Source organism: Tenrec ecaudatus, chromosome 11 (genome assembly GCF_050624435.1).
Source record: "Tenrec ecaudatus isolate mTenEca1 chromosome 11, mTenEca1.hap1, whole genome shotgun sequence".
NCBI classification, from domain to species: domain Eukaryota; kingdom Metazoa; phylum Chordata; class Mammalia; order Afrosoricida; family Tenrecidae; genus Tenrec; species Tenrec ecaudatus.
In genome coordinates, this window is record NC_134540.1 from 74,263,872 (window position 1) to 74,511,478 (window position 247,607).

Consider the following 247,607-nt stretch of genomic DNA (forward strand, 5'->3'; position numbering starts at 1 on the left):
GTGGGTTATATCCAAGGAGCAAATATGAGGCTGTTTGGTTCCATAAAGACGGGGAGCCTCAGAACCCCTATAAGGGATTGCTGTAAGTCAGGACACACATGATGATGGAGGGGTCGGGGTAGTGCTCTCTGAAAGGACCCTTGGTGGCACTGTGGTTTGCTTGCTAACCAGAAAGCTAGATGGTAGTTTGAACACACCAGCTGCCCTGTGAGAGAAAGCAATGGCAATCTGTTTCCATAAAGATGAGAGATCTTGGAAACCCTGCGGGACAGCACTGGGGGTTGGGATCTGTCTGACAGCAGGGACTTCTCTTTGGGGTGTTGGAACATTCCCTGAGATCCCTAGGTGGCACAAATAGCTGGCACAAGTATACTAACCTAAAGGTTGGAAGTTTGAACCCACCGAGCGGCTCTGTGGAAGAGAGATCTGGAAATCTTGTTTCCATCAAGATTATTCTGTACGGCATGGAGTCAGCATGAGTCTGGATCGACTCATTGACAACAGATTTAGTTAGAGATCATTGAACTGAACAATCTTTAAAGTCCTCAGCTCGTGTGTGTGTGTGAGAGAGAGAGAGAGAGAGAGAGAGAGAGAGAGAGAGAGAGAGAATGTGAGCTTTCATTCATTTGGAAGTTTTAGAAAGAGCATTGTGATTTATTTCTTCTTCTTCCAACTGGGCATTGATTTCATATGAGAAACATCCTTTCGGCTAATCCAGTTCAGGAGAATTGGAGCAGTCACTTCTTTTAAAAGCTGGAAGCTGTTAGAAAGCTTTGCTCACAGGCACAGTACAATTGACAACCTCGAAGCACATGAGGTTCAGAAGACATTTCAAGACAAACGGTGGCAGGGCACGGCTATAAATGCTGCGTGTCTTGGACTCAGTTGCAAAGTTCGGACGCGGGAGGTTTGCCCTGTCAAGTAGGCAAACAGAATATGTCAGGCTAGAGTTACCCATCTGGGAGTCCTTGGCCTACGGATTGGATGGGATTTAAAGCCATGAGATTGCATCGGCTCGCCAGGTTATTAAGTGCTAGGGAGAGTGAGGAAATCCAAGGGCTGAGTCATGGGAGCAGAGCTGGTTTCTGCTTCAACATAAACCAACCCCCAATGGTAAATGACTTTAAGGCAATGGGCTATAAAATTGAAGTAGTAATAAAACCTGCATAGATATACAGTATATACAGCCAAAAGTGAATGCAAAGAAGGAAAGGCCACTTCTCACGGAAGAAATGAGGGCCATCTATTTTTTTTGATAGTTGTATTTTATTTTAATCATTTTATTGGGGGCTCGTACAACACTTATCACTATCCATCCATCCATCCATTGTGTCAAGCACATTTGTGCATTTGTTGCCATCATCATTTGTGCATTTGTTGCCGTCATCATTTGTGCATTTGTTGTCGTCATCATCTTAGAAGTGGTGCCAGGTAAGCATAGCCTTGAGGGACAGAGACTATCAGCAGACAGAAAAGGGAGAAAAAGGTGAAGGCAGAAACTTGATGAAAGAAAAGTGCGATCCACATACAGGAAATGTCATATAAAGAGCAATGGAAAATTGACCAGAAAGCTAGGTTGTGATAGATTCATATGGACCTGGGTTGGTGGCCACTGGAAAAGCACTGATGTTGAGACCAGGAGTTTGAAGAGTCAGAATCCATGTGACAGGTTTTGCATGACAGCTTGGCTGGATCAGGATTCTCAGAGGTTTTACAATTAACAACTAATAATCCCCCATGTCCTGGCCTAACACAATGTAACCAGAGCCAATCAGTTGTAAAAAGATTAAAGTGGGATGCAAAGCCTTTACTCGGGCCATAGCTCTAGTACAATAAATTAAAAGGAAATTTCCTCAGAGGTGGAATTTGCTTCCAATATAAGTGGACACTGGGAAAGCTTGTTTGCTCTTTGCTGGATTTGGATCCTGCATCTGGCTCATGGACCCAAGACTCTGGACTTGAGCCAAGATTCTGCTATCTGACCTGCTAACCTTGGTTTTGTTTAGCTCTACAGCCACGTAAGCCTGCTGCTGACCTTGAATTCTTTTGCCTCTGCGGCCACCATGCCAATCTTGGGCTCATTGGCCTCCATAGGTCCACAAGTCAGGACAAGCCTCCAGTCTAATCTGACCCTCAGACTTAGAACCTGCCTGGACTTGGACTTGCCCACTTCAACAACTGTGTGAGCCATTTTCTTGATATAGATTTTTCTTTATATACATTTCTATTTCTGTATATTTATACATATATAGGGTTTTGCTTCATTAATGAACCCATCCTAAGATAAGTGCTATACCACAACCACCTGTATCTCTGATCCCTGCATGGACCAGGGTGTGAGCAGAGTCTCCCACCTCCAAAGAGGAAGTACCAGATTTCCCAAAATTCTCAGGAGAAGGCCATCCCCACACAGAGCCTCATTGACTATGATCCGATTGACAAGCTGGGCTCCACCTCTACACTCTTAATCCTCAAATTGACTATTACATATCTACCACAGAGGTCTTGTGTGGCAGATTTACCCCATACAATGCATTGTTTTATGCCTTGACAACTTCAGATTTTCTCCATTTATCACGATGTTGCCTGCTGGTCCAGTGGTGAGAATTTTTGCTTGCTTTATATTGAGTTGGGATCCATACTGAAGGCTACAATCCTTGCCCTTTATCAGCAAGTGCTTCAAGTCCTCCTCACTTTCAGCAAGCAATGTTGTGTCATCTCTATATTCTAGATTGTTAATAAGCCTTCCTCTAGTCATGATGCCAACTTCTTCATATAATCCAGAGTCCTTGATTATTTGCTCAGCATACAGATTGAATAGATACGGTGTGAAGATACAACACTGGCACTCACCCTTCTTGATCTTAACCCATGCAGTAGTCCCTTGTTCTGTTCATACAAATGCCTCTTGATCCATGTCAGGTCCCCCAGGAGCACAATACAGAGTTCTGTAGCTTAGCCCAAATTAGGAATGGGACATTCCCCTATACCTGTTAGTAAGTAACGACAAACTAGGAACTGTAGGTGTAAAAGATACAGCCTAAGGAAAATTTTATACTGGAGGTTTCACAAAAGTTGTACAAAGAGGGTAAAACTTTATTGCACAGGAGTTTATCTTGGGCAAAGGACCTAAATTGTTAGCTTCTATATTTGGCATCATTGCATATGTTTCATGAGTCTGAAGAGGAATTTATAGATTGGTATCAGACATAAGGGCTAATATCAGACTTATGAACCTGATCTGGACTGGGCTGGGGTGTTTTCTCAATGTTCAATTGCTCTTGTATAGAAAGCTCTTTCTTATACATATACATGTGTCAATGGATTTGTCTCTCTAGTCTACCCAGACTAACACAACCTCCTTAAAGTCCTTGAAAAGCAAGGATGTTACTTTGAGAACTAAAGCATGCCTGACTCAATCCATGATAATTTAATTGCCTCATATGCATGTGAAAGTTGGACATTGAATAAGGAACACTGAAGAATGTATACATTTGAATTATGGTGCTGGTGAAGAATATTGAAATTACCATGGACCGCCAAAAGAACACACACATCTGCCTTGGAAGAAGTACAGCTAGAATGCTCCTTAGAAGCAAGGATGGCTAGACATTGTTTCCATAACTTGGTCATGTTATCGGGAGAGACCAGACCCAGAAAAGAAGATGATGGTTCATAAAGTAGAAGGCCAGCAAAAAAAAGAGGAAGACTCTTGAAAAGATGGATGGACACAGTGGCTACCACAATGGGTTCAAATATAAGAGCCACAGTGAGGATGGCACAGGACCAGGGAGGCTCATTCTGTGGAACCTAGGGCCACTGTGGATTGGAACTGACTTGGCAGTACCTAGCAACAACAACAACAGAAGAGGGATGAAGTGGAAATGAGAAGGAAGAGATAAGTGAAAGCAATATTAGGAAACAATAATCTCTCAGGATTCTGCTTTTGGGTGATAGAGAAATAACAGAAAATTTAAGACAGATAAGCTATCAGGAACAGATCATTGGTATGAAAGTACCATCATTTGAATGAGACAAGGAAGTTAGAGAATGAGCTGGTATAGGGCAGGAGGAAAGGAACAAGGAGAAATTATTTCAGTTCCAGACAAGCTAAATTGGAGACATCCCAATGGAAATGCCAACAGGCAGTTACAAATGAGGGAATTGAGCAGGGAAAAAAAGCAGATGGGAGCAGTCTTAGAGATTTTGGGATAGGAGCCACAATCTTAGGCTCTCCACAAAAGGAAGAGTTAACAGTGGAAAATAAACCCCTGGGGATATGATATATTAGGAAAAGGTCGAACTCATGATAAAGGATGGCAGAGAAGCATGGTGTGTGGGAAAAGTTCATGGTCAAGGCTGTAGCAGAAAGGAAGGATGATGTTGAATGATGAATGAGGTTTCAAGAAGGAATAGTTGAACAAACATAATACTATTCTTATTTTTTATTTTACAAGCTTTATTTAGGCATAATTCACATACCATATAATTAGCCCATCTAAAGTGTGCAATCCAACAAATACACATATATTTATATCTTTTTTCTTCCTTTTTTGTTTTCTTTCCTCCTACCCCACTATTTTATTTATGTATGTATATATATATGCAAATGCAATAAGGAGGCAGATGGACTTTGGGCCTCTACTTAAATCTTACCTCAGTTAAAGAATGGTTTGTTTAATTCTGAGGCGTTGTATGTATGATGCCTTCCTGACATGATCACTGAAGACAAAGCGGGTGCATAAGCAAATGTGGTAAAGAAAGATGATGGTGCTCGGCTATTAAAAGATATAGTGTCTCGGGTCTTAAAAGCTTGTAGTCAAACAAGAGGCCATCTAGCAGGGAAGCAACAAAGCCCACATGGAAGAAACACACCAGCCTGTGTGAGTAATCATGACGTGTTGATGGGAAGAAGTATCAGTAGTTCAAAAACAAGCAACCAAATTGATGTGAAGGGGTGTGAATGTAGTGGAGACCCAAAACCCAGCTGTAAGATAATTGGACAGTCCTTCTCAGAAGAGCCACACAGAGGAATGATAAATTCAGGGTGAGGTAAGGCACTGATGAACCACATAACTATCCTCTAGTTCTCTAATACTTTCTGCCCTTACAATTATGGTTTTTGTTTTACCTCATTAATCATGCTATATTTGCATATATTCATCTGTATATTTAAGATCATTCGTTACACGAAAGCCAAGTTAGATAACCCTTCAGAAACAGTAATGGGAGTAATGGGAGCTGATAGCATTGATGGCTATAAAACCCCACTCAATGGTTTCGAAGAACCAAATTGTATGTGAATGGATATATTGGATCGTGTAAGATATGGAAACAAAAAAAACTGTTATAGAGAAAAATGATAATAAGGGTTCCAGTGGGTGAGGGAGCAGATAGAGAGGAGCTGATATTAAGGGGTTCACGAAGAAAGAAAATGTTTGAAACTGATTGTGGTAGCAATTGTACAATCCTGCTTGATGTGATTGAACTATGAAATGCTATATCTATAAGAGCTCTCAATTACAAATTAAAAATAAAGTGTACAATCCAATACTTTATAATATATTTATAGAGGTATGCAGCCATTAACAGTCAGTTATGGAACATTTCCATGACCCCCTAAAGGTAGCCCCATTCCCTCTGGCCCTCATTCCCACCCCCCACCCCCCGCTTTCTCCTAGCACTGTTGTTTTTGTTGTAGGTGCCGTCCAGTTGGTTCTATCGCAAAGCAACATCATGCACCACAGAAGAAAACACTGCCCAGATCTGCACCATCCTCAAATTGTTCCTATTTTTGAGCCCATTGTTGCAGCCACTGTGTCAGTCCATCTTGTCAGGGGTCTTCCTCTTTTTCACTGCCCCTCTGCTTTCCCAAGGTTTATGTTCTTTTCCAGGACCTGGTCTCTCCAAATAAGACGTCCAAAGGGTGAAGACAAAGTCCCACCATCCTCACTTCTAAGGCGCATTCTAATTGTACTTTTTTGACAGTTCTCCGTACTTTCAATGTTCTTCACCATAATTCAAATGCATCCATACTTCGGTCTTCCCTATTCAATGTCCAACTTTCACGTACATATGAAGCAATCGAACTGCCATGGATCGGGTCAGGCACACATTAGTCCTCAAAGTAACATCCTTGCTTTTCAAGGACTTTAAGGATGCAATGCATCCTTTTAGTTCCTGCCTGCTGCTTCCATGAGTATTGGTTGCAGTTCAAGTAAGAGGAAATCCCTGACAACTTCAATCCTTTCTCCATTTATCATGATCTTACCTACTGGTCCAGTAGTGAGAGTTTGTGTTTGCTTTACATTGAGTTGTAATCCATAATGAAGGTTGTAATCTTGGATCTTTATCAGCAAGTGCTTCAAGTCCTCGCTTTCAGCAAGCAAGGTTGTGTCATCTGCACATCACAAGTTGTTAATAAGTCTTCCTCCAATCCTGGTGCTGGATTCTTCTTCATATACTCCAGTTTCTCTGACGCAAGCACTAGACAACCATAATTTCTCTATATATAGTTTTGCCTATTCAGGACAATTCATAAAGGGGAATAACTTTTTATTCTTCTTTTGTAGCTGACTTCTTTCACTTAGCATGTTTTCGTGGTTCATTCATGTTGGAACATTATGGGATACAGAAAGGTTCTACTCCAAGTTGCCCCCCCCCCCCCCAAACCTAAGAACACATGGTCATTGACTATAAACTTGGAGGTCAGTTGCTTAGAGTTATCTCCCTGAGGGTTATCAGCCATCTAGAGCAAACAGACCCTATAGTCTGTCCCATCCTAGGTAGGGCCTACTTCCTGCTGATAAGGATAGTGAATTGTTCCCTTGAAGGAGAGCCCAACGACAAGGTCAAACCAAATCAAGGAGGACCAAGGTTAGGCTACCATCTTGAATCTAGGGTCCGCCCATCTTGTCACATGTGTACCTCTAGCGCCTCTCCTTCCTATTGCGTGTGCACCCCTAACTCGTCTCCCTTCCTGTTACATGCATGCCTATTGTACAGCCCCTTCCTGTTATGTATGGGGTTACCTGTAATCAGGGGGGCTTGCAAGTCCCTGAAAATGTATATAAGTCCATGATTGGAAATATATTCCCTCTCTCTGCACAGAACTGGCTGCTGAGATCATGGCTATCCGAGAGGTGAGCAAGTGCATGCTTTATCTTGTCTAATGTCTCTTTAATTTTACCTCTCAATTACACAACCACCCCCTGGACCTGTCCAATTGTGGGGGCAGGTACCCCACAGAACATGTGTTGGTATTTAATTCCTTTTTGTGACAAAGTAATATACCATTCTATAGATATAACACATTTTTTCCATCATTCATCCACTGATGGATATTTGGGGGTTACAATGTGGGGCTATTGCTAATAACGCTGCTATGAATGTTCGTGTACAAGCTTTGAGTGGACATAGGTTTTCATTTAGGATCCCTGGTGGTGCAATCAATAGCCTAAGAGCTCAACTATTATCCATAAAAAAAGGTCAGGGGTTTGAATCCACCAGCTGCTCCAAAGGAGAGAAGCGTAATGGTCTACTTCGGTAAAGATTTGCAGTCCCCTTGGCAGTCCTGCTTTCTCCTGCAGGGTCTCTAAGGTCAGAATCAACTTGATAGCACCTAAGAATGGAGTTGCTCAAATAAGTAAAAAATATTTTTTTTTGCACTTTTGCAAAGTGGCTGCAGTGTATGAGAGCCCTGATTTCTCCACATCCTCATGAGTACTTCTTATCATTGATCTTTTTAGATAATATTGAAATGAGATGAATTAACTCAGGGGCTGTAACAATGGACTTAAGCATAACAAGAATTGTGAGGGTGAAGCAGGACTGGGCGGTGTTTCCTTCTGCTGTACACAGGTTAATGTGAGTCAGAGGCAACTTAACAGGACCTAACAACAACAAGAACATCTTTTTATTAGAACCATTCGAGTGGGTGCGAAGTGGTGTCTGACAGGAATTTTTATTTGTGTTCCCTTAATGACCTATTATGTTGACCATCTTTTTGTGAGCTTATTTGCCATTTTTATATATTCATTGGAGAGATGCCTCTTTAGATACTTTACCTACTTTTTGACTGTGTTGTCTTTTTATTCCTGAATTATAGCAGTTCTTTATGTACTCCAAATATATATCCCTTATCAGATATGCAAATATTTCTCCCATCCTCTAGGTTTATCTTCATGGCACAGACACATTTGTTCATGCTATAAAGTAGAGGGTACTTCTAGGAACATACAATGATGTTCCATTCCTTTCTGACAGGACTTGCTTAAATTCACAGCTAAACTGACATATCATCTGATAGGCACTCCAAGTGACGCTGATTAGGAGAATGTGGGCATCACAGAACTTGAAGCTTCAAAGCCCTCCCCTCCCCCATCACCTCAGTACTCTTAATCTTATAAACTGTGAAGCCTATCAAACTCATTTCTTCCCAGATCTCCTGATAACTTTGGGATAGTGGATTCATGGAAATCTAAACATTTTATATAAGACTTTGAAGCATCTTGGCACAGGACAACTGGCTTTTGATGGGCCAAATATCCACAGCCAACAACTTGGAAAGCTGAGAAGCACACCGCTTCTTTCACTATCTTAATTATATTATTTGGAACTCACAAAGTTTTACTTTTGGGGAAATCAAATCTATCCTTTACTATTGCTGCTCTTCCTTTGTGTAACATATCCAAGACTCCACTGACAATTCAGTGTCATGAAGCTTTACTCCTGGTTTTCTTCATTTAAGTCACTGATCTATTTTGAATTGATTTTTTGTATATGGTGTGAGGTAGAGTTCAACTTATTACTTTTGCATGTGGAGATCCAGATGAGCCAGTGCCATTTGTTAAAGACTATTCTTTCCTCCATTGAATTGTTTTGCCATCATTGTAAAAAATGATTTGCCTGAAAATATATTTTTGAACTCTCACATCCTATTCCTTTAAGTTTTAATACTTGTCACTCATGCATTATGCCTTTTTTTTTAATGTTAGGGACTACACATCTACTTCCTGAGTTGCTGATTCAAGTCAATGTCATTTCCTTTAGACTACCAGCTCACTGTGAGTTCAAACAACATCTGGCAAATCTGCCTTGAATTGTGGCAGACATAGCTTGTTATGCTTCATACATTCCCCGATGGCAATATACCTTTTACTTAATATCTCTCTTTGCTGGCTTCCCCTTATCTAAAGTCCACAGTGAAACCAACTGACTGTCCACACAGCCTGACATCACCAGATATTGGTTTAGTTCCATGATCGAGGTTTGGCCAAGCTGAACTCTGATGGAGAGCTGATGATATGAAAGATGCTGTGATATTATTTTAAAGCAGTTCACTCCCATGTAGAAGGGGAAACGGTCGTGAAAGATGAAGAACTGGAGCAAGAGAGAGAAGAAGTGACTTGAAGAGACTGGCAATGGGAAAGAAAAAAGCAAGTCCAATAGGAAAGAGGGGGAGGAAATGAAGGAAATGGACATAACAAATTCTTATCTGTCACTTGGCTTCATGTCCCCATAACCCAGCATAAGCGACCAGGAGTCCAAGCACAGGCAGCCTGCCATCGACTTTCCTGGCTCTGCTTCTTGTAACAATGCCACCTGTGCAAGTCCCTTGACTTCTTGGCATGACTCGAACTGTGTTCCCCTAAAACATATGCTGGGATCCTAACCTCTACATACCTACAAGAATAATTCTGTGTAAAAAATAGGGGGGGGGTTGTTATGTTTGTGAGGTGATATCAGTGCGAGGTGTGAACTAAACCTAAGCAGTCTTTCCTTATAAAAAGACACACACACACACACACCCCACACACACCCCACAGCGGGAACAAAAAAAGTCACAAAGCCCCCAAAATAGACTTCAGGCTAGGAGGGGAAGTTCCCAGAACCAGTGGACAGACCTATGTATGCTTTGGGGTTAGGTTTTTTTGCTAGTTCTTTTCTCTTTTTAGTCAATCTTTTGTTTTTTAGTTTTGTCTCCATTATTCTTTTGCTTACCTATATAAGATAGTCATGGGAAGCCAGCCTGAGGAGAAAGCAACAGGACCGGCGGTTCTGGAGGTACTTGGGGGGAGGAGGAGGGAGGGGAAAGGAGCTGTGAGCAAACAATGCCATAGACAGGGGAACAACTAGGGAATTAAAAGCAGCAACAAGGAGGATGTAGAGTTTCCAGGGGTATTGGAGCAACAGTAATCTAGCTGAGAGGGATTACTCAGAGGCAGAAGAAGGGCGAGCATGATGGTGGGACAGGATGAAGGTAAAAGGAAACAGAGGAAAGGTCTAGGAAGCAAAGCTATGGATAAAGGGATAAACATAGTTGTGCACTTATGTAAATATATTAATTCATAAAAATGGAGGTATCGGCCTACGTACATATGTTTAAATGGCAATACAGCGAGGTAGTGGATGGTCTTTGGGTCTCTGCTCAAACCCTCCCTCAAGGCAAGAACACTGTTCTAACAACCTGGCATTCTGTGATGCTCACCCTCCAGATACAATTGCTGAAGACAAAATGAGTGCAAAAGCAAAGGCGGTGAAGAAAGTGGATAGTGCCCGGCCATCAAAAAAATATAGCATCTGGGGGTGGCCACATGGAAGAAGTTCACCAGCCTGTGTGGTCATGAGGTGTTGATGGAATCAAGTAACAGGCACCACAATACCCAAAACAAAACAAAAAACATTGGATGAGAATGAGGGTCATCGGGTCAGAGATGCAAAGCCCATCTGTAGACAACAGGACATCCTCTCACAGAAGGTCCACAAGGAAGGGATGAGTCAACCAGGGCACAATGTAGCACCGACGAAACAGACAACATTGCTCTGGTTCTTCGAGGCTTCCTCACCCCCTATCATGACACCAGTCCTGCCTTTCAGTTGGGATTAGACTGGAGCATGTGCACTGGGACAGAGAAGCACTCATGACACACAGAGTCCAGGTCAGATAAACCACTTGGGAGCAGAAATGTGAGTAGTGATACCAGCAGGGAAGGGGGAAGGTGTGATCACAATGATTGATGTGTAACCCCACCCCCACCCCTAACACCAGGAGGATGAACAACAGAAACGTGTGTGTGTGTGTGTGTGTGAAGGGAGATAGCAGTCGGTGTAAGCTGTGAAAATAATAATAATGTATAATTTATCAAGGGGTCACAAATGTGGGAGGGGGAGAGAGAGGGAAAAAGGAGGAGCTGACAGCAAGGGCTCAGATAGAAAGTAAATGTTTAGAAAATGATGATGGCGACATATGTACAAATATGCTTGATACAATTGATGTATGGGATGCTATAAGAGCAGTAAGAGCCCCCAATAAAATGATTTTTTTAAAAAGAGCAGGTCGGCCACAGAGACGGTCACTCAGAGAAGGAAGGTGCCACATGAAGATGGCAAAGAAGCAAGGACCACCTGGGGCTGCTTACAAGGAAGGAACTGACCGAGCTAACACCTTGATTTGAACTTTAAGCCTGCGAAACTGTGAGAAAATAAATATTTGTTCTTTAAAACCACCAGCTTGTGGTACTTGAGCTACAATAACACTAGCTAACTAAGACACCCCCTCAGGCCTCAATTTCTTTTTTTTTTAAACATTTTATTAGGGGCTCTTACATCTCTTATCACAATCCACACATATACATACATCAATTGCATAAAGCACATCTGTACATTCTTTGCCCTAATCATTTTCTTTTTTTTCTTTTCTTTTTTTACATTTTATTAGGGGATCATACAACTCTTATCACAATCCACACATATACATACATCAATTGTATAAAGCACATCCGTACATTCTTTGCCCTAATCACTCTCAAAGCATTTGCTCTCCAATTAAGCCCTCTGCATCAGGTCCTCTTTTTTTTCCCCCTCCCTCCCCGCTCCCTCCTCCCTCATGAGCCCTTGATAATCCACAGATTGTTATTTTGTCATATCTTGCCCTATCCGGAGTCTCCCTTCCCCCCCTTCTCTGCCGTCCATCTCCCAGGGAGGAGGTCACATGTGGATCCTTTTAGTCAGTTTCCCCTTTCCAACCCACTCACCCTCCACTCTCCCAGCATCACCCCTCACACCCTTGGTCCTGAAGGTATCATCCACCCTGGATTCCCTGTGCCTCCAGCTCCCATATGCACCAGTGTACAACCTCTGCCCTATCGAGTCCTGCAAGGTAGAATTTGGATCATGGTAGTTGGGGGGAGGAAGCATCCAGGATCTGGGGGAAAGCTGTGTTCTTCATCGGTACTACATCGCACCCTGACTGACCCATCTCCTCTCCTAAACCCCTCTATGAAGGGATCGTCAGTGGTCGATACTTGGGCCTCGGGTCGCCACTCTGCACTTCCCCCTTCATTCAATATGGTATATATATACCATATACCACACACACACACACATATATATATTCTTTTTTTTTTTGCATGGTGCCTTATACCTGGTCCCTTTGGCACCTCGTGATCGCACCGGCTGGTGTGCTTCTTCCATGTTGGCTTTATTGCTTCTGAGCTAGATGGCCGCTTGTTCAACTTCAAGCCTTTAAGACCCCAGACACTATCTCTTTCGATAGCCGGGCACCATCAGCTTTCTTTGCCACATTTGCTTATGCACCCGTTTGTCTTCGGCGATCGTATCATGGAGGTGTGCAGCCCATGATATGATTTTTTGTTCTTTGATGCCTGATAACTGATCCCTTTGGGACCACGCGATCACACAGGTTGGTGTGTTCTTCCATGTGGGCTTTGTTGCTTCTGAGCTAGATGGCCGCTTGTTTATCTTCAAGCCTTTATGACCCCAGTCACTATCTCTTTTGATAGCCGGGCACCATCAGCTTTCTCCACCACATTTACTTGTTCACCCACTTTGGCTTCAGCAGTTGTGTCGGGAGAGTGAGCATCATAGAGTGCAAATTTAATAAAAGAAAGTATTCATGCATTGCGGGAGTGCTTGAGTAGAGGCCCAAGGTCCTTCCGCCACCTTAATACTAAACCTATAAATATAGACACGTAGATCTATTTCCCCATCCTCATATATATATTTGCATGTACATGTCTTTGTCTAGACCTCCATAAATGCCCCTTGGCTCCCAGCTCCTTCCTCCATCTCCCTTGACTTTCTTCCTGCCCTACTACCATGCTCCGTCCCCACCTGGGCTCCAGCTATACCTCTTCTCTAAGCAACCTTACCTTTGATCATTCCCCACCAGGTCAGGCCTCAATTTCATCATCCATAATGTGTGGTAAGAGAGCCACCTCAGAGGGTGGCTGTAAGCAAAGCCATGAAGGCAATGTTCATCACCTGACCTATGGCACAGAATGTGCCGTACATGCTAATCCCATGCATATGAGACTGGCAGTTGCCTCTGGCCTCCTAATCAACTGTCTACATCAGTGGTTCCCAAACATCATGTGCATTAGAATCTCCAGAAAGGTTTGCTGATGCATTTTGCTGGGCCTCACCCACAGAGGACCTGACTCAGGAAGTTTGGGATAAGACCACAGAATTTGCATTTCTAAGAAGTTCCCAGGTGCTGCTGCTGCTGCTGGCCAAAGAGGGCACTTGCAAGATCATTGCTTTGCATTACTTCCGGCAAGAAAACAAAATCCCAGCCATGGGCAGCTTCAATTCTGAAGTGGATCTAGTACGGTATTTGGATGGAAGGAATACACTGAGCCACGGTCTCAGAAAGAAGTCATCGATGTTCAAACTTTTCAAGAGGGAGCATAAGATCAAGAAGGGTAATATTGAGGGGAGATGTCCAAGCTGCAAAGAAAGCATTGGGGCAAAAAAAGGCTCTGGAAATTGATAGAATAACAATTGGAATTTTCCAACTAATGGATGCTCACCTATCTATGCCAAGAAATTAGGAAGACAGCTACTGGCCAACTGGCTGGAAGAGACTCCTCTTCACATCCACATCAAAGAAAGGTGACCTAACCGAATACGGAAATTATCAAGACCTTTCACTGCTATCACCTGTCAGAAAAATGATGCTGAAGATAATTCAAAATGGCTGCAGCAGAAAATCAAGAGGAAGCTGCCAGAAACCCAAGCTAGATTCAGAAGAGGACATGGAACAAGATGTATCATTGATGACGTCAGACGGATTGGGGCTGAAAGCAGAGAATACCAGAAAAATGTTGGTTTGTGTTTGATTGCCTGTGCAAAGGCATTCATTCAACTGTGTGCCTCAAAACAACCCATGGATAACATCGGGGGGATTGGGAACTCTAGACTCTTCGTTGTGCTCATGTGGAAGGTACTTAGATCGAGAGGCAGTCACTCGACCAGAACAAGAGAAACTGCATGGTTTAAACTTTTCTTGATATGCCTGAACTATTGAATTGTATGATACGTAGGTTATGTCTCAATAAGTCTGTTTAAAAACAAAAAGGAAAACAAACAAACAAATCAGATGAAAAAGATGTGTGTCAGGTTTGTATCCTTTCACCATATTATTCAAACTGTAGGCTGAACAAATACCCTGAAAATCTGATCTATATGAAAAAGAGCATGCCAACAGGAGTGAAGGAAAACTCATCAATAACCAGAGAAATGCAGATGACACAGCTTTCCTTGCTAAAAGTCAGGAGGGCTTGAAGCATTTACTGATGGAGATCAAAGACCACCGCCTTTGGTATGGACTGCAACTCAATACAGGGAAAGCAATATTGCTCACAACTGTTTCCGTAGGCAACATCATGACGAAAGGAGAAAAGACTGAAGTTGTCTAGGATCTCATTTTGCTTTAATCCACAAGGGACATCCATAGACGCAGCAGTCACACAAATGAAACTATGAATCGAATCGGTACAAGACCCCTGTCAAGCTGCTGGCGAATAGCAATTATGTCACTTGGGGGACCAAGGTTGACCTGACACAAGCCAAGGTGTCGTCAGTCTCGTATGTGCAGAAGAAAGCCAGACTCATTGTCCTTATTCAATATGTGGAAGACTGCAGAAGAACTCGCGCCATTGAAGTACGACGTTGGCAAAGCACACTGCAAGCTCCCTGGACTTTCAGAAGAAACCAACACATCTGTCTTGGAAGAAGTTAGCAAGAATGCTCTTTGGAAGCAAGGGTGGTGAGACTTAGTCTCTGGGGCTCCTTATTCAAAAGCAAGGTAACGTTACCAAGTTCTGGATTGTGAAAATACAGCCAACCCCAGCTCCTGTGATAAACACATCTTCTAACATCTTCACTTGCCTAGAAAGGAAGACATCTGGAATGATATGCATTGCACATGTGCACTTGAAGCATTTAATGAGATCATCTTAATTATAGAAATGTGTTCACTGTCAACACGAGTGTTAGGCTGAAGTCATTAAGGAAACCTCTTTCACACCAAAATTGTGCAACATAGCGTACTGATAAAATACTTGCCCACACAGAAGAAAATGCTTAGTCAGCTGCCTACTTGGGAGTGGCTATAAATAGCTCCTTGAAGAATATTTTTCTATAATTACCTTTTTATTTTAAAAATCTGTATTGTCATGTGGGTGAAAGTTATTGAGCAAATTCGTTTTGCATGCAATGATTTATACACATTTTGCTCCTTGGCGTCGGCTGCACTTCCCTCAGCGTAGCAGCACTCTTCCTGCTTCTTCAGTGAGCTGCTTCCAGCAGTCCTTCTCCCTGCCCTTCCTCACTTCTGAGCATGGCTTTGGTTAACTGCTGCACTTTTGGTCTCCTGGGGTTGAAAGCACAGCCACCCCCAGTGTGACTGTTCGCTTTCCATGGTCTAGTGTCTGGCTAGGAACTGTTCCCCGGGGACAGGTGTAGTTCCAGGGGTGAAGTGTCTAAGGGCCATGATCTCAGGAGTTCCACCAGTCCCCATCAGACAAGGAAGTCTGGTAGTTTTAGAATTCTGCTTTACATTCCCCCTCCCTCCTTCTCTGCCCAGGACTTTGGATGGCCCCCTGGATCCACAGTAGACAGCACCATTGAATTCTTCTTCTCTTAGGGTATTGGAGGCTGTGAGTCATGTGGTCCTGTGGGTCATCGATCCTCTGAACTTACTGTTTTCCTGTGTCTTGCTTTTCTTCACTCTTCTTTGCTCCAGATGAGGAGAAACCAGTAATTCCCCTTTTTGACGACTGCTTACAAGCTTCACAGACCCCTCGTCAATCGCTACTCACCAGGGTAGGAGGTAGATCATTGCCTTTGTAGGCTACGTTATGCCAGCTGACCTAGCTGTCCATACAAGACGATGGTCCTGAGCTCCCAAGTGCAGTGCTTTGTTCTTCGGGGTGTTAGGTTATGACTAAGAAGCTTCCAGGGGGCTTTGCTACCCCTGGATAAAATTTGCAGCAGATACAAATACATATGTAGAAATGGCCTCCTCCAAACCTATGTATACTCGTGAGTGGGCTCCCATTCCCTCCCCACACCTCTGTGTGTACGCTTAGATATTGTTTGTTGTGACTATAAGGCAGGATCATGTCTGAAGCGGTATGTTGCCTTTTATGCTTCTTTCGCACCTCCCGGTGCTTTCCCAGGCCTATGTCATGTTGTGCTACCCTTGCCCTTAGGCTACATTGCCTTTCCCTTCACACAAGTCAATACATGTCTACTCTCTGTCAGAGTAGCATAATGGTTCGTGTTGGGCTGGTAACCACAAGGTCAGCAGTTTGAAATCATCAATCACATCGTGGGAGAAAGACGAGGCTCTCTGCTCCCATAAAGTCCTGCCCTGTCCTCTGGTGTCACTGTGAGTCAGAATCAAGGGAGGGTTATGGTTTTTTGTTAAGGTTTCACTCTCTCATCCATTTACTGCCATTGAGTCAATTCTGGTAGGTGTCTGAGGCAGCAAATCTTTACAGGAGTAGAAAGTTCCATCTTTTTCTCTCTCTACTTTCTAGTTGGTGATTTAGCCTCCCCTCCACCACTATCCCCCAATCCCCGGTCATCACCAAAGGAGTTTCTTTCTATGTGTGGACTTTGCCTGAATTATTATAAAAATGGTCTCACACAATGTTTGTGCTTTTTCACTCACTAATTCACTCAGCATAATATCCTCCAGGTTCATCCGTGTTACCAGATGTCTTGCAGATTCTTTGTTATTCTCTAATGCTGTGTGCTGTTCCATTGTGTGCAAAGACCAGAGTTTGTTTATCCATTCATCCACTGCTGGGCACTGAGGTTGTTCTCTCCTTTTGCTATCATGAATAATGCTGTGACGAACATAGATGCGCATGTAAGAGGGGGCTTCCGAAAGCTCATGGAAAAATGCCACTATCTTTTCCTTTCATTTATCCACAAACATTTTTATGTCCTCTCATACACTTGAGAGTGGGGTGGTGGATCATATGGCATTTCTATTTCCAGCATTGAGAGGAAATACTGTGCCAGTGTCCACAGTGCACTTGTACCATTTTACATTCCTATCAGTGGTGTAAGAGAATTCCAATCTCTCCACAACCTGTCCAGCATTCGTTGTTTCCTGGTTATCTTGACTTTGCTGTGATTGCTGGGGTGAGATGATGTCTCATTGTTGGTGTGATTTACATCTCTCTGGTGTCAAAGGAAGGAGCGCTGGTGGTGCCATGGGTAAATTATTAAACTGCTAAATGCAAGCATGGTGGTTTGAAGGCACCAGACTCCGGCCACTCCTGTAAAGCCCGCGGTCTCAGAAATCCTGTGAAGCAGCTCTACTCTGTCCTGTAGGAGAGCAGTGAGTTTGGTTTGGGCTTTGGTTTAATGACTAATGGTAGTGAATATTGCTTCTTGGGTTTGTCGGCTGCCTGCATGTCTTGTCTGGTGAAATGTCATTTCATGTCCTGGTGGTATAGTGATTACACTTTGGGCTGTGATCCCCATGGTCGGTAGTTCAAAACCACCAGCAGCTCCATGAGAGGAAAATTGGGCTTTCTACTCCAGTAAATAATTACAGTCTCAGAGACCAACTGGGGGTTGATATAAATTAGCATTGACTCAATGGCAGCGAATTTTGAGTTTGTTTGTTTGTTTTTTTAAACTGTCAAGGCTGGAACTGCTTCTCTTTGGTGAGGCCTGTGATGTTAGGTGGTATTGACGATTTCTGAAACTTGCTCTTAATCATACAGTAGCTAAGGCAAGTGGAAGAAATGATAAAGTCACAGAGCTGAGCAGAAAATTTCAAAAAGCAACTCTGGAAGACAAAGAGAAATATTATAATGAAATGTGCAGAAAGACCTAGAGTTAGAAAGCCAAAAAGCAAGAACATGCTCAGCATATCTTAAACTAAAAGAACTCAAGAAAATTCAACCCTTGAGTTGAAGTATTGAAAACGTCTATGGACAGAATATTGAACGAGAGAGGAAGCATCGAACGAAGATGGAAAGAATACAGGAATCACAGTACCAAAAAGAACCAGTCGACGGTCCACCTTTTCAGGAGACGGCATACAAGGACCAAGGGCTCTGAAGGAAGAACTTCAAACTGCACTGAAAGCATTTGTCAGAAAAAAAGGCTCCAGGAATACCAATTGAAACGTTTAAACAAGCTGATGAAGCTTGGAAGCACTCACTCATCTATGAGAGAAACATTGGAAGACAGTTACCTGGCTAATGGACTGGAAAAGATCCATATTTGTACCCATTTGAAATAAAGATGACCCAACAGAATGCTCAGAGTATGGAAAGATATCATTAATGTCACATGCAAGTAAAATGTTGCTGAAGATCATCCCCCAACGGTTGCAGCAGCACATTGACAAGGAGCTGCCAGAGGTTCAGGCGAGATTTAGAGAGGACGCGGAACAAGGGACATCACTGCTGGTGTCAGATGGATCTTGGCTGAAAGCAGAAATGCCAGAAAGATGTTTACTTGTGTTTTATTGATGACGCAAAGGCATTGACAGCGTGGATCCTAATAAACTATGGGTAGCCTTGAGAAGAATGGGGATTCTAGAACGCCTAACTGTGCTCATTCATGACCTGTACATGGATCAAAGGGACAGAATCGGGACATTCTGCATGGTTTAAAATCAAGACTTGTGTGTCAGGGCTATCTCCTCTCACACAGCATCAAGGAGATGAATTATATGAAGAAGAATGCAGCATCAGCTTTGGGGGAAGGCTTATTAACAACCTGAAATGTGCAGGGGACAGACCCTTGCTCACTGAAAGTGAGGAACACTTGCGTGAAACACTTGCTGCTGATGATCAAGAATTGTAGCCTTCAGAGTGCATTACAACTCAATGTAAAAAAGACCCGAATCCTCACAACTTTACCAATAGGTAACATTATGATAAATAGAGGAGAGGATGAAGTTGTCAAGGATTTCATCTTGCTTGGATCCACAGTCAATGCTCATGAAAGCAGCTGTCGGGGGTAAAACAAAGCATTGCATTGGGTAAATCTGTTGTGTAAGACTTCTTTAAAAATACTGAAACACCCCCTCCTAGGGGGCTGGACAACAGAAAAGTGGGTGAAGGGAGATAGTAATTGGTGTAAGACATGAAAAAAATTTATAAATTATCAAGGGTTCATGAGGGAGGGAAAGAGGGTGAGGAAGGAAAGGGAAAAATGAGGAGTTGATACTAAGGGCTCAAGTAGAGAGAAAATGTTTTGAAAAGGATGATGGCAACATATGTACAAGCGTGTTTGATACAATGGATGCATGTATGGATTGTGGTAAGAGCTGTAAGAACTCCCAATAAAATTATATTGAAAGTTGAACATTTAATAAGGAACATCTCATAAGGAAGGCCAAAGAAGAATAATCAATGCATTTGAATTATGGCGGACTATTAACAGAACCATGGACTTCCAAAGAACATACAAATCTCTCTTGGAAGAAGTGTGCTCCTTAGAAGCAAAGATGGCAAGAGTAGGATTTGCATACTGTGGATATGTTGTCGGAGAGACCAGTCCCTGGAGGACATCATGCTTGGTAAAGTAGAAGGCAGTGAAAAAGAGGTAGGCCCTCGACAATATCGACTGCCACAGTGGCTGCGCAAGTGGACTTCAGCATGAGAACCACTGTGAGATGGCATAAGACTGGGCAGTGTTTCACTGTGGTACACAGATGGTCACTGAGTCAGAACTGACTGATTGGTACTTAAAAACAACAATCTCTGGCCTGAGGGCCGCACGTTCCTCACCCTGGTAGACTGGCAGGAGGACTTCGCGGAAGCAAGTTCACTTCTATTGCTGGATCTGGACCTTGCGCCTGGTTTGCTAAATCTGCTGCAGATCCTGAGTTGTGAGTCAGAACTGACTTGATGGCAGTGAGTTTGGAGTGTCTATGTTTTTGATCGCAGGAGCCAACAGCTAACTGCTGATCTCAGATTCCTTCAGATCAGCATCCAACAGCCTGCAGTCTTCCTGCTTCCTGTTAATCAGCTGCTGCATCGACAGGAGTCAGGAAAAGCCTCCATCCAGCTTACATCTGATCCACAGATTTGTACTGGACTGACTTTACCCACTCCTACAGAGGTGTGAGCCTTTTCTTGATATAAATCTTTCTATATACAGACAAGGATCATTGGTTTTGCTTCTCCAGAGAACCCAGCCTAACATAGCATCTCCTTGCTCCTAGAAGCAGCCACATGTGAAGACATTCCATTACCTCTCCTTCACTAATGTTCATTAAATGGGACATGAACCGAGAAGAGCTAAAGACAATGGCTATTTGTGCCTAAAGGGTGTTCCTGCAATGGTTGGGGAAATGCTTGTCTCAACACCTTTCCGGAGCCTTCACCAGTGCAGACGCGGAACAAACCCTTCCAGAGTTGAAGTCATTTCTCCAGGGCTACAAGTGCTCTAACCCCGACTCTACGTTTGCTTCTGGGATCCTCTCAGCTACTTACAGGACTCGGAAAACACCTCCCAGCCCTCCAGCACATTTATACAGTTCACCCGCATGTGCTTCCCTGGCACATTCCTCCCTGCCCCCCAACTTCCAGCACTCTCTATACACAGAGGACTTGTCTTCCATTCTAATTTTTACACATTTTGAAGCAGGCCCCCTGACACATCCATAGATCCACTCATGAAGGCTGCCAGTTCAAGGTGAGGCAAGTTCAAGTCCTTCTTGGGAGTATTGACAATTGTAGCTGGATTTTGCCTAAAAAAACACTTGTCCTTTGTCTACTACATTGACTGGATGACCAGCAGAGACAACAGAGCCGTCTTCCCCTCTAATTGGCCTATACCGGTCCCATGCTTGTGGACCAAGGTAAGGAGGCTTAATTTATACCCAAGCCTTCCCTTTAATAAAACGAACTTGATTTGAAGATGACATGTGTATACACACACTCCCGTCCAAGCTGCAGCCCCAGTCCAAACAGTGCCCTCGTAGAGATAGATGCCGACACACCAGTACCATACCATTCCTACCGCCCCACTGATGTGTTGCAGTGAGAACAAGCGAGAGGAGGGAATAGAGATGTGCAGTGAAGTGTGTGGCACATGCCAGCCTTGGCAGCAGTTCATGGACCAGCAAGACCTCATGGAGATGCGAGTGATGCCATGACTAGCTTTGGGCTGGCATTGGCCTTAGACATGTGGGAGATTGGGTGGAAGAGGAGCATGGGCTCCAGTCATTAGAGCTGGGTGCAAACTCATTTCTGCCCATATTTGCCATGCGACTTTCTCTAAGTCTGATTCACTATCTATAAACTGGCTATTATAAACCACTTCCTTGTGGGGCGTTAGGAAGATGAAATGAAGTAATGTAAATACTTGGCACATAGCTACTAGGCGCTGCTTTTCTTGTAGCAACATTATTTATTAAAGAATTTATTTTTAAAACCCTCTGTGGCAGTTACATAATGTGTGAAGGGGTGGAGTCTAGCCTGCCAATCAGGTCATAGCCAATGAAGCCTCTCTGTGGGCATGGTCTTCTCCTGAAGATTCTGGGAACTCCTATCTTCCTCCCTGGAGGTGGGACACATATTCTCTGCATTGCATTCCTGATGACAAGACACATGGAGCTGTTAGAGCTCTGGAGCTGGAGGAGCCATGTGGACACCCACACCAGTGCTGAGATGCTTCCACCACCACTGGATTCATAAGACTTTCCATGCCCTGTCCTGTGATCTTCTTGCATTCGGTATCATTGCATAGTTTCATGACTCTGAAGGACTTTATAGATTGGTATCGGACATATGGGCTAATATTGGACTTATAGACTTGATCTGGACTGGGCTCTTTTTTTAAATCATTTTATTGGGGGCTCATACAACTCTTTATCACAATAAATACATACATACATCCATTCTGTCAAACACATTTGTACATTTGTTGCCATCATCATTTTCACAACATTTTCTACTTGGGCCCTTGGTATCAGCTCATTTTCCCCTTCCTTGATAATTTATTTAAAAAATTTTTTTCATGTCTTACACTGACCAATGTCTCCCTTCACCCACTTTTTTGTTGTTCATCTCCCTGGGAGGGGGTTATAAGTAGATCATTGTGATTGGTTCCCCATTTCTCCTCCCACCTTCCCCTCCTGGTATTGCTACGCTCATAGTTAGTCCTGAGGGGTTTGTCTGTCCTGGATTCCCTGTGTTTCCAGCTCTTATCTGTACCCTGTACATATTCAGGTCTAGCCGGATTTGTGTTAAAGTAGAATTGGGATTATGATAGTGTGGGGTAGAAAGCATTAAATTACTAGAAGAAAGTTTATGTTTTGTTGGTATTGTACTGCACCCTAATAAACAATCCGGAGGTGAAAACAATGGACCAATGGTTCGGGGAACATGGGAAAGGGGAGGCAGGGAAAGGAAGTCTGTGTTAACAAACCCAGGGAGAAGGGAACAACAAGTGATTTACAATCAATGGTGAGGAGGGCAATAGGATGCCTGGTAGGGCTTGATCAAGGGCAATGCAACCAAGAGGAATTACTGAAACCCAAATGAAGGCCAAACATTATAGTAGGACAAGAGGAAAAATAAAAGGAAATAGAAGAAAGAACTAGAAGGCAAAGGGCATTTATTGAAGTCTAAACACAAGCATGTACATATGTAAATATATTTATATGTAACACTAGAGAAATAGATCTATGTGCACATATTTATATGTTAAGTATTAAGGTAGCAGACAGACACTGGGAGTCTACTCAAGTACTCCCTCAATGAAAGAACACTTTGTTCTAATAGTCTGGCATTCCATGATGCTCCACTTCCTGACATGATCGCTGAAGACAAAATGGATGCATAGTAAAAGTGGTGAAGAAAGCTGATGGTGCCCAGTTATAAAAAGATATAGCATCTGGGGTCTTAAAGGCTTAAAGACAAATAAGCGGCCATCTAGCTGAGAAGCAACAAAGCCCACATGGAAGAAGCATATCAGCCTGTGTGATCATGAGGTGTCAATGGGATCAGGTATCAGGTATCAAAGACCCAGAACAAAAAGTCATATCAATATGAATGAGGGGGAGTACAGAGCAGAGACCGAAAGCCCATCAGTAGACAATTGTTGCTGTTATATAAAACGCTCTGTGTTATACACGAGTGTTTATGAATTTGTTTCTCTAGTTAACCCAGACTAACACAGAGAAAATGTGCATGAAGTAACTTCCGCAGGGAGTTTAACTCTAAGGAAGGATGCCTTTTAAGAGATCATATTTCCAATGGCACCACCCCTTCTTAGAGGTGTGTGCATGTGGGGGGATGGGGATCACATGAATGTGAGTGCGCACAGGAATATACAACATTTCATCCTCATCCTTGGAAGCACTGAAGTTAAAGGCGAGGCTTTATCACTTCCAGACTCCTCCAGCCCAGTTTCCCTCCCAGGGACCTCCACGGCAGCGTTGTGAGGATATCTTATTTCATTCTTCAGTCAGCCAACCCCACATGATCTAATTGGCACACAAATCAAGTCTTAACTCTACAAGCGGCTGCACAAGGCCTTGATTGTCTTCTGGCAGCACCCTCCAGCCCTTGAGAGCCCGCGGCACTAAACAAATCCCTCCCTGCCCTTTTACCACGGTGAAACTTCAGTAGCACGAAGCTGTCTCACCTAGCCTTGATATTTCCAAGACAGGGTGAGTATTCCTGAATGTTCTTCGACAGGTGCTCCTAAGTCCTGGCTTCTAAGTTAGCCAGCTTCATGGTATTGGGTTCTAAATGCCATTCTTCATGCTTCTACCAATCCAATGTTTGTTTTTAATCATTTTATTGGGGGCTCATACAACTCATCACAATCCATACATCCATCCATCCATTGTGTCAAGCACATTTGTACATTTGTTGCCATCATTCTCAAAACATTTGCTTTCTACTTGAACTCGTGGTATCAGCTCCTCATTTCCCCCTCTCTGCTTCCTCTCCTTCATGAACCCTTGATAATTTATAAATTATTACTATTTTGTCATGTCTTACACTGTCCAACGTCTCTCTTTACCCACTTTTCTGTTGTCTGTCCCTCAGGGAGGGCTTTATATGTAGATCCTTGTGATCAGTTTCCCCTTTCTCCCCTACCTTCCCTCCACTCTCCTGGTATCACTACCCTCACCACTGGTCCTGAAGGGTTCATCTCTCCTGGATTCCCTGTGTTTCCAGTTCCTATCTGTACCAGTGTACATCCTCTGGTCTAGCCGGATTTATAAGGTAGAATTGGGTTCATGATAGCGGAGGGGAGGAAGCATTTAAGAACTAGAGGAAAGTTGCATGTTTCATCTTTGCTACCCTGTACCCTGACTGGATCATCTCCTCTCCCAACCCTTCTGTAAGGGGATGTCAGTTGTCTCACATGAGCTTTGGGTCTCCATTCTGTACTGCCCCTCATTCTCAATGATATGATTTTTTTTTCTTTGATGCCTGATACCTGATCCCTTCAACACTTCATGATTTCACAGGCTGGTGTGCTTCTTCCATGTGGGCTCTGTTGCTTCTGAGCTAGATGGCCGCTTGTTTACCTTCAAGCCTTTAAGACCCAAGATGGTCTATCTTTTGATTGCCTGGCACCATCAGCTTTCTTCACCACATTTGCTTATGCACCCGCTTTGTCTTCAGTGAGCCAATGTTTTTTCTGGCTTTCATTGTCATATACTTCTTTCCTTGTTGTTGGTTGCCGTTGAGTCGATTGCATCTCATGGTGACGCTCTAGGGGTTTCAAGGCTGTCGCGGGCTGTGTAGAAGCAGCTCACTAGGCCAAACTTCCAAAACAACTGTCAGTGGGTTTGAACCCCTAGCTAACCTTTTAGTTAGTAATTGAGCGCTTAACCGTTTCCTCTATCTAAGGGCTCCCTCACCCACCACCTACCACTGCCAGAGTCCATTCTAATTTACAGACACTCCCTACCATAATGTTATCCTGGTTAGTGATGCATGGCTTGTTTCTGCTTCCTTTTTAAGTGAAAACTGATACTCAGAAGAAAGAACCCTTGAAAGAATTTATGACCCCAAACCTGTACCGTCAAGTCAATTTTGAGTCATAGTGACCCCATAGGACAGAGTAGAATTTCGACATAACAGCAGACAGTCCCATCCTTCTCCCATGATAGGTTCAAACTGCCTACTTTGGGGTTAATCAATCACTGCCCCATCAAGACTCTTTGAAACTAGGGACACCCCCGCCCCGCCAAATCAACCCCACTCATTACTGTCCAGTTGATTCCGACAAATGGTGATCAGATAGAGCAGAGGAGATCTCCCCCTTTGGATTGATAAGGCTTTTCAATCTACAGAAGCAGGCACCCTCCTCTTTCTCCCATGGAGGGATCAGTGGGTTGGAACTACTCACCGTGTAATTAGCAGTTCAATGTGTAGCCCACTAAGCCATCAGGGGCACTTGAATTTGTGGACTTAAAACTTGAAAACTCATGGTCATTGAGTAGAGGCCGACTCCTAGTGACCCTACAGGACAAGGTATAAAGTGGACTTTGGAGATGGTAACTCTACACGAGGAGAAAAAGCTCATCCTCCTCCCAAGGAGCAGCTGCTTGTTTAGAACTGTCAACCTGGTGGTTAGCAGTCCAGTGTGTAACCGCTATGCTACCAGGGCCCCTTGAATGTATGGACAGTCATTTTTAAAAGGAGACCCTCCTGGTTTGGGGCTTGTTAGAAAAATTGCGATGTCATCTGCATTTAGAATTTGTTTGCATCACTGTATTTACGTAATGTGGAACCAGGTTCTGGGCCAACTCTGTGTGTTACTAGAGCATGACACACATTCTTTCCTGTATGTAACATAAAAAATGGACACCTGGCATCATTTGGTCCATATTTTGAAAACTTATTTGGATAAACACTTTTCATGATGATTATGCTACAAATCTCACTTCTATGATGCAAAAGAATATCCAGTAAGATGGCAAAAACCTGTACAGATATCACTTCACCGACTTCACTAATAACATCAGAGATTGACAGAATTGATACAATTCACATTTCTGTTCCTGCCTCCGTGAATTCTGATGCTTTGAAAAACACCTGGAGTTCCCAGCTGCATCGCCACAGCACACTGTAAAGTCATGCACTATGCAAGGGCTAACCATGGGATGACCTGACCCTTCTAACAACTGGCAATGCAGTTGAAAATCGTGCATTTTCCTGCATGTCATAGGTTTTTAAAATGCAGGGATTACGATCTAGCTTGCCTCCGTTAATGAGGAAATCCTAGGACCAGGGTCATCTTTCCCAAGGACTCCATCCTGATTCCCTCCTGTGAACACTGTGGGCTCATCTCTTTGCACTAGCCCGCTTTGGGCCTCCGATCTATAGACTTGCAGAGGAGTCTTGGTGGTGTGGTAATTGATGACATGTTAGGCTACCAACCTTTCCTTGGAAGAAAGACAAGTCTTTCTCGTCCCATTAAAGGGTTAGTCTTGGAATCCTGTAGGGGCAATTTTTCCCTGTCCTATAGGGCCACTATGAATCGGCATTGATTTCATGGCAGTGAGTTGTTTATAGGGCTGTTCGGAGCCTTGGCAGCATAGTAGGTTGCACACTGGGCTGTTAACCAAAAAGTCATCCGTTTGAAACCACCAGCTTCTCTAAGGGAGAAAGATGAGGCTTTCTACTCCCGTAAAGATTTACTGGCTCAGAAACCGACAGGGGCAGTTCTACTCTATCCTATAGGATTGTCATGGGTCAGAACTGACTTGATGGCAGTGAGTTTTGAAATTTATTCCCACCTGTGCATTGTATATTTTTTCAAAGACAAAAACTGCCTTTATGTTTCCATGATCCTTCACAGGGCCAGCAATCAACAAATGCCAGTAAAAGGAACTTAAATGTCAAACGCATAGAATTAAATGAAGATGCACTTTCCTTTCTAACTCTGTATTTGGGGATGAAGGAACATTTTTTCTGGGGGACTCTATTCCCCGATAGCCATGGTTAGGGCCTGCACTGCACACTCAACTCCTCTGGACTCTTAGAAAGATGTTCCACTAAGGTGGAACTGACCTAGGAAGTGGGATGGAATTTTGAGTAAATACAGCCACTGAGAGTGTGTCATTTTTATAGAGGCAGAAACTACATTTGGTAAGTGGCTTCGCTTGGTAACAGAAAAACAGGTACTCATAAAAATATCTGTTGCCCTAAGGAAGGATTTGATGTATTATTGCTAGAAGCCCTTACTATTTCCTAAGAAGATCCCTCAAACAATTGTTCTATCAGTTCCCCAAAGGGAGTAAGGGCAGTGAGTTGGAATGTTGAACTCCCAGTGCTAGGAAGGAAGGGAGGTGGCTTTAGATTCTCCCTCAAATCCAGCTAAAAGTACGCAGCCTTATCCTTTGGTAGCTATTAGTCATGGCCAGGATTTAAGGGCAGGGTGAAACCTACTTGCCTGAAGGAAAACATGGGGTTGAAAAACAAAACAACACAAAATAGACCATCCCTCCCCCTTTCCTGTTAGCAAAGGAGGGACTTCAAAACCAGGATGTGCCAAATGCCTCCTCCTCCTCCTGGAAAATCCCTCCAAGTCAGAAGCAAGCCTAAGAATACCAGCTTCTTTTACAACGTTCAAAGCGCCTTGCAGCTGATTATTTTTCAGGAGGGGAATTAGACAAAAATAATACAAGTGGGAAATAAAGAGAATGACCTAGTTTACAGGGCGGGGGTGGGGTGGGGGTAGAGGGAGGAGGGGAGGGCCGGGGAGAAAGGAGCTCTGTGTGAGCATTTTGATCTAATTGACGGTGTGGGATTGCATGACCAAATAAGGCGCACCTGGTCCCTGTCAGCAAGACACAGGGCTCGTCTTAAACTCCGGGGCGAGGGACCTAGCGTGGGGCTGGGGGCGACTGCAGACCACGGCTCGCCCTGGCAGTCGCGGGCAGAGATCCAGGAGGCTCTCTCAGCCACAAAACCGAATAGTTACCAAAAAGCCCAAAGGGGGCGCTTTGCTTCCCAGGGCCATTGACCGGGTTCAGAAAAAGGCTACTAAGCCCGCGGGCACGGTCAGAAAAGGAGGGACCTCGGTAGGGCTGGGGGAGCCACCCCACCCTCCGAGCTTCTCCCGGGGGGGGGGGCGCCTCTTCTGTGCAGGCCGAGCCCTCCCAGTGGCCTTCGGGGCGAGGTGAAGCCAGTGGGCGCACGGTCTCCCCCTCGCACCGACTTGGTGTCGCTTCCCCGCGGAGCATCACACAGCAGTGCCTGGGGAGTATTCTGGGGAGTGCCTGGGGAGTGCCTCTGTCTCTAGTTGGTGTGGTGGGGGCCTTGGTTAAACAACAACAAACCTCCCTGCTTTCTCGAGCGCGCCTCTCTGCAGCTTATCCTTTTCTTGGATTCTCGCCTGTCTCCTCCCACAAAGGAAAAAAAAAAGGTCACGTATGTTTGGAAAAATATGTAGGTCAGTGGAACATTTCCTGCACTAGTGCAAAAGGAGAGGAGGGCAGCGGGGGAGGGAGGGGAAGGGAGGGGAGGCCGAGGGGAGCTCGCAGTGCGCGCTTCTCCCCGCAGACCCCCAGCTCCGAGCGCCTCGGAGGGGCAATTAGCAAGTTCTTTTCCATCCCTGACCCATTTTCCCGACCGGCTACGCTCGCCTAGTAAGGACACGATGATTCCTCCCCAGTAGCCGCTGCTGTGCCTCTTGGCAGGGCGCTCGCCGGCGTCTCCCTCGACCCCCGCGCCCTCACCTGCCCCCACGCCCCGCCGCCTGGTGACAAATCGCAGGGTTCCTGCAGACACGTACGGGCGTCAGGCCCCCTCCCTCGATGCGCGGCGGGGACCAGAGGGGTGTGCTAGGCGCCCCCTCCCACCCCTACCCCATCCCCCGGCTCGGGACCGCGGGGTGGCGGCTGGCACGGCGAGGGCTCTACTCTAGGCAAAAGGAGCAAGATGCCTGCCCATCCCCAAGGAGAACTTTAGCAGCCCTCGGGCGTCCACCCCGCACCCGATGGCCTCCCCTCTCGGTCAGTTCAGCTCAAAGCACAACACGACCGCTGCCCAGCGCCGACCCGGCGTCCCCGCCGCTCGTGCCCTGCAGCCCCGCTGCGGGCGACCTCCGTGCCCGCAGGTATCCGCGCCGCCCCGGGCGCCCGGGCTGCGTTTGTCCCGGCGGCGCGCTGGGTGCGCGTGTCCCCGGCTGGGTCAGGGCCGGGGCCTGGCGTGCGGCCAGGGGAGACCCCGGCGGCGGCGGCGGCAGGCACGGGGGAAGGAGGATGAGAAGGAGGAGGAGGAGGAGGAGAGGGAGGAGGAGGAGGAGGAGGAGGAGGCCACCGAGGAGGAGGGGGAGGAGGAAGAGGAGGCGGCGGCGGCTTTCCCCGCCGGCTCTGCGTGCGGAAGAGTTTGCCGCGCGAGCAGCCGGCCTCCTGCAGGCGCACAGGGACGCGCGCGGCGGCCACCGGGGACGGCGGCGGCGTAGCCCCGAGACTCGCAGCCGCGGCGGCGGCGGCCGCGAGAGCAGCGCCTCCCGCCGCCGCCCGGAGGAGCCGGCCGCGCCCGCTCACGGTCTCGGCTCGCGGCGGCGGGAGCCGCGTCTCCCGGCCCAGTCCGCGCGCTGCCCCTCGGGGGCCGCCCCTGCCCGCTCCGAGGTAAGGGCCCGCGACGGGGGCTTCGTGCCCCCCGGGGTGGGCGTGCGTGTGCACAAGGTCGCAAAACTCTGTCACCTGCTTCCTGGCGCGGGGGACGCGCGAGCGGGGAGGGGCGCTCGGGCGCGGGCGGGACTGCGCGGCGGCGCCGGGGCCGGGGGCGCGGGAAGGGGGTTCGGATCGCCTCGGGCGTCCGCCGCCCGGGGCCACGCGCCGGCCGCGCGCCTGGTGGACTCCGCGCGGGTCTCGCCGTGGGAGGTAGAGGACGAGGCGCCCTGACCCCGAGATTCGGGGGTGCTGGAGGGTCACCGTCGGGGTGGGCGAGGGCTGTGCCCTCCAGCTGCAGCCTTGGTGGGTCGCCTCGGCGCTCCTCGGAGCTCCATCCCTCGCCCTCCGGCGGCGAGGGGAGTCCGGGACCCCAAGGGGAGTGAGTGCGTCGTGAGCGCCCTGGGCCCGAGGTCCCTCTGGGTTCCTCAGCCGGAATTGGTTCCGGGCCGGATTGGGCGCTGAGTTTGCCCTGGGGACCCCCGCGGAGCCCGCAACCCTGCTCCCCTCATTGCCTCGCCTCCAAGAGCTGCTCAGGTCGCACGCCAGCATGTTGCCTTGCTGAGGGGTGTGCCGGGAAGGGGTACACGTCTTTGACCTTGCCAGAGAACCGCGCTGGGTCTGTAATCTCGGGGAAGAAGCACGTACCTAGGGGCTAAATGAAAAATCACGGCACCTAACAAACTCCAGCCCCTTTGCCTGCCACTCTTGAACTGCTCAAGGTAAGAAAGTTTGTTTTCAGGACTGCGATTCACAAATAATTAGTCATCGTTATTGTTGATTAAGTAAGATGGAAACCTCAAAACAGCAAGCTGAACACTTCGATAAAGTCGAGAAACTCCCAAGGTTGGGATCTGACAGTCCCGGAGTTCAACAAGTGTTCCTAGATGGGGTCCTGGGCTGGCGGTGGGTGTGGGTGATGTTCGACCAAATCCATCTTTACCTACCAGTTCTGTTATCTACCGGTCAGTTCGTCTAACGAGCTAGTGCCGTCAGCACTAAAATATCGACGAGTTATTAGTTTCACGTAATAAGCAGAGAAAAACTGGACCTGATCATTTACAAACCAACCCTTAAGAGGAGGGTTTTCTGGTTTGCACTTCCCAAGTCATTGACTCTGAAGCAGTGTGGGGGGTGGGGGTGGGGACACACACACACACACACACACACACACACGATTTAACCTGCCAACACCTAGTCCTAGGCTGGAGAAGTAATGGCTCATCAAGGCTACCCTCCTTGGGAGGTATAGTTAACATTCAAGGGCAAGTGTACTTGCTTCATCTTCCTGCGACTAAAATTCCACACAGGAAAAAAGTCCCCAGATTTGTTCAAAATAACTCTCTAACACGATTAAAGGCGTTGTTTACAAGAGTTACTCCGACTTGGATCTCTCAGCTACCAAGAAGAAAGAAAAAAAATCCGCGTTTGATTACACAGCCAAATTAGGAACGGTAGAAGTATTGGCATTTCTCAGCAGTCTACTGAAAGATTTAGTTAAAAATAAAGTGTGTAATATAAAGACGTTCGATAATTACCTCCCATCTGACAGTGAGATGTGCAGTGTGGCTAGGAAGAATTGTTAAGTGGCGCTGCTTTGAGCTCTTTGCTTTTGGGGAAACCCACTGTCTATTTGTTTGCTGATCTGCCTGCCCTCTGTGCGCCTGTGTTGAATTGGTTTGATGCTCCATGCTTCCCAGAGTGACTCCTGGGGACTCGAAAGAAAAGACGACATTTTGGGGGAAATTTCTTATTAATAAAATACTACCCCCTAAAGAGTTAAACATTTCAAGAAAGGAGCTGAGTGAGTCTTTACTAATTAGTGTCGAAAAAGGGAAAAAAAACAACAAAAACTCGGTTATGTTGGTGACGACATCTTCATCTCTAGACCGTGACAGTCTTCTCAAAGCTTACTTGGTTCTTTTAAAACAATTTGGACCCTTTTACTATTTCTGGCTGTCGAATAATGAAAATGGTAAACAGGAACTGTCAGCTGGGGAATGTCATTAAGTTGAATTCATCTGATTCATCCCATTCCCCCCCTCCCAATCTCTCTTAACTCTTGCTTGTCTTTATGGCTCCCTCCCTCACAGCTTCTAGGTAAAAGATTCAAAGTTCAAGCATTGTTTTTTCAGATGAAATAATATTATGTATGCGTATACTTTTTATATTACAACGACTCATGGGTTGGAGTTGCTCAGCCTTCCTTTTGGAACCATAAGAACCAGAAAGCTGCATCTCTCTGTCTCAGTAGTTTTTGAAACGTTTCTGTGTTCTGTTATTTAAATGAATGGTCAAGTGTTCTTCCTTCATGGTGGCCACACTGGCTGCCGCTGCTGATCCCCTGCACTGGGCAGCACCTCTTTGCTGAGCGCGCAGGTGTAGTGGGTGACTCAGTGCTTCTGGTTGCTGGACACCAACTGTTTAATTGGGTGCGACACAGCAAGCATCTGACAAGCTTCACATTGAAATCGTGGCGATGGTACTTGATGCACTATTTGCTTATAGAAGTGTTTGATTCACGTGTTCCCAATCGTCGTTGTATTTGTCACAAAGACTGGAGGTCAGGGGACTGGGACATTTACTTCCTCTACAGCATCTCATCTCCATGGGGCCTGGTTCATAATAGATGCTCAATAAATAGGTGTGGAAAAGAGGCGAATTGTCAGTGGTACTTATCCAAAGGTTAGACATTTCTGAATGCTAATGAGGCACTTAACTATGAGTAATTCCATTTTAAATCTGGTGATGATTAATTGTACCTCAGAGCACTAACTACATATTAAATATGAACATATGTCTAGAAGGGAAGTTTTTATTTTTCATGCGGTTGTCTTTAGCCAAGGCCCTCCCATTTCTCGATTTAATTCTTCTATTAAGACGAGGGAACAGTTGGTCTTGTAAGAGAAGTCATTTCTGAAGTAAAGTCCCTTCAGAGACACTTGAACTTTATTGGGCCATTAAAAAATGCATGGTGGTTCAGCTTCACAAGGAGTGAGTTTATCTTCTACACTAGTGTGGAATATAGGGTTTATAGGAAGGTGGGAAGAAGCCCCAGTGGCATAGTGATTACACATTTGGACTGTCAACCTCAAGGTCAGCAGTTTGAAACCACTAGCCTCTCCTAGAGAGAAAGATGAGGCTGTCTATGCCTGTAAAACGTTAGAGAGTTGCAGAAACCCACAGAAGCAATTCTACTCTGTCCGGTAGGGTCAGTATGAGTTGGAATTTACTCAATGGCAGTGAGTGAGTGAGTGAGTGAGTGAGTGAGTGAGTGAGTGAGTGAGTGAGTGAGTGAGTGAGTGAGCGAGCTAGCGAAGGACCTGGGGGTGCTGGACACCACTTCTCAAACTTTATAATGTACCCAATGGCTCAGGGGTCTCCTCAGAGTACATGCAGGTTCTGATTCTGAATCAGCACATTTGGGGTACAGCCCGGGATTCTGTGTTTCTCACAAGTGCCCAGATAGAGGTGCTCCTGATGTTGTTTTGCACCCAGTCCAATGCCAGTACATACTACCTGAGTATTTACTGGCTGCTAGGCCCAGATACAAAAAATTTCATAAAGAAGATGGATCGTTCATGTCCGTGAGGAGCAGACAGAAAGAGGAAGCGAGATTCTTCCTAGGTTGAAATTAAGGTCTTCCAATGAAACATACAACTTTCCTCTAGTTCTTTAATGCTTTCTCCCCTGCACTATCATGACCCCAATTCTACCTTACAAATCCAGCTAGACCAGAGCCATGTGTCCTGGTATAGATAAGAGCTGGAACATAGGGAATCCAGGACCAATAATGAAAGTAGTGATACCAGGAGGATAAGAGGAAGGTGGGGGGAGAAGATATGTAGATCACAAGGATCTACATATAACCCTCTCCCAGGGGGACCAACAACAGAAAAGTAGGTGAAGGTCAGTGTAAGACATGACATCATAATAATAATTTATAAATTATCAAGGGTTCATGATGGAGGGAGGGTGGGGAAGGGAGGGGGGAAATGAGCTGATACCAAGGGCTCAAGTAGAAAGAAAATGTTTTAAAAATGACGATGCAACAAATTACAAATGTTCATGACACAATGAATGTATGTATGGATTGTGATAAGAGCCCCCAATAAAATGATTATTTTTAAAAAGAGAGAGAGAAGAATCTAGAGAGAGACAGAACAAGTGAGGCACAAGGTCTGTGAGTTTACAAGGCCTGGCCCAACCTTCCAGCTGCACCTGGAGACAGTGAGCCAGGTGCTCTGATAGCGTATCCCCAAATCTTCGCTTTGCAATCCCTCTGAGATCTGCCCCCAAGAAGAGGAAGAAACAGACCTATTCTTGGGAATGGGGCCCATGATTCCAAAATGTATTATCCAGAGTAAGAGAGACCTAAATTTAAATAAATATGTCATGAGACTATAACTGATGGGGAAAAAAAAAGAAATTAAGGTCTTTCTTGAGATGTCCCTCTGCAAGGTGGTAACTAGAGAGGGAGATGATATGTAGGACTAGTGCTTCCACTCTGACCTCTAGTCTTTGTTGGACAGAAGGCTCTGTGACTGGGCCGGAAGTCCAATGCAGACCTGGATTGGTCGCCTCCTAGTAGCTCATCCTGTGAGTGATTTGTATGAACGTCCTTAACCTCTCTGAACCTCAGTGTCTTTGTCAGGAAAACAAAAAACACCACAAATAATGCTTACCACCCAGGTTGTTTGCAGGAATACAGTCAGGAGTACTGTTAGTCTGACATAAGGGACAGTGGCTGATGGCGGAGACGGGGCTGGAAAATACAGAGAAAATGGAACTTTCTGAATGGTTTCTCATCTAGCTCCACTGTTGGAAACTCAAGGAGGTTAACCAGCACACCCAAGGCCTGCAGCAGAGCATGGGACTAAGGCTGGAGGGCCGGCAGCTGCGGAACTTATTCAGATGCAAAATAGAATCAACCTGAGCTTGCAAATCCCCACCCCTCTCCCACAGTTTCCTGGTTCCAGTTAGCTTTGTTGACTTTCACTCTGGCAGTGTTTTTACCTGAGCTATTGCTCTTGATTCAAACCCATTCACTTTCAGCAAGCAGAGTTGTGTCATCTGCATATCAAAAGGTATTTATAGGCCTTCCTCCAATCCCAGTACTGCATTCTTCTTCATATAATTCAGCTTCTCTGATTATTTGCTCAGCATGCCGACTGAGTTAAGCGGAGTGAGAGCATACAACCCTGATGCACACTTTCCTGTTTTAAACCAGGCAGTATTCCCATGTTCTGTGTGACGCCTGCTTCTGGATCCTTGTACAGAGTCTATGTGAGCGCAAGTGTTCTGGAATTTCCCCTCTTCACAAGGCTATCCGTCCTTTGTTAGGTTTCCCACAGTCCAATGTGTTTGCATAAGCAGCAAAACACAGGTAAATAAATACCTTTCTGGTATTCTCTGCTTTAAGCCACAAACCATCTTACATAACCTCTTCAGAATCTGGCTAACATTTCTGGCAGTTCTCTGTCGCAGGGCTGCTGCTTCCAGTTTTCAGGTGTCTTCAGGACAATTTTACGTGTGCGATATAATTGATAGGATTATGTTGGATCACTTTTCCGTGGTGTGGGCACAAATATGGGTCTCTTCTAGTGCCTTGACCAGGTGCTGTCTTCGGATTAGCGTAGATGAGCGAGTGCTTCCAGCACTGTTTCCATTTGTTGAATCATCTCACTTGGTGTGCTGTTAATTACTCAGGTCTGGTTTTTGTTTGTCGTTTGTTTTTTACCAGTGCCTTCAGTGAAGCTGAAGGGAACTTTTTGGGTTTCTAACTCCAGATCTTTGCACACATTTCATTCTAATACTTTATCTTCTAGCGCTACCCTTTCAAATTTCTATTGAAATTTTATTTCAATAGCCCATTCTCTTTAGCTACTCTACATTCAAGAAAAAGTTTCAGAGTCTCTGTTGACATGTACGTATCTTGATCATCTCTGTCTTCCTTGTCTTTTACATGACCTTTTGTTTTTTCGTGTATGACCCTCTTGATGTCATCCCACAGCGCATCTTGCCTTTGATCAGTAGTGTTCGATGCATCACATTTATTGTTGAGATAATTTCTAACCTCAGGTTGACTCTCATGGACTTGTACTGTTCTTCAGCCTCAGATGGAACACCATATGAGCAGTCAGATGGTCTGCATAGAAGGTTACCTCCATACTTTGTCCTAACTGGTGGTATTGAGTGGCTTCATCATCCTTCCACTGAAAACTCAAAACACACAAACTCACTGCCATCGAGTAGATTCCAACTCATTAGAGCCCCATGTCAAGCAGAACAGAACACTGCCCAGTTCTCAGACAGCCTGCCCATTGTTGCAGCCACTGCCTCAATCCACCTTGTCAGCCGTTGTCTTTTTCATTGTCCTTCTACTTTACCAAGCATGATGCCCTTCTCAAGGGATGGTCTCTCCTGATAGCATGCCCATGCCCAAAGCACACGAGATAAAGTCTCACCATCCTTGCCGCTAAGGAGCATTCTGGCTGTATTCTTCCAAGACGGATTTGTTTGTTCAGTTTGGCAGTCTGTGGTACTTTCAATACCCTCTGCCAGCACCACAATTCAAAGGAAGACTTAGTAACAACCTGTGATGTGTAGATGACACAGCCTTGCTTGCTGAGATTGAGGAAGACTTAAAGCACTTGCTGATGAAGATGGAGGAATGCCTCACATGCATAAGAAAGTTGGATATTGAAGAAGGAAGACCAAAAAGGAGCCAATACATTTAAATTATGGTTCTGGCTTAGAAAAGCATGACCCTATCATCACTCTATTTCCCTTGTGTTCTGTCCAGTGTATAGACACAGTTTATGTTATTGAAAAAGTATTTGCAATGGCTAAATAACTGGTCTTGCAAAATTCTATCCTGAGCACTCGGCATATTTCTATCACCAAGGCCATATTTTCTAACTCCCAATCTTTCTTCATTCCCAACTTCAGCATCTCAATCACCAGTAATTTTTACCGCATCTTGACGGCATGTTCAATCAATTTCAGGCCGAGAGGCTGGTAACAATCTTTCATTTCTTCATCTTGGGCTTTAGAGTTTGCTGTGTACATTTGAATAATTATAGTGCTAATTGGTCTTCCTTGGGAGCATATGAGTCTTGTCCTATCACTGATTGTGTTGAAGTTCAGGATACTTGTCTTTGAGTTCATTCCAATTCATAACCAGCCCATGGGACAGAGCAGAACTGCTCCATCCGGCTCCCGAGGCTGTCAATCTGCATGGAAGCTGACTGCCTCCTCTCTCTACCATAGAGTATCTGGTGGGTTCGAACCGCCAGGCTCTCATTTAGTTAGCAGCCTGGCACTAAACTCACTGTGGCACCAGAGCTTCTTTACTTCAGGATAGATCCTGAAGTGTTCTTTCTGATGATGTCTGTGACAGCATCCATGTCAATTTATCACTCGCAGGCTACCATGCAATTCAAAATGGTCAGTACTAAGTCCGTTCAGTTCACAAATGCCTACAATAGCGAATCTTTGTGTATTTCCTTTAATTTTTGACAGCTTCCATTTTCCCCTTGAGTCATACTTCATACATTCTGCATTCTGTTAGAATAATAATTTGGATAATGATGGGTACCACTTCTTTCTCCTTTTTGAGTCATGCTCCATCAGTCGATGAGGGTTTCAAAGGCTTTCCTGCCTCCATGTCTTGAAGGTCAGCCCAGCTGTGAGGAGGCAGCTCTTCTCCAGTTGAACTTTGAGTGCCGTCCAATCTGAGATGCTTATCTGCTGGACTGATCTGCAGCTCTGCCTAAGGGGTTCTCTAGCCAACTGTCTTAGAAGTAGATCACCAAGGTCTTCTTCCTGGTCTGTCTTAGTCTGGAAGCTCTGCTAAATTCTCTCTGCCATGAATGTCACTTTTGGCATTTGAAATACCAGTGGAATAGCTTCCAGTATCATAACAACGCCCAAACCACCACAGTACAGCAGACTGACAGATGAAGCTTACATCCCAAGGACAGAGGTCAGGTAATGAAAACCGTGCAAGCTTGAGAGAGAGGGCTCTTTCCTGGAACATCCCTTTACATATTGGAGGTGGGCCCTGCCCCAAGGAAACCCCCTTTCTACCGATTGATCAATCTCATCAGATCACATCTTCAAAGATGGGTGCATTGTGCTCCCAGTCTGGTATTTGCCAATCCACTGAGAATCACAATCTAGCCAAGTTGGCACATAACAGCCATCACCCGAAATCAAAAGTGTACTTGTGTTCCATAGATCTGTTTTGAGCTCTCAGAATAAAACCATACCCAAGGTGAGGGGGGGGGGGCTGCCATGGAATGGAGACCCAATGCCTATCTGTAGACATTTGGACATCCCCACACAGAGGGGTCACAGGGAAGAGATGAGCCAGTCAGAGTGCAGTATAGCACCGATGAGACACAACTTTCCTCTAGTTCTTTGACGCTTCCTTCCCCCCACTATCATGACCTCAATTCTACCTTACAAATCAGATTAGACCAGAGCATGCACACTGCTACAGATAAGAGCCCACAGCACAGGGAATCCAGGATTGAAAACCCCCCTCAGGACCAGCAGTGAATGCTCTCTGGACTGCTCACTATCGATTGATTGGTGGTGGAGCTCCCCAAGAGGTGCCCTGAAAGAGAACCCTGGCCGTTTGCTTCTGAGAAACCAGCCCTCGAAAACCTTAGGGCTCTCCCACCTGGGGCCAGCAGGGATCAGAATCCATAGCAACCGGGCTGAAGTGGCACGAGGGCAGGTCTAAGCCAGCCTTTAGCACGACATCCCTTCCTTTTGTGCTGTGTATAAACCATGTGGCCTCCACTGCGGTCCTTAACTGCCATCCAACAATACCCACTTCCCTGGAGAGCTCCAGGCCCAGAGAAAAACATGGGGAGCAGCGGGGAGACCTTAAAGGCCAAATTTTGAAGTCTGGGGTGGGAGTGGTGGGGGAGAAGGGGGTACAGATGAGTTGAGTGGTATGTTGTCAGGGAGGATGCCCGGTGTCCCTGGGATAGACTTGACCTCTCAAGACCAAGTGCAGGGAGCACCTCACTGAGGCCTTTTCAAAGGTGGGGAGGATCTGATTTCAACAGCTTCTTCCCCTCAGGGGCCATTGTCACTCAAAGTCCATACATGGCTCTTTGTGGAGGAGATGTTCTGATCCCTCAGGAAGGGAATGTGCCCTATTCCCAACCACATATGTTCCTTGGCTAAAAATAATGGCTTGTGTTTGTGGTTAACGGCAAAGACATTTCTTTTCATTCAAGGTAAAAGAGCTTTGTAGTTTTAAAAAACTTTTATTTAATCATTTTATTGGAGGCTCATACAATGCTTATCACAATCCATCCATTGTTTCAAGCACATTTGACCATTTGTTGCCATCATTCTCAAAACATTTGCTTTCTGCTTGAGCCATTGGTATCAGCTCCTCATTTTCCCCCTCCTTCCCCGTCCCCCCCTTACGAACCCTTGATAATTTATGAATTCTTATTATTTTGTCATATCTTACACTGTCCGACGTCTCCCTTCACCCACTTTTCTGTTGTCCGTCCCCCAGGGAGGAGGTTATATGTAGATCCTTGTAATCGGTTCCCCCTTTCTACCCTACCCTCCCTCCATCCTCCCAGATCACCACTCTCACCACTGGTCCTGAGTGCTTCATCTGTCCTGGATTCCCTGTGTTTCCAGTTCCTATCTGTACCAGTATACATCCTCTGTTCTAACTGGATTTGTAAGGTAGAATTGGGACCATGATAGTGGTGGGGGAGGGAGGGAGGAAGCATTAATGAACTAGAGGAAAGTTGTATGTTTCATCGTTGCTACACTGCGACCTGACTGACTTGTCTCCTCCCCATGACCCTTCTGTAAGGGGATGTCCACAGTTGCCTACAGGTGGGTTTTGGGTCTCCATTCCACACTCCCCCTCATTTACAATGATATGATTTTTTTGTTGTTGTTCTTTGATATCTGATACCTGATCCTATTGATCACACAGGCTGGTGTGCTTCTTCCATGTGGGTTTTGTTGCTTCTCAGCTAGATGGTTGTTTGTTTATCTTCAAGCCTTTAATACCCCAGACACTCTATCTTTTGCTAGCCGGGCACCATAAGCTTTCTTCACCGCATTTGCTTATGCACCTGCTTTGTCTTTGGTGATCGTGTCGGGAAGGTGAGCATCATGGAATGCCAATTTAATAGAACGAAGTGTTCTTGCATTGAGGGAGTACTTGAGAGGAGGCTCAATGTCTATCTGCTACCTTAATACTAAACCTATAAATATATGCACATAGATCTATTTCTCCATCATCATATATAAGTATATTTACATATGTGCATGCCTATATTTAGACCTCTATAACTACCCTTTGTCTCCAGTTCTTTCCTCTATTTCCTTTGACTTTCCTCTTGTCCCGCTATCATGTTCAGCCTTCATTTGGGTTTCCGTAATTCCTCTCGGTTACATTGCGAGCTTCTAAAACTTTCTGTCCACTTTTCATCCTAGGCCTTTTGACTCTCAGCTCTCCACACTGAGAGTGGTGGGGATGGCCTTGCCCCACCTGGTTTTGGATTATGAAAGTGCTCCTAATCTGTCACACTCCCTTTTTAAAGAATCTACAACTTCGTTGCATGAGCCAGTCTTGTCAATAGGGAGTGGTAGTTCACTAAAACAAAACAAAAAACCGCCTTCCATCCAGTCTCCTTCCTTCCCGTTCATGGGATTTGAAACAGGCTACAGGTGGGGAGACTGTGCAGTGGCAGCCTGGGACCCCTGTTTAGGGTTGAAGATGTCTTGACGAAAGCACAGCCCTCTCCTCCCTTACACAGAACCCCTACCTGCCTCGGGGCCTCAGCTTGCAGCCTAAACTTATTGGGCCTACCGTCCTCTTTATTTTCAGAAGAAAAATGTTTTTTTACTCAGCGCCCTCCAGCCCCCACCCCCAGACAATTAGAACTGCGCTATGGATTTTCATGACCTTCTGGAAACAGACCCCCACATGCCTGTGATGTCTGTGATGCATGTGGTCCACTGGTGCCTCTAGATAGGTTCAAAATGCCAGCCTTGGGGCAAGCTTTCCAAGCACTTGACCATCTGTGCCGCCCAGCGGTTCCCTCCTGCACCCTTACCTGGCGTCGCTGTTATTCCTGGGATGCATCCTGGCAGGGCTTCAACCACTTCCCTCTTCCAGTTAAGTCGGGCACAACTGCCAAAATCATCTCCCTCATCACCACATGTGTATGTATTTCTCATGCTGAAACCTGGGCTCAGGCCAGCTGCATCCCCAGCACCTCATGCAGGGCAGGCACGGAGGCGTTCTGTAACATTTTGTGGGAGGAGTAAAGGAAGCTTGGTACTGGTCCCTTATTGCCAAGCCACGTTGTCTGTGCCTCACCCAACCGAATGTCTAAGGAGACAGCACCCACCAGCATCGAGGTCACTCCACAAGGTCCCATCCCTGGGCAAAGTCAGCAGCTTGTGTCTGTCTTACCACCCCAGGTGTGTTCTGTCTCAAACAGCACTTTCTACTTTTCCGCTGGATTCTGCAATTCATTGCAGTGCCCACAGAGCACTCACAAACAACGCTCAGGATTACAGGGTTTATTAAGGAAGTTAACAGGTGGCAATGCAAGTCAGAAATGCTCAAGATACAGTTGTTCACTAAGGACACGTACGCAGTTCATTCAGGGTGGCTGATAAACGCCCACACTGCTGTGAGCCTCGACCTGGAGCCCTGTGGCTCAAGCTCTGTGGGTCAGTGACCCCGCTCCCTGAATTAACTGCCCAGAGGTACCCTACTCCAGTAAGCCACAACCTGAAGGCATTCACTTTTATCTCCATGGTTCAGCAAGCCCAGCTCCCCCAATTAAGCACCCAGAGGCACCCCACTTCACAAACCAGCCTCCTGCCACAGCACTCAGCTTTACTTGCTCTGTGGGCTGGGAGGTCTACCATTCTGTCTCATACGGACTCTTGGTTCTGCTGTGACTCCTCTGTTGTCACAGCTGTCTTCTGGATTCAGAAGGTGAGTAGGGGTCTTGGAATCCAGGGAATATACTCCACCCTTGTCCTTTACTGGTAATGAAATCCTCCCCCCACCCCACCCCACCATGAGCTTCAGAGGGCTGAAGCAGGATGGCATTCCAGCTAATTCTTTTCACAGTTACTCACAGGTGGATCATGTCCATGTCTCCCCCCTTTGCCCCCTTCCTACCCAGACCCCTGCAGGACTAGGTCCTTTGGCGGGCGTTATAGAGACTTTGGCTGGGAGAGCCACATTCAATAATTCACTGCCCCACATCAAGGCAGCTCATCACTCATTCTTGCCCCTTAATCTCCTGACAAACCCACTGAAGAGGTCTTCTGTGCTTTCTCAGGTCTAGCCATTGATCCCTCCTGTCAGTTTATGCAGTGAGTGCTGCACAACTCCAGGGGCACCACTTCCCTCCTGTCCTGTCGAAAGAGCAGCAAAGTCACCTAATCTTGATATTTCATCAGCTTGCACCCCGTGTATTTGGTCTATGCAGAGTGACACGTAGGAGTCCCTTGTTACCCTCCTCGACTGCATGGTAGACTCACTCCTTTCTCCCCCTGGCCCGGCTCAAGGGCAGTCTCTAAGCATACATCAGGAAAGTGTCTTTAGGCCAGCGTGGGAGACCTCGGTTGGGACTTTTCCTGCAAAGCTCTGGGAAATCGTGGTGGTGCCTGCTTAAGGGGAGGCAGCATGCTTAAGTGTTGCCAAGAGTAAATCTCAATTTCTACAGAAATGAGTAATTCTCAATTTGTACAGAGATGTTGGTCTGAGGTAGTTGTTCAAAATTGTCTGCTTTGCTAACTGGTCTGACCCCTGCTGGCCCCCTCCCTGTGTGTAGAGCAGGACTCTCTGTCTGCGTTTCCAGGCAGTGACCTCTCCAAAGCAGACCTACGGGACTGTTCCCACCCTCTTTAGGATGGGTTTGGCCACCAGCATCGCAGCTAATTGCTCAGCACTTAATCAGTGCCATCCCCCAGCCGCCTCTCAACCTTTTGTTCAGGTGTGCCCGTGTGGACCTGTGGCCAGACTTTAAATCACCGTGCATGACTGGCCATTGTGTGAGTCAACAGCACCTTTGAATGGTTTCACAGAGACAGTTTGTAACTAGATGGAGACAGCTGCTGGGCTTGCTGTGATCAAGTGAACTTGAGAAGTTCATTAAACTCTGAGAGTCAGTTCATTCATCTCTGGAAGGGAGAGTCTGATGCTTACCTGGGGCCTGGTGGCACCCAGGGTTCCATGCTTGGCTGTTAGGAGAAATGTTGGCGGTTCAAGCCCACCCAGGGAAAAAGACTTGCCAGTGCCCCCCCAAGAAGGCTTACAGTCCAGAAAACCCTATGGGGCTGTTCTGCTTGGGAACCATGCTTCAAAATGGACACAGTCCCCTCACCCTGCCCCCCCGCCCCACCCGATGGCAGACGCCATGAAGGGTGGAAGGCAAGAGGAGAGAATGTTTGCTAAAAGTTCCAAGAAAAGAAACGTAGGGTTATTATTACTCACAGATAAGGCAAGTTTATCTTTCCCACTCTTGGCACACCCAGCTAGGTAAATATCAACGCAAAGAGGTTTTCCTTTTGAATTAAGTACCTGGTTTTCCCCCTGCTGTCTTTCAGAGAAGGGACACCTGGCAGTGAGACCACAATCTATCCTTCCGTTCTCTTGAAAGCAGAAACGGTGAGAGAAAGTGCAATTCTTAATCCAGAGAGGCCCGGCGCTTTGAACATCCTCTGCCTTGGCAGTTTGGTTGGGCTTGGGCACTTTGCTTTCTCCTTTGCCGTTTGTCAGACCAAAGTACCCGTCAGCCTTTCATGTCCGAGAATTCAAGCCACATAGCCATGCGTGCCCTCAGGCTCTGAGACGTTGGTGGGCTGCAGGTCTTTCTCCCCATAAATGTGACTTGTGCTATTTCGTGACCTTTGAGTGTTCTCCAGAGACGGTTGGCCCATGGAATTGGGGTCACCCTTGAAGGCATTTCTTCTCCCTGCCTCCCTGTTTCAGAAGCCTCTAAGGCAGAGGTTCTCAACCTGTAGGTCTCGACCCCTTTGGGGGTAGAACAATCCTTTCACAGGGGTCACCTAAGACCAACAGAAAACATATTTCCAATGGTCTTAGGAACCGAGACACCGCCCCTCTATCCGTCTCTAGGTGGGTCTGCCCACATGCAGATACTACCTGGCGTGAAGACTGTTACCATGCTACACCACGCTTCAAGACAAAATTTCATTTATTTGTCATTAGAAATAAAAATTTCACAATATAGAATTACATATTACTTTGTGATGAATCGCTATGCTTTAATTATGTTTAATTTGTAACCATAAAAATACATCCTGCCAATTGGATATCTACATGATGATTCATAACAGTAGCAAAATGACAGTGATGAAGTAGCAAGGAGAATAATGTTATGGTTGAGGGTCACCACCACATGAGGAACGGCATGAGAGGGCCGCGGCATGAGGAAGGTGGAGCACCGCTGCTCTGAGGATCCAGGATCACCTAATTTCCGATGGAAACGGAAATAGTTTCCGACTCCCGGCAGCCCCACGGGTTACATACAGAGCAGAACTGCCCCAGGCGGTTTCTCGTGTGGAAGCCGACCGCAGGACACCGCTGGGCAGGTCTCAACTGCCGACATGTACTTTAAAAGTTGAATGCAAACCCGGGGTGCCACCCAGAGATCTCATTTCCTCTGGAACCAGGAGCTGCTTCTGTGGATTGAAGACTTAAAACAGACACTGTCCTCTCCCTCCCCCAAACCAAACCCAAATGATGGATTCTGGTTTGTACGTCAAGATTGGACTGGAAGGAAAGGACTTCCAAGATCAAGTGGTACAGTCATGGCCCACATTTCCCTGATGAAGGACTCACTCATTGCAGCCCTATAGGACAGAGCAGAACGACCCCTGGGGGCGCCCGAGACTGTACCTCTACAGCAGTAGGACGAGGAGTGGCCGGTGGACCTCGCACATCAGAGCCCAGTGCCTGGCCACCATGCCGCCAGACTCCTCGGGAAGAACTGGAGCCTCACAAAGCAGTGGCACTCCCTTCCTCTGGTCGTGGAGCTTGCCAAAGGCCTGGCAGGCCCGTGACCCCATCCCAGCGCTTCATACGGCCCTTTCCTGAGACCTGAGTTGCTTCCTGCCGCTGAAATCCAGCGAGGATCTAAAAACAGCCCAACCTGCACACACATCTCCCCAGAATCGCTGGGCGGGCAAGCACTGCAGCCCGAACGGCTGTTGCGTTCTTCCCGTGTGCTGTCCACTGTCAGGTGTGAGATGAAGACGGCACAGTGCTGGAGCCCCTGGAGCTACAGGGAGAAATCAGTACAACGTTGCACACAGGCTGTCCACTTCCCCTCCTGGGAGCCAGTTCACTCTTACAGAGGTTCACACCTGAGTGAATACGTGCACAGGACTTGCTTGTGTCCCTTAGGAGGAACCAGACGTGTCTGTCTTAATGACTTGTTGCTGTAGCTGCTGTGGGTCTGTAACTGTACTGAGTATCATCAGCTGTCGTTTTCCTTGACCATCTGCGGGGATTAGGAAGTGGTGAGGGTCCGGTCTAGAGCTGGTTTGGTGGATATTGAGCCTGACGATGTTTTCTGGGCCATCAGACACAGGTGTGGGCTGGGATATTCCTGATTTCTTTTTGGCCCAGGCAGCTTTATTGAGTCAGGGGTCGTAGCACCCCTCTGTCGGTCCTGTCTCCTCCCTACAAATGTCTGACTCTCCCTGAGAGTCCGGGGGCACCTTCCTTGCAGCCTGTGCCATGCACGCCCTCATGAGCGTGTGGATAGTGTTCTTCCTGCCTTGATGGCGGAATGGCCCTGCTGGTGCTGCTCGCCTCCCTTCCTGGTGAGAGCCATGGTGCTGGGCCAGATTGGACACACTGTTTTGTTTTTGTTTTCAAGCAACAAAACGTGTTTATCCTATATTTTTCGAAATTACTTTATTGGGGACTCTTACAGCTCTTATCACAATTCATACTTCCATCCATTGTGTCAAGCACATTTGTACATATGTTGCCATCATCATTCTCAAAACATTTTCTTTCTACTTGTGTCCTTGGTATCAGCTTTTCATTTTCCCCCCTCCCTCCTTCCCTCATGAACCCTTGATCATTTATAAGTTATTATAATTTTTCACATCTTACACTGCTGTCTCCCTTAACCCACGTTTCTGTTGTTCGTCCCCTGGAAGGGGGATGCTGGTGGTGGCTTATATATCAATTGTTGTGATCGGTTCACTTCTTGGTGCTTTGCAAAGGACCCCTGGTGGCGCAGTGGATTTCCTGTTGGCCTGCTCCCCTTGTCCTCGGGAGTTTAAACCCACCACCGCTGCTCTAGAGAAAGATGAGGTTTTCTACTCTCAGAAAGAGTTACAGCCTTGGAAACCCACCGGACCCATCCTGCCCTGCCCTGCCCTGTCCTGTACTGTCCTGTAGCATAGCTCTCTGAGTCGGAAGGAAGGCCATGGCAGTGAGTGTGGGGTTTTGGGAATGCTGCTTCTCTCAGCTGGGGTGGGGGTGGAGGTGGAGGGGAGTGGTGTCCAGAGCAATAGTAGGACTTTCCCACCTGCACTGTCTTTTCTTTCCTTTTTTTCTTTAAAGCCCTTCATCTTGTTCTTGCCCTTTGTGGACCTTAGTATTGTTTCTTATCTATTTATTTAAATGTTCCCTCGGACAGCCGACACCGACTTGTGGTGACCAGAGTATAGAACCGTGCTCTGTAGGGGTTGCCATGGTGATTTTTCCAAAGTAGATTGCCTGGCCTTTTTTCTGAGGAATCTTTGTGTGGCCTCAACCCTGCGAACGTTCTCTGAGCAGCTGAGCCCGTGAGCCATGCCCTCATCACATGAACATGAGCCCCCGACTCAGAGGGGCCCTAGAGGGCAGAGTTGATCTGCTACATTGCTTTCCAAGATGGAATCTTTGCAGAGCAGACAGCCTCATCTTTCTTCCTGGGAGCGGCTGGGAGGGTTCAAACCACTGACCTTTGGGGCAGCAGCCCCTTGCTTAGCTCATGGCGCCACCAGGTAAAATACTGTTCTCATATTCATTTAGCGGGAGAAGCCCGAGTGCACGCAGCTGTCACGTGCCTTAGATCTTCGGGTCTGAAGACTGTCTCCCGAGGGAAGCTCCGTGTGGTGACGCATTCCGTGCCAGGCCCTGAGGCTCAGAGAAGGGCAGTGACCCAAGCAAGGACATCGGGTGCCGGAACCGGAGCTTAGCCTTTAAAGGAGGACCCAAAATAGCACAGCCGTTGCCTGTTTGCTTTGTCTGAAATGCCACTTCCAAGAAGATCGCCTGTGTATAAAAATAAGTTAAGCGTGTTAAACTTCACTTCGTTAGCTTAAGCAGTGACATGGGCTTTTATTCAGTACAAGGTGGTTGTGAGGCTCTTGGATTTGCACCGGGCTGGAAAACAACTCAATTTGATCCCCACTTTGAGCCCAGCCCCCAGGAGAAGCCCGGGTATGAAAGGGGATTGTTTGGGACAAAAATTATTATTCCTTGCTATCTTTTAGTAGCTAGCCTGCTTTTAAAAATTGCTCCTTCCACTGTTATTAAGACGGTTATTTTTTTTGGGAGTCAAGCACAGCTTTCTTCAGCTGAACTCAACCCAAGGCATCAGTATGGAACCCCCAAACCAAACCAAACTCACTGCCACTGAATTGACTTCAACTCAGAGCGACCCTATCGCACAGGGTCGAACTGCCCCTGTGGGTTTCCAAGACTGCGACTCTTTACAGGAGTAGAAACTCCGGTCCTTCTCTCGTGGAGCATCTGGTGGTTTTGAACAGATGACCTTGACGTTTGCAGTCCAACCTACTATGCCAGAAGGGAGGGGCCAGCTCATTACAGAATTTGTCAAAACTGTTTCTCCTGGTTCTCAGTTCCAGACCCTAGGAAGCCCAGACGCTCACTTGCCCATGGAAAAGCCCCTTAGAAGCCCCCAGGGGATAAGCTAAAATGTGCCTTTCATCCTCTGTCCAGCCCCACGTACTGTGTGTAAGCCTCATGTTCCGTGTTGTACAAGGAAAGCATATCGTGCTAGCCTTGTTGGTAACGGGGTTCTGAAATATTTGATCCTCTGAGTCATAGGGAGAGGTCTATGGAGTGGCTCCCTCCGTTTACCAAGGGCAAAACCAAATGCCCTCCAGAGGTCTCCAACTTCTGGGGACCCATGTTTCTCAGGGGTAGCACAGGGCTCCACAGGCATTTGACTTAAAAAAAAAAGTGGCCAGCCCTTTCTTCTGAGGTACCTATGGGTAGGCTCAAACGGCACCAGCCTTTCACTTAACAGCTGAGAGCTGCACCACAGGGGGCGGGGGTGAGGGGGAGATTCTTGCTAAGGACACCCCAGTCTCCTTCCCTCAGCTTTGAGGCCTCCGTGGACAGAGGCACTGGCTCCTCCCTGTGGGTGGGGCATTGAGAAGACCTCTTAGATCCATTCTGCCTTCCTGCTCCCTCAGTTTGTGAAAGCAAAAACCAACAGGCCCAAATAAGCACGGAGGGAGTAATTTGCCACAACCTGCATGCAGGAAGAGTATCCGGTTTGTTCTGCCGCCCTTGTTCATCGCCATTGGCCATCCGGCGCCTTCCTAGGGTGATTGAATTGCCTTGGTCCCAGCAGTTTGTTTGTTTCGTTCGTTCCGTCCTTCCTTCTCTTCCATTTTAAAAAGCGTCCTTCAGTAACATCCCTGGGAAGGAGTCTGGCCTGTATTTGGTTTCAGAGCGTTCTAGGAAAAAACCCCGAGTGAGGAAATGGCAAGTGGCAGTTTGTGTCTTGGAGAAACAATGGTGGAAATGGCGGGGTTGGGATTACTTACAGACGCCAGCGGAACAATTCATATGGTTCGGAGTTAATTAGGACTTGGGGAATACCTCAGAGTTTCACCTGTGCAGGTCAAGGGTCAAACGTGCTGGTGTGAAGTGCTACGGCAGAGTGGAGCTGCCCCTACAGGGCTTCCTCGGTCACTCTCTTTATGGAAGAAGCACTGAGGTGCACTGGTCAAACACACTCAGACGTGAGCCTGAAGATCTGCAGTGTGAGCCCACTGAGGGACAAAGAAGTAGTGGTTGGTTCCCATCAAGTTCATCCACTGTCGTCAAGTTGATTCTGACTCCTAGAAGCCTTATAGGACACAGTAGAACTGCCTTGTGAGTTTCTGAGACTGTAAAGCTTTCAAAGTGTACAGAGCCTCATCTTTCTCCCTCTGAGTGGATGGTGGATTCGAACTTCTAACCTTGCATTTAGCAGCTCACTGTATGGAACCCACTACACAAGCAGGGGTCCTTTCCATAAAGATTGCAGGTTAGAAAACCTTATAAGGCAGTCCTACTTTGCCCTCTATAGATGTAGTGAGCTGGAATCAAGTTAATGACAACAGGGTTTTATTTATTTTTTAAATCTTTGCAGGAGCAAATGATCGGGTCTTTTCTCTTATGGAGCAGCTGCTGGATTCGAACCACAGACCTTTTAGATAGCATCCAAGAGCTTACCACTTTGATACCAGAGCTCCTAAGGGATGGGGCATTGCCAGTGAACCCCCTCTCTAGACACATTGGTTTTGCCTTGGGTCTCAGCACCCTGTAGGTTTGGTGGTGGTATGCCTCTGTTCCTATTCTGACGGCTGTGAGGGGAGGTCGGGGAAAAGGAATGCCGGATGTAGGGGGGCAAGTTGTGGTCAGACCTATGAAAGAACCAGAAAGAACACAAGGGGAGGTGGCTAAGTGTGAGCTGTGGGGCTCCTTTAGCGCTGGGGCTGATTTTCAGGATTCAGAAGTCAAGCCAAGGAATATCACCGAGCACGTCTGCCCCACGGATGGCCGCACTTGCTTTGCTGTTTCCAGCTGACGCAGCTGCTCCAGACACATACGGCAGTTGGCTCCCCATCTTCATGGATGCGCTCTGGTAAATCTTGTGTCCTGTGGAGACTAAACTTCAGTCCGAGGAGCGGCCAAAATACAGTCAAGTTCAGGCAGCCTGGGTCATGCATTTCCCTGACTCGAGGCTTCCAGAGACTGTTTGACGCTGTGTCCAAAAGTTAGACTTTAAAATGCCATCTTCTCCCAAATTTCCTGTTTGCTTCATTATACCTAATTACAGATTGCTATTTAAGATATATTTATATGTATATGTGTGTATATATGTATATAATGGTAAAATATACACAAAACAAAATAGAAAACAAAACCTTTTCTGTTGAAACTCAGTGCTGCTAATTTCATGTTCCCCATCACCACTGTTTCCATTTCCAGTTCTCATTTTTACTATCATCCTTGTTCAAAACCCTCTAGTGTCAGAACCTTCTGGAGTCTGCTGTATACCCCAGGCAACCTCTCCAGAGCCTTTCTTCCTGCCCGATCCTCAGCCGCCTGGCGCTTCGCCTGGCACTTCAGTGATATCTCAGAGAACATCAGGTACCAGTGGACTGCCCAGCCCCACAGTGGTGAGGGCTGGAATGCTAAGAACCACATCCTCCACAGAGGGACACACACACACTCAGTGAAAAGATCCGGTTATAAATGACAGCCTGAGTCCACTGCAATGCAGGTGATCCTTGGAGAAAGTGTGGAACTGGTGTATGTTTGGTGAGGTGCCGTCTCAACAACAGTCACACAATGAATACCATTCTACATGCAGAAGTGTGGCAGGAATGATCTGTCGTGTTCACACGTGGGTGCAGGAGGTGCTCAAGCATGTACAGCTCACGAGCGGGTGGTTCAGAATTAAGCTCTCGAAACACAAAACAGAAACACACGCACTGCCATCGAGTCGATTCCGACGCACAGCGACCCTATAGGACAGGGTACACTTACCCTGTGGGTTTCCTAGACCTTACCTGTTTACAGGAGTAGAAAGCTCCATTGTTCTCCCTCGGGGTGGCTGGTAGTTTAGAACTGCTGACCTTGTGTGGTTAGCAGCCCGACATGTAACTCACCTCCCCACTTGGGTTCAGCTCTGAGCTCTACTCCACAGCCCAAATAGTTTGGTTTTGGTACCCCCAGCAGCGGTGCAGTTTGGGCAAGCTGCTTAAATGCACACTCTCCAGTTCCTCATTTGTAAACAGGGTAACAGGTGTGCCGACTTTGTCCTGTCATTCTGAGAATTGACTGAGACCTTGTCTGCCCCTAGGATGGCGGGTAGCGAGCGAATCATGCTTATTAGCTGCCTCTATTGCATGTTCCAGATTGAACATGCGTGTTTATCCCAAAAGGGCCAATCAATCTCTATCTGTGTGGCTGTGATTTGCTGTGGGGCTGTGTGTGTGAGGGGGGGGGGGGGATGGGGGAATGGCTGAAGGGGCCAGTGACCAAGTTGATGAGCAAATGGCTAAGGGTCGAAACTCTAAAACAGCCAGACTGGCCCGTGGAATCCCACCCACATTGAGTGCTGTTTCCTCCCTCCCCCAAACCCCATCTCTCTCTCTCTCTCTCTCTCTCTCTCTCTCTCTCTCTCTCTCTCTCTCTCTCTCTCTCTCTCTCTCTCTCTCTCTCTCTCTCTCTCACACACACACACACACACACACACACACACACACACACACACAAGGCACCTGGATTGAGGGAGATCTCCCTAGACAGAGCAGGCTGTTGTTATATGGACGTTGGTTATATAGCACGTCATCTGCCATGTTGATGCCGCCCTCCTCCTCACAATGGTGCCCTGCATGAGCCCATTACTGCAGCGTTTGTGGTAGTCCATCTTGTCCAGGACCTTCCTCTGCCCCTCTTTTACCAAGCATGATGTTCTCCTCCAGGGACTAGTCTCCTGACCACAAGTCCAAAGTACGTGAGATGCAGTCTCTCTATCCTTGCCGCTAAGGCACATTCTGGCTGTGCTTTTTCCAGGCGGATCTGTTTGTTGCTTTTGCAGTCCATGGTGACTTTCAACAGTCATTCTTCACTAACACCATAGTGCAAATGCACGTGTGAAAATATATATGTTAAAAAGGGACGTAGCCCAGGCATTGGGGACCTCACTGGGTCCTAAATGCAGATACCGAGGTCACACTGTGACTAGCTGGCCCCTGGAGAGAGCTACATTCCGGAAGATCCGGGCCAGAACCCAGGGTCCTTTCCATCTCAGCTTTCCATGGGCAAACATTTGGCTCCCTCCTGTCTAGAGGGGAGAGGGGCAGCTGCTTTCCTGAGTGTAACTCACTGCTATCAAGTCGGAGCCTGCCCATAGCGACCCTATAGGACAGGGTCGAATTTCCTCTGTGGGTTTTCTAGACCTCAGCCCTTTGCGGGAGTAGAAAGCCACATCTTTCTCCCTTGGAAGAGCTGGTATTTTTGAATTGCCAACTTTTTGGTTAGCGACTCAATGTGTAAACCGCCGCACTACCAGGGCTTCCAGTAGAGAAAGAAACCCCATTGTTTTCTGACCTTTTTAGTGATTGACTCCGAGGCAGTGGGCTTGGGAGTTTTTTGTGCCTCTGCCTTCGTCCATCTGGTAGAGTTGCCTGAGGGTGTAGGCTGTTGACCTCTTACTGTAGCTGTTAAGCTTGTTGTCTCAATGAAGAGTTCTTAGCTTTCCCAGGTGCCTCATATATGCATATATAATTACATAGGTCGATAGCAATAGACGCCCATGTAGCTGACCTGGAGAGGCCTGTCTGTCTCCAGGACAGGTTTGAGGAGTTCGGAGGTCAGACCAGCACATCCCATAGCAGCCCCCGTCAGGACCAGGAGATTCCAAGTGACCTCACCCGAGTTTCTCCTTTAAGCAAAGTAACCTAGTTCATCAATAAACGAGAAATCAAAGCTGGGTTTCTTTTTACACAAGAGTATATTCCTAATGAAACACTTCTGCCCCGAGCTGTTTCTGGAAGGAGAGGCCAGTGCTGGCATCTCCTGGTGTTTTTCCCTTGTGATCAGCCTCATCTAGGAATTTCATACAAATCCTGATCAAAGTCCAAAGTCTGCTTTGCTACAGCTTTAATCATTGGCCATAAATCCCACCCCCCCTCCATTGCGCCCAGCACAGTAAAACCGGTTACAGCCAAGCAGCACTTTCCTATTATTTATTGTTCGGGGGGGAGGGGGGAGTCAGCACATACTTAGATAAATAGGCAATCAGAAGCGTCATTATGGGAAGGTCTCTTGACAGCCCTGGATAAAAGTTAATTTAAAAAATTGAAATGATCTCGACTCGTTTCCTGTTATTTCTAAATGCTTATTTTAAGCAGAAGAAAATGCCACCAAATTCAGATGTTTTCCAAACCCCTTTTTAAAAATACAGACATTTCCCTGACCCCCATTTCACTGAAGGAAATAGATAGATGACCCTAGTGGAAGTAGACAAACTCCCTGCCATTAAGTCCATGTGGATACATCGCAGCCCTGTAGGCAGGATAGCACTGCCTGGGGGGTTTCTGAGACTATAACTTTATGGGAGTAGAAAGTCCCATCTCTCTCCCAAGGAGCTGAGGATGTTTTCGAATTGCTGACCTTGAAGTTAGCAGCCCGACACAGCCACTCCACCACCAGGGTTCCTTTAGCAACACAGAAAGGATTGCCGCCTCAAGGAAAGGGGATGAAGTTGGTAAGGGATGCCTGTGTAAAGCCAGCGCCCACCCTCTATCTCCCCCATTTCCATGGGTGAATTGTTCGGATAACAGAAGAGGGGAGGGAGGAGGGAATGCCTGGAGAGGGAGAATTAAGTACAGAGGCAATTTGGACAGGTTATGTCTATTACTTGAAACTGAAAAGCGAGTTTTGTGCTTCTGCACACGGGTCGTGTGTCAGCTCGCTCTTTCTTTATGGCAGCAGTTGACCTTTTCATTGATATAATTAGTGCTCCCTGTGGCCACCGTGGCTGGAGAAAGAGACGGGTGCTAAGGAAACAGGAGAGGGAGGCACTGTGCCATGTTAGCTACTGTAACCTATTGTCAACTGGACTCCCGGATCCAAACACTGCCTAGTCCTGCACCATCTACACGGTGATTTTCAGAAGTAAACACCAGGCTTTTCTTCCTAGTTGGCCTTAGTCTGGGAGCTAGGCTGAGGAAAACCTCTTCTAGGTCATAGCAGTATGAGCACCACCACTGACAGATGTGTAGTAGGTGCAGCTGGCAGAGACATGAGATGAGCAGGCCAGGAATCATGGGAGATGAAGCACCAGTGCTCTGGATAAGAATGAATGACAAGGCAACGTACCTATTGACATAGGAAACACTTAGCCTGTTTTTAGCACACCTCTCAGGTGGAGGGGGATAGTGCGGCTGATCACTGGGTAGGGTTCACTCTGTGACCATCTCATGTCAGCCAGGGTGGGCAGTACCCCAAAATACTTGGTCGTGAGACGTATGAAAACAGAGTCTCTAAGGGGCATGTCTGATTGGATGGACCAGCCCCAGCCCGGTTTTTAGTTTGTATCTAGTTTGTGTCTACTGTCTTTATCATCACAGGATGCCACTGACAATAAAAGATTTTCTTATCTGTGGTCCTACACTTGCTGTCATCACAGGGGTGCCACCAACTTTCATGGCTGGTTTCTCATGGTGGAGAGTTTTGTGGTCACCACTGGCTTGTTCAGCTGAGTCTGAAATCCATATGTGATCTCCTTCCTCAGTTAATGTGCTTCGACTTGTGAAGGGCTTCGGTGTCTCTGCCTGGCACCTTGCAGCAGGCCTGACTTGGCTGGCCTGGCAGTGTCCATTTCAGCAGTCGGAAAAAAAAAAGGTGCCACCAAGCCAGTGTGGCAACATCACACGTGGTCCTTGGGAGTTGGCCCCTTGTGCCCTTGTCTTTTTTTATTTGTGTGAGCATTTTGCTCTCATGTTTAGGGGAACGTCTTTAGAAGCAACATCACTGATCATCAAAGGAGACATTAGGCTTATTGATTAGGTAGAGGCTGGTGGGACCCCTTAGTCACCCTCCAGGTGTGGAACTCAGCTCACCCCTGAGCTAGACCCAGCAACCATGTCAGATCAAGGGCAAAGTTCAAAGGGTTAGGAAGGAGGGAGGGAGGGAAACAGGAAACCCTGGGAGGAAGTGGACTAAGTGATGTGACACGGAGGGGATTTCATGAATGGAGGAGCTGAACCACAATGGGTATAACTTGTTGAATGTAGAACTGATCATCAGCTCCTTCAACCTTGACCCAACTACTGTAACATTTTGACAATTTCTACATTATGACTCGGGGACATCAGTTACCTCCTTCAAGTCCAGCAAACCTTCTCCTCATCCTTCTGACCCCAGATCCCAGCAGCCTTGACTTAAACTGGCTGCTCCCTCCGAGTCTCAGTTGACCTTTGGAGTGGCTGCTGACAGTGCCATCTCTCAGAGATCCTTCTCGAAAAGAGCAGACGCCAGGAACTTTCACTTCTCTAGGTTGTAAGAAAATCAACTTATTGGTGTGTAGGGTATGAGGATTCATAGAAAATATGCCTATAGCATTTGGGCCTTATAAACCGGGTCCAGAAAGCTTATCCGGGGCTTGAAAGACGTCGGTTCTGGGAGGGGGTGATGGTTTTTGAAAGCCATCCACCCACCCCCCTTTGTGTGTGTTTGCACTTTAAAATTAAACGGCATCCTCTGAGTGTGGGAGTGAAGTCAGAGCTGTCAGGTTTTCTCCCTCTAATAACTCTTGTGCTATTGACTACCAAGAATAACAATACGTCTTTTTTTTTTTTTAAGTTAAAAAAGAGTATTTTTGTCTCTGGAAGAACAACAATTATTCATGTCCTTACGCTATTTGGAGTAGTTTTTATGAATTCTCAGGATAAGTCATTTTGAGGTTCACTTGCACACAATAAAAATGCTTTGCTAGGACTGAGAGCTTATAAACTGGGGAGCAGCTATCTAAAGTGAAACTTGGGGGCTCCCCAGTCAGGAGAGGAGAATGATGAAAATACAAAGACAGACGGAAGCGTAGTCCAGTGGACTAATGGGCCATGCAAACCAACGGTCTCCACAGCCCGAGTGCAGAAGCGTGGATGGTGCCCGATGACCATTGCCAACGGCTCCCATCGGGATTGCACCAGGAGGTCCTGGGTCGAGTGGGAGAAAAATGTGGAGCAGAACTCCCAATCATACTGATAGGATAGAGTCTGGTAGGACCTCCAAGATGAAGGCCCCATGACTCACCCCCATGTTAAAATATCAACCATTTCAGATCAAAAGAGCAGCATTCACCCAAGGCCAGAGTGTTCAGAAATAAAGAGGAATGGAGACAGGAAACGGGGAGGAAGTGGGGTCAACGATGGCGCATTGAGGGGGTGCTGTGGATGACTAGAAACCCGATGTTGACAGATTGCTGACTGTCAACCTGACGATCTGCTCTGTCAACTGCCGCCTAGCATAGGACACAGCGTTGAGAAGAAAAATGCTTTGCTGGCAGATCCTCTCCCTGAAATATTTTGGTTAGTGGGTCTGGCTGTTTGAATAATCGTCTGTGCATTTCCAGGTTGCCACTGGCTATTGAAAGCAGAGTCCGTTCCCACCATGGAACGCTCTGTACAGCAGAGCGAAGGACCTTCCTGCCCTTCATGCAGTTCTTATGCTTGAGCCCCCAGTCACGCAGCAAATGGCTCGGACCTGTGCACCCCAAGGCCTGTGGCTTCACACCTGGCCAGACTGCCCCTTCCATGGAAGGTTCTGTAACCTTCTGTGGAAGCATTTTGAGTCTCTTTTGTTTCTCCCCAAACTTAAACTTGGTTAGAAAAGGAATCATCGTTTCTCTGTGTTCTTCGCTCAGCACACTTCAAGTTTCGGAAGCATAAGAAATCCTGGTGAATCATTAGACTATTCTGGGAATTTGATCTAAACACTCACTGATACGACATGATAGCAGCTGCCCATTCGCTGTTCACAAAGCTAAATGTAAGAAAAGAGAAGGCCAACCAAAAGAAAAAGAAGACATTGGTGGTAAAAATCATGTATAATTATCATCTTATCTTACCATTTTTAATGAGGTGATTATGAAAGAGGAAAACACTTTCCTGGTAATTTAATCTCGGTGATAATACACTTTAACCTGAGCAATCCTGGCCACCAGAAGGCCCCGCTTGCAGAAGTTGGGGTGGGTTGGGTAGAAAGCTGATGTGCTGTGGGCATTTAGAGAGGGCCCTGCTGCCTGCAGTAACTTCCCTGTAGCTGTCCTGGGTTTCCAGATTCCTCCAGGGCAAAGAGGACTCCACACTACAGGGCTTAAGACACTTGGCTGTTCCTAGGTGCTGCCGAGTCAGTTCCAGCTTCTCGAGACCTGTGTGCCACAGACTGAGAGACCCGGCCCACACTTGTGCCGTGCTTGAGCCCATTGTTACAGTCGGTGTGTCCGTCCATCATGTGGAGGGTCTTCCTCTTTTTCGCTGCCCCTCTCTTTTACAAGCACGATGCCCTTCTCCAGGGACTAGTCTCTCCTGATCACATGCATGCCCAAAGTAGGATGAAGTCTTGCCAGCCTTGGACGTTCTGGCTGTGCTGTTCTCAAGACAGATGCGTGTGTTCTTTTGGGAGCCCACAGTACTTTCCATAGTCTACCCCAGCTCCGGAATTCAAATGCTTCCATTTTCCTCCAGTCTTTATTATTCAACGTTCAACTTTCACAAGCGTAGGAGGCCATTGAAAACCTCATGGCAGACAACAGAAAAGTGGGTGAAGGGAGACGTTGCACACTGTAAGAAATGACAAAATAATAATTTATTATCAAGGGTTCATGAGGGAGGGGGAAAATGAGGAGCTGATGCCAGGGGCTAAAGTGGAGAGCAAATGTTTTGAGGATGATGAGGGCAATGAATGTGCAAATGTGCTTGACACAATTGATGTATGTATGGCCTGTGATAAGAGTTGTATGAGCCCCAATAAAATGATTTTTTTTAAAAAGAACATCTCACGACTTGGGTGAGGCTCACTGCAGCCGTGGAGAAATCCCTGTAGTGTAAGGATCTATTCCAGAAACACACAAATGAGAACTCCGGATTCACTGCCATTAAGACAATTCTCACTCATAGAGAGCCTATCGCACAGAGTAGAACTTTCTCCTGTTCGTTTCCAAGATTGTAAATCTTTAGATCTACACAGGAGTAGAAAGCCTCACCACCATTCTCCTTCAGAGCTACGGGGTGGTTTTGAACTGCTGAACTTCCAGTTAGCAGCCCAACACATAAGCCACTATGCCACCACACTGTCAGTGCTATGAGGCCTGCCTGCATCTTAACAGCCAGTGAGCTCCTGGGCAGCTGGGCAGCAGCTCTTGGTGTCATTAGGATTCCCAGGTGTCAAGCTGTGTTGTGTTGTTTCCCCAACAGGTTAATGTTGTGTGTCGATTAGGGGCAGGCTTTCTTTCTCACAAGTAATTAAAAGCCTTAGAAATAGATGAATCCCGTTAGCAAAGAGCCAGTGTGTGGAAGTGCCTTCTTCGGATGCAAGAAATGGCTGACTGATTGACTTCAAGAATCACAGCAGTGTTGCCTGTGGCTGAGAGAGCTAGCAGTGCAGAGGAAGACACTGAAGATACTCTCTCCTGTGCTTAGGACCAAGGGAGTCCGTGAAGAATGGGGCTCCTGCAGTGGGGTTCTTGCCTTTCTGTGCCCCGAGGACTCTTGAAGTAAAACAAAAAGAGGACTAAAGAGGACGAAGCAGGTGGGGATGGAGCTCGTGAAACAAGGTGGGGCTGGCCGGAATCGGACTGCCCTGCTTGGCCTCGAGCCAGGCCAGGCCACCCATCCACCTGGAGCGTTTGCTGTTTTTCAGAAGCAGGGTCTACAGACCATCGTCATGTGTGAACACAGTGAACCTCTGCTCTGATCGAGGGGTGAGTGCACAAGAGCAGAGAGCTGCAGCCGCCCCAGGGCACTTCTTTCTCGACCGGGAGTGCCCAGTGGAGAGCAGAACATGATCTTCCTTTCAAAATGCATGTGGTCAAAGAGCTTCTTTCCGTAGGGCCCAGAAGACATTCTCTACTGAATTTCAGACTGGATACCACTAAAAACACCAGCATCCATGGAGACCGTTGGTCACTGTCCTTGACCTTGAACTGCCTGCCCTGTTCTCTGTCTTGAGCCACTTGGCCTTGAGTCTGTGTGGTCGCTCAGTGGACAGTGGCGGGGTTTGGGCAGGGCAGTCAGCCACCTGGAGCCAAGTGTGATGGCTCTTCCAGCAACTTTTTCCCTGCTTTTGTCTCTGGAACAAACGTTCATGGAGAAATGGAATGATAAGAGAACAGTTAAGTTTTCCATGTATTTTGTGAAGCCGCCTCCCCATCGGACGTGTTTCTTCATACATTTTAACACAGGTTTCATCTGAATGTAAGAAGTCTTGCTGGAGTGGATAGTCAGCTCTTTGCTATCGAGTCAATTCTGACCCATAGTGACCCCCTGGGCCAGAGTAGAACTGCCCCAGTGTGTGTCCAAGGCTATAAATCTCTATGGAAGTAGAATGCCGCAGGTTTCTCCCACAGAACAGAGCAGCTGGTGGCCTTGAAATACTGACCTTTTGGTTAGCGGCCCAAGCACCAGGCCAGACAAGCACTCAATTGCAGATGTTGGTGCAGATGGCCGATGACTCAAACCCACACAGTGGAAAGACCTTCAGGGGAAAGACCTGGGGGTTGGCTTTCGGAAGCTCATGGCTGTGGGACCCTCTGGGCCAGGTCTGCTCTATGCTGTGTGAGCTGGAATCAATGCCAGCAACCACCCGAGTGTGTGAAACTTCTCTCAGTCTGGCTGCAGACTTGCTGGCCAGAGAGACGCACTCACCAGTCACTGCCTCCCTCGGGTGCTGGTCCATGTCCGGGTGAACAGTAGCCTTTCCAATGGATGTGGTCCGTCAGCAATCTCTTCTCTAGAGCCGTCTCTGCTTCGTGGTGAGAGTTAGGTGTGTTGGTTTTTTGTAGCTCAAAGTGTGAAGGGACCTGATTGTTTATATGGTGTTGTGCCTTCCAGTGGACCCTGGCCTCATGTGACAAAGCACAACTACACCAGGTCTTTCTAGGCTGTGATCTGTGAGTTGGAATCCATTCAGTGACTGTGAGTTTGCTTTTGGTGAGTGATTTAGGCTGTGACCTAGCAGATCACATGATCTTCTTCTTTATTTTTCAAAACCAATTTATTGGGAGATAATCGAGAGATGATTCCATCGTTCAGTCACATTAAGCAGTAGTATACATTTGCAACCAAAGCCCATTTCAGAACATTTGCTTTTTCCTGAACCTCCCTGACACGAGCCCCCTTTCACCCGCCCACCCCCTGCCCCACCACTGTTGTGTCCTCCAAAAATCCTTATTCTTCTTGCTGTCCCTGTAGGTTCATCAATCCTGGGTTTCATACACTGAAACACATATAACAAAAATTCAAGAGGGTGACCCCATTGGCATAACACACCTGAGACAGACCCCAATATGAACAAGCAAAAACCAGAAACATACAGAGCATGTTGAAGCCCAGAGCAGGTCTGACATGCATCAGAGGGGGAATTAACTGACAAGGTCTTAACCGTTCCAGCCAGGTCGATCATTTTGACCTTCTACAGTCACCTCTGCTTGCTTACCACGGTCTTCCCCGTTCTGGAGAGAGCTGTTCTCCCCCTGCGCCGCTGCGTGGCTTCAGTCAGCCAACGCAGTTTCCCCAATAGTTTATTGGCGTCCAGACGAAGTGTACCATCATCACTGCATGCCGTTTTAGAACATTGTCTTCATCCTTGTGCTCAGTGTGATTAGCTCCCCCAACCCCAGCCCACCCCACCTCTTCTGACATGCTCCCAAACCACCAAGGTTTTTATTGTCATTGTTGTTAGGTGCCAGTAAGTCAGTTCGGACTCATAGCAGCCGGGGTCCCATGGAAGTGGCCCCCTCGGCCCTGCACCGCGCTCACACTAGCAGCTGTGTTGAGCCCGCAGCTGCAGCTACCAGGTCGGTTAGTCTCCTTAAGGGCCCTTCCTCTTTCCCCTGCCCTCTACTTTACCAAGCCTGGCGTCCTTCTGCGGGACTGGTCTCTTCTAGCAACATGTCCAGAGTACGTGAGACAAAAAGCCTCTCCACTCTTGCCTCCTAGGAGCTTGCTGTCTGTGCCCTTCCCTCTCCGCACAGTAAACCCCGACTCCTGTTGACCCTGTATAGGCTTTCTGAGCCGGAAAATCTTTATGGGGCCAGACAGCCTCACCTTTCTCCCACAGAGCAGCTGGTGGGTTTTGAACTCCCAGCTTTTCAGTTAGCAGCCCAATGGTCAAGAAGAAGTTTTGAGAAGGAGAGGTAGGGGTGAGGGAGAAGGGTAAGCAGGGCATGGTTCTGGCTCAGTCCGAGTCTGCCCTCTAAGAATTGACATCGGCTAAAGAAAGGAGCATCCAGGGCCGGGTGGAGGTAGAGATGATTGTATCATCGAGGAAAATGGTTAGACAGGATGACAAAACAGCCTTTGAAATGAGGCATCTTCACGTCACCCCAGAGAATGCCCCTGCATACTCATGGCAAATGGCTGGGATACATTTTTTTTTGGAAAATAGAAAACTCTCTCTGAGCGGTCTCGGAGAGTAAAGAACTTTGTAGGCTGGCAATTGCTGTCGGGCCAACTCTGACTCACGGTGAGGCCGAGTGTGTGACACAGAGCTGCCTCCACCAGGTGTGCCCTGGCTGCGTTTGGGGGAGGAGACTCCAGACAACCCTCTCTACCCCCATCCTCACATGCCTCTGGGTGGACTCCCCCTGCCACTCCTTTGACTAGTGACTGAGCATGTTAACCCTTTTGATCAGCCTTCCAGGATCAGAGGAGCAAAGGGAAATGACAAAAGCTAACTAATATTGACAGAGACTGGAACGTAAACATCTGAACTTCATAAAAAACACAAGGAGCAACTTAAAAGATAATTACATAGTCAAGAAGGCTTGGAGAAAACCACTACTATCTTCAACATAAAGGAAGCAGATTTGAAGACTGAGACCCTCATCCAGTATTTTTTCCTCCCTTTCACATTCTAACCCTAGAATTATTTGTATTACACCGAGTTACAGATGCAGATTCCCACCCCTGCTGCAGGGCCTCCTTCCAGGTGTGTTGGCGAGGTACCGGCTGGAATTCATGGCCAGAGGTCGTCCACTCGAGTGCCAGCTCTCCAAGGGTATTGCAGATGAGTGGCAAGGAGGCCGAGTTCTCGGGTGGCACAAGCAGCTAAAGCCCTGGACGAAAATCCATCCTCAAGATAGCGTGGTTCCACACCCCCTCCCCCCAGCAGGCGGCCTTGCAGCAGTGTCGTGGAGTGGTGTGCACACCGGGCTGCCCGGAGATGGAGTCAGTTCAGCAGCAACAAGGACAGCGGGGCCACCTCTAGAAATAACGACATCGAGGTGTCGTTTTTCAAGCAGCAAGTCTTAAAAAAAAAGTTTTTTCTAAATAATTTCTGGGCACCTGAGGTGGACCCCGTACACCCTCGTTTACGGTGGTGTGCATGCGAAAGCCATTTGCAGTCTGTGTCTAGAGCCTGCAAACTATTCACACCCCGAACCCTGTAATTCTACTTCTGGGACCTCTCTTAAGGGACTCGTCGCAGCTGAAGAAAAAAGGCTTTGCTAACCACAGGGCTGTGTCTGAGATCTTAACAGCTTGGTGTGGTTAAATAACTCCCGTGCATCCACTGCACAAGATAATACGCAGCCATTAAAACTATTATTTCTGGAGACTACAGAGTGTCGTGGAGAAAGGCATCTCATGTGAAGCCAAGAATAAAAAGGCCTATGCAGATTTGTCTGCAGCATGAGCTCAGGGATCTCAAGTACATCAACCACACACACCCATGTTCAGAAGAGGAAGTGAAAATGTGCCCGTCTCGGGTCATGAGTCCGTGGAAGATTCGTAATGTCCTTTCTTACCTTTCAGAGACCTTTTGATCATTTTAAGGATCCCAGGTGGCAAAGTGGGTTATGCATTGGCTGCCACCCTCAAGGTCAGCAGGGTCAAACCACCAGCCCCTCCACTGGAGAGAGATGAGGCTTTCTATTCCCATAAGGCCTCTGACTCAGAAGTCCACAGGGGCAGTTCTATTGGGTCCTCAAGGGCAGCTATGAGCTAGAATCAACTTGATTTGATGGTAGTGAGTTTGGGAGTCGAGTTTTTGAGCGAGAGCGTGTTCTTGTTAATATGGGGAAGGGGCATACTTAAAAAAGGAGCTTCAGTGAAGGGGGAAAAGAGAACAGAAATCAACGGCCACAGATAGACTCTGGTAGAGAAGTCAGTTCCTATCAGTCCTGGTGGTGCTGTCAGGCAAGATGTTGGAGGGCTAGCCTGCAGGTTCCAGGTTCAAACCCAGCAGCTGCTCCTTGGAAGAAAGATGAGGCTGTCTGGTCCTATAAAGATTCACAGCCTGCAAACCCTATACAGGGTCACTATTAGTTAGAAACGACTCGATGGCAGTGGGACTATATTATCTCAGGAAGGATTTGCAATAACCACACCAGGTAGGTATGGCTGGTCTTCCCCTTTTAATGACGAGAAGCATCTTATTAGAAGTAAGATGTTTTTGGAAGGTCCCTGGCAGTGAGTCCTCTGGCCACTTTTCAACAAGGATTTCTCCCAAGGAATTCCATTCCCAGGTTAAGTACACATTGTAGCTTCACAGATGTTGGCATCATTAGGAAGTCCCTGGGTGATACAAACAATTAGGTACTTAGCTGCCAACAGAAAGGCTGGAGGTTCAAGTTCACCCAGTTGTCTCAGTTACCTTGTGCTGCTATCACAGACCTAACGCAGTGGGTGGGGCTCTCTCAGACAGGTTATTTTCTCACTGTTTGGGAGACTAGAAGTTCACGTGCAGGGTACTAATTCTAGGGGATGTTTCTCTCTCTTGTCTCTGGAGGAACGGCCTGGTGTCTCTTGAGCTTTTGTGACCTGGGATCTCTCTTCCCGTATCTCTGCTTCTTCCTATTGCTTTTTTTATCGATGTTTGGTGCCGTTGAGTTGGTTCTGACCCATAGCGACCTTCTACCCAGCAGAAGGAAACGCTGCCCGGTCCGGCACCATCCTCACAATTGTTCTTACGTGTGAGCCCATGGATGCAGCCACTGTGTCAGTCCATTTCCTTGAGTGCCTTCCTCTTTTCCACTGTCCCAGCACTTTACCAAACATGAGGTCCTGCCCCAGGGCCTGATCTCTCCTGACAACATGTCCAAAGGGAATCAGACAAAGTCTCTAAGGAGCACTGGGCCCATACTTCTTCCAAGACACATCAGTTTGTCCTTTTAGCAGTTCACGGTACTTTTCAGTGTTCTTCTCCAGCACCACAATTCAAACGTATCGATTCTTCTTCAATCTTCTTTATGCGGTGTGCGACGTTCACACGCACATCAGGCAACTGAGAACACCGTCATTTGGGTTATGCTAGTTTACTCTCTTTCATATTTCAGAAGAGATTGACTTAAGACACACCCTCTACTAATCCTCTCTCACCTAATACCAAATGGATTAGTATGACCACAGATAGAGGGGTTAAGATTGACAACACATATTTGCTGGGTTGGGGCCGGGGGGAGGGACACATCATCCAATCCATAACACCAGTGGTGCCTTGGAAGAAAGGCCCAGTGGTCCACTCTGGGAAACTCAGTGATGGAAAACTGGATGGAGCAGAGTGCTACCCTGACATACACAGGCCACTGGGAGTTGGAGTGGACTGAAGGGCCATCATCAAAGATCGGCTAGTGCACACTCACCCTTTCAGCTCCCCAGTCTTGTCCTTCTCCAGCTAATGGGGACAGAAGGGAGATGCCAGATGGAGCCAGGCCAAGCTGACTCCCTGCCTTGACACTGTGGGAAGACGTGGGGGAGCTGCTTCCTGCCTTGATTCAGAGCTGGTGTTTTGTGCTCCATCAATTTGGACTCATGGTAACTCCACAAAACAGGGAGGACGATCCCAGGGGAGTTTTTAGGCTGTCATCTTTATGGGAAGAGAGCGTCATGCCTTTCTCCCACAAAGCCACTGGGTGGGTTCAAAGGGTCCAGTGGTCCCTGGCCAAGGAGTGCCTAAGCATTGTATCCCCCGGGGTTCGTGTTCAATGCAGGAAAAGCCCAAACCAAGCTCACTGCCCTGGAGTGGAACTCTGACTCATTGTGATGGGTTGACCCCACATAGGGTTGTCAAGGCAGTAAATCTTTACAGGGGCAGATTGCTTCCTCTTTCTCCCAAGGAGCTGCAGGTGGGCTTGAACCTCCAACCTTGCGGTTAGCAGTCCAACGCCCAGCCCGTAGTGAGTCCACCAGCAGGAGGAGGTGAGACTGGAGGAGCAGAAGCCTTTGCGATGAGCACGTTTCCAGAGGCAGCAGGCCATGGGTGCGCGTGAGTTCTGAGGCAAAGGCGTTCAGTGCTCTAAAAAAAATAAGTCACTAATGGCTCCCTATGAATTTCACTCATTATTTTTCCATCCCACTTAAAAAATTAAGCACACCAAGACATTAATTAGTGTGCTGAACTTCATATGAGGAGCAAGAGCAATTCAAAGCGTGAATTTTAATTACTCTGTCTTGTAAGCTCCTCATGTGAGAGGGGGGTGGAGAAACCCCTCTCGGTGCCCTGTAGACTTTCAAGCAGGCTGGTTAATATTTCATAAGACTATCCATTAACACGGCGGTGAATAAATTGTTGTCATGGGAATCTATCAATCAGGAACCCAAAGGTAACTCCTCCCGGCTTCCCTGGAAGCGAGCAAGGCCTCGATTGGAGGGAGAGTTGACTCATACTTAGCTTAATGAGGACTCTTCCATTTGTTTCTTTTTTTAAAAGCACAGACTGTCCACTTAAAATGCATTTCTGACAACCGCCTCATCCTCTGTAATGGCGTCAAGGTCAGGTGGAAGCTTTGTTTCTGCTGCCCCTCCAGGGCTGGTCACCAGGAAATGACTCCCTTCCTGGGTGGACCTAGTACACCTTGGCTGTCTTGCTGGGTCAATCAAGGAAAAACCACATGCTTGTGTGGAGGACGTGAGTGTCGTCTTTGTGCGTGTGACCTCAGTCCCGCAGCAGTAAGTGTCCTTTGACTTTCAGGTGAGTCTAAAAGGTCAGCGTTCGAGAAGAGGCTTTTGTATACCATCCACAAGGAGGGCAGCTAGAGCGACAGAGGGTAAGGGAAACTTGCTGTGCCATTCTGTGTCTCAAGGCTGGATGCTGAGGAATGGAAGAAGACAGTGGACCCTTGAGGGGAGGAGATCACAGGCAAGGTGGAGCAGCTCCACTTCCAGCCACGACTGTCTGTCTGCTGGCAGGAGCGCTCAGGGCAATAGCGTAGAGCAGAGGGGGCCATCGCATTGGCACCCTCAAAGATGAAGGTCCTGCCTCTTGGGTCTGGCCAGGGTCCCTCTGTGGCCCAGTAGGCTGCCTCAGCTACAACCCCTGGACATGAAGTAAGAGGACATGGCAATGGCCCAGAGCCTTTCATCGTGGCTGTATCTAATGCAGTGCATGGAAACCCAACTCAAATTAAGCTAAGCCCATGAAGGAAAGTCTTGGCAAGGATGTCGGAGTAGCGAGCAAAATCTCAGGAAGAGAGACCTGAACCAGGGCCTCAGGATTTGGAAGTGGGATTTTTCTTCCTGGACCCAGCAGAACAAGAAAACACTGAATGGCTTCAATGATTTTAAATCCGGAAGGGTATTGCGTTGGGGTTGTCTTCTGTCACCATCCTTACTCAGCCCCAGCTGAGCGAGTCACCCGCAAAGCTGGAGTAGATGAGAAAGAACGCAGCATCGGGACTGGAGGAGGCTGAGTGACAGCCACTGTGATGCTCAGACGACACAGCCTCGCTAGCTGAAAGCACCAGGGACGCGAAGCACTCACTGAGAAGGACCAAAAGCGACAGCTTTCAGTGTGGATGACAAGTCAAGGTAAAGGGAACAAAAATCCTCACAACCGGACCTGTAGACAATGTCGTGCAAAAGGACAAAAGGTCTACGTTGTCAAGTCTTTCATTTCTCGTGGGTCCCCAGTAAGCAGTCACAAGTGTAATCAAATGACGAACTGCACTGGCCCTTTTAAAACTGTGAAAGAGCATAGATGGCCCTCTGGGGACTAACGAGCCCCTGGCACAAGCTACGTGATTTCCCATTGCCTCATAGGCACCTGAACACTGAACAGTGGATAAGGAAGACCAGAGAAGCATGGATGCCATTGGGGTATGGGGCTTTCCAGGAATGTTGGACACACGATGGACCAGCAGAGAGCAAACAAATCCGTCTTGAACGAAGTACACCAGAATGCTTCCTAGCGTTGAACATGACAAGACGTTGTCTCGCATATTTGGACATGTTATGTCAGGAGAGAGCAATCCTTGGAAAAGCACAGCATGCTTGGTAAGTAGAGCGTGAGCAGCGGCCTCAGACATCGTGACTGTGAGGATGGTGCAGTCCTGGGCAGTGTCTCATCCTGTTGTACCCAGCTCTGACTCTGAGCCAACTTGGACGCTCCAGAAAACAAGCTCCATGGCCCCAGTCTCCATGGGCTCGCCGCCTCAGGGTAAACCACGTCCTATCAGGCACACGGAAGGGAGAAAACACCCCTTCCTCCCTCTGCCCACTTCTGGCTCTGTCTGTCAGTCCGAGGGAAGGATTCTGATTGACTTTGCTTGGTCACATGTCCTCTCTCGTATAACATGATTGGAAGGCTAGGATCGTGTGCTTACTCTGGGAATAAGTGTTGTGAGCAATAGTTTGCCCAAACTAGATGGCAGGAACACAAAAAAAGTACGAGACCAAAATGATCCAAGCCCATCCCCACCCCCTCCAAAATTTGGTATACTCCAAACCCGCTGCTCCCGGGAATGCTTCCCTTGGATATAAACCTATGTCTGTGTCTGTTTTGGGCACCATGGGGCACCTAACAGGTGACAGGTCTGAATGGAGATCTAAGTGTAAACGATACTGGATTTCAAAGATTTAATAGTAAAAAAGAAATGCAAATGATCTCATGAATCATTTTTAACGTTAATTATATGCTGAAGTGTTAATGTTTTTAATATATTGGGTTTAAGAAAATAGACTTTAAACATTCGTTTTGTGTGCACCGTTGTATCTTTTTCACTGTGGCTAATAGGTGGCATGGTGGACTGTGTGCTGAGCTGTTTACCTCAAGGTCAGTGGTTCGACCTCACCAGCCACTCTGAGGGAGAAAAATGAGGCTTTCTGCTCCCAAAGAGATTTTCAGTCTGGGAAGCCCACAGGGACTGTCCTCCTCTGTCCTGCAGGGTCACTGTGAGTCAGCATGGACTCAGGGCCGTGGATTTGTTGCTGGCTCACTTACGTTTCTCTTCAGTCACTGTCCTAGACTGTGTTCATAGTTCTCTGGACCCTGCCCCTCCCCCGAACAATGATATCCCTAAGAGTGCTATCTATTGGACCGTTTACTTCTACTTCCCTTTAATTTATCTCCTCAGACTTGGTGCACTCTCAGCTCTGGAGCAGAATGGGCGTTTTAGTCAACAAGTCATTGTTTAGGTTTTCCAGACAAAATGTGCCTCAATTGTTTAGTCTCTCTCAGAAAGGCCAAGATTTTCAGTCAAGCTGGAGCTGCATCCGTTTTGGGGTTTTTCTGGGGGAGGGGGGAGGGGACGGGGGACCAGGGTGAAATAGTGACTGACAGATGTCACAACTCGGAGAATTCAACTCTTGGACCCCAACCGTGAACATTTCCATCAGCCACTAGCATTCTGAATAGGTGTGCTGTGAGGTTTTCACAGATATTTTTAAAAACCTCCTCTGTGGACTCCCCACTCAGTCTCAGTCCACGTGCACCGGGAGCGTTTCATAACTCCAGCAGAAGAGGAGCAGTTTGCCCACCACTTTGATCTCCCTCTGCTTCCCCATCCACCCCTCCATCCTTCCATGCAGCCATCCCTTCGCCAAGTCCTTGCATGCCCCTGCCCTGTGCCAGGCCCTGCGCTGGGTGCTGGGAGGACAGGAGTGAGCCAACGAGGCCCCGTGCCCAAATTCATGGTGCTGGCAGGCTGAGGCCTCCAACCTCTGCTTTCCAGATGTGACAAACCCATGTTCCCAGCGCTTGTAGGAAAGTAGAATGCCTGGTATTGAAGCTCTCCGCACAGCCTGAACGGGGAAGGGGTGAGGGTGGGTGCCCGGAAGCCTGGCGGGCATCTGGCTGCTAACCAAAAGCTTGGAGTGGGGTTGAACCCACCAGTGGCTCTCTGGGAGAAAAGCCCCAGCAAGGGGCTCCCATACAGCTGACAAGCTTGGAAACCCTGTGGGGCAGTTCTCTCTGTCACACGGGGCCCCTATGAGTTGGAATCTACTCCACGGCACCCCAACAACTAACAGCAGGGACAGGGGTCCATGTTGCTCCATGCCCTCCTAGCTCCTCAGAAGCCCCTCCTCTCAACCTGCTCCCTCCAGGTGGGTTGGAGGTAAGACCCCCTATTTAATCAAGCAAAACGAAGGATTCCACACACCCCTCTGAAATGGACCCATGGAAAGCAGCACATGCAAACATAAAACAAAACCAAAAATAAAAGGATCCGAGCCTGTGTGGCTTCTTAGGAATGCGTTCCTGGGGAGATTCAGGTACGATCATCCGTCGGACTACTGGACCCTGACCTTTTTGGTTTAGTTATGAGTCATTAAAAAAAAACCTCGGCTGTGGGTGGTAAGGAGACGCCCGAGTGATGAAGCAGGGCAGTAGGTGAGCGAGACTGGCAGGGTTACATTTTTGCTGGATTTAGGGGTGATTTCCCAGGTTAGGATAGCACAGGAAGGACGGGGTGCTTCAAGCATGGCCTTCAGATGTTATCATTCTCTGAGCTCACTCTGAGGTTTCTTTCTTTGAAAATATTTATTGAGAAGTCCCTGGGTGGTGTAAACAGCTAACACTCCAACCTGCTCACCACGAGGTGCTCCGAGGCTACTCAGAGACACCTCAGAAGAAGGGCCTGGAGGTCTCCATAGGAAATGGCAGCCGTGGAAAGCGTCGTGGAGCGCAGTTTGCCTGTAACACACACGGGGCTGCCCTGAGTTGGAGGTGCCCACGATGAAACGGGCACACGCTCTGGTTGACTGTGGAAAGTATATGAGAAGTCAAAGGGTTAGTCCTTGGTCTCTGGAAATGAGCTCATAGGAGAGACAGCTTAGCGGCCTGTCACGTAGTGTGACACTTCAAACCAGTTCCTCCTCCTGCAGTCATAGCCAAAGACGCAAAACTAGGATGAATTGCAAGTTTCAAAAAGTGGATGCTTGAAATAAGAAGACTTGCCCATTGGAGCCCTGGAACGGGAGACCCAGAGGAGGCCTTATGAGCCCTTTCAGGAGTCTGATATGTGACACCGGATTATTGCCTGGACCTTGGAGAGGAACACACTTTCAAAGCAGTATGGCTGGTCAAGGTCTTTGACCAGGGCCCGGTTGCTTCTGATTCTGCCAGGCAAGAGGTTTGGTTGCTGTGCAGTATGCTTGGTGCCCTTGTTTTCTAAAAGGGAGACTGAGTTTCTAGCAGGGTGTTGACCTGTAATTTTCCCCATTCCCATGATCATTCCCGGCACCCACACTTCACAAGTTCCAGTCCATCCCAGTTTCACTTCCTTGGTCATGACTTACTGGGAAGAACCGCCGTGAAACTGACGTGAAGGCTGCGGCGGCAGGTCACTGCCAGGATGCTCGTGGACATTCACTGGGTGTGATTATTGAGGGGGACAGGCCAGGGCAGGTCCCTCTAGGATGCGGTCACAGCTGGTAAATGCTGGGCATAAGTTATTAGACACTTGTTTCTGGGGTGTTTCTAGTATTGAAAGACCGTCCTCTCGTAGAGCAAAAGCCTGGCTGAGTCTCGGAGAACAGTGAGTTGAGTGACAGTATTCCCGTATACCTGGGCGATGAGCACTGTGGGAAAAGCAAGGTAAGCACAATCTGCCTTGTGCATTTCACTCTTGTCACTACTTCAAAGATTCTGCTTCTAGCTCTTGCTGGAAGCTCTCTCCCCCGCAACCCCACAGCTCCTTCCTACAGAATCAAAACCTCTTTTCCAGTGTACAGTCCCAGAGACAGAGCACTCAGAAGAAAAACAGGGGAAACTGTTCTCGATGGGTTAGTGGAGAAGCACAGTCAGCCAAGGCCTACTGGGCAATCCACCCCTAGCTGTGAGCCCACAAAGGAATCTTCCTCAGTGTCAGCTAGTGGCAGGCCGTATTTCACTCTGAACTTGGCTTTCCTTCAGCGTCTCATCACATCGTCCCCCTGAGACAGCCCCTCGTGTGGATTTGTGTTCTCTGTAAGGCTTTGCCTTCCTTACAGCTTTGTTGGAGAACGCACGCTGCCTCCCTGCATCGAGGAACAAGTGTTTGCCCTGACATTGTCTCTTTTGCCACCGTCATGGTGGGCGCGTAGGAGAGCTGGCTCTACAGCATCGTGTTCTTTAGGAGTCTCAATATGTTGGTGCTCAAAGAGAGAAGAGATTTATTTGCTCTGTTTAACTTCCTGATCAAAGCTTTTGTTACAGCTTAGGTTTCCCCTGCTATAAAAGGCACCGATCGTGTGGCTCACACCCTGCCTTCCAGGACGCAGGGTGTTGTCCACATTTGAAAACTGATGGGTGAGGCCAAGAAGAAATATTTGCTGGGCTAGTGAATGATGGTAGTGAGACTTGAGTGTCTCTCCTTGCTTCCTAGTTTCTTTTCCTGCTTATTGAATACTGTCCTTTACCCCTTCATCTTCAGCGTTCTATCTTTAAAAACTGCGGAGAAACATAGGCTATGTCCAACAATCTACTCTTGCATATATATATCACTTGCATATATATATCACTTATATATATATAAAACATTCACTCCCATCGAGTCAGTACTGACTCGTAGCAACCCTGTAGGACAGGGTAGAATTGCCCCTGTGGGTTTCTGAAACTGTAACTCTTTATGGGAATAAAAAGTTCCATCTTTCTCCCTCGGAGCGGCTTGTGGTTTTGAACTGCTGACTTTGTGATGAGCAGCCCAGCTTGCAACCACTATGCTATCAGGGCTCCTTCCTTGCTTGTGTACATTACTTTAATTTCCTTTCTTTTAGAAAGGAAGGCACTGCCAATCTAAAGTTTGGACTTCATAGGTCCAGTTTGGACATGTATGAGTTCATTCCCAATGGTGATGGCTGCAGACAAGCTCTCTCAGTAATACACTGGTCTCGTCTTGTTAAGAAGCCTCGGTGATGTAGTGGTTACACATTGGGCTGCTAACCGAAAAGTCTGCAGTTTGAAAACACCAGCTTCTCTGAGGTTTTTACTCCCACAAAGAGTGCTAGTCTTGGAAACCCACATGGTCAGGTCTACTCTGTCCTATTGGGTTGCTATGAACCGGCATCTACTGGGGTCTTTTTAGAGGGTCTTCAGGGGAAGTAAGAAGATCCACTTGGAGCAGTGACTCCAAAGGGATCTGCTGAGCCAGTTAAATTCAGGACGAGAGGTTAGCTCAGCCAGTTATGGCAACTGTGTTTTTGTCATTCCAAAAGATTAATCTTGATACATCATCTCAAAGGGCATGGGAAGATCCAGGGACTTATTAGGAAAATTTTTTAGGAAAATTGAAAACTGCATTTGTGAGAAATGGGCTAAGAAATTTGCACTAAGGAATGTTTCCCCCACAGCAATACACTTGAGGATTCTTCCAGAGAAAGCAAGGGCTTCTTCTAAGAATTTCTGTGGGCAACTGTAACCCATCCACCCTACAGCCCCGACCTTGGCCCACAGTCATAGATCGTACAGGAGGAACATGATTGGTGTCCCTCAAAGAGCCAAGACTTCCGTTTTGACGTGGTGTGCATCAAAGAGCACAGAATTCTCTGGGGGAGGGTTAGAGCGATGACAACCCCACTGCAGATGTGGGTAGACCTGGATAGAGGACATGACGAGAAACAGTACCTTCACGGTTTGATCTTTGTGTTTCATAAAGGTGTGTATGAATGTATAACTTTTCTAAAACAGCTACACAGAAAGCCCTTCGTTCCCCTCAGAAGGTCATATGTACCAGCAGTGGTGGGGTCGGGGGTTAGCATTGGGTTGCTAACTGCAAAGCCAGCTGCTGGCACCCATCAGCTGCTGAGAGGCTTCGTACTCCTGTGATGGCGTCTGGGAAACGCACAGGGCAGTTCTGCTCCGTCCTGTAGGGTCCCTGGGAGTCAGAGTTGACTCGACAGCAGTGAGTTTTGTTTTGTTTGTTCTGAGTTCGTCGCCGTGCTTTTCAACGTACCTTCGTATTTGGAATTCTCTCCACGCTCTCCCGAATGGAGCAGGCTGGACTGGTGCAGGTGAGGTTGGAAGAGGGAGCTGTGCCGATCAAGGAACATTCCAGAAATAGGTGGTGGGGGCCCCTCAGGGTGGAACATAAAAATCAATTACAGAAACCAGGTCCATCATTAGCATCAGATTTCACACACAGTCGGTCCCAGTGTGACTGTTATGTGAAATGAATTACCCCCGACTTAACCGTTTTTCCTTTTTCCCAAATCTCCTCCTCGGCGCTATGAGAATAGCCCTGATGACTGACACCAGCTGTTTCAGGTCGGCCAAGGTCATCATTTTACAGTCAGCATGCTCGTTCAGTTCTGGTCCCCTGGCCATCTGTGGGGTGACTGTCCTGCAGAGGAACTGAACGTGTTTGGTAAAGCTAAGGTTGGCGAGAGCGCGCGTCTCAGAGAAAACACGGTGTTGGAGTGCAATAATTAAAGCTCATTCATTTGTAATTCAGTGACTATCTTCCCCACCCCCTCCACCCCCCAGAAATTGTGCTGCGGATCTCAGAACTGCAGGTGAGGAGATCAAGTAGCCTTCGGAGTTTGCAGATTATAAGTCGGCGTAGAATGTCACATCGCTATCCAGCCTGAAAGCAAGCTTCGGCAGCATCTGATCTGGTCTAGGGACCAGGAGGAGGCCTGGTGGCCTAGTGGGCTACGCACTGGGCTGCTAACCTCGAGGTCAGCAATTAGAAACCACTTACTCCTGGAAGAGAGATGAGGTTTTCTGCTCCCATAAAGCGTTACATTGTCAGAAACCGACGAGGGCAGTTCTTTCCACGTGACAGGGTCACCGTGAGTCAGAATCGACTCGATGGCAGTGTGTTAGGTTTGGTTGGAGGAGCCTGGTTAGCATCTCTGAGGAAGGGACACGTACACAGGGACTTCAGTGGCATCACCTTCAATGAGGCAACGCAGAGGAGGAGCTTTCTGTGCAGAGCAAACTGCGCCCGCAAAGGTCCAGAGGCAAGGGAGGCCTGAAACGTGACTGAGGGGCGTTGGAGTTACAGGCAGCACTGGACTGTAAAGGACATGATGCCGCTGTTTGGGCATTTTACACTAAGTGCAATGAGGAAGCATTGAGGGCGGTTAGGTCCCCACCCTTTAATTTGGAATAATTTCAAACTTAAAAGTCGCAAGAATTGTGTACCAGTAGACCGGGCTCTATGGTCTTTGAAGTGCACCTGTAGGAGTGTGTGTGTATTTGCATATACTTCATTGTTAGTAGTATGTACTACATACAATGTGGCAGCGTGTAGTTTGCTGACATCATTTTCGGGATGTTCAATGTGAAGATCAAGGAACATTGCCCATTAAATAGGGGACAGTTTCCCATGGGGTGATATGTCGAGAAAAACATGTGAGACTGTGCGACACATTCATAAGCAAGCACAAGTAAGCGTGTGCCGACCTTCCTTAAGGAACAAGAATCATACAGTTGAAAAGAGGCTTTGATTCTGTAGGAAGGTGCTGTGGGGAAGAGCTGGGAAGAGACAGAAAGAAGCCAGCCAGATCTCCCTCACTACCATCAAGTCAATCAGATTCAAAGCCATACCCAAGAGCACAATTTTTGATGTGGTAACAAAAAACATCACCAGAGACGGAAGGTAAGCACAAAGAAGCCTAACCTCACCTTGCCTGGGGGTGATCTGACACACTGCTGTTTATGCAGACTGCGAACTGCCGGCCTTTTGCTTAGCAGTTGTGTGCTTTTACCACGGTGTCACCAGGCTTTCTAAGTCTCTTTCAATTACTATTTTTTACCAATTCATTTGCGAGTAAGTTGCAGTTATAATGTTCCACTATCCCTTAATCCTAAAGGAGATTGACCTATGTATCTACAGTGTAATGATCAAAATTAAGGCCATCAACATTGACATTGATACATTGCCTTCTGCCTCTCAGACCCTGTTGAAATGTCCAAGTGTCCCAGTGATGTTCTTGAGAGTAGGTCCTGGTCCACTCTGGGACCGTATGTTGCATTTAGCTGTCTCGTGGCTTTAGTCTTTTTAGATTGGGCAGGGTCTTTGTCTTCATGTGTCTTCCATAGCTACACACTTTTGAAGCGAACAGCCCATTGACTTTCTAGACTGACTCTCAGTGTGAATTTGTCCAATGTGTTCAAGTGATGAGATTCCGAGGGGCAGGAATATCCCAGAAGCTATGTGGTAGTGATACCATAAGGATAGGGAGAAGGTGGGGGAGAAGGGGGAGGAAGGGGGAACCAATCGCAATGATCGATGTATAAATCCACCCAAAGGAGGACAAATAACAGAAAGGTGGGTGAAGGGAGACAGTGGATGGTGTAAAATATGAAATCAATAATAATTTGAGTAGTTTAAATTGTTGAATACAAAACTGGCCATCGGAAAGATACAACTCCTGTACAGTTTATAATTTAAAATTATATAACAATAAAGGAAAAATTAATATTCCTGGTTGGGATCCATAGTACACAACAGAGCAAAAATACTGGGGCCCTAGCGTGTACCATCATTACCAGTGCTGCATGCTTGAGCCTATTAATGCAGCCACTGTGACAATCCACTTGCTGGGGTCTCTCTCTCTCTCTTTCTCTCATTCTTTGCTGGCCCTCTACTTTATGAAGCATAATGTCTTTCTCCAGGGACCAGTCTCTCTTGAAACATAGCCAAAATATGTGAGACTAAGTGTCCTCAACCTTGCTTCTAAGGAGCATTCTGAGTGTACTTCTTCCAAGACAGATTTGTTCCTTTTCAACAATAATTCAACCCTAATTCAAGTGCATCAGTTCTACCGCAGTCTTCCTTGTTTGTTGTCCAACCTACACATGTATATGAGGTGGATGGAAATACATGGCTGGGTAGGGTGCACCTTAGTCTTCAAAATGCTGTCTTTGTCTTTTAACCCATTAATGGGGTGCTTGGCAGCACTGCTGCTGGTGTAGCGGTGATGCTCCAGGCTGTTAGTGCAAGGTTGGCAGCTTGAAGTCACCAGCCCCTCTTGGGGAGAAAGATGAGGCTTTCTACTCCTGTAATGAGTTACAGTCTCGGACACCACCAGGCGCAGTTCTGTCCTGTCTTTAAGCGTCACTATCAGTCAGAATTGACTCCATGTCAGCTAGTTTGATGGGGTTTTTTGGCTCAATATAACTTTAGTCTCCACCTTCTGTGATTGCAGTTCACACGAGGTGGTGAAAGGCAGGATGTTTGTGGTTTTTATTTTGTCCACAGCTGCTTCTGACTTGTTTGCTTGTTATTCTCCTGCTTCAAAGTTGTATCCAGGGTCGACGTGGCTCAGAGGGTCCATTCTGTCAGCCATTCTGACTGTCCATTTCATTCTTTTCCAACTGACACGTGGACCTAGTCAGATGTTGTTTCAACTCCTCCGAGGGTTTCCATTCCAGTGGCCTGGGGTGGGGGGCCTGATGGTTTCTGTCTTTGTGAGTTGTCTTTTGCAGGTCTTTTTTTCGGGGGTGGGGGTGGCCATGGGGCCCATTATTTGGGTCTCAGTTGATTGGGTTTGGTTTTTGCAGCCCTTTTTCCCAACATAATATGTGATTTCATTTCTTGACTGCTGCTTCCGTGGGCGTGGACGGCAGATCCGAGTAAAAAGAAATCCCTCGCTCACAACTTCAGTCTGTTCTCCGTTTATCCCGGAGGATGCTTGCCTTCTTGCTGTTGACGGGTGATCCATACTGCAGCCTGTTGTATTTGATCTTTATCAGTAAGTGATTCAAGTCCTCATAACTTTCATCCAACAAAGCAGTGACATCTGATTACCACAGGCTGTTAATAAGCCTTCCTCCAGCCCTGTTGCCACAGTCTTTGTCGTGCAGCAGATAGATGGAATGGGGACACAAGCCTGATGCATACCTTTCCTGCAGTATTTTAACTGTACAGTATTCCCTTGCTCTTGGTCAATATATAGGTTCCATACAATTAATGTTCTGGAATGTCCATTCTTTTCAGTGTTATCTCTACTCATTGATATCTAACAACAAAGTCACAACCAGACCAAAAAAACAAATTCACTGCCATTGAGTTAATTCCAACTCATAGTGATCCTACGGGACAGAGTAGAGCTGCCACTTTCAGTTTCTGAGACTTAAATGTGTACAGAAGCAGACAGCCTCAGTCTTTCTCCTGAAGAATGGCTAGTGGATTCGAACTGCTTGTCTTGTGGTTAGCTCTCAGTGTGCAGCCCACTGCACCACCTAGGCAGCTCACAACACACACAAGTAGTCTTAAATGCATTGTGTCAAAAAAAATCCCAAAACCCATTATCTCAAAGTTAAAATAAGCAAAATTTTTATAGCAAAATATTCTTAATTTCAATCACTTTTACATGTATAATACATTACATTTGATATTAATTATCATCATCATGTTGTGCCAACCATCCCGAACATTCATTTCAGAATGTTTCCGTATTCTTTAACAGGAACTCAGTCCCTCTAAGGCAGTGGCTTCCCTTTTCCTCATCCCTGGTGCTCTTGATAAAGCCCCATGAGCTTTCTTTTCTACACATTTGCCAAATTCTAGAGATCCTCTATCAATGGAATCATACTCTAGTGTGACTTATTTCGCCAGCATTTTTCTTAGGTTCATCCACGGTGCAGCATGCATCAGGACTTGGCTTCTCCTCTGGTGGAGTAGCCGTCCAGGGTGCGCATATACCCCTTTTGCTTATCCCTTCATCTGCTGATGGACATTAAGGCTGTTTGCAACGTTTGCCTCTTGTGAATGAGGCCTCGGTGAGCTCTGGGGTACAAGTGTCTGATTGATTTCTTGAGTTTGGGTCTTGAATGGAAATACTGGGTGGGTCATAGGATAATTCCGCATTTGCGTTTCTGGGCCGCACACTTTTTCACCACGGCTGCACTACCTTGTGATCCAGCCGGCAGCGATGACGGTTCCTGTTCGGCCACACCCTTGCCAACATCTGTTATTTCCCTTTCTTTCCTTTTTGGATCACCACCCTCTTGGTGAGTGTGAAGGGATTTATCACTGTGGTTTTGAATTACATTTCCCTAATGACTAATAACCTTGGACATCTTCTCACGTGCTTTTTGGCCATCTGTATATCTTCCTTTGAAAAACGTATGCTCAAGTCCTTTGCCCATTTTTGATTGGATTGTTTGGTTGTTTTGTTGCTAAGTTCTAGGAGTTCTTAATGTGTTCCCTAGATCCAGTCTTCAATCATTATATGATTCTTAAAAGTGTACTCCCAATCAGTAGAATGTCTCTTAATTTTTTATAAAGCCCTTTAATGCATAGAGATTTTATGTTGATTTTGATGAGGTCTTCCATATCTCTTTGGTCGTCCATTGTGCATGCTTGTGGTGTCAGTGCTCAGACTCTAGTGTCAAAAACTGGATCCCAAATCATTACTCCTGTGTTTTCTTCTAGACAATAGGTTATTGAAATGGAATATAAACAAAAACTCCATGATAAAGAGAGCATAATTATGTCATGCCTACAACCCATTCAAACCAAAAACACAACTCACTGATGTTGAGTCGATGCCGACTCAGCAACCCTGTAGGACAGAACAGCGCTACTCCTAGGAGTTTCTGAAGCACTAACTCTTCTTGGCAGTAGAAAGCCCTAGTTTTCTCCCATGGAGTGATGGTGGTTTTGAACTGCTGACTTTGTGGATTGGAGTACAACTTGTCGGCACTATGCCACCAGGGCTCCTTCCACAACCCATTGTGTGGATAAAATGAAAAGAGTAGACAGACTGCATTCCAAGGAAAGAGCCAGCAGTGCTGCTAAGTAGATCCCTGGCTCACCAACGCACAGTGGTTTTATCATGGGAGAATTGTGCTCAGCAGGCACACCTTAGAAAGGGACCTGGCTTCCATGCATTAAATTCAGTTTGTCTCAGTAGATATGGGTGTTGTTTGTTTTGGCAGTTTGGGAAATGTTTACTGGGTGATTTTTGACTCTCAGTCAGAAGCAGCTGGCTTTACCGGTGTTTGTAGGACAGCTTTCAAAGTTCTACTTTTGTCTAACGAGCTAAGATAGGCACTTTCAATGACTCCTGGGCCAGTTTTAATTTTCAATCGAGGACTACAGTTAATGGTGGCCTGGCCATGGGCTAGTGCCCTGGGACAGCAGTGACGTTTGTAGGGTGGGAGGACCCCTGGTGGGCCTGTGGGTCAGGATGCTGTGACCTCCGGTCCAATCATTACTGTCCTAACACGTGCCTGGCTGTAACCTTCTAGAATCCTTTCTACTCTTGGAGATTTCAAGTCCTCCTTTTACACAGACATTTCACATTTTCCATAGACATCCCCCTAACCCACCCCCAGAAGGCAGCAAACTCGCCTTTCCTTTCACAACATTTGAAATTGTATGTTGTTGTGAAGTGCTGTTGAATGGATTTTGATTCATCGAGATCCCATGTGCCAGAATAGAACTGGTCAGCAGTTTGAAACCACCAGCCATTCCACAGGAGAAAACTGAGGCCCTCCATTCATCATGATAAAGAATTAACAGGCCCAGAAATTACCAGGGGCAATTCTACTCAGTCCAAGGATTGCTATGAGTCATCACTCATTGATAAAAAGAACATATCAAGTTCTATCTTGAAGTACAATGCTGTTTATGATAATATTTATACACATCCAAGGACACCCAGTTAATACAATTATGATTCAAATGCACGTGTCAACCATAAAGCCAGTGATGAACAAACTGAAGAGTTCTACTAACCTACTCGGTCTGAAATCGATCCAAAGTGCAGTGAAGAAGTGATCATAATCACCATGTATACTCAAGCATAAGCTGACCCAAATAGCAGCCGAGACATCTAATTTTACCACAAAAAGACTGTGCTCAAAAAATCGACTTATACTCTTATACGGTATTGGTTTATGGAATGGGAAAGTTAAAACAAAGTAGAAGGAATAGTAGTTGGAACAAACTGATGAAGCATTGAAAATGCTCACCTATGCCAAGAAACCTGCAGGTCAGCTAACTGGCTAAAGGACTGGAGGAGCTCCATGTGTGTACTGATTACAAAGAAAGGTGACCAGCAGAATGAGGGAATTATTAAATAGGAAAACTAATATCACATGCAAGTAAAACTTTGCTACATATAATTCAGCAGGGAGCTGCCAGAAATTCAAGCCAGGTTCAGAAGAGAACTTGGAAAAGATATCATTGTTGGTGTCAGATGGATCCTGGCTTAAAGCAGAGAATACCAAAAAGATGTTTACCTATGTTTTACTGATTAAGCAAAGGTATTTGACTGTGTGGATCACAAAGTATGGAGAGCACTGAGAAGAATGGAAATTCCAGTGTGTTCATGGGGATCCTGAATATGGACCAAGAGACGGTTATTCAAATAGAACAAACTACTTGGTGGCACCTAAGAACAACAACAGGGATTTTTGGAAATGAATTGCCACACCTTTCCTCTGTGGTGATGCCTCTGGGTGGACAATTAACAGCCAAGCTTTTGGTTAGCGGCCAAGCAGGTAACAGTGTGCACCTTCCAGGGACACCATAATTCATACTCAGACTAACCCATTGCCGCCAAGTTGATTCCAACTCATAGTGGCGCTGTAGGGCAGAGTACAACTAACTGCCCTATCGGGTTTACACAGCTAGGTAAATCTTTCTGGAAACCATGTGTATCTCCTGCCGAGTGGCTGCTGGATTTGAACCACCAACCTTGCTGTTACAGCCAAATGCTTTAACTACTGCGACACCACGGCTCCTTAGAAAGGACCTAACCACTGCTTTGTAGCGTGATTGTTGCTGTGCCTTTCCTTCTTTCGTGTGAACTGTATGTACCCTCTGTGCAGACACGCATCGGACTCGAATCCATTTTCATCTGTCACACTGCCTAGTCCGACCTACACTAGACCAGAACTCAGGAACTGTCTTAAATCAATGAATAAAAACCTTTCTGCTGTAGTGGGACTGGCCCAGTTGCGAAAATGCTGTGCTGAGATTTTAAGATGGGATGTGGGTTGCACTCAAAGCAGCCCTCACTAGCTGCTTCTGAGGAATTGGTTGACTTAGACTGTTATGATTTTGCATTGTGCTTCTTTGGAAGTTATAAATAATGCAGAGCACAGATGGAGAACCTTTTATCTCTTTCTTGGTTGTTGATTTATGTGTTCTTATTATGCTCAATAAATACAGAAAGAGGAAAGAAGGCTCGTCTGAATGTCAGCACAGTGTTTATGGTTATTTTTATAGTCATTTATTTATTAGTTACCTTGAATTCTAGACCCGGCAGTCCATCAAAGCAAAATAGTAGGAGTACACCTAAATTGTGCATCAATTTCATAAGTATTCTCTGAACTACTGTGCTATAATGAGATGCTTTGCTTCTTGAGAGGGTAGCAGTAGAACCCCTGCAGCATCCCCTGGTCGTGAGTTCTGAGTGAAGAACCTCTTTGACCTTCCAGTGACTTCCCGGATGAAATGATTGAAAATCTACCTTTAAAGCCGCCTGTGTCAAGTGTCTGGCTTTGAACCCTTGGGGCAATTTCTGAGACATCAGAAAAATGACCCTGAAAACATGGTGGTGATTGAATCATGTATATAGCTCGTACACCCACATAACCAAAAAAAGTGGCACAGCACCCCTTTGTCCTTTAAAGTGACTATGCAATCTCAACGAAAGGGTCTGAGGTAGGGATCAAAGACACACAACCCAAACACATAAATGAAACACACAAGCTGTTGATGTGGAGTCAATTCTGACTCCGCAGCAACCCCACGTACAACAGAGTGGAATGGCCCTGGGGGGTTTCTCGGCTGTCATCTTTATGGAAGGCCATCACTAGACTTTCTTCCGTGGAACCAACTGATGATTCCAGCCACCAGCCTTTCCAGTTAGCAGCCAAGTACAAATTGTTTGCATCATCTATGGCCCCCCTAAGGCTCTCCTTACCTGCTGTTGTGTTGGGTTGCTTCCCACCCACTCTTGTCCTTTGGGCAGCTTATGTGGTTCTCCTGGTTCCGTGACCAGTGACTAACGATGTCTCCTACTTTGTACATACTGCATATGACGTTGACACCTCTACTCAACTTGGTTAACCTGGTCACGTAAACCATCACTGTGACACAAATTAATATGAGGTGAACCATTTGCCAACCTAAAGACCAGTGACTTGAGCCCACCAGCTGAAGATGTGACAGTCTGCTTCCGTAAAGATTGCAACCTTGGAAAGTCCTCTGCCCGATAGGGTGGCTGTGAGTAGGAACTGAACATCAGAGCCTTACCAAAAGCGCCATTGCTCAGTCCTCTCTTGAAGAAGGACTTAGAAAAGGGACAATTCCCAGTGCTTGGAAGTCTTGACTGGATCATCAGCCCACAGGCAAGAGGTCATGTTTACATCAACTGAAGGCTTAGGTTTGACCTAGAAACTGATGACTTAGAGGATCACGACCGAGTCTCTCTATATTCTGGAATGCCAGACTCCAGCAGTGCTGAAGAGGGAAGCCTTGAGCTGCCTCTAGCTAGAAATGTTTAACAGTTCCCAGCTCATGCTTGGACCCTGGCCCTGATAGCGTCTCATGTATTGTCCTTCTTGACTTTTATTCCAGTCTGTGACCCAACCCTTAGCCTGCCTGCCCAGTCTGACCATCCCCCATCAGTCTGACCATCCCCTGTCAATGCCCATGCTCTTCTCCCCTTATGAATAGACCGTGCCTCTCTTCCTTGCCTAGCGTTGATCCCTGCTGGCTGGCGATGTGCTCTGCTGGAACCTAGGACAGGAACAATTGGACCTAGAGTGACAAAGAGGCTGAGGCCAGAGAGGGGACTAGTGCAAAGGATTCCTGTTCCTCTCTGTTTTTCTCCTCAGACGCTCCGGGCATCGTTTGTCCTAGAACAGGCCACTCCTGACTCACTTGTTTACTGCGTGATTTCCCTCTCCTCCCTGTAAGAAAAACACTAGGGAAGGACAACTGAGTTCATTTTCTCCTTATGCAGCTACTTTCTGTTTCTCCCAACATGCTTTGCTCCAGGCAGCAGACCCAGCTACTTCTGTGAAACCATCTCTCCCTGTCTGTCTCTAGCCGTCTCAGGTACAGCGTGCCTCTCCATCCCGTGTTGAGCACAAAAAAGCAACACTAATCCAATGAACTTTCTGGAAGTACCATGTGTGAACCGTAACACAGGACAATTGGAAGACTCACTTGCCAAATAGCTTGCCAATCACACAGTGTCCAACACATCTTATGCTGTCATGAGGAAAGGCCAAGAGAGCCATCAGTGTAACAGTACACCACCATTGCTCATGTGTCCATCCAGGAATTCAAAAATATTTGGTCTGTCTGTGCCAGACGTTGATAACTTCTGTTAATAAAGCAGAGACCCTGCTCTCATTGTACCTACGTCCATCGTAGCTAGTAACAAAGCATCAACCATTCTCAAAATTTGGGATGAAATGAGTTTCCCTCATATTCTTAATGACCATTTCCTATATTACCACTTTAAGGACCAAGGCATGCTTGATCGAAGTCATGGTATTTCTAGTTTTCTCGAATGCATGTGAAAGCTAGACGATGTATAAGGGAGGCCATAGGAGCCTTGACACGCTTGAATTATGCGGCTGGCAGAGAAGTTCTGTGGACTGCCATGATTGGTGCTGATAGGACCATTGTGGGGTATAAGGTTTTAATGGGCCGATTTTCAGACAGAGATTGCCAGACTTTTATTCCTGGTGTCTCTTAGTTTGGAAGCTCTGCTGAACCTGTTCCACATCACAGCAACATTCAAGCCTCCACCAACAGACGGGTGGTGGCTGAGCTTGGGGTGCACTGGCAAGGAATTAAACCTGGGACCCTGCATGAAAGGCAAGAATTCCACCTCTGAAACGCCGCTATCTGCTTCCATTTGTATTTCTCCTGTTCAGGCTGGTTGGATTTCTTGAATCTAAGGGTTAGTGTCGTTTTAAAACGTTGAAAAGCTTTCCTGTGATTGCCCATGTCCCATGATCATCGTAAAGAACTCCAATGCGATGTATGTTCGATCTTAGACTTCGCTCTTTCTCTCGGTTTCTTTCACTTCCTTCGATGCTTCTCAGTTATCTGTCCCTCTGATTTGCGATTCAGGTATCTGTCCTATCCTTAACTTCAAGGGAATAACGGCATGATTTGAAATCAGGACCGGTGTGCATTAGGGTTGTGTTCTCCCACCATACTTCCTGAACTATATGCTGGGCCAGTAATCCGAGAAGCGGAATCGTGTGAAAAACACACAGCTTTAGGATTGGAGGAAGACTTACTAAGCAGATGACACACACAGCTTTGCTTGGTGAAAGCAAGGAGTCCCTGAAGCGCCTGATGAAGGTCAGAGACTACAGCTGTCAGCATGGATTGCAAGTCAGTGGAAAGAAAATCAAAAGCCTTCCAACTGGTCCAAGAGACAACATCATGATAAACAAACATGAAAGTCATCGGGAATTTCTGCTTTATTTGGATCCCTTATCAGCCCTCGTGGAAGCAGCCGTCAGGAAATAAAATGATGTATTCTATTGGGCAAAGCTGCAGAACAGGCCTTTGCAACGTGCTCAAGAGCAAAGATGTCACTTTGTCACTTAATCCAAGCCATGGAATTTTCTTATATGCAAACAACACCAGACAATGCATAAGGAAGACTGCAGGAGAATTGGTGCATCTGAATCATGCTGTTGGCAGAGAATATCGAAGGTACCGTGGACTGCCAGAAGAACAAACAAGTCTGTCTTTAAAAACCTAGCCAGAAAAAGAAAACAGAAGAAGGAACAAACCTAGCCAGAATACTCCTTAGAAGAAAGGATGGTGAGTCGTCATCTCACATTCTTTGGACATGTTATAGGGAGAGACCAGTCTCTGGAAAAGAGCGTTGACCTTGGAAAGTTGGGGGCAGGGGTCAGTGGTCATTGAAAAAGAGGAAGACCCTCGATAAGAGGCTTGGCTCCGTGGCAACCACAATGGACTCAAACAACAGTGATGATGAAGGTGGCGTGGGCCTCGTCAGGAGTTCTTTCCGTTACACGGGGGTCGCTATGAGCCGGAATCAACTCAAAGGCACCTGACAACAAGAGCATTTGACACCTCAGGAGCTGTTGCTTCACCTGCTGGCACTGTCAGGACTGCATTGGGCTGCTAACCATAGCGTCAGCAGTTCAAATCCACCAGCTGCTCCGAGAGGGTCAAGCTACCAAGGCGTTCTGCCCCTGGAAACATCTGCAGCCTCAGGAACTCTGTGAGTCTCTGAGTTCAGCAAAATAGCAGTGGGTTTGGTTTCTCAATTACATTATAATCCACCTTTGGAATGTTTTATTTAAAGTATCTCACTTTCATTCCAGAACTTTTGTTTCTTTCTTAGTAAAGTCAAGCTTTGTTTGCATTGTTAAACATATTAAAGGTGCTTGTAGTACCTTTCAGTACCTGAAGCCATTGTCAGTTGAATTTCCCTCTCCTTTATTTCTGCTGGGAATTGTGTTGCTTTTCTTTGAACATTTTTCAAGTTTGGGAGGGGGGAGGGGGGCTTCTATTCCTTAAAACTTGATCTGCGAGGACTTCTCAAAGCCTCGACAGAGGATTTGAGTTGCTTGTGCCCCACAGCTTGGTGGACCTTCTGGAACCACTTCAAATATCTCTTGAGGCTTTTTCAAATCACACAGTGGGGCTCTGGGCCTGAAACCTTCGTGAAGGTCAGTTTGTGGTTATGAATATTGAGGGGAGAGGCTGGTATTTTTCTCTGAAGGAGCCTGGTGGTGTAGTGGGTTGTGTCCAAGGTCCGTAGTTCTAAACCACCACCTCTCCTCAAGAGAAAGAAGAGGTTTTCTACTCATGTAAAGAGCTGGTTTAGGAAATCCACGGGGCAGTTCTCCTCTGTCCTGTGAGTTGAAATCCACTGTAGGGCAGACTGTTTGGAGGCAGAGTTTTCTTTGAGTGTAAGCCCTCTCTTGAAAACCACACCTTATGAGGGGCTGGCTCTCCCTGGGCCTCCCCACCAGGAGCACACTTTGGGCTTTATTTCTTGCCTCTGTCTCATTCCAAATAGCCCTTCTGTCTAAGGTGCTGGTTATCAGAATCTGCCTCCTGGGAGAAGGCTAGCTCCAGCCTTGTTCTCCCAGCGGCCCTACTGCAACTCCGGGTGTGACTCGCACCGATTTCCTACTTTCCGATCAGGTCAGCAGCCATTGAGGTGCTTTCTGTTCTCCTGACCTTGAGTTTTAAGTTGTGTTCCGCAGGAGGTTGTCCGAGTTATCTGCTGGAAACAGAACCACATGCAGTGACTAAGTGCCCCGGCTTGTGAAAGGGCCTCATCGTACTGCTAAGAGATCCCAACACCTCTGTCTCGTTCCTCAACCCCTCGCACCAGCACCCACCTTCAAGTAGCCCTTTCGTGGGGGTGCCTGTGAGGGTCTAGGAGATGTGGGTGAGGCCAGTGCTCCTCTTCAGGTCCCTCCAGGTGATGTTCCGAGGGAAGTCTCCCTTTCCCATGCTCACCTCTGTGCTGAGATGGGTAGACGTTGGAAAAGCCACGTCCTGTGTCATTTCATTCAGGCCCGGGATCATTGAGCGGCTGGCTCGTAGCTTCTCTGTTTTAGGGTTCTAGCAGCCTCCTCCCAAGTGGATCAGTGGGTGTCTTGCTGCACTTACTGCTGGCAGATTCCAGCATCTCTCTTTAGAAGCTGCGGCTCTGTGGGCCTCTTCTACACTGACCCCGTTGCCTCCTTTCCAACCCCATGCTCTGCAGTCATACCCACCGTGCTGCCTTTCACTGCTGTCACTCCCGCGGCTCCCCGAGGCCGCTGTGCACTTCCTCTCTGAGTCTGCCAGCCTTGCCCGCCAGCCCTGTGCTGGGCCCCTCGCCTTGCCCCTCGCTCTTCCCCAGAGCATCTCGTGTCCAGGCTCTTTCCTCCTCATTAGCCACAAGCGTAGCCTGGCTCCTCACAGCCTCCCTCCTTCCCTCTGCCTGGCCAGGAGGTGCCCTTTGAAAGATTAGAGATGCATGTTGCCATGTTAAAAGGCAATTAGCAGCCTGTCCTGGGAAACCCTCATTTAATTTAATTAGAGGCTTACAGTACCCCTGCTCCATCCCAGCTCTTCCTCCGCCCTGGCAGGAGTCTTTAATCTCAGAGCCTTTTGGGAAAGGCAGATAGCTTGATTCCATTCTGTGGACACATTTACCATCAGCAGCAGCTAGAGCCTTGCCAACCACAGACACCTGTGTAAAACAGCATTTCAGGGGAGCAGCATTTCAGGGCACGAACGGGGTTTGCCCTCTCTTTTTAAAAAGCATTTCTAGAGATGGGAAAATGGATTTGTACTAAAAACCAAGAAAACCCAAGTGGCATCGAATCATTTCTGATTCATAGTGACCCTGTCAGAGTAGAGCTTCCTGTGGGGGTTCTGAGGTGGTAACTCTTTAAGAAGGACGGAGTGCCTGTTTCTGCCCCAGAGCCACTGGTGGACTTGAACTGCTGACCTTTAGGGCTCCTTGTATTGAAAATAAGCACCACCATTATGAGACTCATGAAACCAAACTCACTGCCACGGAGTCCACTGGGACTCGTAGTGACCCTACAGGGCAGAGCAGAACTGCCCTCGTGGGTTTCTGAGACTGTGATTGTTCGTGGGAGTAGAAATCCTCATCTTCCTCCCATGGAGAGGCAAGTGATTTCGAATTGCTGACCTTGGGGTCGGCAGCACACCAGAGCTCTGGGATGTGCTTTAGACAGCTGAAATAGCTCAGGCAGATGAGGGCCCGGGGTGGGCGCTGGGCCCCTGTGCTTCAGTTTCCCCATCAGTACAAAATGGACGTACAACACCGACAATGAGCTGAGAGAACAGATTTTAGCCTAGAACAGCGCTATCATCCGGGAAGCATTCAGCGGTTAGGCGTTATCATCGTGTGTGGTGGGAGTCTTCCTGACCAGGCGTTTCCCCATCCGGGAAATGGCCATTGCAGTAGCGCACTTCTATCTTGCTCGAGGATTATAGCCAGGATGGATGGAAAGGACCACAACAGTGTGTGCTTGGGGGGTGTGCCCCCTGCCCCTCTCCCCACCCTGCAAAAAAGGTACATGCCCTTTCCTGGGTCTTCCTTCATAGTATTCTGCTGGCTTCACAGCCCTTTAAAAAAAAGTAAAAAGATTTCTAGAAACTTCTAGAACCTAGTGGCCAACCTTCACCTGTTTTTCTGTGACTGTGTACTGGCTCATGAGGATTCTCTCACCGAATGAGAAGCCCAGGGGAGTTTGTGAGCTTTCTTGCTCACATTCACAAACGTCTCCGTGCTCAGCTGCCTCCCTCAGGAAGCCCGAAGTCCCTGTGCCCTAGCACCCTCTGGCTGGAGCACTCACCGTCCAGTGACGCCTGGTCTGCTGTGTTACCCGGATGTGTATCTGTGGCATTTTGCAGATTGTGGCCCAGTAGGTACAGACGAGACACCACGTGATCGTACATCCCCCAAAAAGTGAACAATAAATGGGCGTTCGAATGACCATCTTCTTGAAAGTGCACAGTCACGACACCTAGCTTCAGAGTTTCCCAGGCGGCTCCTTTTCTTAATACAGAAATAGGGCCTGTCCAAGACACCGCCCAATTGTGCCCCCTTTTCCTGCTAATCTCCATGTTGTACAGTTAATGTGAACATGTAAGCAACATGGCATCATAGCCGCTAACTCACCTGTTTCTTTAAATGTTGATATTTTCTCCCACCCTTTAGATTTAGTTTGAATACCATTTTGCCTAACTGCAATCTTTGTTTGTTTGATTTTCACTACCAAGTACCTATAATTACATTCTACAAAGGATTACACATACAGTGAATTCACGAATGATGCAAACAGTTTCTTCCTTCCATACTGGCAGATAAGCATGGGTCTGTTCTGTAAGCATAAAACTCATATTCATACTTTTGGGGGTTTTTTTTTTTGCTCAAAGACAAAACTCCAATTAATAACCATCATGGGAATTTAGTTATTTATTATAACCACTAGTCTACTATGTTGCCAATAAAAGCTAAGCAATTATATCACAAAACTTGGATTAAATTCAGTGGACATGCATTCATAATCTACACAATTTAACATTATACCAAAAAAGGAGTTGAATGGCAATTTTCCCATACCTTTGGTGATTTTGAAATTTCGTGGCTCAGATGACAAAAAACAAAACAAAACTGAAAAGCAGGTTTTAAATATCTTAAACAAAATGGTAAAAAAAAAAAAAAAGAATTATCTTTGAAATTTTCATACTGGGATGCTTTTCAACATCGAGCTGGCCCTGATTGTCACAATCGGCACTTGAATGACACTTATGACAACCAGGCAGACTTCAGTGACAATCTTTCAAATGTATATACTTTTAAAAAAGAGACAAAAACAAACATACACAAAATAAACACAGCAACAATAAAAAACAAACAAACCAGCAACCCTGTAGGACCAAGTAGAACTGCCCCTGTGGGTTTCTGAGATTGCAACTCTTTACAGCCGTAGAAAGCCTCATCTTTATCTCATGGAGTGGCCAGAAATTCTGACCCGCTCACCTAGGTGTTAGCAGCCCAACGTGTAAGCCACTGCGCCACCAAAGCTTCCTGAAAAGAGATCTAATAATTTAATGAGGATTTGTTTAATGACTGGGTTTAGTTTACCAAATAAACAGTCTGCTGGGCATAATATAGGTACATTCATAGGCGGGATAAGTTTGTTCAGAAATCCCAGCCAACAACCTTCTCATATAAAGGTCCCTGTGACTCCCCGTTAGGCGTGTTAGTAGCTTTATGGGTTGAAGACGTGTTTAAGGACAGACCAGGTCTTCACATTTCAGTGACCCTGCAAAGGGTCTTCTGGGAGGTGCTTCTGATGGCTGCTCTTCAGTTTGAAAAAAACCTCACTGCACCAAGTCGAGTGTGACTCAGTGCTTTTTACGCCATAAAGAAACCCACAGGGACAGTTCTAGCTTGCCCTTCAGGGTAGCTGAGTCTCTTCAGCTAGTCAGTTTTAAATAAGCAAATGCAATTGGTTCCTAACTGCAGAGCAAGCAGTCATACAGTAAGATCCAGTCGGTGGAGTGCCGTATAAAGACATATCTGAATGTGGCCTACATGAAGCAGCCCACAGAGCCTCGCCCATGCTGGAGGATGTTCTCGCTCAGCTTCCCCAGAGAAATCAGTCATCCCACACACTGGATGCTTCCGTGGGGGGTCCGTGGCAGAATGCTCGCCATCCACGTGGGAAGATCCGGGTTCCATTCTTGGTCAGTGCACCTTATGTTCGGCCTCCGCCCAGCCATCCTTCTGTGGGACTTTGCATGTGGCTGTGATGCTCAACGGGTTTCAGTGGAGCTTCCAGATGTAGACAGACTAGGAAGAAAGGCCTGGTGATCTACTTCACAGCATCAGCCAGGGATAAAACCCTGCTCCAATCCACAGCAGACCCTGGAAATGGAGAGGCATTTCGCCCCAGGGTGCATGAAGTTGCTATGAGTCAGGGCTCGATTCAGTGGCAGCTAAGAACAACCGTTGTCTTTTTTTTTAATAGAACAATTGTTTAAGAAAATAAAGGTAAACTGAAGCACCAAAACCTCAAGTCTTTGCAAACCGTTGGGCAGCGTGGCCAAGGCTAAGAACACCAAGCACACTGATGCTTCTACCCCTCTACCTGCTGGGCTTTCTTGTGTCAGACAGTTTCCGGTGCTCTTTTGCCAGGCTCCAAGTCCAGGGGCTGAGGTGGGTGGCTGGGTTCTTGGGGCGATGGGTCATACCTCCTGCTAGATGGCGTGTTTATCCTGTGGGTGGCTGTTGAAAATGAGTGTAGAATACAGGACCTGCTGGCAGGTAGGAGAGAAGAGTCCTCGTCATTTTTAGACTCAAAAGCACATGTCCATGAACACCTAGGGGGTGCTGCAGGTGGGATTATGAGGCTCCATTGCCTGGCTTCTCTAAAGGGGTCTCAGACTGGAACCACACTCTGCCAGGGGGTTCACAGTTAGCACGCTGTGCTGGGGATTAGCAAGTTGTCCTGCAAGCGTAGCTTGTTGAGACCTGAACAGAGCGGGAAGGGTACGTTCTGTTAACTGTGGCGACCGGAGGGAGTTTACTTTGGCATTTTTTCAGAGATTTCAGGTTTCTGGAATTTGCCGGTTCACCTGGTCTTGAGGCTCAGATTAAACAGCATGTGCTTTTTAACTTAAACACAGAACAATAGCAGAAAGCATAAAAGCTTTCCCAGGGCGATTTTTTTTTCCTTTGAAGTAACAAAAAGAAGACGGATCGGGAAGGAGGAAAAACACATACATACACACCCACAAGGCACCTAGGACTGCACATGCCAGGCCACGTGGTGTTCGCACAGAAGGGGAAAGAGGGACAGGTTAAAACTGTGTGAAGTGAGAGAAATGAGGGTTCTTAAGATATTTTTAGTATCAAGAATGCTATAAATCCCATTCTCCTGTTACACGCCCATGGAGCAACTTGTATGCCTCTCTCAACATTCTCCACTGATACAGATAGTTTTTCATTTGGTGGATTGAGAGCAAGCCTGCCTCAGATGACAAGCCTGCCTTGAAATGACAAGGCCCCCTTGGTGGGTACACAGTTCTCCTCGATTCTCCGTTGCCTTCCATGTTGTCTCATAGGGATATGTTGGAGTCCTGAGCTCAGTGGTCTGGGGTTGGTTTCGTCTTGTGTGGCCAGGATGCATTTTGTCTGGAAATGGCTTGTTGACTTCCTTCCCCAGCCTGCTGTGCTCGGTGGTTTCCACTACCCTCCTGATCTGTTCAGTGCGGTTCTCATCGCCAATTTTCACTTCTGTTAGGCTCTCAGGAGGAGTTGAAATCTCTTGTCTGCCCATCCCTCTCAAGCCCAGCCTTTACAGTTTGTCTGCGTTTCGGTATTTCAATCTGTGAGGGATGGAGTAACCTGTATTTCAGTGCCTCTCCAGGTAAGCCTGCTGCCTGGATAGACTTGGAAACCAGGGCCTGAATCATTTACTTTCCATCAGTGGTAACTAGTAGAGTTTAAATGGGATCCTGGCATGTGTTTGGCAGGACGTTATGTATTTAAATCAGAACTGTGTGCTGCTGGTGCTGGTAGTGTGGTGCTGCTGGCCATTCAGCTGTTAGGTGTCATCGAATAGGTTTCAATTCCTAGTGACCCATTGTACAGCCAAACGGAACACTGCCTGGGTCTGTGCCGTCTTCACAATTCTTGTTGCATTTGAGCCCGTTGTTGCAGCCACTGCTTTAATCCATCTCATTAGGAGACCCCTTTTTTTGTTCACTGACCCTCCACTTTGCCTAGCATGATGCCCTCTCTCAGAGAGTCCTCTCTCCTGACATGCCCAAATCACATGAGACAACGTCTGGCCATTCTTGCCTCTAAGGAACATTCCGGCCATACTTCTTCCAAGACAGATCTGTTTGTTTTTCTGGCAGTCTGCAGTGTTTAATGTTCTTCACTAACACTATAGTTCAAACACATCGATTCTTCCCTTGTTTCCTTATTCATTGGCTCGTTTTCATATGCGTATGAGGTGATGGAAAATACTATGGCTTGAATCAGATGCTCCTTCATCCTCAATGACATCTTCTCTCTTTCACACTTTAGAGAGGTCTTGTGTGGCACCATTGCCCAAGATAGGCAGTCTGTCATTTGATTTCTTGACTGATGCTTCCATGAGCGTTGATCATGGGTGCAAGCAAAGTGAAACCTTGGACAACTTCAATCTGTTCTTAGTTCATCATGATGCTGTGCGTTGATCTTGCTGGGAAGCCTTGGGTTTTCTCTTCATTGAGTTGTAATCCACACTGGAGGTCGCAGTCTTTTGTCTTCATCAGCGAGAGCTTTAACTCCTCCTTGGTCTCAGCAGGGTGTTACTAAGCCGTCTTCCAAGCCTCTTCATGTAGTCCAGCGTCTCATAATTGCTCAATGCACAGACTGAATAAGTAGGGTGACAGAATTCCACCCTGACGCACACTTTTCCTGTTCTTCAGTGAGGCAGTATTGCCATGGTCTGTGTTCCACATGAGTACGATGACGTGCTCTCGATTTCTCCTTCTTGCCAATGCTGTCCATAGTTAGGATCCACCCATTCAAAGGCCTTTGCATAGTCAATGAAACACAAGCAACCTCTTCGTGCTGTTCTCTGAGTTCAGCCAAGAGCCATCTGAGGTCACCAATGACATTCCCTCACTACAGAACCTCTTCTGAATCCAGCATCTTCCTGTTGATATCTTGCTGCAGTTGTTCTTTAACTGTGTTCAGCAAAAAATGTACTTGCATACAATAGTGTTAACTAATTGTTGAATGCTCTCTGCATTCTGCTAAGTCACCTTGCAATGGCATAGGGCTGTCTTGGAAACCTCACCTAGCTAAACTCTATCTCTGTGACCATCTCGCCTAGCTGGCAGACACACACACACACACACACGTACACACACACACACACACACACACACACACACACACACACACACACCGAAAAACAAAACCACAACAAAAAGCCAGGCACAGAGCTGTCCAAGTTGTGCTCATAAAGAAGGCAGGAGAGTCCTTCCGGTTCTCTCAGCCTGCTAAGGCGCTTACCTCAGCTTTGATTCTACAGTGGAAAGCTGTTCTCCTGCACTTGGGAAGAGGTGTTTCCAAGAGCAGAAAGGGCCGCCATTGGCCTCCCACAGAAGGGTTAGAAAGCTGATGGAAAAAGTCGGATGTTCAGGAGGGCCATCGTCCCTCCTCCCCAGTCCCACTCCCTGCCCACCCTCCTCAGGCACCCTCCCACCTCCAGGAGAACCTCACTCATCATGTTCATCTTGGTGAGTCAGCCAGAGGGAAAAGGTTAAAGTTACGTTGCCTTCCCTCTGCTGAGGAAGATAAGGGGGCGTGATATCCGTATGGAAAGCGCTCCGTCCAAGATGGTTAAAATAGGAAAGCCGTATGCACCCGTGAGGGAACGGCAGGGCTGGTTTTCCTATCCAGCCGAGACACCTGCAGACCGGTCAGAGTCGGGCCTTTTTAGAGCCACCTTCTCCTGTGGAGCCTGCGGCGCCCAGGCGTGCATGGGGACTTTCTCCTTGGAGACTGGCTCGTGGGCAGTGCTGCGTCCGTTCTCTGATATATTTGGACTCTTCAGTTCACATCCTCAATGGTAGGTTCAGTGTCAAGTGAATCTTGGGTCAAGCAGTTATTTTTGGTGTATCCTCTTAGGGAGACCCATTACTTTGCCAAAATTTGGCTTTCACAGATGAATCATTTTGATTTTATTGCATGGACTACTTTATAAAGCCCGTGCAAGACCAAGACATGAAACATGGCTAGAGCACTAAATGGACGGCTTAGAAATGCTTAGCATTAGGAGATCAACATTTTTACAATTGCTTTTGGAGTTCCTACGCACAGAATGCCGTGTGCTTGGAGGCCTCTGGACGCCTGCACTGATTGCAAATGATCGTGACAAAGGCAGAGTTACCCAATGTCCATGGAAGGTTCTTTGGCAGCAGCCGAGTCAGAGGACAAGATTCCAGGAATGGTCAGTATGTGTGGCCAAGCAAGGCTTAGTGGCTGCTTGGGGCCCAAGGTTAGGGGAACACTTGATAGGAGAAGACTCTAGAAGACTGTCTCCAAGAGTCCAGTTCAGTGATTCTCAACCTTCCTAATGCCGCACCCTTTACTACAGTTCCTCATGTTGTGGTGACCGCCCCCCCCCACCATAAAATTATTTTTGTTCATCACTGTCAATTTGCTACTGTGATGAATTGGGCAGCCCCTGTGAAAGGGTCGTTTGGCCCCAAGGAGGTCGCGACCCACAGGTTGAGAACCGCTGGTCCCGGAGAAGGAATGAAAGCAAGCCAAGCAGCGTCCCAGGGTACTGATGGCTAGTCAAGAGGTTTACAGATGAACACAACACTTGGAGCACAGTTGGACCAACAGCCACAACAACAAAACGGCATGCTGGGCAGCAGCTGAGAAGATGAAGTCATCCAGCTGCCCGGGGTTGTGTAGACAGAAGAGACAAACTCCCAGAAACCACTCCCTCTGTAGGATGTGAAGCGAGAAGCAGGGCACAGTGGACCTAGTTTCGGACCCAGGCCATGTGCGCTGGACGACTGGCCCTTTAGATGCCTTCCTTTCCAGGCGCACAGCATCCTCATCGGCACATCGAAAGGACTCCATGTAGAAACCGCAGTAAATGAACTGGGCGCTCCTTCAAAATCCCCTGTAGCCCTTGCATGTCAGGCCGAAACCCACAGAGTGGGAAGAAGCAGCTGCCTGCTCTCCCAAGGGTGTAGGACTGGCTGCCGGAGGCTGGACTGTGGTTTAGATTCTTGCCTTGAGGGTGCCCAGTGAATGTGGGCCTAGACTCCCATCTACTTACCAGGGCAATGCCCTCCCTGCTATGTTATGATATGTATTAATCTGGAGCTGTGGTGCTGCCCCTGGCAATGAATATTATGGAAAGTTTCGCCCTATCACCAACCCCCACTGTTTATGTAAATAGTGTCCAGTCACTTAAGTGTTTAATCTGTACAAGTCAATCATGCAGGTAATGTGGTTTAAAAAAAAAACCAAAAAACAGGCCAAGCGAGATATGGCTCCTGCTTGTGGTCTTAAACAAGAATACCTGTTTTTAACTATCATCTGAATGTCGCTCTGTGGCGCCGTGGCTCAGTAAGAATATGCACCTGCAATCACCCTCCAGCAGAGTCAACATGTGACTTTGTCAGTAGTGTTTGTGAGGCAAATGATCTGGTCTAGGGGATGGATGGTCTAGATTCTCCTTGATACCCAGCTCTGTGTGTGATGGCTTACTCTGAAATTCACAGGGCCCAGAGAGTATAGCCTGAGTTTTAAATGTTCACGTGGATTTCTCTCTCTCTCTCTTCTCTTTCAAGTGCTGTCAGTTATTTAGGGGAAAAAATTGTCTTCTGAATTCATGAAGGTGCAGTAGAAAAAGAACTCCAGGGCACATGTTGGTGGGTGTGAAGAATTTGCTTTATTTATAATATTGAAAACGTTCGAGATTTTGTGAATCACATTTTCTCTTTTCCTCTAACTCTGTGATTATCATGTGGTTGAGGGGTGGGGGGAATCTCCTTGTCTTCAGCATTTTGACTCGTAGGAGTGAAATGTAATAAATTACGTGCAGGATAAATGGGCTGCACTTGGTTTCCTATCGAGATGCTGCTGCATGCGAGGGCAGGATGGGTAGTCGAACGCCCATCACTCAGATTCTTCAGCAGCATTAAGGTAGATATGGAAGGCCTGTGACTGCACCAGGAGTGTGCTCATGACGTGGGAGTCAGCTTCCTTGCCCCTTCAGTTTTTCTCCTGATGCCTTTACCTCCAGGAGCCTGGCTCTCCCAGGAACATATGACTTCCCGAAGCTCATTAAGACTCATTACACTGCGGAGCTTTATTTATAATATTAAAAACTCAAGATTTTGTGAATCACGTTTCCTCTTTTCCTCTAGCTCTGTGATTATAATCTGTGATTATCATTCCTCTAACTCTGTGATTATCTATAGGATGGCAAGTTGTGTGTGTGTGTGTGTGTGTGTGTGTGTGTGTGTGTTGGGGTGGGGGGACGGTTTGATTCATATTACCTTGGCTTGTATGAGACTATTCCTTGCAGAGAGCTGTTCCTTTTTCTCCTGTTAAAAAGCAACTGTAAGTAAGAAGCAAAGTGTGTCCTCATCTCAGCTCCCTTGTAAAGAAGCTGCCTGAGAGTGAGTCAGCTCTGGATGGAGCTGCCAGTCGGCCCTGCTTTGACGAAGTTGGGCCCAGCCACGCTGGAGCCCTGTGCCCGGTCTCCTAAGAGCACAGCTGAGTACAACCCTTGCCACTTTCAAGGAGAGTGGGAATCGAGGAACCTTGGCACGAGACAGAGGTGTCTCTAAGGGAGGACACAAAGATTACTCTTCTCTGATGGCCGAGGGCTGATTTCACACCCACTGGGATGGCTGATGGTTGGTTTCAGGTGTCAACTTGGCTCGCCCGTGGGGCCAGCTGTCTGCCGAGCACTCGGTGTTGTTGTATTTTGTTCTGCTTACGATGAACACCTGCCATCAGCTGACTTTAAATGAAGGTGATCATCCTGTTATAGGATGGGCCTTGTTGGGGATTGAGTTTGTGTTCTCCCTCCCGCACTCCAAAGATGGGTTGAAGTCCTAACCCCTGTACTTATGAATGACACTGTTCGGGGGAAAGCGTTTTTCTCTTGTCTTCAGTTGAGTCAAACAGGGTTATGCTGGGAAAGGGTGGGTCCTTCGGGAGAGAGAATGGGGCCTTCCACTCCTGTAAAAAGTGACAGTCTTGGAAATCCACAGGGGTACTTCTGTCATGTAGGGTCCTTATGAGTCTACATTGACTCGATGACAGCACATTTTTAAGAGGGGGTCCAAGTCCTGATCCCTTTGGAGTGATGTCTTATAAAATGGGACCAGGTAGCATGTGAAGGTCTATGTGTAAACCAAGAAGAGCCAAGGGGCATCCAGGTCTACAAGAGCTAAAAGAAACCAGGCAGAACTTTCTCTTTGAGCTGCCAGAGAATGGCCCTGCTGGTACCTCAAGATCAGACTTCTAGCCTTCACGACCATGAGAATATAAAGGCCTGCTCCACAGAGCCGAGCCACCCATGCGGTGGTCCTGCATCACGGCAGCCCTAGTGTCTGAGACAGGCCTCAGGCTGTCAGTTGAAGGTGTGAGCGCAACAGCAGGTCTCTGGAAGAAGGAAGGTCTCTGCCAGAAACCTGTAGCATACGTAGCTGTCTTGCTGGGGTTTCTAACCCTTTGCCTGGCCTGCAGACCTCATACACAAGACAGCTGGCGTTTCTACGGTGTCACTGACCTACCCATATCCGGCTTGGAACTACCGGGAAATTCTAGTCCCTTGCATGACATACAGATTTTGGATTTGCCAGACCCCGTAATTACATAGGCCAATTCCTGAAAATCAGCCTATCTATCTGTCTGTCTGTCTATCTATCCATCCATCCATCCATCCATCCATCCATCCATCCATCCATCCATCTCTTCCCATTGAGTCAATGCGAACTCAGTGCAACCCTATAGGACAGGGTAGAACTGCCCTGTGGGTTTCCAAGACTGTAACTGTTATGGGAGTAGAAAACCCCCTCCTTCTCCTGAGGAGCTGCTGGCCAACTCTTAACCACTATGCTACCAGGGCTCAGATAGCTAGCTAGATAGATAGATGCATACATACATACATACATATTTATACTCACACATCTAGGATTCCAAATTTTTTAGGAAAAAAATGTCTCTAAAAGGTAATGGAATTTCCCCACGACCTGTGTAGCCCCCTGATCCACAGCGCCCGGACACATCGTGTGAATTGATGAGCAGAAGCTGCGGGGAAGGGGAGCCGGCATCTCGGGTCCACGGGGAGCGCTTCCTGATAAGTCCAGTGACAGAGGAACCTGCCTGAGAACGCAGCCAGTTCTTGCTGTGGCAGACACTGCCAACCACTCAGTGGATGGCTTCTAGCTCAGGCTAGTGTCCTGATCCTGGGTCCTCCCTAGGTGTGCCGTGCTATTGACCTAGGGTGCAGCCCGGGCATGGGGGAGAAAGGCTCCCAGGGGACCATTGCTGTAGGTAGAAGCAGATGACCTTCAGTCTCCTCCAGCTGAGTGTGCGTCCATGACAGCGGTCCCTTGCAGGCCGAGAGCTGCTCCAAGTGTGAGCAGTGCAGCCTCAGCAGCCCCTCCCTCCCCAGACCGGCAGGACCGGCAGGACCCGCAGAGGACTAGTTGGAGAAGCCCTGCTTTCGACCTTCAGACTTTACAGGGCACTTAGAACCAGTGCTTGTTTGCACCCCTGCTGAACAGTGCACCTCCACCCCAAAGGTACTGAATCCAAACCTAGAGCTTCACAAATCTCCCGGCAAGCTTATGCCTCTGTCAGAATGCAGAGTAAGACCACCAAGGAAGCCTGTAGGGAGCCCTGGTGGCTTAGCGGGCTATGTGCTGGGCTGTTATGCGCGGAGGTTAGCAGTTTGAAACTGCCCGCCGCTCTGGGGGCGGGAAAGAGGAGGCTTCTCCTGTAAAGAGCGGCCTTCGTAGAAACGCTTCAAGACAGGCCTACCCTGTCCTCTCAGGATCGCTGAGTCAGAATAGACTCAATGGGGGAAGCTATAAGAATCAACTGGGGACCGTGTGAAAATGTGGATTCTGACTCAGTTGACCTGGGGTGGACGGGCACATTCTAGGGTGGGAGGGGTAGTGGCTCCATCTGGAATGAGCCCGTGGCTTGGAGGCCCTGCTTTTTCATCCCTTTTCCTCATTTTCTGGCCTGAACCATCAGGAGAAGTAGACAAGGCAGGTGGGTAACTCACCTGTGATGGGCCAGCCACTGGAAGCCTGCTGCTTTCCTCTTTGAATTCTCACGCACCTGCGTCAATATTTGATGTCCTGAGGAGGTAGAAACAAACAAAGGGAAGGAAGGGACTGGGCCTCCCTTCAGCTTCATCCAACTTGGGGCCCAGCACCCCTGGTGTGAGCGAGAGCCAGGTTTCCTGCTCTCCAAGAACCTGGTAACCACTATCCTGTAGAAGCTGCCCCTGTGATGTGGACCCACACCATGTGAGAATGGAGGGGGACACGCTGGAGCCCAGAGATGGGACTAGATGCCTCTCCGATTCACGGGAGAGAACAGTGCAGGCCAGGCCTATTGGAGGGAGTGACCGTCAATGGGGCTAGAGGCGCAGCTGTAAGCAACAGCACCCACAGCCAGTAGTTTTTTGTTTTATCTCTTTAGATCATTGTGTTGGGGGCTCACACAGCTCTTATCACAATCCATCCATCCATCCATTGTGTCAAGCACATTTGTACATTTGTTGCCATCATCATTTTTCAAACATTTTCTTTCTACTTGAGCCCTTGGTATCTCCTCCCCTTTTCCCCCTCCTTCCCTGCCTCACGAACCCTTGATAATTTATAAATTATTATTCTTTTTTCATGTCTTACGCTGACAGATGTCTCCCTTCACCCACTTTTCTGTTGTCCGTCCCCCTGAGAGTGGGCTATAGGTAGATTATTGTGATCAGTTCCCCCTTTCTCCCCTCCTCTTCTCCTTCCCCTCCAGATATAACTACCCTCATTGTTGGTCCTGAAGGGTTTATCTGTCCTGGATTCCCCGCTCTTATCTGTACCCATCTTATCTATTCCAGCTCTTATCTGTACCCATCCATGTATATCCTCTGGTTCAGCTGGATTTGTAAGGTAGAATTGGGATCTTGATAGTGAGGCAGGGGTGGGAGGGAAGAAGTATTAAAGAACTAGGGGAAAGTTGCATGTTTCATCGTTGCTACACTGTACCCTGACTGGCTTGTCTCTGCTCCGCGATCTTTCTGTAAGGGGATGTCCAATTGCCTACAGATGGGCTTTGAGTCTCCACTCTGTGCTCCCTGTCATTCACATTGATATGATTTTTTGTGTGGGCCTTTGATGCCTGATACCTGATCCTATTGACACACCTCATGATCACACAGGTTGATGCGCTTCTTCCATGTGGGCTTTGTTGTTTCTCAGCTAGATGGCTGCTTGTTTGTCTTCAAGCCTTTAAGACCCCAGCCCCTGTATCTTTTGATAGCCAGGCACCATCAGCTTTCTTCACCACATTTACTATGCACCCATTTTGTCTTCAGCGATAGTGTCGTGAAGGTAAGCATCACGGAATGCCAGGTTATTAGAACAAAGTGTTCTTGCGTTGAGGGAGTACTTAAGTAGAGGCCCAATGTCTGTCTGCTACCTTGATACTTAACATATAAATATATGCACATATATATTTCTCTATTGTTATATAAAATTTTTACATATGTATATGCTTGTATTTAGACCTCTATAAATGCCCTTTGCCTCCTAGTTCTTTCCTCTATTTCCTTTGACTTTCCTCTTGTCCCACTATCATGTTCAAACTTCATTCAGGTTTCAGTAATTCCTCTTGGTTACATTTCCCTTGATCAAGTCCTACTAGGCCTCCTACACCCTCTTGGCCAGCCATTAGTTTTAAGGACTCAGGTTATCACTCACAGTGGGTGACAGAACTGTGGTGCTCACTGGTGGCCACACGGGTCCCATCCCTGCCAAATCCTCCCTGCTGGTGTGCCTGCTGTCTCAGTTGTGGCTGGTGTGGGGAGAGACATATTCAGGAGCTACGCCCTCCCCCATTCAAATACTACCACATCTACCTTGGGAAGTATTGTTATCACCACTTCTAGACCACAGAGGAGCCCTGGTGGCATAGTGGTTATGCATTCGGCTGCAATCCAAAAGGTCAGCAGTTTAAAACCACCATCCACTCCAAGGAAGAAAGACAGGGCTTTCTACTCCCATAAACAGCGACAATCTCAGAAGCTCACAGAGACAGGTCTACCCTGTCCTGTAGGGATGCTGCGGGTCAGAATGAACTCGGTGGCAGCAAGTTTAAATCAACTGGGGCCTTGTTCAAAGGTAGATTCTGATTCCGTGTATGTGGGGTGATTTGGCATCAACTGGATGGTGGTGAGTATGATGCAGCCTTCCTAAGGAACCCAGGTGGCACAGTGGATGGATGACTCGCGGGGCTACTGACCATGTGGCAAGCAGTTGGCATCCAGCCCTTCTCTTCAGGAGAAAGATGCGGCTTTCTGTGCCTTACCGATTGACAGCCTTGGGAACCCACGCTGAGCAATTCTCCTCTGAGCAATGAGGCCGCAGTGACTCGATGGCGGTGAGTGAATAAGATGCAATATTTCCTGGCCTCCCCTTGGCCCAGGGGCTCAAGATGGACTGGGAGAAGTTTCCTGAAGTCTGGGTGATGACAAGTCCCCTGAATGCTCACAACACCCCCCCTCCTGACCCCCGCAGAGGACTGCTCCACGAGGACACTGAAACAGAGAGGCTCTGGCAGCAAAGAACAGGACGGGTGGCGATGGGACTTGGAAATGTGGTCGCTTTCGGTCACTCGGTTGCTTTTGTGAACTCCTTACGATCCAAGTGCTTTTGCTCCAGAAAATGAATTTGCAGCAGAGCTCATTTGCCAAGTCACCCTCTGAAAAATCTGCAGGCTCTGGGGGAATTGCAATGCTTGGTAAAACCAGGAGTTTCAAGGTCAGTCAGTGGCGTGTAGATTGTAATGACCAGGCAGTGCTCAAAATCTCCAAACACTAACGTACTCTCTCAGAACAGTGAGGCTTTGTGTACACTGATCCCCTATCGTCCTCCCCTCCTTCTGAGGCAAAAGAAGAGGAGGGGGGACCCAGCTCCTTAGTGCTGGATGTGGGGACTCCTCACTGCTGGCAGTTGTATCGTCATCAGCTGTCCCCATGGTTTGTTTATTCTAACTTTTAATCATCATGCTTGATAAAGCGAAGGGGCAGGGAAAAAGTGGAACGAGATGGATCGACACAGCATAGGAACGGTTGTGAGGGTGAGGATGGTGCAGGACCGGGCAGTGTTTCCTTGGTCTGTCTTGCATAAGGCTCGTTGCTATGGGTTGGAACCCCAACTCGATGGCCCCTAACAACAACCTAACCATTGATTCATAGAAGGTGGCATCATGGTTAAGCATTGGACTGCTAACCAAAAGGTCAGCCATTTGAATCCAGCTGCAGCTCTGAGGCTGTCTATGCCCAAAGAGATTTACAGTCTCGGGGCTAGTTCTTCTCAATCCCTTAGGGCCATTCTGAGTCGGAATTGACTTGCTGGTGGTGAGTGTAATAAATTCATAGGAAACTGCAAAGTGGGTTGTGTTTTGTGTGCTCTGTTTTAAACCAGGCCTTACTATAGCACGGTTTAAGACCAAGAAATTGTGCCATATATTTCTATGTCATTTTAGGTCAACTGTGCATATATTTGTGTTACCCCCTCTATTTGTTCTCTGGATTTTTAACACCATCAAAAATTACTGCGGGGCCTCCACTACAGATAGCACCCTGAGCGACTTTCCTTTGGTTTTCCTGGTCGTGGCAGAGCGGTGTTGCAAGTGTGAGAAGCAGTCACACCATATTCTGTAGTTTCATTAGATGCTGCTGTTGTCGGGTGCCGTGGAGTTGATTCTGACCCACAGCGACCTGATGCATGGCAGAGCCACCCAGCGCCCGGCCCTGCGCCACCCTCACGGCTGTTCCTATGTTGGAGCCTCTTGTCGCAGCCACGGTGTCAATGGCATGCTCTGCCACTCCTACGCTGTGCAATACCTGGCAGTGTTGATCTGCTGTCATCCATCATGCCTACTGATACCACCTTCGTAGTCTGCTCTTAGTCTGGAAGCTCTGCTGAAGCCTGGTCACTTTGGGGGACCCTGCTGACATTTGAAATACCAGTGACACAGCTCCCCGCATCCCAGCAACACACAAGCCACCACAGGACAACAACCTGACAGACAAAGTGATAGATAAGATAGTGACCCCATAGCTTGCCTGTCATAGTCATTTATCTGTACACGGCCCTGTGTTTATGCATGTATGTCTATATATGGCCACACGCAATAAGATATGCATTTATCGGAGGAGAACCTGCAAGTGTTTGGTATATTGCTCAGAATGCACCTGACCTGAGCCGCTGCACTTTCAATGGCATCAAATGCATTAGAAAGCCGGACAATTAAAAGGAGGAAATCCAGAGAAGAATGGACCCCTTTGAAGTACGGTGTTGGTGAAGAACGTGCAATATGGCAGGGCCTGCGAGAGGAACAAGCACATCCGCCCCAGAGGAAATGCACCCAGAACGCTCCTTAGAAGTAAAGGTGCCACGATTTGGTCTTGCTGACTCCCTTGGACATGTTATCAGGCATGGCTATCCCTGGAAAAGAGCATCCTGCTTGGTCAAGTGGAGGGTCCACTGAGAAAAGGAGGCTTTCAATGAGCTCAGCTGACAGGGTCGCTGCAACAATGGATTCAAACATGGCAATGATTGTGAGCGTGGCGCAGGACGGACCCCTGTGCCCCTCGATTACCCATATGGGCCATGGGAGGAGGAGCAGACTCAGGGCATCTCATAAGAATTCCTCCTTGGCTGGGAGACAAGCCAAGTCAGTCTTTGGCCATTGTTTCTTTCCAGAGCATAAATCTGCATGGAAAAAAAAATCTACATGAAGTCAGAGTCTTGGCATCTAGGGTCTTAAAGGCTCAAAGTTAAACAAGCAGCCATCCTGCAAGGAAGCAAATAAGCCCACATGGAAGAAGCCCACCAACTGCATGATCCTGAGGTGTCGATGAGATCAGGTATCAGGTATCAAAAGATCCCAAACAAACAATTATATTGATGTGAATGAGGGGGGTTGGGGTGGAGCCCCAGAGCCCATCTGTAAACAATTGGACATCCCCCCACAGAAGGGTTACAAGGAAGGGACCATTCAACCAGGGTGCAGTATAGCACCGATGAAACACACATCATACCTCTAGTTCCTGAATGCTTCCTCCCCACCACTCCAGCTAGACTGCAGTACACATGTAGGTACAGAGAAGAACTACTGACACAGGGAATCCAGGACAGATACAACCCTCAGGAACAGTAGTGGGAGGAGTGATACCATGAGGGGAGTGGGTAGGCAGAGAGGAGGAACCCATCACAAGGTTGGATATATAACACCCCCGCCGCCCCAGGGAAATGTATAACACAGTGTGGGTGAAGGGAGACAATGTTTACAGTGTAAGACATGAAATAACAACAATATGTCGTTGATCAAGGATTCACGAGGGTAGAAGGGCCAGGGAAGGAGAGGGAAAAAGAGGAGCTGATCCCCAGGGCTCAAGTAGAAAGAAAATTTTTTAGAATTGTTAATGACAACATCTATACATGTGTGCTTAATATAGTTGAATGGTGGATTGTCATAAGATTTGTAAGAGCCCCCAGTAAAAGAATTTAACAAAGAAACTAGGTAGATAGATAGATAGATGCATAGATACCTAGATAGATAAGGGAAAAGAAAGAAAGAAAAGACAGCCCGCTTAAACAGGAGATTACCTGGAAGTAGGAGTGTGTCCTGCACTTGGAAAGAGAAAAGACACATCAGAAAGGACACCAACGTCTGCAGTGGCCTGGTTGTCAAAAGGCTGTGGTCTCTGCATCCAGAAACTGCAATAGCAGACAGCCCCACGACGTGGTCATTTTACTTCTTTAAAATTAAATGTCAGGTAGAGGGATTACTTGTGTTTTCATTTACCCCGGCCCAGAAAGCAAAGGCCTCTGCCCAGCCCATCAGCAAGCCCCGTCCAGGTGGTGCCACCCGCGTCTTGGGGTCAGCCTGGGTTCACTGCCTAGTCACTCTCAGTTCAAGACAGCAACACGTGATGAAAGGGTGGCAATCAGGTGCTTGACCTACATCTGACTCATTTGCAGAGAAGCATGTCAGAGGCATACATGGCCAAACCAGGAACCTGAACTTCAGGTAGGCACCTACTCTTGGGCGGGAAGGGTTTACCTACTGAGTTCTGAGAGAACGGACTAACTCAAATGACCCTGGCACAGCCTGGAGGGAAGATAGCTGCGTTGTAACCAAGGCTTATATGCACCGTATCCCGGCTCCCTGCTTGTCTCTACAGTGCGTTGTCCACAGTACCGTGTGGTCTGGCTCACCATCGTCAAAGAGTTAAATGGCCTCCAACTGAAAGGACTTTGTTGCTCATGAAGTCATCGCATATTGTACACAACAAAGATGCCAAAGTCTAGTATCGGGTAGGTGATGTCCCCAGGGTGACCCAGCTGGGACAGCTATGGAGAAGAAACTCACATCCAATTACACCTTCGCACAGGTTTGGGTCCCGTGGCACACAGAGCGAGCTCTCTCCATTTCAGCCCAGGAGGGGTGCCCACAGTCCTGGCATAGTTGATGAGTTTGTGGAAGAAAGAAAAGGAGTCTATGGGGAAGGGTGGGGGGCTGACAATGTTCTTCTCACGCTGCCCCTTAAGCGTCCCCCAAGGGCAGAGGGCACCAAGGGCAGGGAGCTCTGCTGGAGAAAGGATGCGCTGGTTCTAGATTGTTAGGCCTTCCAAACCCCGAGCTCTGGCTACAGCGCCAAGGGGCATTTTTCAAGGTGTCTGCTTTAGGTGTTTGTTAAGATCACTCTATTTTTCAGTTTCCTGTGTCTCTGAAGCTACTCTTGAATTCAGTTCCTCCCTCATTGTCTAAATCCAAGTCACATTTTCAGTCTTTTCTTGTGGGAGTACAAGAGATCACAAGGATATGAGGAACTTATCGGGAAGCCGGCAGTACCTTCAGAAGATGGAAAATCCGCTGTGTTGGTTTTTGTGTGACCAAGATTTTATATATATATATATATATATATATATATATATATATATATAGAGAGAGAGAGAGAGAGAGAGAGAGAGAGAGAGAAAAGCATATGCTTTTCACACCCCACTATGATTCCATCTCTAATATTTATGAGTTCCATTTACGAGTTCTTCCTGTTTCGTGCATTCTTGGTCCTTTGATAACATAAATCTTACTCTGCCTATCTCTTTCTTTCTCTCTCTTTCTCCCAACTTATGATCATGGGTAATACAAATCGGTTTTGCTTTGCCCTTGTTTTGTTTTGTTTCCATGACTTCAAAACGTGTCAAACCCTGGGGTCTGAGATAAGACTCTGCCTCTGACAAGTGAGCGTGGGGTCGTTCTTGCAGCACATGAATTGGGTTTCTACTCGGGAGCTGGGCAGACTGAGCAGTGTAACAGGCGGAGGGGGAAGGAATTTCAAGCGAGCAGTTTGGCGAGGGCTGGGTCATGTGGAGAGGGGAGTGTTTCTGAGGGAGACTTTCTGAGAGGACTCAGGGCGTGTGCGGTCATTCTATTTAAAAATAAAGGAAGAAGCAGATCACAGAGAACTTGATTTTGGCGAATGAAACGTGGCCAAGATCCTTTCTTGTTTTTCTTAGTGAAAGAAAAGATGAATTAAATGAATACATGGCGCTTCTTTATCAGGAAACAATGATACAAAATTAGGCTGTGTTTTTTTATTTAAACTGGAACATTGCGTTTGTTTGGTTTTGTTGCGTTTCCTTTTCTTTCAAAAAGGTGTGTGAAAATGACATTTTATTTCTGTTGACATTTATAATGTCCAAGGGGTGTGTGTGTGTGTGTGTGTGTGTGTGTGTGTTCTTGGAATGATTCTAACAAATCTGATATTTTCCCAAGACTTGAAAATTTAGCACACTGTGGGGATTGTAAACAGGATGGCTTTATTTAGATTAAATATGTCAAATCTTTTTGCTTCCATGAATCTAGTAAACTGGATATCCTTTGGGATGCTATTGTATTAATAAATGCACTGGTTAAGGTGTCTTTAATTTCTGTTCATTGCATTTCACTTTCAACTTCCTTAAATTTGGTGAAAAAATATAAAATTAATTTTAAAAATGTTAAGGCTGCTGGGCTGCTAACCGAAAGGTCATCATTTGGAAACTCTCAGCTGCTCTGAGGGGGAAAGATGGGGCTTCCTGTGCCTGGGAAGTGCTCCAGCCTGGGAAACCCGCAGGAACAGTTCCGCCCTGCTCTGCAGGTGCTCTGCGGCAGCATGGACTGGAGAGCACTAAGTTGGGTTGGGTTTCTAGACGCAACTTGATTTGTCTTTAATTACAGGCTCAAAAAACAAAACAAAACAAAAAACCTCCTGGGCTATGGGGGGGGGGCAGTGAGAAAAAAAAAGAAAGAAAAAGAAAAAAAAGAAGAGCATGAGGGCAACATCTGTACAAACATGCCTGAGTCAATTGATGGGTGGATTGTGATAAGAGTTGTATGAGCCCCCAATACAATGATTTAAAAAACAAAAAACCCTTCTTGCCATTGAGTTGACTCCAATTCATGGTTACCCTATCCAAGAGGCCTGGTGGTGTAGTGGGTTGCATGTTGGGATGCTAACCACAAGGGCAGCAGTTTGAAACCACAAGCTACTCCACAGGAGAAAGATGAGGCTTTCTACTCCTAAAGAGTTAGAGCCTCAGAAGCCTACAAGGGCCGTTCTACCCTGTTCTTTAGGGTCTCTGTGCTAGGAGAAATGACAGTGGGTACTTGCTCCCATTCTACTTTGAGCTAGTGTGTGTGTGTGTGTGTGTGTGTGTGTGTGTGTGTGTGTGTGTGTGTGTGTGTGTGTGTGTGTCTGTCTTTAAAAGTCATTCCCCCTATGGGTTCTCCTCACTCTCCACCTCCCTCCCTGAGGTTGATCCCCCCACGGCGCTGCTGTGTTCGTTCGCATCATTAGCTCATCACTATGGCGAGAACAGCGAGGCTCTGCTGACCTACTTTCCCTGTTTGCCCACAGCAGGCTGAGCCTGTTAGCGCTGTCCAAGGGGATGGGCACGAAGGCGCTCTCCGGGCTGTACAGATGGCAGACTTCGAGCGGACGCCGCTTTAATCTGTTTGGTCTGTTTTCCATTAGTATAAAGGGCCAGGGCCAGGCCCCAGCCCCGGGGGTGACTTGAGGACAGGGTAGTGCAGGAGCGTCTTGTGCCCCACATTCAGCCGTTTCACCAGAGATACTGCCTCACGATGAGTTACTGCTGGGAATCAAACGCCGGAGGCTCTCTCCGAACTTGACCAACAGATTCCTACGCAGACACCCTACTATGGGGCGCCCTCCGCCTGCTGCGGAAGCCGGGGTGGGGGCAGTGTTTGCCCGAGGGCGCCCTGGCAGTGCTGTGAGTTAGGCATTGGGCAAGCGGTGAGGTCGGCAGTTCAAACCCACCAGCCACTGCACAGGAGAAGAATGAGGCCGTCTGCTCCCTGAAGATTTACAGTCTCTGAAACCCTGTGAAGGGGGGGCGGCTTGACAGCCGCGGGTTTGATCTCGGATAGGGGAGGGTTTCGCGCAGCTGTCCTTCAGGCTCCACAGGAACGAGATGGCAGGATCGGAACTGCTGGATGGAGGGCGGAGGGGAGAAGCAGGGGGAAGACTCCCCCTGATGATACAGTAGGGTGGTCTCGGGAGTGAAGAGGTGGATTCTGGGTGGTGGAAGCAGAATGAGCAGTGTGAAGGGGGAACGGGCCGGGGGTGGGGGGCCTAGGGGGACAGTCCAGGGCCCCGAATACATGCATTGGGAATTGGGGGTCCTCCTCTGAGCCATTTTAACAGGGTACGGGGTCCCTGGGTGACACAATCAATGAAGGGAGCACTTGACTACTGACTGAAAGCTTGGTGTCTGGGACCCTAGGAGGCACCTCAGAAGACAGGCCTGGAGGCGTTGATTCTGAAAGGCAGCACCCTGGAAAGCCCTTTGGTGTTGTGTGTTCATCTCTGCACACCAAGGGCCCCAAGGGCTGCCAACAACCAGCAAAGTTATGTATGGGGCGGCTCTCCCCTCTCCCGCCCACAGCACAAGTATTCCTGCTTCGATCCTGTGTTAAAATTATAGTTCTTCTGCTGCATAAAAAGACACACACACACACACCTCCCCCCCACCTTCCCCTACCATGGAGTTGATTCTGACTCATAGCAACCTTCTAGGACAGGGTAGACCTGCCCCCGTGGGTTTCCGAGAAGATCACTCTGTATGGGAGTAGAAAGCCTCCTCTTTCTCCCGAGGAGGAGTGGATGGTGGTTTTGAACTGCTGACTTGGTTGTTAGCAGCCCAACATGTAATTGCTATGCCACCAGGCCTCAGGGGGGGAAATATTAGGATCCGATGGTTATGTTTTAAAAAGTGGAACCGTATGGAAATGACATGCTATAGTTTTGTTTGTCGTATTTATTCCACCAGCTCCTTTGGTGACTAGCAGAATGCCTCAGGAAGGGCTGTCCGAGGCGTGGACAAACTCCCTCTGACTGCCGGGTCCAGCTGGGACTCTCTCCCCGGTGACCTGAAGCCACCTCCCAGAGTGCTCCGAGCTAGGCCAGTGGGTGAATTGTGCATTTATTGAGGTCACTTCATTAGACATTATTAAGAGGAGAGAACCCAGTCTTTGTTTAAAAAGAATCCCCCCGACCCCCAATTTCTCCTGCAGTTTCCACAGCATTCCCAGGGCTAGAGTGGAGGACACGAGGAAGCAGAGGGAGCTCCTGCACCAGCTTTCATGTAAAGTTGGCGTGTCTGAAGGTGTGCAGCCCAGACTGGAGGTTTCTTGCTCTGCTGGGACAAACCGAGCGCGCCTGTAGGAAGTGTACGAATGAGACCTCTCCAGAACTGCGCACACCTTCTACTTGCTTGAAAACCCATGGTTTTCACACCTGGCACATCTGCTCTCCGAGGTGGGCTTTGACCCTCCTCTCTCCTGCAGATGCTTACGTGTGTCCTGGTGTCCAGGGTGACAGCTGTTCTTGTGTCTACCATGTTGTTTTCTCATTTCCCGGGCCTTTCTTTAACACTTGGTGCGTGCTGGGACCATCGGCAGTTCAGTGGTAGAAATGTCACCTTTCGTGAGAGAGATCGGGATTCAAGTCTCAGCTCATCTGTCAGCAGAGGCTTGCGTTGGCTGCCCATTTGCATTGTGGTGACACTGAAGAGCCTTCAGTCGAGATTCTAGACTAAGATGGCCTGGGAAGGAAGGGCAAAAACAGGCCCCATATCAGTCCATGAAAACCCTATGGATTACTCCAGCACCATCCTTAGCCGATCATGGGGACGGCTCAGAAACAGGCGCACGCGGAAGAAAAGTCAGGTGATCCACTGGCAAGTCAGTTCGTGAAAAGGCTGCAGATCACGGATCACAACAGTCTGATCCACAACCAATCATGGACAGCTCAGGACCAGAGAGTGCTTCTTCTTTGGTGTACAGGGCTGCTGTGAGACAGGCTGGCACACATCGGTGTACCAAATGTTTCCTGATGAGAAGAAAGGAGGCAAGTAGAGATAAGGAGGTGGCGTTAGGGTGGAATTTGGCAGTATCAGTTTCCAAAGCCTGTAAGCCCTGCTGCCTGAGACCCTGTCATTCCCATAGGCCTTGGGGTCCACCCCTCAGTGGTAACCATCAGGGAGTTGAGAGAACTGGGTAAGTCCAGGTCATTCTAGTTCAGATTGCTACGGGACGAACTTTGATTCTAGGAGTGGATTACATTTGGGGTGGGAGACATTCTGGTAAGAGATAGGAGGCTGTGTTTCTATATTAAAATTCTCTCTGTATCCCAAAGCTAGTGGGGCTTTTAGAAATGTGATTTTTCCATGGGGTCTTCCCATGGAGGGGAGAGGGGGGCATCTTAAGTCTCTGACGTGAGCTGACCTTTGTGCTCTCGTGTGGCCTGGTATGTTGAACTTTCTATAAAGTTCTGTACAATATTTCTCTCTCTCTCTCTCTCTCTCTCTCTCTCTCTCTCTCTCATTCTTCTCCACACCCCTCCACTTTTTGGGAGAGGGGGAAGGGACACCTAATAAGCATTATTCATTGCTTGCAAGTATCTTGGAGTCTCGGTGTTCCAGACGCATGGAGAGATGCTGAGGCTGTCAGGCCTTATGTTACTTCACTCCTTCACTTAATGAGTCTCTCACCAAGGCCATGCACAAAGGCCTCGCCTTAGAGGCGAACCTTCAGTTACTTTCCGTTGGGCATTTATTGGATGACTTTTATGTATCAGACAGACCCGTGTCCCTGCTCCCTGTGAAGTGCTATGAAACGAATCCTCCCAATCCGCTTTCACCCACCACGATGGCCCCCAGAGTCTCCAGCCCAGCCTTTCTCCTACCACCAATGGGTCTTCTTCATTTTTCTCCTGTGCATTTGATCCATGCACGCATTTTACAGCAGCCTCTGGCCATCTGAAGTTGAACAGGTTGCTGGGGCGGAGGGACCATGTTGCAGAAATGGCCTTGCCCTGTGGAGGCAGGACCAGCTGTATCTGTGGCAAGGCCACGGGAGAAAGACACCAAAAGTAAGCAGATGCCAGCAGATCCCCATGCCCATTCCTGAAACCACTGGACCAGCTGGGCTTGCCTTGGACCAAACCAACTCATTTTTTCCAGGCAATTTATATTGACTTTTTTAAATGATAATTTGGTGAGCCAGCAGATATATATCTCAATACCTTTTTCAAAAATTGCTTTGCTTTTTGAAAGATGGGATGTGTGCCCTTTCCCCATTGAAACCTCCAGTGAGGTTTAGGTCCCAGGTAGGTGGTGTTCTGATGGGGGTGGTCATGGCCTATCAACTGGACCAGCTGGTATCACCCTCATCTGCTCACCTTCCTCCAAGTAGGATATGGTAGGTGGTCTTGGTTCATGTGGAGGGAGCTGGGCAGGAAGGAGGCAGGATCGATCCTCTGCTGCTCTGTCCAATGCTGCACGGGGTGTGTCGCTCCCACTAAGTCTCAGCCTGACTCACTTGGCTTGGAACACGGGGTGTTCTTACTGGTTTCCTGGGGCCCAGCCGAGTTCCTCATCATGCTTGACTGCGGTGGGGTGGGGGCCAGAAGAGGTGGCTCCATTGTAGGGGACCAAAGGAATAGGCCAGGGATTGTTCATGCATTGAATTGAGTCACCCCCCCCCCCAACAAGACATGTTCAAGTCCTAATCGTTAGAACCTCTGAATGTGGCCTCATTCGGAAACAGTCTTTCCAGTTGTAGTTAGTCCAGTTACTCGGCGGGCAGACCGGAGGAGAGCAGATCCTCATGCAAGATGACTAGTGGTCTCGTGAGAAGAAAGAAGCAGGAAGAGGACCGGGCAGCGCGGTCATGATGCTGCCATGAGCCAAGGAATGTCTGGGGCTGCCTGATGCTGCGAGGCCAGGGAACCCTCCTCTCGGAAGCTTCGCAGGGAGCCTGGCCCGGTGGCACCCTAAGCACAGACTTGAAGCCTCCAGACGGTGGGAGGAGGGGCTTCTGTTGCTACAAGCCATCTCCTGTGTGGTGATCTGCTGTGCACATCCGAGGATCTCCTTTGACAACTTCTCCATGCAGTGTTCTTTCTGCAGGGCTGACCATCGACCCCAGAACTGAAGAGGATTTGGAGGAAGGGGCAGGCCAACGAAAACCCTGGGGAACTGTAGCACACCCGGAGCATCAGCCCAGAAATACCGTCTGAAACATTTGCCTGCAGTAATTGGCCTTCTTCCAGGGGGTCAGGGCAGGCGTTTCCTCACCTCCCAGGGCTCAAGCTATTCTTTCTGCCTGGATGCCTCTTTCCCCACTCCCCCCACCCCCCAAAATCAAAACTTATTGCCATCGGGTTAATTCCCACTCCTGGTGACCCTATAGGACAAGGTGGAATGGGTTTCTGGAGCATGACATCTCTCCTGGAGTGGACAGCCTCAGCGTTCTCCCTGGGACCACGGACCGTGTGGTTAGCCCTTCAGTACGCCACCAGGAGGGAACCACAATCCCTGCTGCAGCTCCCGCGGCTCCTGCTCTTCCTCTCCAAAGTGAAGCAGGCGCTGTTCTGGGTGTTAACTCACAATCCAGCTTATTAACAGTCCCAGCTCTACGTGTCAGGTGTTGTGAGGCCACAGGTGTTGCGTGCCTGCTTTGCACACTTGAGGGCAGTGAAGTGTGTGGGGTGTCCTAGGCATCTAGAGCTGTTGTGTTTCAGAGGCTAGAAGTTCAAATTCAGGGCACTAGCTCTAGAGGGAGGCTTTCCCTTGTCTGCTCTGGAATAAGGTCTTTGTCTCCTCTCGGCAGGTGTGGGCCTGGCTCCCTTGGAGATCTCTGTGTGTCTTGGGATCAGTCTTCCCCTGGGTCTAGGATGTATCCAGTGCAGGGACCCAAGACCCAAAGGACACACTCTGCTCTCAGCTCTTTCTTCTTAGTGGTGGTAAATCTCTCTGCTCTCTGTCCTCTAGTGTATTTTATATCTTTTGAGAGACTGACTCGAGACTCTACCCAACCCTGTAGATTGGATCCTGGCTCAATGACATAATTGCCTTTAATCCTGTTTCTTTAACTTCATAAAATCTCACTTCCCTCTAGTCAATTCTGACTCAGCTTCCCTATATAGGTTCTCTGAGACTGTAAATCCTGGAAGGAGGCAGCCCCATTTTCTTCCCGAGGAGCAGCTGATGGGTTTGAACCACCAACTTTGCAGTTAGTAATCCAACATTTACCCAACAGCACATGAGAATTTGCAAACATGTAAGATCATTACATCAGATCACAAAATGGAGAGAACCATCATGCAATTCTGAGACCCATGGCCCAGCCAAGTTGACACATATTTCATGGGGACCCTCATTCCATAACAGACCCCAGCAAGTCACCCGTGTCGACCAGCCTGCCGCCAGCAACTGTGCTCTTGACCACAAGGCACCAACAACCAGCTCTAGTGTCAGCTAGCTGCCCACCTGGTTGGAAGCATTCTGGCATTTACCCTCTCACATTTGCCCTGCTCCCACTGTGTTGTGGAGTCTGGGATGGATTGCTTTGGTTTCTTGCCTAACTCTAATCTCCTTGGGAAAAGGACGTGATGTCCTCAGAGCCAATCGGAGGGCTTGACCCACAGCAGACACTAGGAGACCGTTGGTACATAAGCTGATAGTGTGAAGGCTGAATGAATGAATGCTGCCTCTTGGCAGGTCGGGGGCCTGGGCAATCCACAGACACAGGTGCCACACTTCCCTACGGGGAGGGGACTCAGTCTACCCTCAAGCTGGGTCAAGATAGAGAGGGCAAGGGACAAGGCAGACCCAGGGGGTGATTTGTCAACACCTGGGTGGAAAAGGCTTGGGCAGGCAGTGTGCTTCCCAGAAATCTCTAGAAACAGGTGATGGCCCGTGTGGAGGCTGGTCCACAAGTCCCAGCAAAGCTTCCTAGTTCTGAGTTGGTCACCTTCATGTGAAGGTGTGCTGCGCACATTGGTACGTGGGAACATCCAGCTCTCCCCCATCTTGTTTGCAAAGACCCACTTTGCTGAGCTATGGAAACACGGGGTTCTAAGGCCTCCCAGGCCCTCCCAGCGACTACACAAGGACCCGCGTCCCATGGTCCTCTGGCTTTTGCAGCCAGTAAATGCCCCTGCAGCTCTGCAGGGCAGCCTCTGCCTGCCAGGGACCGCCATGTCACATTTCTCTTTAGGAACCCAAAGCCAGTTGCCTTCAAGTTGGTTCTGCTCGATGGTGTTGGCATGCACTTGAGAAGGCTCCACAGGACTGTCATTAATGGGTTTTTTTGGAAGTAGATCACCAGGCCTTTCTTCCGAGACACACAGTCACCTGAGTCCCAGGCAGTCACCTGGACTCCAACCTCCAGCTTTTTGTTAGCTCCTGTGTCATGCTTTGTGCCCCACCCCCCTGCTCTTCTCCCCTTCCCTATGCCGCCCCTCTGTCACCAGTTCAGCTCCGACCATGACTCACTGCCTCCTTCCTGCCCTCCATGGAGCTCATGTTTATGGGCATCCTTTGTCCACGCCCTGACCACACACTGTCAACCACGGGCGGCTTGGGTTGACTCAAGTTTATGCCACGCGCCCCGGGAGCCTCTGCAAAGGGATCCCCTCCAAGGACTCTGAAGTAATTGGAACGTTTTCGTTTCAAAGGCTGCAAGGGTAACATGCGATGTTAGGGCTGCCCTTCCATCCAGAGGCCGCGAGCACGTACATCTCTTTTGGGAATCCTTCCCTGACCAAACTATGTCATTGTGAATTTATTTAAGAACACAGTTTCTAACTTTCTCCATCCATTCCTGGATGGCCTATGTCACCGTTTCCCTGAATAGTGACTCATCAGACCCTCGAGAAAGGAAAGTGTGGGGGAGGAGGCGTGATTGTGAACAGGCAGATGAAAGCCTCAGCTTTGACCTTTTAGAAGTCTGTGCTGGAGTCCGCTTGCTGCTGCGGAAGCTCAGTGGTGGGGGGCGGCGGGGGGACTCTTGTTCAGGCTTCTTCTGGGAACCAGGCTCTGCGGGGGAGCAAACCCAGACAGGGTCGGCCTGGCTGAGTCGGAGAAGCACTGGGGGAGCTAGTGTTAGGGTTGGGGCTGCTCCCCTCTGCCTCCCTGATGGAAGAACTACACCAGGGCTCCAGAAGAACTTCTTGGTGGAATTGCACAAGAGACACTGTTCCTTGTCCATTTCCTTTAGGAAAACTGGTTCATTGTTTCCTTTGGGAAAAGTACCCGGCACCCCAACACCACCAGCGAGTGAAAAGGGGTGAATGACTGCAACCAAGAAGATATAGTCCCTGGAGTGGAAGCATCAAAGTGCGGAGGGGATTTAGTTCCCAGTGCTCCCCCCCACACACACACACCAAAATGACAGTAAGCAACAGAACGCCTCACAGTTCATCTACGACTGTTTATCAGTGTTCTTGCTTTTCTTTGTCTCCGATACAATGAGGGAAAGTCATTATCGTCTCCTGCACGTGCCAGACTGGCTACACTCCCAAACTACTTGATGTCCCCTTGCCAGAGGCCGGCGGAGAGGACCCAAGGCAGGTGCTGTTGACAATAAACAAGCTACAGTAGACCCCCATGTGCAGGTACTTGGCTTGGCCTCTTTTGATCCCCACTTGTTTATTTTCCATCATCCTCCCCTTCTTTCTCTTTTCCTTTTAATAAGATACATTCCCCAAGTTTGATGGGCATGTTGAGCCAGGAGTCGTATGGTTTTCCAGCTAACTTGGGACCTGTAATTCATATCATTTCTCAGCCACTTCGGAAACACTGTAATTTCACTTTGTAAATGCATTGGCCTTGCAAGACGACAGATGCACGGGGGCAACTGACGGTGACACACAATGACAGTGACCCACTGAGCCCGGTCAAAGACATGTTCAAAGATTGATCACACTTTTCTGTATTGAAAGGCACTGACGGGCAGCGATGCTGGTGGTTCTTTAACAAGGAGGGTCAGACACACACCTGTGGGCCAAACCCAGCATCCCCACCTGAGGTAGTTTATAGTGCCAACCTGGCTGACAAACACATGTGGAGTTAATTGAAGGGCAGAGGGATAAATGGCCCGGTGAGCCTCGCCTTTCTAGTTCTCTGGTCTCTTGCTCTCTGATGGTCGGACCAGGGTGCAGCTGCTTTAGCCAGTTCCCTGCTTCAGTTGGCAAGGCTCACTTCCTGCAAGACATCCCCAAGAAGAAGCCCCATGGACCTACCCTGATGCAGCCCTGGGTGCTGGAGCACACATATGGAGACCCCTGCCAGCGCTGCTTACACATGCACTGACTCGGCTTCCCTCCTGCAGTGGGTATCATTGCGTCTATTTTGTGAGATGGAGGAGGACTTTGTGGATTGGTGTTGGACATATGGGTTAATGGGTTAATGTTGGACTTGTGGGCTTGGGCAGCACTGGGTTGGGTTGTTTTCTTGATGCACATTTAACCTTTATATAAAACTCTTATACATGAGTTTCTATGGATTTGTTTCTCTAAAGTACCCAGACTAACACACCACCCTTTGTTAAAAATAAATTTTTATTGGGCCACACCCACATCCATTGTAAGACACTGTCTAGGCTGCCTTCCTCTGGGGACACGGGCATGAGCTGCCAGTCCTCGGGAGGATGCCTGTCCCTGGATGATGCCTTGCTCTCTCACGTTGAGGGACCTGGAACAGATGGGGCCATGGCGCCTTTTACCAGTTCCCGTTTCCCCAGAGCCAGAGTTCCAATGAATTGAGGAGGCGCTGGCTCTTTCCAAGGGACTACCCTTGAGCAGTTGAGGGTAGACATTGCACCCGAGTCATAAACTTCAAGGAACCCTGATGGCACAGTGGTGAAAGCACTGGGCTGCGAACCCGAAGGTCGGTGGCTCAGACCACCAGTCATCCTGTGGGAGAAAGATGAGGCAGCCGGCCTCTGTAACGCTGGCGGTTCTACTCCGCCCTCTCTGCTCTCGGTGAGCCGGAGTCACTTGAGGGCAACAGGCTTAATGTCAATGTCAATCTCGGGATTTGGGGTTGGCCTTCAGTTAGTCCATAGATAGAGAGCATACATACACAGCCTGTGTCATAGCAGCCAGAGCTACAGTGACAGGAACCCTGGTCTCCGAGGTCCTGGGTCCAGCATCCAAAGAGGATGGGCCCTAGATAAGTAAGTCTCCAAAGCTCTGTCTGGGCCAATGGCAAAACACCTCTGTGAAGGGGTAGCGGGAGTGGTGGCCTGGGGAAAACCCAGGTCCTGGTATCAGCAGCATGTGTGGTCTTGGCTGAGCATGTATGCTCTCTATCTATCTTTACTAAGTATAAGCAAACACCTTGGAAAGGTAAAGACCTAGCATAGCTTCACACCGTCTCTCCCTCATGGGTGCTGACTTCATTCAAGAATTGAGGGAGATAGAGACCTTTACGGGGCTTGTGCATGGTCCTAGAGTAAACTGGCTTTGAAATTGCACCCAGTGACTGGAATCAGAAGCCCGCCCATGCTCATCCAGCAGTGGTCAGGGAAGAACTGCCCTGGTTTTGGTCGCCCTATCGGACACTGACCCAGGGTCAGCATTGCCACTGGATCCCATGACCTTGGGCAAGTCACTCACCTTTTCTGAGTGGTGCTTGCTGGTTCAGGACAGAAGGAGAGCAATATAGCCAGTTCATTCCACCCACAGAGTGTGGGTGCAGATGAAATGGAATTGTGTGTTTCCAGAACCTCAACAACAAAACAAAGCACACGACTCCCTACGTTCCCAAACCAGAAGAAGAATTTCCCCATAAGTCAATAGCAGCTGCACACACTGCCATTTTTATTTTAATTCTCAGGCATCAGAATGCCACTGTACTTTCAGAAGCACTTTGTGTAACCCCAGGGGCTCTGGCTTAACCATGACCATTGAGAGATTTGTGGGCGTGAGTGCTGGGCAGTCGCCTGAGAACGCAGCAGGGAATTGGCCCCGTTACATCCCTTCCCTCCCCACCTCCTCATTGTCCTTCATTCTTTGTACATTGCTTGAATGTAGCGAAGGAGCAGGGCTAGACTTCATGAAATGGGTAAAGATGGGTCTGCCTAATCCCTGCCATCACAATAGAGAACTTGGTTTACACTGGTCCCTTCACATATGTTAGTTAGTTTAAGGCCACAGCTGTCCTGCAAGGTGAAAATTCCAGTTCTCCATCTTCTCCTCGCCCTCTCTGGGTTCCCACCTGGAATCTCCTAACCAAGGTCTCTGCTTCCACCTATACCCCGGAGGTAATCCATTCTCAACCGGTGACCTGGTTGGGATGTAAATCAGCTCCACTTTCTCATTCAAAGCCCTCCCGTGCCTTCCTGTGTCACTGGGTGGAAGCGCCCATGCCCTTGTGGTGTGTTTGATGTGCATCTCCTGGGCTCGTTGACATCCTCTCCCATCCATCTCCCTAACTCTGGCCTCTCCTCTCTGTCTTGAGCTTCTTACTCTGGAGCTGCTTCCCCCTGAGGTTTCCTCCCATTCCCTCCTTTACTTCCTGCAGGTCACAGACCACATGGGTGAGGCCTGCTCCATCCCCTAACACAGACTAAGGTCACGGCTCCCCAACACACCTCAGCACCACTGCCCAACAACCCGGTGGCATGCTATTTACTTGTTTATCTGTTGCTTGTTCCCCCCACCCCCACTTCCTCATCACCCTCCTGTAAGTGCCAGGAGAGCAGAGACTTAGGTCCCCGAGGGCTCCCTGTCACCTGGGCAGTGTCGATTTGCCGGATCGTTCAACGTCCGTCACACATTGGCATCATGCTTAATGTTGAGCAGAGCCTCTTCACAGAGCTTACCTGCCGGGTAAAAGGCCAGGTGAGAGGGAGAGGTGTCAGATACACGGAGTCAGGGCCTCTGTCGTGTGAAGACGCCATGCTCTATGGGTTCCTCCATGCCAACCCGAATCTCGCTGGTGTTTTTATAGAAAATAGAAACTGGTCAGCGAATCCCCCAGATTGATACGGAAATGTGAGGAACTAGCACAGCCAAGACAAGCTCAAAGAACAAAAGTGGAAGGTGCACACCATATTGATATCACAACTTGCACTAAAACTGTGAAAGCCGGAAACTAGTAAGGTGGAAACCTGCTGGAGGAGGAAAATGCAAAGATGTCCTGGAGAGTGAGAGAAAGAAAGAATAGGTCCCAGCCGGCTCTCACGGAGACCCCTGTGCTCCAAACTACAGGAGTCCCAATTGTGTGGCGATGGCACAAAGGTGACAATGGGGTGTTGCGGTCTTAGGTAGCATAATAAATTTATTTACAGATAAATTTCTCAGTGTAGTTTTCAGGTGACCAAAACCCAAACTCCTTGCCATGAGGTCGATTCTTACTCACAGCGACCTTCTAGGGCCGGGTGGCACTGCCCCTACGGGTTTCCAACACTGTCACTCCTGAGAAAGGGCTGGTGGTTTGTTTCCAGCTGCTGGCCTGTGGTGACCCGCCGATGCATAACCGCCCTGCCCCCAGCAACTTGCGTCATCCCCCTACTCATCACCCCCATCTTTGCAAGCACCCCCTTTTGAAAATAAGCACTCCCCAACTTATCCTAGGAGCCTTTGTGGCATATTGCTTACGAGTTGCCTGCTAACCACAAGGTCAGCAGGTTGAAACCACCAGTGGCTCCAAGGGAGAAAGATGAGGTTTTCTACTCCCATAGAGTTACCCTCTCAGAAGCCCAATGGGGCGGTTCTACCTGTCTGTAGGCTCGCTGTGAGTCAGCATTGCCTCGACGGCAGTGAGTTGGAAATTATCCTCACAGTACCATGTTTCCTGTCGGGACACTTATTGACACACCTTGTGCACATCTAACCCCTCTGGAATAGGTGGTTACCAGGGCCCGGGGTAAGAACTCAACTTCATTCCCCACGGCGCAAGCCCACCAGCACTAACTTAAACTCAAACCAAATCTCCTCTGCCTTTACGTTTCCTTTCCTCTGCCTGGTTTCTTTCCTCTGGCATTCTGTGTTCACACCAAAAAGTAGCTGCTCAAAATCCTTCTGTTTAGAAACAGACGGTAAGTAGAGAAATATTGCTACAAAATCATAGACACCTTTATTAAACAAAATTATCAAAAATGTGAAGCTGCTGTTCCTGACTTTTTCCTCCGTCTAAGTCTGTACACTTCTGAAAGCGATGTTTCCATTTCTCTAACTCTTCCATTTATACCAAGTGAAAATGACAGTTTGGTACCCTCTAAGGACCTCTCTGGTTTAGTGCCAAATGCAAGGTCAGCAGTTCAAACTCACCAGCCATTCCAAAGGAGAAAAATGACGCTTTCTAGCCCTGTAAAGATTTACAGTCTGAGAAGCCCACAGGAGCAGGTCTGCTCTGCCCTATAGAGTCATAATGAGTTGGAATGACCATGCAGAAGCATTCAGCTTTGTGGATCAGGACAGAATTTTCCTTAGAAGCAAGGATAGCGACATTTCATCTCACATGCTTTGGATGTGTTATCAGGAGAAACCAGTTCGATGAAAAGGACATCATGCTTGGTAAAGTAGAAAGACAGCAAAAAAAGAAGACCGCAGGCAAGATGGGTTGACACAGTGGTCTCAATGGGTTCAAATATAAGAACCATTGTGAGGATGGTACAGGACTGGGTGGTGTCGTGGTCTCTTGTATGTGGTGTTGCTATGCATCAAAACGGACTCAACGGCACCTAACAATTGAAATCAATTCAGTGGTGGCGAGTTTGGTGTTTTGGTTTAAGAAGCTTTGAGAGAGTCATGGGCTACACAGCAGGCAGCTAACAGCAGGGTCAGCAGTTCAAACCTATCAGCCTTGCAAAGGAGAAACTGAGGCTTTGGGCTCATGTAAAGATGTCCCGCCTCAGAAACCCCACAGGGGCAGTTCTATTCCGTCTTAAATGGTTGCTGGGAGTCAGAGTCAACTTGAATGGCAGTGAATTTGGTTTTTTGTTGTCCTTGTTGTTTGTGGGAACTCAATGTGTGTTCTTTAATTTTAGGAACCAAAGAAAGCCTGAAGTGAAGAGATCATGGTTGTAGGTTGATGGGGAAAGGTTTCCCAAGGGAAGTCTTGTTTCATTGGCGGGACCATCCTTGAACGAGGAAAGCATTTTCTTGATGGAAAACAGTTCCTCCGTGCAACGTGTCTGCCTTTTTCTCCCCAATACTTGTTTACAGTTTTCTTAAAATTTCTTCCTAATAAACCCCTGTGATTATGCTGCGACCCTGGAGGAAATCTATCAGATATCACCTCTTTGAATATCTACTCTCTCCACCCAAAAAATTCCCCATGACTTTCTGGGCTGACCTCTCTACCATTAAGTGGCCCAGCAACTCTCCTCAGAAGTCACTGTTTGGGCATTCTTGGGAGACTGAGACCAGTATCCTCCTGGGAGGATTTGTCGTCAGCATCCACCCATCCTAGAGACGTGTTTAAGCACATTCCATGGGGGAACTAGACCCTGTGCGTTTAGGAACTAGAACCCAGTAGCGATACTTTCTGATTATTCGTGCAGTTAAGGAGAGTCATTGTCTCTCCTTCAACGCATTTCTTTAGCCCAGCGGTTCTCAGCCTGTGGGTCACGATCCCTTTGGGGGTCGAATGACCCTTTCACAGGGTCGCCCAATTCATAACATAGCAAAATCACAGTGATGACGTAGCAATGAAAATAGTTTTATGGTTGGGGGGTCACCACAATGTGAAGAACTGTATGAAAGGGTCGCGGCAACAGGAAGGTCGAGAACCACTGCTTTAGACCCTGACCGTCTAGGACTGACATTCTTCTCCGGGATCTTACTTGTCTGTGTGTGACGTGTCTGGGTCCTCCACACCATGAGGTAAAATAGCAGTCTCATTCAGGAACAGTGGCAGAGATGTGTGTGTACCTACATGTATAGAATCTGTATCTATGCGTCAGAATTGACTTGCGTTTGGTTCTTTGGATGTGAGTTTTTTTGTTTGTTTGTTTGTTTTTAAGCAATTGGCTCACACCAATCTGTAAGGCAGGCCATAGGGCTCGAAACCCAGGCAGGAGTTAGTGATGTTGCAAACTTGAGGCAAAAGTCCTTCTCCTCAGGAAACCTCTTTTATTTTTGCTCTTAAGGTCTTTAGCCGACCAGATGAGCTCCACCCGTACTCCTGAGGGCAAGCTCCTTCAGGGTCCGCTGACTGCTAACCCCTCTGCAGCGTACTTTCACCACAATGCCTCAATTGGTGCTTGGATTTAATCCGGTGGTCTAGCCAAATGGATACCCAAAACTAACAACTGCTGACTCAAACACACATTAGGTGAGGATGCGAGAGACAACGCACATGCAGGACCCCGAGTGGTGCTCCCACGGCAGGACTAACAGGACAGGCCTACCATATGGATGCCTCTCTTCAACCAGGGGTGCGGTTCAGAGAATGGCTCAGATAGGGCTCCAGCATCAGGAGCTGGCATAAGGAAATGGGAGGGATGAGGAAGAAGTGGGTGTAGGTCATTGAGGCTTCAGGAGTTCAGAAAATGTTTAAGCAGATATAAATCAGAGAAGATGTGGTTGATAAGAAGAGCTGTTAGTCAGTTTTAGTTGTTTATTTCATGACTCAGAAACTCCAGTTACCCAAACAGGATTCTCGACCTTCAGGAGAGCAGACAGAAGCCAAGATCTCCTTGAACATGCACCGTCTGGGGGCTCTTGGTAACGGGCCTCTCTTGGCAAGCTCCCTGCCCATGGCCATGGGTTCTTGCAGTGGCCCTCTCCTCGGAAGCCCAAGGGTAGTGCATCCTGCCATGACTCACTCCATGTTTTTCATGTTGTAAAGCATTGCACAGAGTTCATCTGGAAATCATTAGATGCATGTCTGTTTGCAGATGTCTGAACCTCATTTCAATTATGGTACAAGCCTCAATGGCTGAATGGCATTCTTGTGACTCTTATCATTAAATATGCTTTCCATAGACAGAGGGAATGGGGCTTAGGTTAGCAAAGTGGGTTAGGCCTTGGACTGCTAAACACAAGGTCAGCCATTCAAACCCACCAGCCTCTCTGAGGGAGAACGAGGAAGCCATCAAGAATTACAGTCCCAGAACAGTTCTCCTCTCCCTGGTAGGTCGCTGTGAGCTGGAACGACTTGAAGGTTGGGTGGCTGAATGGGCCCTCATGTAGTACCTCTGCACACGAGAGACCAAAATTGCGAAACCGAATGATCACACAGAGAGATTAATGTGCCTCGTTAATCATTTTCATGCAAAACTTCATGTTTTGAGAGTAGTGTCTTACTATGTACACAAAGTGGCTTGGAGCTCTGTTGTCCCTGGACGGAGCAGATGGCTCAGCACTTGGTGACTGCCCCAAAGGTTGGCAGTTTGAATCTATCCAGGAGGCACTTCAGAAGAAAAATGTCCAACCAAGCTCACTGCCATTGAATCCTTCCCAAATTTTAGAGGACAGGGTGGAACTGCCCCTGTGGGTTTCTGAGATTGCAACTCTTTATGGGAGTAGAAAGCTTCATCTTTCTCCCGAGGAGCGGCTGGTCGTTTTGACCTGCTGGTTAGCAGCGCAAGTCATAACTCACTACGCCACCAGGGCTCTGGACTTCAGAAGCAAGGAGTAGTCATCTGCTTTCCCAAAGATCACAGCCATTGAAATCACTATGAGCAGTTCCACTCTGCACACACAGGTCATCGTGACTCTGGATCCACTTGATGACAACTGGCTTGGTCTTAGGGTGGGGAGAGATTCTAGCTTTGTAGCAAGGGATGACAATGTGGGTGGTGGGAGTTGTCACATTGTGTCCTCTTGGTTACTGTGACCTTGTGCCTGTGAGCCCCCCAACAGGCTGAGAGTGTGTGCATGGGGTGCTGGCTGGTAGGGGAACGCCTCCAGGCAGGCACAACAGAACGAAAGAAGGACGCGTGGATGTCAGTCTGAGCAGGTAACGGTGTCACAGGTGGGATTTGGCTGAAGAGGAAACCAAGATGACTGGGTCTGGGAGGCAACCAGACACTGGCCTGGGAAGTAGGGGCTAGAGGCAGGGAGGTCTTCGCGCGGCCACAAGAACACCCCTGCCTGGTTATTTTGCCTTTCACAACTGTGTGCCTTGACTATCCCAGGGCCTGCATGTGCCTGAAGGGAAGGGTGTGCGTTCCACTCCTGTGAGGATGCCAGTGTCTTTGGGTTGCGTGTAAGAGGAGTTTATGTCTTTGGATGGAGAGATAGACAAATAGATGCTGTTGTTTGGAATGCTGCGGGCCTCTGGCTGAGTGTAAAGAGGACTGGATATGGGCTACCCACCAGCAGGTACTTTGGTTTAAGACCTGAGATAATGCAATGCGTCCCTGAACTGATTCAAGACAACAATTCTCCAAGGGTGCTCTGAGTACTGCTCCAACCTGTGAATTCAAAATGATCTCCATAATACTACTAGCAAACACATCACTTGCCCTTTTCTCGCCCATTTTCTGATGATTATACAGTGGACTTGTCTAGGCTTTACTTGACATATGATTACTACATCACTCCCATAGCTGAGTGGAATGTATGCTTGTACATTTAAAATTAGTCAGTGGCAGCCCACAGAAATAAAAGCTAGCTCTTTGTATTTGTCATTAATTTTTAAGAGTGTAAAGGAGTATGGAGACCAAAAAAATGTTCTGGAGCCACTGGGCTAAGGCCCAGGGGGTCTCTGAGATCAAAATGATTGCAGCCAGAAAGACCTAGAAGCATAAAGGTCTAGAAGTCGATAGTAATCATCTGTTCTTTTCTCCCCCTACCCCCCTAGGAAAAACTGCACAGAAAATCTAATGGATGAAGACGAGAAAGACAGGGCAAAGAGGTAAGAGCCATCTCCATGCCTTAACAATGTTCTGCGTGGGTCTGTCGATCTGATTCTTGATAATCCTCACTCAGTCTGAATGAGAGAACCAGGCAGACAATCAGCAGTGGGACATTCTTTAGGTACACAACCTCCTTGAAATATTACAGCCCTCTGTAAAAAAAAAAAAATGTTAGACCATCTCACGCCGCCATTTTGTCCCTCACCCTAAAATTACTCATTGTCTTCAAGTTGTTATCCCATTGACTGTTCTCTCCAGTCTGGTCTCAGAGGCCTCAGCTTACCAGCTGACAAGGCACGCCGCCTGGAGCAAAACAGGCTTCAGTTCAAATCGTGACCCTGCTGTTGAGGTGCTGTGTGGCTTTGGACAGTAGTCGTTGTTGTACCAGTGACCACATGTCGAGCGTGCACGCACTTACATATACATTATCTTCGTTTCCTCGTCGGTGGAGAGATTTCTATCTACCGTGCATTGTCGCTGGAACCCTCGTGGTACAGTGGTTACAGGTCAGGCTGCTGACCACAAGGTCAGCCAGTCAAAACCACCAGCTGCTCCATGGGAGAGAGATAAGGCTTTCTACTCCTGCAAAGAGTTGCAGTCTAAAATGTGCATGTAGAAGTTGGGGAATTGGAGATTTTTTGTGTGTACATTTTTGCCACAATTAGAAACTAATTTTTATATGAGTACAAGGAAGAAGAAAATGTTCTAGAATTGAATGTGGTGATAATTCTATAACTCTTCTTGATATGGTTGAATGACATGACACGTGGATGAAGTGCTAATGAAACTTTAAAATATTATGTGTACAAGAGTTATAGTCTAGGAAACCCATAGGGGCAGTTCTACCCTGCGCTATAGGGTCTCTAGGAGGCAGCATCCATTCAATGGCAGTAGGTGTGAGTTTGTTATGGGTGCGTTGCCACGGGGTTGACGTGGACTACTGGCTTGGGACCTGGCACATAGGGGCTGCTGTTATAATCTGGTCCGTGTTCCCTGCTTCACTGGACTCTGCTTGTAAGTTGGTACCAGTTGGAATTGAGTCTGCACTGACTCAGGTGACCCCACGTGAGTCGGAGTAGAACTGTGCCAGAGGGTTTCCAAGGACTGCTGCGTAGAGCTACGAAGTGCTTGCCTTCCTGGGGTGGGAGGCACCGGCAGAGGTCACCCAGTTCAGCCATCACAGATGTGGCTGACCTTTCACATTACGGGGCCGGTGGGGGAGCCAGGAGAAGAACAAATCCCATTGCTCCCAGAACTGCTAGATCCAAATCTGTAGAGCCAGGTGAGCAGCTTGATTGTTTTTTAATCACCCAGTTATTTCCTTAAGAGCCCAAGTGGATTATGGGTTGGACTGCTAACTGTAGGTCAATGGTTCAAAACCACCAGCCACTCTGCGAGAGAAAGATGAGACTTTCTACTCTGGTAAAGATTTTAGTCTCAGAAACTCAAATGAACAGTTCTAATCTCTACAGTGGGATTGTTTTCCTTCGGAATTGACTATAATAGCGAGTTTTGTTTTTGAGTTTGGAAAAATTTCCTTAAGAAAATATGAACTCTTCCCCTAATCTAAAAACAGTTCTATGACAATGGCCCTGATTGATGTTTGACCCAGCACTCACTGGAGATCTCAGTGCTATAGCAAAGTGTGGTGACGAAACCAGATGGTGCCTGGCAGCTGGAAAGGATATTGTCTGGGATCTTAAAACCAGCAGCCATCTAAGTGAGGCATTAAATAAGTCCACACAGAAGAAGCACACCAGCCTGTGTGAGCCAAGGATTGTAAATAATATAACGCAGATCCAAAGGAGGGAATGATATCAGCTTAAACTGTGAACATCTGTTTTGCAGAAGGCTATGGGTGACAGTGAAGGCCCAAAATCCAGTTGTAGGGTTCCCACAGAGATTAAGCCTCCAGTGAATTCCCTCTGGCCACTGGCCAGGCATGGGAATAGCCTGTGGTCAGACAGAAGGCATTGTAAAGTTGATCATGGCAGATGCGGTTAGGTTAAAACGTAATCCCTCATCATTTCATCTCCCATTTGACCCATGTTACTTGTTTCCATTTTCAGTATTTTCTGCTTTCTTTTTGATTGAGGTTTTTCTAAATTTTGTCTAGTCGTGGTTGGCGTGTTTTTGTTTACTTCCTGATTGTGTTTTGTGTGGTTTTCTGTATATGGAGTCCCGGCTAGTTAGATCTATAGATACAGAAACTGGATAGGGACATGATGAGGGGGGAGGGGAGAGCTAGCAACAATGAAGCAAGTGTTCTGAACTTGACCTTGGTGAGATTGCACAAATCTTCTTAATATTATTGGACAATTGTACAATATGTGATGTGAAACATATGCCAATCAACCTACTTTTTAAAACAAAACCAGCAAGCAGGGAGACAGAACAGAGGTATAGAAACAAAGTTCCTGCTTGGTGAAGGGCTCACCTACTAACCAGAAGATTGGCGGTTCAGACCCTCCCAGGGTGCCTTGGGAGAAAGTGTTGGCAATCTACCTCCAATAGGCCACGGGCCGGCAAGCTGCAGCTCCGAGTCCTATTGCAGCTCTCAGTATGTACATGTAGCTCTAACGTAAATTTGGGGGGAAAATGTAGAGATTAGTCAGATAATTGTGATTTCATTTGTTTGTAGGTATATAGATGTATGGCTCTCAAATAATTTTTTTAATTGTTGTGAGGGACAGAACTGGTTCCTCTGTCTCAAAATTTTGCAATAGACCACCCATGGAGCATCCCGTGGAGCAGCTCTGTGCTGGGGTTCCCCTGAGTCACGGTGGGCTGGAAAGTGACTCCCTGGTGATAAATGGAACCGATTGGAGCAGGGGGGAACCATTAAAGCTCGGAAGTCAGCCTCCAGCCTGGGGGCGGGGGTGGGGGGGTGGGCTCATGCTCCTATTTCCTGTATGTGCATATTTTTGCAGTACATTTTAAACAAGCCAACACCACCACGAACAGCTCTCCAAGCTGTTGGGCAGTAACAGGGCCTTCATTTGGCACCTGGCAACTGTAGCTTCCAACCTACTTTACCAACTCTAGGTCACCACTTACGCACAGGGGTTGTGAAATCAAAGTGGGTCCCAAGTAAGATTTAAACCAGTAGATTAGACTAGACTAGAATGGAATCAGCATGCTCTCTCTTGAGGCTGGGCTGGCTTCCAGCTCTTTCTCGTTGGTTTTGTTGCCTCCTGGTTTCCTATGGGGTAGAGCTTGAGCGAGGGGTCTGAGCGGCCTTCCTGGCCTGCCCTTGGGTGACTAGTGCATCCCAAGAAGCCTCATTCACCTCTCTCAGCCTCTTTTCTTACCTGCCCATGAGGGTAATCATTTCCATCCTGCCCTTCTCTCGGGTTGCTTTGGGAATGAGTGCATACGATACATTTGAGCTTGTGGAAAATTAGGAGTTGCCGCGAGTCTGTGAAATTGCGCACCATTTTGTAATAAACCCTTTGCTCGCCGTCGTAGGAAGGAGCCCGGGTGGCATAGTGGGTTACATGCTGGGACTGCGGAGCCACAAGAGCAACAGTTCAAACCCACACGCTGCTCCTGCGGGGCAAGATGAAGTTTGCTGCTCCCTTAAAGACTGACAGCCTCAGAGAACCACGGAGCAGTTCTACTCGGTCCTGTAGTGTCGCTCAGAGCTGGAATCGACTCCGTGGCAGTGAGTGGTTTGGGTCTGAGCCACAATGGAGAGAAAGCAGTGGTTGCCGGCATTCATTTGATTCTTCCCTGCCCGGCAGTGGACAAACACTTCTCTGCGCATTGTCTCCGGGCAGCTTCCCAACATTCCTTTAAGCCTTAAAGGAATATCTGTCAAGGCTCATTCCCAGCTTACAGAGGAAGAAACTAAGGCTCAGTTGGGTTAAGGCCCTTGTCAAAGATTGTACAGCTAGAAAATGGCATAACTGGAAATTAAGTATGGGTTTTCTTTGACTTAATCTCTGCTCCTAACGCTCACTGCCATTGAGTCAATACTGACTCATAGCGACCCCTGTGGGTTTCTGAGACTAACTGTTTACGGCAGTGCCCGCCATGCGGATGGCAGCCCGGTGCATAAGCTCTGCATGACCAGGGGTCCACCTGCTCTAACGGCTGGACCATAAAATAAAAGTAAAAAACATGTTCATTTACAAACAAATCTCATGTAACCAGAAAACCCAGGCAGAGTGATATCATTTCATGATCACTCTGGAGTGCACCCTAGGTCCCCTGGTGGTATAGTGGTTATGTGTTGAGTTGCTGACTGCCGATCATCAGTTTAAGACCACCTCCCTCTGCATGTGAGAAAGGTGAGGCTATGTATTCCCAGAAAGAGTGAGAATCTTGGAAACCCACAGAGGCAGTTCTATCCTGTCTCAGAGGGTAGCTACAAGTCGACATCAACTCGATGGCAGTGAGTTTGGTAAGTGTTGTTTGTTTGTTTGTTTGTTTTGGTGTGCACACTCAGTTGTTGTCAAGTTAGAGTCAACTTGGATTCAGGGCAATCCCATGTGTGTCGGTGCAGTACTGTGCTCTGTGGGGCTTTCCATGGCTGCTTTTGTCTAGAGGAGATTGCCAGTCCTTTCTTCAAGGGCGTTTCTGAGTGGGCTCAGCCCTCCAGCCTTTCAGTTAGCAACTGAACCCATGGTCCTTGGTCATCAATCATCATCCTCTCCAACGTCCTCCTGCCATTCTCCATAGTCCAGTCCTGTCTCTCTACTTTACTGCTTACTCCTCAATCTAGAAGACCTAAAATGTAGGCTTGGGCTCTTGTGGACCCTAAAATCAGCCACTATAGACATACCAATAAAATCCTCTCTAAACGTTCTTAGAAATAAATCAGATTGCATTTTTTTTCATTCATCCCCCATTTGCTTGGACCTGTGGGCACACACGCCCCAAATTCTTCTACTTGGAAGCCTTCTGTGCGCAGAAAACCAAATCTGATCCTTGAGATTGTCAGGGTGCTGGCTCTCACTCCAGTCCTGGGGTTAGAATGTTTGTTACGATGTCGACTCTCGTAGCCAGACAACCGCAGTAAGACAGCACTCTGCATCAGACTTGGGACACTCAAAAACCACCCGAACCACAAATCTAAGACGGAACCCATGTCATAATCTCCAGGCATGTATAGATGCTTTTCCCTAGTCCCACCCAGAGGCCTGAAGTGCATTCTTTTCACTCACATGCTACGTGTGGTGAGATTAGAAGTGTTTCGCTTGAGATTAGAACTCTCGCTGCCCCCGAATCGTGTCACCTTTGAAGACACCGCTCTCAGAGCTTCAGGGAATGCATGGTTTGTTGTGATTGTCTGCTCGCGTGTTCTGCACCGGGGCACAGTTTCACTTTCTTCCTGGGATTTCCATGAAATCCAGGGAGTATTCATCAAGTGCTTATTGTGTGTTCAGAATCATGTACTGTTTTCTTTAGGGAAGATGCAAGATGTGTTCAGGATGGAAATGGATAAAAAGACGTTTGGACTCCTTAGATAGTAAGGTTCATAGTTTGCCATTTTATGTTCCATCCATAAGCATAGCTTTCTCCTTCTGATCTGACAGGTTTGTGGTGTGGAGGTGGTGATGGTGGTGGTGGAGATGGAAGGGCAGGAAGAGAGGTGGTGGAGGCGGTGGTGGTGATGGAGGTCCAGGTCGTGCTTGTGGTGTGACTGATGCTCTCGGAAGCAGGATGGTGTAATAGGAAGTATACAGGTTTAGAATCAGAACTACCTTTGACACATGCCTCCTTTGCCTTCTGTCATTGGACAAGTGACCCCACTCCGTTCCTCACTTCCACCCTCTGTAGAATGGGTATGATAGTGGTTGCTGCTTCTTGGGATCAAAATGCCGTTTAGTGTGCACAGTGCTGATAAGTCCAGTAAACATGTGGCATACTCACGGGGCCCAGGGCATATGCATTACCTGTGCCATTCTCATAGTGCCTCCCCCTGCCCCTCCAAATAGGTACTGTCACTATTCACACGTTACAGTGGAGGAAGCTGAGGCTCTCGGAGCATACCACCAATCAGCAGCAAGCGAGCCAGGATTCAGATTTAAGTATCACTTAGAGTGTGAGCGCTTAACAGCCATGAATATTGCTTCTCGGATGTCCAGTCAACAGAGGCTGCTCCTGTGAGTCATGGCCAACTGCTCAAGGAAGTGCCAACAGGAATCCTCTCTGTACAAAGGAAGCAAGGTTTGATAACTGTGCAGTATGGTGAAATACCATGTACTCCGTTTCTTAATAAAAACGAATACCTGTTGGCTGAGGCAATGATGACTCATGTTAGCCTCCTCCTTTAATCCAATATTAAAGCAGTTAATCATCATGAGTGAAAATCGTATTACTTCCTCTTTCATATTAACAGGGATGCTCCACTTGCATCCACCCCACCACCCAGTGCTGTGCTGTCGAATCGATTTCAAGTCAGAGCAACCCTGCAGGACCCTAGCACCGTCTGTGGGGCTTTTCAGGCTGTCAGCCTTTAAAGGAGCAGACAGCCTTGTCACTCACCATTCTGGACCTTGTAGTCACAGCCAGCTCTTTTTGCTTTTTTTTGGAAGGGTTTCAATTAAATTTTTTTTTCAACCAAGGAATTAGAAGGTCATAACAAATTCTAGCATGGATCACACACTTTCTGTGTGCATGCTCCTGGTTTACAACCAGCATTTGACCGACTGTGCGTTGTACTTGAAGGATGAAGGGCGATTCAAGTGGGGCTGTGCTGCCTTGTGTTTCGAAGAATCAAGAAGGTCAGGCAAGATCAGCTCACTCTCAAACCCATCAGTGGAATGAATGTTGATTCCCAAGTCCCAAACCTGGTTTCATGATTCTTTGACCCTGACACATAAAGTAGCGCAGGCAACAAACGCGTTACATGGGAACAGCATCGTGTCTGTCACAAATGAAATTGGATGGCCATCTGCAGAAAAATGAAATAGCACTCATACCTGTGTATGCAAAAATGAATTCAAGATGGATCAAATAACAACATGTAAAACCTACAACTGCAAAGATCGTCAATGAAAAAATAAGGGCAAATTTAGGGGCCTTCATGTAGGACATAAATACACTGTTACATGTAACTGACCTGACACAACTAGGAGAGGATAAACTAGATGACGTGGACCTCCACAAAATTAGACCCTTCTATACGCCAAAGGATTTCACCAAAGGAGTAGAAAGAAAGCCCACAGATTGAGAAATAAATTAGCAACGACATATCAGACAAGGGACTACTCTCCGAGATTTTAGAAGAAACTTCCAACACCTCAACAAGAAAAACACAAACAATACCATTGAAAAGTGAACAGATCTTTCACCAAAGAAAACATTCATATAGCAAACAAACATGGAGAAATGTTCGTGATCATTAACCATTAGATCGATGGGAATCAAAGCACAATGAGAGATCATCTCACTCCAGCATTAACAGCACAGTTAAAAAAACACCCAAAAAACAGAAAAATGGCCAACAGCAAATTCTGGAGAGGGGATGGAGAGAGTGGAATCCGCATGCACTGCTGGTCAGTCTTTAAAATGGTACAACTGCTGTAGAAAATTATCTGAGGCTTCCTTAAAAAGTCAGGAATAGAAATGCCATATTAGCCGGCAATCCCTCGACTTGGTATAGATCTTAGAGAAAGAAGGGTTACAACACGAACAACAGAAACAGCCCTATGTGCATTGAAGCACGCTGCACAACAGCAAGAAGAGAGAAGCAACATAAATGCCCATCGATGGAAGAGTGAATAAACAAGCTGTGTACTCAATACACATTGAATACTATGCAACATTAAAAATAATGACGAACAATAAATCATGACGAATCTGGAAAACATGGATGCCCCTGGAGGACATTCTCCTGAGGGACTAAGTCAGCAAAGGCAGAGTGTTCTGTGTGACCACTCCTGTCAAGTCAGGAAGCGATGGTCACACTACCAGAGACATTCATTGACCGTCATTAGGGGGGAGGGGGGAAGGGTAACTTGCTGGCTGGAGTGGGGACATTACTCAGGGGAAGGGGGAGGCCAGCCAGAAATAATGGAGGCCGGAGGAGTGCACGAGGTAAAGACTGTTATATCCGCAGCCCTGCAATCATAGTGATTGGCATAGAGGCAGAATGGATTTGGGGAGGAGAGGGAGTATTTGTAAACATATGATTTTGAGTTTTGTTCCAAATTTTCTCTTACCCTTCTTCTTACCAGGGCTTTCTAATGCAGTTTCTTTCAGAGTGGGATATGTGTGTGTGTGTGGAGAGAGAGAGAGATTCAACAGAGATTATTTATATATGTGTATATGTTTTGCTACAAATATATCCATGGATATAGTACTACATGCAAGATGCAAAGTTATGAAAACCTCAAACAAACACTTGAGAAAAGGAGCTGTTGAGCCTGGAGGCTCAGGGTCAGAGTCACAGGGAATACTGGGTTCAGTTGGCATGACATAATTTTCAAAGATAATGGTGTACATCCTACTTGGCTGAGTACTGACTGGGACCTAAAAAGCTCATGAACAGCCAGTCACCTAAGGTACAACTATTGGTTTCTTCTTGTCCGGAGGGGAGAAGGGTGAAGAAAGATGCAAGGAATTAACTGGTCCATTAATAGGCGAGTGAACCACGTGAGCATCCATCTCTAGGACCCTGAGATCGAACGGCGTCCAGTTACCACTACCATCTGCTCGGAAAGCGAATGTATTAGAAGGCCTGGGTAGAGTAAGAGACCATCTGGAACAAACCTCAAAATCATCGAGAAGACCAGGCCGACTGGTCAGACGGGCTGGTGGAACCCCAAGAATATGACCCCTCGCGCCCCCTCCAGAGCTGAAAAGGCTTGATGTTCAGCCAAAAAACGGGTGGTCTACAAGGAGAAGGGTAACGGGGTGGGGGGAGGGGAGGAGGGACACACCACCTTAGGACAATCGGCCATTTTCTTTTTTTTTCTTTTTTTTTTTTCTTAACAATTTATTGGGGCTCATACAATTCTTATCACAGTTCATACATATACATACATCAATTGTATAAAGCACATCTGTACAGTCTTTGCCCTAATCATTTTTTTTCTCCTCTTTTCTTTTTTTTACATTTTATTAGGGACTCATACAACTCTTATCACCATCCATACATATACATACATCAATTGTATAAAGCACATCCATACATTCCCTGCCCCAATCATTCTCAAGGCATTTGCTCTCCACTTAAGCCCTTTGCATCAGGTCCTCTTTTTTTTTTCCCCTCCCTCCCTTTCCCCCCCCCCCCTCATGTGCCCTTGGTAATTTATACATCGTTATTTTGTCATATCTTGCCCTATCCGGAGTCTCCCTTCCCCGCTTCTCTGCTGTCCCTCTCCCAGGGAAGAGGTCACATGTGGATCCTTGTAATCAGTTCCCCCTTTCCAACCAACTCACCCTCCACTCTCCCAGCATCGTCCCTCACACCCTTGGTCCTGAAGGTATCATCCACCCTGGATTCCCTGTATCGGACAATCGGCCATTTTCAAGAGCACATTGACCCCAGAACAAAGTTCAGAAGGGTTGGGAAAGGACGGAGAATGGAAACCGGACACAGGAAGCAGTGAGAGAAGCGAGGTTGCATTATGGGATTGCTATTGATGACATGAAACAAAATATGTGTGAATCGTTGAATGGGAAATGGATCTGCTCTGTAAGCCTTCACCCAGCAAAACATATATATGTCTATCAGGCTAGAGGGAGGACTTCGATTACCACAAACAGGACACCTTCACGGGTAACTTTGCAGACAAATCCAGGGCTGAGTATTCCTTCTGGATCCCCGGGTAGCGGGGAGACATTGAGTAGTCTGTTGCTGTGTACTTACTGATGACGGGGGCTGACTCCTTTTCATTTCTCTACTCGGTAACCGGGTGAGCCTGCGGGACACGGGGAGGGGATGCATAGCCCTGCCTTACTGGGCCCGGAAAGAGCTTCCAGGCAAGTTCGGAAGAGACTCCAGGAAACAAGCCTAATTTGAGAGGGTCATTAACTTCAGACAATCCATAGTTCAGCTGTATCCATCCGGGAGAGTCTGTGTCGGGCACAGCCAGGTTGGTGATCTGAAATTGAAAGTTCTGCCTTCTCTGGTGCGTACTGTTAACCCACCGGTTTACCGACCTGAAGGTGGCAGGTTTGAGACCAGTCAGAGGGCCCTCCGAGAAGAGGATCTACTTTTGGGAAAACGTATGGTGCATTGTCAACTCCATCAACGTGAGAGCCAAAGGCTTTGTAGTCTGTTTTTGTTTTTAACTTTCTTAACCAATTGCTTCTAGCACCTTTCGTGGGGAAATAAATAGGATTCAGTGGTGCTTGAGATGGCCTGTCCTGGCTTCCTTTCCATGCCTGTAAATAAATTCTGTAGGTAGACGGAGGTTGCCGCCCACCTCAGAGACATCAGCTCCGTCCAAGCGCTGAGCAGAATGTGCACTGCGCGGTGTGTTTATGTGCCCAGCTGGAGCTCGCCTTGCTAATCTCGCTGTGATTTTCCTTCACAGGCTTCTGATTAGGTTTTAGATGCATGATCCAAAGCTCCGACACAGGAAAAGAATGGCAGCAAAATTATTTGAGGCTTGCCTTTTGCTTATTCGGTTGGGTGATTACGTGGCTGTGCGGGTACTGGCGAGCATCAGTGAACCCGGGACATGCGCTTCCTATCCGCGACCCTCTCACTGTCAGATGAGTGATTCTGGATTCAAAGCAAGAGGGACGGAAGAGCTGGACTGACTATGCGGACAGCACACTAATTCAGACTGGAGCCCAGTCAACAGTGGTGACGAAAAGGGACCCCTTCTCTTTGGGGCGATGGGCTGTTAGACGTTGGGGTCCTTGCTCCCCAAAACTCCAAACTTGCTGCCATCGAGTCGATGCTGACTCATTGCAACCCTCTAAGAGCGTAGAACTGCTCCCATGGATTTCTGAGGCTGTCAGTCTTTAAAGACGACAAAGCGTCGTCGTTTCTCCTTCACAGCAGCTGGTAATTTCGAACTGCTGACCCTGCAGTTAGCAGCCCAACTTGGGGCCACTCTGGCCAGCAGGGCTCCTTGAGGAAGAATTGTAGGGCAGAGAAATGGGTGGAGAGTTAGGGTTAGAAGCGTGCAGGGCCTCCCTTCCAGAAGAACCAGAAGCACTGCTGGGCATCAGAGGTCAAGACCAATTCGCTGAAAGCACTTCCAAGAAGCTGAGAATAAATAGGAATGAGGAAGTCCACCATCTTGAAAATGCTGACGTTCTTCAGAAAGCTCACATTCGGAATGTCGGTGGAAAGTTCCTACGGTTTGCGCTCCAGTTACATTCTCTCTGTGTAACTGTTAAGTAAGAATCCCTGTGAAATTAGGCCAGCTTCCCATTTGGGCTGAGACATTTTCTGATAACTGTGCTTAAGAGGAACAATGCTCTTATTACGTCTCTAGAGGAACGAACCGCCTCAGCTGATCTCAGATATCCCCAAAAGGCCTTGCCAAATCTCACCAGGGGAGAACATGCCAAGCACCTGCGAGTTCTCAGGGATGTCTCCAGGTGAAGGGAGCACCAGCCTGATCAGCCTGCCCTGGGTGGGATGACATTTCTCCCCAGACAACCACATGGCATCATCTCCTTAAACTAGCATTTAACTCAGCAGCATCCCCTAGCCCCACTGTGGAGGTGTGCAGAGGTGCTGCCACACTGATGGGAAGGCAGGCAAGTGCCCCTCTCCCTAGGTAGGATCCAGGATGCAGCCCATAGATAGAAGTTACACTAGCTTGGCTTCATGGCTTCCTGCCAGAGTTTCCCAAAATGTGTCCTGAAGAACGCGCATCTCCGGAAATTCCCCCAGGAAACAAGCTTCCCCAGTGCCGTGTGTTGTTTTCATCTTTGGGGGCAGTTTCAGAATTCTTTAGCACATTCAAGGTGCTAAGACAGCAATAAGCAGATAAATGAACAAAAATCTGTTCAATTTTACGCCACTCTGCATTATTATTACTTAATCCATAAAAACAAACAGCAGCAACAGAATGACCTTAGCTGCCACGGCCCTTCCCTCTTCTCCAGGTAATTTGGGCCTGGGACCCCGGATCAGCACATTCTTAGACAGCCCAGAATGACATTTTCTCCTATCCGTTTTTCTACATTCTCTTCTGCCAAAATAGAAAGCACACACAAAGCAGCACTTTAAAAAAATAGAGAGAAGTTTTAAAAAGCAAATCAAGTTCACCTAGAAACATAACACTTGGCAACAAACCAAAACCAAACCCACTGCCATGAGTTGATTCTGACTCGGGATGGGCTCCGGCAGCCTTTCTGAGACTGTCCATCTTCATGGGAGCAGACAGCCCCAGTGGTCTCCCTGGAGCAGCTGATGAGTTTGAACACCTGACCTTGTAGTCAGCAGCCCAATGCCTACAGTTCCACCAGGGCTCTGAGTCACCCAGCAATTGCTCCGTCAACATTTTGGTGTAATTTCCCATCGGTCATTTTTTCTATCTGTTCCTGAAATTTTAACAGGAATACTCTTAGGCAACTCACTTTCAATCGGTGAGCACTCCATTTCGTGGACAGGACTAAGGTGAGAGCCACGTAAATCCGATGTCAGGCCCGGCACTGTTTCCCAAAGTGCACAAGACCACTCTTCTGGGGGCACTGGAATGATTGTGGGGGCGAGGGGTGTCTGCAAACGTTATCTTAGATTGCGGACAAAAGACAGAATGTGCTCGTTGCCAGGGGAGCACTGAGCAGTTTTCGTTGTTTCTGAAAATGGAGCAGGAGGCCGTATCAGTGTGAGGGCCTCTGCCTGCCAGCACCTCAGCACCGCTGCCCCATCGGCTGTCCTTGGGCGTATTTTTGGTACGTTTGAAATCGACACGTATGCACACTTGCTACATGCCTTCCACATGCTTGCTCTGTCCCCCTCCCCTGTACCACCCATTTCAGACACTGGAGACTACAAGATGTAGACGTCTTGATATTCACACTTGTCTCCTCAGATGGGTTCAGCTCGATCCTTTTAGAAAGTACAAATCAAAGGCCTAGTTCTGTGCCCACAACTGTTGTTTTGAAATCATTTCATTGGGGGTTCATACAACTCGTATCACAATCCATACATCCATCAGTGTGCCAAGCACATTTGTACATTTGTTGCCATCATCATTCTCAAAATATTTTCTTTATACTTGAGCCCTTGGGATCAGCTCCTACTTTATTTCTCTCCCTCCCTCATGTATCCTCGATAATTTATAAATCATTGTAATTTTATATGTCTTACACTGACCAATGTTTCCCTTCACCCACTTTTCTCTTGTCCACCCCCCAGGGAGGGAGTTATATATAGATCATTGTGATCTGTTCCCCCTTTCTCCCCCACTTTCCCCTTACCCTCTTGATACAGCTACTCTCAATACTGGTCCTGAGGGGTTTTCTGTCCTGCATTCCCTGTTTCCAGCTCTTATCTATACCCATGTACATGCTCTGGTCTAGCCAGATTTGTAAGGTAGAATTGGGATCATGATAGTGGGGGAGAGGAAGCATTAAAGAACTAGAGGAAAGTTGTATACTGCACCCTGATTGGCTCATTTCTTCCTTGTGACCCTTCTGTAAGGGGATGTCCAATTGTCTACAGATGGACTTTAGGTCTCCACTCCATGCTCACCCTCATTCACAATGATATGATTTTTTTTGTTCTGGGTCTTTGATGTTAACTGACCTTATCAACACCTCGTGGTCAGACAGGCTGGTGTGCTTCTTCTATGTGGGCTTTGTTGCTTCTCAGCTAGATGGTCCCTTGTTTATCTTCAAGCCTTTAAGACCCCAGGTGCTATATCTTTTGATAGCCAGGCACCATCAGCTTTCTTCACACATTTGCATATGCACCCACTTTGTCTTCAGTGATGAAATGCCAGGGTAATAGAACAAAGTGTTTTTGCATTGAGGGAGTACTTGAGTCAAGGCCAGACCATTAGTTCCTGCCAAGACTAAGACCCACACTCATGGCCACCAACTGATAGTCACCCTACAGGACAGGGTAGAACTGGCCCCGTGGGTTTCCAAGACTTTAAACCTTTATGGGAGCAGAACGCCTCATTTTTCTCCAGAGGAGTGGCTGGTCTATTTTTGGTATTCCCTGGGGACGTCATTGCTCTGCTCCCCTTGCTGTTCTGTTGCACGCCCTTAGTGTTTTACCTCGGTGTGGTGGGGTCAGATTGGGCACAATTCCTGCACGGTGTCGCCAGGGTTGTCCCCATAGTGCTATGGGTCAGTGGGGGACATTATGTCTCATAGCGGGGCCGGCGCTATGGTCCTTTCTGTGCTTTGGCTGCTCTGAGTGGGAATATCATCCTCAAAGCTTGGTGGCCGGGATGTGCTCCATTCTCTCTTCCTCCCCTTCATTTTCTCCCATGTGCTCTGATCAGACATGTCTGTTTCCCTGAGCTGTAGCTTCAGTGCTGTCCTCTGAAGTGAATTCTTCTGGGGGGTAGGGGGTTGTCTATGTTATCGTTCCAGCTCTAGGAGAGGACCTAGGAATCAGTCCGTCTTTATATGAAGCACTGGCTCTTCCAGCTATCTGAGCTGATTCTAACTCACAGCAACCCTATAGGACAGAGTAGAACTGCCCTTTTGGGCTTCTGAGGCTGTAACTTTACAGGAGCAGAAAGCCTCCTCTTCCCCTTGGAACAACTGTGGATTTGAACCACTGACCTTGTGCAACTCAGTGTGTAGGCCACTGTGACACTAGAGCTCCTTCTGTGCACTAAGCCACTCCTAAACATACTAGATTAAGGCAGTGACAACAGTTATTTTGTTCATGGATCTGCTCTTTGGATGGACTTGGCCAGCGCTGCAAGGTTTGCAATTCGAAACCACCAGTCAGTCCACTGGAGAAAAATGAGGCATTCTACTTCCATAAAAATTTAAAGTCTAGGAAACCCACAGGGCCAATTCTACCCTGTCCTGTAGGGTCACTATCAGTCAGTGACCATGAGCGTGAATTGTGGTCTTGGCAGGAACTGCTGGTCTCTTCTCCTTCCTACCTGTGGTAAGCCCAGGCCGCACAAAGACAGTGAGTTGGCATCATCTGGAGACATGCTCAATCACATGGTTGGTGCTTGCTGCCCCGTGGGACTGTGGTCACAGTATAGGCACTAGGTTGGGTTCAAGGGCAAATGTCGTCAGAGCCAGGTGGCAGTAGTATCACTACAGCCTGACATTAGCTATCAAAGAGTGCCACTTCATCAGCCTTCTGTTCTTAAGAAGCAAGCTATGGAAGCCAGCCCGTATTCAGGGAGAAGGGAATTAGAGATCTCTTTTGACTGGGAGGGGGTTCATAGAACTTAGCACATTCAGGTTTAAAAGAATACCATTGGTGTTATGACTTTCCTAAGGAGAAACTGGGCTCTGTAGAGCTCAGTGTGATTTACATGATCTCCGCTGGCTTTGGGTTCCTGAGCCAACATGAGAACTCCGGGGTTGGATTCCTTGTCTAATGCTTGTTCAACTAAACCTCACCATCCCAGTTCTCCTGCCGCCCCCAACCACCCGTCGACCTCCAGTGACGGTGAACGTGAAAATAATCTGCCTTCGAAAGTGCCTTTAGCTCTTCTCCGTGGAGACTGTCAAGGAAGCAAGGACCACTTTTCCTGCAATCCCTTGCTTGTTGTTCCAGACGAGGCGCTCTCGAGTGAGTTCTGACGCGGAGTGCCCCCTGCACAACAGAAGGACACCGTGCCAATCCTCACAAGCGTTGCTGTTTGACCCCATTCTCGTAACCACTGTGTCAAGCCGTCTCCTTGGCAGTCTTCCTTTCACTGACATGTTTGTGATTGTCCTTATCTTCCCCAAAATCCAGCTACTCGTGATGGCAAGGAGAAGCCCACCGGTGCTTTCATCACCAGCCCTGGCAATAACTTTCTGCTTCACGGGGAAGCGTTTGATTGTGCCGCCCCGTACTCCACTGGGTCAAGTGAATTTGATTCTGAGAGCGTCTTCCGTTTCCCCTCGCCAGGATATCTTATTTGCTCAGTGAATGCAACTCGGCTTGTGTGGCCTGTTGAAAAGATGACCGCATTGAGATGAAGCACCAGGGGACAACCTTAACGTGGGAGTCTGCCAGGCATCCCCGGGGGTTCCCTAATGGATGCTGGAGACGCTTAAGCTGAGGCATGGATATGCACAGCCAGTCTGTGGAATGGATGGTTTAAAAGGAAGAGCTCATTCGTAAACTGACTTCTAATTGGGCTCACAGGCATTCTGATACCGTGGTTTTTAGCCTCTCTCCTTGGGGGAACACAAGATTTGGGGTAGGTATAAAATGCACTTGTACCACTGCCCATCTACCCTTGCAAATTTAGGGGAGAGAGCCAAGGACACAAATCAGGGTGCGCGTTCATCTTCATCGGCATGTTTGGACTCTCCCTCCCTGCTGTCAGGCCTTTCCCAGTAAAGCAAGAGTAGAGCATCTAGGCCCTTTCCTCACTTACCCCGCAGACTCCTCCGAAGACTCAGCCCCAAGCCCGCGACAGCAGAGCCTCTTGGGCAGTTGGATGTGAAGCCCAAGATTGCTTGCTAAGTGTAGCAATCTCCTTAGTAAGAGCAGCTCTGAGCCCAGTTTACATAATACACATATGTTTCATGAACTCCCTGGACAAGGGTCTTCAATATTCCACCTGTTGGAGAAAATCCAAGGGGGGGTGCGTGTGTGTGTGTGTGTATGAGAGAGAGAGAGAGAGAGAGAGAGAGAGAGAGAGAGAGAGAGAGAGAGAGAGAGAGAGAGAGAGAGAAGACGTTCACAGTGCTTATCCTTGGAATCATGATCTTCACCCCTCTTGCTTTTGTTCGACCTTGAGTCATTTGGGTACCATATATGCTGCGCATGGAGAACCCGAGACCCACTGTCACATTGCCTTGAGTGAACACACTGCACAAGGCCTCCGGGCAGTGTGGACAAACAGCACTTCACTTTGAGGGCTCTGGCACACATCACCCAAGCCATAGTATTTTCACTCACCTCACATGCATGTGAACGTTGGACGACCAAAGAAGAATCACGGGGCTGGGGAGGAGGCTGGCCAGTACCATGGACTGCCAAAAGAAAGACAACCAGGGAGGGTGGGAGAGGGAGGGAGAAATGAGGAGCTATACCAAGGGCTCAAGTAGAAAGAAAATGTTTTGAAAAGGATGATGGCAACATATGTACAAATGTGCTTGACACAATTGATGTATATACGGATTGTGATAAGAGCTGTAAGAGCCCCCAATAAAAAAATTTTTTTAAAGAAAGAAAAACATATACGAGGGGAACTAAATCTTGCCTGCGAGTCATGGAATCCTTCTGAGGCAATGACGCTTCTGTTGGCAGCAGGAGGGGGCATAGACGTGCAATAGTGCATCCGTCTGGCTTTGCTCATGAAAACAGAGCCATTTAAGTATTTCTGGAATAAAGAGTTTAATGTCAGAATTAGATCTCCTATAAGTATAGAAGGATCCGGAAAAGTACAGGTCTGAAAGCGGAGTCAGAGGGTTGGAGAAGTAGTCACATAGTACTTCAGCCTGCATGAAGCACTGGTGTGGAGGGGAGGCTGCTTGCAGGGAAGTTGGAGAAGTTGTGTCTGTCCGCCCATGTTAGATGGTGAGAGACTGGGATTTCTTCTGGAGATGATGAAAAGTTTTAAATCGACTGCAGCGATGGTGGCATATGTCTGTGGCTAGTCTACAAACACTGAATTGTATATTTTAAATGGGCAGCATGTATGCTATGTGAATTGTATCTCAGTACAATTCTTTTCAAAGAACATAAAGAAAGCGAGGTAGTACCGATGAAGAACACAGCTTTCCCCCAGATCCTGGATGCTTCCTCCCCCCAACTACCATGATCCGAATTCTACCTTGCAGGGCTGGATAGGACAGAGGCTGTACACTGGTACATATGAGGGCTGGAGGTACAGGGAATCCAGGGTGGATGATACCTTCAGGACCAAGGGTGTGAGGGACGATGCTGGGAGAGTGGAGGGTGAGTGGGTTGGAAAGGGGGAACTGATTACAAGGATCCACATGTGACCTCTTCCCTGGGAGAGGGACAGCAGAGAAGGGGGGAAGGGAGACTCCGGATAGGGCAAGATATGACAAAATAACGAGGTATAAATTACCAAGGGCACATGAGGGAGGGGGGAAAGGGAAGGGAGGGGGAAAAAAAAAAGGAAGACCTGATGCAAGGGGCTTAAGTGGAGAGCAAATGCCTTGAGAATGATTGGGGCAGGGAATGTATGGATGTGCTTTATACAATTGTTGTATGTATATGTATGGATGGTGATAAGAGTTGTATGAGTCCCTAATAAAATGTAAAAAATAAATAAATAAATAAATAAATAGATAATTTTTAAAAAGGAAAAAAAAAAGAAAGACAACCAATCCATCGTGGAAGGCAGTCGGACAGAAGGCTCCGTAGAAACTGTCGTGATGGCAAGGTTTCATCTCACCTGCTTGGCTTGTGTAATCAGAAGAGACCAGTCCCCGGAGAAGGAAGGACCTCATGCTTGGGAAAGTGAAAGGGTGGCCCAAACAGATGGATTGAACCCAAGGGCTGCAACAATGGGCTCCCACATCAGAATGACTGTGAAGATGGTGCAGGGCCGGGCAGGGTGTTGTTATGTTGTCCAGAGGGCCGCTGGGAGCCGACTCAACAGCACCTAGTAACAATGTCAGCAGAGACACCTTGTCAAAGTGAGGGGTGCTGTGCTGAGGTTCACTTAGGTCCTGAGCTACAAGTGTAGCCCTCTAGAATTCCAGAGCCCCGAGTCCTGCAAGCCTGTGTCCCAGCCTCACCACGGCACAGCCTCGTGAGGCCAGTGTGGGTGCCCGAGTGGGCCCTGTGTCAGGGAAGTACTGGAGAGTATGCTTTCGCCGCGTTAACAGAATGAAGGGTTGATACGCAAGGGTGGTTTCGTTGTGCTTTTTTTATTCGTTTGGAAGCTTTTTGCTTGCTGGATCATCCCAGAGTGATACCCGAGTGCCAAGAGAAGGGTCCACCCCGATAATCTGTGAGCCTCCGCGTTTCCAAAGAGGGACCCGGAATGTGTCCTCAAGAGTCCCTTGTAACTGTTGTCTGCCCACCCCCATTTAGTGTTTTGTTTTCTTGAAAAATATCTATTTACAGGCCCTGCCACAGGGTTGCAGAATAGGTACTCTCCCTCTTTGAATTCCTATGTGTCTTTCACAAACTTGCTTGGAGGGAGAAAAAAAAAGTACAAAAAGAAACACGGGGATTGTGATTCTGAGCAGGGTGGAAGAGTCCACTCCTCCCTGCCTACGTCACGGAACGCAGTGAGGAGACCTAGGCAGGACCTGGAGCTCCGATGCCAGGACACTGCAGAGAGTAAGAGGGTCACGCGGGGAAAGAAGACCAGAGTCTCATTGCTGTGGGACGAGCAGTGAGTGCCCCTCTCTCCGCCTCTGTCATCTGCTGACTGGACTCCTTACAGACCCAAACCCAAAGCGGCCATTAGTGCTGCCAGAGAGGAGATCTGGAACCGCCCGCTACGGCTGGCTTGAAGAGTGAGAACAGGGTCTCCTAATTCCCAACTCCAAACAGCTCAATAATGACATTAAATGTACAGCATCTCAACGTACCAATGATAGGACATGATGTTTAAATTGATTTTTTTTAATGACCCAACTATATGCTGTCTATCTGACACACACTTCAAATAGTTTAAAGATGTAACACCCAAACTCTTAGTAAAAGCCAGCTTGAGGAGTCCCATATTCTGATGATGAGTTACTATAGAGCTACAGCAATCAAGGTAGTGCACCCCCTCTTCCCTGACCAACGCCCGCATGATGTTCTGTATCGATTTGTTCTCTGGAAGGAATTCTGGTTTCACATGAAAGAAAAGGACAATGTGGTGGCAGTGTAGATCCATAGATCAGTGTAAAAGAACAGAGAACTTGGAAACAGAGTTAAATATGCCTGCTTTATAAAGATGCAAAAGTATCTCAATAGAAGAATATAGTGTTTTCAACAAATCTAGTGGGCCTAATTGAGCAATCATATGCAGAAAGTGAATCCATGTGTATTATTTGTATATTAACTCAAAGTGGATCATAAATCCCAGTGTAAAAATAAAGTTCTGGAATCCTTAGAAGAAAACAGAGGGGAGACTCTTCAGGAGCTGTGCTTAGGTGGAGGTTTAGACCTGATACCAAAAGCACAATCTATCAAAGAAAAAATTGATAACTGTAACTCCATATTAAAATTTCTTTTTCCCCCCTCTGTGAACTATTAAGAGGATGAAAAGATAAGCTACGGTCTGGGAGACATTTTTGACAAATCACATATTCCACAAAAGGCTTGTATTCCCAATATATAAAGAATCCTCAAAACTCAACGGCACGGGAACAGACAACTCAATTTAAAAACGGACAAAAGACGTGAGCAGATGCTTCATCAAAGAGGATATACAGATGGCAAATAAGTGCTTGAAAAACTGTTGAACTTCATTAACCATTTGAGAAATGCAAATTAAGCTCTGGTGAACTAGAATCTAAGCAACCATTTGGAAATGTCTGATCAAGTCAGCCATTGCATTTCCCCTATGATCCGGACAGTCACTCCTAGACAGCTACTTCACAAAACTGACAACATGCCATGCAAAAAAAACCCCCAAAAAACCAACAATCTGTGCAGGAATGCATGTGGACACGATGTTTATCATTACCAACACCTGGAAACCCCCAAAGTTCTGCCATTGAATGGATAAACCGGCTACGTTGAACCCATGTGATATAAAACCACTCAACATGCCTCCACTTCTCCTGTCAGACAGAAAAGATAGTAGCACCTATGTCATAGGATGGTTGTGAGCATTAAAGGAATTACAACATGTCAGGGAAACACAATAGTACCTGGTACACAGGAAGAACACACATAATATTGAGACACCCCCCCCACTTCTCAAGGTATCCAATGATAAACTCTCGGAGCTGAGCATTTAAAATCAAAGACTGAGGCTTTGTCCAGACGGTATATACTGAAGTGCACACATTTAATGTAAATTCTCTCTCTGACTCAATAAGAACACAGAGGACCTAGTGGGAAATGGGCAGAAGGTGTAAACAGACACTTTACAAGTGAAGACATAGGAATGGTCATTGGTGCTCATTAAGTTAATTATCAGAAAAGTACAAATTAAAATTATAATGAGATAACCCTGCACATGGACAACAATGGAGGAAGGGTAGAAGGCTGGCACTGCTACAAACTGGCAAGGATGTGACGCCCGTGGAAGCCCGCGTGCTGGGAGAATGTGGGAATGGCCCTGCCCCTTGTGGAACAATACCCAGTGTCTCCCCTCACAGTTCCTCTGGTGCACCTGTTCATCCACGAGAACTACCGGCGTGTGTCTAAAAAGACATGCAGAAAATCTGAGGACAGGATCATTTTTAATAACTCTGGACTGGAAGCAGCCCCAGTGTCCCTTAACTGGGAAAAGCATAAACAAATTATTGTACAGTAAACAGTAGAACACTTACTCGGCAGTAAAATGGTCTGATGTGATCATAATAGATACAACAATATGATGACGCTCAAGAATTTTATGCTAAGCGTTGGTCAAAGACTATCTGCCATCTGATGACATTTGGATGAACTTCTAAAGAAGGTCAAACTATGACAGGAGCTTAGAGTGCAGTGGTGGCTGTGGCCATGGGGGGCTGTGGCGGTGGGGGTGGTTTGGGAGTTCGATCAGCAGCAGAGACCCTTTTTAGGGTAAGGGAGCTTTTGTATAGATTGACTTTAGAAGTGGTTACGCCAATACCACCCCCCAACCACCACCCCCAAAAAAGACACTTAATGGATTAATGTTATTGAACATAAGTAATACCTTTATCAGAGCTCCTGAGTAGCACAAATAATTAAGGGCTTGGCTGTTACCCCAAACGTTGGTGAGTCAGTTTCACTCAGATTCCTAAGCACCTTGTAAAGAAGGCCAAGCGGTGTACTTCCAAAGCCCCCCACCCCCCATTAAAAACCCCATGGAGCAAAGAGTTCCCCTGAAACTTATGGGGCCACCATGAGTCTGAATCAAATGGATGACAACTGGTTTTAATTCCATTAATAGATGTGTATTCAGATAAAGGAACCAAAGCCCAGCATCTGATTGTTTAAGTACCTTTCAGATAGGTGTCCACGGGCTGTGGGAGGTGTCATCCCGGAGCAGGGTGACCCCAGGCTTGTGTTCTGTGCGAAGCCTCCGAGCTTCAAATGCAACTCAGTTGACGAGTCGCCACTGGCCATCAGACTGTGTCCCTGGCGGAGCCCAAACAGAAACGAGCTTGTTTCTGTCGCTAATGATACAAGTCCCACCGTACTTTCTGCCAGGCGATGTTTGTAGTCATTACGCCCATTGAAGAAGAGAACAGAGCAATAATGAGCCGGGTGTTATCAGCTCACAAATAATTCATAATGGGCAAACTAGGACAGGAACAGAGCTTTTTTGGGCTGAGGAGGTTGCATGTCACTCTTTAAAACTAGGCCAAAATTGTATTTATAATGCATCGGCAGTCTCTCGGAAAGTTAAAAGGCCCCTTTCTTCTCTTCCGTGTGTTGGAAGACTATGCTGGTTTACCCTGGACCAACAGAAAGGCACTTCAGCATCTCATTCCTGTACCTGCAGCAGTCAGCCCGAGTGGGAGAGGGCAAGTGAGCCGAGTTACTCGGCTAGAACAGAGAGGCCTTTGTAGAATTCCCATAGGATTCCAAGTCCTATCAGAAGCCAAGAACGAGGGAAAGGTATGGTGGAGGCGGGTAGTGGGGGGGTGGCCTTGCATTTTAGAGGAGATGTGAAGAATTGCCCCCAGATGTTAGCAGGAAGCCGTGTAATAGAAGCTATCTCGTCAGTATAAAGGAAGTTGTTGCTTTGTGTTTTGAAATGAAGTACAGGTGTGAGTACTGAGGTGCCCCAGTAGCACCATGGCAAAGTGCTCGGCTGCCAAGGGAACGGTTGGTGGTTCAAACCCACCAGTCTCTCCCTGGGAGAAAGATGTGGGGCAGCTTCTTCATCTACACTTGGCTTAGTAAAGTCTACCTCAGGGTTGTAGAGAGTGGGCGAATCTGCCCCCAGGGGCCCACTGGAAGGATTCGGGGCCTGCAACAGCAGCTGCCTGTACTTTATCCTGGCTTATGGACGGTACTACAGAAGTTGGGTTTTTTTTCATTGCCAGGGGGTGCTGAGCAATTTGTTTTCTTCCTGAAAAGGGAGCCATGGGCTGAGTAAGTTTGGGAATCTCTGGTCTGTAACGTTGGAACCCCTGTGCTTGGCTCTCTCCTCTCCCACAGGGTCACTGAGAGTTGGGAATTGAGTGTACGGTAACAAGCTTGGCTTTGGGGGTGTAATGAGGCAAAACAAACAGAATTATTATGACTGTCCAACATGGCACCTGTGCAGAAAGATCTAGAAGCCCATGTGTTCCCAAGGGCTGCTTGGGAAGTAAATTCTTTAATGATACTGATGCCTATAGGTACAGATAGGTCCAGCTACCTCTCCCAGGGTAGGCGAATTCCTAGCATGGAAACTCAAGAGTGGTCAGAAGCCACCACTACCCCGAGTCTTGAACCCACATTGGCTGGTAGCCCTTAACGGCTGGTTAGCTTTTCCAGAAACCTTGACCCCGGCACCCAGGGGTGCCTGGATCAGTCGACAGGTGTGCTGGGCTGCACAGCCATGACCTGTGTCCTCTCAGCCTGGGAGAGGGGGCCAGCTCTCCCAGCCCTGCTCCCGGCAGCCTCAGGGCCTGTGGTGAGTTCACAAAGAGCCAGGGTCCGTGGAGCAGCAGCTCCCCAGCGGAAGCGGCATGCTTCCTGCGCCGTGCATGTCTTGTTCCGTTTCCATACGTGCTCAATCTGTGCTGCCTTTGTGAAAAAGGATTTGGCTGCACACAGCACCCGCCGGAGACTGACCCTTTGTGGGGACCGGCATGTGCTCTGTCCCACGGCGGATGGTGAGCAGTGGCCAGGACACAGGGTCTTAGTGACACCAGCTCTTTGCTGGACACTCGGAGCACCTACTCCCCTTTTTTACTTAGCACCAAGCTGGGGTGCACTGGGTTGGGGAGGACATGGTTTGGTTCCACCATTAGCCAAAGATGGGTGTCTCAAAATGAAGCCCCTTGGACGGCCGCGATCTTTATAAACAGCAAGTCATTTGCTGTCATTACAACAAAAAAATAATCCATGACGTCAGTGTAAGCAGCGTGGGCGATGGCGCTGTTCTGTGTACACGTTTGCATCGGAGTCAGAACTGACGTATTATGAATGCTGTCTCTCTTGGTGGCCTAGAGAGTCTAGCAACACGCATGTCTGTCCCCATCACTCAGCTCTGAGAGAGGCTAGTGGCCCCCGTCCCTGAAAGCGCGTTGGCCCAGGACACACCGAACACTGATTCCAAAAAAGGAGCTCGGTTTCATGACGAGGCCGTAGCCCGTGGGCTGTTGGGTAACCTGTGGGATTTGTGTTTACAGAGCTTCTCGAAACAAGTCTGAGAAGAAGCGCCGGGACCAGTTCAATGTTCTCATCAAAGAGCTTAGCTCCATGCTCCCTGGCAACATGCGGAAAATGGACAAAACCACCGTGCTGGAAAAGGTCATTGGATTTTTGCAGAAACACAACGGTAAAGGATATGCTTCTCTGGTTGTCCTCCAGCCCTGCCCTTCCCTTCTGGGATGATTTCACCTACCAGTGTCTGAATGCCTTCTCTCCCCAACACGGCCAGTCACGCCAGCCACAGGCTTCCTGTTGCAGAGCATGCTCTCTCTCTCCCCGCCCCCCCAACCCCCTCACCTGCAGCTGGTTTCAGGAAGGACATTCACCTCTCAATTTGCTTTACAAGCTGGAGGTGAGCACCCAGCCCCGGCAGGGTGGTCTTAATGTTGGGAACTTCTTCACTTAACATGTCTAGAGGAAGCTTGCTTTAGTTTGTCGCTCGGCCCCGAACAGTTGTAATGCCAAGTCTTATTTTCCACAGGGGCCACCTGCCCTGGTTTCTCCATCCTTCTTTGCTTCCCTGCCCCTAAAATCATTGGGCGTCTATCCTACACCATGAAAAATAATAGTAATTGCAAATGAGTTATCTGCCGAATGCCAACTTCTTTCTTTCTTCTCATTGAGATATAATTCACATGCCCTTCAATTCCCTATTTTGAAAGGTACTATTCAGTGGTTTCCAGTTATAGTCCCAGGGTTCACAACTCCCCCCACCCCTGTTTCAGTTCATCACCCCTGAGAAGGAAACCCAGGCCCATCAACAGCTGCTCCTGTTTCCCCTTTTCCCTCAAGCTCCTGGCAATCACTGATCTCTTTCTGTCTGTATGCATTTGCCTGTTTGACCATTTCATACAAATGGATCGTATAATGTCAGGCCTTTTGTGTTTTCCTTTTTCCTCAGCATCCACCTGGTAACAGCCATCCATCCTTTCTCGTTTTTATGGCAGACTAATATTCCATTGATAGACCACACTTGATGGTCAGTTGTGCTGCTTCTGCATTGAGCTATTGTGAATAATACGAATGTGAATACATGTGTATGCATTTTTGTTTGAACATATGGTTTCTGAGGACCATGTGTACTTGTAAGTCCCTGGAGTATGAGCTTCCAGCTATTGACGATTTGTTCTGGCCTTTTTAATGTGATGTAAATTTCCTCTCCCTTCTAAACAATTGACTCCACTCAGACTTGGAGTAAATGCATCACCACCACCTTCACTGACTGCAAGCACAGCTTTCAAATCACTGGGGAAAACTTCACTTAAATCTAAATATTTGCCAATTGGATTGAAAGACATACTTAGGAACGGATCTCATTCGTAACCCCGGGGCTGCCTGCACAGACTGAGGAATAGAATTGCTAGGTCATATGGTAACTCCGTGTTCAACTTTTTGAGGAACTGCCAGATTTTTCCACTGCAGCGGTGCTATTTCATATTCCCACCAACAAAACATTCTTGCCAAATATATTGCCTCCCCCTCTCCACCCCCTTCCCATCCTCTTCCTGCCTTTTAATTGTAGCCTCCTTAGCGGGTGTGAAGTGATAATTCACTATGCTTACTCATTTGTATTCCTCTGGTGAATGATGACCGTGGAGCATCCTCCGTACTTATTGGCCATTTGGGTATTTTCTTTGAAGAGGTGTCTATATAGATGCTTTGGCCACTTTAAATCTGGGCTATTTGTCTGTTTGTTGAATTATAAGATTCTTTATATTCCATCTAGAACAGATCCTTACTGATATGTAATTTGCATACATTTTCTCCTATTCTGTGAGTTAGCCTTTCAGTGTCTAAATGATTTGTTTCATAGGATGCAGAAGTTTTCCACTTGGATAAAGTCCAGTCTACCCTTTTTTAAATAACCTTTGGTTATACTGTGGTATCAATTATGTCCCCTCAAAAAGGTGCACTATAAATCCTAAACTCTAAGCCTGCGGTTATAATCCCACTGGGCACAGGTTGTCTTTGGTTTGTTAATGAGACAGAAATAATGTACAGTCGATCTTGAGTCATTCTCTCTTAAGACATAGAAGGAGAATGAAGCAAGTGGGCTGAGAGATGGGGTGAAATTGATACCAAGACACCTAGAGATCTCTAAGGAACCCAGAAGCAGAATGTGAAGAGTCAAGTTCATTCCCCCTGAACCAGCAGAAAGAAAGCTGTCTCCTTGAGCTGATACTCAGACTTCTAGCTGAGAAAGTCAATTCCCATTTGCCATGAAAGACATCCACTATGGTATTTCTGTTTGAGCAGCACCAGAAAACGAAGACAGGATTGGCACTGGAAACGAGTGCTGCTCCAACTGGTACCTCAAACAAGGCCATGGTTTTAGAATTGGGTGGGTAGTCGCTGGAGACAGGAAGAGTTTCAAGGTGCCTAGTCATAAATCCCTTACCCCTACTTGCTGCAAGTGAGGAGCACTGGAAGCCCTGCTGATGGAGATCAAGGATCGCAGCCTTCACTGTGGATTATAACTCAATGACAAGAAAACCACAGTCCTCACAAAGAGCAGCAGGCAACATCAATGGAGAAAAGGTTGAAGTTGTCAAAGACTTTGTCTTGCTTGGGTCCCCAATCACTGCTCGTGGAAACAGCAGTCAAGAGAGTAATGGGGTAAATCTGCTGCACGAGACCTCTTTAAAGTGTTAAAAAGCAAAGATGTTACTTTGAGGAGTAAGGTGTGCCTGGTCCAAGCTGTGGTATTTTTCAATTGCCTCATATGCATGTGAAAGTTGGACATTGGATACGGCAGATTTAAGAAGAATCAATTCAAATTTCAACTTTTGAATTATGGTGTTCTGAAAGAATATTGAAAGTACCATGGACTGCCCAATGAACAAACAGGTCTGTCTTGGAAGAAGTACAGTCAAAATTTACTTCTAGATGAGCAGACTTCATCTCACGTTCTTTGGACAGGTTATTAGGTTATTGGAAAAGAACATCAGGCTTAGTAAACTAGAGGGGCAGTGCAAGAGAGGAAGAAGGTCGACAAAATGGACCGACAGCCGCGCTGCCACAGTGGGCTCAAGTCTAACAATTGGGAGAATGGCACAAGACAGACAGTGTTTTCCCAGAACCACTGGGCGGCACCTAATAACAACAATAGTAAATGCTTAGATTGCCTTGAAGAGACTGTTGGTAGACTTATAGGTGCCAATGGCAATTCTGGTGAGAACGTTAAAAAGAAGTGAGGAGAGCTATAGAAAAATCTCTACTACCTTTGAAAAGATAAGGAGGCTTTCTAAAATTCATAGAAACTTGGATTATAAGATGACATTTTCCTACAAACTTTTTGAAGGTCCCTTGTCCATATGTCACCAGCAGTAGAATATTGCTGGAAAGTGGACATTAAATGTGCTTCTGGTGAGGCTTTAAAATAAAGTGGTGGTCATGTGATTAGATAATGGAAGAAGGCGGATCCTTTTTATGCAGTGGCAAAGAATTTGTCCGAATTGTGCTCCAATGTATGGTGGAAGGTAAAGCTTGTGATCATTGAACTTGGCTCATCTGGCTGATGAGCTTTCTGAGCAGGATCTTAAACGGCCTGATGGCTCCTCCCTGCCAGTTATAGAAAAGTGCAAGAGAAAAGAGATGGCTTTCCAAATGAACTGTGCAAAGTGAGAACAGAAGAGAGAAGGACAATCCCTGAACAAACTCAGTCACCAGAACTGTTGGGAGGAGTGCAGGAAGCAGAGCTCTCACTTTGGAAGGGTGAGGCACTGACCATCAGAACTGCAAGTGGCAGGGCCACAGCCTTCTAGATTTCAAAGAGTCAGCCCTTTACCAACTCAGTCCCAGAGTGTGGAGCTGTTGTGAAAGTATGCTGAAGGATGGGACTCCTACCCCCAAATGAAGGGATGGGCTGCCATGCCAATGGGCAGAAGAACGGGGCCTGCTGGGGCTGAGGGAACAGGGTCAGCATGCCGATGGACTAGGCAAATGGAGCCACCCAGATCCAAAGAAGCAGCATTGCCTTCCCCATGGGTCTAGAAGGTGGAGCTAAAGCCCCGGGGCCAAGAAGCCTCCACTCAGGATCCAGACAGCATGGCGAACCCCTGGTCGGTCGGGTGAGCAGGGCTACTGCCTAGATTGTCCAAGAGAAGACAAGATTACTTTCAAGCCCTGAAAGCTAATGTGATTTGTGACAGATGTTAGACTTGCTCTGTACCTGTTACTCCTTCTTTCCTTCCAATTTCTCCCATTTCTAATGGAAATGTCCACCTTGTGCCTGTTCCACCATGGTACTGTGGAAACAGATAACGTCCTTTCTAGATTTCACATGTTCACAGATGAAGAGCAATTCCTCCTCAGGATGGAAGGACCAGTACTAAAAGTTCACCCATATTTGATGGAGATGATTCAGAGGAGGAAAAATGTGAACTCGGGGTTGACGTTAGACTCGGGGGATGGGATGGGATGAAGATGTTGGCACGTGGCAAGAGCATACATTCTTGGGGGTGCCAAGGTCAGTTTTGGGGATTGAGTTGTGTCAATGAGGTAGGATTAGGAGGATCTTTTCCGGGGGTGGAGGTGGGGGTGATTAAAACAAGCCTGCAAAACAAAAAACAAGCAAAGAGAGACAGAGAGAGATGGAGATCTGTCAGGAACTAAGAAGCCAAAGCTGAAGAGACACAGACCTCCCTTCAGGCCCAGCAGAGACAGACCAAGCTTCCTAGATCTGGCTCTGAATTCAGACTGCTGGCCTTCAGACTGAAAAGATAAGTTTCCGTTTGTTAAACTACATACTTGGCACGTTTCTGTTCTTGCAGCACTAGATGACAAATGACAGCTGCTTGTGCTCTGGGGTCCTGTCTAAGAAATCGTGGCCTAAAGTCAAGTTACAAAGATTGGCATCTGCATTTTCTCCTCAGGGTTTTATAGTTTTAACTTCTACATTTAGATATTTGATCCAGTTGTTTTAGTTAATGTTGAATATGATGTGAGGTGTCACTACCATTGAGTCGATTCTAACTTCTAGCCACCGTACTGGACAGGGCAGAACCACCCCTGAGGATTTCCAAACCAGTAAAAAGCCTCATCGTCTTCCTGCATAGTGCCTGGTGGTTTTGAACTGCTGATCTCATAGTTGGCAGCCCAACACACCTCCTCTGTGCCACCAAGGTCTGAGGTAGAGGCCCAAGCTCTTCCTGCTGCACGTTGATGTCGGATGTCCCAGCACAACATCCTTTTTTTCTTTGAGACCTTGACAATCTCTTTACAGAAGCGTGGCACACACACGGAAAACAAATCGACAGTGGTTGTGCCGGTTGGATGTACTATCACAAAGTGAACACAGCCCAGAAAACACTACCCCTTCCTGTCACTGCCCCAAAGATAACGCTCGTTCTCACTTCCGAGACCAGAGATTGGTTTTTGCCTCTCGGGCATGTGTTCAGTTGCCATCCTGCATTGTGCACATACTGTCTGTGAGGTTCCTCCTGATGGTTATTTCATTTCTGCTGCTGTGGTGTTCTGTCGGGTGCCACTTGGCTATCCTTGAACGTATGGGTTTGCTGATGCCTCTGTCGCCTCCGTGGAGGTTGTCACATGCCATCAAGTTGGTGTCCACTCCTTGCAACCCCATGATTCACCCCATGGGCGCCGCCTGGTCCTGAGCCAGCCTCACCATTGTTTGTGTGTTTCAGCCTCTGGCCAATGAACACTGGCCACGCCCTCCCTGCCACGCCCCTGCCGGTGATACCCAAAAAATCAGAATGTTTCAAAGAGTTTAGCAACTAATAACAATCAGGAAAGGCAGAGTTCTTTTTGGCCTTTGCCATGGCACCAAACCCAATAAAGTCAGAAACGTCAGCGTTATTGAGGAACTAATTATAGCTCCTCTGTGCCTTCGGTGATGGCTTCTGTTCTGAAGGCTTTCCCCGACAAGCTGATCTCACGGCAGGGGGCACGGCCAGGACGTCTCAATGTTTCGTTCTGCGGCCTAGTCGTTTATCATTCCTTCGGAAAGTGGAGATGCCTACTTCAGTGTGACGGGGGAATAACATCTCCCGCTTTCCTTCTTCTCACCCGAGCTGCTCAGAGTCGAGGAAAGAACACGTTCATTGCTTTTGTGAGAAGTCAAGAAAGGACAGCTCGGTGGGGCTGTGGGAAAGTGCGGCCGTGTTATTGCAGTGACCCAGTAACCTAATCAGAGCCGCAGCCTGCGTGCGTGCGTGCGTGCGTGAGTGCGTGCCTGCGTGCGTGAGTGCGTGCGTCACCGAGCGCCCACGTGACCTGATGTGATTCTTGATGTGCAAACCCTGTCTCGTTATCCGGTCCTGCTTTTTCCGTAAGCATTTCGGAAGCGCTGTGTCCTGCGCAGTGATTGTCGGTGTGCTTTTGCAGCGATCCTTCTTCCCGAGCCATCGGCGAGTTCTCCCTATTGGAGAGGTCTCTGACCTTTTCTTCTCCTCATCACTTGCCTGCGGTCTAGGAGAAGTTTCTCTCTGTTTTTGCGGCTGACTGTGCTCATCGTGCGCAACATGCCTAAAATCACGGTGTCTCACTCCCAGATCGGTGCATCTCCTTTGCCTCTGCTGCTGGTGCCCCTAGCCCTGGGAGCCACGATATATACTTCACGGTAATGTTTTCCAAAGAATTTTAACAGAGGTAATGCAACAGCACTCAAGAGACATGCCATGTCCAAGACTGCACGTTGCTGCCATGAGTTCAAGCAGCCATTAGTATATGGTAGTCTACCGTATATACTCGAGTGTAAGCCAACCCGAATACTAGCCGAGGCACCTAGTTTTACCACAAAAACTGCATTAAAAATGTGCTGGAAAACTCAGTTTATACACAAGTATATAGTCATTTAGTAGGAAGTGCAGCAGACAGGCACCCACAAACCAGTAAATAAGCATCTAGTCTATCAAGACATCTGTACTACAGGTTGTCTATCTGTACTGTACCATTACACACCTGGCTGCTTTGTATGCAAGAGACATGGGATTCCTGTGTTGCATGTGGAAAGCTATGGTGTTCACAGTGGTCTGTTCTCTGATAACCTCTTACAGCCTCATGGGACATGAACATATACAAATGATATTGCCCAAACAGACTTTATATATACAGTTCATGACTGTGGTTCTACTTCCTAAGTACGAAGTTAGCCAAGTGAAATAGCAGGTTAGTTTGATTGCCATAGTATTTTGTGCAAATTGCTCAAACTAGGTCAGGGCCACTGAGAAGCAGGACAGCTGTGAAATAGGACAGCTGGGATCAAGTTCATCAGTGTGGCATGTATGCTGGGCCTGTCCTCTGCAGAGCTGTCAAATGTGGGCCTGCAAAGGATCAGGCAGCAGACATACAGCCTTCCTCCTGCTAGGGCCTACTTCCTGCTGGCTATTTTCGTAAGACGGAGGCTTCCTCTCTGCATAACCCGCTAAAATGTACCTGGGATCACTGCCCTTGCTCACTCAGCCTCTGTGATTCCATAATCAAAAGGAAGCAGGAAATTCTTGGCAGACTTTTTGGCAACATATTGTGGTGAAACAGAAATGTAGGTTAAAGCAAAACAAAAGCAAGACCAAGCAACCACCTTTCCCTTACTTATCATCCAGGTGTCACAGGGAGAGAGAGAGAAGAGCCAAGATCAGCATTATTCAGGCATGAGGTAGTTCAGTGGAAGAATTCTCACCTTCCACTTGGGGGCACTGGGTTCCAGTCCCAGCCAGTGCGCCTCAGGGCATAGGCCCTGCCCATCTGTTAGTGGAGGCTTGCGTGTTCCTATGCCGCTCAGCAGGTTTCAGCGGAGCCTCCAGACCAGCAGTTCTCAACCTGTGGGTCACGACCCCTTTGGGGGTCGGACGACCCTTTCACAGGGATCGCCAGATTCATGACAGTAGCAAAATGACAGTGATGAAGTAGCAACGAAATAATCTTATGGTTGGGGTCACCACCGCATGAGGAACTGTGTTAAGGGGTCGCGGCATGAGGAAGGCTGAGAACTACCACTCCAGGCTAAGACAAACGAAGAAGAAAGGCTTCGAGATCTACTTCCGAAAGCCAGCCAGTGAAAACCCCTTACATCACAGTGGTCCAGTCCTCAACCAGCCCTGGGGTAGCATGGGGCTGGGCAGTGATTACCTGCTGTGTCGGGGTCGCTAAGAGTTGATGACAGCCTCTGACAGCTACAACAAAATAACACACACCCGGCATTGTTCAAGGGGGGTTAGCTGTTGTAGCTCATCACAGCTGTCCTTCAAGTCAGTGCCATTTCATAGCCAAGGTGACCAAGGCACTGAGAGCTTAGTCCATTCAACCAGGTCAGCCAGCCAGGAAGATGTGCACTCTAAACCTAGACAGTCTCTCTCCAGATCCCAAGTGCTGAAGCAATAATCCATGTTGTTTCTTCCCAAGAGGTGCTTGATAAAGACTGTTATCGTCATTGATGCCGTAACTGCATGGTGGCTCTTCATTAGTATGTCCATTTAGACTCATGGCCCTCAGCCTTGCCTGTCCATTAGCATTGCCTGAGGGAGCTTTTAGAAAACACGTGTCACCGAGCCACATCCCACAGATCCATGCAGCAGGATCTCCAGGGGTGGGACCCCAGTGGTATGTAGGAACCAGGTCATCCGAGCTTGCAAGTGCTGAGCGTTACATCTTCAGGAGCGTGGCAAGCCTGTTGGCTTCTAGTTGGTAGCTGAAAATTGACCCCGATGGGAGTATTTACACCACAGGAATGGATAGACGGTCCAAAGCAGGGCTTTTTATGGTGAGGGTAGAGAGCCTTTCACCAGCCCACCACTGGGTAAGGTCCAGGCATCATTATGTTTAAAGTTTCCCAGCAGCTGCCAATGTGTGTCTAGGGTTGAGGACTGTGACACAGACATGCTTTCTGCCTTCATGTTAGAGGGATCACACATGATAATGGAGAAAGGATGATTAGATACAGGTGGTTATTCTCATTCTTTCACCCTTACCACCATAAGATTGCTTGGTAATCTTTAGTTTCTTAGCTCTGGAGGTAAATCTTGGCCCTGAAATGCATGCATCTTCTCTTTGCACTTGATCACAGCTAAAAGGCCAAGAAATGAGTCATACTTCGGCTCTTTGAAGCAATCCAAATCAAAACAAAGCTCTGACCATGTTTTTCTGTAGAGAAATTTTATGTCAACAGTGTCTGAGAGACAAACACCCACATGGTGTAGAGACTGGCAGACTGGACATCCTTACTCATCCAAATGTGGCTTCTACGGAGCCTGGCTGACCTGCATGGCCTTGCAGTTAGCAACGGGGCCCTTTAATCACTGCGCAGCACAGCCCTGTCTTCTTACTAAATAGAGTGGAATGACATGCTAGTGATTAAACTCATGTTATCCCAATCTTGTGTGAATCTCAAGCTGGGTAGATGTCATTTTCTCCCAAGCATCACATATCCATGTCTCCTGCCTGCATCTCAGGACTTCAAGCCAGAGTGGAACCAGTTTGGGGATGGCTAACTCCCTAACTTTGTAAAATGTGAGTGTGTCTAAGCAATAACCAGCCTGGGGAAATGAAGGCCTCAGCACCTGGGAGCGGAAGACCCAGAAGCGACACAGTGAGCCCTTTGAGGATCTTGATGCAATGAACCACTAGATTACTGCCAGGACTGTAGAGAGCGACAGACACTCCAAGCCCCCGAGCAGTCGCCATCTTTGAGTGCAGCCGGGCTGTTGCAGACTCTCCTGGTCCAGAGACTTGGTTGCTCTGCAGTACACCCACCGCCGCCCTTGTTTTCTAGGAGGAAGATCCATTTCTCACAGCGGGGACCACATATACTTTTCCATTCCAAGGAGTGTGCTGGTACTACCCGCATCTCAGAGATTCGGCCCAGTTGCGGCTTCACTTCAGCAGCCGTGGCTGAACGGATACAGAGCCAGTTTGAAGCCCTGGTGGATAGTGGGCTGGGGGTCATGAGGCTGCAGAATGAGGAGAAATGTGGACAAGGTCATATTCTCCCAGCCGAGCAAGAGCATGTTGGCCTCATTTTCTGGCTTCTCCTCGCCGACATCCACCCCCAAAAGCACTGCTCCTTGTTCGGGCGCCCCAGGAGTCGTTGGTGGAGCACTCTGGAAAACAGCAACAGCTTACACTGCAGTCGGATTTCTGTGAAAAAGGGACTCTGTGAAATAGTTCCGTTTCCTTTACGTTTTGGAAACCTCTTGACCACATGTGCTCAGCCTGCCGTGCCACCCGTAACCGATGGCACTGTGCACAGCCTGTGCTGATGGAGGCCGGGTTTGAGCACTCCATTGACTGTCGCCCAGTCTGCCGTCTGCCTACCCGCTTGGAGACCTCTAAGTGATGTGTATTTTCTCACAGGTTATGAATTGAGCCTTAGTTTTCAAGGAGTAGAGTCAAATAACTTATATACGAAGTGAACTTAACAGCTTCTTTCTGTATTATTATGCTTCTGGTTTAGAAAGCATCGGGTCTTACAGAATTCTCGTAGAGAGCGCGCTCTAAAAGAAATCGGTCTTCCATTTTCCCATTCCCGTTGAGTTGAATCAACTTCCATCTAAGTGAAGTTATTTTCTAGCTGCAGGGAAAAAAAGAGGAAAAAAACACCTCTTCCTGAACTAACAGGTAATCTGTAATTTGACCCCAGAGGTCAAGAGGAATTCTGCAGAAGAGTGAAGGTGTCGGGAAGGAGAGTGGGAATGATCGATTTCACCTGCGGACTGTCTTTTCCAAATGGTCAACCTGAGGCGCCTAGGAGTCTCAACCCTGTTCCCCTCGCCTCGGCTGGCCTTCCAGAATGAACTGTGGCCGCCTCTGTTTCCCAGGATGCCTTTCTCCACGCGTGCCCCCTGATGGCATGACACTCCCCCCTCCCCCCATGCATCGTGGGAGCCCCCCCACTCTGGCCCTCTTTCGAGGCTCCTCACCAGTGCTGTGCATTAACTGAATGGCAGGCCTGTTCCCTCCCCTGGATCTCTCCCTGTGTTACTGAAAGCTATTAGCGGCTCTTTTGTGCTGCTTTAAAAGCATAAAAGACAAAAATCCAATTTCGTATAATAACAGCCGCAACTTGTTCTCCTGAAACCTCAAAGCAAGATACCTTCCCCGTGGAGCTGAGCACTGCAGAGAATGGTGTGTGATTGAAGGCGTGGAGGTTTCTCACCAGCTCTCTTCATGCATAACTGCAGAGTGGCTGGGTGCGTTCTCCAGACTCCATGCGAAGAGAGACGACCAGAAATACAGGGTCGCCATCAGGTCTCCTCGGTGGCAGTTTCTAGATCATGTGCCTGACCTGTTTGCGTCCTCGGAGGAGCTGTGGAACTGGCTAGCTGTATTCTCTGGGGCATAAACCCTGGGTATTTAGGTTTTGACGAACATCAAGCATACAATCTGCAGAGACGTCTTGCTGTCTAAAGTGGAGTAGAATGTTGCATTCGGGTGGAAGGTGGGCTGGAGGAACAACAAACAGCTCAAGATCACACTAGCTCTACCTGTAATCATTTTGTCAAAGATAACTCAAGAGAACAAAACATCCTTTTAAGAATACAAAAGAACATGCGTGTGTAAGAAGTCCTTTTTGAGCCAAAAATTATCGAAATTTACAAACATGAAGCATGCCTTTAGTACAGAGTAGCTTTGTGAATCACATAGGCCACAGACTGCCACCATCCACCCCCTCCAAATAGATCGATATATCTTTATATAGAGATGTAAATAGATTGAAGTTCTGGCCTTAGAAACAAACAAACAGTCGACTCCTACTCCTGGGGACCCCCATGTGTGGCCTGTCAGAGTGGAGCTGCTCTCTGTAAGTTTTTCCATGGCTGGTTTTTCAGAAGTCGGTCACCAGGACTTTCTGTTGAGGGACCTCTGGATGAAGTCCACTTCCAACCTTGCAGTGACTACCTGAGCATGTAGATCACTTTCACTCCCCGGGGCCTCCCCAGAGCAACGAAGTTAACATAGATTTGTATAGCACATTATACTTCAATACCTGGGGATGCTGGGGCTCGGGGAAGAGGCACTTACCACAAGCCTGGGATGCTTCTGGAATTTTAACCCATCGTTCACCATCCCTGGGCCCAGGGATTTGTAAAGTGCTTCCTTTCCCCTGGGCCACAAGGCAGCGGTTGGAAAAGGTGTGCCGTCACCCCAGCCTTGTTTCTGCAGCCTTGGTAAGTGACAGCGGCCTGACCCCAGTGGGCTGGTGATGCGGTTTTGTCGTGTAGAAACACAAGGGCAAGGATGTGAGTGGATGTAAGTGGCAAGGCTGGTACCCGAGCAGAGGGTGGGGTTGGTTCTCCCTGGGGAGCCTCATTAGAGGGGTGTGAGAGCCTCAAGTGGTGTGTTTTCAGCACTTTCCAGTCTCACTTCCCAGTCCTGAGGAACATGGCTGACTGTACTGCTTCCCGGTGCTTCTTCCATGAGAAGCCCAGAAGGTTACATAAGATTACATCGACACAGCATGTGCTTCCCTTGTTCATTCCAGTTCTGAGAGACCATTGAGAATTAAAGCTTGGTTTTTGTTGGTTTTTTTTTCAGAAGTCTCAGCGCAAACGGAAATCTGTGACATCCAGCAGGACTGGAAGCCTTCCTTCCTCAGTAATGAAGAATTCACCCAGCTGATGTTGGAGGTGAACATGCACTTTAATTGGCAACTTGCTCCGCTGGCAATTAAAAAGTGGCTCCGTGCTGGGTAAACGACAGTTTTTGACCCAGGAAAGAGGCCTTGAAACAAATACCCAATGGAGGGAGGCTCTGCATGCCAGTGCTGATGGCCAGGCTCCCCAGTTGGGGAATAGAAGCAGAAACCCCCAAACTGTACACAATGGCCTGATAACAGTGCACTCTCCTTGTTCTCTCAACCAAAGGACGCCGCATTGGAGTGCCAAGAAGGGAATGGTGTAGTGGGAGGTACCTGGAGCAGGGGAAAGGAGGAAAGAAAGATTACATCACCCTGCACTTATCTGGGAAGCAATGATGTGTATATATATATATATATATATATATATATATATATATATATATATATATATATATGCCGCTCACTGCCACTGAATCAATTCTGACTCAAAGAGACCCTGTAGGACAGGATAGAATTGGCCCTGTGAGTTTCTGAGAATGATATTCTTTGGGGGAGTAGAGAGCCCCCTCTTTTTCCTGTGGAGCTGTGTGGTTTCACCTTGCAGATCCCAGCCTAGCACATAACCACTTCACCACCAGGCTCCTGTGTCCTCTGTTAGTGGGAACTATTTGGGCTTGCCTTACCTGACAGGTTCCCCTCTTATTCATGTTCCCACTTTCATAGGTTCTTCTCTCTTTCTATATCTAGTCGTCAGTGCCTTATGGTGGTGTAATGGCCTGCAAGCTGCAAGGTCGGCAGTTCAAAACCACCAGCAGCTCCTCGGGAGGAAAGTGGGGTTTTCTACTCCAGTAAACAGTTATGGTCTTGAAAACTCACAGGGGTACTATCGGGTCACTGTGAGGGAGTACTGACTCGATGGCAGTGAGTGTGGAGCTTTGAAACCTCCATTTACATCGGATAACTAAGCGGAAAACAGAAAGAAGTTGTGTAAGAAAATGCCAGAGTGAAGATGTCCAAATATTATGAAGTCTCAAAACATTACTGAGCACTCGCGTAAAATGGAAGATACTTAAATCTACATGTGAACTATATTTAAAGAAAATACAGAACCTTCTCCAGAAGCAGTGTGTTTTAAGTGTGTTAAATTTAGAGCAGCTTGTGAAATACAATGTTGAATTAATATATCATTTTGCTACTTTCTATAACTCACTTTATCTTTTCATTTTTGGGGGGGCAGGGAGCATATATAACCTTACACATCCAGCCTTTGGAATAGTTGGTTAGAAAAAATACTTTTTTCCCCTCTGTGAGTCAGTCTAAAGGTATCAAAAATGTTAAAGTGCTACTTACTTATAGAACTTGGGAATAATTGTACATATATAATAATAATAATAAGGGGATTTAACAAAACTGTGATTAAGGAATTAAGTCCTATAAAAGTTAAAAATTGATAAATATTTGGGCTGGAAGTCAGCACAAAGATTCAAAAGACTGAAGCTTCTAGAAAGAGATCGGGGTTTGTATGGATAGAAAGAGTAGGTCTGTGTGCATCATGAACTTTTCCCAGCTCCCAGGATCAAGTCCTCCACACCTACAGGAAGGGACTCACACCAGATGAATAAATTGGATAGGAAATTAAGCCTGCATAGCTCATTGGGTCTTCCACGTGACTAGAGGCTTTGGAAGTGATATGGGAAATCCACCGATTCATGCTTTTGAGTTATCTCTGAGTGCATTAGCCTGGGAGAGATGGGGCTTTCTGCCCCCGTAAAGAGTCACAGTCTCAGAACCCCACAGGGCAGTCCTCCCCTGTCCTGTAGGGTCCCTATGAGTCAGCCTCGACTCCATGACAGCGAGTCTGGTGTTTGGGATATTGGGTTTCTATCCCAATACTGTGCTTCAGTAGATACAGACCAGCCGTGCGTAAGTAGCACTCCCTCCTGGCATGGCTCCTGTGTGGTTCCCCATCACCTGGGCCATGTCCTTATTGCCCACTCTAGAGCTTCATATCATGTGTGTACGGTGCCATCTGCCTTTACACTTTTTTGGGAGTTGGGGGTATAGAGGCGCGTGTATAGAACATGAGGAATCCAGATGCTCTGCCTTGACGAGCCCGGCTGGTCCTCTTATGAATGAGTAGAGAGCCTATGGGACCCCCGGGGAAATACCTGGTACCTGATAGGTGCAAATCCCTCCAGCTCCCCTCCCCAGAGGCACCAAGCCAGGCTCTAGGACGACATACACTTGCAGGTTGAAAGAACAAAAGTGACTTCGATTTGGACCAGCCCACCTGGTAAGATACCGACAGCCCCCCAGCAGCTGGCAGGAATTAGGACTGCATGCGTTCCAGCATGGAGATCCCAAAGAGGGAAAGTTCTTCCAGTCCAGAGGCGAGGGAATGTGCGGCAGTTCTGAATTTCCTGTATTCAGGAAAGCCACAGTAATCTTGTCCCTTGGCCCAGAGTTTGGGACGAGGCTGCCCTGTTTGGGTGGCGTATCTGAAGCCCCCGGGAAGGCTCCTTGCCGCAGACAGCACATCGCTTTGGAATCTCATTGTAGCGATGCGATCTCCAGTGCTGCTCAGGAGCGACTTCTAAACCGTAGCGAGTGTTCTCAAAGCAGTGGCTCAGGGCTCCTCTTCTGCATTTGATGGAAAATGCCAATGAGCTGATGAAAAGTTATCTTCCATCTATAAATACCTTCCGCGTTTGAACACCCACTGGCTTGAAGACTCCAGGAGGGGCTCGGGCTCCGCATGAGAGAAGATCATTTTGTCACTCCTCCTTTCCCAGCCTTCCGATCTGCCTTTTCCAGAAAAGTTCAGCTGACGTCACCAACAGTGCTGTCGTCGCCGACGCCCTAGAAAAAAAAAGTCACCTCTAGGAGGCTTGCAAATCTGACTTGAAAAAGAATTTAGAAAACCCCTGGAGGAAAAAAGAAAAAAGAGGGACCAGGCTGTGCCCTTGGTTCATCGTGTCCCATAAATCTAACCCAAGCGTTCTCACCTCTGTGCTGCTGACATTTTAAAAGAGATTTTTTCATCTTAAATCTTTCTGTACAAAAAAAAACAAACATCCAAACGCACTGCCCTGGAGTCGATTCCTTCTCAAAAAGACTGTACATGGCAGAGTACAACTGCCCCGTGGCCTCCCGAGGTTCTCCATCTTTATAGGAACAGAATGCCTCCTTTTTCTCCTGTGGAGTGGCTGGGAGGTTCGAACTGATGAACTTAAAGTTAGCAATCCCAGATGTACCCCACTCCACCTCGAGGGCTCCTTCAAAAAGCTTGTGGACAAATGGAAGTTAAAAGAGAAAGAAATTATTCCATGAACTTTCCGAAGCCCCCTCCTATGCCAGGATGAAATAAGTGAGCCCAGGGGTGGTTTTCCCAGGAGAGAGAATCCTCTCTACCCTGGCACTTTCCAAGCCCGGGTCCTCCTCACACAGAGTGGGCAGCCTCTGATGCCCGAGGCAGTGCGGGCAGCCACAGGCACATGGGCTTCTAGGCTGAAAGAATGTGTGGCCTGTGCAGATTGTACGTCACACCTTAAGGATCTGGTAGATAGCAGACAATATTCTTCCAGAGCTTTCTCCACCCCCAGCACACACATACACACAAAGCAGAAGTCTCAGAGTTCCAAGATGGTGTATATCAGTGACCCTGACCATTGCCCTGAGAGTCATAACCCTGGAAGCAGGTTACGCCCTTGGAGCTCACGTTCTGCTGAGATGAGCTGTGTGTTCATCAATCTCCTCTTGTGTGTGCAGCCTGTTGCTAGTTCGAGCCCACGCTCTGCTGGTTTACGTTGTGTGCACTTTGGAAATCAACTTTCAGACGTGGCTGGGGGATGTGTTACGAGAATCAGATGGCTAACGCCTTAGGCTTTTTGTACTGCGAGCACCTAGAGCCTATGTACCTAGCTTATTGCAGGTGCTTAGTAAAGACTTTTGAGTATTGGCTGCAAAAGTAAATTGAGTGAAAAGAAGTAAATAGAAGTATTTTGAGTAAATATTTGCAAAAGACTGTTCCAGACATTCTGAAATGCTTATGGATCCAGTTGAATTACACAATACCTACCCCTCTGTGTTTTATTTATTTTTAATTCTGTGGAATAATTTGGAAGTTCTTTAGAAGAAGTTTCTTTAACCGGCATGGATGTAGGCAGAGATCTGTGTTAGCTGATAGACCAGCTCTGTTTCGGTTAAATGTTTATTGTTGGACTCCACGTGATCTCGGGGTCGGGGAGACAGGACTGTGAGCTATTGCTGACACCTTTTAGTGACAGAGGTGGTATTTCTGCAGGGAGCCCTGTGGCGGGAGTGGCTGTACGTCGGGATGCTCACTGCAAGACCAGCAGTTCGAAGCCCCCAGCTGCTGTGCGGCAGAAAGATGCGTTTTCTACTCTCCTAGTCTCCCAAATCCTCAGGGGCACAGTATGAGCCAGAATCAACCCGATGGCAATCAATTTGGTTTTATAGTATTTCTGATTCAACTTGATAGTGTATGTATCATGAAAACACTTGTGTAATTTCCACGACAGAACTCTGTTTTATGATACCATTCGGTCACTCGCTCTCCTACTCTCATTCAATCACTCACTCACTGCCATCGAGTCAATTCTGACTCATAGAAACTAGAACTGCCCCTGTGGGTTTCCAAGACTGAAACTCTTTACGAGAATAGATAGCCTCCTCTTTCTCCCAAGAAGTTGCTAGTGGTCTTGAACTGCCAACCCTGTAGTTGGCAGCTCAGTGCGTAACCGGTACACCCCCAGGGCTCCCTTTTGGGGAACCTTTCCCATGCATTTGCCTTCCCTCTGCCCAGGCCTGACGGGTTCTGTGCAGGGAAAGGTTTTCTGAGAAAGCGTGCAGCTGCTGCACGGTGATTCGTTCTGAGGAGAACAGACCAGAGTCAGGGTGACAACTCGGACCCGTCGCCTCGGTGACACGGTCCTCCGTAGACGCATTCTTAAATCGCTTTCCACGGTCGCGTTCCCACAGGCTTTAGACGGCTTCGTCATCGCAGTGACAACGGACGGGAGCATCATCTACGTTTCTGACAGCATCACGCCTCTCCTTGGACATTTGCCGGTGAGTTCCTCCGCTACCAAGTGGTGAGTGGTCCTTACCTGTCCGCACCAGCAGGGTGGGGGGTAGGGGAAAGGTCTTTGTTTGAGAAGGGGTTAATGAGGGGTCCAGGAGGACAGGGCCAGACCAGAGGTCAAGGTCCTAGGGAATTCCAGGCAAAAGCGTGAGCCAGGCCTGGGACCCAGTGTGTGTGGTTGTTGTTGCCTATTGCCGTGAGACGTCTCCAACTCGCGGCAACTTTATGTTGCCACTGTCCTCGTGGACATTAGTACAGCAGGACCCCGTACTCAACCGCGTCGGCATTCCACATAATCGAATTTCAACACGAAGTGTTGAGGAAACGTTGCTTCGGAGCTCGAGCGCAACATGGAAATCCGACCTCGCGCGTGCGATGTTTGTAAACGAAAGCAGTTCGTGTTAGTTGGCCTTGTTTAAACCGTTTGCAGCTGTGTTCCAAGTGTTTTTGCTCTAATTTTCTTAGTTTTTGTGGCTTTTTGTACTGTTTTAAGATTTTTTAAAAAGTGGGTCCTAAGAGAGATTTTTTGAAAGAATCATCATGATGAGGAACTGGTTCGCCGTGATATCAATATTGTTGATGATCATTTAGTAAAACCTTTAGAAAACAGTTAAGGAAACGCCAACAGCAGACCACATTAGACAGATTTTTTTTTTTTAGATAAAGCCAGCCAGGTCTTAGTGAAAAAAGGCAAAGAAGGGGGAAAAAATTCCTGAAAAGCAGCTCCCAGCTGATTTGATGGGAGGGAATTCCCTTTCCAAACAACGACTCTCTCTGCATCCCTCCTCTCCACATTGTCCACAGGTCCAGACCCTTGACCATCTGAAGCTATGTAGTAGTTAAAAACGACTTAAATGTTGTGTTTCTTATTTAAATTATATTATTTAACTCTGAGCATATTTACTTTGAAATGTCTGTGTAATGTTTTGTAGTAAAAGGCAAGGTTAGGGTAAAAACTTGGTGGTCGAGAGAATGGATTAATCCATTTTCAGTTATTTCTTATGGGAAAAACTGATTTGGAACTCTACTGCATTGCCTCTTGACGCTCCCTTCTAGAAGAGAGTAGTGTCAAGGTCGGGCTTCTTCTGTACTGTGACCACCATGCATGGTGAGTGCTTTCTAACGGCCTCCTGTCATCCAGCTCTATATCCGGCAGGGTTCAGCTGTAGCTCATACAGGTTTCCATTGGCTAATTATCAGAAAGAGGCCACCGGTCCCTCCTCCCACCCCGCCATAGCCAGCCAGCTCAGCTGAAGCGATCGACTACATGTGGCCCTGCTGGACATTTGAAACACGGTGGGGTCGCTTCCAGCCTCGAAGCACCTGTGAGCCAGCAACGGTGCAGAACCCAGCAGAGGGGCGGTGCAGTGCCTCTCCAGGGCGGGACCCAGAATTTGAAAACCGCCTGGAAGCCACAGTCCCTGTGCATGAGGCTAAGCAGAGTCCCAGCCCTGGAAGCCTTTGCAGAGGCAGGTGGAAGTCCTCCAAAGAGCTGCTCGGCTCCCGTGAGGGGGACAACACTGAAAGTGGACATAGGGGCGCTTCCCGCAGGGAACGAGGTTGTAGCAAGTTTGGGCACCTCATGGCAGTGTGCAGCATCAGGGGTGATCCCTGGGAGTTAGAATACTCTGGGAAGACCATGCTGAACCAGGCAGGGCTCGGGGATGGAAATGCATTCCAGCACGCAGAGGGGACGAGAGGAGTGGGCAAGCCCTGCATTCAGAGTTGGAAGCTGCCTCCCACGTCGCAGCGCATCCATGCAGCCCAGAGGAGCAGTTTCGACTTGGCATGGTAGATGTCTTGGAGTTAACGCTGGTCTGTCTGACCTTTGGGTGTCAGCTCTTTCCTGGAACCTGGGTGCCGCCTCCTGCAGTGCACAGGGTTCTGGGGGGCCGGGACAGGCCCGATGGCACTGACGCACAACTTGATGGGAGAAAGAGGAGGCAGTGACTTCCGTGGAGAGTGACACTCTTATTACAGGTTTCATTCGCAAAGTAGCCGCTTCAAAGTAAACAGAACAAAAGAGCCCCCGTCTAGGAAGCCCCCAGGGCAGGTCTACCCCGTCCACAGGGTCGCTGTGAGTCAGCATCGACTTCCTGGCAGGGAGTTCTGTTAGGTTGGCTTTTGTTTTACCTTGATCGCTCTCAGGAGGGGCACCAGCTCACTCTGTGCCAAGGGGGCAGCTTCACCTCACGCAAGGCCTCGGGTTAGCTGAGAGTGATGGGTTGGTCTACATGGTGAATGCTAGGGGCCCTGACACATCATCCCCACTGCTGCTTCTTAAATCCTTTTATTGGGGGCTCGTTCAACACTTATCACCATCCATCCATCCATCCATTGTGTCCAGCACATTTGTACATTTGTTGCATCATCATTCTCCAAACATCTGCTTTCTACTTGAGCCCTTAGTATCAGCTCCTCATTCCCCCCCTCCCTCCCCTCCACCCTCCCTCATGAGCCCTTGATAATTTATAAATTATTATTATTTTGTCATGTCTTACACTGTCTGACATCTCCGTTCACCCACTTTTCTGTTGTCCATCTCCCAGGGAGGGGGTTATATGTAGATCATTGTGATCGGGTCCCCCTTTTTACCCCACCTTACCCTTACCCTCCTGGTATCGCTACTCTCATTATTGGTCTTGAGGGGTTTATCTGTTCTGGATTCCCTTTGTTTCTCGTTCCTATCTGTACCAGTGTACATGCTCTGGTCTAGCCAGATTTGTAAGGTAGGATTGGGATCATGATAGTGGGGGTGGAGGGTAGGGAATGAAGCATTTAGGAACTAGAGGAAAGTTGTATGTTTCATCGTTGCTACACTGCACCCTGACTGACTTGTCTCCTCCCCGCGTCCCTTCTGTAAGGGGATGTCCAGTTGCCTAGAGTTGGGCTTTGTGTCTCCAATCCGCACTCCCCCTCATTGACAATGACATGACTTTTTTGTTCTTTGATGCCTGATACTTGATCCTATGGATACCTCGTGATCACACAGGCTGGTGTGCTTCTTCCATGTGGGCTTCTGTTGCTTCTCAGCTAGAAGACCACTTGTTTATCTTCAAGTCTTTAAGACCCCGATGCTATATCTTTTGATAGCTGCTCTTTGTTGCTGTTTATGTGGAGGAAGTGTGGGCTCTGTGGTGAAGTGGAAGACTAGTCAGTGGCAGACACTGAGTGAGAGGAATAAATTTAGCTCTCCTGGTGGCCTGGGATTCAGATGCCCGAGCCCAGAGCTGTTTGTGTAAACAGGATTTGCACCGTTCCACTTTGTGCTCTTAGAATTATCTGGTGACCCAGTTGCTCCACACGGCTGAGGGAACTTAAAAGGACAGTCCGGAGTTGTGATTTGAAACGACGGAGCCATTGGGCACCACGTCCTCACCGAGGGAGGCTCAGCTGGGAAGGACTCCAGCTCACATTGTTCAGTGCGAGCCAGAGCTACCTTAGAAGAAAGGCCATCTGAAACCAGCCTGCTGGAAACCCGTGAAGCACGTTCTGCAGTGACACACTCACGTTGTGAGACCGGTCAGCCAGACAGCCGTTGGTGACTGGTGGACTCAGCAGAACCCTTACTAAGTGTTTGTGCACAGAGCCCACAGCACACAGACCCCCAAGGCAGCTTGTCCTTACACTCCCCAGAGGAGGTGAGCCAGGGAGGGACGATCACACACTCAGCGCCTGTGTGTTGACCAGGCCTGTCTTCTTCCTCCCCAATGTCACATAGTGTTCCCGTGTGTCTGGAGCTCTTATCTGTACCAGTGTACATGCTCCAGTCTTGCCAGATTTGTAAGGTAGAACTGGGGTCATGATAGAGGGTAGGGTTTAGAAAGCTTTACAGAACTAGAGGAATGTTGTGTGTTTCATCGGTATAATACCGCACCCTGGCTGGCTCATCCCTTGTTACCCTTCTGTGAGGGGGTGTCCAATTGTCTACTGATGGGTTTTGGGTCTCCACTCCACGCCTTCTCGTTCGCATTGATATGATTGTCTTCTGATGCCTGCTACCTGATCCTGTCGACGTCTCATGGTCACCACAGGCTGGTGTGTTTCTTCCATATGGGCTTTGTTGCTTCCCTGCTAGATGGCTGCTTGCTTAACTTCAAGCCTTTGAGATCCCAGACACTATATATTTTTGACACTATATTTTTTAATAGCCAGGCACCATCAGCTTTCTTCACTACATTTGCTTATGCACCCATCTTGACTTCAGCAATCGTGTCAGGAAGGTGAGCATCACAGAATGCCCGAGCAGTCAGTTCTTGAATATCACTCACAGTTCTCTCTAGGATGAGTGAAGGTGAACATTCTCAAAGGAGGTAGAGGGTTAAGGAAGGGAACAGGTAAAATACTGCCATGTGGTAGGCAGTCTTTGTGGGAAAGTTGGTATGTTGGGAAGGGGGCAGGGCAGGCATGGCTCCGAGGCACACTGTGGACAGGACAGAGAGGTTACAGCCCCAGCAGCAGTCGGCATGGCGATTTTTATAGTTTGATGCTTTTTGACATCTCCTATCAGAAATATGAGGAGGCTTGGTGGTGTAGTGGTTGGTGATGGGCATGGTCAACAGTTCAAAACCACTCACAGCTCCAAGAGAGCAAAACTGGACTTTTTGCTCCTGTCACAGTTGTCGTCTCGGAAACCCACCGGGGAGTTGCTATAAGCTGTCATCGTCTCGATGGCAGTGAGTTTGGTTTTTCCATTCATCTGAAGTACGGCCATGCTCCTAGGCCGCACAGTGAGCCTCTGTTACTGGCTCTCCATCAGTTTGACGCTGAATCTAAACCCAAGCTTCTGGTTCTGGGGCTAGACTTGAACCTGCCTCTTTTCGAGGTGAGGTTTTTCCAGGTCTTTCCACTGTTCCTCCTTTCTGAGCTCTCCCACGCGGCTTCTCTGGAATTTCAGCCAGACTTGCAGAACATCCTGAGGGCAGTCCCCTGGCACCCATGAGCTCCTGGTGCAGGCTACTCATCTCGCTTGGGGGCAGTGGAGTTGGTGCTGGGGCAGTGGAGTTCCAAAGAAGGACATGCCTTCTGACAGCCACACTCTGAGACCATCCTCGGGCTGGAGCTCAAGGGAAGACCTGGGAAGGGTAGAAAACAGCACAGGCGTTCACAGTGACCATCGGAAAAGGGAGCCGGCCCCGCATCAAGCACCTAAGGGCTTATCAAGACCCAGCTCAATCCATACCATCTCCTTAAGCCCATCATCTTGGGGTCCACACACCAGGCCCAGTGCTCCCTGGGCTCCTGGTGGGAACTCGCCTCGTTGTGTTTGCCACACGGTCTTGCAGCTGTTCATCCAATTGTCATGATGCCAACAGTGCCAGAGGAGCCTTGGTGGCAAGATGGTTAAGCGCTCAGCTGGTAACCGAATGGTCGGCGGTCTGAATCCACCCAGGGACTTTAGTGATCTGCTCCCATAAAGATTATGGCATCTCCGTGGGGCAGGTCTGCTCTGCCCCAGAGGGTCGCTATGCGTCTGAATCAACATGTGTGCTGAGCGCCATCCTGGTACATCCAGGATAGAACGAGGCAGGTAGGACCCCTGCTCTCCTGGTGCTTACGACGTAGTCCTCACACAGGGTATGCAAGCCATCACCGAAATGATCAAGGAGCCGTGCCACAATCCTTGTGGTCCTGAACCAAATGTTTCTTAAATCTGGAGTCATACCCAGGATGAGCAGTGTGTGTGCGCTCAGCAATGTGCACCATCGGCCCGCGGAGCCCTCCAGCATCCTCGGTGTGCAGATGATGCCAGGAGAGGTCGAAGGAGCCCCTCCTGGTGGCGGAGTGGTTCTGCGTTGGGCCGCTAACTGCAAGGTCAGCAGTTTGAAACCACCAGCTACACCACACCGCAAAAGAAAGAAAGATGAGGCTTTCTACTCCCATAGAGTGTTACGGTCTCTGAGAACCACAGAGGCAGTCCCCGCCCTGTCCTAGAGGGTGGTCAGGAGTCGTAATTGGAGCATGGCAGTGAAGTACAGCTGGGGAGCAGGGTTGGTGGGCCTGCGGAGGTTCGCTTAACGCTCTGCTGTTGAGCAGCTTCAGTGGAGCTTCCAGACTGACATGGACTAGGAAGAAGAGCCTAGAGAGTCATTTCTCAAAGGCCGCCAATGAAAGCCCGACGAACCACAGTCATTCGAGCCACAGCAGGTCATGGCGCTGACTTGGCACTAGGCAGCCGTCCATTCCATGGGGCATGGGGCTGCGACCATGGGTCGGGGCCACTCTCATGACCCGAACCACAGCCGTAGCCACAGCAGGTGCATCCTGGAGGACACGCACTCACAGTTCAAGCTGGCTTCTCTGGGGCTCTCACCCCTCCCCTGGGATGCTCCATCCCGTAGGGATGCTGATGAACTGGGCAGGTGGCATGCCCTCCCCACAACTCCACATTCACTGCACGGAGCCAATTCTGACTCATAAGGATCCTATGGGGCAGCTGGCCTGGCCCTCTGGGTCCCCAGACTGTAACTTCACGGGAGTAGGAAGCCTGCTCTTTCTTCCTCAGAGCAGCGGGTGGGTTCAAATCGCTGACTTTTCCGTGAGCCGCCAAAGCATAGCCCAGCGTGCAAAGACACTTTCCCACAGACTGCTACTGTGTGGCCTGCCAAGTGCCGTGAAGGGAGACCGAGGGCCGTGGCAGCATGAGGTGGTGCGTCCTGTTTTCCCAAGGGGCTGCTCCGAGGGCCACCTCCCAGGAAGGGCCTGCAAAGCAGAGACCTGAAGATACACAGGAGTTGGTTTGCTGGCCCGAATGGAAGTGAGTGCAGAGTATGACAGTCTGAGGAGCACCCTGCACAGAGGCAGCAGATAAGCTGGAGAGGGGGCGTGTGGTGGGGCTGGAGACGCTCTGGGGCAGAGGGGTCAGGGTCAGGCTAGAAAGCCAGAGAGGCCAGACTGTGTGGAGAGTGCTGCAGGCCTTTCTCCAGGACCAGCGAGGTGTGGGGTGGTGCCTTGGTCTGCTCGGAGACTCCCACTGGCTGCTGGTTAAGAACGAATTACACAGGGATGCCCCCCATGCCGCCCCCAGTTAATGCAGGAGGACTGGTTTGGCCACGTCTTTCCCCAAGCAGGAGGTGCTGGTGGTTTGGACTAGGGTGGCGACCATAGAAATGGAGAGAGAAGTGTGTGACGGGCCTGAGAGCTTGGGGGGTAGAGTTGGGGGTGGAAACTGGCCACGTTTGAAGAGTGTTTGGATGTGGAGGAGGAGGTCGAAGGGGAGGGATGGAGAGTGTCACCTGGGTGTCTGGCGTAGCTAATGAGTGGCTTGGCCGTACCACTTATAGAGGCAGAGAGCACAGGGTGGGGGGAGGATGACTTCAGGAATAAGTGTGAAGTCATCGTTCCCAGGGGACATCTGAATGGCACTTAGAAGGTCGTGCGATGAGAAACAGAGAGAGCTGGCTGCATGTGCAGGCCTTCGAGTGAATACGGTCATGTTGGAAGCCACGGGAGTGGGAGACTGAGGAAGAGAGAAGGAGAAAGATGAGGTTTTCTACTCCCGTAAAGAGTAACCAGCTCAGAAACTCACAGGGGCAGTTCTACCCTGTCCTCTGGGGCCGCTGAAAGTTGGCATTGACTCGATGGCAGTGAGTGAAGGAAGAGACAGGGAGTCCCTAAGTAGCACAATTGGCTAACCCCTCAACTAGCAAAGGTTGGCAGTTCCAATCCACCCAGAGACACCGCAGAAGAGAGGCCTGGTGGTCCACTTCCGGAATCTCCTAGGCATGAGCACCCCGAGGAGCAGTGCTGCCCTGTGGCACACAGCCACCCTGGGGCAGAAGCGACACAGCAACCACTGGGTTTCTTTTTGTTACCTACTTTTGGTGATTATCAGAGGTAAGAGAAAGACACACACACACCCCTAGCTCCTGGCTCCCCTGTGCACTTACCTGCCCTGTCTGGCCGGGTAGCCACCAATGGCTGTTTCTACTTTGATTTTAAAATGAAATGAAATCCAACATTTTATGTCTACATCACCCCAGTCGGTCACGGTTCAAGTACTCCGTAGCCATAGGCTCACACTTTACACTCACTGCCATCGAGTCAGTTCTGACTCACAGCGACCCTATAGCACAGGTGGATTCGCCCCTGTGTGTTTCTAAGACTAAGTCTTTATGGGAGTAGAAAGCCTCGTCTTTCTCCTATGGAGCACCTGGGGGTTTTGAACTGCTGACCTTGCAGTTAGCAGCCCAATGCACAACCACTACACCACAGGGGCACCTCAGCCATCTAACGAGTGATTCCAATAAAGGCCCAGGATCTTTGGGGGAGGAGGGGTAGTGCAATTCTAGAGATGGGAGAGCTTTAAGAAACAAGCAGACCGAGCCCTTGGCTACTCTGGAAGAAATCTCACATGCCCCAGGGCCCATGGCTGCTACAGCCCCACCAGAGGGATGACCATGGCCACGTCAGACCCCTCAAGCCAGAGGAAGCTTGTTTGCTCTGTGTAGCTCTCGAACGTCCCTCACTCTTGTGTCTTGGTCCCGTGGACACACACGGTCGCTAGCCACATGAACAGGTGACACTGGAGAGCACAGTTCGAAAGTTGTTGCTAGCTGCTGGTGGGGGGGTGGTGGTCGTGGGGGGGCATCTCCTGGAGACCCCGTACCCAATAGAAGGAACTCTTACCTATCCCTGTGCCCTCCCTCCTCACTGTCCCTTGCAGTTGGGGCCGTGGTGGCCCAGAGGGGCTTCCTGGGCTGGTTTTTTGAGCAGCATATTTCCAGGCCTTCCTTCTTGATCTGTGTCTAGAACCGCTGCAGAAACTGGGGTAGCATCCCAGCAGGCTCCACCGACCTGTGGGTGGGTGGGTCCTGGCGGCTCGCAAAGGGCAGTGGCCGGGACTCCGGGGAGGAAGGTGAGAAGTCTAGCCCTGCCAGTGACTTGAAGCGTTTCCCCAGAAAACGGGGTTGTAAGCTTTTCGCTTCCCAAGTGGGTCCGGAAGTGCTGTGAGGGGTCAGAGGGCTTTGTTGTGATCGCTGCCGTCACTGCTCCTGTTTTTAACCACCGTGCGTGCCTTTTGCTCTTGATTTTCTTTTGCAGTCGGATGTCATGGATCAGAATTTGTTAAATTTCCTTCCAGAACAAGAACATTCAGAAGTTTATAAAATGCTCTCTTCCCATATGCTCGTGACAGATTCCGCCTCCCCAGAATACTTAAAATGTAAGTTGTGCTTTACTGCTTTTAACCAGGCAGATAGATAAGGTTTTCACTTGTGAAAAGAGGTAGCTCTGAATGAAGGAGGGAGGACGAATGTTATAAGAATAATTTTCCGGATGACTCAGAACGCTTGCAAGATCCTGGGGGGGGGGGGGTCGGGGGGCGGGGGATATTTTCCTCTTAAAGCTAAAACTGGAGCTTGGGCCGTGGAAGACACGGAGCTTCTTTCGGTGAAGCTCACAAAGCATGAAGTTTAAGAATAACGGCATCTTCTGCACACATGACAGGAGTTGGTTTTTTCTTAACATGAATGTCTCTTTGTAATGATGCAAAAACCAGCGAACAGTCTGCTGATCTTGTGGGACAAAATAAGGCTAGATTTGGATAATGCCAACGATCTAACTGAAAGCTGAGTAAATAGGTCAAACATCTAAACGCTGCCCTCCTCGGTCTGTCATAGGGTTATTTATGGAATTTCTATGCATGCTTTATGTCATTTCTAAGTTTGGTTTCAAAATCCCTGGCAGCCGGGAGAGAGGGCTGGCCTGGGTGCCTAATGAAATGTGTGTCACTCAATGAGGCAGATCAAGTGGCGCTCATAGGTGCTAGCAGAGGTGCCGTGCACCTGTTCACGCCTCGGTTCGCCTTCTGGGCATCATTTCATCATGTGCCCCTGTCGTACAGCTGATATTCCTTCGAAGCAAAGCAGAACAGGAAACAAGAGACAAAGATTAAATTAAAGAGAGGCGCCTTCTGCGTAGTTTTATTTTAACATACCATATGAACATAAGCAGAACCAATCGGTGCTGACAGCCAACCACCGACATCTGTGAGCAAATTAAGACTAATTGGGTCCAAATACAGAATGCAAGATGCCTCTGAGCCACCGAAAGAACCTTGTACTCCAGAAGGTTCCAAACCCGCCTGAAAAGTCCGTCATGAGGAGCGCTGTCTCCTGGCGGCAGACACTGAGCCCCTGTAAGAATTCTCACAAAAAAACACGTTCCTTGTTTAGTCTGGTATCTGTGTAACGCTTACATTTTTCCCTCCCCCCGCCCCTTCTCTCTTTCTAATGGTCCAGCTGACAACGATTTAGAATTTTATTGCCATCTTCTCAGAGGCAGTCTGAACCCAAAGGAATTTCCAACTTATGAATACATAAAATTTGTGGGAAATTTTCGCTCTTACAATGGTAAGCTTTAATTGTCCTATAATGGCCGCGGGGTCTTTCATTGTGCAACTGTGCACTGGGGGTGGGGGGAGTGGGGGGGTCGTGCGTGCGGCAGAGGGAGGGAGAAGGAGGGTGCGTGGTTTTCCCTCTCGGCTTTTGGCTTCTAGTGTTTCCGAGAGGAAGGTTTGTGCTCGGAAACATTCTCCTCTGTCCCCAAAGCCCGCTCTCCCACCCCTGCTGAGGCCGGGGCCACCGAGCCCCCCTGAAGAGTGGTTAGTCTAGTCGCGTGCAGTGGGGAGCTGGTGAAAGAACCCTGTGTGTGTGAGAAACAAGGTACAGTTGAGAAAGAACAGGCTGGGCCCCCACGCTGAGCCACGCTGGCTCTCCTTGTGGCAGGAAGATCCCTAGCCTCAGTGTCTTGCGGTTAACCTTGTCTCGGAGCTCACAGATCCAGAGTGCAGCTGTCCGATCACGGCGGCCTTTAACCACTAGCCAGCAGCTGACGCTGGATGAGTTACTATGCAGCAGGGTAGTCCAGGCCGTGACGTCGTCTGTTTTGAGATTGCCCCAGATTACTAATTCTTGATTGTCCCAGGTCTGGCCACAGAGACACCAGCTCTAGACTAGCCTGAAAGACCTCTTTGCACTTGTGACCCATCTAAAGTGGGAGCCACGGTGGTGTGGAGCGTGCACATGGGTCAGCCTCTCCAGTTCACCAGCCGAGTCTGAGGATGGAAGCGGTGGCTTTTTATTCCTGTCAAGAGTGACAGTCTCGGAAACTCGCAGGAACAGGTCTACTCTGTCCCATAGGGCACTCTGAGTCAGACTTGGCCCGATGGCAGTGAGCTTGGCTGGGCAATGGGAATGCGGCCCTCGGGCCAGGGATTCAAAGCCTCAGAACACAGCCCCACTGGGTGATCCAAAGCAGAAAGGCCTGGTTCCTGTTTGCTTCGCTTCTCAACACAAAACTTTGAAAGAGCGAGCTGCCTTCCAACACCAATGAGGGAAGAAAGCAGAGGATCGTGGTGGCGGTGGTTGGTGGAAAGGAGAGGAGAGGGAAGGAGGAAAAAGCGTTGTCCAGGAGAAAGATGAGCCGTGGAAATGATCAGGTGGGAAGGTGGGAGACAGGTACAGGGAGGAGACTGTGGTGGTACCAATTCTGGGTCTTCTGTGCCTGTTGTTTAACTCTGGACCCATGGTTCGGTCCATTAGCCCAGTCAAATTAATCCCAGAGTTTCCACTAGATCCAGCCAAGGGTGGGCCCCAAATCTTGACTCAGACTGTCAGATCTTTCCTTCAACCTCAAATGACTCCCTGTTGTCTGTCATTTGCATACATCTGTATGCTGCTTGTAAAAGACTCAATGCTAAACAGCCAGCGTGATCCCACCAGAACGATTTTCAAATCCGGTGTTCAGGGCTGAGGCCATGGCTGACACCTACGCCGCTGTGGGACTTAACCCAGGGGCTCCGGATGCCAATGGCGTGGGAAGTGGTGGGAGGTCAGCTTTCCCAATCAGACTGTCACATCTGGCAAAGCAAGACACCAAAACCTGAGTACGTCTCGTCCCACTCGTGAAAGCGTGCCCAACTTTCCTGAGACGGCTGTGAGGGAGCCGTACAAAGAAGCAAATCATTCATCTGCATGCCCCCATGAAGACATAGAACATGGAAAACCCACACTCACTGCTATCAAATTTAATTCCATCTCATATCAACCACACGTGTGTCAGAGTTTTCCCATAAAGTTTTCAATTGCTGATTTTTTTTACATTTTATTAGGGGCTCATACAACTCTTATCACAATCCATACATATACATACATCAATTGTATAAAGCACATCCGTACATTCTTTGCCCTAATCACTCTCAAAGCATTTGCTCTCCACTTAAGCCCTTTGCATCAGGTCCTCTTTTTTTTCCCCTCTCTCCCCGCGCCCCCCTCCCTTATGAGCCCTTGATAATCCATAGATTGTTATTTTGTCATATCTTGCCCTATCCAGAGTCTCCCTTCCCCACCTTCTCTGCCGTCCATCTCCCAGCGAGGAGGTCACATGTGGATCCTTTTAATCAGTTCCCCCTTTCCAACCTACTCACCCTTCACTCTCCCAGCCTCGCCCCTCACACCCCTGGTCCTGAAGGTATCGTCCACCCTGGATTCCCTGTGCCTCCAGCCCCCATATGCACCAGTGTACAACCTCTGCCCTATCCAGTCCTGCAAGGTAGAATTCAGATCATGGTAGTTGGGGGGAGGAAGCATCCAGGATCTGGGGGAAAGCTGTGTTCTTCATCGGTACTACATCGCACCCTGACTGACCCATCTCCTCTCCTAAACTCCTCTGCTGATTTTTTTTTAAATTTTGAAGTCAATCTCGAGGCCTTTTTATCTGGGGTGGCTTTGAGTGGACTTGAACCTTGGGTTAGCTGCACCACCAGGAACTCTGCACCATCTGCACCACCAGGAACTCTAGAAAATCCAGCAGAACTATAGTATATGAATGGATTTTGAGCTCACAATGGTAAACCCTAATCTAAGAACAATTAGCTCTTGCCCTCAGGAAGAGATTGCGGACAATATGGGTAATGCAGCAAAGTATGGTGAAGAAACCAGATGGTGGCCAGCTGTCAGAAAGAATAGTATCTGGTGTCTTAAAGGCTTCTCTTAAACAAGCAGCCATTTAAGTGAAGTGGCAACTAAGTTCACATGGAAGAAGCGCACCAGCCAGTGTGATCAAAGGATTATAAATAATAAAATCCAAGATCAGAGAAGGGAACTGTTGTCAAGCTTAAGTTCTGTGCATCTGGTTTGCAGGAAGCTATAGATGACAGTGAAAGCCCAAAATCCATTTGCAGGGTCCCCATGTGGATTGCACCTCGAGAGAATCCCACTCTGACCTTTGACTAGGGACATGACTAACCCTGCGTTCAGAGTGCATTGGAAAGTGAATTGAGGTTGATGTAGGTTAAAATTTAACATCTTACTATTTGTTCTCCCTTTTGCCCTGTCATAACTTTGTTCTCATTTTTATTATTTTTTGCTTTCTTTGGGATTTGTCTTTCTGTGCTTTGTTTTGTAATTGTTATTGAGAGTGAGGGGTGTTGTGTGACTTTTTCTTGTTGTTTTAGATTAACTCCAAAATAAGGCAAGTCTATAGAGACAATAACTAGATTTGTTGTATCCCGGGGTTGTGGCAGGGGAAGTTAAGGGGAGCTAGGGGGCTAATAATACTGAGTACAGGAATTTAAAAGAGGTTCTAAAATTGACTGTGATGATGATTACACAACTCTTTTCATATGTTTAAACCACTGAAATGTATAGTGTGGGAATTGTATGTCAGTAAAACTGGGGGGAAAAAAGAAAACACACCAGGATACCAATCCCTGCTACTGTGGTTCATTGCGTGAAACTGCTTATTTAAAAGTATTTTCTCAAGCCTCGCCCCAAAGATTCTAGTGTAGGAGATCAGAGAGGGTGGAGCCTGGGAATGTACAATTTGGAAAGGACTAAGAATCTGCTGCAAAAAGTCAAGAGTTTGGGGAAATGCTACCCTTTTATAATACAGAATGCCATTCCAAAGGAATTCTAAGGAACGTCTTTTCGTGAATGTTGCTCTTTCCATCCCAAGTTTATCTCTGAGCTAATATGCTTGGGCAATTGCCCTTGACTTGGTTCTGACTCATAGCAACCCTGTGTGTGCAGCTGCTCCCTCTGGTTTCCAAGGCTGTGACTTTGCAGAGGCTGATGACCCGGCATGTCTTCCAAAGTATCTCTGGATAGGGTCAGACCATCAACCCTCGCACTGCGAGTTGAACCTTAACCATTTGCTCCACGCAGGGACTCCTGGATTACCAGAAGCAGTAGTTTAGAAGGGGCTTGCAAAGGTGTGTGTGTGGCCAATGTGACAGCAGCCGAGACTGGGACATACAGCGTTCTCTTCTGTCTTACTAGGCGCCCTGGTGATATGGTAGGTTATGTGTCAGGTTGCTAACGGCAAGATCAGCAATTTGAACCCCCCCCCATCCGCTCCATGGGATAAAGATGAAGCTCTCTGCTCCTCTGAGCTACAGTCTTGGAAACCCACAGAGGCCATTCTACTCCGTCTTATCGGGTCAATAATGGCGGATGACAGTGAATGAGTGAGGTCGGTGGGTCTGGAATCGTTGGGTGGTGCAGATGGTTAAGCACTTGAGTACTGACTGAGAGGCTGGAAGTGAACTCACTCAGAGGGACCTTGGGAGAAAGGCCTGGTGATCTACTCGAAAGCCCAGTGGAACCCAGTTCTCCTGTGACCCAGAGGAGGTCGCCCAGAGTCTGAATGCCCTAGTCGGCAAGCACTGCTGTTGTTCCCGTGGGACCCACCACGTGGCAACAGTGAAGGAAGCTGGCCTGTGATTGGCTGCTGGGAGCAGTTGTATCCCCTGTGACCTTACATTTCCTGAACAGACACCCTGGATAGTGCCTCACAATTTCCTGTCACCATTTAGAGCTCTTCAAGGAAGCAGCCGGGTTTCATTCGGAATACCTGGAACTTTTCATTCTTTTTTTTAACAAACAAAGCCGTCTTCTCAGGTCAAGGCGGTGTTTGTCAGCCTGAAAGAATGTGTGGAAATGATGTGTGATTATTTCTTCTTCTTCACCTCCTTCTCCTTCTTCTGGAAATGGTTGCTGCTGTAAACATGCAGGTTTGAAAGTGGAAAATCTTAAAGCAAAAGTGCAGTGTCTTTCCAGACCCTGGGAGGTGGAATTGTGAGGCAGTGGGTCTCGTTTTGATTGTTCGATCCCAAGTCGGAATGCCGTTCCTTTTATTGTTTTTAAACCTTGTTAACAGTCTTATGGACATGTCCTTGACCTGTCACACAGGCCAGTGCATTAAACGTATCATAAAGCATCGTGTAATCGAGACCACCTTCCAGTCTTGGACGTTTTCTTCCTCCTCAGCGTCCCCAGCTCCTCCCTCTCCCCAGCCTCCCCTGCCACCCCTCAAGGAGCTGTCAATAGAATTTCATAGCCTGGATTGCACTTACGGAACCCCACCAAGAACTACAGCAATCGCCAAGTGAAGCAGAGGGAAAACCTCACTCAAAAAAGAAAGCAGGAAATAACAAAAACCCCATCAAATCCAAGACGGTCAAAGGGGGAACAAAGGATAAAGTGTTATATTTCAGCCCAGGGACGTCTGTATCCGCCCACCTTCCAGCGCATGCTAGGTGACTTTCGTTAGGCAAGAGGGCCCTGCAAACCATAAAGCTAGCCTGAATCAACTAGGAGAGAAAAGACATCCTAAGACAAATGAACACCTGAGGACGCAGCCATCTGCCATCATCAACATCTGCTCATTCATTTTTTTGGCCTGGAAAATATGGTTTCATACAATAATGTAAGAAATAATCTGAATGTGATTCCTGCATTTCTTTCTCAATAAATGTTGAGCCAGGTGGTATAAGAGTGAGCGCAGGGTGCTTACTAAGTCCTGGGCACTGGGCTTAACCTTGACACTGGGCATCTCAGATACTGCATCTTCACAAGGCAATGCAATTGGAAGGAGTTCTGGAGGTGCAGTGGTTATGCCTTGGGCTGCTAACTGTGAGGTCAGTGGTTCAAAACCACCCTCTATTCCCAGGGGAGAAAGACAAAGCTTTCTGCTCCCGTAAAGAATTGCAGTCTTGGAAACCCCCAGGGGCTAGGTCTATCCTGTCCTACAGGGTCGCTATGAGTTAGCACCCGAAGGTGCAACTGGATGTGAACAGAGGAGGAGACTGGTACATAAAAAGGTTCAATCAGAGGTCCACGGGTAGGAAGTGAGGGCCCAGATTCATACCCAGAACCTGTGAGCCCCTTCACCCCAGTGTTTTTTGCTGCCTCCCACAAATCTTTGCAGGAATTGACCATCAAGATACACATCACATAGACCCACAGCAAGCAACCCACTGACAGTCTATTGGTGCGCCAATTCTGCACCTGTGTACCTAGCTATGTCCGATGCGCTGCATCCCGGCACCTTCCCTAGCCCCCGGGCGTGGGACAAATTTGAAAAGTGACATGGAAATGGTAGAAGATAAAGACACGAGCATCCGTTTTATTTTAATAAAAATACCTGCTCACACCTCCTAAGAACCAGGTAGGAAGCCTGACTTTGGACCATGAGAAAATCCTGAATGTTTCTCGGGACTGGTTAGTTTACAGAATATTATCTGTTGTATTCTTATGTGATGTCAGTGAAAGGGACTTTGTTATTGTTAGTTGCCTATGCGTGGGCTCCGATGGGGAAATTTAGGCTCCTATTTCTATCCGCCAGGGAAGGGAGAAGACCCCACCCCTTTCTGAGCCCAGCCTAGCCTGTGCCTGGCACATCATAAAAACCCAAACCAAAGTCTTTGCCATTGAGGCAGGGATCATGTGGTATGGTCTTGAACTGCTGACCCTGTGGCTCACAGCCCAACTCGTAACCCACTGTGCCACCAGGGTTCCCTCATAGCCAGTAAAAGTAGATTGGCCTAAACTGAGGCTAGATGTTGGCCCTGGCGTACCCCGCTGGCAGGAGGCAGAGGCAGGACTCTGATCAAGGATTTCTCTCTCCCAGGGGAAACAGTTCTCTTCCTGGGAGCGGTGACCAGAACTCCCCTCGGCTGCCCCCCAGCATAGTGATGCCTCCCAGAAGGGGGCTGCCACCCCTTTCCCTTGACTCCAGCTGCAGACTATGCAGCCCAGCAAGGCACTTTCAAAGGGAGCAAGGCCTTCTGGACACGAATTTGATGGGGAACCTTACTCCATCTACCCTGCAGCCCCAAGCGCCCCACTTCAGGCTGCTTTTGGTTTCCTAGCCTCCTGGAACACTTCAGGGAGTGTGATTCGAGACTCTTGGGAGATACCCAACCTGCCATTTTTATATGGCTTGCATTGAAGATGCAGCATGCTTGGAGGGAGGGCAAAGGAGGAAGAACTGCCTCCATCAGGCCTGTGTAAACGTAGATGGTGGGGGTGGGGGGGGCATGTCCAGAAGTCGTAGCTTCAGATTTTGATATTTTTGCTTAATAAAAGCTTCCATGATTTTGTTTTTAAAAAAGATGAACTTGGCACAAGCCAAGTAAGGAGTACCTGTACCCCTCCCCCCTTCAGCTGCCCCGAAACCCTCCTGGAGTGTTGGGGGACAGATGTCCCAACCAAGACCCTTCACGCGGGGTGCCCTGCCAAGACTGTACCTGATACGCTCCCTGGCCATCCTAGAGCTCATCAGACCAAGGGGTGGGCAGGAGACTGGCAGAGGAGCGGGGCTGCCGGGAATGGCATCTAGAGAAACACATGCTCACACCTGAGCCTGAGACCCCGCAGACCCCGCAGGGAAGTACAGGTCCCAGGGCAGGAGAGGTGAGATTGGGGGCCAGAGAAGGCTTGTGGATCCCACCTGCCGGTGTTCGGTGGTTGAGGGGGAGGGGGAGAGGGGGGAGCAGCAGCTAGGAAGGACAGAAGTTGCTCTACCCTTACTAACCAGGAGAGCAAGCTACCGTATGAGGCAGTTCCAAACTCACCGTTTGACCATGGCCCTTTAGCCCGTCACCTCGGGTCCACACACACACACATACATACCGTGCGGTCCACACACAGAGCAGCTGTTGTCCAAATCCTGGAACAAAGCGGAATTTTCCTCTGCTTCGCTGTTGGCACATTCGGTCACTCCTAAAGACTTCATCTCTGACCACAGATGTTCTAGGAGAGAGTTTTAACCTAGATTCCCCGAGGATTGGAACAAATACGTGTCTGGGCACAAAGTAGCCTTTCTCTGAGGAGTTACCCGTAGGACCCTCTCCAGCCCAGGCTCTGAAGTCGCTTGCTAGAGGGCTCGGAGCTGCGTTCCCTGGCCCTGTCCTTGGGAAAAGCCGTCTCTGGGGCCCTGGCCCTCTGCGTTGTCAGAGCTGAAGTGAGACTCCTGGGAGGAGCGGGCCCGCTCTGCCCATTGGCTGAGAGCTGAAAAGCCATGACTCCCGGGAATGCTGGTCCTGGAGTCCCTGGTGGCGCATGTGCTTAAGCACGCCCCTCCTCACCAAGAGCCATCCAGAGGTACCACCTTACCACTGCTGTGGGGTGCGGTTCTGCTCTGCACCACCAGGGGTCCTCGTGAGTCCCTGCCTGGACTGGCTGCCTCACCCCCCTCTGCTTGGGAAAGAACTAGCCCGGCTGTTTCTCAAAGGCTTCCAAAGGCGTCTCTGATTCAAGAGTTCTAGTCGGCAGACGCCAGCTCCTGCAAGATAACTTAATGCTGGAAAGAAGGGGATCTTGGTTTCAGCTCTCTCAAGCCCTCCACCTCCCTCCCCACCCCCACCCCCAGACTTGGATTTAAATGTGTGTCTGACTGACATCCAGAAAGCAGTATTTCCAAAGTCGCTGGTGCAGTTCCAAATAGGTCACCCTCAGCAAACATTCCACTCTGGGCTTTCCAGAAACCACACGCCCGAGTACGAAAGCTCCCTGCCCTCGTTTTACCTTCTCGCCACCAACCACACGGCCAGCCTCCAGGCGCTGGCAGCAGCGGGGCCGCCCAGCTTACAGTGCTGGAGCCGTCTGTTCTGTGGGATTTCTGTGGGCTGCCTTGTTTCATGAGTTGGAATTTTTTTTTTCCTTTTCCTGCTTGAGCTGAATTTATTGAGACGTCTCCGTGAAAGGACCGAGACATATGCATGCCAGAAGTCGCTGGGAATGGAAGCCTGCGCTTGGCTTCACGGGTGGAGCGCCGGATCCGTCGGGGGCGGGAGTGAAGAGCATCGCGTCCAGCTCCCCAGCAGTGGTCACCGCTGCCAGATTCCATGGCAGAGGCGTTAAGCTCAGAATGTGGAACAGACTGTGACGAGAGGAGAGTGGCCTGGGGAAGCTTCCAGAAGCCGTAGGAAAGTGGAGCCCTGAGGAACGGGCCACCCTTGATTCAGCGCCCCCACCCAAGGTGATCACTTGTGTACAAGTTGTCCCCTGATTGTGATAGAGGAAACTCAGGACAAGAGGTGCGCGTGCAGGACAAGAGAGGAGTCTGTACCAAGCTCATTTCCCCGAGAATGCAAATCATTTGGCCTGGTTCCCACCCACCATCTGGTGGGTATCTTGTCAGCGCCACGACAGGCTTCTGGCCATTAAAAATCCTCCTGTTAATTCATGAATGCCAGGCAGAAAATATTTAAGTAATACATCATTTCCTCATCCCAGGCTTTTTTGTTTTGTTTTGTTTTTTAAATTCAACCCATTTGAGAACACGGTCCCCACTTCTAAGCAGGAAGGCATGACTTCAGCCACTGTCCAACCTCGCTGGGCCCTGTGCTCGAGAGAACTGACAGGGAGACCAGAACCCCCCACACCCAACCACCACCACCACCAACAACAACAGCAGACAAGGAGCGGGGCAGCCCCCAGGCCACAGAACAAGTGGGGGTTCTTTTGCTGGGCCTCTGCTCTGGACCCTGTCCCCTCGCTGTAGGACACGTGGGCAATAAAAGGCTGGAAACAGTGCTGACTGAGTGGAAGACGACATCGCCTGAAAGCTAGGGAGAGTTTGTCGCTCTCTGCATTCCAAATGTTTTGAGTGGGAGCCCTGGAGTCCGCATCCTTCCTCAGCACACCTCGCCCGCGGTCCCTTAGAGCACGCACTCCCAGGCCCGTCAGCCTTGTGGTTTTGTTTGGGAGCGATTTGTCACTCTCTGTGTGGACTGTTGGTGTGTTTGCCTGTAGCTGTTACCACCCTTTCATCATAAGCAGGCCCTCTCTGATCAGAAGGCTTAGTGGTTGGAGCCCGATGGCGGAACGGGGCCTGCGCGGAACAAAGAACACTCTCTCCATGCCCTTTGGGCTCTGAACTGATCTCTGCCATCACTGTGCCTGCTCTCCCCTTCTCAGACCACCTGAGCTGCCCCTGCACCTGCGGTCATCCTCGCCTCCCGGTCCTCAGTGGTGAGGGACGTTACCCAATGAAACCGGCATTACCGATTGCCATTGGGTCAATTCCAACTCCTGGTGACCCTCTGTGTGTCAAAAGGAACTGTGCCCCATCAGGGTTCCAATCGTTGGGACCATTCAGTTGTAGATCACCAGATCTTTCTTCTGAGGCACCTCGGGGCGAGTTCGAACTGCTAACTTTTCAGCTAAGAGCCAAGCACAAAACCACCCCCAGAAACAGGCTTCAGTGACTTATTCTCTGGAGGGCCTACGGTCGCTCTTGCTTTGGAAGACTCAAGAAGGCTAACCTATGGCAAAAGGTATGCTGTCTATGAAATTAGAGGCGGTGATAAAAGAAAGATTCAGGAGCAGAGAGTGGGCTTGAGAACCGTTGGCTCTTTTAATAACTCTCACTGCCATTGAGTTGATTCTTACTCATAGTGACCCGATAGGACAAGGAAGAGCTGTCCTTGTGTGTTCCCGAAACTGTAACTCTTTATTGGAATAGAAAGCCTCGTCTTTCTCTGAGGAGCAGCCGGTGGTTTTGAACTGCTGACCTTACAGTTAGCAGCCCAACTCAACACCCACTGTGCCAATAGGAAGACCCAAACCAGAAGGCCATCCTGCCCCTCTTCAAGGGTGACACCAGCCTCCAGCACTTGGGCTGCTTTCTTAAGAGAGGTAACTGCTGTGTGTGGATTTCCTGCCAGGTTCTTGCCCGGGTACCCTTCTGATCAGTTTAACTACATCACTAAAACAGTCTCAGTGGCAGTGGGCCCCAGGGCCAAGCTCAATGGGCACCATCAAAGGCTGGCAGAGATAGGGCTGCAAGTAGGACGCCTTTTTGGGGGTCTTAAGGTTACCATGATAGTAACTGGCAAGGATCTCAACTGCCATCGAGTCAATGCAGAGACTGTAACTGTTTATGGGAGTAGAAAGCCCAGTCTTTCTCCCTCGGAGCTGCAGGTGGTTTTGAACTGCTGATCATGCAGCTCCCATACAACATGTAACCACTACACCACCAGGGTCCCATCCTGGCAAAGGAGGAAGTTGTTTTCCCATGGGGCCTGAGCCATGGATTGGATGTGAACTGGGACATTCTTTCATGAGATACTTGTTAAATAGACACATTGAGCACCTGCTGTGTGCAAGACCTCTGCTCTGAGTCAAGGGACAAGAGTCAGATCCGTGTGAGCAAGGCGATGCTAGGGAAGAAAGAGTCGCAGGAAAGAGCTCACTTGTACCTGTAGCCTGGGTTCTGGGGGTGTGTATGCTGGCATGGCCAAGGAAAGGGGGCATTTAAAAGTGGTCCGGGAGCTGATAACATAGATGGCTGCTCCTGCAGGCAGTGGTTAATCCTTCCAAGAGCCCAGGAAGCCAGTTGTAATTAGGTATATTTTTTCTATTACTTAAATTGAAACAACTAATTAAACCCTTAATTAATGTTTTTAAAATACCTCGGGATAATCATTGCTAGAGAAGCCGGTCTAAGTGCTAAATATGACTGTGAAGTCCCAGGGAGCAGCTTGCTCGCGTCTTGACTCCAGAATATGCAAGAAGGTTCGTGCTGCGAGGAAAAGTCATTTCAAACGCAATTTGCAAAGTGTTGAACGTTCCTCTCCTTGAGTTCTCCTTTGCTCTGGCCTCTGTGTGAGCATCTGTTCTTGACTGATCCTCTCCCTGGTGCAGGAACCCTGCGGGCAGTGAGTTATGTCTGGGCAACCCACAGGGCCAGTTCCGTCCTGTCCTGTAGGATCACTGGGAATAGAACCTACTTGATGGAAGTGAGTTTGTTTGGGGTGTTTTGATCAAGTCTTCAGCTGTGTTTAAGAGGTGGAGGAAGAAGTTTGTTTAGAAGAGAAGTTGCTCATTTCTTGGCGGTCTGTACAATCGCTAGCTTATCAAGTGCAGGCTACACATCATAATGAAACAGCTAGTCTCCAGGAATGTGTTGTCATTCTTGAAAGCCTGGGAAGTGATCAAAGGACTGGAGGCGAAGACTGACCCCACTGTGCCAACCCTGGAATCCAAAGCCAAGCCCGCTGCCACCACATTGACTTAGACGCTTGGAGAACCCACATGCACAGCTGAGAACGGAGTTCTGTAGGGTTCTCAGGCCTTGACCTTTTTCCAAAGCGGATCATCAGACCTCTGGGTAGATCCAAACCCCCAACCTTTCCGTTAGTCAAGACCCTTGACTAACCCAGGGGCCAACACAGGAAGCCAGCAGCCCTCCTCCCTGATGTCTGTGCTTTGAATCTCTGCCCCCTGTGAAAAGGCAAAGGGGCAGAGAGCCCCTGGGAGGGCACATCCCACCTCACACGCGTCTCCTGCTCCCCATCCGTCAAGGGGGAAGGAGTGTCGGTCCAAACAAGGTCCAACCAACAGAGCAGGTCGGTCCAAACAAGGCAGGCCAGTTGGAGATGCCGATGGAGGAGGCTTCTCCGTCAATTCCTGGGAAGTCCTCAGAAAGGCTGTGAGGGTGGGGGCAAGCTTTATGAGGTCTTTATCTGGACAGTAATAGCTCTGAGATCTGAGCAAAGAGGAAAGCTCACATCTGGGTGATTTCAAATGATTTTTTCCGCAATTATGCAGATGTTCACATCTGCAGACCTTTCCCTTATGTGGAATTGTTTTCCTTTCCCTGGATAAGTGTCTTGGCTCACCCTGTAAATTGATCTGCCATGGTCGCAACTGATTAATAACAGACGTGATCTCTCCCCCCCCCCTCTCTGTCTCTCTCTCTTTCTCTCTCTCTTTCCATCTCTCTCTCTCTCCCCAGACTGCTATTGTTATTTCATCTACTTTCTATTTCATGTGTGGAAACATTTAGTAGTATCAAGATGGATGAATTCAGAAAGTATGTTGAGTAAAACATATTTATTCAGGTCAGTGAACATATTACCACATGATAGAATCATTTAGAAACCTGCGTTTTACAAATACATCTTTTTCATTGTTGGAAAGCTACCCTCAAGAAAAGCCTGCAAATTTCATTTTTATGATGAATTCCATTTTTTGGTGCTTTGTAATGAAGGGGCATCAAAAAAAAGTTCACATAAAAAGGGAATTAAAAGATAACAGAATGTTTCCACAAATTTCACGAAGTCCTCATGTATGTTCTTGCTAAATAGGAAAATCAGACCATGTTTAAATCTGCAGGTTCAGCAATGAGCAGGATACCATTATGACGTTTAAAAGAAAAAGAAGGACAAGGGGATGTAAATTCTCAGCCCTGGTTGCACCTTAGTCAACTTGGGGAGCTTTTTCAAATGTCGATACCTGCCTATCTGCCTTGATCATCATGCCCTTTTAGTGTCTATCCATATGGGATCCGACTGACAACCTGCTGGGAGGCAGTTTGACGCAGAGGGGTGGTCCCGTGGGACTGGGACAGAGCAGGGTTTCTGAGACTGTCGATCTCTCTCCTTTTTTTTTTAATAAATCATTTCATTGGGGGCTGATACAACTCTTATCACAATCCATACATACATACATTGTGTCAAGCACATTTGTACATTTGTTGTCATCATCATTCTCAAAACATTTGCTTTCTACTTGAGCGTTGGTATCAGCTCCTCATTTTCCCCTCCCTCCCTCATGAACCCTTAATAATTTTTTTTTCATTTTTTTTCTTTTATTTATTTATTTATTTTAATTAATTTTAACAATTTATTGGGGCTCATACAATTCTTTTCACAGTTCATATATATACATACATCAATTGTATAAAGCACATCTGTACAGTCTTTGCCCTAATCATTTTTTTCTCTTTTCTTCTTTTACATTTTATTAGGGACTCATACAACTCTTACCACAATCCATACATATACATACATCAATTGTATAAAGCACATCCATACATTCCCTGCCCCAATCATTCTCAAGGCATTTGCTCTCCACTTAAGCCCCTTGCATCAGGTCCTCTTTTTTTTCCCCTCCTCCCTCCCCATTCCCCCCTCCCTCATATGCCCTTGGTAATTTATGCATCGTTGTTTTGTCATATCTTGCCCTATCCGGAGTCTCCCTTCCCCCCTTCTCTGCTGTCCCTCTCCCAGGGAAGAGGTCACATGTGGATCCTTGTAATCAGTTCCCCCTTTCCAACCCACTCACCCTCCACTCTCCCAGCATCGTCCCTCACACCCTTGGTCCTGAAGGTATCATCCACCCTGGATTCCCTGTACCTCCAACCCTCATATGCACCAGTGTACAGCCTCTGTCCTATCCAGCCCTGCAAGGTAGAATTCGATCATGGTAGCTGGGGGGAGGAAGCATCCAGGATCCGGGGGAAAGCTGTGTTCTTCATCGATACTACCTCACACCCTAATTAACCCATCTCCTCTCCTAAACCCCTCTATGAGGGGATCTCCATTGGTCGACACTTGGGCCTTGGGTCTCCACTCTGCACTTCCCCCTTCATTTAATATGATATATATACATATATATGCATACATATATACATATACACATATATACACATACATACACACACTTATATCTTTTTTTTTTTTGCATGATGCCTTGTACCTGGTCCCTTGGGCACCTCGTGATCGCACTGGCCGGTGTGCTTCTTCCATGTGGGCTTATTTGCTTCTGAGCTAGATGGCCGCTTGTTCACCTTCAAGCCTTTAAGACCCCAGACACTATCTCTTTTGATACCCGGGCACCATCAGCTTTCTTCACCACATTTGCTTATGCACCCATTTGTCTTCAGCGATCCTATCATGGAGGTGTGCAGTCAATGATATGATTTTTTGTTCTTTGATGCCTGGTAACTGATCCCTTTGGGACCACTCGCTCACTCAGGCTGGTGTGTTCTTCCATGTGGACTTTGTTGCTTCTGAGCTAGATGGCCGCTTGTTTATCTGCAAGCCTTTAAGACCCCAGTCACTATCTCTTTTGATAGCCGGGCACCATCAGCTTTCTTCACCACATTTACTTGTTCACACACTTTGGCTCCAGCCGTTGTGTCGGGAGAGTGAGCATCATAGAGTTCCAATTTAATAGAAGAAGGTATTCATGCATTGAGGGAGTGTTTGAGTAGAGGCCCAAGGTCCTTCCGCCACCTTAATACTTGACCTATAAGTATAGACACATAGATCTATTTCCCCATCCTCCTATATATATTTGCATGTACATGTCTTTGTCTAGACCTCCATGAATGCCCTTTGACTCCTAGCTCTTTCCTCCATCTCCCTTGACTTTCCTCCTGCCCTACTACCATGCTTCATCGCCACCTGGGCTAGAGTATACCTCTTCTCTAAGCAACCTTACCCTTGATCATTTCCCACCAGGCCTGCCACTCCCCTTTCTCTACCATTTGGTGTCCCATGTTTTTCCCTTGTCCCTGGGTTTGTTAACACCACTTCCTTACCCCCCCTTCCCCCCCACCCCAAGTCCCCCCAAAACTGTCGGTCCCGTTGTTTTTCCTCCAGATAGTTCATCCAGCCTGTCCTATTCAGACAGACCTGTGGAGTCACTAACATGCACGAAAACTAGACAGAGGAAAACAAAGCAACAGTATACAACCAGACAACAAAACAACAAAAACAAACCACTGACAAAGAACAGAATAAAACAGTTCACAAGAGAAAAGCTTGTAGTTAGTTCAGGGATCGTTTGCTGGCCCTTAGGAGCGTTTTCCAGTCCAGTCTGTTGGGGCACCACGCCCTGGCCCCGAAGTCCACTTTCAGCATTCCCTGGGGACCTTGCCACTCCATTCTCTTGCTGTTCCGCTGCACTCCCCCAGTGATTTGCCTCGGTGTGGTGGGATCAGGTCAGGTGCAATTCCCACACTGTGTCTCCGGTGCTGTCCCCTGTATCGCCCTTAGTCACTGAGGGGCATCATGTCTCATAGTGGGGCCAGCCATGTTGTTCTCTCTGTGGACTGGCTGCTCTACTCAGGAACATCATCATCACGGCCTGGTGGGCCAGGCTGTGCTCCACTCTCTCCTCCTGCCCCTTCATCTGCTCCCGTGTGCTCTGATCAAATATGTCCATCTCCCAGAGCTGCAGAGTCAATGTCGTCCTTTGGAAAAAATTCTTTTCGGGGGAGGGGCAGGAATCCACTATAATTTATAAGTTATTATTATTTTGTAATGTCTTATATTGTCCGATGTCTCCCTTCACCCAGTTTTCTGTTGTCTGTCCCCCAGAGATTGGATTATATGGAGATCTGTTGTAATCGGTTCCCCCTTTATACTCCAACTTCCCTTCACCCTCCGGGTATCGTCACTCTCACCACTGAAACTGAGGGGTTCATCTGTCCTGGATTCCCTGTGTTTCCAGTTCCTATCTGTACCAGTGTACATCCTTTGGCCTCGTCAGATTTGTAAGGTAGAATTAGGAATCATGATAGTGGTGGGGGGGGGGGAGTATTTAAGAACTAGAGGAAAGTTGTATCTTTCATTGTAGCTACATTGCACCATGATTGGCTCGTCTCCTCCCCACAACCCTTCTGTAAGGGGATGTCCGGTTGCCTACAGATGGGCTTTGGGTCTCCACTCCATTCTCCCCCTCATTCACAATGATTTTATTTTTTGTTCTTTGATGCCTGATACCTGATCCCTTCAATACCTCATGATCACACAGGCTGGTGTGCTTCTTCCTTGTGGGCTTTGTTCCTTCTCAGCTAGATGACCAGTTATTTATCTTCAAGCTTTTAAGACCCCAGATGCTATCTGTTTTGATAGCGGGCCACTATCAGCTTTCTTCACCACATTTGCTTATATACCCGCTTTGTCTTCAGCGATTGTGTCGGGAAGCTGAGCATCATGAAATGCCAGGTTAATAGAACAAAGTGTTCTTGCATTGAGGGAGTACTTGAGTGGAGGCCTAAAGTTTATCTACTACCTTAATACTAAACCTATAAGTATATGAGCATAGATCTATCTCCCCATTGTCATATATAAATATATTTACATGTGTACATGCCTGTCTTTAGACCTCTATAAATGTCCTTTGCCTCCTAGTTCCTTCCTCTATTTCCTTTTACCTTCCTCTTATCCCACTATCATGCTCAGCCTTCATTTGGATTTCAGTGATTTATCTCAGTTACATTGACCTTGATCAAGTCCTACCAGGCCTCTTACACCCTCTGAGGCTGTAGATGTTCACAGAAGTAGATAACCTTGTTTTTCTCCCATGAGTTGGCTAGTGGGGTTGTTTGAACCACAGACTCTGTTGTTAGCAATCTAGTCCTAGACCTGCTCCACTAGGACTTCAGTTGACCACAGCAACTGGAAAGGTTAGATGAGAACCCTGCAGTTTGGGGTTGGTCGGGGGGTGCAGTGAGTTTACATTAATGCAGGAGGAGCGACTCTGAAAAGAAAGGTTGGGAACTGAGCTCATCATCCTGGTGCTGAATGGTACAGATAGAAGCTGTGAGCACATTCTCAAGAACAAAAATAATTAAGTAGCCTTAGTTCACTGTGTAGCCCTTCTGAGCCTCTGCTTCCTCATCTGTGAAGTGGGGACAGGGATCCCAGACTTGAAAGAGGAAAGAAGATGACATCCATTACCTGGCCATTGGCATAGAGCTAGTGAGTCTGTGGTGGGCATCGTGTGCCTCTGGGGATGACTCTAACCACTAATGGCCAGCCGGAACCTCTCCTTGACTGGGGCTCCAAGGTAACATGTTAAGGCAAAGCCCTTGAATCTTAGGTGTGCCAACCCTGGCCTGGGGACAGGGGCGGAGGGCAGCAGTGTATACCAAGGCACCATCAGTATCTGAAACACCTTCTCATTGAATCTGCCCTTCGAGCACTGGCTGAAGTGAGTGTCCGGATCCTGCGTGCAGAATGAGACTGCCTTCCCCTTTGGCAGACCTTCCCTTCCAGCACGAGGATCTAAGTTGCCACTCTAGCTGTTGACCTTGGGCTAAATACTACCATCCAGAGAGGTTGTTGGAATTGAATAAGTTATGCAGAGCCTATTAAAAAACATGAACTCAAATGCCAGTTCCGCCACTAGCTAGCTGCTGGCCAGGTGTACGTTGCATGGTCTCTCTGTGCCTCTGTCTCCACAACTGTGCCATGGGCGTCAGAGTAACCTGATAACCATGCAGGGCTGTCAGGGTTAAACAAGGTCATGTGCACCAGGTGGTGGGAGAAGTGCTTCACTGACTCGCTACCATCAAGTCATGCAGACTCACAGACTCACAGGACAGGGTAGAACTGACCCTGTGGGTTTCTTAGACTTTAACTCATTACAGGAGTGGAGAGCCTCATCTTTCTTCAGTGGATTGGTGGGTGGTTTTGAACTGCTGACCTGGCATGTAGCAGTTCTGGGACTCCTGGCATTGCATCCCTGCCCGGTGGGGTTTTGTGGTTGTGGTCAGACCTAAACTGGTGCCCCTCTCCTCCTGCCCCAGTGCCTAGTCCCTCTTGTAATGGATTTGATGGCGCCCTGTCAAGGCCGTGCCGGCTACCCTTAGGGAAGGAGGTGTGCTTCATCGCTACAGTTCGTCTGGCCACGCCCCAGTTTCTAAAGGTAAGAACCTGCGAGAGAAGGGACCGCGCGCACAGGGCTGGACATCTGAGTAGAAGTTCGTGTGGTTCGGTGTCCTGTCTATCCCAGCTCATAGTGACCCCGGGGTGATTGAGTAAGATTGCTCAGGAGTTCCTAGGCTTCTGGAATCGGATGAGTGGGATCGACTGCCACCTCTTCTGATCGCAGTCGAGTGCTTAGGGCCTCCTGAGCCACCTCTTGGTAGAAGTCACTCATTCTTTATTGAAAAAGGAAGTCGTCACTGACTGAAAATCTAAGGATTTTAGCCCCTAGACCCCGCACCACCACACGCACACACTCTCTTCCCTAATGCCGGGTTTCCACCGGCTGTTTTGTCCGAAGGCGGCCTCGTCACCCCAGTGGCAGAGGGGCTCAGGGCTTCTCCCTGATGCTCCAGCCAACATTAAAGCCACTCCGAGCAGACGCGGAGGAGAACTGAGTGTCAAGAAGCGGAGAGGTGGTCTGTCCACTCCTCTGTGATTGTGCTAATGTCTACGGCGTGAACGTTGAATTGGACTGGTCGTTCGGCGTCAGATGAAAAGCCATCTCCCACGCGCTTGCCCCACTTGTAGACCATGAGAGGGGTGGGGGTGCTGTGCCGTCTTGGCTCCTAGATCTTTTTCCTCAGCCTGTGAAGTAAATTCAGTGTCAGCGCACCCTGAAGTCAGTGGCAGATGCTGAGGGTCCACCCAACCCAGCTCGGGGGCTTGCCTGCTCCAAATGGTTTCCCCTTCCTCTTGAACAAACCAGCCGAGGCTGAGCAGCCAGGGCCCCAGCAATGTAGTTGGGATTTGTTTTTGTTTGCCTCCTACTGCAGGAAATGTGCATCGTTGAGGAACCTTTTGAGGAATTCACTTCCCGGCATAGCTTGGAATGGAAATTTTTATTTCTGGATCACAGGTTTGTGACAAGGACAACCTCCACTCCGGGCTGGGTCCTTCTGTAGTGCTGCCTGCCTGCGGCTCGCTGTCCTCGGGGGAGCAAAGTCAGGCCTGGTCGGGAAGGAGAGAGCTCGTTGGAAAGGAGCTTTCCAGCCACAGGAAAGGGATTTCCCTGTACCATCTTTGAGCCACTGGACTGATGGGGAGGCTCTTTGTTGGGGATCCGACCATCTCAAGAGAGCTGGGGCCACCGCATTGGGGGTGTCTGCACCTTATTCCCTACCACCCTCTCCAGCTCCCAGGAAGGCAGGTTCAGCTAGGAGAGGATTTCCTGTGTTCTCTTTTAATCCTCTTGTGGCCCTTTCCAAACCGATAAAAATATGTCGGAACATCCGCATCCCCCTGCCTGTCCCCGTGTCAGGCCCCTACATGGTTTCCCAGACTAAATATCTTTCTCGAGCAGAGAGCTGCCTCCTCCTCCCAATGGAGGGGCTGCTGGTGTGCACCTCTGGCCTGGCCGTTAGCAGCCCAGCAACGCCTAGCCCACAGTGCCACCAGGGTATCCTGGGCCCTTTAGCCTAATCTTTCTTCTCACTATTAAACACCAGGCACACTTGGATAACTAGAAATGCCCTCCTCTCCACACCTGATTTTTTTGAATGACTTCAGTGTTTTGACCCATCTAATCTATAGCTGCTCTCAGAGCAACTGTTCCGTAGCGATAAGGTCTATTACTCGGGGGGGCGGGGCACATTGTCCCGCAGGAATGAGGTAGGGTATAAATGCTAAAAATGCCGGAGCGCTTTGGAGAGCACGGCCTCGCTGGTTTGGGTCTCTGCAAAATTCATTTCCTCGCTGTGTGCTGGCATCCGGGCAGGTGAGGGAGCCGGCGAGCCGAGCCCACTCTGACGCTGCCGTCCCATTGTCCCTGTGCAGGGCTCCTCCCATCATAGGCTACCTGCCCTTCGAAGTGCTGGGGACCTCAGGGTATGACTACTACCACATAGACGACCTGGAGCTCCTGGCCAGGTGCCACCAGCACCGTGAGTACCACGCCCACCTGACACCCCATGCTGGCCCTCTGTGCCAGGGAGCACGGACGGATGCCGGGGCTTGGCCTGCAACTCTGTGTCCCTTGCCTGGTTTCTAGGCGAGGCAGGGGCTTGGCTGACTCTGGAATGTTCTAGCAGTTGGCGGGGAGTCCTCTCTGAGGCACCCCTTGCCCTTACTCTAACCTGGAACGGCTTGGCTTTTCCTAGGCCCTCCCCACCCCAGCACCTTCACCACAGCCCCAGGGAAACTAAATCAAACCCACGCCTGCTGCTGTTGAGTCCAGTCCGTCCCCTAGTGACCCAAGAAGACAGAGCAGGATGGCTGCCTAGAGTTTCCACGGCCACCTCTTGACAGAAGGTGCCTCAGTGGCTCAGTGGGTTAGGAGTTGACCTGCTAACTCCAGGAACAGTGGTTCAAACTCACCAGCCACTCCTTGGGAGAAAGATGAGGCTGTCTGTTCCTGAAATAATCCAGTCTCAGAAACCCCCCGGAGCACTGCTTCCCTGTCCCACAGAACTGCTGTGAGTCAAGAGTCAACTAGACAGCAGTGGGTTGGGTTGGGTTTTGGGTTTAATTGGTGCTGAAGCAGACAGCCTCACCTTTCTCCCTTGGAGTCGCAGCTGTGTTTGAACCACTGACTTTTCTGTCGGCGGCCCACCGAGGGCGCCTTTTGTGTAACCTTCATTAAGAAAGCAAGCAAGGCGTGCACACCTTAGATGAATCAGCCCGTGAAATCAAAAGGACGACCTTCCAAAGGGCTGGGAACCGGAAACAGCAGGGAGGAAGTAGGAGGGGCGATGTCAGGTGGCGGAGATGAAGCAAGCTCCATGAACGGTTGGCTGGAAACCGCCCGCCTCTGCCAGCCATCACCCGAGTCCCAATGGAGCATGAAGGAAGAAAGGCAGGGGCTGTCAGCGTTACAGTGCTCCTCAGGAGGCCCACTCTAGAAGCAACGTTCCGACCTCCTGCAGCTCTCTGTAGACAGCTGACAAGTGCGGGTCACGGAGAGCTTACTCAGTAAGCTTGTGCTTACAGTGGAAGCCTTACGCTAACCTCTAGTGAACCACTTCACATCTGTTCACGACATCAGAAATTCTGCTGCTAGGTGTGAATGGTCTCTCTCCTTTCTTTCCCTTCCAGTCCCACCCACAGAAACCCTGACTGGGAGGGAGTACCCAGTAAGCGCAGTAAGCACAGGCTTCCTTGTGCTTACTTCATACTTCGCAGTGAATCAGTTCACGTTAGTAAGCACAAGTAAGCTCATGCTGACCTGGACTGCTGGGTATTCCTACTCTGGCCTCACACTTCAGACCCTAGACCTGCGGTGACCCAGGCTAGCTGGGCACCCTCTCTTGGAGCTTACAGTCAGATGGGGGAGCCTCCAATAGAGAGAAGGAGAGGCTGTGCTGGCAGAAATGTGCATGGGGTTCCAGGGGGCTCAGAAGAGCACCCCTCACCCAGCTCGGAGGAGGACCTGTGCCACAGATGAGGGGACACACAGGCAAATGTGTACTGATGTGATCTTAGAGAGCTCGTGGGGTGGCGGGAGGAAGAAGCACCACACACCTGGGCTCTCAGTCAGAAGGAGGAGCCCAGAATCAACCCCGTTGTCACTGGAGACTGATATAGAAAGTTCAGCTTCCAGCAGGGGCTTTTGTCCTCCCACTGGACACAAACTGACCGCTAGCTGTGTGTGTGGATAGCTGTCTTGCCTACACTGTGTTCTTACTGAAGGCTTGATTTGCCATCAAAATCCACTTTTAGAATTTGAAGCCGATCTTTGAACATTGGACCCCATTCTCCTCGGACAGTGCCCCCAGGACCAGCTGCCCTGGAGTCATGGGGCATATGTTAGACATGGAGAATCTCCAACCTTGAGACCACCTTCTCCCCCCAGCCCCACCCCTCCTGAGACAGACTATTCACTCCACCAAGATCCCCAGGTGATTTGTGAGAACATTTAAATTTGAGAAGCCCTGTCCCTTAGCGGTCCCGTGGGAGAGAAGTCTGGTGGTCTTCTGAAGATCAGCCACTGCCAGCTCTAGGAAGCCCAGTTCTACTCTCAAGCACACGGCACGGCCATGAGTTGACTCCACCTGGCGGCAGCTGCTGCCGTCTGCAGCGTCTGAAGGACATGGGTTGGGCTGGCTGTGTTGGCTTTCATGGTCAAGGCTAGACTTGCTTGCTCTGTGTAGCCGGGGCCGCCACCCTGCTGGGCTCTTGAGGTTCCTCTCCCCTCTCAAGGTGCCTCCTTCTTCGTCCGTGACTCCTTTCCTTATCTGAGTTCTCCTGCCTGTGGGCCTACGTGAAGAGAGGCTGGGCATCGTGAAGATGGCAGTGCCCTGAGGCTGCTATTGGGAGGGGACCCCGGGTGACAGAGGAGAGCTGCCCCAGAGGCTGGGGTCTCTAAGGGAGCTCAGGAGCAGGTCCTTCTCTCTGCCCCCACCCCACCCCCTTCCTTACCCCCAGCCACTGGGTGGGTTTGAACCACTGACCTTGCCCTGAACAGCTGAGCGCTGAACTGTTGCCACCCCAGGACTCCTTACTGTAAGAAACCCAATTCCTTTCCAACTTTCCTGTCCCCAAGGTCCATCCACCGGTCCTGCCCAGGCAATAAGTTGGTAGGGCCCGTTCTGTTCTGGACATCCCCCGAGAAAGTGACATAACCACCGGGACTCTTCCATCCCTGCATGGGGGGCGGGGTGGGGGGAGACCCAGAAGGCATCCGTAGCAGCCTCTCTATTTCTGAACGGCTGACTGACAGCCGCAGAATGAGTCCAAAGGCTGGTGGCTGCCAGCTCTATTCTGGGTCCAATCTTTCCGGTGTCGGGATGCTCTTTTCTGGGCTCAGCTCCCGGCAGCTCCGACGGCAGTTCCACCTGCAGGAGGAAGACAACCCCCCCCCCCGGGAAAATGTGGAGCTCTTTTTGTAATTAAACTCTGGGCTCCTTCCTGTGAGGCTCTTGGGCATTGGAGCAGGTGCGTCTGTAGGTCGTTCCTCCGTCCTCACTTCAGAGCCGGCGAGTGTGTCTGGGGGCGGGGGCAGATGGCTGCAGCGACTCAAGCTGCATTCTAGTAGAGACTTTTGGCCAGGGTGGCCCAGACGCATGCTTGATGCCGCTATGCCTCTTTTCTCCTCGCAGTGATGCAATTTGGCAAAGGGAAGTCGTGCTGCTACCGGTTTCTGACTAAAGGTCAGCAGTGGATATGGCTGCAGACCCACTACTACATCACCTACCACCAGTGGAACTCCAAGCCAGAGTTCATCGTGTGCACGCACTCTGTGGTCAGGTACCGGGCTGGCGGCACAGTTTCCAAGGGTCGGGGTGTGGTCGCATACCAGGCAAAGGGTGTGGCCCATGCACACAGGCAGGTACGCCGGAGCCCTGGGTGCCAATCCAGGAGAGGCACCAATGATCGCTTCCAGGTCTCCATCACAGCTGCCCAAAGCTGGCTTCAAAAACCCAACTCACTTCCTTGGAGTTGGTGACTATTCCTAGTGGGCCTCTAGCACGGGTGGGCTCGCCACTGAGTTTCCGAGTACTGGAGTTGAGCACCCGGTCTTTCTCCCTCGGAGTGGCTGATGGTTTTGAACTGCCGGCCTTGTAGATCGCAGCCCAAAACCGGACCACTAAGTCACCAGGGCCCCTTCCAGAGCCTACTGGGAGACATGAACCAGCAAGTTAAAAGGAATTGTCTAAGACACCGTTTTCCATAGATCTGTCTTGGCCCACCGCCTCACCCTCCACCCCAAGCTTGACTTCTTCAGTGTGACTCAGACTGTCCTCTCCAGCTAACAGCTTCCTGTCGGGGCTCCCCCAGGGCTGTTCTCCCAGCAGAGAGCTCCTCCGAGCTGTTGAAGAGGCCCCTTTGAAGCCCCTAGAACTCTCCCGGCCACCAGGATATCACTTAGCGAGTCACTGCTCACTGACCTACTTACACAGTTCTCTCTCCGAGCTATCCTCCCGCTTTCGCTTGTCACCATGTGTGAGAAGAAAATTAAATGTCTGCCTCTAAATAACTCAAACACATACTCCCCTTTATTTTTAATGTTTCAAGGGGGGGGGGAAGCATTGTTGACAACGCAGTCAGGCTGTCAGCAGAAGGGGCCTCCTGGCGGCTTCCAGGGGACACTGGGGAGCCCCTGGCCAGGTGTGTGAACTGAGACCCTGCGGAGACAGCATCCCAACCTTTCACATGCCCCCCCGCCCCCCAGTCTGGTCCCAGCTCTCAGAGGTAAAGGAGGCCGAGATGCTGGTCTGTGGGTTTTCTCTGCACCACATCCCCCACTGGCTGATTCTGGCCGATAGCAATGTGACGACGCACTGCCTCCGAGTGGGTGCCGACTCATAGCAACCCTGTGGGACAGGGTAGAACTGCCCCGTGGGTTTCTGAGGCTGACTCTTTACGAGGGTAGACGCCTCTTCTTTCTCCGGAGGAGTGGCTGGTGGTGGTTTCAAACTGCTGACCTTAAGGTTAGCGGCCCAACTTGTAGCCATTAGGCTACCAAGGCTCCTGTTCTGACTCACAGTGACCTGATTAGATGCGAACTGCTCCCTAGGGCGTCCACGACTAAATCTCTACAAGAGCAGCCAGCCTCCTCATTCTGCCTTGGAGCAGCTAGTGGGTTCAAACCATCGACCTCATAGTTAAAAACCCAATTTTCCATCTGCACCATCAGGGCTTGTTTGAGGACATTTGAGTCAGTGTTAAGCAGTGGAGAGTGTTCTGGGGCAGGATGGGGTCGGGGAGGAACCAACTCAATGGCAGTAAGTGTAATTTTCTTGAGGGGAAAGTAGACCTCAAATTCAAGTGTGTTTGATTAAGTCTTAAACATGACAAAGACAAGTGGAAAACAAATTATCTGTCTGAGAAAGACGATGTGTTTGAGGCTGAAGGATTCATAGCCACATGGCTAATTATAGAACATGAACTCCTCATCTTCCGAGACTAGAAATATTTATAGCAGACAGCCTCATCTTTCCCCCAGGAAGCAGTTGGTGGGTTTGAATCACCGACTTTGCAGACAGTCTTTCAATGCCTGGCCCACAGTGCCACGACCAGTGTTCCTTTGAGCTGACCAGATGTGTTAGTCCGGGTAGACTAGAGAAACAAATTCATAAACATGTATATGTGTAGAAGAAGGAATTTTATATAAAAGAATAGTTGAATATTGAGAATATGGCCCAGTCCAGTCCAGATCAAGTCCATAAGTCAGATATTAGCCCATATGTCCAATATCAATATATAAAGTCCTCTTCAGACTCACGAAATACTTGCAATGATGCAGAGTGCAGGAAGATCACAGGCCAGTGGGTAGAGAGTCTTTGGATCCAGTGGTGTTGTAAGCATCTCAGCGCTGATAGGGCTCTCCACATGGCTCCTCCAGCTCAGGGCACTAGTGTAGTTCCACGTGTCTTGTCAGCTGCTGTGTCTCCCAGGTAGCGAGTGAGCAGAGCTAGAAGTGTCCCCCGCCTCCAAGGAGGAACTCTCTGAGCTCCCAGAATTCTCAGGAGAAGGCCACGCCCACACAGAGGTCTCATTGGTGATGATCCAATTGACATACTAGACTCCACCCCTTCGCTCTTAGTCCTCTCAATCCCAAACTGACACCACATTATGTAGCTGCCACACCAGGAGAGTCCGTAAAGTACCTGCAAACACACTCCGCCTCGGGCCTAGCTGGCTTAGGACCGAACTTGGCGGAGGCTGCAGTTATGTCAAGACTCAAAATGGAGTTAGGGCTCCCAGTGTAGACTACCCCAAACCAAACACTTGGACGGTAGGCTCACATAGAAGACGGGCAAGACCACTGTGAGTCAGAATCGACGCCATCTCTCACTGCACGACAGGATAAGCCAGAACGAGCATTAGCCGGGCCGTATCTTCGACCTTGACATTTTGTACACCCACTATGCACAGGGGAGTGGCGGTCCAGCGGTCGGATCCCCCCTTCATGCAGGAGACCCTGGGTTGATGCCATGGGGGTACCTCCCCCAGGCAGCCTGCCTGTGAAAACTTTGACCCTGAACAGGTTTCAGCAGAGCTTTCAGGACGGAGACAGACTAGGAAAACCCATCTGGTGGAAATTCATGAAAGCTCTGAATCCATTCTGTGGGGCGTGCAGATGTCATGAGTCGGGGGTCCAACTTAATGGCCGTTAACACCAACACCACACACGCACAGTGAGTCAGTAAGCAGGGAGAGAGGGGACACTCCAAGTTTGTAGTCCACACACTCTGGGGTCATCACCATCCATCTCAGCTTGCCCTCCTGGCTTCAGCCGTCAGTACTTTCTGGTGCCGTGCCAGCCCCACTCACCTCCCCCTCAGCCCCCACAGGAAGGCTGGATCTTATCAACACCTGGACCTTCAGACCCTGGGCCCTGCTTTTCCTTTCAATGCTGCACCTCCTAAATCCTAGGGCAGCCACCCTTCTGCGGAAATGGGGAAGGAACTGGACAGGTAAACAAGGTAACCAGCATTCCGGAGGGCTGAGGACCCACTCCGCCCTCCCAGCCCACTCACACGCTGTCTGCACGTTGGAGGCCTCAGGTCCCTTCAGTGGACAGGCACACAATTTGTAAATATATAGGTTTATGAAAGGCTTCTAATTATGTGAAGGCAGAAGCGTACCCTACAGCTGGGAATACATTTTTACAGACAATTGTGTTTAGAGGTTTGCATGGGGGCAGGGGATCAGTAAGAAGGGAAGGGGAATGTGACATTAGAAATCGAGATAGTGTGCTCTTTCAGACAAGGGGCTGCCTCCGGTGTTTCTGGTGCCGTGATCTGGAGTCCGGTGCGAAGCTGAGAGCCAGAGGGTTGCACCAGTGTGTTTGGGTGGTGGCGTCCTGGTGTGAGCCACCTGCAGCTGTGGTCTCTTGGTTTCAGTTATGCCGATGTCCGGGTGGAAAGGAGGCAGGAGCTGGCTTTGGAAGACCCCCCATCTGAGGCCGTGCACCCTTCAGCATTAAAGGTACGCTGCTGCCTGCCAGGCCGTGCCCTGTGCATGCGAGGACTCGGGTCTCTGAAGCTGGTGGACGAAGGGGGTGCTGCCACCATCCTTGCCCCTCCGACGAGGACGCAGAGGGACACCCAGAGCTTAGCTGACTCACCCGAGAGCACCCCACCCCCACAGGGTTTAGACCTCCAAGACCAGGGTTAGAAACAGCCTCTGGACGCCAAGCACAATTTGGTCATGTTCCATCCTGAACAGGAACAACGTTGATAGATGTGCACTTTGTCATTCTCCCGCCGATAAAAAGCTGGGCCGGGTCCTATCATCCACAGAGGCCTGAAGTGATAGTCACACTTCTGTCTGTCCCTTATGGAGCCATGATAGCGTAGTGGGTCACGACATGGGCTGCTAATGTCAAAGTCAGCGGTTCAAACCCACCAGCCACTCTGTGGGAGAAAGAGGAGGGTTTCTACTCCTGTGAAGAGTTACCATCTGGGAAACCCTCAGGGGCAGTTCTACCCTGTCCTATAGGATCGAGATATGAGGCAGAACCCACTCGATGGCAGTGAACAGGAGCGTGAGCCTCGCCCTGATGGAGCCCTGGTGGTATCATGAGTGATCCATCGGGCTGCTAACCGCAGGCTCAGCAGTTCAAAACTACCATCCGCTCTGTAGGCGAAAGATGAGGCTCTCTGCTCCCATGAAGAATTACTGCCTGGGAAACACACCGAGGCCAATTTGCTCTGTCCCATAGTCACTGTGAATTGAACGGGCTGGTGGCAGTGAGTTTGGTTTGACACTGGTCCACTCCTGGGGGCCCTGGGAGGTGTGCACGATTAGCACACGTGCCTGCTCACTAGAAGGCTGGAGGCTCAGGTTCACCCAGGGCACCTCAGGAGAGAGTCCTGGCGGTCTTCTTCCCCAAAACAAGCCTCTGGAAACCCAATGGAGCACAGACTCTGACACACGCGGGCCATCATGAGTCAGAGCTGGCAGGTAGCTGGTGCCCTGCCTCTGTGACTCAGAGGCCCTCCAGGCTTCCATGTCATTCGCAACACTCCCTGCTTCTGAGTCTGGGTCTCGGCTGAGCCACAGAGTGAATGCAGCCATGCTGGAACCAGCTCCATGTCAAGGAGTCCACTCCATGGAGTTTCCTGCCTCCCCCCTCTGCCTTTCCCACCCTGGGAGCCCTGCTCCTGTCAGACCAGGCCCCTCCCCTCTCTCCTGCACACAGACTGGTGGTCTGCTCCTCAAAATGCAGATGCAAGGGGGTTCGGGGTAAAGAAAGGGGTGGGTCCAGAGAAGGAGAGTGCTGCTTAGCATTGGACTGGGAACCCCAAGGTCAGCCGTTCAAAACCGCCAGCCGCCTCACAGGAGAAAGACGAGACTTTGCACTCCTGTGAAGGTTGCAGCAGGAAACCCACAGAGGCAGTTCAACCCTGTCCTGGATGGTCGCTATGAGTCGGAAGGGACTCGATGGCAGCGAGTTGGCTTTTGTTGTTGTTGTTGTTGTTGTTGTTGTGAGAGATGCCACGGAAGGTTTGTAAGGTCCACCACCGATGCTGCTAATTCATCTGTGAAATGAAGCTGTCTTAGCATCAGTGCGAGGCACCACCGATTTCAGAGATGTTAAAATGGGAAAGGGGAGGGCCTCGGATTCAGGGACTGTTCAGGAAGCTGCTATTTGTGGAAAAAGATGAGGCTGTCTGCTCTGGTAAAGATCTAAAAGTCTCAGGAACCTCAAAGGGCCGTTCTACTTTATGCTAGAGCGTTGTATTGTGTGCATCCGATGGATCGACTCGAGGGCAGTGGGCAGGGTGTGATGCCTCCTTTCATGATGACGGCGGCAGGTGGGGCGGTGGGCAGGGAGGGGCGCGGGGGGATTAAAAACAGACTGTGGTCACAATTAAACAGCACAACCAACATGAATTCATGTCACTGGAGTTTACATGTTCAAACACATGTTGAAATAGCAAACCTTTTGTTATGTAGATCTTGACCACAATAAAAAATTGATTTTCCTAAGGGTGGGGGGGTGGGGGGGGGGAGAGAGAGAGAGACTGAGAGACTCAAAACAGAAGGGCAGCAACTTCAAAAGAACCCGTCTGGGTAACCGTCGATGAAAGCCAAACCCATGGCTCTCGGTCGACTCTGACTCACGGCGACCACATCGGGCAGAGCAGAACTGCCCAGGTTCCCTGGGCTGGAAATCCTTTCAGGCTCAGAGGCCACATCTTTCTTCCGCAGTGCAGCTGGTGGGGCCAAACCCCCATCTGCCCATTAGCAGCCAAGCGCTCAACTATTGACCCGCCTGGGCTTCTTTGTGTAACCTCAGTTTAAAAGTAATACTAACATAAAAGTATCTCGTAGGATGGATGAAATATGGGCAAAGTCCCAGACTATCCAACTTCCTCACATTTGAAGCCTTTCGCCAGAGGGTGGCAGCTGCAGAGCACATGGTTCCCACCCTTCTTCAGCCCAGCGGTGGACAGACTTTGGCTTCTGCTGAGGCGCAGGCTGGGAGGAGGCGCAGAGTAGGCCGTCTCTGCAGAGCCCCCTACTGGCATGCCGCAGGAGGATGTACCTCTGTGGTGACCCATCACCCACGCTTGGCACGGCAGCCCTGCCATTGCTTACAGCGCTGCTGATTCCCCAGCGCCGTCACATCACGGAGTGTGTCAGAGAGCTGGTAATCGGCAGGTGCAGACACACCCGAGATCGCCTGTGTTAATCCTCCCCATGGTGGGAAACTCTTTATGGGCCTTCCTGCTCCTGTGGGACCCCCATCATCCTGGTGCCCACCCCACGCAGAGGCACCGCCTGCAGAGCAGGAGCCCTGGTGGTGCCAGGGTGAAGCGAACCCGCCGGCCTCTCCTCAGGAGAGAGCTGTGGCAGGTAAAGGTGACTGCCCTCTGGGGCAGCTCTACCCTGTCCTGGACGGTCACCGTGCGTTGAAACCATCGTGAGCTGTTTGTTAGTTGTTGTACACACGCACACTCGGTGTGCCCTCTCGTCATTTCTGACTCACCCTGACCGTCCGTGTACCGCTCTCGGACACCCGGGAATAAACCCGTTTGAGTTGCAGATGTTGTTTTCCACTTCAGGGCTTTCGCCCGACACTTGCGTAAATTGTCCCAGGCCTGCTTGGCTGTGACGGGCAGCCCTGCCAGAGGCAGCCGGCGTTTTAGATGCATGTTCTCTCTCGGTGGACAGCCTCGTCTTGGCCAGTCTCACACAGGCCCAAAGCGGCCGGGGCCTCTGGAACACACTCCCTGAGTGCCGCTGATGGGGTCTCAAAACATGCCGTTTGCCGCAACAAAGCTCAGCGATGGAGTCTGTTTGGTGCAAAGGCCTGCGAGCCAGAAGTCAATCATGTCTGCTGTCACGGGTGCCCATGCACGTGCATTCGCACACACGCAGTGCTCACCCCCACTGGGGCGAGACTCCAAAGACCGGCCAACACCAGGGCTCACGTCTGCCAGGCACAATACCGGAGACCCTCTCACACTCAGCTCACCGCCACCTGGGTGATTCCAGCTCACCGCGACCCTACAGGACAGGGCGGGAAGGTGACTCTTTACGGGGGGGAAAGGCCCTCCTCCATCCCACGGAGCGGCTGGTGCTTTTACACACGGCCGACCTCGAGATCGCAGACCCGCTTGTCACCACTACGCCCCAGGCTCCTTTCCAAGGTCAGAGGGCACTGATGCGCCTTCTTTCCAGGGGTGCTGAGGGGATCGCTTTAAGACAAAGTGAAATGCAAAAGTCGGTTAGAAAAACCTGGAAACGTGAAACATAAGGTGAGACAGCAATCATGACGTGGCAGATGGGCCTCTACGCCTCGCCAAGACATGGGGTGTACTTGTTGCCTGAACGCATTTGGAATGGTCTCCAGAAGCCTGCAGCGTTTCTGTCAACCTCCTTCCAAGGTGGCTGTAAGTTAGAGTTGTGTAATCCATCCATCACCTGGAGGCTGACTCGTACGCCGGGTGTGTGTGTGTGTGTGTGTGTGTGTGTGTGTGTGTGTGTGTGTGTGTGTGTGTTTCAGGACAAGGGCTCAAGCTTGGAGCCTCCGCCGCCCTTTAATGCCTGTGACGTGGGTGCCTCCGGCCTTAACACCAGCCATTCGCCATCAGCGTCCTCAAGAAGTTCACACAAATCTTCACACACAGCCATATCCGAGCCCGCCTGTGAGTATGAATCCACAGGCAGGGGGAGCGGGTGGGTACCCATCGGGCCGAGGGAATGGTCTCCCCAAGGAGCTCAGGGTCATCCATGCTGGTCACCCAGCTGGCACTGCCAGCTTCCCTCCCCGATGCCTTCCTGCCCCAGACGACCCTTTGGTGTCCTATTGGAGCCGGCAGCAAAGCCATAGGCGATGATGACATGCTTCTGGGTGGCAGAGCGGTCTGCTGTTTAGTTGCTCCGACTAGGTATTTGCTCAGGGGGGTGGTTGGGTCATGTGGTTTGTTAGTCCGGGTAGACTAGAGAAACAAAGCAGGGTAGAGAGTCTTTGGATCCAGTGTCATTGTTAGCATCTCAGCGCTGGCAGGGGTCTCTCTGTGGCTTCCCCGGCTTCCGAGGTCTGGTTGTATCCATGTGACTTGCCTTCTGCAATGTCTCCCAGGGAGTAGCAGAGAGAGGGAGAGGTGTCTTCCGCCTCCAAGGAGGAAGTATCAGATTTCCCAGAATTCTCAGGAGGCCTTGCCCACAGAAGTCTCATTGGCTAGCTCCAGATTGACAGCCTAGACTCCACCCTACATTCTTAATCCTTAAACTGACACCAGATTAGGTGACTAGCACACGTGGTAGAGGTAAAATGTGGGAATGGCTTGTGGTCTTTTTTCTACCTGCTGGCAGACAGGTTGGGAACTGGCAGAATCCAAGATCACCACCATGCTCTTAGTTCATGGGCGCCTCAGCCAAGGGCATCATCCCTTCATGAGAACGCCGGGGGTCTGTGTGAGTCAGGAAGGCTCCGCATTGCTCTCTTACAGCCACTCCGACCAAACTGAGGGCAGAGGCCAGCACCACCGCACTGCCGAGATCCACCACCCTGCCCCAAGAGTTACCGGGGCCAGCGCTCAGCCAGGCAGCCACCATGCCGGTAGGTGTGCACCCACACGTCTCCCTCAGCCCAAGCACGCTTCAGGGGTCCGCAGTGCTGCGTCTGCTTGAGGGATCAATTTGCCTTAAAATCTAGGCGTACAGGACAGTAACTAGATTAGTAATTTCTTAGCGTTCCAGCAATGGAGGTTGGAGAGGAATGGGGAGCCAATAATAATGGGTACAATAATGAAAAATGGTCTAAAATCACTCTGTGGGGATGATGGAAGAACTCATTTTGATCTATTTATATCATTGAATTATATAGTCCGTAAATTGTAGCATGAAACTATTCAAAATTAAAATAAAACAGGGGCAGCGGATCAGAAAGGAGAAGTACTTTAGTTGGTGAGTAATTGCAAAAGATTTTTATGTCAAGACTAACATGGGGGTACATGCATACAGTGCAGAATTAAGATGAATTTTAATGGTAAAACTCAACTCCGGTGACAGTGTTGGAGATGCTTAATCTTGACTGAAAATGCTCCTCTCTACACCAGCGGTCACCGTGAGTCAGAAGTGACCTGAGAGCAGCCGGTCAGTTTTCTCCCTGTATATCGGGTAGTGTCTCTGAAAGGAGCCCTGGGGTGGACAGTGGGGCATTCAACACCCCCAGCAGCTCCATGGGCCAGGTAGGCCATCTGCTCCACAAGGTGCAAGCTAGGAAGCCCTGTGCATCGGGTCCCCTCTGTCACGTGGGGTCTCCGTGCATCAGCATGTCCCCCACGGCCCACAGTCCCAGCATCGTCCCTGGGCTGTGCCAGGGTCCGACCTCTGAGGCAGCACATGACCTGGGCAGTCACTCACTCTTGGCCATCGAATCGATCCCAGCTCCCAGCCACCCAAGGGCACAGGGTAGAACTGCCCCTGTGGGTTTCCAAAGCGATAAATCTTGACAGGAGTAGAAAGCCTTAACTTCCTCCTGAGGAGCGGCTGGTGAGTTTGAACCGCTAACATTGTACTTAGCCGCCCAACTGGTCATCCGCAGCACCAGCTGGGCTTCATGTCAGAAGTCCCAGATGCACGTTCTTCCAGGGATCCGTTGCTGGGCAACAAATCCCACCAAACACACTGGCGTAGAAAATCCTTTTTTCGTGTTCATGAATCTGTTTCCCTGGGGACCAGACAGACACCTGGGCTTCCCCACATCTGACATTCAGCACTCCCTCGAGGGCAGACGTGCCTCCCTCTTTAGGCCAGACAAACTGACCCCTGAGAGATGGCGCTCGCATCTCTGTCACCTCCCAGAAGCAGTGTTCATCCCTACCACCCTTTCTCTCTCTGCCCCAGGCCCCTCTACTCAGCCAGTCGTCCTGCGACCTAGCCCGGCAGCTGCTGCCTCAGACCATGCTGCAGAGTGCGCCTGCCCCCATGGCACAGGTGAGTCCGGGGAAGTGGTCACCGCACCACCCCAGGGCCGATGCGTGCGCCACCCTAGAGCTCATGGGTACATCTGTCCATGCTCGCTCACAGGGACCAGATAGGGGTGACTTCTCCCAAGTGTATGTGGAACCCGGATTAGGTAAACCTATAGAGACAAGAGCTGCATCAGTAGATTCAAAGGGACGTGGCAGGGGAGGCTGGGGGAAAATAGGGAGCTAACGAGGAGGGAAAGCCCTGGAATTGATTGTAGTGACGGTTGCACAACCCTTTTTTTGTTGTTGATACTTTTATTGGGGCTCTCACATCTCTCATCACAATCCGTACGTTCCTCCAGTGTGTCAAGCACATCTGCATACATGCCGCCATCATCATGTTCAAAGCATTCTCTTCTCACTTGGCCCCCTGATATCAGCTCCCCATTTCTTCCCCCTCCCTCCCCCACCCGCCCTCCCTCATGAACCCTTGATAAGTTACAGATTATGTTTTCCATATCTTCCATCATCCTCCGTCACCCCTCACCCACTTTTCTGTTATTTATCCCCCTGGGAGGGGGGGTCCAGGTTGATCCTTGTGATCGATTCCCCCTTTCTCCCCTCACCCTCCCCTAATCCTCCTGGTATCTCTACTCTCCTTGCTGGCCCTGAGGGGATTATGTATCCTGGATTCCCTGTGTTGCGGGCTCTTATCTGTAGCAGTGTGTATGTTCTGGTCTAATCCAATTTGTAAGGTAGAACTGAGGTAATGATTGTGGGGTGAAGGAAGCACCAAAGAGCTAACGGAAAGTTATATGTTTCATCGGTGCTATACAGCACCCTGACTGGCTCATCTCTTTCCTGTGACCCCTCTGTGAGGGGATGTCCAAATGTCTACAGATGGTCATTGGGTCTCCCCTCCATACCTCACCCCATTCTCCTTGGGTATGGTTTTATTCTGGGTCTTAGATGCCTGATACCTGATCCCATCGACAGCTCATGATCACACAGGCTGGTGTGCTTCTTCCATGTGGGCTTTGTTGCTTCTGAGCTAGATGGTCACTTGTTTACCTTTAAGCCTTTAGGACCCCAGACACTATATCTTTTGATAGCCGGGCACCATCGGCTTTCTTCGCCACATTTGCTTATGCACACATTTGTCTTCAGTGATAGTGTTGGGAAGGTGAGCATCACAGAATGCCGGATTGTTAGAACAAAGTGTTCTTGTGTTGAGGGAGTCCTTGAGTGGAGGCCCAATGCCCATCTGCTACCTTCCTAACATATAGATATGAGTACATAATTCTATTCCCCTTTCATTATATATATTTACATATGTACATGCCTGTATTTAGTCCTCTATAAATGCCCTTTGCCTCCTGGTTCTCTCCTCTATTTCCTTTTTACTTCCCACCATCATATTGTCCCACATCATATTGTCCCACATCATATTGTCCCACATCATATCACATCATATTGTCCCACATCATATCACATCATATTGTTCCACATCATATCACATCATATTGTCCCACATCATATCACATCATATTGTCCCACATCATATCACATCATATTGTCCCACATCATATTGTCCCACATCATATTGTCCCACATCATATTGTCCCACCATCATATTGTCCCACCATCATATTGTCCCACCATCATATTGTCCCACATCATATCACATCATATTGTCCCACATCATATCACATCATATTGTCCCACATCATATCACATCATATTGTCCCACATCATATTGTCCCACATCATATTGTCCCACCATCATATTGTCCCACCATCATATTGTCCCACCATCATATTGTCCCACCATCATATTGTCCCACATCATATTGTCCCACATCATATTGTCCCACCATCATATTGTCCCACATCATATTGTCCCACATCATATCACATCATATTGGGCCTTCTTTCCGGTTTAGTAATCCCTCGCTGCTACATTCCCCTTGATCGAGCCCCACTAGGCATTCTGTGACCTTCCTTCCATTGATTTTAGTTCACTTGTTATTCCCTTGTCCCTGGGTTGATCTCCCCACCTCCTTTCTCCGACCTCCCCTTCTCCTGTATCCCCCCTCCCCCCGGAAACATTGGTCTCCTTTTCATCTCTGAATTATTTATCCCACCCATCTTATCTAGGTAGATATGCAGATACATTAACAAGGGCAAAAAGCAAGCAAAGCCAAATAAAACAACAAGGAAGTCAAAACAACAACAGCAAAAAACAAACACAAAATAACAATAACAAAAAGAAAGCCAGTGACAAAAATGGAAAAGCCTATAAATAGTTCAAGGTCTGTTGTGAGTGGCCTTTGTGAGTGTTTTCTAGTCGAGTCTGGTGGGGTGCCACACTCTGTCTCCCAAGTCTATTTTTGGTGTTCCCGGGGGTTTCATCAGTCTGCTCCCCCTGCTGCTCTGCTGCATGCCCTCAGTGCCTCGCCCCAGCGTGATGGAGCCAGACCGGGCACTATTCCTGCACTGTGTCTCCAGTGTGGACCCCGCAGTGCCATGGTTCAGTGAGGGACACCATGTCCCATGGTGGGGCTGGCCCTATGGTCCTTCTGTACATTTTCTGCTCCAAGCAGGAATGTGGTCCTTGGGGCTTGGTGGGCCAGGATGTCCTCTCCTCCCTCTCCATCCCTTTGCGTTTCTCCCGTGTGCTCTAATCCGACACGCCCCTCTCCCCAAGCTGTAGCCCCAGTGCTGTCCTCTGAAGTGCATTCTTTTGAGGGGGCGAGGGGGAGAGGGTGTCCACATAATTGGGATTGGGGCCGGCCCCGCAGACCTCTCTATTGATTCCCTGGTACATGCCAGTATGTTGTATTCATGTCTTGGCACATCCGGGTGAAGTCTGGTCTCTCTCTGTGTCTTCTATGGAGATTTAAACAATGCCCTACCCTTGGATGGATTCGTCTCCTGCTCCCCCCTACCCATGTCTTTTTTTTCTCTCTCCCCTCCGTTTATTTAGTTGGCTGCCATATGTCTCCCTGGACTGGGTTGGTCCTGCCGTAGTGGCTGGACCTCACCTCAGGGATGTAGGTTGCACAACTCTTGTGAATGTGCTTGAGTGACTGAAATGTGTGAGGTGTGATTTGTATGGTGATGAAATTGTTTAAAATAAATTAATTATTAAAGTGAAAGAAAGAAACTCTACGGGACCCAGTGTGGTCTCTGTGAGTCGGCATTGTCCCATTGCCAGCAGCTATGAACAGTAGCCTGAGAGTGGCCACGTGGCCCTCAGCTCCACCTGCTGTCCACTTCAGGGATCCCACCAGCAGCAGGGTCCCTTAGGGGTGCTGGGAGTCCAGCAAAGGGACTGGAAAATGAACACAGACAGGACTGATGAGAAGGGCAGCGGAGGTCTGTGTGCCGGGCTGAACTAACTCTTGCCCCCGGTTCTGTTTTTCCGCCTCCCCCCTGAAGTTCTCAGCGCAGGTCAGCATGTTTCAGACCATCAAAGACCAGCTGGAGCAGCGGACGCGCATCCTGCAGGCCAACATCCGGTGGCAACAGGAGGAGCTGCAGAAGATCCAGGAGCAGCTCTGCATGGTGCAGGACACCAACCTCCAGGTGACGCCCTGCTCGGCTGCTGCCTCCCTCCCGCCCTGCAGCTCCGGCTCCCCGTGCTCAGTGATGGGTGCCCACCCTGCGTGCAGAGCAGGCCGTGATTCCTCCTGAGCCCTCCAGGCTGCCCTGACAGGGCCTCGTTTGCTGTGCATGTTGAAATGCCGTGCACAAAGTACAAAGCCCCTGAACCCCACCACCTACCTCCCTGCCATTGGGTCGAAGGAAGCAGACTCATAGGGACCCCATGGGACAGGGTAGCCATGCCTAGGGAGCTTCTGAGACTAACTCTCCCTGGAGTAGAAAACTCTGTCTTTCGCCCACAGAGCAACTGGTGGTTTCGAAATGCTGACCAAAGCCCAACGTGCGACCAGGGCTCCCCCAGTCCCTCTCTGGCCCCCAAACTGCAAAATTCCCAAGACATCCTCACCCTGATGGGCAGGCAGTGTGAGCTGAGCCACCTCCTTGTTCGCCCCCACCGCACCCCACCTGTGCTGCTGAGTGGGTGCCCACACTGTGCTCTGCCAGCTTGGTGGGGGACTCCAAGCCCCTTCCTCAGAGAGAGGTGGCAGCCTCTCTTCTCTCGTTTCCTTGGGATCCAAGGTGGGGGGTGCCACAGAAGAAAGGCCTGGCGTTCAGCCTCTGTAAAGATTGCAGCCAGGAAACCCCACAGGGTCCATCTCCATGTGGGATACCAGGAGTCAGAATCCACTTGGTGGCAAAGGGTTGTGTTTGTTTGGGGCACTGCCCATGAGGACAGGGGAGCGGAGCCTGCTGGGACTGGAGGCCAGCTCCCTCCCCTCGCCCCCCACTGGCTCTCACCAGTGAGGGCCCAGCCTCCTCTGACAACAGCAGCTGCCCTTGCTGCCCCAGCCTTCCCTGCTCTGAATCCCTGGGAGAGTTTCATCTGGGGTTTTTGTTTTGTTTTGCGAGGAATTTCTACGTTTATTTACTTTGCAGCATCTTGATTTTTGTCTCGTGTCCTGTACGTGCGAGAGAGGTCAGTCCCGCCTTTCCCTGGGATGATGAGCAAGTCCTGTGGCCTGGCGGCCGGCCCACTGGGATCTTACTTATCCTCACCGCGTCCACAGAGACCACCCCCACATCCTAGCTTGTCCTCCGTGGTGGGGCTGCATGTATCACTCACTGCGTCCCTCACCGGGGCCTTCCGTGGGCATGTGGGATCACTGGTGTGTTGAGAAGGCACACAGAGCTGGCAGGGCTCACTGAGCTGTCTCAGCCCTTACAGCCGAGACGCCCGCAGCCACGCCTGCATGGGGAACCTGGCTGCCATCCCGGGCTCTACCCAGTCTGAGAGGAATAGGGCTCCTTCGCTTGCAGATTCATCCAAGCGGGCTTAGAATTCCATTGACTTTTCAGGAGCTCACTCAAATTGCATGTCTCACATTCTTCCTTATGAGCTAGATTAGGGGTCCTCAAACTACAGCCCGCCGCCACTTGCAGCCCGCCGAGGACATTTATCCAGCCCGCCGGGTGTTTTTGCCCCATTTTGTTTTTTACTTCAAAATAAGATATGTGCAGTGTGCATAGGAATTTGCTCATAGTTTTTTAAAACTATAGTCCGGCCCTCCAACGGGTCTGAGGGACAGTGAACTGGCCCCCTGTTTAAAAAGTTCGAGGACTCCTGAGCTAGATAATCTGTGTGTGTGTGTGAGAGAGATCTCTTTCCCATCGTACTTTCTCCACGGTGTTATCTGTCCTCCGAGTCCTCTCGAGGAAGACGTTCGGGAGGAAAACCTGTATACGTTGGTCTTCTGAACAAGGGCAGTTATTTTTGCCACGGTTCAGTTCTGTGGCCCATGGCGGTGCCTCTTCCAGGCGGGTCAGGAGATGTTGTTGTGGCGGCACAGCTTCTAACTGGTAAAAGTAATGCTAGCCAAAACCTGAGTCTTCCCAGAGAGCTCGAAGTGGGTGCATGAGCTCCTTCAAAGAGACAGGAGCCCCCGGGTGGTCCTGGTTAAGTGCTGGACTACTAGCCACAAGGTTCGTAGTTCAATCCTACCCGGAGGCATGCTGGGAGAAGGAAGCATCTGATGATCCTCTTGTAACACGTCAGTCCTTGGAAGCCCACCGAGCACACGGCCTACACGGAGCCGCTGGACAGCAACGGAGCGTTTGCTTTCTTGCCAGGGAGACAGGACAATGCAGAAGCGACAGCCCATGAGATATCCCCAGCTCCCCTGCCCCCCTTCACTGTCCACATAGTTCCTCCACTGGGCGCCCAACACCCTGAGGTGGCACCCTTTCGGCAGAGCCACCCTGGCCAGAGCGCGCTGGAGGTGCTGGTGCTGCAGTGCTGCTGGGGCTCAAGAGAGGCCTCATTCAGACATCCCTGCCTCCCCAATTTTCAGCATCTCTGCCTGCCCTTCTGGAGGCATTCTCTGCAAGCTTCCCAGACACACAGTGCCCTTGCTCTTCAGGCCCTGCCACCTCCCCCTACCCCACCTCCCAGGCCTGTGGAGAGCCAGCCACACCCTGAGCATCACTTGGCTGGGTGCTCGCCTGGCTGCTTTCACCTTCACCCAGGAACTGGCCAAGGGAGAAGACTCCACATTGAAAAGGCAAAGAAATGGAGCCATCAGGGTGCCAATGTCCTTTGCCCTGATTTCTTCTCCACTCTTAGATTGCTCACCGATCCAGAGCCTGATCAGTAGCCCACAACATGCTTCATTCCCACTGCTTGAATAAAGTGTCTACATTCAGCGAGCCCACCCACGGCCCTCGAGTCAATACCGACTCATAGCCACTTGACAGGGCGGAAGTAGACCTGTTCCCTGGGGTTTCCAAGGCTGTAAATCTTGATGGGAGCAAAGAGCCTCATCTTCTTCCCTCCCTCAGAGCAGCTGTTCGGTTTGAACTGTTGACCTTGAAGTTAGTAACCCATCGGTTAACCCAGTGTGCCGCCAGGGCTCACTTGAAACACACGCACATAGAAAATGAAGCCAGACACCGCATGAGGTAGTTTATTGTGCCAGCCTAGCCAATATACACGTGTGGGGTTAATTGAAAGGTGAAGAGATAAATGGCTCAACGAGCCTTGCCTTTCTCTTCTCTTGCTCTTTGATTATCGGACCAGTGTGCGGCTGCCTTGCTTGTTCTGTGGTTCAATTTGCAAGCTACACGACCTGTGGGACACCTAACCCATGGAGTGTGTTGCTGTAATTTGAGGTTCCTTCAAGACCTGCTTCGCCACACCATTGGAGCTTACATCTCTTGAGCTGGGGACTGTCAGACCCTGTCATCTGGCTGACTGTTGGTGACCTGCCTTGCTGTTTGCTGCCTGTGCTGGATAGCCTGAATTGCTCTACAGAGACTATCCAGTGGCCCTCAAGACTTGAAGGACTGCCAGTGTCTCACAACTGTCTCATGGGAGTGAGTTGCACTGAGCCATTTGTACTGCTTTATAATTTAATGTGTTAGTCTGGGTTCTTTAGAGAAACAAATCCACAGAAACTCATATATAAGAGAGAGTTTTATATAAAGATTAAGTTTTATATAAAGATTAAGCATCAAGAAAACATCCCAGCCCAGTGCTGCCCAAGCCCCCAAGTCCAACATTAACCCATATGTCCAACACCAATCCACAAAGTCCTCCTCCATCTCACAAATACAACGATGCCGACTGCAAGAGGAAAGCCGAGTCAGTGAATGTGTAAACACCTCAGCGCTGGGGTACAGGTTCTGCATGCGCACAATGAAGTGTGTTCTGGGATTCCCATTTTTCTCAGGACTATCCAGAGTTTGTTATGATCCACGCCATGGAATCCCTTGGTGTGGTCCATTAAATGCAAGTAAACATCTGTCTGTGCCTCTGTGCTCTGCGCCAAGATACATCTGACATCAGCAGTGATCTCGCTTGTTCCACGGCCTCTGCTGAACCAGCCATTCTGGAAGCTCCCTGTCCATGTACTATGGCAACCGTTGTCCAATGATCCCCTAGACTTTCCTATTTCTTCCTTTCCCAACTTTCAAATGACACGTGCCATGACTTGTACCTGTCACTCTTTGTGATAGGGCATACTGCTTCCTCCTCGTGACAAACACATCATGGCGAGGCGCACCTGAGTTCTGTGCAGAAGGAGAGCAGGGACAGAGCCCTTGGACTGCCTGTCCTCCAGACCAGGGCGCCCCTCCCATTCTCATTCTTCTGGTCTTCTTACCATTGTGGTGGAAGTTCCCACAGAACGTGGAGATCCTTAAAAAGCCAAACCGGAAAACAGCAGCCTGCTTTTGGGGGGCCACACAAGTTATTCAGACTTACAAAGGCCTCCCTGGGTGGCCTCAGGAGAAAGGCTTGGCTTTCTGCTCCCATCAAAAGTTACAGGGGCAGTTCTACTCTGTCCCACAAGGTCGCTGTGGGTCAGCATTGACCCCATGGCAGTGAATTGAGTTGAGGTGGAGTGTTGATTATCGTCGGGGTGCTACCTGCAAAACAGCAGTTTGAAACCACCAGGGGCTCCAAGGAGAAAGATGCCTGACCAAAATAATATGTTTAAGTGGGGAGTTGTAATTCAAGTATAAAAAATAAACAGGTGACCAGACTTCAACCCAGTGCCGCAAGGTGTGAATGCAATATCCCGGCGTGGAGTAGGGAACCAGTGGAGAGGTCTGGGAGGCTGGCCCCAGCACCATAAATTAAGTGGATTCCTGACCCTCCCCTGAAAAAAATTTGTTCCAAAGGACGACATTGACTCTGCAGCTCCGGGAGAGGGACATATCTGATCAAAGCACACGGGAGCAGATGAAGGGGCAGGAGGAGAGAGTGGAGCACAGCCTGGCCCACCAGGCCGTGAGGATGATGTTCCTGAGTAGAGCAGCCAGTCCACAGAGAGAACGACATGGCTGGCCCCACTATGAGAAATGATGGCAATCAGTGACTAAGGGCGATACAGGGGACAGCACCGGAGACACAGAGTGGGAATTGCACCTGACCTGATCCCACCACACCGAGGCAAACCACTGGGGGAGTGCAGCGGAACAGCAAGGGAATGGAGTGGCAAGGTCCCCAGGGAATGCTGAAAGTGGACTTTGGGGCCAGGGCGTGGTGCCCCAACAGACTGGACTGGAAAATGCTCCTAAGGGCCAGCAAACGATCCCTGAACTAACTATAAGCTTTTCTCTTGTGAAAAAAAAATAAATAAATAAAATAAACAGGTATAAATTATTCCAGCCAACCCTTATGCCCCCACCCCACCCCGCAAAAAAAAAAAAGTCCAAAAAAAAGCAGCGGCAAAACACTGCTAGCTACTGAAACTGCGTAATGCCACACGTGGCTTGGTGACACCATCAACCTGGTCTCGTTTGGAAATTAGTTTTACTTCAGAAGTTTTCTAAAGTTGTTTTTAAGTAAGTAGAAATGGTTCAGAGGAGAAAACGTGAAAGTGAGATTGGTTTGCTCTTGAAAATTAGAAGGTAAACACAGCCTTTTCCTGAATGCGTTTTTTTGTTTTGTTTTCTCGGATAACTCATGGTTTCTATAAAAGCAACCCGAGAGCCCAGGGAAGGCACCTTCCGGAGCTGCGTTCTTAAGTCCTGGTGTTCTGCTTGGTGGTGGATTGCTCAGAACCGGCTGTGCACGGCATCGGAGTGGGATTCTCAACCCAGGGACCTGTGTATGAACTGGAGTGGGCTTCTCCACTGTACTTCCAGGGCTTGGGACTTGAGACAGTGTGCCATGATGCTTCCTGTGCATGACTCTTTTTTTCAGGGGGATGAGACAGTTAGGGTTTATTGTGCCAGCCTGGCCGATAAACACATGTGGGATGAACTGAAGGGCAGAGAGATAAATGACTCGGTGAGCCTCACCTTTCTAGGTCTCAGTGCTCTTGCTTAATGATGGTCAGAACAGGGTGCCGCTGCCTTAGCCAGTTCCCTGCTTCAGCTGGCAAGGCTCACTTCCTGCAAGACATTCCTGAGGAGAACCTTCATGGACCTACCCCGATGCAGCCCTGGGTGCTGGAGCACCCGTGTGGAAACCCCTGCCACCCCTGAGATGTTTACACATTCACTGATTCAACTTTCCTCCTGCAGTTGGTGTCATTGTGTATGTTTTGTGAGATGGAGGAGGACTTTGTAGATTGGTGTCAGACATATGGGCTAACGTTGGACTTATGTGCTTGGACAGCACTGGGTTGGGGTGTTTTCTTAATGTACACTTACCCTGTATATAAAACTCTCTTATACATATGAGTTTCCGTGGATTTGGTTCCCTGGTTCACCCAGACTAACACAGGGGGAAAAATGGGTTGTGAGAGAGCAGTTCTCAAGGGATGCTGGTGTTGGCACCTCCAGGGTCTGGAAGGCGTGGTTCTTCTGTGAGCTGTGCTGCTGGAGGGCTGTGTCTCAGCAGGAGGCTGTGCTTCCTGGCTCTCTTTTTGAAAGCATGTGCGCCCTCTGCTGGCTGCTCAAGAGAAAGCTACAAGGACGGTGGCAGATAACATACATACGAGGGGATCCCCCTACCCCCGCAAAAATTAGGGAAAAAAAGATCTGCTGTGTGCATTTATCCCCCTAGGCGAGCACCGAGCAATACCCTCTGAGTTAGTGTACCCAGTGGCATCACCTGGGAAGGTTCTCTCTGGTCACAGTGAATTTTTTCGTAAAGGCAGTTTCACTCAAATCTCATCTTTTGTGATGGCCAATTTAAGAGAACAGAAGGTGGCTGTGAAATTTTAGAAACTGTTGTGATGTGGAACACACCTTACTAGGACAGCGCTATGGGGAAAACTCAAGTGTACAAGTGGTTTTCTCATTTCAAGAACGGTGAGATGTCGATTGATGACAAACCTCGTTCTGGACGTCAGTCAACTTCCTGAACAAACAAAAATGCTGACTTATAATGCATTTGGAGTTCATTCTACCAGGTCAGACTGTTACTAAGCTTTCTATTTAGAGGTTTTGAAAAGACTCCATAACAGTGTGCGATAAAATAGACCTGATTTGTGGCAGACGAGGGACTGGGTTTGCCACCACAACAATGCACCTGCTCCCACAGCCATCTCAGTGCACCCAGCCAGCCAGCAGACCCCTATTAAGTACCAGGTGTTCTCAGACACTGTGGGACCCAGAGACAAATGGAGCAGGCTTCTATCCTTTCAAAGTCCACATCAGTGGCCAATGGGGCAGCTGAAGCAGTATGGGACACATTACAAGCAGGAATCGCTTGCCATTCTTAGAGGACAGCTTTCCTCTTGCCAGATGATTTATGTGTCCAAAGTGGCACCTGAGCAGAAAGCACCTTTTTTATTATAAATATTGTGGTAGTTATGTAATCTGTTATCAATTTGAGACTTACACGTGAAGGGGTGGAGTTGAGCCTGTCAGTCCAGTCGCAGCTTGATGCCCTCATCTGGAGGCGCTAAGGAGATAAAATAGCTCGCTGGAGGCGGGACACAGGCCCCCTCCCTGGGAGACACTGCAGCTAACAAGACACAAGGAGCTACACTAGTGGCCTGAGCTGGAGGAGCCACGCGGAGACCCTGCCAGTGCTGAGATGGTTACAACGCCACTGGATCCACAAGACTTTTCACCCTGGGATCTCCCTGCGTTTGGCGTCTTCGTGTGTGCTTCCTGAGTCTGAAGAGGACTCTCTAGATTGGTATTGGGCATATGGGCTAATATCAGACTTATGGGCTTGATCTGGACTGGGCTGGGATGTTTTCTTAATGTACAATCACTCTTTATATAAAGTTTATAACATATGAGTCTCCCTAGATTTGTTTCTCTAGTCTATCCGACTAACACAAATATCATTGCCTCACATTGTAAATGCTACTGCCTCACATGTCCTGAATACCTACTATATTCGGGGTATTTCATACGCATTAATCTCACACACTCTTTAAGTGCGATGTGTGGTCATGGTGCGGTGCCTGTTTCGCAAAGACCTCGAGAAGTTATCAGAATGACCCAGTGTGCCACCACTGGCCGATGGGGAGGTTGAAACTTAAACTGGTGTGCATCTGATTTAAAGCTCCTGGTGTGGTTAGGGGTTTGCTCTCGGCTTCTAACCGAAAGGTTGGTGATTGGAACCTACCCCGCTGCACTGCGGAAGAATGGCCTGGTGGTGTGCTTCCATCCAGACTGTGGCCAAGAAGACCCTCTGCGGGCAGCTCCACTTGGTCACAGAACACTCGGGGCCGCCATGAGTCAGGGCTGACACTACAGCATTGGGTTTATACTGCTGCTCATTAAAAATGATAACAAGGCTGCACTTGTGAGGATGGTGTAGGGCTGGGCAGCTTTGCAGTCGGTCGCACACAGGGGTGCTACGAGGCCGGGCCGACTCCGTGGCACCCCGCCACAGCCGCTCCCTCCGCTGAGCTCTTATCAGAAGGCGAGAGTGTCCTCTCGGATGAGCGCGTGACTGAGTGGGAGTGTGGGCGTTTGCTAAAGCAAGGAAGCAGCTGTGTCTCTGTAGCCGGACGGACGTAAGCCGCGTTGTCACGGGGGCTGCTGAACTGTGTGAAACACTCACTGCTGGATCTGAGGTGGTGGAGGCCCCCAGAGCCTTGTGAACGTCTCAACGTGCTCTCATTTCAAGAGTGCTGCTGGGAGTGGGGGCAGCAGAGGAGAGGGGACATCCGTCATGTGCATTGTGAAGCGCACCGGTTGGAACGGAGTCCCAAAGCTCAGCCACCCTCTGACGAGACCGTGCCTCTGGCGAATAGTCTGAGCCCTAATCTTTCACAGCTCCTTCCAAGCATCTGCAGGGCATGACTTTGCCCCCTGCCTTCCCCGAACCATTCTGTCCTTCAGCGGAGTTGGCCTGTCAGTTCTGCACATGCTGGCGTGGCAGCGTTCTGCACCGAGGTCATGTGCCAGGGTTCCAATGCCAAGAGCAAGGAGGAAGTGCATTTTCCTGCTGAAGGCCTGGAGCAGAGTGCTGACAGCGATCGGGAGAGAGACCCACAGGGCTCTGGTTGAAGCTAGTATTGAAATTATTAACTTTGTTTCTCTTAAACCTTTAGAATCACTCGTCGATCATAGTTCCTTTACAAATGTACTCACTTGATCTAACAGTAGCCATGCTTCTGCCTTTTAAACAATTCTGTGCCGCACCTGTTTATCAGTTTGACTACTGTGAATAACAGGCGTTTCCCACAAGCATCATTCAGAACCTTTCAGCTACGTCAGGTGCCTAACTGACATAAGATGTTAGGAAACAAACTCATCCGGAGTACTGGAGCAACTTTCAAATTGAATCAATCAAGCTTATGAGTGAAGAAAATAAATCAGGAGTTGTGTAAACACTTCTTATCCGCTTCATCAAATTCCCTTAAAACTTGCAAATTTTAATTGCCAGGGTAAGTACATCATCGCCTGTGAAATATTCAAACATCCCAGAAGACAAAGCACATAGAGATGCTCCTGATGCTGATTGAACTTGCGTGTCAATAATGTGGACTGGAGGCGGTGCCGTTGTCTCTGTACTTGGACCAGGATTGCAGAGTCTCTTCCTTAACTCGTGGGAGCAGATGTACAATCTGGGCCTAGGGGGCCACTGGGGTGAAGATTCCTAACCACTCTGTGAGGGTCCACACACTGCCATCAAGTCGCTGTCGGCTCATAGCGACCCTACAGGGCAGGGTGGATGGCCTTTGGGGATTGCTGAGCCTATATGTCTTTGTGGAAGCAGACAGCCTCATGTGGCGCCTGAGGAGCGACTAGTGGGTTCAAACTACTGACCCTGCAGTTAGCAGCTCAGTGCATACACCACAGCATGCAGACTCTGGTTGGAGAGTCCAGATCAGGGCCACAGGGGCTGTGGGGCTTGCTAACACTCTGCCCGGTATCATCAAGCCAGACTTTTATCCTCACGGGCTAGCTCTCCTTGCTAATGAGACCTGTAAGCCAGCCTAGATGTCACACAGGTTACACAACTATTAGAGGATGCCTGGGTCTAAGCTGATTTCATACAACTGCAAAACCTCAACCACTGGACTCTAAGCTTGCAGAATGTGGGCACCATAGCCCCCGCCCACTGTCCCTGCTGACTGCCTCTGAGCAAGGGCCTTCTAGTAGCTCTTTGTGGAGTCAGTGAGGGAGCGGGATTTGAACTACTGTGTGTCTGGTTTAAGATCCCTGGGTGGTGCACACAACTTGCTTTTGATGGACGGTGTGAACCAGACAAGCCGGGCCTCTTCACACGCATGGAGAACACATGTGCCCCCAACCTTAAAGGCCTTTCTGTGTTGCCCCCAGATGTTTCTGCAGCAGCCAGTTGTGTCCCTGAGCCTCAGCAGCGCCCCACCGCCCGAGGCCCAGCAGCAGCTCCAGCCAAGGTCCACGGCCGTGTCCCAGCCCCAGCTTGTGTCCAGCCCCCAACTGACTGGGCAGATTACCTCCGCTCAGATCACAAGCCAGCACCTGCTGCGGGAATCGAGCGGGCTATCGAACCAGGTAAGTAAGCATGCTCTCTGGGTGTGCACGCTGTCTCTGCCATCGAGACAGACTCACCCGGACAGCCGGGGGCTCTCTCCAGAGCTTTCCCCTCCAGGGCCCGGAAGGCCATCAGACTTGGACTGCCACCGGCCCGGAGCCGAGTGTGAGGAAGTGTTTCCTTCTCCTTTAAGTGCCTTTGAAGCCCCAGGTTGTCCTGGCTTCCCTTGTACTTTAGAGAGGTCTGTCCCGACAGCGTGCTTGGTCATGTCGAGGGTCAGCAGAAAAGAGGAAGATGCCCTCGAGGAGATGGATGGCCACTGGGCTGGCGCGTCACCACTGTGAGGACGGTGCAGGACAGGGTGGTTTCTGGGTCACTTTGGCCTAGGCTTCCTATGTGTCAGTTCCTAACTACCGCCCTCGGTAGCTCGCTCTTGCCCTTCAAAGCACCGCATAGCTGAAGCCCTCAGTTTTGATCCTCAGTTGGGTTGAAGGTAGATCTGAAGCCCCAGAGATTGCACTAAGAGGTAATCTGTCTGTCCCCCCATCAGCTGCCAGCATGCACCTCAGGCTGTAGCCGTTTGTATTGGGAGAATACAGATAATCCCGTGCGTGCAGTGTCCTTCCCCCACGTCTGCCATGTTTCTCCCTGCCCCCAGGTCTCCTGCCAAACCTTCCCTCCCAGCCACTTCCACTTCATACCCACCGCCCCTGGCTTCCCACTCCGGCACGGTCACAAGTCAACAAATGGCACTTGAATGGAGGTAACAAGGCTAGACACCCTGCAAGACAGGAACCATCGAGGCTGCCCGCCTGCTCCCCCACCCGCCCTTGGTGGGTTCTTGCATTCGCCCGGGCCTTGAAGGCTCTGTCCAACAGCACTGCACTCCCCTCCCTCACCACACCCCAGGGCCACAGAGATGGCGAAGAACTGTCCTGAAGTCAATGCCCACACCCCCCAAATTGGTACTATTCGACAGCCTTGTATCATATAAAGTAATATTCTCAGATACATATGAATAGCAGTCCCTTCTACTTGATAAAAGAACATCTACAGAAAACCTCTTCAGCTAAGAATATACGTTTTATTTTAAATGTGTTGCCACATTCATTTAGCTCCTTGTCAAGGGTTTTTAGACTTTTTAAAAAATAAATGATTCCGGGACTATTGATGGGGACTGTGTTGGGGGTCCCCCGACAAAAGACAGCAGATAGATAGCGAGGGAAGTTGACTTCAAGAGACGGACTCGTGTCACTGGGAGGTTGGCAAGTTCAAAACCCAGGGTCCTGCTGGCTCAGGGGGCCATCCAGAGCTGGAAGGTCCAGGCTCTGGAGGTCAGATGACCAGCTGGAGAGTCCTTCCTGCTTCTGGAATTCTGGGGACCAGCAAGTTCCAATCTGTAGGTCAGGTGGCAGGCTAGAGACAGACTTTTCCAGGCTGCCGTCCTGGGAGCTGTCGTCAGGTGCTAAAACACATGCAGACCAGAGAGAGCGCGGTCCACGCTGGACCCGCGGGGGCTCGCCGTGAGTCGAGCTGCCTCAGCAGCCACGGTCGGGTGAATGGGACAGAGGAGGTTTCCTAGAGAGAGGACACCTGAGCTGAGTTGAAGTTTAACTTTTCTCATTCACATGATGCTCCAGGGTCCGAAGCCTCTGCGAAGCCCACAGATCCTACAGGGAAGCAGCCATGCAGTGAGCAGCCTGGCATCTCAGTTTAGCAGCTCAGCCGCTGGCCTCCCACCCACCTTGAGCCTGCCCACACCTGCCCCTGCCGCCCAGGACGCCAGTCAGTGCCAGCCCAGCCCAGACTTCAGCCACGACCGGCAGCTCAGGTATGGAGACTGTGTTCGATTCTGAGAGAGCGGGGGCTTCCTGTACACATCTGTTCCAAGTCCCTTCTCCTGCGGGTTCTAAAGCCTCTGCTGGGGGAGCCGCGGAGGCCGGTAAGAATAGCCACAGCGGGTGGGTACTGAGCACTCCTGGAGCCAAGGAGTGTGGGGGGGGGTCGGGGGGGGGGATGTTGAAGAAGCACAAGATCCTAGTAAATAGAGAAAGGGACTCTGGGTCCTTTGACCTCTGAGAAGCGGTTGGGCTGGGGACCAGGGATTTGAATCAGCCACAGAAGGGTCCCAGCAGGCCAGGGAGCCAACGTCTGGGGGATGGATCAAAGTGTCCTCTTTGCCTCCCCACCCCCTGCGCCCCCAGGCTGTTGCTGAGCCAGCCCATCCAGCCCATGATGCCCGGGTCCTGTGAGGCAGTGAGGCCATCCTCAGAGCTCAGCAGGCCTGCAAGGCCGGTCAAGTACGTGACTGGGCAGGGGAGGGGGAGGCAAAGGTGCCGCGGGTCTCGCTGTGAACCGTGCGTAGGCAGCAGGCTCAAAGTGTGCTGTGTCCTGGGACTCTGCCACTGTGGCTGTCAGAGAACTCCCCTCCGGGTGGTCTCCCACCGCCCCCACAGTCCAAACCATTGCAGCAGAGCAAACCCCGCATCAGCACGCCTGTGCTCAGCGCAAGTCCTCACTGAAACCTGGCCATGAGCCCCCTCCCCCTGGTTTGTCATCCACCTGGGACCTTGGTAGCCAAACCCATTAGTCAGCTTCAACTCATGGGGACCCCTGTGACAGAACGGAACTGCTGCAGGGGACAGTTTTGGCTGTAACCTTGATGGAAGCTGACTGCCAGGCCTCCTACTTGGGTAGGTTCGTAGCTGAGAGCAAAGGGACATTGCTCGTGCCGGCATCCTGTGGCCAGTGCCCTCTCCATGGGCGCTGTCCGACTGGGTGGGCGGCGGATTCCACAGTCCAACTTGTGGCTCCCATCCCAGACACAGCCTGCTCTCTCGTCACCCAGTCTCCGCTCCACTGTGTGCACCGTGAAGTAGCTTGTGCTGCTATTTCACGACCCGTGACCCGGGTTCCCCGAGAGACCGGCAGGAGGAAGGCTGGAAGTGGTCCTGGACATTCGATTCCAGCTCTCTGCCTTGAGGCAGAAATAGAAAGCTCCCACAGAGGGCTTTTCAAAAGCACTGCTGGTTGAATTTGGGTCTGCAGTTCACTAAGACAGCTCGGGAGTGGGAAACACTTGCAGGGCTAGCTGATCTGCACCCCACCCCCAGACTGTCCCCAAGGGCCCCTTTCCCCTACAGTCCCTGTCACCAGTAGTAAGAGTTCTCACACCAACAGCAAGTGGTTACTGAGAGCCAGGGTCTTAGACGAGGTACCTCACCTCATCTGCTAAGAACCTGAAAGCAGTGGGAGACGGGGGTGGGGGTCTAGCGGTCAGCTCGAGGAGCCCTGGTGGCCGGCCAGTGAAGCACTCAGCTGTCAACCAAAAGGTGAGTGGTCTGAGCCCAGCCAGCTGTTCCGCGGGTCATCTCCATGAAAAGTCCAGCTGGGAAAACCCTGCCACACGGGACACCCTAGATGCCCCACAGCAACAGCAGGGGCACCGACCCCAGCAGAGCCCTCCCCAGACTACCCCGACTCTTCAGAGTCTTTCGGGGCCACGCTGACCGGGCCCCCCACCCACCACAGCCTCAGGGACAGCATCTCATTGCCATCGCTGCCGCTCCCCGCCTCCCTGGTAACACGCACCTCCCAGAACCGGCAGTGAACTGGGCAAAAAGGCGAATGCTTGCTCCGAAGCACCAGCAACACATGTCTGGTCGACCTGATAGGTTATACCCTCGCCCACCACCTCTTCCAGACGTGTTCTAAGAGCCCCCGTGCCCCACCCCACCCCCCAAGCACACCATCTGACCTCTCCAGAGGACGTGCAGGCTCAGTGCCTGTTGTCAGTGACCCATCTAGAGCCACAGAACCGGATGGCGGAGGGCGGGGCAGTGTCTCCCGTTGCCCACAGGGTCGCGCCGCGGATCAGAACCGACCCAAAGGTACCTAACAACAGCAGGGAAACCGCATCTCTACAAATAAGTGTCACAGCCACTCCTTGGCCATCAACCTCCCAGAACTCCTAAATGACCTTCTTCCAAACCACTTCCCTGGAGCCCAAGGGTCGATGGACTCAGCTGCTAAGTGAAGGGTTGGGGTTTTGGCCCATGCAGCAGCACCTCCAGAGAAAGGTCTGGCTATCTACGTCTGAAACATTAGCCCTGGAAAACTGTGGGAGGGCCACCCTGCTCTGAACACACGGGCATCCTGAGAGTCAACTCAGTGGCAGCTGGTCCAGGCCCCACCTACCCCACCCCCTGACTGATGGGCCCTTATCAACACTTCTCACTGTCTTGTCTACTCTTTGCTTCCCCCACAAACAGGTTTCAGCAGAGCCAGGCAGTGTTTCAAAGCCCTGAAGTGCACACCGCCCACAGCAGCGCCTCCACCCCTGTCCTGCTGATGGGCCAAGCAGTGCTTCACCCCAGCTTGTCCACCGCCCAGCCATCGCCCCTGCAGCCCACGCAGGCCCAGCAGCAGCCCCCACAACACTACCTACAGGTAGGAGTGAGGGCCAAGGGACCTGGGGCAGAAGGAGGCCAGGGCCAGCTCAGCGCTCCCGAAGCAGAAAGCCCTTACTTGCAGACTTGAAGGTGGTCCTAGTGCCCAGTGCAGAGTTGAGATTCAGAAAGACTGTATTGGATTGTTTTATGATTTTTTTTTTAGGTGTAGTGACTAAATAGAAATAGAGAGCACTGGTGGCGTCACCTTTTTAGCATCGGGCTACTAACCAGCAGGTCGGCGGTTCAGACCCACCAGCCTCTCGGAAGTGCAGCCTGGGAAACCGCCATCCCTACCTTCAGCCCCAAACCACCTTCTTCGTTCCAGGTACAGACACCAACCTCTTTGCACAGCGAGCAGCAGGACGCGCTGCTACTCCCCACCTACTCGCAACAGCAAGGGACCCTGGGCTACCCCGCGCCGCCCCCGCCCCAGTCCCAGCCCCCACCCCCTCCACGGAGGGTCAGCGGTCTGGCGGAGTCCTCAGCCCTCCAGCAGCCCCCACGGTAGTGCTCTGCGGTCCTTGGTCGGTGGCAATCAGCTTTAACTAAAGGGCGAAGAGGGCGTGGCCACGGGTGCCAGGAGTTGAAGCGACACCCTGGGCTGGAATTCCTGGAAGGGCACCGGCTCCGGGCTGCAGCTGGCACCGTGGGAAGAGACTGGGGCGGCTGCCTCTGCAGCTCTCAGAGCAATCTACAGCCATAGCCATGCTCGGGCGTGAACCGGGCGTGAACCGGGGGCCCCCCAAGCGCTGTTACTCAGCTGACCTTGGCTGTGCCCTCCTAGAGCGCCCTGGTTGCCCCTGCCGGCTGTGTCCCATCCACAGGAGCTGGGCAGCCTGCCCTCTCCCCACCGCCTTTCCTTTGTGTTTGTGGAGCACCGGGTCAGAGATGAGTGGAAGAGAGAGAATAGAGAAATTATTTTTCAATGGTTCTGTTGTGTTTTAATTTGCACAGCTGCACAGAGGAAATAACTTTAGGCACTTTCTGTCTTGGAAAATAGTATAAAGCAACACCCCCTCCCCACCCCCAGCCAGCAAAGCCGGCCCTCCTTCATCACGCTGCAGGCCCTGGGTCCTGGTAACCCCACAGCTGTTCTGGTGGCGAGGTCGTTCCACCAAAGGTAACACTGGACTAGTCCCTGTTTACTTCCCTAATTGTCGCTTCGAAGGCGGGCACAAAGCAAAGCACAATCACGTAGCTGAGTTTGCAGAATGAGGTTGAGGATATGCATTTGGGGAGACAGGCCTGTGGGCCCCGGGAAAACCCCACCAGTGGGCCCTTTGAGGGAGAATGCTGTATCTTTCTACATCTTTCATGATTACACCGAGGCTTGGACTTCCCTTTGAGACATGCACTTTGCTTTATTTTTTTGTATGTTTTGTCATGTTGAGATGTTTCTAAAGAGAAGACTTTATGTATTATAACACGAAGTGTAGTGAATTGTACAGCTGTTGTAATAATGACCTATTTCTATATAAAAATAAAATTGTATGGATTACGTGTAAATTATTTTGTATCGGAGGTACCAGTCCTTTCCAAAATATGAAAGTATAAAAGTTTCCTTGTGGTTTTTTTCTGTGAGTGGACATTTTGTAATAAATTAACAAATTTGTACGATTTCCTCTGGCGGCTGTTTCCGTTCCCTTCTTGTATACGCACACATGCCTCTCGCCATCAATAACACACACTTTGGATTTCAAGGGGTTTCCCAGGAGCATCGGCGGGGTGGGGGAAAGTAGAAGCGTGCAGTGGGTAAGGCAGGCAGTGCTGGACAGCCAGTCCTCTGCGCTGCCACAGAGGCTTCCGCCTATTGGAGTTCAGATTTGTATCTTCAAAGTGTACGAGAGTTCGCCAAAGGAAAACAGCTGGTTGGAAAGCTTAAAGAGAAGAAAAGTCTGTGTGACTAGGACGACAGTTTAAACTGGGGGAACATAGAGTGGAAGCCGGCTATTCATTGGCTGTTCATTTACAAGGGTTTGTACAGGCAAAAGCCACAAATAAATAGAGAGAAAGAGAGAGAGAGATGGAAGGGACCGTGACTCGTTGGTGTTTTACACAAAGCTTGCAAAGAGTTCTTTGTGGTAACTGGAAAATCAGATTGCAGGCGGTAGATTTTGATACCCTCAGTTACCTGCAATGCTAAATAATAATAATCTTTACACTACCTCATGGCACCCACATGCCTGTCCTGCTCCTGCTGGTGCATCTGACTCCTGCAGGCATACTTTAGTCACGTTGCAGTCAGGCCAACACTGCAGCTAACAGCCTCAGTGTCACGTACTGCCATCGAGTTGCTGCAGACTCACAACAACCCCATACACAGGTCAGGGTGGGTTTCTGAGAGTGAAACCTTTTACAGGAGTAGAAAGCTTCATCTCTCTTCCAAGGGATGACTGGCGGTTTTGAACTGCTGGCCTTTCAGTTAGCAGCCCAGCTTGTAAGCACTGCGCTCCTAACCTAAGTTATTCAGAGTTTGTGTCACTTTCTCCCTCTGCTTAAGAATGTCCACAGAAACTCTTTGATCAGTATTATTCTAATAAGTAGGCCTCTTTAGAATAGGCTTCTAAGACCTAGACATAATCATTAAGGAGTAGCTGGCCACCTTCAGTTTTATCTCCAAGCTACAGTGTGGACCTCTGCTTCTGGGATCTGTGATGCTAATGAGGGAATGACTAAAGCAAAGTCAACTTTGAAGGAACAACCTGATAGGGAGAAAGCATCTAACAGGTATAAGGGAAAGCTTTCCGATGATCCTTTTAAAATGCATAATGTTTCACAAAGCCAGGGGAGTTGCTTGCTGAGATGGGCATTTCATGAGACACTTGTCAAGGTCAAATATAATTATAACAGTAATCAAAAGGGTTAATTCAGTCAGTAATATAGGACACATCCAAGAACCAATGCCACTAGGCAACTTGCTAAAATTTTTTTAAAAGAAGGAAAATACATAATGGGTTGGACATTGGGCTGCTAAGCACAAGGTCAGCAGTTTGAAACCACAGTTGCTCTATGTGATAGGTAGGTTTATTGTGCCAACCTGGCCAGTAGGAACATGTGGGATTAATAAGGTTGCAGTTTGATTGGAGGGCAAAGAGATAAATGGCTCCACAAGCCCCACCTCTCTCTCTTTTGCTCTCTGATCAGACTAGTGTGTGGCTGCTAGTTCTCTGTCTCAACTTGTGAGCTACACTACCTGTGGGACTGCCAACCCGTGGATTGTGTTGCTAAAGCTTAAGGTTTCTTTGAGTCCTGCTTCTCCAGGCTGCTGGTGTATCATCGATTGAGCTTGAGGCTGTATGATCCTGTCATCTTGCTGACTGTTGGTGACCCACCCTGCTGTTTGCTGCCTGTGGCCAGACTGCCTGCATTGCCCTATGGAAGACTCAGCTGTCTGCTGCCTTGACCTTGGACCTAATGGCCTCATGAGTTGAAGGACTTCCAGTATATTAACTGTTCTAAGGAAGTGAGTTGAACTGAGCCCTCTGTACTGCTGTGTGGACGAATTAGCTGTTATATTCCTTCGTGCTGTATATATCTGTATATAGAGATAGATATTTAGATAGATAGATAGATAGATAGATAGATAGATAGATAGATAGATATTCATAAGTATCCTGGTTTTGTTTCTCTAGAGAACCCTGTCTAACACACTCCATTAGAAAAAGGTGAAGCTTTCTGCTCGTGTTACAGTTTATATCCCTAGAAACCCAAAAAGGTACTTCTACTCAGTCCTTTGGGATCTTATGGGCTGGAATTGACTTGATGGCCATGACTTTGAGGGGCTTTTTGCACATAACCAAATAACTTTCTGATGGCAATATCTGCTCTGTCTTTTGTTTACCTAGGCAAAACAGGTGGTGTTAGCAACTGCATAAACCCCTTCTTGGGCTAAAAGAAGAGAAGTCTAGCCTCCAAAACAACTTTGAAGATATCTGGGATTTCTTGGACCTATGAGTGACTAATTAGCCCTGTGGTGTTGTGGGCTATGAATTGAGCTGCTAACCACAAGGTCAGTGGTTTGAACTTACCAGTTGCTCTGGAAAGCAAGATGAGGCTCTCTACTACTTTAAAGAGTTAAGGGCTCAGAAACCTAGAGGGGGCAGTTTTAACCCATCCTTTAGAGTTGCTATGAGTCAGAATCCACTCGATAGAAGGGAGAGGAGGAGAGTTAGTTACTACTTAGTACTTGAGTAAGAATTTCAGCCGTCTGCATAAAAAGTTCTTGTCAGTCAATATACCTAAGCTTATAAAATCAGATCATTTCAAAAGCACTCAGCAGCAATGTCCAATAATTTCAAGAACTTGCTTGAAGATCATGCGCTCTACTTCAACTATCGTCAGCTCTGTCCATGGGGCTGAACACTCTTCGGTAGGTTTAATAGGCCAGGCATAGACTTCGGCCTTTTTCAGTTGAGACAGGTGGATCCAAAGTTTAGTTTCCTATAATTTAACAGCACAAGAGTTAGTGAAAAGGATGAAGTACAGCCTCTCCCGGAGAAATTCTAATGTCTTCTGATTGGTGTCACTTCTCTTTTATAAGTTCTTCTGGGGACATGTTATATAGATTTTAGTTTTTGTTTATCAAGGGCTTAGTTAGCCTGTGGGAAATATATTTTATATTAAATCAAAGATTGTCAGAATAGGAGAGGACTATTAGCTTTTAAGAACTATTATAGTTATCTCAGTATTTATTTCTTAGAGTGCAGGGATAAAAATATTAATCCTATCTGGGGTACAGAGCAAATATTTGATGATTATATGATGGAAACACATATCTAGACTAACGAGGGAAGAAACAGAATGCTTCCCGACAGCTAGACCAAGGAGCCCTGGTGATGTCGTGGGTCACCATGGGCTGCTGGCTGGGGGTCAGCAACTCCAACCCAGAGCCAGGCAACAGGAAGAAAAGGAGGCTATGCCCTTCCAAAACATGGATAGATTCGGAAACCCAAGAAAGCAATTCAACTCTATCCGTAGGGTCCCTAGAGGTCAGGGTTGACTTAATGACAATGAATCTGGCCATCAGACTCTTGAGCATCAGCAATATTTTTTAATTAATAAAAAGTTCATTTTAAGCAATATTCTCATACACTCCTTGTGAAAAATAATTGTTTTTATTTCTCAGTCTTAGGTAATTTTGGTCCTATATAATTTCAGATTAGTAGTTATACAAAAACGCCATCATCTTCTATATAAGAGTTCTAGGAAGTTTGATTTAGACCAATGGTATCCATTTCTGAGACAGAATCCTCTTCATAATTCTGACAGTGTGTTTTTGCTGAAATATTTTGTCATGTAAAGTAAAACTTACCTATAAATGACAAAATGGTTATGATTACTGTATAATAATAATACCTCTTAAAAGTGAATGATTTGCTAGGAATGAATTATAAAAGTAATGCAAAGCCAAATAAAGCCAACTTAAAAACAGAACATAACTCAGTTACCATTAATGGCTTGATGATGCTGGATTAAAGGAAAATAGAGTTGTAATTTGGCTAGGAGATGAACGAATGAGGTTATAATATATGCATTTGTTTCGTATGATGGTTGCTAGGGGCCTCTGAGTCTGCTGGGGCTCATGGAGACCCTGTGTGCCGCAGAAAGGAAGGCCCCAGTCCTGCGCCTTCGTCGCAGTCCGTGTTGGTGCTCCCCTGGTGCTCACTGTCGCAGCCACACTGCCCTCCGTCTCCTTCAGAGGCGCTCCCTCTCCTTCCTGGCTTCTACTTTTCTGGGTATGAGGTCATTTTCCAGAGACTGGTCGCTCCTGATAACATATCTAAAGTGCGTGAGACAAAGTCTTGCCATCCTCATTTCTAATGAGCATCCTGGCTGTACTTCTTCCCAGACAGATTCGTTTGTTCTTCCGCCGTCCACAGCACTTTCGATATCCTTCACCACATGCCAGGTGCAGACCAAGCAAAGGCCACAGCATCCACGTGGGTTGAAGTTAGAGCACACCCCTTTGGAAGCACCCTTTCAATTGCATCCTTTACTGGTTGGGACCCCAGTAAAGGAGTGGCCGTCCACCTTAATCCTCCCACAGCTCGGGGGGGGGTTCACAGCAGATGCCATCAGGGTGTTGGTGCCATCCTGAGGTCCCATCATGGAGGTGACTAGGCTGCAACTGGCAAACCCCTGTGAATCCTAGCCTAGTCAAGTTGACACAAACCTGTCACAATGTCTTTGGGAAGGGTGAATATCACCCGGTGGGACATGACATCATCTGGGTGGGGGGTTGGTCCATGACAGACATTCTCCACCGCAGCCCAGGAGGCTTTCCATACTGTCCTGGTAGGTGGTGGACTCCTCATGGCGTAGTCGACTATGTGGTGGGTTGCTAGCCACAAGGTTGCCCACTTGAACCCACCAGCCTCTCCATGGGAGAAAGATGAGGCTTTCTATGCCTGTAAAGATTTGTATTCTCGGAAACTCGTAGGAACATGTCTACTCTGTCATGCGTCGGCATCGACTGGATGGCAGTGGTTTGGGCTGTTGAGGTGTGGGCTGAAAATCACTGATATGCCCACACTCAGCACCGCCCTTTCCAAAAGCACTGGCCAGGTTCCCTTCCTGGATCCTCCATTGCTTCCGCCTTCTCTCCTGTTAAAACCCTTCTGAGTTTTATGACCAGAATGAGTTTTGGGTGGCCTAAGAAAGCACTATGTAAGTGCATCGAAAAAGGATTTCCCACCATTTACGCAACTTTATATTATTCCCACAGCTACTCCCTTCCCGGGGAAGGTGAGTCAGCAGTTCACGTGCACAGCAACATTTGCTCTTTCAAGGAGCCAGAATGAGCCCCTTTTTAAACCAAACTCTTTGTAAAACTGGATTAACTTCTAAAATCTGACTGTCTTATAACTGAAATGTTTAGATATTGGATTTTGCTGGAAACCAATTTTTATTTTAATTGGCTGTCAGAGTCCTAAGTAGAACAAAAAAATTTTTTTTAATGGAAACAGTTTATTTATTGTCCTGGGAGGTTTCTAGCTGAAAGCCATTAAAAAAGAGTGGAGTATGTCAAGCTACTAACTCAGTTTTTCACTTTGCTTAAATTATACACATGTTTAAAATTCAGATAAATTCAGAAAATTCTTACTTGTGTAGTTTTTCAAACCTGTCTGCAACATTGGAAATTTTATTCCTAAGTTTTTTGTTCATTTAATTTTGTTCATTAAAAGGCTCATCTGCAACCCTGTCAAGTTTCCAGAAAAATCTATGATTTCTCTCTTTGGAAAACTGTAAAGTCATGACTGATGAGGAGGGAGTGAATCTGAACTCTAGAATATCCCAAGTTTTAGACTATCTTAAACCAACTCAACTGAAATGTATTACCTCCCGTCTTACACATGTATTGTCTTAGAGGATTTTTAACCTTATAAATTGAGAAATCAGAATAGCAACAATAACAAAACATATGTGTGTGCACATATGAAAACATATATGGATATGGGTATCTATATAGGTATATGTGTGTATGCCTGTATAGATGTATCTGTATGTATATATATGCATGTGTATGTACATACATGGGGATCTTTTAAAAGCTTGTGGGAAAATGAAATGAAAAGATAATGTAATTACAACTATAGTCTCTCTCTGACTGGAGGGAAGAAGAATTGAGAAAATCGAAGACATGTAGAAACGATTCAGCTTGACTAGTGAAACAACATGAACATCAGCCTCTGACACAAGACTTTGACCCCTGAAGTCTGCTTCAGATGGTACCCAGCAATCCTACCAACTGCTCCACAAGAGATGACACTAGAAGGTCTGGGTAATGTATAAGAAAAAATGAAAACTCTTTTAAAAGTACCAGGCTTGTGGGTAAGATAGAAACTGTTGGGAAGCCTGGGCGATGCCCTTTAGACCCCCTTCCGGTCTGGAAATGACTCCTGGGCCTCAGTTTCCAAGCACGCAGAACACAGGTCTCCAAAGGGGATGATGACAACAGGGCACTGCAATCCCTTCTAAATGGCAACCACTTGAGAGCAAAAAGGTGACCTTTACCCAGGGCTTAGGAAAGAAGGAGGCAATTGAAACAGGAACCCAAGGAGGAAGTGGGGTACCTGATATTACACTGCGGGGACCACAGTCAAACCAGGGGGGAGAATGTGTCTGAACAGATGAACGGAAAGCTGGGTGGGCTCTGCAAACAGTCACTCCATCCATGAGAAAGCTGAAAAACATGGCATTTTTCCTTGGACTTTTTAAAGTCCTCTTCTGTATTTCTATGAAAAAGAAAATACATAGAGTCAACCTTCAGGATACTTCAAAAACGAAAACGTGTTATCGTACTTTGGGTGAAAGTCTGCTGAGCACATTAGTTTCCCCTTTTGCAACCCATCGCAGGTGGTTCTGTGATGTTAGGCTGCAGTCCCGCCATGTGACGACGCTCCTTCTAACTCTTCTCTGGGTTTCCCCATTTCAATTTGCCGTCTTTCCTGACTTCTGAGCTTTGTTTTGGGGCTCATTGGTTGATTGGTCTGAGGAATCCGTTTCTCACGGGAGTTAGGATTTTTATGGCTTGTAGGTTCCTTCTAGTTGATTTCAACTCGCAGTGGTCTATGTACAACAGAAGAAAACAGTGAGCGGCCCCCACCATCCTCACAAGTCTTGTCATGCATCAGCTCATGGAGGGTCTTTCTCTCTTCACTGACCCGCAATACTTCACCAAGCAGGATGTCCTTTTCCGGGGACTGGTCTCTCCTGACAACATGCCCACAGTATGTGAAACTAAGTCCCACTGCCCTCACTTCTAAGAAGCATCCTACCGATTCTTCTTCCTTGGTACTTTTGATATTCTTCGACAGCACCATAATTCACCCATTTCAGTTATTCTTCACCCATCCTTACTCCCTTCCCAACTTCATGTGTGTACGAGGCAACTGAAGGTCCCAAGGCTTGGCTCAAGTGTGCATCAGTGCTCCCAGTGACCTCAGGGCTGATGCATTAAGGAGTTTTGTGCAGCAAACATTCCCAGCGTAGTGTGTTCTTTGAACTTACCACTGTTGCTTTCATGAGCATTGACTGTGGATCGCAGCAAGATGAAATCCTTGACAGCTTCAACCTTTTCTCCGTTTATCATTTTTTCCCATTGATCCAGTTGTGAGGATTTGGGTCTTCTTTACATGGAGTTGTAATCCATAAGGAGGGCAGCAATGCTTGATCTTCATCAGCAAGTGCTTCAACTCCTCCTCCCTTTCAACAAGTAAAGTTTGTCATCTGCATCTTGAAGGTCGTTAAAAGTCTTTCTCCAGAGTGGGGCACATCCTGGCCCACCAAGCCTTGAGGATGATATTCCCACTCAGAGAAGCCAATCCACAGAGAAGACCATCTGGCCGGCCCCACTATGAGACACAACATCCCTCACTGACCCATAGCCCTACAGGGGATAACACGGGAGACACAGTGTGGGAATTCTGCCCGATCTTATCCCACCACACCAAGGCAAAACACTAAGGGCGTGGAACAGAACAGCAAGGGGAACAGAGCAACAAAGTCCTCAGGGAATACCAATAATAGACTTTGGGGCCAGGGCTTGATGCCCCAACAGACCCCACTGGAAAACACGCCTAAAGGCCAACAAACAGTCCTCGAACTAACTACAAGCTGTTCTTTCTTGTTGTGTTTTGTTTTTTGTCATTGGCTTGTTGTTGTTTTGTTTTATTTTGTTGCTTGGTTTTGCTCTGTCTAGTTTATGTGGATGTCATTATCTCCACAGGTCTGTCTAAATAAGATAGGCTGGATGAACAATCTGGAGGAGAAAACAATGGGACCAACAGTTCCAGGGGGACATGGGAGAAGGGGAGGTGGGAGAAAAGGAAGTTTAACAAACCCAGGAACAAGGGAACAACAAGTGATCCAAATCAGTGGTGAAGAGGGTGTGGGAGGCCTGGTAGGGCGTGACCAAAGGTAATGTAACTGAGAGGAATTACTGAACCCCAAATGAAGGCTGAACATGATAGTGGGGCAAGAGGAAAGTAAAAGAAAATAGAGAAAAGAGCTAGGAGGCAAAGATCACTTATAGATGTCTAAATAAAGGCATGTACACATGTAAATATATATATATATGAGGATGGGGAAATAGATATCTATGTGCATATATGGATAGGTTTAATAGTAAGGTAGCAGATGGACATTGGGCCTCCACTCAAGTACTCCCTCAATACAAGAATACTTTGTTCAATTAAACTGGCATCCCATGATGCTCACCTTCCTGACACAATCTCTGAAGACAAAACAGGTGGGTGCATAAGCATAAGCAAATGTGGTGAAGAAAGCTGATAGCACCCGGCTATCAAAAGATATAGCATCTGGGGTCTTAAAGGCTTGAAGTTAAACAAGTGGCCATTTGGCTCAGAAGCAACAAAGCCCACATGGAAGAAGCACACCAGCCTGTGTGACCATGACGTGTTGAAGGGATCAGGTATCAGGCATTATCAGAACAAAAAAAATCATATCATTGTAAATGAGGGGGAGTGCAGACCCAAAGCCCATCTGCAGGCAATTGCACATGTGTTATGGAAGAGTTGCAGGGAGGAGATGAGCCAGTCAGGGAAACATACAACTTTCCTCTAGTTACTAAATGCTTCCTCTCCTCACCCCCACCCCACTCTCATGATCCCAATTCTACCTTACAAATCTGGCTAGACCAGAGGATGTACACTGGTACAGATAGGAACTGGAAACACAGGGAATCCAGCATGGATAATCCCTTCAGGACCAGTGGTGAGAGTGGTGATACCGGGAGGGTGGAGGGAAGGTGGGGGGAAGGGGAACCAATTACAAGGATCTACATATAACCTCCTCCCTATGGGATGGACAACAGAAAAGTGGGTGAAGGGAGATGTCGGACACTAGAAGATATGACAAAATAATAATTTATAAATTATCAAGGGTTTATGAGAGAGGGGGAGTGGGGAGGGAGGGGAAAAATGAGGAGCTGATGCCAGGGGCTTAAGTGGAGAGCAAATGTTTTGAGAATGATGAGGGCAATGAATGTACAAATGTGCTTTACACAATTGATATATGTGTGGATTGTGATAAGAGTTGTATGAGCCCCTAATAAAATGATTTTTTAAAGTCTTTCTCCAATCCTGATGCCACATTCTTCTTCATATAATTCAACTTCTCAGATTATTTGCTCAACATACAGAATGAATAAATACAGAATGGTGGAAGTATACTATCTTGGCATACACCTTTCCTGCTTTTAAATCATGCAATATTCCCTTGTTCGGTTCATATAATGGCCTCCTGGTGTAGGTACAAGTTCTGCACAAGCTCAGTGAAGTGTTCTGGAATTCCCATTTTTCTCAATGTCATCCAGAGTTTGTTATGACCCGTAGTCGAATCCGCCCTTTGTCTGTCAGTTTGTCGTCCTGTGCTGGCTTGTATGTTGCCGTGATGCCGGAAGCTCTGTCACTGGTGTTTCAAATGTCAGCAGGGTCCCCCAACGGGAACAGGTTTCAGCGGAGGTTACAGACTTAGACAAGGAATAAACTTGGCATCCCACATCAGGGAGAGGAGCGACTGAACACCTGTCTGCATAGCTTGGAAGCATTATCATACACGGAAGGCCTAATGGATGCAAGCAGAACGTGGTCAGAGATCGTGCCGGAGGGTGGGCCCCTCGGCTCCCTGGGCACTGGAAATGTGGCCGCGGAGGAGCTGCTTTCTCAGGCTGGAGTCAACCATGGTGGCGTGAGTCAGGTAAAGTCATGGAGGGAAGCTTCAGGGTCTTCTTTTGCTGGCGGGCACAACTCAAGAGAATGAGATACAGCTGCAAAAATCTGCTAATGGTCTGACCTGGGAATGTGCGAAGTACGAATCTAAGACAATCTAAAGTGGTCCAGGAAATTAATAGAACGCATAACGCTCGATACCCTAGGTACTGGTGAGTTGAAATAGACTGGTCTTGGCCATTTTGAATCAGAAAATCATATGATTTACTGAGCCGGGAATGACACACTAAGAGGAACGGCATGGCAGTCAGTGTCACAAAGGACATTGTGAAACGTATCATGTGAGAGGGTCAGATCTGGCCTCATTCAAGGAAATCTAATCAATACAACTGTTACTCAGATTGATGCACCAACCACAAAAGCTAGTGATGAAGAAATGGAAGAATTCTACCAACAACTTGAGTGGGAAATTAATGGGACATGCAGTGAAAATGCATGGGTAATTATTGGTGATTGGAATGCAAAGGTTGTTGCTGCCTGGTTGGTGCCTTAGGTCCCAGCTTCTCAGCCACCCCTAACCTCTGCCTTTACTGCCCTCATGTGCCTCGTGCTCATGCATCTGCTGCCTCTGCCCCTGTGTTGTGGGGGTGGGGGTGGGGGTGGGGGTGAGGTGGAGGGGAGACTCTATAGCAGTGGTTCTCAACCTGTGGGTCACAACCCCTTTGTGGGGTCGAACAACCCTTTCACTGGGTCGCCTAAGACCATCAGAAAACACCTATTTCTGATGGTCTTAGGAACCGAGACACCGCTCCTCCATCTGTCGCCAGGCGGGTCTGCCCACATGCAGATACACCCACCTACGAGTACCCGACGTGAAGACTGTTACCCATGCTACACCATGCTTCCAGACAAAATTTCATTTATTTGTCATTAGAAATAAATATTTCACAAATATAATTACATATTGTTTTTGTGATTAATCACTATGCTTTATTTTTTAATTGTTTTATTAGGGGCTCATACAACTCATCACAATCCATACATACATCATTTGTATAAAGCACATTTGTACATTCGTTGCCCTCATCATTCTCAAAACATTTGCTCTCCACTTAAGCCCCTGGCATCAGGTCCTCATTTTTTACCCTCCCTCCCCTCACCCTCCCATAAAGTTCTATCTTACACATGTATAACTCACTGGTTTTGCGTCTCTAGAGAACCTAAACTAATGTACTTGATAACTTCAGTATTTTCCCTGGTTCCTATGATGTTGTTTATTGGTCTAGTTTTAAGGATTTTTATGTTGAGGTGTAATTCATACTAAAAGCTGTGTTCTTTGATTTTCATTAGTAAATGCTTCAGGTCCTCTTGACTTTCACCAAGCACAGTTGTAGCGCAGTCTGCATTTCACAGGTGTTACTGAATCTTCCTCCAATCCTGATGCTGTGTTTATTTTGATAGAGTCCATCTCCTTGTATTATTTGCTTAATGTCTTAGTGTGTCTAGAGAAGCAAATCCAGTGACACTCATCGATGTATAAGAAAGAACTTTATATCAAGAAATAATTCTATATCAAGAAAGCATCCCAGCTCAGGCCAGCTCAAGTCCAAGGTTTGATGCTGGTCCATAAATTGTTCTTAGACTAACATTGCTACATTCAGGCGATACAAGAAGCTAACAGGCTGGTTGGTGCAGAGTTGTGTGGGTGTGAGGTTGGTGGGGAAATGGCATGGGAAGCATGGCAGGGTACAAACAGCCCTCAGGGTTGACAGCGAGTCCCAGAAAACAGGAAGGTGAAGTGGCAGAGAGATTGTAGATCGTCTCTGCTCATTTTGCCCTTATCCAAAAGGCTGATGACATCGAGGAAGAGTCATCAGGCTGTGACTTTACTGACAGGTTTGACTACACCCTTAGCCAGAAGAATCACTATGCATTAATGATGTTCAACTTGTAACCCTGAAAATACATCCTGCATATCAGATATTTACATGACAATCCATACGAGTAGCAAAGTGACAGTTAGAAAGTAGCAACGAAAGTAATGTTATGGTTGGGGGGGGGTTCACCACAACATGAGGAACTGTATTAGAGGGTCGTGGTCTTAGGGAGGTTGGGAACCACTGTTCTACAGCATCAATAAAACCTCCTGACGCCCGTGGGAAAATGAAATAAACATCTGTATGAGATCACACCGTGCACAATTACGTTAGGGCCACGCTGGGATGCGAAGGGGCAGGTGAAGTAGGTTTTGGACAAGGAGCAATCAGAATGGAGACACCGTTACACGGTGAGCAGTGTCCCAGCACAATCCGTGCAGACCTGGTCAGAGGATGGCCACGGCAGATCCTCGGTAAGCTCTCACCAAACACAAATAAAATATTATTATTATAAAACCAAAGCAGTAAGTAGAGCCACCAAAATTGGGGACCCGGTGGAAGATAGGTTTAGGTTACCCAAATGTGTCTAAAACCCATTACCCTTGAGTCGATTCTGACTCATCGCGACCCAGTAGAACAGAGAACTCCCCCTATGTGATTTCCCAGCCTCTAATCTTCACAGAAGCAGAGTGCCACATCTTTTTTGTGTGGCCTGGCATGGCTGGTAGATTTGAACCTCCAACCTTTTGGGTAGAAGCCGAGCACTTAACCACTGCACTATTCTGGTCGCTGCTCTATCTGCTCAATGGTGCGTCAAATGACCAGCAGATCGGAACACCACTCCCTGAGACCAGGAGAGGAAGAAGCAAGGACTGATGGTGGTAGTGTTTCCACTTCTATTCCCCACTCCACCCCCAAATAGGACCTCTCTCTTATGTCTAGTGTTAGGGATAAATTTGGTTCAAATAAACAAAAAGGAAACTTAGAAATCAATAAAGAGACATTCAAAATGTCCATGTATAAACTCATTTAGTTCATAGCAAGGTAGTCATGCCAAAGCACACAAGTTAGACTTCAAGACATTCATTTTAGGACCAAAGAATTAGAATTAATGATTACAATTTTAGCTTAATGATTAGAACCCCAATCATTAGGCTGTAGACATCACACTTTTTCCTTTTATGAGAGGTATCAGGAGTGAAGTTAGCCTAGGCTCACAGCTAGGGTCTCGGAGGTAATAGTGGGCTGAGAGGTGGTAATGATCTCTGCAGGGATTTCTCTGAAGAGGCCTGGTGGCTGGGTGGGCTATGAGTCCTGCTGTTAACCAGCAACATTAGTGGTTCAAACCCACCAACTGCTCTGTGGGAGAATGATGAGGCATGCTGCTTTTGTAAAGATTTATAGCTTCAGAAGCCCAGAGGGGTAATTCTGCCCTGTCGTGTAGGATAACTATACATTGAGAGCTTCGTGGCAGTAACTTTGGGGTGTTTTTTGTGTGGGTTTCCTCTGTGGAGATTTCAAAGTTCCACAGAGAGGTAGGTCTCTTCTCTCTGCTCCTTTCTCTACTAAAGTAACTAAAACCAACCAAACTCGCTGCCATTCAGTCGGAAACACAGGACAGGGTAGAACTGCCCCTGTGAGATTTCGTGACCGCAACTCTTTGCAGGAGTAGAAAGTCCCACTTTCTCTCACATTGTGGCTGGTGGTTTAGGACTGCTGACCTTGTGATTAACAGTCTAATGCATAACCCCAATGCCACTGGCGCTCCCAGGTAAACTCACAACTTCCATATAACTCGGTAGCTTGGTCTCATGTGGTCAGGACCACTAGACGTCGTGTAGTGTCTTACATCATTTTTCAAGGACAGCATTCCACTAATGTTCTGTCGTTCAGGGGCTAATAAGTTACTTATGACATTCCTGATGCCTCAAGGCCACTTTTATGTTACACATTTTATCCTATCAGGTGTGAGTCAAGCCAATTCAGGGAGGTTGTTTATAACATTCCAAGTGCTTCAAGGCCACCTTACAGAGATTTAATTTTGTTACATTTGCTTTGTCATTGTTTACAAATGGCTCATACCTATTTTTAAAGTCAGAGGTTTCTAGCTCTAGTTTCTCACAACTTGTAATTAACAAGTTTCTCTTTAGAGAGTACAACATAAGTATATACACAAGGGGATTTTAAAGTTTGTAGGAAAATTCCATTATCTTTTCATTACATTTTTTCCCAAACTATTTGAAGCCTCCTCGTATACACATTCTTATAATTATACTTATATATACATATTTGTGTCATATATAGACATGTTTTGTCATGTATGTTATATTTGTAAAACATATGTATTTACTTACACATGTCACTTCTAATTTCAAATGGCAAGTGGTACATATGCAGTTTGAAAGCATTATAAAAAGCCTACGTGTGTTGAGAACATAAAGGTGAACGTAGGGCCATGCATTTTAATTTGTGACACCCATAGGAGAAAGGTGTGACTTCTACTTCTTTAAGCGATTACATCCTTGGAAACCCCGTGGGGCCAGTTGTGTTTTGTCCATGGCTATGAGTAGGAACTGACAGTGGGTTTGGTTTTGACATTGGGAAGTAGATAACCAGGTCTTTCTTCCTAGTCAGTCTTCCAGTTAGTCTGGAAGCTCCACTGAAACTTGTTCAGCAACAAACGTCCTCAATGACAGGTGAGTCGAGGCTGTGCCTGGAATAGAGCCTGGATCTCCAGCATGGAAAGGGAGAATCCTATTCTTGTCCTCTTCTGTAGCAAATCCATGGCCTTTGATAAGTTCAGCTTTTCTAATTAACCATTGTTATTAATACATTATTTTATGCTCAAATTGGCTCAACTTGGCAAACAGGAATGTCATTACTTGACTCCTTATCTTTTGAGCTTTGTTCATCCGACTCAGGAAAACATCTTGGTTTTTTGTTTTGTTTTATTTTCTGGGAACAACAGGATAAATATTCATTCTGATTCTGCTCCCCAACCCAAGGTATGGAACCAAGGAGACTTGATTCCTTTCTGTTTAAAATAATTTTTTAAACTTTATAAACTAAAATCTGGATGAGGAGGGTAGTATTGGACAGTGCTTCTGTTGTTGTTTGCGGGCCGTGTGTGTATGTGTGTGTGTGTGTGTGTGTGTGTGTGTGTGTGTTGAGAGAGCTGAAAATATAAGATTATAAAACCATCTGGATTTTGTCAGTGTAATATAGTAAATACATAGAATATTAGAGCTTAAGTTCTGAGCACCTCAGTTGGCAAAAGTATATGAATGGCAGCGACAGCCCCCAATCCATTTGCAGCGTCCCCACATGAGTTAAGCCTCCAGTGAATGCATTCTGACCAATACCCAAGAATGTAGACCATCTTCCCCTCAGGCAGGATGCCCTGGAGAGTAGATTGCCTCTACCCCTCTCAGGCCAGGAGGCTCTGATTCTCTCGTGGGGCTTGCTGAGAAGAGGGTCAGGGTCCAAACAGTCATGATCAGGCCCTATCAGTCTGACCCTGCCTAGGTCAGAAGACCTGGGACCAATCTTGTAAGCAAGTGGTTCTCAACCTTCCTAATGCCGTGACCCTTTCACACAGTTCCTCATGTTGTTGTGACCCCAACCATGACATTATTTTCGTTGCTACTTCATCACTGTCATTTTGCTACCACTAGGAATCGTCATGTAAATATCTGATCTGCAGGATGTATTTTCATTGTTTCTAAT

At 48.5% G+C, this 247,607-nt stretch overlaps 1 protein-coding gene across 6 annotated transcripts; it reads left to right on the forward strand.

Moving 5' to 3' along the window:
* Positions 1–29,595: 29,595 nt before the first annotated feature.
* NPAS2 (neuronal PAS domain protein 2) lies at positions 29,596–231,820 on the forward strand. Of its 6 annotated transcripts, none has more exons than XM_075563256.1 (21): positions 29,596–29,899; positions 125,581–125,634; positions 150,113–150,261; positions 162,627–162,718; positions 167,671–167,760; positions 176,816–176,936; positions 178,015–178,125; positions 196,388–196,506; positions 197,342–197,424; positions 198,342–198,448; positions 201,602–201,749; positions 205,352–205,436; positions 209,467–209,608; positions 210,416–210,525; positions 211,815–211,904; positions 215,321–215,467; positions 225,686–225,883; positions 227,504–227,694; positions 228,068–228,163; positions 230,135–230,312; positions 230,640–231,820. In XM_075563256.1, exons 2-21 carry the CDS (start codon positions 125,603–125,605, stop codon positions 230,820–230,822), a joined length of 2,472 nt encoding a protein of 823 aa, XP_075419371.1. In that variant the 5' UTR covers positions 29,596–29,899; positions 125,581–125,602; the 3' UTR covers positions 230,823–231,820. The 6 variants fall into 6 exon arrangements, with proteins under 6 accessions (XP_075419371.1, XP_075419377.1, XP_075419373.1 ...); XM_075563262.1 differs by lacking the exon at positions 230,640–231,820 and adding an exon at positions 230,478–230,602; XM_075563257.1 differs by lacking the exon at positions 29,596–29,899 and adding an exon at positions 30,168–30,663.
* The last annotated feature ends 15,787 nt before the right edge of the window (positions 231,821–247,607 follow it).

Excerpts from the sequence above, each read along its gene's own strand:
- NPAS2 (XM_075563256.1), top strand. The coding sequence starts at position 125,603 with ATGGATGAAGACGAGAAAGACAGGGCAAAGAG. Across the intron at positions 178,126-196,387 it reads AAATTTTCGCTCTTACAATG|TGCCTAGTCCCTCTTGTAAT; the intron begins GTAAGCTTTAAT and ends CTCCTGCCCCAG. Across the intron at positions 230,313-230,639 it reads CCCCACAACACTACCTACAG|GTACAGACACCAACCTCTTT; the intron begins GTAGGAGTGAGG and ends TCTTCGTTCCAG.